This window comes from Apiospora hydei (assembly GCF_038363865.1).
Source record: "Apiospora hydei strain CBS 114990 chromosome Unknown utg000006l_segment0_segment0, whole genome shotgun sequence".
In the NCBI taxonomy this organism is placed as follows: Eukaryota; Fungi; Ascomycota; class Sordariomycetes; order Amphisphaeriales; family Apiosporaceae; genus Apiospora; species Apiospora hydei.
Window position 1 is genome coordinate 3,115,460 of NW_027117365.1, and position 235,060 is coordinate 3,350,519.

A 235,060-nucleotide genomic window follows, 5' to 3' on the forward strand; every position below is an offset into this window, starting at 1 on the left:
AAATCCCCATCAGCAATAATGGGAACGAGATGGGAGACTGAGCAGGCAACATGAATCATTTCAAATTGGGGATATGCGATTCCCTGCATATCACCAATACCATATTGGAGATATGGAGCTGCTCCTGCAACTGCTTCGATTGACCTCGCCGAACAGGTGTTCAGCTAGAGCAGTGCAAGGTGGCATGCGATGCGGCAGATATTATACGACTAGACGACAACCGTCAGCACTATACTGTGGTGAGCAAGCGCGATGTAACGCCTTCGGGCGGCCGGCCCCCAATCAACTCTCAGGGACATTCATATTGGTTATGCCACCGGGCTGTGCCGCACGTATCCATCGCTTGCAGAGAACCTCGTATGGCTTCTATATCGATTGCCCACTAAGTGTCGGCAGGATGCCCCTAAAACGACCAAGTAGGATGTATTACAACGCCGCCGCCGCTCTCTATCAAAACGAAGAAAGGCCATCATTTGTGGTCGCCGACCTCCTCATGATGTCGGAGCCTGGTGGACACCGAATGATTGTCTGCTTTTATACACACCTCGGGATACCAGTGCCTATTGGTGGTTGCTGCAAGCCCCCTGATGGTCCCACTACACCTTGCCTTTTATCCAATCTTAAGATTGTAGGCAATTTACTCAAATCAGCCGCACACGAAGGATGCAGCTGCACCCGTAGCAGGGGCGCCAGGTTTCAGACTCTGGTTCACCTCTGCCCATCGCTCACAGGTCAAAGTCCGTTGCAGCAACGACAGGCTTAGCTCGCATACTAGTTGCATCGGGGCCAAATCCTGATCAAGACACCACGGACTGGCGCTCCTCCTCCTCCAGGACCAGCAGGCTAACATCTGCCGTTGAGGAGTTCTAGGCACTCCACCCAGCCTCCCAGACTCTCCACTCTGTTGTCTTTTCCCTCCCGCCTTATAGACCCTCTGCCGCGCTGTGTCTCCAGAGACAAGCTTCTCGCGTTGCGAAGCCCCGGGACGCTATTCTCTTGGTATTGCCGCTTTGTCTGGCGCACCAAGACTGCCAAATAATGGCACCCAGGGTAAGATAACTGATTCCAAACACCAGTTACACGCATTCGACTTGTGCTGACTACATAACCTTGTGCTCACAACCAGTATGATGAGGCTCCGGAGACAGTTCCGCCTGCCTTCCCCGAATATCACCCTCCACCAACGGCACCAGAAGTGACATTGAACCATGGGTACGTGCCACAGCAGCCATCGCCGCCCGTGTTCAAGACGGAGGACACGGCCATGTACCAAAATTACCCTGGGTATATGATGTCCACTATGGGACCGCCGTCAACACAAAACTACGACACTACGGGCTATGGACCGCTACCATCCGACCTTGGAGGGCGACGGAAGGAGAGTCCCAAGATTATGGGTTGCTCGGTGGTGGTCTTCACTCTGGCGGCCATCGTCGCCATCCTTTCCGCCGCAGTTATCGGACTGGCCGCAGGCACAGGCGTGGAAGCCAATCGGGCGAATACGGCCGAGTCGAATCTAGCTGCCCTCCGAGCCAACATGACCAACAACTCTTCTTCCGGCGCTGAAGGGGGCAGTTACAACGCGATAACTCTGGGCTGTTCATCAAATCCAGTCGGAGTTTCCGGGACGACTTATACTTCGAAATGTAAGCGCAGCCCGACATCTTCATTTCGCCGAGTATTGTCACGCTCCTAGTGCCGTTCACTAGATCCATAAGCTAACCAACCACTTTGATTTTGCGCCCACGCTTTACAGTCTTCGACCAGTCATCGTACCAAATCGCGTGCAATAAAGAGACGCCGATCGCCCCGTTGCAAGGGATCTTCGTCGGCAACTTCGACGACTGCATCGACGCGTGCGCCAGCTATACCAAATACACGTTGGAGAACTTTGCCAACACGACGTCGAACACCAACAAGACCTGTTCTGGCGTGACATTCGTGCCGGGCTGGACGGATCGACAAACGGCGCTGAAGGGGTTCGCGCCCGGCAACTGTTACCTTAAGCCTGGGCCTCAAAGCAAATCCAAACTGACCGTTCCGAATAACGGGCAGGAGACTCACTCTGCCATTCGCATTGACGACTAAGAAACTCGGACTGAAGATTTCGGCCGAGACTAAAGAGAGGGTACATGCATGTGCGCTTTGAAACGTACATTCATGAAATATATACTGTCGAATTGGGATACTGGATTACCTGTCCATTTGACGTTACTATCGAAAAAGATATGTACCGCGAGTACAGTACGACCATCATAATATTGGATTTGGTCTTTTGCGAAGCCCGGCGCTAGGTTTGATTTTGTATTTCTTAGGTTCGCACAATACCCAACAAAAAGGGGCAAATACTAGGACTTGCCAGACTTTTGTCTGTTGATATTTACCAGAATACAACTCGATTCTCATCTCATCGCGTACTTGAGTTGCTATGTCTCAGCGAAATGGCATTGAGCTGGAGTTTGGGGAAAAGTGAGTCAGGCGGCCCCTGCAACCGAATGTCACGGGCCCCAGCCCACTACTTAATCTATTGCTACTCATGTAGATTAGAGGATAAGTGCAGATAGCGGCCACCGGACAGTATGACAGAGGCCCGAGGCGGCGGTCCCGCGCAATGCAACCCAAACATGCACAGGGACCAAGTTTGGTTTGATCGCGTGACGTACGTACATGTGAATATGTACTCTACAGAACCTCCAGTGCGAATACTGAGATGGGCAATGGACTAATGGATATACATAGGCGATGTAGTTAAGCATTGAGGTCGCCGTGATGACCCAGACCTGACTGAAACCACGTTCCAGGCCGTGCTCTCCTTCGACGGGGATCGCAAAACGCCAAACCCAGCGCCCTGGGTCATGACGGGCGGGCCGCAGCAAACAGACGTTCCGTTAGTAAAGAACGACTGGACGAGGGCAAGGCTCATACGACAGTCCGTGGAAGATCCTCGGTCCATGCGGAAGATGCACTAGCATTTGGGCAAAGACACAGGTATACACATGTTACCTATCCATTCGCGTATACATGAAGCGATACAATCCTGTAGATTTTCATGTGTCTGGTTTTTTCGAAGTTGCTGGAAACGAATACAGGCTCAATTGGAGCTCGCCTCCACCGCTTTTCTACAGTGGTCGATTAGCCCATCCTGAGCGACTGGAGATAGTGAATGCGAAGGGCGAGATATGAGCCAAGAAATGCACGTCAGCACTAAAATGCATGGATCCCACAACAGCATCAACAACTCCGGCAGTCGGCGGCGTTGTCGCGTCTTTTCTTCGCTGGTGGTTGCAGTGGTAAGTGCTAGCGATGCAATGGCCATACCGGTCCGTAGCCGGATATAGTGGCAGGTCCAGTTGGAATGCGGCGCTGAAAAGGATGTCCCTGCACTCTCCATCCAGTCAGGTCAATGGCTCATGGACGATTAATAATGCCAGCCGTAGTGCCAGTGGTCCCCCGCACTCCCCACCAAGCGTCCAGCGAATCCACTATCGACTCGAGCCTTCCACCGGTCTCCTGCTCGTCAAGTCAACCCAAGGGCGCAAAGTTGACATGATGTGGGGCTCAGCGCTCCATCGCCGTCCGGCGCGCGCTCTCCCCTCACTCTCTTTGCTGTAGGAATGATGGAAGGCTTACGCCGGGCACCCTCTGGCAATGATACGATAGCTCTCTCTGGCTTACTGGAGATTGCATACCGCATCCATAATGCCTGCTGGCTCGCTAGGGTTAGCTTTGCTCGATAAATCCATCGGGCATGGCGGGCTATCCTGTGACTCAACTCTCTGAATACCATTTCTCTTATCATTCCTTCTTCCATCAAGACGCTTTCAGTAAAGCAAGATACAACAACTGCAACTCACTTTTCCGTGCTATGTCAAGCTCGAGAGGTAACTTGTACTCAACTAGAATTCTGCAGGCGAAGTAGATATTTATCTTCTCGGCTCATTTGCTTCTTCAAGATTCGACCCGGGTGTGTGACCGAAAGGCGTGTTCATGACAACCAGCCTAGATCGGCCCGTACGCCCTTCGCACCAACACTTGGCAGAAGCACGCCCTATAGATGCCGACCATTGACGAACTCCAAGAGATGGACTTCATCAACTGGGATGCCGCTGGCGCTGCCACCGGCCTCAACTTGGATGAACAACCACCACAGGGCGCATTTGATCCAAACCAAGGCACCAACATGGACCTCGTTCTCGGGGATGTCGACGGCGACGACTGGTCTTTCTGGGCTCTCGAGCACTTTGACTCGACACACCTTGCCCAGCAGACCACTGCCTCTCCCCCAAGGAGCCTACGATGCAGCTGCCAGAGCCTTCCCCGACCGAGTTCGTCTGGGAATTCCCCAAATCACCTTGCTCCCACTGCGCTAAGGGTGGCTACCAGTGCAAGCTCATTAGGGAAGGTCTGTATAAGGGTTACTGCACGGTCTGTGTAGCACTTCGTTGCGAGTGCAGCTTTGGACCTGTCGGGAACCATGCCGGCTCAGAGGCAGGCCTGACTTTCCCAGCAAACCCCTGGCCCACGATGGGCGACCGCCCAGGTACCTCGATTCTCTTCGAAGATGACCTAGTGGCCCCCTGACGTCTGTGGCAGACATGCCGGAGAACAACATGAGTGTTGCCTCAGAGGAACAACATCCAGCGGCCCCGCTGCCGTCCCTGCCGTCCAAGCCCGGCGCCCGTTTCTCTCGAGAATCTGTCAAGATCCTGAAGAACTGGATATCGACCCATAGTCGACATCCTTATCCTACGGAGGAGGAAAAGGAGACCTTGCAACGGATTACAGGTCTCAACAAGACTCAGATCACCAACTGGTTGGCCAATGCCCGCCGTAGAGGAAAGATTCAACCAACACGCTCAACTTCGCCTCATGTTGGAAGAGGTTATGCTACTGCTATGGACATCCCTCGACGCTCTGGCACTCCTGGGCTCTTCGAAAACATGAATCCCCTGCAGCGTTGGGCCAACTCGCCCCCGGAGAACGAACCAGCGTCTGTAACGGATATTGCCAGGGCTATCACTACCTCGAGCACCGACATGTCCTCGAGCTCCAGCTTGAACAGTCCATACGTGTCCGGTTACTCCGATGATGGGTCGGGTCGATCCATTGCCAATCTATCTTCGGCTAGCAGTTTGTCCAAGTCGCAGTCCAGTGGAGGCTCCTTCGCCTCATCCTTCTCACACCACTCGCGCGGCTCAGTGGGCTCGTTGCCATCTTTTGCACGAACTCGAGGTCGAAGACGCCGCAGACGTATTCCCCAAAGACGGTCACAGGAGAACCTCGGCGAGAAGCCCAAGACTTTCCAGTGCACTTTCTGTACGGAAACTTTCAGGACGAAGCACGACTGGCAAAGACATGAGAAATCTCTTCACTTGTCGCTCGAACGCTGGGTTTGCTCACCAGAAGGCGCAAGAGCCATCAATTCCGGGTCGGGAGTGATGAGCTGTGTCTTCTGTGGCGAAGCGAACCCAACCGATTCCCACTTGGAATCTCATAACTTCTCCGGCTGCATGGAGCGATCACTGGAGGAAAGGACATTCTATCGAAAGGATCACTTGCGGCAACATCTGAAGCTCGTCCACGGCGTGACCTTTACATCATGGTCCATGGATAATTGGCGCGTCACAACACCCGAGATCCGATCGCGGTGTGGTTTCTGCGGCGTCGTGATGGATAGCTGGACAGCTCGAACGGATCATCTGGCGGAGCACTTCAAGACTGGTTACACCATGGCGGACTGGAAGGGTGACTGGGGTTTCGAAGACCCTGTCATGAACCTGGTCGAGAACTCGATCCCACCCTGTAAGAGGCCCAAAAGAATGAACGTTCCTGCATTTACGTTTATCTAACGATACCAAACAGATATGATCGACCATGAGAGGAACTCACCATTCCCTTATCAAGCAAGCCAGAGCCCGAGCTCTACTCCGACCAATGCGTACGATCTCCTGAAGTTTGAATTGAAAGATTGGATAGCAAGCTTTCCCGACGACCAGTCTCATCCACTTACAGACGAGAAGATACAGATGGAAGCTTGTCGCATTGTCTTTGCTGGGGATTCTGTCTCTAAGGGCACCGGGCCGGCGCACTCATGGCTTCGCGACCTTGTGATGGCTAAGCCAGAAACCAGTAAAGCCGCCATGTTCAGGCCCAGAGGCCCGGCGGAAGGCTGTCTTTCTAAAGTCATGATCACTGGGAAGAGAGATATCTTCGAAAATTGCGACTTGGAAGCAGAGCTGCAAAAGTTTGTGATAGCCCGTCGACTACTTGGATTAACAGCAATGGACAAGGAACTCCAAGAGGAAGCTTGCATGATCATTGGCCGAATGGAGGAGAAATCTATTGACCCATCTGAGGCTGTTGCCAACTGGTTTATCCGCCTTATCCACAACGACGCCCAATGGCTTACGGATTTCCGGAGGCGAGCTCATCTGCCGCGAAGCGAGGACGTCAATGACAACCCGCAGCGATCGCATGATCCCAAGTCCATAGACTCCACAATTCTCAACTATAGCAGACTCGATAATGAGCTGGGAGAGTTTCTGCGTTCTCAAAGGTCGCTGGGTCTGGAACCATCGGACGCGGACCTGCAGAGCGAAGCACGAATTATCATCTACGAGCAGGATGATGATTGGAACCAGACAGCAGCCGACGACAGCAAGTGGCTCGAGGATTTCAGAGCGAGACATGCAGGCGGGATCAACACCAGTACCGCAATGGATACTTCAATACCGAGCAACTCGCAATTGCAAAAGCCTCCCTCCCCGCTTTCGGGATTTCCCGCCACATTGACGTCGACACCGGATCGGCAAAGCCCCCGGCCAGGCAATAGGTCCAGGCCTGGGGTCTATATGTACTATTTGAACGAAGCAAACTGCTTTCGGCGACTGTCCAAGGAGCTCGGTCGCTTCGTAGCGTCCGCGATGTCGGAGAACAACCCCAATCAGCATATACCGACTGACGAAGAGCTGCAATACCAAGCAAGGTGGATCGAATATGATGAGTAAGTACCTAACTATGAACCCACGCAAGATGTCAGTTGATGAAGCTCACATGGAATCAGTGATGACAAATGGAACCAGACACCTGCCGACAATCCAGAGTGGTTGCGGCAATTCAAACAAGATGTTGGGATCCTTCCGCGCGACTCGCAGCCGGAGCAACTCGATACGACTTCGTGGGCACCATCTGTAGGGACGACCGACCCATCGGCTCATCGCCCTTCTATAGAGTTTGACGCCATGCTTCAGACTCCCAACATGAGCACGCCGTTTGCGGTCGACGACTTTGCAGCGGCCAGCCAGGCTGAGCAGCTGGACCCTATGCGACACGAGACGCCTACCAGAACCTTTGGCAACCCCCAGCTCGCAAGCGGTTTGACTGCTTACGTACGCCGTGAACTACAGAAGAATCGTATCTTCCCGAGTGATGCCGACCTCCAGGCACGCGCTCGAGACATCATGTCGATGCAGAAAACGCCGGCCGACAACCCGGTTCTGCTAGGCAAGTTTAAGGCGTCGCTCCAGGGCCACTGTCCGTGGCAGCAGCGGCCAGTACAATCCCAACATCGGCGGCGCCATATTTGACGGCGCCCGGCTCGCAATCGGGGGCTGTTCCCGTCGTTACGGAGTCGCCCGATGAAGAGTTCCAGTTCACCATGGATGACATGGACACCAGCTTTACCGACCAGGTGTTCGACAGCATCGTCCAGGATTTGAATGCCAGCAGCGCCTCCAGTAGAAGCCCGTCGTGCATTACTCCCAATACCGCCATGCATCAGTAAAACCCTCGACTCGGTGTCCAACACACTGAGACAAAAGTTAGGGCACCATCGACCAAGACTTGGTCAAAAAAAAAAAGGGGGGCTTGCAGAAATGAATAAGTGTATATACTTCTTATCGAATATCTGGGGGAGACTGTAGTCATCATTTTTTACGCAAGCATACATACGTAGCAGAGCGCGTGGACTAAAAATAGGAGCGAGATGATTATGGATTTAGATCTGAAGATATCATGGTGTAATGAAATGTATGACCACTACCCTTTTGAATTCAAATGTCGAAAGTGATGATAGATTGTCGCTGCCACCTCCCCCTTCCTTTCGTGGGCTACTCGCCAGCTCTGAGGGATGGTAGCAGTAATCAGGAGGCCGCATTTAGAACTTCGCACACGAGCAGATCAGCTCCAAAGTTTCGAGATAGCTGCGAGATGAGTTGACAGATAATCAAGATAATGAACTCGATTGCACGTTGATGCACATCTCTTTTTGGCCGGGACAATCGATCCGCTCAAGATTGTGACGTCGGGTCGGGTTGCAAGGCAGAACCCACCGGCTGGCTGGAGCCCCCTCCACCTGTTATGGGGGGAGGTCCACTGACGGGGTGGGCTTCACTTCGTAGGAATTTGAAAAGTGCCCGCTGCTGGCTGCCCTGACCTGGCATTACGGGCGGGTAAGGAAAATGAACCCCTTTGTGGAAAGTCGTTAAATCCGTGGGAAAGCAACAGTGCGACTTCGTGATCAGTTATTAATAGTTCAATGGGTTTTCGTATTGGGGATGGATATGTTTTGTCGTATTGATAAAATAGGTGTAGGCGTAGGGGCCAGCAAATCCAGGTTGGGCTGCTGGCTGGTTCTGACCCTCTGGACTTTGATTGACAGGAAGGAAGAGAGAACGGGATCAGCAAAGATCCCGCAGCAATACGATAACACTTTTCCTTCAAAGTTTCAGACACACAAAGATGGTATCATTCCTGCAATAGGGTGGGCAATATACCAACATACTCATGCCTGAAATACGCTTACTGGAAGCGAGTGTCCTCGATGCAACCTCGCCAAATGATGACTGATAGCAAGCACCCATTGGGTTCGTACTTGGCAGATGCCTATTCCGAGCATCGACCGATGACTTCCTAAAATAGGGTAGCAGGTGCTTGACCTTAGCGTACCGCCATTCCCGCTGACCAAACGATAGTGTTCGCGACTATGTGCAGGACTATGTGCAGTAGTAGGGAGCAACGGGCCGATGCTTCATCCAAAGGAATGACGGAATTGCAAATATTTTTTTCTCCTCGTTTCCGCAAAGATCTGGCAGTCTTCGTTATTCGAATTGGGCATGCGCAAGCGCGCCGCCTAGCCTGCAGCCTGCGGTACTGTCTGCATACAGTATCCCAGGTAGCATATCGTCGGCACCTGTGACCCCAATTAGGGCAGCGTCTCCAATGCCAAGATCTGGGGGCGTCTTCTTCACTCTTACCACCTCCTGGGATCTGGGAGCCGCAAGGTCGCAGGGTAACATCATTGACGCAACCTTGTAACGAAAAACCTGTTGCTTTTCCAGGCAGAGGCAAGCGGGAGACGTATGCCTTCTTCTCTGGATGCTGTCATTGCCCAACTGCGCCAAAACGCCTCCCGACCGGTTTCGTGTGTTTCGGTTCGCCCATGACATCCCGTTCGACACTTGGGCGGGTGGGAGGAGCCGGCGCAGGGCCACAGGACTCTCTGTGCACGATAAACTACGCAATGTCTCTCGAGGAATGGAGACGGAGTGGACATTCGCGATGGGCACTGGTTGGTGATCTCGCTTCCCTTACCCCACCGGCCAGCCCCCTTGACCCCTGTTGTTCCTTGTCCTCTCTAATCTGGGTGGGCTCGTATCGGGATTGCCCTGCTTGCGTCCAAGCGGCAAGTCCAGAGTCCCCAAGCCGCAGGATTCTGCCGCCGCCCACGGCACAAGACAACTCGACACGGCAGCAATAGGAGGATGAGCTTATCACAGCCCTGGGGGGTTGCTGGGAAAACCGGTGATTCCACCCACTCGCTTGTCAAACTGGGATCAAGGGCCTTGAAAACGACAGCCGCACCCACTTCGACTGCTGCCAAAACCTGGACGGAAACACTCTGGCCAGCTACTGCCTCATTCATTTCGTACCTCCCAGGCGGTTTCTTATTGTTATAAGATAGATTGGGCGGCGGTTCACACCTTTCGGGTATCTTATATTTTTGCTTTTTCTTCTCGTCATTCTATTCTTTAGACCTTGTTCTTATAGACCGTATATATTATACATAATCGACGACAATGCTGTCATCCGGCCTGACCTTCAGCGGCGCTGCCGCCGCCCTGCTCTCCGCCTCCGCCCTTGCCCAGGCCGCCGCCGTGGTGCCGCCGACGCCCGCCGGCGGCTCGCAGCTGCACGCGCGGCAGTCGACCGGCACGGGCAAGTGCACCGACGTCCACGTCTTCCTGGCCAAGGGCAACAACGAGCCCTACCCGGGCCGCCAGGGCAAGCTGGTCAACGCCATCTGCGAGGGCTTAGAGAGCTGCGATTACGAGGACGTCGTGATGCAGAACATGCTGCCCGACCCCTACTGCGACTCGGTCCACGAGGGCGGCACCAACACGGTCAAGCAGGTTATCGCCTACAACAAGAAGTGCCCCGACACCAAACTCGTCCTCAGCGGCTACTCCCAGGGCTCGCACGTCCTGGGTGACAGCCTCAGCGGTGGTGGCGGTGTTTTCTTCAATGGCTGCGTCGAGAAGCCGGTCGAGCCTCTGGACCCCGAGAGTCCCGCTGGCAAAGCGGGTAAGTCAACAATCTCCCTTTTTTCTCACCTACGACTCAGGGCCGGCACTAGTTTCCAGGCTTTTGGAGTGCTCTTACACATGCTAACGATTTTGGTGTTTTCTAGTCGCTGCTATTCTCACATTTGGCGACACGCGACACAGCGCCAACCAGCCGTGGAACCACGGGAGCGGCGCAAAGGGCAACGGGCTCTTCCCGCGCCCCGGCGACCAGCTGGATAGGCTGAACGCCTTCGCGGACCGCTACCGCGACTACTGCGTCGACACCGACTCGATCTGCTCGGGCGCCGACCCCAAGAACCCGGGGGCCATGGCGCACCTGACCTACTTTGACAACTTCACCGACGAGGCGGCCAAGTGGGTCAAGGAGAAGCTGGGCGGCGACGTCAAGAAGGGCGACCCGTCCAAGACGACGTCGCCGGTCGCCAGCACCGACGTCAGCAGCGCCAGCGCGAGCGCGAGCGCGTCGGCCAGCAGCGGCACCGCCCTCTCGAGCCTGCCCGCCAGCACCGCCACCGACTCGGCGACGACGGGCGGCGCGGCCCAGGGGGCGCCGAGTCGGATAAACCCGACAGCGGTGCCGGGATGACCCTGGCGCCCCTGGGTCTCTGCACATTGGCGGTTGCCGCCGGTGTGGCGATCGTAATGGGTTAATGGGAGTAGAGATGAGGGGGTGGACAAATCTTAATAGCAGCAAGCATTCATGACTACTACGGCGCATACGGTATCCTGGGTTCAGCATCATTCATGAGCATTTCACTCTTTTGGGGGTTATTGGGAAAGCAACATCAGCCAGCATCGGCGTTTTGGGAGTCCGTCTTCTTTTTTCGATGCAAGATCGTCATGTATATATATACGCATCTTCTTGTTTGGGGGGAGGGGCATCGGCATCAGTTGCATCAAACATATACCCTTTCCACATGCTCCGGAGAGCCTGGACGAGTTTAGAAAATAGTAATACCTAATCTTCCGTCTCCGGGTCTACACATTTTTTGCCAAGTTTCGAAAGTTTTCTTCATTTATTTCTGAGCAGCTGAGTCGTTTTCCACTTAGAGTAGGTCGAAAGAAAAAAAACTGACCTGTATTGTGGGCTTCTTCGGCCGATCCCACTTTACCAGAGACCCCCTCCAGGCCCCCTAGACCCCTGGGTCCCGGGAGCGTCGCAACCCGCAGTCAGCAGTCAGTTCCTGGATGGCCGCGAGTCATTCGCATACATAAATAGCAGCCAGTCAGGGCTTCAGCCTCAAAGGGCTTTCTAGAACATATGAAACAACAAGGGGTCACGAATTAAGGTTTTTCTTCACCAGTGCCGGTTCCCTGAGCTTTGTTCTGGTTGCGTGATCACCTTCATTCATGGCTGTGTCGAAACAGCCAGAGTCCTTTTTAGCGGCAAACCTTTCTATATTATCGCAAAGACAGCGAGGGCGGTGAGAGCGGCGAGGCTGGCATTGTTCCCCTGTTGCATCAGTTAGCAATAGACTTCGGACCCCTGGGTCTGGGTATAGAGCTCGATAGGAAGCACATCCCTTACCATTCATGAGGTTAGGTTGTACCCCCTGCAGGAGGCCCCTCCTCGACGTTAAATAGCACACACATACACGCACACACGCCGAGTTTCTGAATTATGTTGGTTGCATGATCTCATTCGTGGCTGTTTCGAAACAGCCACGGTCCCTCTCTCGGGAAACGTTCTATACTATTGCACGCCCGTGAGGGCGGCGAGGGGGAGAGGGAGAGGGAGGGGGGCGCCGAGGGCAACATTGGTCGTCTGATCTTATCTGTTAGTGAGCTTAGTTACATTCAATATGTAGAGTGGGGATATATAAGGGGCTTTACATACCATTCTCTAGCCAGCACAAACAGAACCTTCCCCTAGTTCTGTTGCTGTTGCTGTTGCTGTTGCTGCTGTTGCTGCTGCTGCTGGGCAGGGGCGGGGGCAGCAACGGGGCCGGCGGCAACGGGGGCGGCGACGACGGGGGCGGCGACGACGGTGGCAGCGAAAGCGTCGGCCTGGTGCTTGCCAAAGCACGTGTTGGCGTCCCACGTCCGCGTGAACGTGCGCACGCAGCCGGGCCAGGCGCACTGGAACCGGTCGACGCCGGCGACAAGGACCCGGTGGCTGCGCTGGTGGGCTGCCTTGAGGTGCGCCTTCATGCGCGCGTCCGTGCCGGTGGGGTGGCCGCAGCCAGGGACCTGGCACACCGTGCCCAAGTGGGTGGTGGCCACGTGCTTCCATACGCCCTTTTGGCGTGTGAAGGTCTGATTGTTCGAGTTTTCACGTTAGTGTTTGCTTCTTTAAGAGGGAGGGGGGGTAGGGATGATATGTTGGGAGTACGTACTCGGCCGCACATCGGGCAAGCGAATGTGGCGGGGACAGCGGCGGGGGCGGCGGCAACCGGGGCGACAGGGACAACCGGAGCAACCGGAGCGGCAACGACGGCAGGGACAGCGGGGGCGACCGGGGCAGCGGGAGCAGCGGCAGCGGCAGAGGCAGGACCGGCAGGACCGGCAGGAACGGCAGCGGCGGCAGCGGCGGCAGCCATTGCTCGGAGCTGGTCCGAGATGGGCTCGATGAGATTGCCCCCTCCCTTTCCGGAGAAGGGGAGGGGGTTCTCTCCTGGCCACTCATGGTTCTTGGTTGCTGAATCTCGATTAGTACGCCTTCTTTATCCATCTGTTAAGGAAGCGCCTTGCGAGAAAGCTGGGAATTGAAGATTGTTCCAAAATTGTGGCAGAAGCGGGTCGAAACTGCGAAGTGGTTGAACATGAACAGTACTTACAAGAGGGGCGCGAGCCGGGGAGCAGGAAGAGGAAGAGGAGGATGAGGAGGAAGAGGAGGAGGAGGTCGTGGTCGTGATGGTGGTGGTGGTGGTGGTGGTGGCGATGCAATATGGAGAGAACTGCGAGCTGGTTAGCATATAAAAGCATCTGAGCAAGGAAATGGATGATACTAACTCTTCTGAACAAAATAAAATTGCTTAGAGCCTGTTATTAAATGCCAGATCGTTAGAGAGGTTCAATTATAACTTCATAAATAAATAACGAGTGAAAACATCCTTACCTTGGAGACCTGTCGTGTCTGGGGAGTGAAGGAGGAGAGAGGGCGGAGGAGGCGGTAGGAAAATTATTTTATCTACTGGGGGAACAAACGCGCCTACGTTCCAATCACCAGAAGACGGTTCACACTGAGATGGCACCTACGAGGATATCTCTACACAATCATTTTTAAACCCACGAATCAAAGCTACCCTGCAAATCCCCTTACTCTATCTTGGGTACCGTCCTCGCCGTGGATCTGCTGGGATGGCTTTACACTGAATCGAAGTTTGAAAAAGAGTCATCATGAACAAGCACACACTTAACAGAAACGAAGCAAGAGAACATTTATGTTAGTGGGCATTAGCACTAACATTAGATGATTTACTGGCGATGGTCTAAGTGGATTTACTCGTACCTACCCTTCACTGGCGAGTAAGAAGTATTGGCTCATGGCCTCGCCTCCATGAATATAGACGGCTTCCTCTGCTCAGGTGCCGTAACGTGTTGCACGGACATACGACGAGGCTGGACTATTTCCCTTGCAGTACCGAAGCCGCTTCCGAGTTTAGGGATGTACAAACTGTTAATGTCTGGATAGATGCTTTCGAGGAGGGATGCCTGACCAAGTTCACCCTCAAAGCATGGCGATAGACTTGAATCCATAGAGGTTGAGAGTCATCCTAGGTTTCTCATATTGACAGTTCCCCGTCTTATTTCTACGCACTGGTAACTTTTATGTTCTTCTTCTCCCCGACTCCGCGGATGCTATGAAGCATCGCTTATGCTAATTCCGACTGATCTAAACAGTCGTCAACCTTTCTACCTTACGGAGACAAACGCTTCATATCCATCAAGTCCAAGTGGTGTCTCGTCTCTAGATCTGGCATAAACACAATCACTCGCCCGGCCGCCTTGCTTACCACTAAAGGAAACCGAACCTTTTCATGGTGAGCAGTAAAGCCTATCAAATACTACTCCAAATTTATAGTGTTGGTAGATTCGCTAACTCCACGTAGGGAAACCGTATCCGTATCTGGTCTCTTTCTGTTGGGGTTGGGATCTTAGGCGGAAGGGGGCGGGGAACGTGGATAGGGACGGATTCGTGCGTTCAGTGGCATCTCATTTGTTTGAAGTCGTCGTGGAAGTAATAAATACCTGGGCTTCAGAATCGGAGGTTCGTATTTTAATTAATTCATAAGGGGTAATCGATGAGTGTCACAGGACCTAGAAGCTGTATGTAGATTAGGTCAGTATCGTCTGGGCATGTGTTTCAGAAGTAGGCAAGGACACGGCACTTGCCAGGAGAGACGACGTATGAGGAGACGGACTCGACCGTTGTCAGGCCTTGGATGTAGCATGGCGATTTGATCCAGAGACAGTCATTTTGAGGATAACGTGAACGTTAAGGGCTTGGTGTAGAGTGGTACGCAGCGCTTGTGGTAGATGGTATGTACAGCCAGGCGTAGCGTATGCTCGGGTGGCGAGGCAGAAGATGAATAATTGAAGTTTTCTATGAGGCTCATGCGACCACAACAGAGCACAATGGTTGTCCACATAGTCGGCGATATGTATGGCCCACGTAAGAGAGGGTAGGTACCTAGCAAAGACGGTGTCCGACCCGAATAGATGGGCACGAATAAGTGATTGAAGCAGCAGTCGGCGATGGTGATGTAAATACATACGCACGAACACATCACTTGTAGGCCAGTAAGTAAAGATGAGCACGCGATACAGGCTGTGAATAAGCCAGTTGGGTAAGCACACTGTGATAGAGAAAGATGTTAAGTATATATAGTCAGGCCCGGTCTATCGACGGTGCGAAGGTCAAATAGGCCGGATGTTTTCTCACGTCGGTACATTGCCGTTTAGACAGAATTACTGATATCTTACTTATTTGGACTTGACAGTACACAGTAGTGCAATGAAATACCGAATCATGCTGCTATTCTGATATCCTGGAGTATCCAATGCATACGGAACTGCATTGAGGTAGAGTTCTAACCCCTTGACATAGTCCTACAAAAGAAGAGCCTGTTTTATTGTGATACATAGGGGAATATGATAGGGGTTGGCGACAGTAGACCGGCCTTTTCTTTCCTCAGTTCTGTGAAAGGCAAAGGGCGTGCGTGCCAGCACAATGATGTCTGCTGCACCCCGAGGTTCTAAAAAGAATGGCTTTTCTTTTATGAAGGCATGCTTTAGCAATGGAACTTACCAGCTCCTTGATTTTCACTTCACCTGTGGTAATGTTGGAGTGTTTGACATCCAACCTAATGGTCAGTGGCTTGATGACATCAGGAACCTGGGAGACCCAGACCATGAACTTGTCCAATAATAAACGAAGCTGATGATATAGACCTGCTATCTAGTCTATTTATAAAACATCACATCTGCAGTTACAGGTTGTCTCTGTATGTTGTGAGTTTGGTTGTATTACTCTTTTCGGTTATCTTACTGATTAGGGGCAGCCGTTAGTGGAGAAGGGGCAGAGCAATATGATGACATGATCATCCAAGGACCGCATTACATGACAATTCTAGACACAGAGATACACACCACATGCAACAGCCGAACTGAGCTGAGATGTGTCTGTAGATATACACACTGCTTCTGGCCCAGAGAGTCTTGGCAATATATGTGGACCAACCCTCAGCGTACGTGATACTATGTATGGCGATGCAAACTCAGCCAAGATCACAGCCGGTTATCCTCGAGATGTCCCGTAACGTCCCAGTATGACAGCATTGCCCCCAAACAGATCCCACTCAGCCACCGGGAGAAACGGCAGGTCCAAAACTCATGGAGTCCAGTGATTAGGCACCCGATTAAATGGCCCCTGATTGGCTGGACAACTCTGGGAGCTGCACCCACATCGAACCCCCGCCAGCATGTGTACCATTCGGGTTGCGGCGTATTCTTAGGCAACTGAATTTCGGTATACAAAACATATGCTATATAAAATACGACGACCATCCGGATGGTGGTGTCCCGTCGTAGCATAGCGCATCAGTCATCATCCTTTCAAACCGCCCTTGAACTAGAAAACGATCCACCCCCAGAAACCACCAACTGCTATATCTCTCCACCGAACACACTCACCATGAATTCCGCCAGCGTCGCGCCCCCTGTCGACGGCGACAGCAACGCCAGCAGAAAGTCCATCTTTGACGATTTCGACCTCATCCTGGGCCTGCGCCTGCTCAGCATCGGCCTCCTCATCGCCAGCACCGTCCTCCACTTCAACGGCGACGAGTACACCACCGTCCTCAACATCCTAGCCGCCATCATCCTCGTCAGCCTGGCCTGGCACCTGGTCATAGTCCTGAGGACCGCCAGGTTCCCCAGGTCTGGCAGCTGAAACAGAAACACGACGGTGCCGCCGCCGGCGCCGTCGACGAAGGGCGCCCCACGGCGTACCAGCGCCTAGGGCCCCTCAACGACGCCTGGCTCGGCGCCTTCCTCTTCATGATCACCGTGTGGGCAAAGACCCTGCCCGAGAGCTGGCGGAACATCCAGTTCATGTACAACTTCCGCGTCTTCTTCGTCTTGAACCTCATCGTTGTGTAAGTGAATCAAGCACCCGCACCCCATATATACCTGTGTAACTATGCATATACAGAACACACCCCAAGCTGACCTGGCTATACGCTCCAGTGTTATAATGCATGCCATTGCTATTCTCGAACATACCAAGGCTCAATATCCGAGTCATTACGAGAGACTAGAGAGCTTCGTCCCCGGCAGCCGCCGCCAAATTCGTCTACCTTAATTAGGAGAAGGCGCCCCTCACCTCGGGGCGATGTCGTCCAAGGATACAGTCTAACGGGGTAGAACGTGGGAGGAAAAGTTCAAGGCTCCAACGATTTAGTCAGCGGTTTGGGCTTGGGAGGACTGTTGAGCCTGGCTAAATGCAAGTGAAAAGGCACTGCATCTAATTAGGGGCTGCCGAGATGGACATGGTGCAGCTCGGTTTTGTGTTGTTGAAGGTCGAGGGATGGATATTTTCAAGGCCTAATTACCACCATTGGCATATAGTCAAGTCATTTCAAGCCAGATACCGCTTGCGACTCTGCACCGTAATCCAATGGTGTGTTAATGATCATAACGTGGGTGCCACACCCACGTTGACGACTAACTCCACGTGCTCCCCAAGAAACGGTTCTCGTAGGAGGTCGAGGACTCGATCATGCGCCAGCGTCAGATCCCCTACGAAGGCCCCCCCCGCCGTGCTGAGCCACGGGATCCACGAGCATTTCGTCGTGGACTCTGGTCACCAGTTTTAAAGTCCCGGGGATAATCACAATGGGGTCCGTATTCAAGGTGGGCGCGATGATCGAAGGCCAGATGGGCATACACGCGTAAGTGGAACGTATCTGCACTCGGGGACAGCAGCGGTGATAGAACTTGCGGAGAGGGTTGAGTTCATCATGATCATGTGGAAGTTAGCGTAATCCATCCGGGGCCAGTGTCGGTGTGGTATTAGGTGTTGCGACCAAGATGGACGTTACCTCAGTCGGCCGACTTTTCCAGGAATCAACCCAGACGCAATGCCCAGTAGACAAGCGATCATATACACAAGGCGACAGTCAAGCATCTGAGTACGAGTAGAAAGAGAGCAGGGAGGTAACTCGAAATAATGCAAGATCGTACAAACAAATAACAACCCGTTGCCATCTACTATGTATGCCCAGAACGTCTATATATAGATTCTAGGGTGAACCCCATAGAAGACCCTACCACACTTACTTACCTCTCTACCGAGACTGAGTAGATATCTACGAGCACAGCTGCCACAGTGGCCGGGGCAGACTGGCCACCACCGGCGCCGGCGCATGCCCGGTCTTCATCACCCTAGGTGCAACGTACACGACCTTGCGTGAGGGATTCCCGACCAGGACGGAGCGCGAGTCCAGACCGTAGTAATCCGAGATGGAGTGAGTGATCCATCGCCTAGAGCCATCAAAGTCAGTAAATTGGCGCAGGGGAAAATTGCAGCAAATGGGTATCTCGATGACAAGTCCACGCAAAGCCTCCTCTCCCCCCTCCTTGTAGTATCTCCTAGCCAACGGTCTCGAATGCAGCAGTGAAGGTATTGATGTTTTACGTACTTGAAAGCACTGCTCTCATCATCGTCGCCGAGGGCATCGAACACCATGCCCTCCTCGGTCGCGCCCTGCTTCTTGTCCTCGCGCCTCGCCTTCTTCCAGCCGTCGCGCATGGTGCCGTTGCGGCCCACGAACACGATCTCCTCGTCCTCGGTGCTGTCGCTGCTGTCTTCAACTGCGGCCTCGGTATCTTCGCGGGCGCGGCGCTGGTCGACGAGGAACTTGCGGACAGGCTCCTCGAGGGAGCGCACCCAGGTCTTGACGGCGGGTGTCTTCTTGGCGCGCAGGAACAGCTCGCGGGGCACGCGCCCGGCCACAGCGTCATCGCCGAACGTCTTAGTGTGCTGCTGCTTGCGGAGAGCGGCGGCTGCCTTCTTAGTTTCGACATCGGCGCGGACGCGTAGGTCCCAGGCGGCGGCGACTTGGTAGGGGACGTGGTGGACCGGGTGGGTAGGCCGGGGTTCCCAATCGAAGGGCTGGGGAGGTTGCGCGTTGGGGACGTGCATGAGACGATCTATAGTCACAAAACAAAAAGGGGCATGCGATTAGCCAATGTCGCGAGCGCGTGACGCATATTTGAAAAAGGGGGAACAAAAGAGATATTGGTGGTGCTATAATCGCTGTCTGGAGTGGGATTCCACGAGATGATAATGAGAGGGATATGTACCATTCTCCCAGCGCCGGCGCTGCCGACTGCCCTCCTTGCCCTTCAAAAGGGCCTCGCGGCGCTTCATGCTGTCGCGACGAGAGGGAGGTCGGCGAATGCCCTCGCCCGTGGCGCGAGCATCTTGGATGGTGACCGAGGGCCTCGACGTGGTCCCGTCCAGGGGGATCGAGAGCGGGGCACCGGTGCCGCGGGCGTTGGGCGAGATGGCGAGGGATTGAAGCGCCGACACAGTCCAGGCTTCAATGTCGATGGCCGGGCCAGGGCTCGTGCCGGCGACAGCGGCATGGGGATGCTGCTGTTGCGAGGCATTCGCGGTGGTGGTGGTGCCGCCGAGTTCGGGGGTGGCGGGACAGCGCTGTAGATTGCCATGGTGGGATGGAGAATGAGGGTGCGATAAGGGTTTCGCGGGATTGAGCAACACAAAGCTGACTTCCTGTCGTATTACAAAGAGACCGACAACGACGACGATGACAAAGCTCTGCTACCAGAGGGAGGAGGAACAAGAAGCGGCAAGGCGACCGATGAGTCTTACTAGTCAGTCACCCTGAGAGAGATAGGGAGGAGTTAATGATTAAGAGATCAAGAATGACACCGTTGACTCGGACAGCTGCAGTACCCCGGAGCGCGGCTGGACGCCAAGCCTGTAGCTTCTAGCCAGCTTCGGCCAATCAAGGGGCCTGCGCAAACACGGGCACTCAATCGCTGACCCACAGGTACCCTAGGCATCCTGACCCTGCAGACCGGATCATTCCCGGCGGGCTCCAGGTTACTGAAGTGCTAATACTGCGCCAATCGACAGCTGCTGGCTGGCTGTAAGCAGCCAAGCAGCCTACCTAGGTCGCTAAGTGGCATCAGGTAGCGCATCATCTAGATCAGCGCGGAAGGATGCGGCTACGCGTCCCATTCACGCATCTCTCGATCTCTAGCTACCACCACTGCTACCAATAACCAGACTGCTGAGCAAGATGGTTCTGTTCTCAACTGGGCAGAAGCCACTTGGCAGCTGTTGAACAAGGCGCGAGCTGCGACAGCTTGCGAGTCATGCTTCATGCCCATGCCAGCATGCTGTTCTGACAAATGCACCGCGCCTCGGCTAGAATATGAGCCACAAACGCGTAGTTGCAATATGACACTATGACTATGGCAGTGATGCCGCACTTGCCACCTGCTGCAAGTAGACGAGCTCGCAGCATTTCAAATGTTCAAATGTTCTGATGGATAGACGACGGTGGTTATTGAACAACGAGTTTGGCCAGTCAGTATGTAACTAGATGCCCTCGTCTAGAACCAATGGCCGCGGCATACTGACTTCCATTTGATTTTGATGTCTATTCTTCAGCCAATTTAATATGCTAGTGTTACCATTTCGATGTCATCAAAAACCCGGGATATATATAGCTGTTTCGGTCTTTTGCTCTAGCGTACACAGCATGGATGCAATAACGAAAGCAGCAGGCGTGGTGGATGTGATACATGCACAGTAGCCCGTCAAATTTATCGAACGCCAGAGCTTCCAATGCCTCCAGGTGCCAACAGTGGCTGGTTCTCACCGAGCCCTTGTACTGCCTCGCGGTCAAGAGCGGCCTCAATCTCTTCTTGCGTCTCGGCGTAGGCCTGGAGATGGGCCGAGTACGGGCCAGGCGAGGGAAGAACCCGGGGCGTGGTGCGGCGGTTGAACGCTGGACGGGGGAGTCGACGGCTCTCCATGGCCATGCCCATGTCCACCTTGGCTGGGCCATTCGTAGCTAATAGCCATAGCAAGCACTATACCCTGCATGACAGCGGTAAGGACGTAAACGCCCCAGGAGCTCCAGCCGCCCCAGCCGAGGCGAGCACCCAGACTCGCGGCAAATAGAAAACCGCCGGGGGTTTGCACGCACATCATTGGGATGCTCAGACTTCCTGCGTGCTTGAGTTGATAGGTGGTCCAAATCTGCGGCACATATTGAATGGCTGCAAGCGCGGCAGACATGATGCCCAGGATGTTGGCCCACATGGCAAGGTATTCCGGAGCTCCCAGCGCGACCGATCCCGATACGATGACGATAACCAGACCATGGATCAGACAAGCAGCGGCAACGCCAATAGCGGTCCTCCATGTCGGTTGATCGGGGTCAATCACTTCGTCGTCGTCATCGTCGGGGATGGTATCGTCTCGGCGAAAGAACACCAGAAAAAGGACAAGACTGTGTTAGTCCCGGGTCAGCAGCCAGTCCAGCAGAAAGTGTCGGTAGTGTATCCTTACATGACAGCAAAACATATCCACTGCACCCCAATTTGAGCGATACCCAGCAGTCCGGCGGCACATTCGAAGGGGCTAACTTGCTTGCAGCACTCGACGTCGGCACGCGATTGAGGCAGGGCGAGGATGTTGGCGAACTGGGAGTTGGCACTGGTGACGCCGAGGAGAACAAAGTACGGCGAGATGCCTTCCGATGTACCACGGGAGATAATACGGTAATGCTGGAGGAGGTAAGAGAAGAGAATGCCGATGATAATAAGACTGTATTGACGCAAGTAGTCAGCTTTCCATGTTCCCTTCGGAACGGAGTCGTCAAAGCAACACCGCACCGGACTTGGTTAACACTCACATCGAAACGAAGAAGTTGGTATAGCCGACTCTCTGGAGTTCCGCACAACGATCCTCCATCATGTCCAAGAAGCTGCCCATCTCGACTTCGACCGCCGCGGGGAGTGTCAGTGGTGAGGGAATTTGGCTCTAATGTTGGACGCTATCGAGAGGCAGGAGTCGTTTCGCCTGTAAGTATGGCCCGGTGAGGTCAGAAGCTAGCGGGTTGGAAGGTTAGCAGAAGGGTGCAAGAGTTGCACGTTGGCGATGGTCTCTCTACAAGAGTTTCGAAAACATGGCGTGCCTAGAAACGCAAATCCACCATTGATTAACCCCGAAGGCAGCAAGGTAGAGGCTATGAGAATGATCAGCCGGGAAACCCCCTACGTACGGATAACGGGGCGCGATGTTTGGGCTGGAATGGAGTCTGGACAATCATGCACGAAGTCAGTTGCGCCTTAGTAGCTCGGCCAGAAGGGCATGGGCATGCAGGGCTGGCCAGAGGTTGGGCGTTGCCTTAACGGGGAGGTCGCCAGGGGTGAGGGGGGGCCGCAGAGGTACCCAATAACGCCTAGAATTGGCAGATAGCGCGCTACCCCGTCCTCTTCCGCTCAATCAATTCATGTGCTCAGGAACCACGAACTGGCAAGGGTGTTTAGTGCATGCGTCAGATTGCCGAACACCAGACGAGGCAGACAGGCAGATTGCAGTCGCTAGACGATGCTTTTTGCTTGTTTCGCATTGATTCAATTCAACGAGTCTTCTTGATTGGTGACTTGGTGACTTAGGAACGCTCTACTGTCTGTACTGAAGGCCGCTGCAGTGACAGCGACGCTCGTTATCTGTTCGGCGATGACGTGGGATTCACCACCGCTCCTGATCAGCACCCCTGCAATCTGCCAACAAGGGTGCTGGCTCCACCACGTCGGCTGATCTGTTGAGTGGAATCGAATTTGTTTTCGCCATGGTTGGTCTTGCCGGTTACGGACTTGATGAACTACCTTTGATGTCTGTTGATTGCATTGCGATTTGACGTGCTCTCAATGCTTAAACGCTGAATATCTGACATAGAGTTGTGCTAAGTGCTTATCCACCCACACAATCCCCTGCGCCACACGCGCCTCCCAGGCACGAGGGGCAGTTTGAACCGTCCACTACAGCACGAGAAGCGAGCCACGTGAAAGTAGATTGGTCTAAACGGCTCCTAAATCAAAGTGTAAGGGATTCGAGAAAAGGCGACATGGAGGAACAGGAACCTGAGGCAACCGACTCCTCCAAGAGCAGAGTGAAGCTGGTTGCTTCGACAGGCGATATAACCCTGCAGCAGCAGAATTCCCCGAACAGCCAACCCCAGAAGAAGCAGGATCAACTGCATGGCTACTTCGAAAGCGCCCAATGGTATGTAAGAAGCACTGGTTTGCTCCAGCTATCTAGCCCCACACCCACTTACACCAGGCGGCTCTCCAAGTATACTGAACCGAAACGATCAACAGGACCGCAGACGGCACCACCATCCTCACAAACTCATCTGACCATCGGATAGACTCCTATATCCTGCCTCCCGATCTGCTTGACCCGGAATCCAGCCCTCACACACTGAACCCCCAGGTCACCATCCCCCTCTCAGAGCGGACCAACGTCCTCTGTCCGGCACCCTACTTCCAGCTCTCGGAGGCCTACACCAACCAGGTCCTGATCTCCAGCCATGACCTGCCCATCCAGCTCTACTACCTCTACCCCCAGCCTCTTCCCACCAAGATGGCAGCAGCAACCTGGCGGCGAACCACCAGCCCGCCGCCTCGTACCCCTTCATGAAAGCCCACTCCGAGACCTTCCTGTCCGCAACGGCCATGCTCTGGCCAGGCCCTGGCACGCACTTCGTCGCCGCCACCAAGAACCTGCTCGCCAAGTTCGACGTGTCCCGGCCGGGCGACGAGCCGCTCCTGCGCATCAAGACGATCCCCTCGGAGCGCCACCTGTCCAAGGGCGGCGGCGTCGGCATGCGCGGCACCATCTCGACCCTAGCGGCCCACCCCTCCTCCGCCTCCTCCGACCACGGCGGCGCCGGCGCCAGCCTCGGCCTCGTCGCGGCCGGCACCTGGACACGCTGGGTCGGCATGTACGACTTCGCGCAGGCCGGCGACTGCGTAGCCGCGTGGGGCATCGAGTCCGCCGTCGCCCAGACGACCGAGCGCGGGCGCCGCCCCGGCGTCGGCATCGGCGGCAACGGCGTCACGCAGACGGCCTGGAGCCCCTGCGGGCGGTACCTGCTCGTCTCGGAGCGCAAGTCGCGCGGCCTCCTCGTGTACGACGTCCGCGTCACCGGCGAGCTGCTCGGCTGGCTCGAGGACCGCGACGCGGCCGACAGCAACCAGCGCGTCGGCTGCGACGTCTTCCCCGCCGGCGACGCCGCCGGCGGCGGCTTCGAGGTCTGGTCCGGCACCACCGACGGCACCGTCAAGGTCTGGGAGAACGTCGGCATGCGCGAGGGGCCGCACGCGCCGGCCTGGGACTGGCGGGGCCACGAGTCCACGGTGGGCAGCACTTGCCTGCACCCGGCCGGCTCGGTCATTGCGACGTGCTCGGGTGCCTGGGACTTTGCTGCCCAAGAGAAGGGAGCCGACTCGGATAACGACACGACGAAACCCCCAGTCGATGAGCAACTTGAAACTAAAACATTGCCGACTTGGATGCGTAGGAGTAATAAGGAGAGCAGTCTCAAGGTGTGGTGCTTAGAATCTGCTGACGGCGACAAGGGGGCAGAGTAATGGAAATCGCTCGCTTCTCTTTGGACGACGGGGAGTGATGGCCCGACCAACACCTCGGGCGAGTTTGGGACAAAACGAGTATCAACGATATACCATTTCTCGGCCGAATTCTTCCTCTATATATTATGGAAGGCACCCGAGTTCTGTTCTAGAGCTAGCTTTCCTGAAAGCAAGGTTGTGGTACTTCACAGATACTTAGCAAAATCAAGAATCCATGGCCTCTCAGATGTCCTCTTTCCCAAGCGAATTTATCAAGCCATGTCTCTTTCCCGAAGAAGTACTGCCGAGAATCTCATTCCCACGGACGATCGAGGACTGCGCCAACTCTCAACAGGACAGTGGTCCCACCCATCAATTGAGAAAAATGTTCAACTCTCGCCTGCGGTGTCATGAGTATGAATCTCTGCAGTTCGCCCATATCTTGACCTTGCGAGTCAAGATTGCCGATCCCTTTCAGTTCCGCCAAGATAATCTGCGCAGCATAAGCATTCATCCCAGCCCTACGCAGTATCAATTCCCAAGTCGTTTCTGCATCGATCAGCAGCTTCTGAAGCCCGGCGGCCTCAAAAGAATACCGTTGGACCAACGCTATGAGCCACTTGGCCAGCGTTTCCTCGCCACCGCCAACGAAGTATACTTGGGAGCTGGGGTTGAGTCCCACGACGAAGCCTGTGAACTCGGCGAATGAAGCACATTCCGATGCGGAAAGATCCCTGGTCGACTCGTCCACACGGTTAGATTGCGATACTAATACGACAAGTCTCTCGTATCTGGTGGAAACCTTCTCCACTCGTTCTCGAATTGTGCTCTTTCTCTTTTGCCCCGGAATTGGTTTCTGAATTACCTTGATAAGTGTTGTCAAGATGATTCCGGTGGCCGGTGACACAACAACATCCGCTTCAGCAGCCAACGGAGAAATTATAGGTGAGCGAGACACCATATTCCGATTCCATGCGACGGTATTCCACCGGTCAAAGTCCCGCTCTACAAGCTCGGCTTGTGGAAGCAGTTTTTCAATCCATTCAAGAATGCCGCGGCCAAGGGTCAGCGCCACAATCAGCTTGATCGAATCAGAAGATTCCACCAAACTCGGGATTGGGGATGCTTCAAACTTCTCATTTGAAGCCACACTGGACTTTGGGACCCCATTGACTTGTGCGTGCTTCTCTGATCCATTACTAAGGACATTTGCATCACTTTGCTCCGATTTCTTTGGGCCGAAAAACGAACTGACTTCGTGCTTCTGCCTCTTCGCAGCCCGGAGATTGACATAGTTCGCTAACAAAGCCGACGTAGCGTTGGGTTCGTCGCTTCCAATAAGTAGACTGGTTGGTCTGGCAGCGTTGGCTGGCTGGGCCTTACTGGGATGACGCACCAAATCTACAGCCGATGCACTGCTCGACGGCGAGGACCGACCTCGTTCCGCATCGTCCAGTTCGAGCTTCCTTTTTCTCAGGATATCCGAAAGCCCCATGGAATGATGATCTGATATGGGTAGATATTCTTCCTCGTCGTCTTCGTCGGGTTCTCGTAAAATGGCCAAGCCAGGCCGCTTCCATACGTACGACGCGGCTGTCGGGACGTCTGTGTCGTTGTACATCCAAGGGGCATCATCTAGCCCTACTTCATCGTCTAGTGACTCATCAAGGGGTACCTGACGAAGCCTATAAGGCAATGGAGCCCACCAGAAGTCCCGTTCCCTATAGTTTCCCTTCCATTTTGCCAACGCCATTCTTGGAGCTTGCAAGAGGTATTTGACTTGTTGAGTGCTGTCGTACCCCTGTTTCTTCCACTCCGACTCCGCGATTGCAAAATCCATGATGGGGACTTGCACACGGGCAATCGCGTCTGCTTGCTCCAGGCACTCCTGTTCTACAGCCAAATTAGCCGTATGTGCGCCTGCTTGCATTTCATCCAGCAGCTCGTCACTGAAGAGTTCTGGTATTTCTTTCAAGGCGTAACCGTCTACCTCGCAATCGGCATCAACAGCTAGTTGCACACTCTCTGCCGACTCATGCAAGTCAACAACCGCGCGTGTAGCCGGTGGAGAGCTTGGGTTTGATGGTATTAGAGGTTGTTCAACTTTGAGAGACTCTATTTTGCGGATCACTGGGGTGAATGTTTCAGCTTCGGATAATGACGGCAAATCCGGCGATCCTTGGATGGGAGACGAGCTGGTTGCGATCAAGGCAGATTGTGCCGCCTCTAGATCTTCTTCGAGCAGGCTACTTGGATCTGACGCAATGGGTATCTGACAGCGCTCTGGCCCTGGGGTATACGGCTCTGCAGGCAGCAATACTGGGCTTATTGGCGGAGTGATCTGGCGAGACACGAGAGGCTAGTATGTGTGTGTCAGTGAGGTGTCAAGGACAGACTGTGGAGTACCTACTCTACGATCACTAAGCTCCATCATAAGCAACTGTTTTCGCTCTTCAGTGTCCTTGTCAATGGCCAACGTTGCGGCAAGAAACCGCAATGCGTCTTGGGATACCGCCAGCTGACTCGTATCAGCCTCCAACATCAGCTGCGAATGAAAGGCATAGGCGCTCTCAGGGTACTCTGGCGCCTCATCCAAGGATATCTCTAGTGGTTCGAGTGGAAGCATATCGGAACGCAAGCGAATATTCGTCCTCGATTCCACGTCTCTGAGGAGCTTCCTCCAATCGGACTCGTGGTCAGATCGTAGTAATGGCTGTACCACCTTCAGATGCCGTATTTGGTTGGAGCATGACGTCTGAATGGCCCGGCCCATGACAGCTTCGTCATCCTCTCTCTGGGCGATGGAGCTAAGGAAGTCGACTGAGCTCTTGGAGATGACAGGTGGTTCGTCGAGGGAAAGACGAAAGGGAATTTGAAGGTCCGGAAGTGAGCCACCCTCCACCTGGTCTCGATACTGGGTCTCAAGCTGTGAGTTGGCAGTTGATGTCAGGTATGAAATAGGATTGTACGACCGAAAGTCTATGGACAGCTCATTCATGCGAGCATACTCATCCGCAGGTATCTCCGCAACGGAACTAGGACTGCTAGGCGCATGCACGGTGGCTTCGGTCATGGTGACTATTGGCGGATGACCTTGTGTTCGCGGGCGACATGCGTTCAAAGAGACGTCTTGGTAAGTATGTATCTTAAGGCGTAATGTAATCACATACGATGAAGATAATACATGATGCCATGTAGGTAACAATTACCACAATTGATATTTCTCGTGCCTCTGAGGGGGTAGTTGATTCCTGAGGTCGAGTTCAGGTTGGCGATGAGTACCCAGATGCATGGATAATTGATGCATCTGGGGAAAGGCAGATAGGTACACCTTGGAAGTTGCATGACGTGCTCCTTCCCGACACAGTCTTTCCACTCACAATCCATACATGTGGTCTCCCACATTAGAGGACGAAAGTTCAAGTGCTAGATTTCATGTCGTGTTGATGGAATCTACCTATGTTTCCTTTTATCATATTTCGACAGGAAAGTGTTTGATCTCAGAACCTGAAAAGCAGTCTCGAGGTGATCAACCTGCATCTCGAAGGCAGGCCGAATATGGTGGAGATCACATACCTGCAGGTGCTCCTTCCCCTTCAAAACTACCACTGGCTCCCCGCACCCCCTTGAACACCAAAATCTGGCTAAATCGCTGTGCATGTCAATCCCATGCAGTTTCGAATTCTGCGTGTCTCATGGTCCTTCCAAGGACAGGACTCAGTCTTTTGAAGACACCGCAATTGAAGGCGAGTGACTTAAGACCTTTTCGGGACCAAGCAAGCAAGCCAAAAGCTAGGTGCAGACACCCGCCCTGTAGAGCCACTGCCGAAAACATGATCTCATAGGAACTTGCAAAGAACCTGTGCCTGGTGATTCTCTCACAGTAGATCCGGTAGGGCTGGCTTTGGGTTAGTTCCTTTTCCCCAGAAGGCCCTAGTAGACGCCATTAATGTTATCTCAGCGGTTGAAGTCTTAGCGGTTGAGACTAGCACACAAGCTTGGCACCGCTTGGGTAGGTAGGTAAAGTCCACATGCAGACAGAATGCGTCAATGTTGGATGTGGTGTGAAAACTAAAGCGCCGTCAAACGCCACCGCTTTTTCAGCTTCCTGTATCGCTCAATTGCGCCCTTCCGAGAGCACCGCTTGCCACTGCAACTACATGCGACAGTCTTGATATCAGAGCCGTACGCGGCCGAGGGGAACCCCTGACTTCAGCTCTTGATGAGTGCCACGGCTGAGAAGCGCTAACGACGCTCCTTTCTTCTTCGCGCTTGTGGCTTTCCGTGTTAGTCGAGCAACTGTGACAGGTTGTGAGACAATGGGCTTATCTGGGCTGCCCCGACAGAGGCCTTGTGTGTGATTAAATTCCAGGCGAACATTCTCTTGGTCTTGCTTTATATATACTTGAAATGACACATTCCCAGGGGGCTTCGTTTCTCGCCTATATACAGTGTTCTCCACCTCTTGTTTTGTCATATTCTTGTCCAGAACTTCTCGTCGCTTCGTATCTCTTGATACTAACCACCCATTCGCTCCCACTTCATCAGTCGTTACAATGGCGTTATCAGGACTCACGGCGCCTGGCGTGCCCCCTCAGCCCAAGTGGCTCCTCTTCATCAAGGGTGCCATCGTCTTGCTTGCTGCTGTCATCCTGGCCTTGGCGGCCTATGCCGCCTCCCTGTATGGCGATCTCTCCTACTACTACTCTGCCGGAGCTCCTGGATATCTGCTCTTCGTGGTAAGTCCCATCTCTCTAGCTTCTCCATCAAATGTTGTTCCATGCTAACATAACCCGAAAGGCAATCTTCTCTTGGATCGTCTATGGCGCTGCCATCTTCTTGGAGCTTAAGGCCCACCACTTCTACTACCGCATTGCCATGCTGGTCGCTTACATCCTGACGTGCATCTTCTGGCTGTCCGCTTGGGCTTGGGCGGCATCCTGGGCCTCTTTCGTGTTGGCCTACTACGCGAACGACTTCTACTACCCCGGACTTCATACCTTTGGGTCCGTCATGGCGGCCTGCGCTGCCCTGGGCGCTGTCACCTGGGTTCTGTGTATCATCAACCTGGTCTTCTTCATCATTGGAAGTGTCCTCAACCATGACGCGACAGCTCCAAGTAATGTCGAACTCGGTCATGGCCCGAAGCCTGCCGAGGGCGTTCAGGCACAGACACCAGCCTATGCTCAGCACCAGACTGCACAGCCCACGCCTGTCCAGCCTCAGCAGATCTAGTCGTGGAGACGCCCAAAAGAGATTACCCGTCCTGGAAGACATAATTCGCTGGTCAGATTGGTGAAGGGGGTACCTAAGTCCATCTTATCGCCTAGTAGCTTCGACGGCCTTGGTTACAGTCAGTTCTAATGTATAGTACTTGGTTTACCTTGAAGAAGATAATAGGAAGGAAGCCAAATCATGTTGACGACATTTCGATAACCTCAACTGGCGAGGATTGTGATTACTTATCTCATATAACATACCAGAGAAGGGCCTTCGCTGCTCATGTGCGGCATGGACTTAGAAACACATGAGACATGCCCAGTTAGAGCACCTGCTCCATTAATCATCGTACCTCCCATAAACCCCACTACGGACGTTGGATGACCGACCAGAGGTATATGCGTTTCTTCGTCGGGGATGCGCATATATGCCGGTGAGTGCGGCCGGTGATGCAGCTAGGATCAGGTTCAGAGTTTCCCCCAATCTCTGGCTTGTGTTCAACAGGGCAGTCGCTCTGACTGTTCCCAGCTTGACTGCGCTTTCCCTGTGTCTCGTGGATTCTAGCGTGGTGCAGTACACCTTGACCCTCTTTCATCTCTTATTCGCTCCTGGCTGGGCTATTCAAATATGCCTGCCTGGGTAAAGCTACTTCAGTGCAAGTGACAGTTTGGGAAGGAGTCAGCCAGGTGGAGGTGGGAAACACTTCCCACAAACCTCTTTCTCCCACAGACTACCCACCGACAAGGACACGAAACGACTGACTATCTCTTCCTTTTCTCTACTTATCGTCAATAGTTACCAACCCAGACACACCTTTTGGTGCAACATTCTCTGATCCCTCAATCGACCCCAAATTCGCAATCTCGACAGTGAACGCCAGGATATAATAGCCACGTTCAACATGCCTACAGACAACCCAAGCACCATGCCTTCCCCTACCGATCAGTGCAAGCGATCTGACGATGGTGATCTGAAGGGCCGCGAGCCAACGGTCTCCCGTAACACCTTACCTTCCGGGGAGCCGCAACCTTCCCCCCAAGCTGGCATCGAAGATATGCGACGTATCTTGCTGGACAAGGCAAAAGACCACGATTCACTCTTCTTCATTGAGAATTCTTATGTCGAAACGATGCGTTGCCGATATAAGTATTGCCAAAAAGAGCATACTATCGGTAAATATACGTACAGAGTCGCAGTGTTCCAGGGGACGAGTAAAAGTACCACCGGTAATTATCCCCTTGCAGTTTACCATTGTCACTTGGCTCTAGACTCATCTCTTAGTAGTCTTTTACCACGTCGACTGCTTCGAAAAGTTAGCCGACCTCTCCAAGGCTGACTTTGTCAATCGACTGCATCCACTGACACGGACCACTACGCCAATTCCATCGTGGCCAGGTCGTTCGAGGCACTTTCTGGATGACGGAGCGAAAAAGCTAGTACGGCACTGGCTGGAGTCGATTCGGGCCCTCATCGCCCGCAGCGATGGAGATCCGCAGAAGCAGGTTGATTCCAAACTCATACATCTCACCCACGGTTCAGCCCCGATCGAGAACGACGATCCGGAGGACAAGGAGGATGGGTACTTGTTTTACCACTTCGCGCCGCGCAACCTCCATGACCCCGAAGCTCTGAACGATCTCGACAGTCTGAGTCCCATGTTAGATAAGTGGTATACTGCTACTCAGGTGGTCAGTAAGGCCACCAATACGGGTTTGCACAAGCAGGCCCTCAGAACATATAGCGAGGAGGAATTTGAAGCTATCAAGCGCCTGTCGCGCATCTCCAAATGAGTTACTTTCATTGATTGCTGTTAGAAGGGCATCCCCGTGGAACGATACGCATAAGCCAACACAACTGCATGATATCGTCCCGCTGTTCTTACCCAAGGCACTGTCTATCTATGTACTATTAAATGGATAGCTAGTATTCCAACAGTCAGAATAGGCGAGAGGGATTGCAGGATGTTATTGCATCATTGCTATACGCCCAAATAGAAGAATCGAACTGTCATCGATAAGAAGGAATGGCTGTGTACGACTACACATGAATGCAAAATACTTTCAGACTAAATCGAGCATGGCACCCGCCAGCACCAACGAACACATACTGTCCCCTTCCCCCTTCCTCCCCAATAACCGACGAACTATTTTTCAATAGATTTCGACAGCAATAGAACCGCCGGCAAACAAACAATACCCTTAAGTGCTCTGCCTCAAGCAAATTGTCCATCTGGGCAATTAGTACCTACTCACTTCCTCTGCGCCAGGATCTCCATGGCCAAAGCCCTGAGACTCTCTGCTCCCGTAATAGCGCTGAGCACGAGCTCCACGCCGGCCTCGCGGCGGATCCAGTTTCGCAGCTCGACCGAAACGAGCGAGTCGAGGCTCAGAGAAGCCAAGGGAGCGTCGGCGCCCACGTCGTCGCGGTCCAGCATGGTCATGGCCGCGACCTTGATGATGAGGGCTTCAATCAGGCCGGGCAAAGGGTCGTCGACCACCTGCTGCCAAGGCTTACTGTCACCGTTCGTGGAGGAGTGTAGACCATCCATGTGGGCGGCGCCCTCCCCATTCTTCAACATCATCCTCTTCTTCTTGGCGGCCTCTTCCTTGACGCGCTCGCGCGCGTACACCGGGTGGATGTAGTCCCAGGGCCCGTCCCGGATGGGCTGGCCGTCGAGGTAGAAGGTGCAAGCGATGGCCTTGGCGTCGCGGTGGAGCGGCGATGACGCGAGCACGGCGCCCCCGACGAGCGTGCAGATGTCTGCCATGGTCAGCGTGGCGCCGAGCGTCTGCTGCAGCAGGTCGCTGAGGTTGTTGCTGGCGACGTAGCCGACGTCGAGCACGACGGGCAGGGCGAGGGCGACGGTGTGCAGGCCCAGGGCGCGGCGGTACTTGGCGAACTCGTGGTAGAAGACGGCGGAGCCGGCGTAGATGGCTTGGCCTGGGTTGCCCGTGTCGCCCAGGAGGGAGCCGAGGCCGATGAAGAAGTCCATATCTTTGGGCAGCAGCTCGTGGAGGTGCCACGCCGCGTCCACTCGCGGTCGCATGATGATCTGCCAGTCCTCGTACGTGGCGTTCTCGAACAACTTGTCGCTGAGGAGAAGGGCGCTGTGAATGACGCCTCGGACGGGAGGGAGATCCTTGATGGATTCCATGACACCTTCCAGCTCCGTCCTCGACCCGACATCGCATGCTAAAGCCCTTACGCACACGTTGGTCCCCTTGTACTTGTTTAGAAGCTTCTGGACCTCAGCCCCAGAGGCACCACTGCGACCAAGTAAAACCAAGTTCATGGCGCCGTGCTCGATCATCCAGTATCCCAAGCTAAGGCCAATACCCTTGGTACCTCCGGTGATCACGTAGGTCGCCTCAGGATTCAAGGCAATATTTGTCGGTCTCAGGTCACTCTCAGCCATGACACGCTCGTTTTTCCCGAACGTTACCACGACTTTACCCATATTCTCACCAGATCGGAGTTTGCGCAACCCCGATTCGAGCTCCGATATGGGGAATACCGACACGGGCTTGACCGGAACGGCGATGCGGCGCTGGACCATATCAGCAAATGTGGAAATGATGCGGCTCAACTCCCCAGGACGGTGCTTGGCCAAACTGCGCAATTCAATGCTGTGGAAAGTGGCATTCTTTTCGAAGGGCCTCATCGGGAGGTGGGTATTCTGCAGGGCATCTTTATTGTTGATCTCGACGAATCGGCCCAAGGGTGCAGCCAATGACCAAGTCTCTTTCATGAGGTCACCGGTGACCGAGTTGATGATAACATCAATGCCCTTTCCCCTTGTCGCGCAGAGAATCTTATCGCGAAACTCAGGGTTTCGGCTTGAAAGATACGTTCTCTTGGTATTCCGTGAGAACCATGGAGGAACTCCCGCTTGTCGCTGGTACCGGCAGTGGCGTAGATCTGGCCGCCTAAGTGTTGTGCGACTTTGATACATGCCTGGCCAATGGCACCAGAGGCACCGTGGATCAGGACTGTCTCGCCCTCTTCAAGGTGTGCGGTGTACACCAGGGCAAATATCGCCATCGAATATGCCAGGGGCATAGTCGCAGCATCCGTAGCGCAGATGGACGGTGGAACCGGAGCAACATGGGAGGATGACAGCCTTTTATATGTGGCGAAGCCGCTGCTACCCTCGACCGAAGAGGAAGAAGACGTCATCGCCCACATGCACGCCCGTTACGGCGCGCCCGGTCTTGACGATGGTGCCGACCCCATCATACCCTGGCGGGGTCCAGGGCATGGTGCCGAGGATGAGGCTCAGATCCCGTTGGCTGACGCCAGCTGCCGTGACCCTCAGGAGGACTTCTTTGTCTTTCAGAGTGTCCTGAAGTACATCGGTCCGGCGGTAGTAGATTGAGTCCGGGCTGCCGGCGCTGTCAATTGTCATCTCCAAAGCGCGTTCGCCATCCCAAATGTGCTGCAGCTTACGGCATGATATGCCTTGCTCAACAGCAAACGGTTCTTTCAGTTCTCTTAACAACCGCATTCGGGGCACGTGGATCGACCCTTCGTGCCACACAAAGTCCAGGTCCTGTGTGCGCGTCACCTCCGGGTCCCGAAGCTTCTCGGTAAGATCAAGTATTGCCGATGTGGCTTGCGTGACCAGCGGGAGCTGGTCAAGAAGTAGCAAGTTCCTCGGCTCGTCCTCGAGACGCACAGTACGCATTATCCCCTTGATATTCCCACTCTCGACCGGTCCGTTTTGGGGAATGACCCATAAGAGCCCTGCATTGTGTACCAAGAGCTGCTTCAATCGGTCAAATTTGGGCGCATCGATGTCTTTCATCAGACAATGCCGCGGCGAATCCAGTACAATGTAGAGCGGATCCTCAGCTGGGTCGAGTTCAGCGAAAGCTTTTAGCTTGGTAGGACATCCGAAACGCTTCGTCATGGCATCAGCGACGAGGCGTGCAAAGGCAAGCTCCTCTTGGTCCATGAACGGCCCACACACCGTCAGGGCTTGACATTCTTCCACCTTGCCAACCCTGGTGGTACACATGATGCCCATGACCTGCTCTTGGCCACCCAGCTGGTCTCTGACGTTGACATCCACGCCCGAAAAGCCTGTATCTCTGAGCAGACGATCCCAGACAGGGACCGGCATCATTGGTCCTTCCTCGCGGTCTCGGTACTGATCTTCTGCATACCACCAGCCTGGGAGCAGGAAAAAGGCAGGAGAGTCGGTGGGTGCGCGCTCGCCTCTAGCAATAAGAGCTTGCCCCGGGGCTTCAGAAGCTTCCGTACATTTGCCATGGTGACGCGCATGTCCGGCGTGGCGTGCAAGACGTTGGCAGCAATGACGACGTCATAATCTTCGAGTTCAAAGCCTTGCTCGATGGGGTCTTGTGTGATATCCAGCTTTTGGAAGGTAATGTGGCGGGACCACCGGGCAAGCTTTTCGCGAGCGTTCTCAAAGAACCCGGTAGAGATATCGGTGAAGGTGTAGTTGACATAAACACCTCCTTCCTGCTTCCGGTTGTGTGTAAGCGCGTCGAGTACGGGTAACGTGGTCCCACCCGTGCCCGCACCGACCTCAAGGATCCGCATGTTATGCACCAGGTCGGAGAGGTGGGATACCAGCCTTCCCATGGTTTTGCTGAAATGGGCGTTCATCGCGTCGGCCTCATAGTGGCGTGTAAGGAGGCCGTCGCTGAGCATGATCTCGAGCGGCTCGACCTCTTGGCGCAGAATGGGCACGATCTGCTCGCCTAGGACACAGAGCATCTCACCCTGTGCGTCTCGGTTGCGGACCATGTTGCGCAGTTCTCTCGCCGCCGCGTCTGAGGCCAGAGTCACCTTGCTCGCAGCATCGTGCCGGATCCCCCACTTGACGAACTGAGCCAGATGGTATGGCAGTTTCGAGCTGTCATCTCGTGCTGTCTCCACCAGTCCCTTGTTGATGTAGTACCATGCCATCCGCTTCAGGTCCTCAGCGCGCGTTTCCTCAGCTTGGTCATCGTCATGCTCCGGGAGTACTTTCTTGATCCGATCATCCGATAGGTACTCGAGACTGGGCAAAAGCTCCCATCCCCAGTTGTCAGGAAGGCTCGCAGCTGGGTCAATATTCTCTTCAGCAGACCCAACAGTGCGGAACGCAACTGACTCCCACTCAGCGATAGGAGTCAACGCATTGTCGGGGTTTCGTGAGAATGCCGCCACACCAATCTGCATGCGACCTCCTTTGAAATCGTAATGCAACAATCGGGTAACAATGTCGAATCGCTGTCCAGGGGTTGAGGGTATCGTATTAGAGACGCGGAAGCGGCTGATATAATTTGGCATCTGGGCCGGCAACCTTCCGTCTTCGGTAACCTGGAGTGGAGCGCCTCCTTGAAGGAACCCATCCAACGTTGGGGGGTCAACCGTGACAGGGGAATTGCCATTGTCAGGCAGGCCATCCAAAGCGCTGCCAAGGTCACGCAATTTGTGTTCGAGTACCGTGTAGCCTTTCCCCGAGAAGAACCTGACCGAGTTCTGGAAACTAGGCCCAAACCGGGTCGCTCTCACACTAGCTTCTTTGTAGTAGTTAGTGAGATCGTGCTCCACGAGCTCCCCTGTCGTACTGACAAGAGGAGCCGAGACCTGCAGTCCCATAGTATCTGCCGCCATGGAGTTCATCTCGGGTTGGACAGAGCCATGAGCATGTACTGTCCAAGCGGTAGCGTCATCCCAGGTTGAAATTTCGAAGTCCCAAATCTTCTGGGAGAAGCTCCCTGTGCCTGTAGCAGCCGGTTTTAGTTTTATGACCATGTCGATGGCCTGCTCCTCTTGAATCTCCATGCGCTCCTTGATGTAAAAGTCACGTACGATAAAGGCGGCCGCGGGTACCGTACAAGTCTTCCTCGCAGCTTCAATAGCACACGCAATATAGGCTGTCATAGGGAATACCACAGCACCGGCCACAGCATGATCCCGAATCCAGGGCATCTCGTCGAGTGTGAAAACCTGCCGATATGCGCGCTCCTTGCCGCCATTGGAGGACATTGGTCTTCCAATCAAAGCGTTGTAAGGCTCGCCAGGGAACAGTCTTTCGTGATTGGACCTTGATTTAATCTTGTAGCTCGTCGATTTGTCCCACGCGTAGGCCGGGAGGTCATCAAGGACGTCAGCAGTGCCCATGCTAGTCCCATTGACCTCCCCAAGGTTGACCGAACCGCCCAGTGTGAAAAGTGAACTTGCCAAATTAGCGAGAGCCTCGTCTCCGTCTGTGCCGCGTATCAAAGAGGGAAGATACGTTAGTGGAGCAGTCTGCTGATTTCCGGGCTTCTGGGTCTGAGTGAGGTCAATCGTCTGTTTGATGGGATTCTTCAATGCGGAATGAGGGCCGATCTCAATGATGACGTTAGGATGTATGCTTCTCTTGCTGGTCAAATCTTTGCCACGGGGTATGAGGAGAGTTTTTATGGCGTCGGAAAACCTCACTGGGCGAACCAAGTTCTTCACCCAATATGTGGCATCAATCGTTGCTGTATTCTCGACTTGTCCGGTGACAGAGGATACGAAGATCGGATAGGATGTCTCCTCTGCTGGTAGATCAGTGGGATCGTTATTGAAGAAAGGATTGATGGATTCGATGTAGTAATCGGCCACCATTTCCATATGACGCGAATGGTAGGCAAGCTCAACTTTGAGTCGGCGAGAGAACAAGCCTGCTTCACCGGCGGCGGTCTGAATATTCTGGATAGCTGGGGCATCCCCGGAAATAGTAACGCTCCTCGGGCTGTTGATAGCGGCAACAACCGCGTAATCGCTTCCCGCATGCTGCTTGATGAGATCAATTGCCTCCTCGGGATCGATTCCCAAAGCAACCATAGCGCCTTTTCCGGCATATCTGGATAGCAATCGGGCAGCTGCTTGGCCTCGGAAGTAGGAGACAGCACAGGCCGTCTTGAAGGACAGCAGCCCCGCGGTAAATGCGGCGGCGATCTCGCCACTGGAATGTCCGGTAACAACTGCGGGTTCCACACCCCAGCTCTTGAGAAGCGACACAAGGGCCAGCTGGACCGCGGTACATGCAGGCTGGCTAATCATGGCGTCGTTCACAGACGAGCTGCCATCGGGCTTCAAAAGTTCTTCGGTTAACTTCCAAGAGGCGCCAAATTCTCGAAAGTGTGCTTCGGCTACGGCAATAGCCTCAGAAAAAGCCTTATAGTGTTGCAATCTGGCGGACATCTGAGGATACCTGTTGAGTTACTGATGTTTAGCTGATGGTCATTTGTGAACGATATGATTAACAAAAACGGGCCAAACACGTACTGAGCACCTTGTCCAGTGAAGGCAAAAGCCACGACCCTATCCTTTGCTCTGCAAGTTTTGACAGTAGAGAGTTTCTCTATCAGACTCATGAGTGAATCTGCCACAACAGAGACTCTGTGAGGAAAGTGGGTGCGACGCTGGCCTAGCGTATAGCTCAGACGCGCCATGAACGCATCGGTTTTAGGTGCTTCGCTGAGATACTCGTCGAAGGACGACAAGTACGAGACGAGGCTCTTTTCTGACTTTGCCGAAACCGCAAAAACTCGTTTTGGTGTGGTCGCAAAGCCATTATTGCCCGACTCGTTGTCATCGATGCCATTGCTGTGGATGCCATTGCCGTTTGATAGGTAGCCGTTTGTCTCTGTATGTGTCTTTGACGGAGGCCCGTCGATGATTACAGCTGCATTGCTGCCACCAAAACCTGTATTCCAAAATTCAGTGTTGTGCCCAAGGCCATGTGTATTCCGAAACTAGGCTTGGTCTCACCGAAGTTGGTGACCAGAATCCTCCTGGCCTCCCCTTGGGGCCATGGGATCTGGACTTGGGGAACAACAATCTTCTCCTTGTCTTGAATTTTGGGATTGATAGACTCAAACCCTGCCGTCGGTAACACGATTCCGTTCTTCACTTGAAGAATGGCTTTGATCATTCCAATCATTCCACTCGCGCCCTCCAAATGACTGGATGAAGCTTGTTAGCTAGGAGTAACCAGTCAAAGCAAAACAGCGACAGACGAACCCCAGGTTAGACTTGACCGAGCCAATGTAAATTGGATTCGAGGCCGTCCGACTCTTTGCGAGTACCGATGTGAAGGCGCCCGCCTCAATAGGGTCACTATATGCGTTTCTTCGTTAGCTTGGAGGAGACCTTGCTTGCTTATAATTGGACGTCGCCTACCCAACAGCTGTTCCAGTTCCATGGCCCTATTCCAGAGTCAGCAATGCATAGCTTGATCTTTGTTTGTGTATTGTGGAAAAAATGTTTCAAAATTGGACCGCAGATGTCAAAGGAGGAGGTCCCACTATTCAACTCAGGGGGTACATGCAACAAGTACCGAAATACTCCACTTATTCAGGGGTCAAAAAGTCAATTGAGAAACAACAACACTCATCCTCCATGATAGGAACAACACTTTTGAAATACATCAGGGACATACCTCGACGACAGCTGTCTTGGAAGGATCCAAGCCTGCGACCTCATGAACCCGTCGGAGCAGCTTCCGATGAGCGACGCCATTAGGCATAGTAATACCGTCGGACCGGCCGCCATGATTGCAAGCAGAGCCTCGTATGACAGCTTGGATGGGGTCTCCATCTCTGACAGCATCGTCCAAGCATTTCAGCAGAAGGCAGGCGCCACCCTCGCCGCGGCCGAACCCGGAAGCTTTGGAGTCGTATGAATAGCTCCTACCATCGGCCGAAAGCGCGCTGCCCAATCGCGGGGTCAGCACAGAACAATGTCAATCCGGAAAAGGGGGTAACATAGAGTGACGTCTACTTGCCCTGTCTTTTCGAGCGCAAGAAATCCACCGGGGCTGATGTTCAAAGACGCCGATGCTGCGAAAGCGGCGTTGCAGTCTCCGTTCCGGATGGCCAAGACAGCCTGGTGCACAGCATACGCACTAGAAGCACACGCCGAGTCGAGAACGGTACTGGGCCCATCGATATCGAAGAAGTAGGAGAGCCGGTTCGCAAGCATGCAGGGCGCAATCCCCGTAGCAGTGAAGGTCTTGACGCCAAATGTGTCGTCGGTCAAGCACCCCGAGTAATCGTGCTGGCCGCTGCCGATGAAGACGCCGATCTTCTGGCCGGCGAGGCTGTTCAGGCTGTGGCCGGCCATCTCGGCGGCTTCCAGGGCGACTTCAAGCAGCATGCGCTGTTGGGGGTCGGCGTTCTTGGCCTCCTCCGCTCTCATGTTGAAGAAAGCGGCATCGAAGGCGTAGATGTCCTCGGGGACGAAGTGACCACCCTCAACCCGGAAGACGCCGGACTTCTCGGCGCCGGGCTTGCAATACGCGTCTTGGTCAAAGCGATCTGCGGGTACCTTGGACCAAGCCGATCTCGCCTGTGCCAGGTAGTCCCAGAGGCCCTTTCCGCCAACCCCAGGGGCGCGGTAGGCAAAGCCTACAACCGCGATGGGGGAGTCGTTGGCCATCGCTCTCTGTTACAGACTCGAGATGTTTCTCAGAACAAAGAAGGGAATAGCTCGGCGGGTCAACAACAGGACTGAGCCTGTGTCTCGTATCACCAGCTAGCTGCAAGCCACCAGCCCTCTTCAGTCGATAGAAAGAGTGTTTTAATAAATATGACTGGTTATCTGGTTCATCGGATTCCAGCTCCTCATCGACGTCACCACTCCTATTAGTTTCACTATCAATCCTACCATCAATAGTAAGACAATGTTATCAAGAATCACGAGCCTACATGGTGGGCCACATCGGCATTGGAAGAGCGAGTATGGTAACCAACCCACTCGCGTCTCTGTTGGTTGTTTTCTCAACTCAGTTCAATACCAAAGTCAATTCAACTTGCAAAAACAAAGCTCCCGACAGCGTGTACTTTTACACGCACGCCAATGCAAGGTATCGTGGAGCGGGCTCGAGCCTCTGTATGAGCCTGCGCCATGCACCTGTCAAAAGCTTGAGTCTTGGAGCACCAATTCAGCTTGGTGCAGTAGCTTTCCTGGACACAACATTATCATACTTGATACAGCAATTCTACCGAATCGTGCAATTTCCACTGCTGAGCTATGCTATCAAGCATGTGCTTTCAAGCTCCAACAAGTCGTAAGTTTTTGGTTTCAAAGCATATGTCACGTAAGCTTCAGTTCCCTGGCTTTATCACAGTTTGCCAAGAGGACTACAGAAATGAAGCTACCCCTTCCCTATCGTGGGGGGTTTAAACACGTTGATTGATGCATGCTGTCGTGCAGCAAAATAGGGTGCACTCCCAGTCTGAACTTTTGTCTGGGCAAAGAAAGAGTTTCACACTCCGTGCAGCTAGTCTGGTTGTATCTCTGGCATGTGACTAGGAGCTCGAGTTCAGTTCCATTGGCCAATCGCGTTACGGTCATCAGCTAGATCCTGCCACTATGGCGAGCCTGTCGAACTACCGAGCCTGGGCCTGAGGGGTAGGTTAAGTGTTACATGCATGAAGCAAAAGTTTATCTTCGCTCGGGCAGATGTTTGGGGGAGCGCTATATTCCGTTGACGGGAGCCTGTACCCGCGGGTCTGATCTAACGGTAGGTAGCGTCGGACGCTCGGCCTCCCGGATGTCGTTGACTCTATTTCGACGGCAGGTCGTGATAACGCTCGAGACATGGCGGTGACGTCGACGAGGATATCTACCTAAGTAATGAGTAGAAACGCAAATACGGGTGAAGCAAAACATGAAACTCCAAACCAATGCACTGGGACTGGGCAGTTTTAGCTAGGCCTGAGAATAACAGAATAAGCACAATATTATTATGCCACTTTAGCGCGCTTAGCATGTATAATGGCATAATGCTGTTATCCCACGATTTTCACAACTAAGCTACACCAGCTTACACCAGCTTACATCAGCTTACATCAGCTTACACCAGCTTACACCAGCTTACACCAGCTTACACCAGATAGTTATACACCAGCTACATACACTAGCCACACCATTTATGCTAGCTAAAACATCAAGTTTCATAATACCATATTATTATGTTAATTGCTCCGAGCCCCCTTGTCTTAGCAAGCAAACCGACAATCCATCTGCCGATGGGAATTCTTGTTAACCTCACCCCCGTCATTCTCGGCCCAGCCACCGACTTGGCAATTCGGCAAGACATTGGGATCCTGCTTGAAAAGGTTCGAAATAACCGTACTAGGCCACTCCGTCTCGCCGTACTTGAGATGAATTACTCAGGTCTTCCACTGTGTTCGGGCGCATCTCTTTCTGCCGCCTCCTTCACGCTCGGACGATGGACATTCCTCATCCCATACACCTAGCGGCAGCTGGTTGGTCACAGTCACGGAAATCGGGTGTGCGAGTCCCGTCTCGGCCGTCGGCAAAGGTACTCTTCGTTCCAGCCTCTGGTAAAGTGGCCTGAGTGTTTCGGCTTGTCGCTCCCGTCGTAAAAGTCGTAGTCCACCTTAATAGATATAGCTTCGGGTCCCTCAACGTACTCGTGAAGATGCAAGTTGCATGTCTTTGGAGAAGGCGGGGGCGGCGGGGCGGCGGCAGGTCGGTTTGGGTTTCCGTGGGCGTAGGGGCTGGCCCTTGGGTGGTGGGAGTGGCGGTACCAGTGGGTGCCTTAATAGGACAGCTACGTTCGTCCCGCTTCAGGTGTTGATGATCTGCTGGCACCCACTCGGCATGTCTATCTCCAATGTCTGCGAGGGTCAGTTACTTGGTTCAACCAAGGGCCGTCTATAGTACTAGTAGAGTTTTGAGGGGGTAAAGGAGATCACATGGATCAATCTAGGGGGCCGTGTGGGCTAGATGAGCTGTGTTTGGTCGGGATAATTCAGGTAGTTGGGAGATGTGCTAGCATAGTAGATGGAAGGGGGTGTCGACGAGAGGAGAAGGATTAGGTGTCGACGAGGACTCGCTGCCAATGGAGGGAAGGGGCTAAGGGGTGCTGGCGATGACGAGGGTGTTGGTGACGGGTGTTGGTGACGGGTGTTGGCCTACACGGCCGTACTCTTCGCTACGACTTACTGGCAACAAGGAGACGCGAAGCGCCGGAGTGTTGCTGGTTCCTTTTTTTAAGCAAAACAAAAGAGGAAGAAATAATAAAGAAACGAAAAGGCAATAGAACTGCTGTAACCTACCGTGTCCTTCAAACCAGACTCGCCACATGGCTTTGGATTGCTCTGCCTCGTCGATGTTGGCGTTGTCATCACATTTCTTCGGAGCCGGTTGGTATTGAACGAGCAATTTACCCCGGTGCGAGTTGAACATGGTATCGCCAATATCCTCTTTTAATTTGGCATTCCCATTCTCGTCAGTGGTATCGACATGCACCCACTTTTGTTGGGGGAGTACTGGACAGTGGAAATGGTAAGCTCGTTGTTCTTAGGGAATATAGTCCTCAGTTCAGCAAGTATTCGATTGACGTGACGGTTGTGCTTGAATCTGCTTCCGCCGGCCGTTTCTGAGTTGCTGAAATCTCCATTTGACGTAAGTTGCAAGATGCGTGGCGCCATGACGAAAACACGGGGCTGGTTGACATCATCAAAAATGTGCCCTTGTGGTTCATTGTCGTTGTTCCGTAGTTCATCGAGGCCGAACTCATTCAAGTATAAACTCATTGAGGACAAACAGCAGCTGATGCGGGAAGAGGAAATACGCAGGATCGAAGCTCTCTATGCCGATCTTCCTCCACTGCCTCCCAAAGTGCCACAGCCAGACTATCTGATCCAAGGCCAGCCAGCGTACAACCAGGATAAGGGATCACTTGCCTTTTACTTGGCCTGTGCCGCTGGAAACTTGCCTGAAGTCCGCGACTATATTGAGAACGCCCATCCGTCTCATGCCGACCGTCAGTTCGGCCTGGAGAAGGCAGCGCACGCTTTCCAGATCGAAACTGTGCGGTACCCGATGCAGGAGCGGAGCACAAGGATCCACACCCGAGTCTTCCAGCGATACGACGCTGCTGGCCAGGCGTCGCAAATGATCCTGAATAGCAAGTGCCCCAACGTCACGAAATACATCTTTGGAGACCAACAACTACGCACGCGAAGGCCCATCACGAGGCTCGCAACAACAAACCTCTTCGCAAGCGGCTGCTCCAATGCCGAACTGACACGCTACCTTGATTCCATCTTCCAAACAGACTTGAACAAGGTTGATGGCGTGACACAAAACATATTCGCAAGCGGTAGTCCCAGACTACTTGAGCTTCTTCAACTCTTCCTCGACAATGGGTGGCATCCCAACCAGGTCCTGGGGCCACATCAGGAGGTAGCTCTACACCATGTGCAATGCGTACAGGACATCAACATATTGAAGCTCCTCCTTGACCATGGGGCGGATCCAACCATCGCCCGCAAGGGTCCCCTCACCCTGTTACTCCATTATTTTCCTCACTTGGCGCCCGTCCAGCGCAAGAGCGGAGACATTCTCGACATGGCTGCCAAGCTCCGGGTCTATCGAGGCGGTAGATCTCCTGCTGGCCCACGGCGCGAAGCTCGAGTACGGACGGGCGCTGCATTGCCTCATCGAATTCGACCCCCCAACAGGTGCTGCTGTTGATCCTGCCCGGTTTGAGATGGCAGAGCACTTGCTAAGGAACGGGGAAGATATCGACGGGTACAGGTTCATGGCTGGTGCCATCCGACGTCGAAGCAGCATGACTATCGGCGTTAGTTTCAAAGCAACTCCATTGTCTCATGCCAAAGGCTGTCAGGATTGGGACTTTGTCGAATGGCTATTGGAGAAAGGTGCCGACCCACAAGCATGCAATGGTCGAGCATTCGATGAGAGAGACGCGTGTCATTATGGAAAACCCTATCGAATGGCGTTCGAGGAGTGCCAAGCACGTCTTTCTGACTTCATTCAAAAGGTCAAGGGTAAGACAGGAGAATCGTGAATAGAACAAACGAGATTGCTGCATATCTGCACTGACAACTTCTGTAACAACTTCCGCATGTCCCATCATTCGTCGCACACCAATGTCGTCCCTTGCGTTGGCCATATCATCACTCGAGCAGTTTCAACTCTTCACCAAAGACGTCGCCTTGAAACTCATTCCTTGTCAGCCGCCATGCCCCTATCCCATGGCCCTCGGGCGATGTGAGTTCTTCGCCCAACGACATCTCTGAAGTCGTAAGTATATAACCATAGTGACCATGTCCCATGCCACTCGTGCAATATTAACTCGTCACCGAACGACAAATCCTCAAGTATCGTTCTTTTCTACTCACTTTGTTCCCTTCATGAGCCACAAGTGCGACGTGAAGTTTCCCGAACGAGATATCCTCAAAGATCGTTCCTTTTTGACAAGCTCGCCCCCGTCTTGTGTCACTCGTGCGACACAGAATACCCCAAACGAGAAACCCTCTTAAGTCGTTCTGTTACGATCGCCGTGCCCTTATGACGTGGCACTCTCGTGCGACGTTCACGCCCCACCGAACGCGTGCTCCTCTCAGATCGGTCGCGGTCGTCCGCCACGCCCGCATTCGACGATACTTAGCCGCTGCCACGGTACATATTACGAATTCTGACCGACGCACCGACGGCGTGTCTCAAGAAGACGCGAAAGGGTCGAAAAATTGCAGCGCCGAAGACGGCCCTAGCGCTGTTTTGGGGCAGATCCCGTGATGGTGCCGATGATGGCGTTTGAACGACGCAGGGGCGGGCGATGATGCATCCGCGCTCAACGCCGGACGGCAGGTATCATAATCGCAACATTCAAATCGACGAAGCATCATGGCCATGAAAATTATGTCAAAGAGTGTTCTTCGAGGCCACACGCACATGTCTCGAATGGCTTTCCCCCCAGGTATAAAACCTCGCACCCTCCCCCTCCAGACAAATATTTTTTCCCTCCTTCTCATCACATTCTCACCTTCCTATCTCTTTGGAGGGGCGTACAACAGTCGGACGTCCACCTTGGAACCTTTATTTTCCTACGTTCACTTTCCTATGTTCACTTTCCTATGGTAAGTACAATCCCATTTGCTAGCCTCGGCGACGCTTTATTTCTTTTTTTATTTGCCCTCCGACACTTCGGCGTCCGACATACACTTCGGCGCCCGATACTTCGGCGACGTTCTGGGGTCAAAGGGACACGCACTCTTTACAACCAGAACAAGCCTGGTGTCCCAGACACGAGGGGAGATACACTTATCATGTTGGGTGTATTGACAATAAGAACTAAGTACAATTCGCAACTAACTCTGAGGCCTGATTATGTAGTCGTATTGGCAAATGACAACGCAGAACGATACGCTAGTTGACTAGCATTGCCTAAGAGGCAGCAGGACTTATTGCTCTGGAGGCTGGGAAGAGTCTCCAGACAACCACTCGGACACCGCTGGCCTGCAAAACACATGAACCTTCTTTTTCTTCTTTTTCTCTTCGTTATTTCCTGCTTCGTTTCCTTCTTACAGCGACTTGGAACAAACCCACCATCACGATCAGTCGGTCGAGAAGTCAAAGTTCGCCAAGGGATCATCCGACTGCTCGTTCCGCACATGTTCGTCGTACTCCGCAATCTGCAGGAAGAGCTCGTCGATATCCGATGCCGTGGTCGTACCGGCGGAACTCGCTGCCGTCTGGCGGGACGGGCCAGCGAAGCCGCTTCCGGCACGACCCGAAGCAGCCGAGGTGCGTGTCGTGGTACCAGCCCGAGCAGGGGCTGGGCCGCGTGCCTGAGCGGGGAACTGGCTCATCATCTGCGACTGGGCGGCGGGAACCCGGGACGTGTGCGCCTGCTGCCGAGGGGCTGGAGTCGCCGACAGCTGGAGGAGAGCAGCGGAGGCCATGGCGGTTTGAGGTGTCAGCGCGGCCGGGTACGCAAGGCCCTGCGATGGCGTCGAGTGCTGCTGGGGAACAGGCCGGTCGACCTGCTGGGTCTGCTGGGCATGACCGCCGCCGACCGTGAGGCCTTGCATGCGGTCGACAATACCCTTCCAGTAGTCACGCTCGCGGACCAGGGCGCCGTTCTCCTCCTTCAGGCGCTGGTTCTCCTCGGTCAGGGTATCGATGAGGTTGAGGCGGCGCAGACGGCTGCGTCTGGCAGCATCGTTGTTGCGTTGGCGCTTCAGCCGCTTGTTCTCCTCGGCCTGTGTGTTGTTGTGGATGCGGCGGCGCTCGTACTCCTGGACCGAGAGGCCGTCGTCCAGGGGAAGCAATCCGTGACCGAGGGTGGGGAGCTTGCGGCGGCTAGGGTTTGGTCGGTCTTGGGCATGTTGCTGCTGCTGACCCTGGGCTTGGTGAGGGGCTTGGGACTGGGCAGCGTATTGCTGCTGGGACGAGTTGTTCACGGACGTGAAGTTATTCTGGGCACCGTTGGAGGAAGACATCGTGCTGGCTGTTCGACGTATCAAAGCTTGTTGTTGACCTTGATCTAGATCCGCTCAGTCAGAACGTAATAAAACTTGGATTTCTTGGTATGCTGAGATCGACTTGTGCGAAGACAATGTGCATGTGTTGTAGTATTAAACATACGATTTTCAGAGTAGTTTACTGACATATAGTCTAGAAGGAAGCTCGTAATGGTTATTGATGGCGATATTTATACCTCTAGAAGACTTGATTGTAGGTTAGCACTGGATACCATGACTGTGTCGCAGGTATATGTCGATTCAGGGGTAATCGCTTACACTGGTTGCGCAGATGCGGTGCAGATGCAATAGTCGTGATGTCTATCTTTGCTTCGTAGGTTCTTGTGAGCAGATGTGTGTATTGATGGAGAGGATTCGTTCACAGATGCTGGTCGACGAGAATTTATATAGTGCAGGAATTGCAGCCAGGCTGCGGCAATATTCAATAGCCGTAGCAAGATCATTCGATCTTCCTCTTCGACTTGCAGCCATTGAATGTCACTTGGCCACTCTTTTTGGCCTTCAAATGACTCCCTAACGGTCCGCAAAGATGGGATGGCATCGATGAATACCTGAGAATCCCACCTAACGCGTCTCCCACGTGGACCGTCTGATATATAGCAGTGGACTCAGAGTCACCCTGGGCTGGGCGGTTATTTAATAGAACGTAGTACAGCTCACCATGATGCACACAGAGTACGCAAAAGGCCCTTTGTAAGTTCCATGAGCCGTATCGATATCCCATGACCGTCCAATACTATGACCATTCTGGCGTAAACATGACATCTGCATTCACGATATGAATAACGAGATTTTCTTCGAACAGCGGTTTCCATGTAGCGGTCGGTTGTAGTACAATTCCACACCGCGGAACACCTTGATCTCGTGTATTTGATTTTGTCTGCCGACACCGAGTACAATCCTTTGGCACGTAGCAGGCAGGGGCGCCTGAAGCTGTCGAGATTGCAAAAGTCCTATCACTGGTATGATTCTCGACCTTGGGTACGTACCGAGTAGCTGTGCCGTACTACCGATAAACAAGTTCGTAGCAAATTCGAGACGGTTGGGTTCACTAATCTTTTGAATGTCGAGGGTAGGGCTGAATAGGGGTAAAGCCCCTCCATGGGTCAGCAAGAACGAATTTGTGGTACCTTGACCAACCTTCAATCATTCGCCAATGTACTTCGAGTCTATTGGAAATATTCAAGCGTTTGCTACTTGGGTACCTAGGCTTCCGACCTGAAAGGTCTAGAAGGAATTGGGAATGCACGTGGCCAAGGAAAAGTCGGGCAAAGGCATCTCCCCGTCCTCAGCAAAGGGAGTCTTGGTGGTGGGTTGCCTTTAGAAAAGTGGTTGATTGTCCGAGTAGCGTTTTCCGGGGCTCAAGATACAGAAGCGTGTAAATTTATTTGTAATACCGACGAGAGGATGCAACCCGAATCGATGTGCACTTTTCGTGTCCGCAGTCTCGAAAATGTTGCAAAAGCTGGCTTCATACCTGCTTCTGACTTCCTTGCCAAGGCGACCTTCGGTGTGGCAAAGGTTTGCAAAAATTGCAGCAACTTGGTTTCTCATTATTTGAAAGTAACTAACCAAAGGAAATAGAGGATCGAATCTCGACTGCGAGAAACCTCCCCCCAACCAAATGCAAGACTTACGGCCGATATTTGCGAGCATCCTCTGATGCAAGAGACCCAGCTGTGCCGACGAAACGACTGCATTAAATTTCACACGAGCCCGGAACTAGGCATCCAGATACGCCTCACCGACGATACCATCCGTGGGCACTACATACTCGTTTCACTTGCCATTGTTCGGCGTATAGCAAAGGGCGGGCCAGGATACACCCAAGAATATCAAGAACCTGCAAACCCAATGTTCAAGATTACTTGGCCTATAGTTTTATATTGTCGATGTGGGACAAACGATCGGCTTGGCCAAGGGGCAGAGTTGGTTTGCAGCCCCTATTGCCCCTGGCCATTGTTGAGAGACAGTATCCAAGGAAACAAAGGGAGAAGGCTCATTACTGCGCTAGATTGGACTGAATCATAGCTTCGTTTTTTGTTTTTCTTTCGGGCACGACAATCTACCCAGAAGCATTTGTGAAATACAACCATTCCGTCCCGTCTGTAAAGGTTCCCTTTCGTCTCGTCTGTAAATATCGTTTTCCATCCCATTGGACTTGCGTACGCCCTCGTGAAGATACGCGACGAAAGGGACGACGCTAAATGTCTTCAATGAAGCAAGGAGATACCAAACACCACGGGACGAGAACTTGGATCACATTTGATGCTGGACCACATGGCGATGGGGCGTGACAGTCCATCCAGGACATTCAAAGCAGAGAACGCTTGACATATTTACTGTTTGAACCACTCAGGAAAATGGTCTACCCATCAATCTCGGCATACGAGTTTTGTCATACAGAATGGAGTTGGCGTCACAAGGTCTGTGGTTCCATGTTCTGGGTAGAGTAGACTGATTGGGCCAACGCGACATTCTGACAGCCTTCGAGTCATCATCGTATCTTGGCTGAGGATGACAGCCGGAGGGGGAACAGGTGACAGGGTCCCGAAGGCAACGCGTCGGTGAAAAGCAGACACTCACAGTTACGACTGTTGACTGAAAGTGGAAGAAAATGACAGAAACGTCCGAGCATAAAGGAAACCGCACCCTCAATATCTGATTGATCGTGGTTTTGACGGTAGTGCGTACAGGGGATGCTGAGCCCTGATCGCCATTGTGCTCGAAAAATGTTCATCGTAGCAGGGGGTATCTTGACTTTCAGCAAGCGACAACATGTACGTTTACCACAATACGAAGACCCAGAGACCGATTGGCAATGAGCAACTTGTACAGTAGCCAATATCACCAGCCAATACCTGTGCTAAGCATCAACATTCGGTGTTTGACAGCCAGAAACCTCCCAGACAAGGAAGAGGACAATGTGCTTAAGGGTGCTTTGACGCACCGCGACCAAACCAGGGGGCGCATCGACCCATGATCACATGCTCATAGTGCAACATCCACAGATCCATGCTCGCCCTCTCCCCACGCAGGATCCACGGATCTGGATTAGCACATGGGGCACCCCGACATTAGCATCAGGGGCACACAGGTACCAATACAACTGAGCAAGGGCTCGGTGGCATCGGGATGAGCCGTGGATCAAGCTTTTCATCGTGCATTCATTAGCGTTGTCTCTCTGTCAGATCGGACATGGAACCTTCGCCGGATCAGATACAGAACGGGCCGCCATCACTGACCAGCAAGTGGATGAAAGCGGACCTATGCCTGTACGAGGTTGCCGAGCCGTGGTGGAGATGGCATCGCCTTTTAGCCCATTACGCACGAAGCCGAGGCACAAGGCGAATAAGCGTCGGTGCAGGTCAAAATCTTCTATAACTGCTCTTGGCGTGTGCCATTGGACTGCACAACAGTCGCGTTAAAGACATGCTGAAGCGCAGACGCCTCCAGCAAACTTCTAATAACATCCTCTACCCCTGATCTGTCCCTCCCCACTTCCTATCATTGCTCGTCTATCGTCGGTAATGGATGTAATTACACATGAGACTGTGAAATAAAAATCATGTCCACAATCAACAAACACCCGCGCCGTCAAGCCTAATATATACATTCACATGAAGCGTTACACCATGATGCTTAGAAAGAAGCTACCGACACAGCAATTGCTTGCAGGTCTGTGTGGGAAATGGAAACAACCACCTCCTTGACACCGGCCTTCTCGGCGGCAGATTTGGCATCCCCGTGCAGCTGTGAACAACTGGTTAGCATGATTGATCAGAAAATGGGACAGCAAAGGCTCAACTTACAGTGACGGTCGGAACACCGTTCTCATTGGGAAGCACCTCGATATCCTTCAGGGCTGCACCTCCACCCTGGCTGCGAACACCCAGACTCTTGAACACAGCCTCCTTTGCACTCCAGCGACCGGCAAAGGAGCTTTGCGGGCTGGGTGATTTGCGGCAGTATGCAATTTCCTGCTCGGTGAAGTTGCGCTCGACAAAGGTCTCGTTGTCAATGTTGATGGCTGAAATATCCTCAACATCAACACCGTGTTTCTGACCCTTGTTCATCGGGAGAGTACGGGCCATGGTCTCTGTAAGTGCCTGCGTTGTGCTCTTCGACACCGAGGTCTGGGCAGCAACTGCCGCCTTCTTGGCAAAGTCTGCCGCAAACACTAGTCCCGCAGACTTCTTGTCCTCGGAAACGCGAGCTTCGGGGTTGAGAAGCACGGAGCTGAGCTGGTCTTCGGTGTAAGGAGCGTGGGCCTTGGCCTGGAACAGCGAGTTGTTGATCATGCCGTTGTGGAAGTGGCGGTAGGTCTTCTTCTGGCGCGCGGCAAGCTTCTTGCAGTAGGCATCATACGTTGCTTCGTCCAGGGTGGCGTACAGGTATCGGGGGTGGATACCAATGGCTTGGGCGCCCTTCTGTCCGAAACCGAACGAAGTAACGGAGAAAGCCTTGACGCCGTCTGTCTGAATGCTGCGGCTTGGGTAAACAATCAGATCAAATTGCTCCATGATTGGGTCAACGTTATCGGCATTTCGGTTGCCAGGAACCAATCCAGTGTTGAGAACTTGCAAACATCCGTTCATCATCCAAGCACCAGCGGCACCCTTGGGATGACCCGTGAGGTACTTCTGGAAGATACCAAGAACGGCGTTGCCCTTCTTGCGGCCAAGATGGCGAAGTTGCTGGCAAATGACGGAAGACTCGTTCTTGTCGTTGGCCTTGGTGGAAGTGCCATGGAACGAGGCAACATCCAGGTCATCAATGGTAAGACCCCAGGTAGCCAAGGCTCCACGAAGAGGAGCGATGCTGGTGTCTTGTTTCCAGAAGTTGTTGCCGAAGCTTCGGAGTGCCTCCTTCTCTTCACGGATGGCTTCCTTCTCGATGTGCTGGACTCGACTTTCCAGGTACTCCTTCTCATCGAATGGCTCGCCTGCAGACTTCATGGCCTCAACCTCCTGCTGAATGTACTGCATCTCCCACTCCTTTCTGTCTTGGATCTGGTTCTTGCGCTGCTGAATCTGTCTACGGCGGTATTCGATATCAAGCAGGGGCGAAGGGAATTTGCGAGCGGTCTCGCGGGCAGTAGTGAGGACACCTTGGCCAGGAGCGGGAACGGAACGTCCAATCTTGTCGCTGGCAGTGGTCGTGAGAGCCAGGATACCATAGATGGGCACACCCATGTCAAGGGCGAGCTGGGCAGTCATGATGATCTGGACACCAGAACCTTGAGACTCCATGAATCCGTTACGGGTAGTGGTGGTAGGACGCGACATCTCTTGGGGTGTACGGCCGTGGGCAAACTCATCGACAGCATTGCTGGTTGCCTTCATGTTGGCGAATTCGTAGGATCCCTCCTCGCCGAAATCATCGAAGCCACCAACAAGGCACACACGTGCCTTGCCTTCCATGATTGTCTCGTAACCAATGTCAACCGACTCTACCGCAGTAGCGCAAGCACCGACGGGAGTCTTGATGGGACCGGAGGACGACAGAAGCAACATGTTGACCCACGCAGACATGGTGTTGATGAAGGACTCCTGGAGAATATCATTCTGAACGGGCTTGTCCAGGAAGCGGTCACGGTGCATGCCACGCAGAGCACCCGCACCACCCATACCCGAACCAATGCAGTTACCCACTTCAGAAGTGTGGACATACTTGTAGAATTCGTAGGGGTCGGTGATACCGGATGAGAGAAGAGCCTCAGCGACTGAGACAAGGACGAAGAGGGTGACGGGATCGACCTGAGAGATAATGTCCTCGGGGACACCATACTTCTTGGCATCCCAGCCGGTGGGGATTTGACCAGCGACGAGACGATCGAAGCGAAGAGCCTTGGGGATCCAGAGTGTGGCACCCTTTCGCATGCGAACAATGTACTCACCACTGTCCGGAATCTCGAAGATTTCAGCCTTGTCACCATGCTGGCGCTTGAACTCCTCAGCGGTCTCCTTCGAAGACTCGAATGGCTCAAGGTCCTCCTCAATGACGACCTCATGGAGGAGTTCCTTGTTGTTGGGGTCATATCCATCGAAGAGTTCAGGCTCAATGAGACGAATACCAGAGTGCTCCAGAATGTGCTTCTCGTACTTCTGCTTGATGTCCTTGTCATCGACAGGCTCACCGGACTTGGCATCAACCCAGCCTGAGTATTGCTTGCCCTTAACGGGACCATTGTGGTTCTTGATGAGACCCATAATCCAAGCCATCTCAACACAGCCCTCGAGGGAGAACTCTCCGTAAGCCTCCATCTCCCATCTGGTTCGCGAGTTACCCCATGGGCCAACCTCAGCGAAACCGGTAACGACAACGACCTTGTCAAGATCGACCATCCCCTTCAGCTTATCATGGAGGGGAGCCACATCTTGCTTCCAGTCTGGCAGGTTCGGGAAGTCAAACTTCAGGTTGGCGCGTGGCTCGATGACCTTCTTCTTGTAGAGGGCTTCGCTCTCATCACCATTGACAATCTTGTTCTCGATGGCCGTCTCCTTTGTCACGGCGCGTCGTACTTCACTAGTACTGGTGATGCTGGCGCGCTCCCGGCCCATCAGCTTGTTGAGCTTCTTCAGGAATTGAAGGCCGCCGTTGAGGTCAGCAAAGACAGGCTGGTGCTGGCAGAGATCGACAATCTGGGGGGACATGAGGCCAAGCAGGTTGAAAGCCATTTCCTGCTGGGAGAAAGTGCGCGCCCCTTCCAGCTCGACGCTCTCAGCAACAACGTTGTTGCCAGACATAAGACCCGTACCGCGAGTCCAGCCGATGACAGCACCGCAAATGGTGAGGTAGCTGGCCCAATCCTCGGATCGCCATCGGTTGAACAGGGTCTCAAGACCAAGCTTGGACTCGGAGTATAGACCATCGCTTCCAAACGTGCCATGGTTTGGCGACAAGGGCAGGACAACCTGAGCAGGTCGAGTTTCGAAGCCCCTCTCGATCTTCTGGGCCTTCACACAGCCAAGCAAGCGCAAGAGGTTGGTCAACATGATACGATGTGCGAGTTCCGATTTGGAGTCAATGTTGTCAATCTGGCGGCCCTGCTCAGAAATGGCGGCGAAGGGGACAATGTAGTCGAGATCCCAGCCAAGACCCTTCTTGGTGTCATAGATGTAGTCGACGAGAGCTTCCACATCCTGCTTGCTACCTTGGTTGAAAGGCACAACGACCAACTGAGAACCTCGAGCACCGAACTTTGCATACATGGCCTGGTAATACTCCGTAACTTCACGAGAGAAGCGACTGGTGGTAACGATAACCTTGGCGCCACCGCTGATGAGGCCTTGCAAGACTTCGGCACCGATCGAACCGGCACCGGCACCAGTCATGAGTACGTATTTGCCCTCATAACTGACACCGTCCTTGGCGGCAACTTCCAAGCAGTCCAGGAAAACCTTGGTGAGTTTTCTGTCATATTCCCAGCCAGTGAGCTCATCAAAGCTCTTGAGGTGCAGGAAAGGAATGGTCTCGGTTTTGCCCTTGTTGGTGGAAGCCGCGGTGGTTGCCTTCATACCGCTCCTCTTGGCAAGGCCAGCAGACTTGCCATTCTCTCTAGGCAGGATCTGACTCTCATTCATTGCTAAGGACTGGCGGAGGTTGTTGGTCAGTGATTTGATCTCAGTCTGAGCTGTCTTGGCCATGGTCTGCTGGGCCTTAATCAGTTTGACGAGACGGGTGAAGTCATGTTGCACCCGTGAGCGGTTGCCATATTCTGTAAGCTTTCCGCCATCGGCCATTTGCTTGACATAGTGTTCAAGCTTGCGGCAACTAGGTCGGGGAACTTCCTCGTACTTGATGTTGCCGTGGTTGTCAACGGTGGTGCGCGGGCCAGTGGGGACAGCAACATCTTTATAAACAGGAGAGACATTCAAGACGTCTCTGCAGTTCTCAATGAGCTGTTGGCCGAGCTCCTTGGCAAGCTTGTAGGTCTCGCCACGCTCAGTGGGGCAGTTGTCAATGTGATACTGCATGAACTCAAGCAGCAGGGGATTCGACTTGCTCATGATGCGGATGCATTGACTGACGATCTCGCGGTCGACAACCTGAAGTCTTCCGAAGATAATGTCATAGAACATGTGAAGAGCATCTTGGCGTGCCCAGTTCCAGGCAGAGTCGTATGTGCGAGCCTTCAGAGGGCTGAAGACAGGCTCGATACCAGCGGCGTAGAAGTCACCGTGCTCGGCCGACCAGAGATCGAGCTGGGCTTGCAAAACCTTCGAAGACTCTTGTGATACCTGTGCGGCCTTTTCGCCGGCGCGGAGATCCATTTTCAGGTATCTCGCCAGGAGCTCAAGCTGTTGCTTGAACAGCGCACGCTGGTCCTTGGTAAGAGCGTCGATGGCTGCGAGGTCCATCATCATGCCACCACCGCCTCCGGCAGCAGGGGCCGGCCGCTGCGGCAGTGGACAGGCTGATGCCAGCATTGGTAGCATACTTTTGCGCGACATCATCAAGGAATGCCTTGGCGTCGTTCTCAGCGCCCAGACGTGCTGAAGGCTCCATGGTAATGGCCAGCAGTAGAGCACCATCCTGTCGTCCAGGGCCAAGACCCCATCGTGTCTCGAGATACTTGCGAGCAGATGTGATGTTGAAACCTCCTGGCATCTTGGAAGAAACGAGTCGGGCAATTAAGGCTAATGATTGTTTACCAAGCTGGCCATTAAACGTCGCCTGCATAACAGCACCGAGTTCGTCAAGTGGTGTATCCTCGGGTTTCTCAGGTGTTGAGCCAAACTCCTTGCCCAGATCACCGAGGATTTCGTTCTGTAGAGTAGACTTGCCTGTTTGAGAAAGTCAGCAACGTGTAGGTAAGACTTTGGGAGGGTGTACCGCAGAGATCACTTACCACTAACAAGGTCCTTGATTGCTTTGCTCAAGGGGATCTCAAGGAACGGCTTCTTGAGCTTCTGCGCTATTAAGGCTCTGACGATATCAAGAGCTTGGACGGGAGCATCTGGAACAGACGCAGCTGGGCCGGCGCTCGCCGGAGCTGGGGCAGCCGCTGCGGGTGCGGCAGATGAAGAGGCGGCAGCGGGAGCAGCTCCGCCGCTGGAGCTGGAGCTTTCAGCTGCAGGCTCCGGCTCTTCCTCAATCGGGTCTACGTCGTAGTAGATCTCTTTTGCGTCCTTGTTGTAGCACAGGATTTGTCTTTGAACCGACTTTGCGGCGTCAAACGCCTCGTACTTGGATGCAAGGGTTCGCTTGGCCATCACTCCAAGGGTATCTGCGGGGCCGACCTCGACGATCCGCTCGGCCGTCTTCTCAGCCAGGAAGACATCTTGTGTTTCGATCCATCTCACTGGCGAGGCGAACTGGTAGGCGAGAAGCTCGACTAGGAGGGTGTGAGCAAGCTCTTGCTCGACTTCGGGACGCATCTTGGGCGGCGTGGCTGGGTTCGGTGGGAGAGAGGGTGAAAACCTCTATAGAAGGGTCTCTGTAGCTTGAGAGACGAGTGCTCTCTTATTTCGAGACGCCACGGGTATCTCGTCTATTGGTATAGTGTCTCGTGGCAAGTGTCGTGCAGGCGTGAGGATGTAGAAGTGGTTGAGAGTAGGTCGGGAGGTTGACAGTTTTTGGCTGTCCCTGTGGCTAACCTCGACTTGAAACTATTACAATTGAATTAACAAAGAGTCAAGATGGGAAAGCACCGCTGAGCTTGTATGGCAGGCAAGCAATAGAGGGTAATTGGGGAGAATGAGATTGGGAGGACTCCAGGGCGAGCTGCTGCGGAGGGAAGGGAAGGTGGGTGAATATGAGCAAGGCTTGGGTTTTGCGTACAGTCTGTATCGTGCAATAGAGAGGCGGTTCCAACGCCCCTGCCAGATCAATAATGCCACTCGAATTGACAAACCCACTCAAGAATTGCGGTCTCAAAAAAAAGTCACGGCGAAGGAGCGCACCTCTACGTACCGCACTCCATGGTTTTCTACGACAGGCCGTCCAAGACAAAGTGGGATGGATACATGTAGACAGGGACTGGGGATATGCCGGGATGGGCACCGTCTAGAGGGGTGTAGCTTGAAGTTCCGCGTGTTTTCCCAAATGTTGAACACGCAAAAATTGGCTGGTGTGGCCGCTAGTTTTGGGTACCTGTCCTGCCGCCAGGGCGCTGCCGGAGTGCAAGTACCTCGCAGATCTGAGCAGCCAATGCGACCTACCAATTGATGTGTAGAATATGCAGGCCTTCTTGCTACATGCATGGCGACCCCTACAATGCAGTTTCTCGCTTTCTCACCGTTACCAGATTATCCCGAGGCTATCTCCCTATCTTTATTTTCTGCTCTGGATCGTATGTTTTGTTGCTTCCCATGTCGCGGCCTCTCAGACTTCCAAATTGCTCACAGGCAAGCATGCATGCAGCAGACGCACTTGTAAAGATTCCCACCACCCGCGACTAAGCCAGCACCAAGAACATCTAACCCTCTGTTTCTAGATTGACTCTCCACTTGTGTGACACCACTTTCCTCTCAACCAACTTGATGCGTCTAAACCACAGTAGGGATAGCGGCTTCCAAGAAGTCCCCTTCCTCCCCCACAGAGTCTCATCCCATCTATTTTCAATGGTCTTGGCTTCTGCCCTTGCTGGCCTTGCTGAAAGCTGAGGACCCCTTCTGCCCAGAGAGTTTCGGCCGAAGTCTTGACAGTCCGAAAAACACAAGTCTCAGCAGCGTGCCTGGCAGAGGGAAGGAGTCCTTGAAGTCGCAACAAATTGCTCTGCATGCTCTGAGTCGCGTCTTGCTATGCAGTCACCCCTGTCAGGCTCGAGCATCGTGGCCAGAATGGAGCGGCGTTCCTGACAACTCATCGAGAAGCAAACGAAGCCGTCACCGTCTCTCTCCGAGTCCGACCCCTATCATCGGGCCCACCTTCAGACTCAAATTCCTCGACTTAATGCGGGTCCCATCCGTTCTCCCGGTGGATGCAACTGCCAATGGCTTCGTACCAGCTACTTTGGAATTGCCCTCGCGATCATTGGTTCCTGAATCAGCCCGAGAGATCACGCAGCAATTGGTTGAACTATTCGAGAGCTATTGAGCATGGTCGAGTTATACTATAAACATAGTATAGAGTCTATGTGAAGTGAATATACTAAATCACCCGCAACGAGTGTTGATCTTGGCATAAGAGCTTAGCCTCGCGTTTCTATCAGGACGCAGACATTGCGAAAAAAAGAGCCACACACATATTGATTCATGCAACTGTCTGCCTGTTCGATACAGCGTCGGATGTTGAAGTCTTTGCCGCTGTTTTGTTGGCATATACAACATGGATATGTTTCCGAGAACGACCACCTGACGCGGGCTTCGACATCATTGAGCATTATCATGCGGGGGATTCTCTATAATAAGTAATCCAATCGACAGGATACCCCTCCAACGGCCCCCATCCGTGCCTCCTGCATGACCAGCTTGGCTCGCGCTCAAGGTAGGTGCACACACCCGAGATCGTTCAATGTTTGTATTACAGCTATGTCAATCACAACACTCGAGCCGCAAGGGGATCTTTAAATATCTAGAACAATATAACAATTCGAACGTAAGTACATTTCCTGTCATGTATTTTATGACTGACGATACCACTGTTCTCTAGTCTAGAGTAAAATCTAATAGAATAAGCACATGACATCAATATATCTGGATCTCTTCCGTTGTACTGCATCCAACATCGGGTTCGTGAGCTCCTCGTAGAATGTGGTTTAATTAACCTTACTTCCGAGCCGCCGTCTGATCCGAAGATGGTGGCTAAGATTTACGCACTGTTTTATCTGGATCAAGGTCATTTGGAGAGTGGTCTGACGCCATGGAAGTTCGCCTTTCAGGATTGTCGCCAACAGACAGTTGTATGTAGGTACTGTAGACATGGGCGGGTCTATTTTCGCTACCTATGTTTCGAGTGTGACATATGGCTGTATACGGCGATGTATTATAGGCAGGCTGGGATATCCACTCACATCGTTGAAACCCCCAAACATGGAAGAATGATGAGAGTTGGGATTGATGATGTGCAACATGTTCGCATGGTGCCCCAACGTTGAACGAACAGGTGCCATGGGTGCAATGCACCGACAGCCCCCCTGCGGCGTACCTAGCAGACGACGTACATGGCTGCTTTGCAAGAGCTCGAGGCAGAATGACATGCGTCTGATGGGATATGCCACGCGTTGAGGCCGGCCAGCCAGGTACGTGCATTGCCAATTCAAGGCCCAATGAATGCCCCATTGACGCCCCCCAAGGTAGGATGTTGTCGGCGGACGGGCGACGGGCGGGCGCAATACTCGCCGAAACGCTCGGGTGGCTTCTGTAGAACAACAACAAAAACAACAACATTGCCGTCCAGTATGCCCGCCGTCCGCCAGAGTTTCGTTCAATCGCTCAAACTCAACCTTATGCTGCAGTCAGGGTCTTCGTCCAAGTGGGGTGCCATGCGGGCGGATAAGAGGGCTGGGCGGCGACTAACTGGCTGGAGATTGACATCCATCCATTGGGGGTAGCTTGGGGGAGGTACCGGATACTTCAACCCTCCGTGCAACCCTCCCACCCTCCCACCCTCCTGCTCCAACCTGCCCCTCCCCTGTCGTGGATCTGGGCTAGAGCTGCACATAGCTTCCCTGTCCGGTACAAGTCCCCAACAAGAAGTCGAATTTTTTGGCGAGGCAGCTTCCCGCCGCCGGCCCCAAGACGAAAAAAAAGTTGATACGTTGAGCAGGGACAGGCGGGCATGGGCGACGCACCAAGGCCATTGGGTCATGCTCGTCGACTAGAGCAGGAAGTAGCTAGGCGTGTAGCCAAGTAAAAGTAGACACTTGCTCCATTCAAAAGAAATGGTAATGGGGTTCCTGCGCTGCTACGGCCGCTGACGAATGGATCTTTCAATAATCAACTCGCTCAATTGAAGTGTGTGGATGGGAATGGGCAAACCGTCTCTTGCTGCTCCTTCCAGATCATTGACTCCGGGCAAGCTTTGAAACCCGCCCATCACCGTCCTTTTGACAGAAGTGATCCCATCCTTCACCTCTCCGTCCTGCAACCACTTTTCCTTCCCTTCAAGCAAACTTCATCTTCGGAAGATCTCCATTCTTCCCATTCACGACGCAAATCGCCGTCCGGTCCAAAATACCCCTCCTCTACGCCCGCTGCGTAGACTCCTCACGACCATTCTCATCATCCATTGCTGATTGTTTGGACGCTATTGCCTGTCTATATTGCAAAGCAACTTAATACTGCCCATTGCTGGGAGAAGCTATCTGCCTCCTGCTCTTGGCTGAGTTCACGGAGACATCCACAAGTAAGTCCGCTGCCACGCGCTCGCTTTCTGTGCTCCCCTCCCCCACGACGCCAAATCTGACTTGGTTCATATGTAGGCGTGTTCGAAGAACGTCCGAGTCTCCCACCCAAAAATCCAGTACAGCCATTCGCCATGTACGGTACCGCAACCGGCCCCCAGACGGGCGTTTCTACTCCTAGATCCAGTTCAAACCTCCGCCCCCTCACACTTACCCATGGATCCCTCGAGACCTCCTTCTTGGTACCCACCGGCATTCACTACTATGCTCACCAATTGAAGGAGCGCTTTACTGCTACATTACCCCCTGCAACGGATGAGCTGGCTCAGGATGACGAGCCCTCCTCAATACCCGAGCTGGTTGCAAGATACATGGGCTTTGTAGCCCATGAAGTCGAAGAGGGCGAGGATGACGGCCAAGGGTCGTACGAAGAGGTGCTCAAGCTCGCGCTGAACGAGTTCGAGCGAGTTTTCCTCCGTAGCAACGATGTTCACGCTTTGGCCAGAACCCTCCCTGGTATCCCAGAGAAGCAAATTGCTGTTGTGCGGTGCTATTTTGCTGCCCGTTCCACAGCGAACAGAGCCATCCGGCCACATGACTCGGCCCTTCTGAGAGCAGCCGATGAGGAGGAGGCGAAGCTGTACAACATCTTTGGTGGTCAGGGCAACATTGTCGAGTACTTCGACGAATTGCGTGAGGTTTACGAGACGTATCCCTCCTTTGTTGGTGACCTCGTCTCAACATCAGCAGAGCTCTTGCAGACTCTTTCCCGAGACCCAAAGGCTGAAAAGCTGTATGCTAAGGGACTCGATGTCATGACATGGCTTCACAACCCCGATACGACGCCGGATGGTGACTACCTGATTTCTGCGCCTGTCAGTCTGCCATTGATTGGTTTGGTCCAGCTTTGTCACTACATGGTTTTGGGCAAGGGTCTTGGACTCCACCCGGGCATTCTGCGAGATCGATTCAGCGGTGCCACTGGTCATTCTCAGGGCATTGTCGTGGCTGCTGCCACTGCCGCTGCTAGCGACTGGGAGTCATTTGACAAGGTCTCCAAGGATGCTCTGACAATCCTCTTCTGGATTGGAGCTCGCAGCCAACAGGTCTTCCCTCGAACCTCCCTTACCCCGAAGGTGCTGCAAGACTCGGATGAGAATGGCGAGGGTGAACCTACCCCCATGCTTAGCATCCGTGATCTTCCCCAAAGCGAAGTGCAGAAGCACATTGACGCTACCAACCAGTACCTGCCCGAAGACAGACATATCTCTATCTCCCTCATCAACAGCCCGCGGAACATGGTCGTGACTGGTCCTCCGATCTCTCTCTACGGTCTTAACCTGCAACTTCGCAAGGTTAAGGCTCCCACCGGCCTTGACCAGAATCGAATTCCTCACACAGAACGAAAAATTCGCTTTGTGAACCGCTTCCTCCCAATCACGGCCCCTTTCCACAGCCAATACCTCGCCAATGCCACCAAGCTGATTGATGAGGACCTCAAGAACATTGAGATCGACTCCAAGTCTCTTGGCATTCCCGTGTTCAACACATGTACCGGCAAGGATCTGCGGGAGGAAGTACAAGGTGATATTGTTCCTTCTTTGATCCGAATGATCACTCGTGATCCTGTCAACTGGGAAACGGCCACTGTTTTCCCAGGTGCCACTCACATCTTGGACTTCGGCCCCGGAGGCATTTCCGGCCTCGGAATTCTTACCAGCCGTAACAAAGAAGGCACCGGCGTGAGGGTCATTCTCGCTGGTAGCTTGAGCGGAACGGTCCCAGAGGTTGGGTACAAGCCTGAGCTGTTCGATCGTGATGAGGAGAATGCCATTGTGTACGCTGCCGACTGGGTGAAGGAATATGGCCCCAGGCTGATCAAGACCTCCGCGGGTCAAACCTTTGTCGACACCAAGATGAGTCGTCTCCTCGGTCTTCCTCCCCTGATGGTCTCTGGTATGACACCAACGACTGTCCCGTGGGACTTTGTTGCTGCTACGATGAATGCTGGTTATCAGATCGAGTTGGCCGGTGGTGGTTACTTCGCTCCTAAGATGATGACCGAAGCATTTGCCAAGATTGAGAAGGCCATTCCTGCTGGAAGAGGAATCACAGTCAACCTGATTTACGTCAACCCTCGCGCGATGGGCTGGCAGATCCCGCTCATTGGCCGCCTCAGAGCTGAGGGTATTCCCATTGAGGGTCTTACAATCGGTGCCGGTGTTCCCTCGCTTGAGGTCGCCCAAGAGTACATCGATACGCTTGGGCTGAAGCACATTGCCTTCAAACCGGGCTCCATGGAAGCTATTCAAAATGTCATCAACATTGCCAAAGCCAACCCCACCTTCCCTGTCGTCCTACAATGGACTGGCGGACGTGGTGGTGGCCACCACTCATTCGAGGATTTCCACACACCAATCCTTCAGATGTACGGACGTATCCGCCGCTACGACAACATCATTCTCGTCGCTGGTAGTGGGTTTGGTGGCGCTGAGGACACTTATCCCTACATCACTGGACAATGGTCCAAGAAGTACGGATACCCGCCTATGCCATTCGACGGTTGCTTGTTCGGTAGCCGCATGATGGTTGCAAAGGAGGCCCACACCAGCAAGGCCGCCAAGCAAGCCATCATTGATGCGCCAGGTCTTGACGATGACCAGTGGGAGAAGACCTACAAGGGCCCAGCCGGTGGCGTGATCACGGTTCGATCAGAAATGGGTGAGCCCATCCACAAACTCGCTACCCGTGGCGTCAAATTCTGGGCGGAAATGGACCAGAAGATCTTCAGCCTCCCCAAGGAGAAGCGAGTTGCAGAACTTAAGAAGAACCGCAACTACATCATCAAGAGACTCAATGACGATTGCCAGAAGGTATGGTTTGGCCAGAACTCGGCAGGCCAGACTGTGGACTTGGAGGACATGACCTACGCTGAAGTAGTACGACGTTTGGTGGAGTTGTGCTACGTGAAGCACCAGTCTCGCTGGATTGACCCTTCATACATGAAGTTGGTTGGCGACTTCATCCACAGAGTCGAAGAACGCTTCACTTCCTCGACCGGACAGATGTCGATGCTGCAGAACTACTCCGACCTCAAGCAGCCCTTTGAGACCATTGACAGAATCCTTGCCAGATACCCAGAGGCTGAGACTCAGATCATTAACGCCCAGGATGTGCAGCATTTCCTCATGCTGTGCCAGCGACCAACCCAAAAGCCAACGACATTTGTCCCTGCATTGGATGAAAACTTCGAATTCTTCTTCAAGAAGGACTCGCTGTGGCAATCCGAGGATCTTGACGCCGTTATTGGCCAGGATGTCGGCAGAACGTGCATTCTCCAGGGACCGACTGCTGTCAAATACTCGACCATTATCGATGAACCAGTCAAGGACATTCTGGATGGTATCCACAACGCCCACATTGCCAGTCTCACCAGGGACCTCTACAACGGGAAGCCGGAGACCATCCCGACCGTTGAGTACTTCGGTGGCAAGCTGATTGATGCCGACATTCCGTTGGACATTGAGGGCTTGACTGTCTCCTACGACGACAACAAGAACACCTACCGTCTCTCCAACTCTCCCACCGCTGCTTTGCCATCCTTGGATGCATGGTTGACTCTCCTAGCTGGACCCAAACGCTCATGGCGCCATGCTCTCTTCATGTCAGAGGTTTTGGTCCAAGGCCAGAAGTATCAGACCAACCCGTTGAGACGCATCTTCGCTCCTCACCGTGGCCTCTTTGTTGAGATCTCGTACCCGAACAACCCTGGCAAGACTTCCATTGTTGTTAAGGAGCAGCCCAGACACAACCAATACGTCGATATCATTGAGGTCAAGTTCGATGGCAAGAACAAGATCGTGGTCAACATGATCAAGGACACGACAGCTCTTGGAAAGCCAGTCGCTTTGCCTCTGCGCTTCACCTACCACCCTGACGCCGGCTATGCGCCTATCCGTGAATACATGGATGACCGCAACGACCGCATCAAGGAGTTCTACTGGCGTGCATGGTTCGGCGACGACAAGCTCGACCTCGATGCTCCCGTCACTGGTAAGTTCGATGGTGGAAGCGCGACTATCACGAGTCAGGACATCAATGACTTTGTGCACGCTGTTGGCAACACCGGCGAGGCTTTCGTTGATCGCCCTGGCAAGGTCGTCTATGCCCCCATGGACTTTGCCATCGTCGTTGGGTGGAAGGCCATCACCAAGCCCATTTTCCCACGCAAGATTGACGGAGACCTCCTCAAGCTTGTCCATCTTTCCAACGGTTTCCGCATGATGCCTGGTGCCGAGCCTCTCAAGAAGGGCGATACCGTCAGCACCACCGCGCAGGTTAATGCCATCATCAACCAGGATTCTGGTAAGATGGTCGAAGTTTGCGGCACCATCACCCGTGATGGCGAGCCCGTCATGGAAGTGACTTCGCAATTCCTTTACCGCGGCGCCTACACCGATTTCGAGAACACTTTCCAGCGCAAGATCGAGACCCCGATGCAGGTTCATCTTGCTACGGCTAAGGATGTTGCTGTCCTGAAGTCGAAGGAGTGGTTCGTCTTCGAGCAGAATGAGAGTCTCGTTGGCAAGACTCTTGTCTTCCGTCTTCAGAGTCTTATCAAGTTCAAGAACAAGACAGTCTTCAGCAGTGTCGAGACTCGGGGCCAAGTCCTTCTTGAGCGTCCCAGCAAGCAGATTGACCAGGTGGCTTCCGTTGAATACGTGGCTGGCGAGTCTCACGGCAACCCTGTGATTGACTATCTCGAACGACATGGATCGTCGATCGAGCAGCCTGTGCATTTCGAGAACCCCATCCCGCTGAGTGGTAAGACACCTTTGCAACTCAGGGCCCCTGCTTCCAACGAGACCTACGCCAAGGTTTCCGGGGACTACAACCCTATCCACGTGTCCCGCGTGTTCTCCAGCTATGCCAACCTCCCGGGAACCATCACCCACGGGATGTACTCGAGTGCATCTGTGCGCAGTTTGGTCGAAACCTGGGCTGCCGAGAACAACGTTGGCCGAGTACGCAGCTTCCATGCTTCTCTTGTTGGCATGGTACTTCCCAACGATGATATCGAGGTGAAGCTGCAGCACGTGGCCATGATTGGTGGCCGTAAGATTATCAAGGTCGAGGTCAGCAACAAGGAGACTGAGGAGAAGGTTCTGCTCGGTGAAGCCGAGGTCGAACAACCCGTGACGGCTTATGTCTTCACTGGTCAGGGTTCTCAGGAACAGGGTATGGGTATGGAGTTGTACGACAGCAGTCCTGTTGCCAAGGAGGTATGGGACAGAGCCGACAAGTACCTTTTGGACAACTATGGTAAGTCAAGTCCAGCGCTATTTACTTGTGGCCGTCTTCTAACATTAATCCAGGCTTCTCTATTACCCACATTGTCCGAAACAACCCTAAGGAGTTCACCGTACATTTCGGAGGACCCAAGGGTAAGGCCATCCGTCAGAAGTACATGGACATGAAGTTCGAGACTGTTGCCCAAGATGGCAGCACCAAGTCGGAGAAGATTTTCAAGGAGATCTCGGAAAAGACCACATCTTACACCTACCGGTCGCCCCAGGGCCTGCTTTCGGCCACGCAATTCACACAGCCCGCCCTCACATTGATGGAGAAGGCCAGCTTTGAAGACATGAAGGCCAAGGGTCTTGTTCCCCGCGACAGCACTTTCGCCGGACATTCGTTGGGCGAGTACTCTGCCCTCGCAGCACTTGCTGACGTGATGCCGATTGAGTCTTTGGTGTCGGTCGTTTTCTACCGAGGCCTGACCATGCAGGTCGCTGTGGAGCGTGACGCCGACGGGCGCTCCAACTACTCGATGTGCGCCGTCAACCCTAGCCGAATCTCCAAGTCGTTTGACGAGGAGGCGCTGCGGTTCGTGGTGGGCAACATTGCGGAGAAGACGGGCTGGCTTCTCGAGATTGTCAACTACAACATTGCCAACATGCAGTACGTTTGTGCTGGTGATCTGCGAGCGCTCGACACGCTTGGTGCGGTGATGAACTACCTCAAGATCCAGAAGATCGACATTGTCGACCTCAAGAAGAGCTTGAGCCCCGAGGAGGTCAAGCAGCACTTGGTGGAGATTATTGACGGGTGCGCGAAGCAGACCGAGGCCAAGCCCAAGCCGCTGGAGCTGGAGAGAGGATTCGCGACGATTCCGCTCCGGGGAATTGACGTGCCCTTCCACTCGACGTTCTTGCGGTCGGGCGTGAAGCCGTTCCGAAGCTTCCTGAACACGCAGATTAAGAAGACGAGCATTGATCCGGCGAAGCTGATTGGCAAGTACATTCCCAACGTGACTGCTCGTCCCTTCGAGCTCAGCAAGGAGTACTTTGAGAACGTGTACGCCTTGACCAACTCTCCCAACATCAAGGCGATCCTGCAGAAGTGGGACTCGTACCAGGATGACAATGCCGTCAACGTGACGGGTGGCGAGGAGAACAAGGAGGAGAAAGAGGCCTAGGAGATGGTAGCCTAGGGCGGCAATAGCTATATACTATGGATGAATGACGATTGGAATGTGCCGCTTAGAAGACGACGATGGCAAAGGACATCGATAACAGGATGGGAAAGGGAAGAAATAACGACTGCCCATGTATATGTATAGAAGTTTCGGCGCTAGCTGTGATTTTGGGACGGGAGAAGATGGCGATTGCTACTTGGGCGACTGCGAGATTTCGGTAGATTAGCCAGAAAAGAGTGGCGCAATGGTGTCGCATAATAGAACTTTGATAGATAATTCCCTTATGATACAAAGACTGAGTACCTTGATCTTGGCTTGTGCATGCATACCTACCTACTTTACCTATCAGTCGGGACTTTTTGTTGTTGTCATGTGTGTTACGTACATGTATTGACAGCTCCAATTGCGGTGTGGCTGTATTAGTAGGTAGCGATGCAAACGGTGGGCGGCAGCGGCCGAAGGTTAGTGGTTACAGCAGGCGAGGGAGCAAACGTGGAGTGTGCCAAGTGCCGGGTACTTGAGACGCAGACGTGCAGGCCAGCCAAGACTGCGAACGGTTACTGTAAGGAGTCAAGTCAATGCAGGAACCAAGCCAAAGCGCTGGGGAGATAAGCCAGAGAGTCAGTCAAACAGACAGCCAGACAGACAGCTGGCTACCTAATCTTTCGGGCGCTGTCTCCATAAACTAAACTGCCACCAACCCACCCGAACAAACCCCCGCTCAGCCGCTGGTATAAAGAAAAGGACAGCGACGTCGTCAAACCACACTCGTTTACCACCCGGCACTGCTTTAGAATTCGGGTTTGGACGAGTTTGGGGATCAAACACAGCTTCTTCACAGAATTGGCTTTGTTGCGTGTCCAGAAGTTGGACCTCTCATCAACTCGGGTTTCGCTCGGCTATACCAGCGACGGCTGATTACCAGCTGCTCCAAACTTACATCTCCTTTAGACGCATTTCCCAAAAAGGGGGAGGGGGCCTTTTTCGTCACATACTTAGTTGATGGTCAATATGGCGCCGCCCGCGCTGCAAAAGAACCAGCTCTTCGTGGGCACATTCGTCCACAGTAAATCGCTCAATCAACTAGACTATCTGCACGATGCCGCCGTTGCTGTCGATGCGTCGGGCAAGATCGTGGCCATTGAGCCGCGATGCGGTCAACAGGGGAAAGCCGTCGAGACGATGTGTTCGAAACTGGGGTGGGAGGCGGCCAAAGTGCAGGTGCAGGCATGCAACGAGGGACAGTTCTTCTTCCCGGGCTTTATAGGTAAGAGAGATGCCTTGCGGGTAGCACCTCGGTATTCACGTGCTCTTTATTGTACCTTGCAAGACGATGCGAAACGACGATGGCTGACCGGCAACACCACCAGATACGCACATACATGCACCGCAGTATCCCAACGCCGGCATATTCGGCAGCTCGACCCTGCTGGACTGGCTCAACAAGTACACCTTCCCCATGGAGGCGTCCCTGGCCGCGCTGCCCCGGGCCCGCCGCGTCTACGGCCAGGTCGTGCGCCGCACCCTGTCGCACGGCACCACCGCGGCCGCCTACTACGCCACCATCGACGTCGCCGCCACCAACCTGCTGGCCGACCTCTGCCTCGCCGCGGGCCAGCGCGCCTTCGTCGGCCGCGTCTGCATGGACCGCCTCGCGCCCGACTACTACGTCGACGAGGGCGGGCCCGCCGCCGTCCTGGCCCGCACCCGCGAGACCGTCGACCACATGCGCCGCATCGACCCCGCCGGCGACCTCGTCGCCCCCATCCTGACCCCGCGCTTCGCCCCCGCCTGCACGCCCGAGACCATGGCGGCGCTGGGCGAGCTGGCGCGGGCCGAGGACCTGCGCGTCCAGACGCACATCTCGGAAAACGTCGGCGAGATCGCCCTCGTGCGCGAGCTCTTCCCCGACGCCGCCGACTACGCCTCCGTCTACGACGGCTTCGGCCTGCTGACGCCCCGCACCGTGCTCGCCCACGCCGTGCACCTGAGCGAGGCCGAGGCGGCCCTCGTCCGCGCGCGCGGCGCCAAGGTCGCCCACTGCCCCTGCTCCAACTCGGCCCTGACGAGCGGCGAGTGCCGCGTGCGCTGGCTGCTGGACCGCGGCGTCGACGTCGGGCTCGGCACCGACGTCAGCGGCGGCTACTCGGCCAGCGTCCTCGAGGCCGCGCGCCTCGCCTGCGTCGTGTCGCGACACCTGTCCATGCCCTACAACGCCCAGGGCGACTGCGCGCGCGCGCCCTCACAGGTCGACGACGCGGAGCGGGAGCGCGCTAAGCTGAGCGTCGAGGAGGTCCTGCATCTCGCCACGCGCGGCGGCGCCACTGTGCTCGGGCTCGAGCACAAGGTCGGCGGGTTCGAAGTTGGCATGGAGTGGGACGCGCAGCTGATCGGCCTCAACATGGTCGATGGTGACGACAGCAGTGACGCCGCCGGAACCGAGACCGAAAAGAACGGCGTTGCTGGTCTCGATGGACTGGCCAACGCCGTCACTGATGGCGGGAACGTAGACATCTTCGGCTGGGAGACCTGGGACGAGCGCATCGCCAAGTGGGTGTACAACGGCGACGATCGGAATACCAAGATGGTCTGGGTCAAGGGACGGCTGGTACACCAACGCCCCTCTCTGTCTTCGTCGTAATCGGGGAGTCAATATGGGTCGGTCAGAATGCATGCGCGAGGATATGCATTGGTTTGCACTACAAAGAAATAGACGAGACAGCGGAGTCTAAAGAAGAGACGGGGATTATGTCATCATATTACGCGTACTTAGAGGGCACGTCTTCTCCATCTTCCTTCTGGTTTCGGTATCATGAATAATAGAGGTAGAGATAGATAGATAGCTGCCGAGCTGCTGGGTATCAACATCATACAAGACACCTACACGGGCAACAGTGTTTACTTAGATTCGTTGCACAAGCTACATAGCACTATTGAACGCCATCATGCAATGGGAGAGACTACTAGCAATTGTCAATGAATTTGGCTCTCAATGTCATCAATAACATAGCTAGCTACCATGCATCATTTCCTTCACCTGGTCCTACCATCTGATCGAACTAGGCATCTCCAGCTAGGGTATACTACTACAAATCATCGCATAATTGTACTTGACGAATCAAGAACATATGTCCTTTCTTTAGTGCCGACGCCCTTCTGTACATGCCATGCGCCTGTGTAGTCATGTAAAACAAAACGCCCCTATGTGTCTTCGGTCTCAAACTCCTTCCTTGCAAAGGTCTGCATCGACATGCTTGCCCATTCGGGTACAAGCCTGTCGGGCTATTTCGTCGATGGATGCTATTCGACCTAAGCCTAGTTGCCAGAATGGCCGCGGCTCAACAAGTCAAATATCGACGGCTCCTCTCCATAGCTAGGTCCATAACCAGGTACGTTTGGTCGATGGCTTGAATACGCTCCGGCATTAGCAGAAGCACTGGTACTGCCGTAAGTGGTGTTTGCTGTGTTACTATTGTAACCAGCGTGGTTGGAACTGCTGGCGCTTGCCGCCGGGAAGCCGTACCAGGTCTGATTGCTTTGGCCTTGTTGTGATTGAGCTGCGTTCTGTGATTGATAAGAACTGTACCCCGGCTGCTGGGACTGGCTGTAAGCAGCTTGAGAGGCCTGCCGGGCAGCCGAACGCGTTCCGTACGGACTCGTCGAAGTTGGTTGCGCATTTGGCATGTTGTAGGAATGTGTGGCATCTGATCGGGAGCCTCGCGCTTGGGTAGACGCCCACTGGTTAGAGTTGCTGCTGTTCGCGGCGCCATAGTTGCTTGCATCGTTGGCAGTGGTATTGGCATCAGCAGTGCCACTGCTTCTCGAATAGTCATACGATGGTGTCGCGTACGAACTTGATGCTGTTGATGTAGCTTGTGGCTGATACGAATTAGCGTCGTATGAGCTCTGTGCAGTAGCATCGCCGGCTGTGGTGGTATTGGGATACTGAGCATTGCTCGTGTTATAACGACCATACGTATCGTACCCAGACGATGTGGTTGAGTTATTGGCGTGGCCATAAGCGCTGCTTGGGGTATTAAAGGATGTAGGAATCTGCGGTGGCGGGACAGGAGTCTGCGTGACTGGAGTATTGGTCTGTGATCTATGTCCCTGTCGTGACTGCGTTCTTGCAGTAGGCTTTCTGGTCGTTTGAAACGGTGACCTGGTCACCGCTGACACGTGAGGGGTTTGCTGCTGCGTTGCTGTCTGTGAAAGCGTCACGGCGGCTTGCATGGTATCCGGACTTGGATGGGCATGAGACTGAGACTGGGCTTGGGCTTCATATCCGGATTTGCGGGACTTGGGCCGTTGCTTCGCAGCCTGCGCTTGTGAGAAATGTGGTGATCTGGTTGTGTCTTGCGCAACAGCAGCTGGGGAATTCGAGGCATTGTTCCATCCTGGTGAACGACCCATGTTTGCAGCTGCATTTCCAGAGTCTGTGCGCTGATGCTGGGTAACAGGGCCCGTAGGGAGGCTACGTCTGTTCATATTTCGAGAGTTCTGTCGAGCAGGTGGAGGCTGGGCAACAGGTGGAGGCTGAGAGTACGCCGGTGGCGGTTGGCTGGGCTGAGTGGCAGATGGAAAAGACAGAGATGGAGAGGCCTGTGACGTGTCTCTTTGAAACTGTGAGGATGGGAATGTCAGATTGGCCATAGCCTGATGGGCATGCCGTGCGGCTTCTGAACTATCTGCATCGGAGTAGGTCACGCCGCTATTCGACGAATAATAATTAGTATTTATAGACGGAGGTGCAGCGGACTGTGGCTGTTCAATTGGGCCTGACAAGATGTTCGGATCCGGTATGAACTCATCATTGTCCGGATCCATGACTGGAGCTGGAGCAACTGGAGCAGCTTGCTGGACTGCTTGCATTGGCCTGGGCACTGGTACTGGTGTGATCTGTACTGGATGAACAATATGCGGTGGCTCAACTTGCTCCGCTTGTTCAATCTGTCCTGGTTCTCCAGCGTCTTCCTCCTCTTCAGCTTGGACATCCGTATCGGGATCAACATTGTCTGCTGACTTTGCTGGTTTCTCCGATTTTCTCCGTGGGCGCGGAGGCAAGTAAACACAGGTCTCTCCAGCCTCCTGGCATACAGAACAAACCGGATGCTCTTTTGTGCATTTCACTTTCCGATTCTTGCAAGTGTCGCAGGCCCCGCGAGTTCTTCTCTGGCTGGGTGGCTTCAATGTCATGGTTGTAGTTTCCATTCCGCCATTCTCTGCAGTGCCAGACTCAACAGCCCGGGAGGCCGCCGCACCATCTGCACTTTCAACTGCGGCATCTGACTTCCTCTTGCGCCCCTTGCTCTTCTTCGTAGGTGTTTCTGTGTCGCCAGACGTAGCTGGAGCGGGTCCCGGTGCGGAAGCAGCAGCTACATCCGGAGTACCTTGAGCTGGGGTAGTGTTTGTTGAAGTAGCTGGCTGGTCCTTCTCATCAGGGTGCACGATTCTCAGACGCTCCGCGCCGTACTTCGCGAGCATCTCAAGAGAGAGTTTTTGTAGATGAGGTGCCTGGTTCGAGAAGATATTCATCTGTTCCTCGGAAAGTGTTGAGGGGTCTATCCCCTTTCCTGACAGCATTTCAACCGCCAGTTCCCTCCGCCTCGCAGCTTCTGCCGCAGGGATTTTTAGGAATGGCATTGCAGATACAGCGCCGTCATTCGCAGAGCCCTGTCCCGGGTTTGAAGTATTCTGAGCAGGCGTATTTGTCTCCTCAGTTGTGGCTTCACCGGCGCCTGTGTTGTCTGCTGCTTTGCTCTTCCTTTTGGCCTTTTTCTTCGGTGCACCTTCCTCGCCTTCAGCAGGCGGCGGCCGCTTCGCTTTGGTTGACTTGTTCCCAACGTGGTTACCGTTGGGAACAGGCGGAGGAGGCACCACCGGAGCAAGAAGATCTGCCAGCTCGGCGACGGTCTTGTGTAGCGGAGTGTGGTCGTACTTGATAATTATGGCTCTGCTGGTTCTCGAGAACAGGATAGATACACTGCCGCGGCAGTCAAAGGCAGGCCGGCCCATATTGACGGGGTCTTGCCCGCCTGGGCCGCTCCACGCAGCAATGGGCAGCCTTCCTGTGCTCTTAGCATTCTGGCGATTCCACGCCTGCAGGGAGTTCTTGCACTGGTAGGTGAAGTCCCAGCCCTGTGCACCTCTCACTACCTTGCGCACATTCCAAGAACTTCCGTCAACCTCGCCAATAGCGCCTATTATGTGTTTTGCGACCATTCGCTGCAGGACTGGGTCGTCGCTCGGTTGGTTCATAATGGTTTCGGATGCGTTCACGCTTCGCGTAACTGGCGCTTGCAGATGATGCACCGGATCATCGCCCTCGGCGACTTCGGGCTCCACGACGATATCGAAAACTGCATTGTGTCGGATTTCGAAGGATGTTGATATGTGTTCGGCGCGTGTGTCGGTACGTCGCGCGACGTATTTGCCCAGCGAGTGGCACACGTCCTCGATTCTGTTGCAGACGTTACTGTTGCTGTTGTTTTCGGCCCGAACAGACTGCCCAATGCTGCTCAAAAGGGCGTCCATGGTGGCGGTCGCAGCCGATGAAGCAGCATGGGGGTCAAGAGTCGCGTGTCGCGACCAGTTCTACGCGCCCCGGATTGAAGTGACTTGGATAGCCGTGACGATGGAGTACCCGAATAAGTTTGGTGGAGTACTTTCTTGCAGATGGAGAGTCGGGTCCGTGCGCCGTTGTGCTTGTGTCTGTCTGTGTGCTTTGCTGACAGGCACCTGGAATCAACTACATGTACCTATTACCCACTCCAATGTGAATGAAGAGTTGGTCGGAGGAGGTATTGGTAAATGGTGACAATGGGTAGATTTGTGACTCCTGAATGAAGTATGGATACATGCACATACCAAGGAACCTTGTCAGGCAGGTATGGCTGCGAGCTGGAGGTTTGGGTGTTTTCAATTGCAGCAGTTGCACCTGAGGTGATAAAGTTGCACATGCTCTTTCCCAAGTTGTTGGTAGTACCCATCGCATCGCATCGCGGGGCACCCAATTGCTAATTCAGTCAACCCTTCACCAGGACAATAACAGGTAGGATATATCAAGTGTAATCTCTCTTTCAGATTGCCCAATATATCAATAAGTTGAAATTTTGTGCAAGTATGAACATGAGAGAAGGAAGTGCCAAAGTTCTACCATGGGCGCAAATGGGATAATCACTGCTCGCTCCTTCCATTTCTGAGACGCAGGCTAGAACACAAGACACAATGAGTCGTAAGACTGCCGATGCCGATGGCATATTTCATTTGCACTAGGTGTAGGCAGCAGCCATGCGTGCAATATGCAATACTCAGCTGCACACCACTAATAGCTACAAGTATCTTTCGTTCTCAAGGAGTAATGCAGCAGACAGCAATCAAATGTGACAGTCCCGGAACGCCTTGCAAATCCCGCCGCCCTCTCGTACATATTCGTTCTGATCTTACATGTTCTCCTCAACCCATTGTTCTAGCCGTTCTATCAGGTCGGCCTTTCGTCCCTTTGTGTCCAAGCTGCGAGCTGCAAGCACCCCCTTCAGCTCAGTCACCTTCATCTTGGCGATATCACCCGAGTTGACCAGCTTCTTCAAGGCTGCATCAGTCGTGGCTGGACCGCCATCCTCGTCGTTCTTCTTGCTGGCTGCTGTTGTCCTTGCTCTCTTCTTCGGTTGAGGTTCCTCATCATCCTCGCCATCAAGCTCACGCTTGATCGCCTTTTCCTGTTGGTGTTTAGCCAATGCTTCGTTGGCTACATCTGCCCACTCCTGAAGATAGCCTCCTGTAGATGAAAAGATATGTCAGCATATGTTCTGTTGTAAAATCCAGATCGGGAAATGGTTTCCCGCAAGAAGAATACTATGAAACTCACCCGCTCGCCTACTAATCGCCTTGTTTTTTGGGCATAGTAGCATCGTCTGGCTTCTCTGGGACTTCTTCTTCCAGAGCCAAGGCTTGCAGAATCTTGTAGTGCCATTGCAGAGCTGGGTTGGGATACCTGTGAGGCTCGAACAATCCCCGAGGCATCTGCAATTGCCCCGTAATCTTGTTCATCTTGTCGGTCAGTTCATTGGTAGTTCTCACTGCCTTCAGCTCGGGCCCGACCCGAAGGTCATCGGCAAATGGAATGGGATAAAGCCATAGGCCCGCAGGGAGATACGGGGTTCCCGACTTTTCGTCCAACTGGCTCCTTGAGGGGATGATGGCAACAAGCTGGGGATTGGCATTCTTGCGTGCAATGTGCCATGCAATGCCAACCTTCTTTGACTTGAGCAGTTTCTGCCATAGCGCCGAAAACACACGTGTGGAGCCTACGTAGCCTTCCTCGCTGGGATAGATGAAGATGGACTTTTTGATGGCCATCCAGAATTTCAGGAGAGACCGATCTTTGAACCCGATGATCTTGATAGTTTTCTCGCCAAATTTCTTGACTTCGGCCTGCTCCTCTGGGCTGAAGTAGACGTACTCGCCACCAAACTTGTACGCCTTCTTGAGCTCTCCTTTCTCAACGTCGCGGGTGCTGTCCTTTTCTGTCCGCGCTGTCTCGCCGACCGCAATCTGAGCCTTTTCGCCATCTAGCCAGACATAGCAGCTTCTTGCAGGTGCCTGTCTTTGGAACAGGTTGTAGCCCTTGACGGATATGGTAAGACCTGGTCCAATCTCGAAGGGCATGCTCGAAAAGTAAGCACGCTTCGGTGTCTTCTTAGAGTCGATGTTCTTGATCAGCGATTTGAGAAGAGTCAGGCCATCATTGCCAGACTTGGACTCTAAGACCGTTTCCGGGTCTGTGAGTTCGGCCATTGGGTCCTTGAATATGATATCCTAAAGACGTAATTAATACCAGGAATCAGTATTCGCTATGAATGGGTAGTGCTTACATTCCAAAACTTGCTGAGATCGAAAGTACTGTCCTTTTGACCGATGGGGAAGAGAGTGATGAACACACCCAGATCGTATAAATCTTTGGCGCGTACCGCGGCAGCCTCGTTCATCTTCTTGTCATCCATGTGAGGGTTGTCGCTGTCAGTGATGATGAAGACACGTCGGGAGCCAAAGTTAGGTGCCTTGGTTGCGAGGATCTGGTTGGCACAAAACAGGACGTCCTTGATATTGGCTGGCTCCTTAGATGGGACCAAGACCTCTTCAGAGTCTTCGCCATCCTCTACGAGGCTCTTCAACCTCTTCACGTCTTCGGCAGCCGGGACATCGAGTGGCACATATACGTAGCAATGCGGATAGTTCCAGTTGCCGCGGTCTTCTTCCTCGTCATTGGACTTGGACTTCTCCGTATTGAAAAGGAGGATCCCCATCATATCTTTGGGGTTAGAGATGATTCGCTGCTGCATCACTTGATAGGCACATTTGAGTGCGGCAGTCAGGCCACTGTCCGTGTCGGCCTTCTTGTCATCTGAGGCGGGCGGTGCCTTCATCATGGTCTTGCTGACATCAATGGCAAACAGCAGCGCATCTTTCTGAGATTTGTAAATCTGCAGTCACATCAGTACATCAGTAGAAAAGAATAATCTGGGGACATTAAAGACTCACATCCTCATCAATCTCATCTTCCTCCGGCTCTTGGCCATCTTGGCTATGATGATAACTCATGATGACGTTCTTAGCGAGAGATATGGTCTCAGACGGTATGGGTCAAGAAGAAAAGGACGCTCAAGGGAATTGCGGCGGCATTGGGTGGTTATGGTAGATGAACAGTTTTCATATGATATTTGTTTGGGTCCTTATTTATTATCGAACCTCTCGGTGATGGCCAGTGAAGACATGAGGCACTTACACGCTTGCTAGGGATGCTAGGCAGCCACCGCGTCCAGGCCAGTGGAGCCGCCCTCTAACACACGAAAGCACCTGACTTTGAGCGCACAGGCCAATACATCTTAAACCCATTGGGCCACTGCTCTGTATTACCAACTGCAGCTATGCAATTGGAGAATGCAGGCATTGATGGTTGTTGAGTCTGGTCTGACTGGCTGGCATTTTTGGAGGTATGAGCAAATGCATTCTTCAAAGACAATTTGCGATTGGTATATGACACGCAAATGCAGCTCGTTGATCTAGTTTGTTCGTCCAGTAAACAGTACAAGTCGATAGATATACCCCGGAAATGCAGTTCAAATTGATCCTGCTGGCAATTGACCCATCTCGTTTTCCATCTTCAGATCTCGCAGAGCAACTAGATCCGTCAAGATCGGCGTTCGCAGGTAGCAGCACCATTAGCGTACGATTTGCCTGTGGATGCTCGGCGTCTCGGTGCCTGTCTAAACAGCCCACGGCACACCTGCAGCTACATAGCCCACGTACCGTGTATTGCCGGCCATGACCCTCACGTTTTATTCCTGAGAAGTGGGATGATCTATCAACGTGGCATTCTTCGTTCCCGTCAGGTTTCCTTCCACTAAATTGACGGTATCTCTCCTTTGAGTTGTGACCTTGAGACGAATTGTGTCTGCTTGTTTTACCAGTCGCTTCTTCTTTTAGGTTCCAGGTCCTGCCTGCAACACGACAGCATGTCGCTCCGACATTCTGCTGGACAGCTCTCGAAGAGGGTGTCGCATACGACCAGAAGCTCCAATTCTCCTGTGTTTAGGTCGCTGGTGTCTTCAGGATGCAGCGCACTTCAAGTCCGAGGCTTTGCGACTCCCGTGCCGCCAGTCACCCAGAATTCCGTAGGGTCCAAAGGCCCAACCGCCATGGTGTTCCTCAACATGGGCGGTCCCTCCACCACTGATGAAGTCCACAACTTCTTAAGTCGCCTGTTTGTAAGAGCCACCCTGCGCCTTGCCCGTGTACGGCCTACGATACCTAACCTCGCTTTTTCTTCTAGGCAGATGCCGATTTGATTCCCCTCGGACCTCTTCAAAATTACCTCGGACCCTTCATTGCGAAGCGCCGCACGCCCAAGATCCAGAAGCAGTACGCTGATATCGGAGGAGGATCGCCTATCCGAAAATGGTCGGAATACCAGAGCGCGGAGATGTGCAAGCTCCTCGACAAGATGTCCCCCGAAACCGCGCCCCACAAACCCTACGTCGCCTTCCGGTACGCAGATCCCCTCACGGAGGAGATGTATAACAGGCTCCTAGCAGACGGGTTCGGCAACGGCAAGGGAGGCAGAGCTGTTGCCTTTACGCAATACCCACAGTACTCTTGCTCTACAACCGGCAGCAGTATCAATGAGCTCTGGAAATGGCGCCAGCGCTTGGAGGGAAAGGCAACATCGGGCACTATCCAGTGGAGTGTCATTGACAGATGGCCAGCGCACCCGGGACTGGTTGAGACTTTTGCCAAGAACATTGAGGAGAAGCTGGCAGAGTACCCCGAAGAACGACGCAAGCAGGCGATGCTGATGTTCTCAGCCCACAGCTTGCCCATGACAGTTGTCAACAGAGGTAAGATCACTTATACGGGAGTAAGATGTATACTAACTAACATGGCGCAGGTGACCCTTACCCTGCCGAGGTTGCAGCTACTGTTTATGCTGTTATGCAACGCTTAAACTTCTCCAACCCCTACCGGCTATGCTGGCAGTCCCAGGTTGGCCCACAGCCATGGCTGGGACCACAGACGTCCACCTCTGTGGAGGAGTATGTCAAGAAGGGCCAGACCGACATGGTTTTAATCCCCATCGCCTTCACTTCGGACCACATCGAGACTCTGTACGAGCTCGACAAGGAGATTATCGGGGAGTCGGGGCACCCAGAGACAATCAAGCGCGTGGAGAGCTTGAACGGCAACCCTACCTTCATCAAGGCCCTGGCAGATCTTGCCAAGTCGCACCTGGATAGTGGCGTGTCTTGCTCATTACAGATGGGCTTGAGGTGCCCCGGATGCAAGAGCGAGCGTTGTGCCGAGTCCAAGAAGTTCTTCGCGGGCCCGGAGAATGCATTCGCTGTATAGTTGGTGTACAAAAGAGTGTATAATAGAGCTCGCTGCAAGCAAGCACAACGGATACAACCATTCGCGCCTTGCCTTTTGACATCGCAACGTGCCTTGCTCATACGTACACTTGTGCCGAGAGATATCCTTTCGATTGCCAACTGGATGTCGCACAACGAAACAGGGAACATTCAGATTACGAGTGTTTGCTCTGGTCAACGCTACGGCTGTATGGCCTGTATCCCGCGATCAAGGGAATATTACGTTCAAATCGAATCTCATCCCACTTCTACACAGGACGAAGTTCAGTCATTCGACAACCTTGAAATGATATCTAGCTTGGCCATGATGCTTATGCGATTGCACTTGTCGCTGATAAACCCATTGCATCCCGTTGGCTAAATTAATTCGTCCGCTAGCGAATAGCCGGGCTACCAATTAGAGGGCATTGCTGGTGAATGCCAAATTCCAGCGGACAGGATAGGTACATGTATGTAGCCAGTGCCAGCCTGTGCTAGTTGTAGTGCGACAGTACTACTACCCCACGCTCCGCGCTCCCGCGCGGGTTTGCATATTGGTTGCGTCATTGATTAGAAATGCGATTTGCATCTTTGCGACGACTACGTGGCAGTGATCTCACGATAGAACAGGTCTATGCAGGTGACAAGATTGATATCAAGTTTTGGCCTATGTGAACAACTGTCGCTTGAGTTGGAGTGTGTTTGTGAAAACGATATGATTGTGGTCTGAATGTTTTATAAAGTGCGATCCCGCTTATTGTTGAGAGCAGAGACAGCAGCTGAAGCAGGATGTACCTTGAAACCATTCCGTGGCTGATCCCAGCAAATCCGATAGGACCAGAAAGCCGTGCCCCTGAACCGCCTGTAGATTTGGGCCAAACTGCCACGTTCGCAGTAGCCTACAGGGGTGAACGTGGCTTGCTGTCAGCATCGCACAGAAGGTTTTGCTCGATATCGGTCTCTTCCTTTCGCAGACAGGCAAAGGAGAGACGGAATAAGCTTCTTGGTGGGCGCCCTGAAGATCTTACGTCCGTCAGACGTTGCTCAACCCATACTCAGTAAATGGCCCTTTTTCAAAAAGCGCTGTTCAGAGCTCGCACAGAGCTGGGCAGGTAGCCTGGAACAATGCCGGTCTAGCGTTTCGTTTCGCTGCTGTTTCCTGTTTCCCCGGTTCGCTCTCAGCTTAATAATAGAGAATGGGCATTTATCGTTTTGTTTTGTCCGTAAAGTCCGTTGGTTTGGTAGTAGTACAGTAGGTTACGTGCAGCATTACTGGATGACTGGCTGACACAACTGCATAATTGGCAATCCACCCACACCAGATCCCACTGATGACCCCCAGTCGCGACGCTAGAGTGGCGGCCCCCTTGTATTGCGTAGACTATCCTGTCCTGATGAAATAAGAAAGCCTGTGTCGTAAGGCGTCGGACATGCCAGAGGAACGGGGCCCGCGTTCACTTCACCAAAACTTTCCTTATCTCGACCTCGGATCCCTCCAATCCCCGAAGGAAGATCCGTTAGTCGTCTCTCCCTCCCACTCTCGTGGTATTATCAGAAGTTGCTTTCCCACCATCTTCTTCTCCTTTTCCCCCATGGCATCGAGGCACGATAGGAGCTCCCAGTCAACATTACCTATGCTGCGCACCGCAGCGCTCCGACGTCATCCTAGATAGATAGGAATCCGCTTTGCGCCAGTTGTGACCTACGGTTACCCCGAATCGTGCTTCCCCGACCAATCAGACCGGAACAGCAGTTACCCATCATTGCTATATGCGCAAACCGAACAAGAAGCATTCCGATAAGAAAAAATGACTAGCGAAAGGCAGCCCCCGAGGCCGACGGTCGGGAGCCATAAGATCATCATGATTGATGCGGAAACATCGGGGGAGACATCGCCTTTGCTCGGCGCCGGCGCCGACGGCGACGCACCCGGAGACGGCAGCGAGAATAACACGAATCCCGAAAACAGGGAAGCCTGGGCGCAAGAGTTCGACGGTCTGCCTTGGTACAAACGGCCTTCTGTACGTTGTGACTACCGCCAACCAACATACCCGAACGAGCGGATGCGCCATGCAGAATCCCGCGGGCCACCCATTTCGCTCTCTCTATTAGACTTTTGTTACATGCAAGGGAAATAAAACTGACTCTCGAGTCAGGTATATTGGCTCATTGGTCCTTACTTTTTGTTTACGCTTGCCTTTGGAGGCGTCCTTGTCCCGAGGATCAATCTGTGAGTTTTTGTTCGCATTTGCGCTCCCGGCCAGGGTAACCCGCCCGGCCGTTTGAAATGCGCCCGCGCCGCTGACGTATTTTGCCCCAAATTCGCAGGATCGTCGATTTGGTATGTCGCGACTACATGGCCGATAAGAGCCTGCTGGATCCCACCTTCATCGTCACCCCGATTGTGTTGGGCGGCGACAATCCGCAATGTCAGATCCCGCCGGTCCAGCGCAGCGTGGCCACCTTCACGCTCATGACGAGTGTGCTGACGGGCGCGCTGAGCGCGCTCACGGCGCCCAAGCTGGGCTCGCTCAGCGACCGGTACGGCCGAACCCGCTTGCTGTGCATCGCATCCATCGGCGGCGTCCTCAACGAAATCGTGACCATCCTCTGCGCAAAGTACCCGGAGTCCCTCGACTACCATTGGATCCTGGTAGGCGCTTTCTTGGACGGCATTACGGGCTCTTTTACCGCAGGCGGTATCATTGGCACAGCGTATACAAGTGACTGCTCGTCGCCGTCGAAGCGCGGCGTCTACATTGGATACTTGCAAGCCTGCCTCTTCACTGGGGTGGCTCTCGGGCCCTTAATCGCAGGCTATCTCGTGAAATGGACCGACACACTGCTCTCGATTTTCTATGTGGCACTCGCGAGTCATATCATCTTCATGGGCTTCATATTCCTCGTCATGCCCGAATCGCTGACCAAGAAGCGGCAGCTGCTAGCACGGCAGAAGCATAAGGAGGAAGAGGATGCGCTCGCCGAGCGCCTGCATTCGCGTGTCAGAAGCAGACTCCTTCTGGATTGGCTGCCCGCCATTTTCATGGCTAACCCCCCTGGCGCCCCCTCAAGATGCTCGTCCCCGGCGGTGCAGGAGACGGCCGGTTGAGGCGCAACATGATACTCCTTGCCTTCATGGACACGATCATCCTGTCAGTCGCGATCGGCTCAGGGGCCGTCACCATCCTCTACGTCGAGTACATGTTCCACTGGGGCGTTTTCGAGGCGTCGCGCTACGTGTCGCTGATGAGCTTCGTACGCGTCGTCGCCCTGCTCGGCGTCTTCCCCCTGGTGAACTACATCTTCCGCGTGCGGCCGCTGCAGCGCCAACGTCGCGAGAGCGGTCTGCACATCATGGAGACGAACTCGGGCATGGACGAGCTGGACGTCTGGCTGCTGCGCATCGCGCTCGTGTCGGACGTCACGGGCATCATCGGCTACTGCCTGGTGCGGACGCCGCAGCTGTTCATCATGTCCGGCGCGCTAACCTCCTTCGGCGGGCTCGGCGGCGCCGTCATCCAGAGCTCCATCACCAAGCATGTACCCGCCGAGCGCGTTGGCTCGCTTCTCGGCGCGCTGGGCCTACTTCATGCGCTGGGGCGCGTGTTCGCTCCCATGATGTTCAACGGCATTTACGCCGCTACCGTCGAGAGCTTCCCGCAAGCGTTCTTTGTGCTTCTTGCAAGTCTCTTCGGATTGGCGCTCATCGGCAGCGTCTTTATCAGGCCTCACCGTAAGTGCTTCCTCCCTCAGTACGTGAAAACGGAGTTCGTTGATTACTGACATGTTTGGTTCTAGTCTACTTGAAAGAGGACGGGTATGCGCCTGGGCCTACCTCCACAGCCGAGGCCCATATGTACAGCGAATGCAACGATGAGGATGTAGTGGCTGAAGAGGACATCGCAGCTGGTTCGCTTCCTAGAGTGTAGGTACTTAATCACGGGCTTGTCAAGCTGCCGTGTTATACTTCGAATAGATCGGGTTTATAGAAGAAGCTCCTAGTATATTAGTAGAGAGCACTGGCGCATGGAGTTCTCTGTTTACATATACACACGCGCGCGCGCGCCACCAAGGGGCTCATGTACACAACTGTATGCAAAATCGATGAATAAATATCATATGTTCGCTCATTAAGAAGTCTTATCAAACCACTAGAATGCCACCTAATCGAAAAATTGCGTCGATGTAGCTGAGTGTAATATTGTATTTCACCACAAATGGCCTCGAGTAACGGAAGTAAGAATATCAAGTATATTTGGAATAGCATAGCTTTTGGGATGTAAAACCCATTGTTATAAACAAAGAAACAAGACATGTTTCAAGTCGTCGAAAGACGTGCAACAATGGCGATAATGGGATGCTGGAATAGCGCCAGTGGACAAAGCTCACCGACGATGGAAAACGGCAATGACTTACCCGTTTGTCTACAGATGGTGGGTAGAGAGAGAGGCGAGAGAAGTGGATGAAGAAAAGGGGGCGTACCTGAGACCTCACCTTACGTCTTGATCCGACCCCCGAGCACCTTCCTGAAAGCAGGTGCGCTGATGAAGGCGGGCCCGTACCGGTCGTGGCGCCCCTTGCGCAACTTGGTGACCTTGGTCCGCTTCCTGCGCCACTGCTTGGCCGTCAGTTTCTTGGCGGGCTCCTCGCCGGTCTCGGACTCCCCTCTGCGCTTCAGCTGGTTGTCGAGCGTGACGTTGGCGAGCGCGTCGAGGAAGATCTGGTCCCGGTTCCTGCCGGGCCCGCTGCCGGGGTTCTGCACCGGGTTGAAGGCCGCCTGGCCCTCGAACCGCTGGATGTCGGGCTCGCCCCCGCGTGCGGCCGCAGGTCCTGGGGCGCGTAGAACTGCAGGGTCGGCGCGGGCCCCGCGTTGGGGCCCCCCGGCTTCCGGCGCGACAGCTGGTCGGCCATCAGGTCGCGGTCGCAGACGGCGCGGACGGGGACGACGGCGACGCGGGCCTGCCAGTCGACGAGCTCGACGGCGCGGAGGGCGGCGCTCGTCGTCATCTCCTGCCGCACCCGGTCCCCGTTGAAGTTGCCGCTGAAGGGCTGCCCCCACAGCATGCGCTCGAAGTCGGCCTCGGCCTCGCCCGCCGTCGGCGTCGGGCCCTCGGTCGTGTCCATCGGGTCGGGCGAGGGCGCGGACAGGGCCGGCGACTGCGTCAGGAGGGTCTGCAGCGAGCGCCGGCCCTGGCTGCTCAGCGCGACGGGCTTGTCGGTCAGGTGGAAGGTGACGGGGTAGACCTCGAGGATCCAGCTGAGGCGCTCCATGAACTCCTTGGCCATGCGGTACGCGCGGAGGCCGCACGAGTACCCGTCGTGCTGCTTCGGGTACCAGAGCCCGCAGAAGGCGTCCTCGGCGATCCGGATCTTGTCGTGGCAGAGGATGCGGCGCAGGCGGCGGTGGATGCGCTTGACCATCAGCAGGTTCCCGACGGGCTCCAGGATGCTGAACTGCGCCACCTCGTCGTACGGGGTCGAGGGCCCCGCGTTGGGATCGCTCCGCCGCATGCGCAGGATGATGGTGACGAAATGCTCGGTGGTGTGAATCGGCCAGATGGTGAACTCGCGTGCCCGGATCCGCTTCCACAGCTTCGACTTGGTCCTGTAGACCTCGTCGAGCTTCTTCTGGAACTTGAGATCCGTGCGGAGCTCGTCGCGCGTCTGGGAGAGTTTGCCGCCTCCGTCGCCACTCCCATTCCCGCTCCCGACCTCAGGGTCCAGAAAGAGGCCGGCGCTTTCCATGGTTGACAATATGTTAATCCTACGGCGAACGGCCTTGGGCTGGCATTGGTACGCGTGAGAAATCGGTACGTCGACACACTCAGGAGTCAGCCACGCTGTGCGTCGCACTTGGAGGCTCTCCAAGCTGTTGATAGACTTTCGGAGCCCTTGGTTCGTGCCAAGATTAAGCGACCTTGCAAACTCGGGACTGGTGTGGTCCAGTCGCATGCCAGTAGATAGAACTTGACCAGGCAGCCCTCCAACTTCATAATCAGGCGGATTTCTGGTGAGGTTCCGGTCCAGAAGGGTTTTCGGCCTGTTATTGGTGTTGTTTCCCCAGATGCCCTTGGGCGGAGTGAATGGTGGTGTCCTCTGCATCGTGAGGCGGTGGAATGCTTTTTGCTGGAATACTGCCGTAGAATTGACACCGCGCCAAGAGTATAAGAATCGTTGTGTACGGTGGCAATGGACAATTCGGGTGTTTCCTATCAAACTCCGTTTCACTGGTCACCCTTTACAATATATGTAGTGACAGCCCCTTTAGTCAGGACCGTTGCACAATGTGTTTAGTTTCAAAGTCAAGGGCCTGCGTTCCCTTGTTCTGCAGTTAAAACAATACCTTGTTCTAAGCTGTACTGCATATCGGGAACAAAGGTGTTGTGCGCAGGTGACGAAGACAAATTGGGGCGGAAGAATGGTAGATTATTCGTATTGTCAATAATAGATAACGCTAGTTGAGCCTCTTTTAAACGAGGCTTCATATTGTTAACACAGATTTAGGAAATATTATTTGATGGAGTGATTCCATATGACTATGGCCGGCGCCGCGCTCTAGATAATGGGTATATGCAAACAATGTCCGGCTCCCCTGACGCTCTCATGTCCGCGAAAATTGGACCTATGAACTGGTCCCGGACGAAATCAGAGTAGAGTTGGTGATGTAAAGAGAAAGGAGCGTGGGACCTCCACAGTACGTCCTCTGGTTACCGCCGCAATACATCGAGCAGGTGGCGTTCGTCTTGTTGGTGGCGTCCGGATTCAGGGTATTGCCACCCCAGCATTCGGCCGAGTACTCGAGCCCAGCGTACTTGTACCCCTTGGAAGCCGCCCACGTCAGACACTGCGGCACGGTCATGGACGGATAGGAGCCGTTGCGGTCCACCAGAGCACGCCCGGTCTTCGGCTCTGCCACACACCCGTAGTAGGTGTAGTTGGCGTTGCCGTCCACAATCTTGGGAGGGCCGTCGATCTTTGCAGGGTCGGGGGAGTAGAACAGCGAAAACATGCTACGATCACCACAAATCTGGTTGCTGTTGCCACCACAAGGCTTGTTGCATGCACCATTGAAGGTGGTGCCAGATGTTTTGCTCGCACCGCTATCGAGTGAAGCACCACAGTAGCACTCTCGGCCGTACTCGACACCGAACCAAGCGTAATTAGTGCAATTAGCTGCGCAAGACTCCAATGTCATGCTATCGTAGGCAAAGGCCTTGTCAGGCAAACCACGCCTGCCGGAAGGTTCCTTGTAACACCCTTGGTAAGCGTAGCCTGAAACTGTAGGAACAGAGGGTCCAGAGCTCGTCGATGTGGTCGAAGCAATGGCACTGCTGCTAGACGATATAACAGTGCTAGTGGGTGATGTAGGGACAGTGCTGCTTGTTGAAATAGGAATAGCGCTGCTAGTTACTGTAGATGTGGTAGTGGAGCTTGTCGAGATCGTTGAGCTCGCGAGAGATGTCGAGGTGCTCAACGCCGAACTGGATGCCGAACTGGATGCCGAGCTGGTGGCCGAGCTGGTGCTGTCGCTGGCGCTGGCGGAAGAAATTGAACTGGCAGAGACACTGGATGACACTGACGACGAAGTTGAAGACGCCAGGAAAGAATTGGATGAGCTAGAAGACAACAGCGAAGCAGAAGATGAACCGGAAGAGGAAATATCCAAGCTCCTCGACATGGATGCAGACGAAGAGGAAACACTTGAAGTATCTGAGCTCGCCATGGATGCAGTCGAAGGGGACGCGGTTGAAGTAACTGCGACTGTCGACAAGGAAGCAGAAGAGGAAGCAGTCGAAGAAGCATCCGAGCTGGTCAAAAAGGAGACGGACGATGATACTGTCAAGGACGCAGACGAGCTCGTTGATAGAGAAGCAGAAGAGGCGATTGTCAAGCTCGCGGTGGACGAGGCGAAGCTTGCGCTGGACGAGTCGGAGCTCGCAGATAAGGACGATGACACCGAAGTATCGCTGGCGCTAGAAGTAGTCGAGCTGGTCGTCACGAGCGACGCCGAAGACGTGGTAGCTGTGGAACTAGCACTGCTCGAGGTAGATACGATGCTTGAAGAGGTGCTAGTCACAGCGGTGGATGTGCTGGAGGGCGCCAGGGTGTAAAGGTTGAGCCGGTTGCCGTTACCACAGTACTGGAACTTGTTGCCGCCGCAAAGCATGCTGCAGTCGCTCTCGGTCGTGTTGACACTGCCAGCGTTGGTCGAGGCGCCACAGTAGCACTCCCGCCCGTACTCGACTCCCATCATGGAGAAGCCGGCGCAGACGGAAGCACACATTTCCACTGTCAGTTTATCATCGAAATACGCCTTGTCCGAGAGCGCCCGCATGCCACTGGCTTCCGTTACGCAACGAGAGTATGCGAAAGTGCCGGCCCGCTGAACAACGCTGGGGCCCGTCGGGGTCGGTCCGGCAGAAGTAGGCGAGACAGTGGTGCCAGGTTGAGTTGTCGTTGTGGACGGAGTTGTGTAGTTGCCATCCGGATTGTAGATATACATCGACAACCTGTTACCGGCTCCACACAGCTGAGTGCTGTTAGCAGCACAACCCATTTTACAGTCTGACTGATTGATACCGTCCATGGTGCTGCCGGCGCTGAGTGCATCGCCGCAATAACACTAGTTTTAGGTTAGCATGTAAATTTTCGGATGGGGGACATAGATTAAGTAGGAAATCCAATCACGCACCTCACGTCCGTACTCCGTACCGAAATACTTGAAGCCGCTACAGAATGCGGCACAGGTATCGAGGGTATTGGTGTCCTGGGCTCGGGTCTTCCCGTTCAAGGCCCTTCCATTTGTGCCTTCTGAGTAGCATCCGGCGAAAGTGTAGTTACCAATCCTCTGAGGCTGTACACCACCATTGACCGGGCCGGGGTTAACAGGAGCCGGGTCGTCAGCAGGAGGTGGGCTGCCGGTGTTGGGAAGTGCTTGTGCTGTCGAGAACAGGGACATGTACTGGCCACCCTGACGAAACTCTCCGTTGCCACCGCAAGTCTGGTTAACTGCCCCGGTGCATCGATAGCTGCATTGGGCCTCATCGACGAAGACCAGCGGCATAGTGTTGCCACACCAACACTCTGACGTGTACTGAGTGGCGGCGATTTTATAACCCGCTCCAGAACAGGCCGAGATACACTTGCCATTGGTATTATCCTTCATGTCGCCGTAGATTTGCTTAGGTAGCTGCCGTCCAGGGGTGTTGTCCTTGGCACAACCATTGTACCTGTAGAGTGCCGAGCCGTTTGAAGCAAGAGGCCCAAGCTGCTCGGAAACGGCATTGCAGAAGAACTGGATGAACTGCTTTCCCAAGTCAGGATCACCGGTATTGAGGGTCCATTGAGCAGTTCCATTATAAGAGTCGACGTTCACTTGTGATCTAGGCACTGCACAATAGAGGTCTGCAGTAGCGCTTTGACCAGACTGCAGCACGGTACCCTCCGCAAGGTCGACGTTGTTCGCTGCGCCAACGATACCCTGGGCGCCATAAGGCGGCTTGGAGACAGTAACAGAAAGAGCAGCAGCGTTGGGCCCACCAATGTTGGTGAAGCGCATCTTCCGCGTGACCGTGGTACCCTGAAAGATGTCACCAAAGGTGAAGGGGACGCCACTCGTATAATTAACCCAGCTCTGTCCGTCAAGACTCTGGAACTCGATCAAGAGTTTCGGTGTCGTGCTAGAAGTTCCGATGATATCGAGAACCCCATTGCCGCCATCCGAGTTGACTTGCATGAAGACCTTGGAGTTTCCATTGGTCTTTGGGTTGAAGTTGACAGGGATGTAAGCCGAAGTTTGAGGGGCAATGATTTTGGGCAGATTGTAGAGAGTGTAAGGTCCAATAGCCTTGTCACCAGAAATCGTGTCGTTGGGTTGGATCCAGGGGCCAGTTTCCCCCTCAACCGAGAACAGCAAACTCGAGATGGTCAAAGTCGAATTGCCCAGGTTTTGTAGCACGGCGGTCTGGTTAACGCCATTAGGCATCTGGCCAGTAATGATGCCGGAGAACGACACAGTGTTGGGCGATACCAGCAAAAGCGGCAACTTCGAGTTGCCAGTGCCAATTAACTTCACTGGGGTGCTGATGGAGAACCCAAGCTGGGAATTGGTGGTGTTGACGACAGCACTGCTAGACAAGGGCCCGACTTGCTTTGGGGCAAAGGTCGCTTGGAAAGTAAAGGTAGAGCCTTTGCTGACAGACAGTGGAAACGTTGGCAACCCAGAGAAGACAAAGTTGGTGTTGCCGAGCAAGTCAACATTCGTAACTTGGGTATTGATGTTCGCCATACAGGAGACAGTCTGGGGAGCGGACTTCTCGCCTAGGTTGACGGTACCGAAGGTGGAGGGGGCGGTACAGTTAAGAGGTAGGTTGACTGGAGAGCCGAACCCGTAAATGTACCCGAGGTTGCTAGCTACGTAGCAGGTACCGTCACCGAAGACTGGGCGACCGAATTTCATCGATCCGGGCACGTTGAAGGAGTTGATCATGGTCAGAGACCCGCTCTCGGGAACTGCCTTGTAAATCCTCAAGTTGAGACCCTCGACATCGGAGGTCCAGAGCAGTCCAGATCCCTCTCGGCCGTTGAGCGAAGTGGTGGTTCCGTGGCCAACGCCGAGGACGTAAGCGTTCGTCTCGGCAGTGTCTCCAGCTCTGGTGAAAGCAACATTTCCGTTCGTATCACAGCCGAACTTCCACACATGGGTCTTGTACTTGATGACGTTGATGTACACGTACCCTGCGTCCAGTGGCATGACACCAGCGCCTGCATAAACGGAATTCTCATTGAGAAATTGCTGAGGCACGGCGTCGAACTGATTGGGGCCCATCTGATACCCTCCTAGGTTATCGAGGTTGAGCCAGTATGTCTTTCCAGACTTGCCCGTGACGATGCCAATGCGCTTGGTGTTGGGGCAGCTGAACTTGGACGAGGGCAGGATCTGAAGCGGGGTGGTTCCTAGATCCTTGTCCGCTCCGTCCAAGTCGACCTTTTCCCAGGGCATGAAGAAGTCGATGGGAGTGATGGTGCCGTCATCATTGATCCTGGCATTGACGGCGGCTTCCTCGAGGGCAGTGGGCGGAGTCCGACCTTGGACAGGAGTGTTTTTCAGTTGACTTGCGTAGCCGTTACCAGTCGCGAAGTACATGGAGCCGGCCTCGTAAGCAAGTCCACCTCCGCTCATCCACACGCCACCACCTGGGACGGTGTTTTTCTCCTTGCCCCCTGTGTAGCAAAAGCCTCGACAAGGTTGCCACTGTCTTTATCCCAGCCCAGAATGGCGCCAGTAAAGTTGTACTGGACGCAGTGCGAGGCGAAACCAGCGTAAATGTACTTGCCGGCTTGAAGTAGACCGGGACGTTGATGTTGATTGCCGCTGATGAACATCCTGTTCGGATTGTTGCGGAAGATGATGCCTTCCATCGACTTTGGAAACCCGGCGCGGTCTTGGAGTGTGTTCAGATCGACAGCATGAAACCAATATTCGCCGTTGAGTCTGCCCCTTCGTGTATCCTTGCTTGTAGGTTTTGGCAGTGAAGTACATGGTCTCAGTAGTAGGATCAATAACACCCGTTCCAGTCACGCCAACTGTAGGGTTGACATCTACACAGCCATCGAGGTCTGTTCAAATCGTTAGCGATACAGCGTCAGGAGTTTGTATTACCTACGCCAATGACCAAAACCATCCATTTGGCCGTTCAGTGGCTTTAGCTATCACGTAGGGGGTGGGTACTAACCGGACGTCAAGAACGGAATATGCAGGTTTCTCTGGTTGACAATGACACCAGTCTTAGCCTCAAGCTGGTATAGATTGTTCTGGTTTGTGAGGATATAGACATATTGCTTGTTGTCCTTGTTCAGGGTGTAGACCAGAGGCTGGGCGAAAGTCGACTCGGGACCAAGGTTGTTGTAGTTACCTGGCAGCTTCGTTCGGAAGAGCTGTCCAAACTGAGGGCTGCCAACGATATCCGGGTCCATATTGTGATTATCCTGGTAGCCAGTTCTGGAGTTGTCACCACCCCAGGTGATGGTGTCGGTGGAAGCGAAGCCATCAACGCCGTGTAGCAGACAGCTCGATAACACGAGGGCAATAGCCCACGTGAGGAGGGTGGGGAGCGTCATGCTTGTCAACGTCCGGCTCTGTGTTGGATATTGTAACCTACTAGGCTGCTGTGACATCGAGAGGGTAGGATAACAGAGCAGGAGAGTAATCCAAGTTCTATATACTTCGGCACTGGAGGCCCGGGACGTGTACCGCCCGGCTGGCCAGCTAGCTCAGAGGGAAGCGGACAGGGGGCCGGGACATTTTCGATAGTGTGCCAGTTCAAATTGCCACACATCGGCGGCCATGCCATTGTGTATTGAGGGCTGGCTAGCTGGAGGGGAGGAAAGGGTAGCGCCATCACTTGGAATGGGCGCGGAAACCCAGCACAATGGGAAAGCAATGAACTTGGCCATGGCTGGGCGTTCTAGGCTTGAATGCCGATGCTGCAGTCTATTAGCGTGCTTTGCTTTCCTTGAGTATCGTCGTTGACTAGGTATGTTCTCAACTGTGTCAACGAGATCAGCTCTCGTGTTGACCCGCCCAACGCCCTTGGCAAGAGATAACCACCCCTGCGTTCGTGCATGCAGACTGCATGGCGAGTATGCCGGATCCTTGCCAGAGTTTGCTCCAGGGGCATTCTCCTGGCGTTGACCATCCTCGTCGTTCTGAACAATTTCATGGGCCAATCGTTCTAGATCCCGAGACGTCCATATATTTTTGTAAAGAACTCTTCTGGATGATCGCCTATTCGTCCCACCTTGATGTATATAGGGTTGGCACTGGGCACGAATGAACTGCTGCGATGCCCCGGAAGATGCCCCGCGCGGGTCACGGTCGGAGGATCTTCTGGATCTTCGGTTGGGGAGCCGGCGCCACTGTACACAATAGGAGTGCCATATAAGCAATCAATTGCGGAAGATTCAATTTCCTCGTGTGCATTGCTCTTTTTTCTTTTCTTTCCTCGTTCATGATGTCGCGGCCTCCCCGGAGTTCGAGCCTGGCCGATGTGACAGCACACATTCTTTCTGCTATTGAGCGGGCAAGTGTTGCTCAGCGCCAACATGCGCCTGCATGGTGTTAGGATGCAAGAGCATTAGTGGCAGCGGTTGGGGGAGGGGCCCGCTATCGGGCGCTGTGAGATGATGGAAAATTGCGTTGCGCCACACCCAAGAACTGACAGAAGGTTGGCACTTGCACATAGAAAACATGCACTGATGCACCGCACTGCATCCGAACCCAGGGATTGATAGCTTAGGTGCATGTATTGATTGCCAGATGCAGACCACCTGCTGGATTGGACAATAGCGAGATGCAGCTTTCCAAATTCAGACGCGCCAACGGCCAACCTATTTTTGCATGGCAAGCAGTCACCCGACTTGGTACTACTACCTACAGTAACCACCGGAGGTAATATTTTACGAATACCTGAAGATAGACAACCGAGCCAAGGAGAGAGAGCAAGTCGAATACGAAGGGGAAGCTGCATAAAATCATGAATCATCAAAGCATCCCTCTCTTTGCTTTCTTTCTCGGTCGGCCTTGAAAGCCTGGGTCGGGCTGAATCGACAATACCTACATCTTACAGAATACGTTGCGTGGGCAGGGGGCCATACCAGCGCAAATGGTGAGCTCCAATTGACAGCCATGGTGGCGCATCAATCTCTTTAAAACCCGAAGCACTTGCAGCCGGTATAGTCAAGTGGCAGCGCTGGAACCTGTTTCTGGCAATTCCGAGGCGACGAGGCTTGCATTGTTTACTCAATGAGGTGCGAAAAAGCAAACGTGCACAATGTGCATCCCGCATGTCTCCCGTACCTGCATAGGCGAAGGTCTTCCAGCCGTCGACTAGAAACGCCACCATTACAGCTTAACGGCAACGGCAACGTCGATAGGCGAGAGCTGCAGCGGCCTCAGCTTGGAGGGGGGCTCTCCCCATCGTTCTCCGTCTAGGCCACGGGAGCCACTCCGTAGCCCGCTATACTACCATGACCCTTATAGAGCCACCGGCTTCCGCTGCTCCCACTTATCATGGCGCCGAATTGACTGCGGAATGCAGTCACCTTTTCCTCAGCTCGTGGCCACACGGGCTCCAACTGCTGATTTCTAGAAGGGAAAAGAAATTCGGCATCGGTATTCATCGAATGAGAAGACGCGCTTTCGTCTGGTGGCTAAGCTGCGCTCGCGCTCCAGCTCGCTTCACGATGCCCATCGTCCTTTATCATCCCGTCTCCACTGCGCCAGTCACAGAGTTCTATACGAGGCCAGAGAGTTCCTTTTCCTTCGCTGGGCTGCCGCCGATGCGTCCTTTGCCCAGACTGCTGGGTCGATGAACTGTCCCTCTGTCGGTCCACAAGCTCGAATTCTGATGTGGCGCGGAAGGGATACCCTGGGCTATCTGCCAAGTTAGGCACAAGGAAACAGTAGTCCAAGTAAAAGGTTCGTTTATTCCAAGGAATCGAGACGATGGATGAGGAACATCGCCCTCGTAGCCTACCCTACCGCTTGGCTAGACTCGGCGTTGCTTACGCGAATCACTACCACATTGACCGGTAGTGGTAAAGCGAAGTAACCAGCTTCGAGAAGCCATGCACCGTTACGCCATATGCCCCGAGGAAGCTATGGGTGAGATAACTTTCAAGATCAGGCTTCACTGGCCTTTCGAGGACGACGTCACCATTTGAGCTCCGACTGCTTTTGTGCCAGTTGGGAGAGAGTCCCAGGCCGTTGAGACCCGGGTAACGTGCAGGCTGCTAAATGGAAACATTTACGCTGTTTCGGGGTGAAATATTGTACTACTGCGTAGGAGTGTCCCGGGGAGCGCGAATTCGAATTGTTTAATGTCTGTATTGAGTACTCTTAAGTCGGATCAAGATCTATTATGAATGATCTCCGCCTCACGTAGTCTAATAAATGTATACACACATGCATAGCCCTCTCAGGACTCTTCCCGGTCTAATCTCCCCAACACGTCCCTGAACAGCTTCGCCTCCTCCTCCATCTCCCGCATACTCCTAGCCTGCCGGTCCGCATCCTCTATGCGCGGGAACCCGCCGCCGGGCTGCGGCCTACCACTGCTCGCGCCTCCCTCACGCTGCTGCTGCTGCTGCTCACGGTCCCAGAGCGCGCCCCCGACGTTCCCGTTCTCGTCTGCCATCATCTCATAAATCTTGTCGCCCGGCCCGTCGCCGCTCTTGGCCGTCGCGCCGTGGATGCGCGGGATCACGTGCACGTGCAGGTGCGGCACCGTCTGGCCCGCCTCGGCACCGTCCTGGATCGCGATGTTGAAGGAGCCGTCTTCGGGGACGCCCCCACCTCGCCGGTTTGCTCCTCCTCCTCCTCCGCCTTCTCCCCAGCGGAGGAAGAAGAAGAAGAAGAAGAAGAAGTAAAGTAGTGCCGCGCCAACATGCGCTGCACGCGCTGCACCGCCTGCATCAGGTCCGTCAGCTCGGGGGCCGACAGATCCGTGAGCCGCTTGTGCGGCTTCTGCGGGCAGACCAGGACGTGGCCGGGCAGCAGCGGCTTCAGGTTCACCAGGGCGAAGGAGTGCGGCGTGATGTAGAAAACCTGGATGGTGGGTTAGTTGCTTTACGAAAAATCTCGAGGACGGCGCAGAAGGGTAAAAGGCAGGCACCTGTGCAGGCAACGTGACTGAATGAACGGTGTTCTTTTCGCTGGTCCGATATACAGGTCGTATATAGAGCTTACAGACAGACAGCTAGCCACCAACCCGCCAACCTACGTACTGGGTTGAAATGTCGCTTACCTGTGATGTGACCTCAAATGGGCCGAACCGGAGCGGACCTGTTTCCGAATTGACGGTCATCTTGCGTGTCCAGGTCTTAATGAATGTTCTGCTATATGCGCCCCGTATCCTTGGGTTTATTATCATGGCTGTGCGATGATCTGACGGGTGGTCTTCGGCGGGTAGAAAAAGAAGACGTGTTTTCGGTCCCTGTTGTCAATTGCGAAGATGACGTCGGCTAGGTCCGGCTCCGGCTAATGTGGATTTCCTTGCGCCATGCTGTCTCTTACGTGCTCAAAACACCGAAAACAGGGCATGCAATACTACGATTCGAAAGGGGGAATATGACTAGGCTACGTTTCATGACAAATACAGCCATACAGCCATCAATTGTTCATTAAGCATCGGTATATTTGGTGTGTGTCGTGAAACCAAGGTGCTGCTCTCAACTCTACCAACTGCATATGTACTACATGACGCTTCGCTCATTGACACATAACCAACCAAACCCCTTCATTATAAACCACGGAACAAGTCATCCAACGTAATATGTTTCCTCACAGCGTTATTCAATCCTTCGTGGAAAGTGACCCAGACCTTGTTCTCTCCGGCAGGCTCGTCATTCGATTTGGCCTTCTTTCCGTTGGCATTGCCATCCCCTTCCTGGAGTGGTTGGACGTCGGTCTTCGCCACAACCCGGCCAAAGAAGTCCTTCTTGACGGGGATGATCGGTAGCTCGATCCCTTTAGGCTTGCCGGACTTCTCTTTCGTATCAAACACAGCTTCCCTTTCATCCAATGGGTTTCCAGTACGGAAACGAGTCTGTCGTGCCGCGCTTTCTCGTAGTCTCCGCAGCTTGTCCATTTCCTGATCCAATACCTGTCGAACAGCGTACCGCGTGGGGGCTTGAGTACCATGCACCATGGCGGCCGAGGTCTCGTATGTTGCCAAGACATCCAGGTCACTTTTGGAATAATGTTAGCCTCACATTCACGTTGTTGGGATACGATTGAACTTACGGCTCCATGCGATATACCCAGGTAGGCCCACGACCAAAAGTATCACCTTCTATCTTGCCTCTCTGAAGCTCAACGCCTACGTCCAATAATGTCTCCGCTCCCCTGGTCACCATTGCTTTCTCTGTCTCCTTCCTGACGCTTGCTGTCCCCTTTTGGTCGCCACTACCACCGACGACGACCGGCTTGACGTCGGGCGACACAAGTCGAATCAGATACGGCATGAAATCCGTGGAGATGTCTTCGGCACTCCGGAACGCCCTCATCAGTGTTGGTGATAGTTGAGCTTGAATGGTTTGAAGCATAGCACGGTTGGTCTTCTCGGTTTCGTATGCCACAAAGTCGGCACGGGGTCCAGTGAATGGGAGGGGTGCCGCTTCCTCCTCAGTCGCGTCGCGCTTTTGGTACATCAGCTGGGAATGGCGGATGGGCGACGCGAACAGGTGGTGGCAAGCGAGAACTGGCCGACTGAGGTAGGGTGCCAGTTCCCACTCCTGGCCACCATACAGCCTTGACGTGCATGTGTCGTGGAAATACATCCATTCGTATGCTTGGTCTGGTTTAGTGAGGAACGAGTCGTCGTTGAAATCATGATTTGGATAGTCGGCGAAGATGTCCGTAACGATACGATCGATGTCGCCACTGGTCTCGACCATGTGTTGCAAGCGTTCCATCGCGTACTTCTTCTGCTGTTCAGAGAAGCCAAGCTGAGCTTGAGGCTGCTCAGAAGCATTGAGATTCATCTTGGGTACAATCATGTTTGAGCTCGGAAACCCGGCACCTTCCTGGAAGATTCGACTGACAATATCTCGCACACTGCCACGCCCACTTCCTCGTGCGCCGCCACCGCCGTGGGCAAGTTCATGAGCAATGTGTTTCTCAACCCATTGCCGGGTAAGACATAGTGGACCTTTCAAAGAAGCAGCTCGAAGGCGCCCAGCAACCCACTCACCGACCACCATGATGCCACGAAGGTCACCTTCTGCAGTGCTCTCCCGGCCTTTCTTAGCATCTAGGCCGCTGCTCATGCCCCACGCCGATTCGCAAAGCTTTCGCGCTGCATCTTTCTCACAGGGGATACCCTCCTTTTCAAAGACAGCTTTGAGACGGTTTACGACCGCATCGATTGTGGGTTTGCCCACGTGAATAACCTCTGCCAAGTTCGATTGGCGCAAGGGCCGCAACGATGGGTGGTACACATCGTTGCAAATGAGAATCAGGGGTCGCATCTGCCGGAAATCGTCACCCTTCTTCTTTTTGCGATGAGTCTGTGTGTGGTTTTCCGACTGTCCAGAACTGTTCTTCTCGCCGATAGCAATGAGGTCCAGTAGCGCTTTGACGAAACCTCCTTCGCCCGAGCCGGAAGACCCCGACACCACACCATCGACCTCGTCTACCACGACGCAAACGGGCCGGGCGATTTTCTGGCATTGGCCAGATTGACCGGCCTTGTGTTGCACGATTTTGACATTCTCGGTTCCCAAACTTGTGCGGATCTGGTTCTTCACGACATCTCGGCTACGGTCGTCACTCGCGTTGATCTCCAGCACCTCGTAGCCGGCTTGTCTTGCGCAAACGTGAGCCAAAGTGGTCTTGCCCAAGCCAGGGGGTCCGGTAAGCATGAGGATCTTCCGGTGAGGCTTCTCCTCTTCCGCCTGCTGCTTTGCCCCCGGCCTCCGTATCCCTCTTGACCTGGAAGAACCAGGGAAGACCAGCGGATCCCACCTCTTCAGCCAACGTAATACGTTTCGATTCGTTCCGTCGTCGCCACAGAGGTCCATGAAATTCCTTGCGCGATACTTCTCGGTCCAGAGAAGCGACTTCTTGGGCTTTTTGCCCTGTGCTGCCTCGACCGAGGGCATTGGCTGGTCTGGGGTGACCTGCGCCGTCGCGGCCGACTTGCTCGTAGCAATCTCTTTCTTGGCCGTGTCGACCATTTCGTGAATGTCTAGGCCATAATAGCTACGCTCGGCCCGTCCCTTCTTCGTCTTCGACCTTGCGGCTACGAGGCGCTCGTATGACGGACCTGCTACAGCCTGTCGCTGCTTGATTTCGGCTAGCGCCAGAACATCTTTTTATGTTGAATTTGGCCTTGGCATTGCGCGATGCGAGGTTCTGGAAGGCGGAGGCAAAATCTGATGTAGATTCGAGCAGTGTGTCGTAGAGCTGTTTCGTGGTCTGCGGCGGTTCGGCACTGGTGTTCGCATTGACCGTTGCCTCTGTGTTGTCGCCTTCGAGCCTCAAAGGACGGTTAAGAAAGGCTTCAAGTTCGGTTGGAGGGGACGAGGGTTCTGTGGATTCGACTGGCAGTTCCCTTGGACTACTCAGCATGCGCCGTTTGGAGGCAGGCTCCAGGGCCGTATCGTCGTCGGAGTCATCGTCGACCAGGAAGCCACCTTTCCCACGTGAGGGTTTGGGCCCCTTGTGAGGTTGCGCCCGTTTCGAAGCGGGAGGTGGTGACGAAGTTGTGGGATACACTACGGGCGAAGAGGCTGTCAACATTGTCGGCACTCAATTGACTTGGCGAGATTCGTATTTGAGTGAACACTGAGTTTGCCAGTTACTTCAAGCCTCTGGTGTAGTTGTTGGTGTGGTGTTGATCAGGGCGGTGCTAAAGTGGCGCGTAGCTCTCAAAGTTCGATACAGCACTTTCGAGACGCGACGCGTCGCACTGAGCAAGCGTTTAAAGTGGTTGTTAGTGCTCTTAGTGCTCCATAGTGGGGTCAGCACTTGCCCTCCCCTGAGCCCACCAACAGCCAAACAACCACTATCAAGCCCGTTGCCATTCTCAGCGACATAACCAACAACTATTTCTCGTACGTTCTAGTGCAAGTCGGATATAATCTTATTACCGGCAGATTTAATAATGAGTGTTGTCGTAGTGGAATTGGAAAGAGAGATTGTGTCAACTGGGGCAGCTATAATTATGCACGACGATCACTTACACTGGGCAAAGATAGGTAAGTATATATACTTAAGTATATGTATGTTTGTGTGTGTGTGTGTAAGAATATACAAGAAATAAGATTCCCATAGGCTGATAATCGACTGGCTCGTATTGTCATTGCGGCCAGTGTTATAGCACAGCTTCATCCGGCAAGTTGCCGCGCCACTTGTACGCCGAATTGCTATTCGCCCACTCCAGCAGCGCATCGTAGTCGACGCACTCGTGCTCCGACCCCTCACCGGGCCCCGCCTCCGTCTTGCCCTCCAGGGTCGTGTCCGCGGAGCACATGATGCCCTGGCGCAGGTAGTTGAAGCAGTGCGCCGTGTGGTGGGCCACCTCCTCGGTCAGGTTGACGCCGGCGTACCCCTGCTGCAGGTGCTCGGCCAGGTACGACAGGCAGTGCAGCTGGTGGAAGGCCGACATCATGTAGCCCGGCCCCTCGTTCTCGCGGTCGATGGCGACCGTGTAGGGGTCCGGCAGGTCGAAGCGGTCCGCGTCCTTGATCACCACGTAGCCTCGGCTGCCTGTAGATGCACGCACGCATGGGTCAGCGATTGGCCTACACTTGAATTGTATGAATGGATTACATACCGGAGCTCAGCTCGATCCAGTGGTTCAATGTGTGCAGCGTGTCGGATTCATTGAAGAACATGTCCCCGCGCATATACTTCGGATCGTCATGAAATGTGTAGATTTTTCGTGGAACTGGGAAGCGGCGTTAGCAGCAATAACTTCCCTCATTTCGAATAGAAGCAACGAAGAGATTGGAGAAACATACGTCGAGGCACCGGTGATCTCCTGATAGTATCTCTCGCTGGGAAGGGAGGAAAGAATAGCAACACGACGATTGTGCCCGCCATCGCCAGATCGAGAAGCAGGCGCCACCACCAGGTTGCCGTCCTTCGTGAACTGTGGGGTTTCGGAGAGGCGCCGCCATGGTTACCGAATTCCGATTGAGGTAGAAATGCCTGCTCCTCTTCGCCACGCTCTTGCTTGCCCGATTCCATCGTATAGAATTGCTGACTCGCGGTGCGATCACAATCCCGTAGGGAACACTTGAATTGAATACATTTGAGGGAAGGAACTCCTTGCCGTCTTGCGGACAGAGGGAGAGAGCCTAGAGGCCTTAAAGATAACCATCTCGGTGTTGAACTGCCGAGCCTGAAGAGGCTAGCGTGATCGAGATATATTGGCCTGTCACAACCGGAGCTGGGGGTTGAAGATTCAGGTCCCACAAATGCTCGGGGCTTCCCGTTTTGGCTGTTTCATTCTTGGCGACGACGAGGTAGCTTTTCAAACCAGAAACCCTCCATAAAGCGTTCTATTTTACTTGAACTCAGACAAACAATCAACACATCTTAATAATCTTGAACTTTGAGAGAGGAGGGACAGTATATGAATATGGTTTGCAGCGAAATATGGCTGGCGTGAGGAGAGAATGGGAAAAGGGGGCACATGAGTGTTGAATTCATGCCAGCCGGCATTATAAAAAATAGAACAGAACACTAACCAGAGCAAACTTTCAGGGCAAACATATACATCCGCACTCGTGGACATTTTTCTTGACCATGGTATTGAACGAGTAAAAGACAAGTTTGAAATATCGTACTACACCACGACAAAAGTGCTATACTGGGTGGCGTGACTTCACACATACACGCTCAGTGCGAAACAGGAGTCAAGTGAACATGTAGGGCCGGTTTCTCCCAGAGAAAATAAACACCCTGTCTGTCAAGCCAGTCTTTTGAGTCATCCGCCAAATGCAGATCAAAGTTGAAAATGATCTTGGCCAATATGAGGCGCATTTCCGCATACGCAAGACTATAAACACATCAGTAATCTGTTTTCTCCGAATTCTCCATTCAGACCTCGGATACAGCACTCACTTCTTCCCAATACAGTTTCGTGGCCCAGTGCTGAAGGGCTGCATAGCTTCGAGCAGGTCGTCCTGGTAGCGTGGGTCGTCATTGTCGAGGAACCGTTCTGGGTGAAACTCCCAAGTGTCTGCCCAGAATCGCTCGTCGTGGTTGATGGCCCATTGCCAAACGCCGACGATGGTGCCTTCTGGCACGAAGTTGCCCGCCACCGCTGCGCCTCCTTTTGGCACCACCCGGGGAAGGCCAATCGCGACGGGCGGGTACATGCGAAGACATTCATTCAGGCATGCCAACATGTATGAGAGGCAGCTGACGGAGCTCAGAGTAATTTTATTGTCCCTCTCGAAAGAGGAACGTACCTCTCTAGCCAGGATGGCTAGTTTGTCTCTGTTTCTGGCGAGAAGGAAGACCGCCCCTGACAACAGTGTCGCCGTGGTTTCTGAGCCCGCAACGATTAGTGTTGCGGCAGCGGCTGATATCTGTTCAAAAGACTTTTGCCAAAGGCGTTAGTGCATGGCCGCTGCTATGAGTTGGTTCTAGTCAGGGGAAGTAAGGTTGTACAGGGATATCCACACAGGGTTGCTTACCAAGCTACCTTGTTTCCTCAGTAACCCTTGGATTAGATCTGATCGCCCGGCATCCAACTGGATCCTCTGCATGAGCTTCGCGTTTACCTGTTTCTTGTGCTCACTGCGAGATCCCCATATGCCGCTTTTGACTATCCAAGTAGCAAGCTGGATTCCCCCAAGATCCTATAAGGCCTGGATGTAGCTGCCGACCTTGACAGTGCGAGTGATGGTTCTGACCCAGGGGTGATAACTGCTACTTTCGAGACATCCAAACGAGCTTCCAAACCCGAGGTCGCCAATAATGTCGAAGGTCGTCCAATTGAGCCACTCGCGCATATTGAGAGCCTTACCACCGTCGCCACCATGCTGTCGTAGGCGCTGGATGAGCAAGTCGACGTACGATCCGATGATAGGTTCCTGGCCTCGCATGCTCCGGTCAGAGAATCCATGGGAGAGCTGTCGGCGGAGGAACGCGTGGTCATGGCGCGGCGCTGACATAATGGACCCTGAACTCTTTCTTCTTATCGGTCGATAGAATCCGAGGTACTTTGAGAACTCTTTCTGGCCTTGTTGGCGGTGACCATAGATATCGGTCCAGGCCTGCAGCTCGCAGAAAGCCAGTTCGTTGGGAGAGATGCGGACCACTGAGCCATATTTAACATGCATATTGGCGACATGGAAAGGAAGCCTGCCAGTCACGAGGTATACTGTTCGAGGGATGATCGAGATCCGGTGTGACAAAGGTCCAGGGAATGATGCCAGAGGATGGAAAAGTCCGTTGTAAACGGATATACAAATAGCGTAAAGGACAAGCTAGTTGGTCGAAACGTATTAGTTAATGAAGCTTTTATTAATGGCTTATATCTTACTAGGACTATGGCTAATAAAGCCAACTGCGTGTAGTTGAGGTAGTGTTGTTTATCAGTACCTGGGGACATAGAGACCGCCGTATCTGCCATATTTTCTTAGTCAAGTAAATGGAGAATCGTCAACGCGAAAGTATAATGGTATTTCATAAGCAAGAGCAGCTGGTAAAGGGGGCACTGCCCTTATATACGTGCTCCTCGGTTTCATAGGTGACGTCTGTAATTTGATCGGTAGAAGAAATCTGGCAGGGTAGGACTTTTGGTCAAAATCTCCGTCGGGGTTTGGTGTCCTTGATGGCCCGGCAGTAAAAGCCCCGGAACACATCAACACTGGACCGTGTTAATTTGATTAGCATACCAGTCCATTACCACAAGTGAAATGAACAACCCTTTACTTCGAGGTAAGCACAGACATACTGGTGAACTAATATAAGTATCCGAAATATAGCAAGCCACCTAGCTGGCATATTGTACACCCTAGATAGTCGATAGTTCATCGAGAGGCCCCCTGAAACCCATCGAGTAAAGCAAAGCGATTTGAATATGTGTGGTTAAAAGTAGACAGACAGAGGATGGTTTGCCCTGCGTGGCTGTGTAACCTTAGCAGCCAGCCAAACCTCCGAGTATAGTACGTGAGATTATGTGACCTGTTGGGCGGTACAGTCATCCTGCAGCATATCCCTTCCTTATCTTTGAACTGGGAAGGGTGCATGGACTCTTGGGTTCGTTACCAATACTTACGCTGACCTGGCATTGAATCCAAGCCAAAAGACAAGGGATAAGTGTTGCATGGAGGAAGTTCTTGGGGTCAAGCTGTATTTGCTTCTACTTTTCTTCAGCTCGTAAAGCTATTAGGTCAGGTAAAGCGTCACCAAGATCGTGTGTAGCGTGATCTGAAGGGTTTGGTCCCCAAAGCCAGCACATATCCCTTTGCCATCGATCTCATAATTCTGTCCGCAACAGCCTTGCCTTTCGCCTCTCATTCCATCTCAATATTGGCTAGTTACCAGCCATATGAAAGACGTATAGACAGCCCGCTGCAATATCATGATGTAGCCCACGCCAGGAATGGACGACCGTTTCGCTTCTGGGTATGGAGTAAGTTTGCTACGTTTTGTCTTCTTCCTCTCCTATTTACTCCTAGCATGGTGGCTGTGCTATGGGGTCGCATCATCGGTGGTGACAAGCATCTTTGGTTGTTTTAATAAATCATGGCTCCCCTCGTGTTGGGACTTTGTGGTTGGGCCGCGTTCCACGCCCAGCAACACTTCAGCAAGCACCAAAGCGTCCCTCTGCGCCTTTTCACCAACTGCACTTCTGTGACAGCATTCTTCCTTAAGTGTAAATCACCGACACTAGCCCAGCTTTTGACGTCATCCTTCACATCTAATTCCAAGGCGTCATGGACACGTCCGACCTGGAGCCGGACACCCTTTCCCTTCCGTGTGCCGTTGGCTCGCTCTTCGTCGGCTGTACATGTACAGTATCGCCAGGAATTTCGATCTTCTGTGGGGCGCCACGGTTTCCGGTATCCGTTTCGATTTTGTATAGAATGGACCGGAATCCATCTATTTTACATCTGATATCAAGATTCAAACTGGACCCAGCGGAGGTGGAGCATATGTATTTGCGAGCCAAATGCATCGTCTCAGAGATACTATCGATCTCACTTCTTGGCATGAGATTGTGGGTTTTTTTTTTGGTTTTTTTGGCAGGGGTTGAGAGCTACATGGTGGTTGTGTCTGGGCATTAGTTCAGTCACTCTCGTGTCCGGTTTTGGTGAGAAGTCCTTAAGGCTTCGAGGAAATGCGCAACGTTCACTAGCCTAGAAGAAGTCGGATCCGACGCAGAGGCAGCAAAAAAAAGAAAGAAAGAAAAAGAAGAACGGAGCTTGATGCAGTTGGACGGAACAAACATCAGGGATCAGGGATAGCAACCCGATGGGACGGTGTCTCCTATAACGACACTTCATGGCATAATCGTCGAATTATTAAGCGCCTTATAAAGCACCTTATGATGACCTTATTAAGCACCCAAAAGAGGGCCGATGTAACTGCAATGTGACTCGCTGTCCAAGCAGCATACAGGAGCGGCCAAACGTTTTGCCTCGTCTTGTGCTTGTACTATCATCGTAGGCCTATGCAAAAACAAGGGTCATGCCTGGTTGCTTTCTGGCTTGGGTAAATGTTTGCAAGTACCGCGTGAAACACGGGTGTGATGTACGGCAAGACAGCAACTGCGTGGTAAATGTTTTTCCCAAACCTGCTTATGCTTTCTGCAGTGAGCATAGTCGCACGGCCCCTGACTCGCGTTGCTTCCTTATACAGATATGGCGCATTTGTGGACATGCCCCGATCCACTTGCGGGTAGGGGTTGCAGAAGACGTGGAGCCGGACTGCCCCCATGATTCACTACCGGCATATGAAACTAAGAAACATGCAACCGATACCGAGGTCCTGAGATTCGTGATGCAGCGTTGTATCGTGCGAGGAAACCTCCGATGTTCATCCCAACATAGCCTCGGAGGCTGGAGCCCTTTTGAGTTTGATCCAGGACGACGATCTACATAAAAGCCCGGTAAGTCGACAGGAGTTGGGACAATAAGTTAAGCTTTTCTAATCCTATCACCTCACCCGTCCGTCCCCGTTGGTCCATCCGTTCTGCCAAAGTTCGTCCAAAATGAGACTTTCCGGGACCCGAGTAGCTGGCGCCATCGCGGCCGCCGCCATATCTGCCAATGGACAAGCTCTGGCAACACCGGCAGGTTTGGACGACACGGAGCAATTCACGCAAGCATGCCAAGCTTTTGCCCAAAAGGTGCAGATCCCCAACAGCACCTTTGTCGCCGCAGATTTCATCCCGGCTGGCACCACGCTGCAATTCCCAAATGTCGACCCTTCCTGCAGCAGGCCCTCGCAGCTCGTGTCGGTGCCCTTGTGCCGAGTCCAGGCCAACATCACCACTTCGAGCACCTCCGGCCTCCATTTCGAAGCGTGGTTGCCCCAGAACTGGACCGGCCGGTTCCTGAGCACCGGCAACGGCGGCCTCGGCGGCTGCGTCCAGTATGACGACGTGGAGTGGACGGCCTCGCTGGGCTTCGCCGCCGTCGCCACCAACAACGGCCACGACGGCATGTCCGGCTTGCCCCTCTACCAGAAGCCTGAGGTCGTCGAGGACTTCGCCTTCCGCGCCGTGCAGACCGGCGTCGTCGTCGGCAAGGACGTGTCCAAGGCCTTCTACGGCAAACCGCACACCAAGAGCTACTACCTCGGCTGCTCCACCGGCGGCCGCCAGGGCATGAAGATGGTGCAGGACTTCCCCGACCTGTTCGACGGCGTCTCCGCCGGCGCGCCCGCCATGAACTTCAACAACCTCAACACCTGGAGCGCCCACTTCCTGACGCTGACGGGCTCCAACACGAGCGACACCTTCGTGAGCGAGGACCTGTGGGGCGTCGTGCACAAGGACATGCTGAGCCAGTGCGACGCGCTTGACGGCAATGTCGACGGGATCCTCGAGGCGCCCGACCTGTGCCGCTACAAGGCCGACAAGCTCCTCTGCGACAACGGAGCCCCGGCCGGCGCCTGCCTGACGGCGAAGCAAGTCAACACGGTCAACGAGATCTTCAGCGACATGAAGGCGCCCAACGGCACAGTGCTGTACCCGCGGATGCAGCCGGGCAGCGAGGCGGCGGGCGCCTTCGCTTCGTACTACAACGGGCAGGTGAGCGACAAGTCGGACTGGATCAAGTACGTGGTGATGTCGGACCCGAACTTCGACCTGACCAAGTTCACGCCGGACCTGTGGGCCATCTCGGACGCGCTGAACCCGTTCGACATCGCGACCAACAAGGCCGACATCTCGGCGTTCCGCGACCGCGGCGGCAAGCTGCTCCACTACCACGGCACCATGGACGGCATCATCAGCAGCGACAACTCGCCGCGCTACTACGAAAGCGTGCGCGCCGCGCTCAAGCAGGAGCCCGCCGAGCTCGACGCCTGGTACCGCTTCTTCCGCATCTCGGGCATGGGCCACTGCAGCGGCGGGCCGGGCGCCCACTTCATCGGCAACCAGAAGAAGCAGCTCGCGAACCCGGACCAGCCCGACCAGAGCGTCCTCATGGACATGGTGCGCTGGGTCGAGGAGGACAAGGCGCCCGAATTCCTCCTCGGCACCGCCCTTGCCAACAACACTCAGGGCGGTGAGGTCGTCTTTACGCGGCGGCACTGCAGGTGGCCTACCATGAACAAGTTCATGGGCGGCGACGCGAATAGTGCCGACTCGTGGTCTTGTGTGGCTTATAACGCTACCACATAAACAGACCAACCAATAGGTTACGGGTTGGGGCTCACGTTTTACGACTGTGGCCTATTATCTTCGAAATCTAAAATCTGAAAGGAGCAGATGTTAGTAAGGCTATGTTTTTGTAAAAAAAAAAAAAAAATTATATATAATCATTATTTTCTTTAGATGCAGCATTAAGCCAGAAAATTCAACACACATGAAAGAAATCTAGCCACAGCGTTCCACGAAACCTGATAAGAAATTGTGTCTGGTGTGTCCCTTTTAACGGCTTACGTATCTTCCCAACGAAATAGCTTGACGGTTCAACAGTTCTATGCTCCGACTTTGAGCGGTATCCGGCAGCTCATCAGTGACCAAAAGATGGAGATCAAAGAGAAATATAACAAGGAGCCAAAGGTAAGAGAACAATATTACCCCCCCTAGAACCACCAAACCGCTTGGCTGACTTTCTTGTCAGAAAATCCTCCTCGTCGGTGGGTTAGGCTCCTCCAGGTACATCTACAACAGGCTACAGGAACAGCATCGATCTTTAAATTTTCATCTCTTACACATTGATGACCTAGATGGTCCATCGTGGCTCGGGGAGCGGTCATATCCGTACTTCGCAATAGGTTTTCCAGCAAAGAGTTTGCCGGCTCCCAGGACCCCTATAAACGAAAACAGACTCTGCTCCAAATGCCTGGGATCTCTGCGCGGGTCTCGCGATTAAACTACGAGGTAGAGAGCGGAATAGCGGTCTTCAGGGCCTTTCCGCCCGTAGATGCTTCCGGGGACAGAATAACGATGGACGTCGATGGCACCAAGCTGGCCTGGCGTATGCGAACCTCAAACAGGCGAGGACGCAAATTTTATGCGTTGCGCAATGAATTCGCCATCAACTGACATAGCGAAAAGCAGGGAGACACAGTTCATGACAGGAACCCGGTTACTCATAGCTTCACGGAGTTCGTCAGGGACGCAACCGCGACCAAGACAAACTTCAGAGTCTTGATGAGCGACACAGCCGAGGCATCCATCAGGCGAGACCGGACGGTTAAGCAGCTATGCGTAATCGGATGCGAATACGAAGTGCCGTGGGAAGAGATGTATGCCATTGCTCCAGGCGCCCGCGTGGTAGACGACATCAGCCTCACGATGAGGTTTCAGGGGGAACCAGAGTGGAGCGTAAGGGTCGGACTCAACACGGTAGAGCACGACGTCAATGTCCAGTACACGAACTGAGGCATTATTCATCACATCTCAAATTTATGTATTATTAAGCTGTCAGCCAAGCTCACGGCACCTTGGCAATTCCCTCCAATCATATATCTGAAGGGAAGGGGGGTTTATGGGATCAAAAAACCAGGCGGCGTTAGCTTATAAATACGCAGTCATGAGATTATGACTGTGAGTGATACAAACTTCCATATTCGCTCGAGCTCCTTTCCAGCATTTCTCATGGGAAATTCTTACAATGAATCAATGGCGTAAGATTTTGATGCTGCTTTGCTTCGTAATCGTTCCGGGGCACAGTAAGCCCGCCAAACTCTGTTAGCGCCTGAGGATTCTCGAATCGCCCCGAAAAGGCCGAACAGTCAATCGGCACGGAGGAATAGGGTAATCGGCGCGGACGAACTCATGAATAATGCATTGAACATCCGGACATCAGTACGTTACCGGATAACAATATATCTATATGAGGGTACTTGTATATGAGTCTTATTATAAGTTAAGATATGTAGACAACCAGCAATAATCAATGACGCTCGAACCCCCAATCCATAATCAAATACTCACTTGCACTCATACCATGCCTCACTCGACTGTATCAGTTGACCAGCCACGGTCGTATCGGGCTGACAACACTGCCAAATACCCCAAAAGAGCCCCTAAGCAACATGGGGAAATACGACGACTATACGATGAAACAAAGCTCCGATACGACCAATCCAGCTGGTCCTCTTCGATACAAACACTCCTGAGCGGCAAGAATCGACCAGTTGTGTCCAATATTGTGTCATTAGGACTAGGCAGTCTCTACGAGAAGTCTAGAGACCAGCCACGGCGTTTGAAACAGCTGGCTATGTTGCTAGGCATAGCCGACTATCTGCGGTCCACAGGCACACCCGAGATCATTGTTTACGCACAGGACCCCAATTTCACAAAGGCAGACGAGACCCTTCTCCGCAGCCTGGGCGTCCAGGTGCTGAAGACGTCATCGCCGTCGGACCTGGGCGAGGCGGGGCGCGTCATCGACGAAAGGACATTGGTGTATATCCCCTTTCTCACGGTAGCGGCGTACGAGCTCCTGCTAAGGACGTGTGCTATGGACCTGCTGGTTGGCGACGACTTCAATGTGTTGCGCTCGAAATGGGAGAAACGTACGGCCGAGCACAAACAAGTGGAGCTGCTGATGAAATCGGGTGTCTCTCGGTACCAGAGACGCAGTATCAACGGTGATGGCTTTTGGGGAGAGGGTGACAGGCATTTCCCGATGGCTTTGTATTATAGACCAGCCCACAGTGTGAGGGGACAGGCAGGGACTCAGAAGAAAGCCAGCAGAAGTCAGTTTGATCAAGATACTCGACTAAGGGACGGAACACTTCATACCAGATTATAAATGTGAAACAAGAGAGCGTTACGATTCAGATATCAGGATGACTCAGTTGCAAGGGTTTGTATCAGAAATATATTCAGTCTACTAAGAAACAGAGGGGAGACGTAAAGAGACTTCACTGTAGCTAAAAGTATTTCTATTCTCACATATGTTTCCGAGGAAAATTTGTTAATAAAGCCAACATCTTTCTTATATCTTTTGCTTTTTACATTGATATTGAAGCTACCATGCGCACTCCGCGCCATCGAGAAACAAAAGGTACGCAATGTATAGTTATTGCCTTACCTGAAAACAAAACACGAAAAACAACGCGTTGCGAGCTACGAATCAGCCTGAAGAAGAACCTCGAGGTTGACGGATCAGGGACCCAGGTAGTACTCTGGTGGTATAGCGGCTACTGTCTAGCCACTACCAAGAATTCCGAGCGCCAGACTCTGCGGGTTATTGCCCGCTTGGTCACGTCTTTGTGATTGGTCTCGGCTGGATCGTCCTCGGATGCGGTTATTTTGTGGTGTGCAGCCAGCCTGGTAGATTCTCCAGATCATCCACCCAATCACGGCGAGGATGAAAGCGCCAAAAAGCGCGATGAGAACGATGGAGGCGATTCTCCACCCCCTAAGGGAATCGCAGGAGCAGTGGTTGTTGCGAGCGGTCCCGCCTCCGCTGCTGCTTCCGCCGCCGCCGCCTCTAGCACCACCACCGCCTCTACCACCACCGTTGCCGCCGCCGCCACCTCCGCCACCTCCTCTGCCCCCTCCACCGCCTCCGCCTTTGTGAATCTCAGCAATGACAGCAGATAAGTAGTCCGAGCCATCCCCGATGGTATTCTCATCGAACACCGCCGGGTAGACGACATAAGCCTGTTGAGTTTGCGACATGTTGGTTGGTAGGTCTGGTTATGAGCGAGTCGATTGAGCGATTCGATCAAGTGTGTTGATCGAGGTGTCGATGAAGATAACACTTGTGGATGGGTGGAAAGCATTCTGCCAAGCCGGACAATGTGTGCAGTTATATACCAGCTCCGAAGATCCCAAGACCCCTTAACATTGCTATTGTCTCGAAAACTCCCATTGATTGTTGTATCGATACATATCAATAATTGTGTTGATTACAGTTTGTCTGTTAATCTTGCCTTTGTTCATCTGCTTACTCTCGGGGGTCACACAAAGACTTTGTTTACAGCACGCAAGAGGGCGTCTCGACAAAGTCCATTGTCTAGACACAAGAGGATGACACAACACATACAGCCCGACTGGAGACAAGTGCCTCAATCTATTCCATATGCTGAAAGTTTGGTCACATTCCCGCCTGGACATCAGCTAGACATCCCGAAAGAAACGATGCCTTACCTCGAGGGGCTTGCTGTGTCAAGGATGACATACATTGTCAGAAAAGCGATAAACATAATAGCCAAGCGAGTAACAATGGGCGACTGCTTGTTTTCTTCGCAAGAAGGGTGTCGGAAGAGTCGGTACTGGCCACGGTAGACACACATGATCCAATAACCCATTGCCAGTGGTCCAGGAGCTGCGATGTTCTAATTTCGCAAATCTCTGCTAATGTTACGTATGCTTATCGTCGCGAAAGAACAACTGCTACAAGGAACAAAAAAAAGGACGAATGTTATCTTCATATTAGATGCTCTACACGTACGCATGTCTTTTGGGTTGCTTGTTGCCAGCAAGCCGAGGGCATGGGGATGGGAACCCATATGCTACAAAGAAGAACCTGAAGCGAAGACTTACAGAGGCGGTAATAAACGCTGTCTCCGGTGAAACACATGTGAAAAGTGTAGTCAAGTAAGACGAGTACGAACATCGAGGTGTGCTATTCATGATAGTCGGGTCTCGGACGAGGGGCGGCAGAGATTGAAGCGTTAAAGATTCGAGTTCCAGGCTGCTGGACTTTTGGACTCTGGAGTCGCTTCCGGTCGAACTAACCTTAACCGTTTGACCACCCACTGTGAAATTGGCTCCAGCTCGCTGGCTCCATCTCCAGTCGCATCGATTTTCCTCCATACCTGACCTGCCCGGTTCTCAACTTTGGTCTTTAAAAGCCCTGGATGTAGATTGATCCAAAGGCAATTGCCGTCTGCTCTCGACATTGCATTGCACTGCATTGGTCTCACATCAATCCCCCATTGATTAATCGATTGACCGATTGATGGATGAATCGCACGTGATCACATCGCCTCATCACTTCGCATTGCTTTGTCCTCAGTCCGATCGATTAATTGGATTGATTGCAAGGCCCCCAACGTGGTTTAGGCCCCTGCTACTTACTACTTTAGGTACCGTGCCGAAGCGCGTCTAGGGTCGTCGCATCCGCATTTGATTTGGTGGTGCAGTTGCTGGTGCTGGTGCTGGTGCTTAGCAGCAGGTGCTTGCTTAGCAGATTCTTGGTGTGCAGGGTGCTGCCCGTTGCTGGTGCGCTGGTGCTGGGGAAAAATCCAATTACAACTTCCCCTCCTCCATTATCTCTGCGGTTTTCTTACTTGTACGACGCGTGGGACAAGACATACATACACTTGAACACCTCACCAACCCATCATTCCAGCTCGACAACAAAGCCCAAATGGCTGACCAGGATCCTGCCGTCGGCAAACAGAGCCCAACTCCTTCCGAAACCGACCGCATAAAGCAAACTCCCTCTTCTGCACCTGAAGACCCCGATACCGCCGCGGCGCGCAAAGAGCTTCGCAACACGGCCATATCTGACAAGCCTGATCTTGCCCCATCTTCGGCTATGGCTTCCTCTGCTGCGCCCGACACTGCTGCTACAGACTCCGATGCTGCCACGGCACGAACAGACACGCCCGATCACGAGGGCAAAATGAAGGATCTGATTTCTTCTCCCAAGAAGAAGCGGGCGCACGACGAGGTCGACCAGAACAAAGACTCGGCCCAGGATGCAAATGGCGACGTCTCACCGCTAGGCGCCGACGCCCTCCCCAACAGAACCAACCGATCAGAGCCCGAGAAAAAGCGCCCACGCGACGTCTCCAGCGAGACGAAAGCTGCCCAACAGAGCAATGATGTACGTCAAGTTCTAATTTTTCTCTCCTCACAATCTTTCAATCAGATCAACCTTGTGCCCAGTGCCCTTAGTCGCAATCGAGACAGCTGCTGATAATAACCTTGAACAGTCCCAGGATGCCAAAGCCAGTGGAGATAAGACCACCAAGACCACCTCGAGCTCAGCCTTCAGCAGTTCCGGGCTTTCTGGCTTTGCCACCACAGCGTCCCCATTCCTCCCGTCATCAGGCGCCAAACCACTCACGTCCTTTGCCAGTCCTTCTGGCTCACTATCCCCCTTTGGCGCCGCAGCCACTACGAAGACGGATACCACCAAGTCGGTCTTCGGCAGCGGTAGCCTCTCTAATGGCGCTTCTCCATTCTCGGCGCTGGGTGGCGCTTCGAAAACGAGTGTGTTTGGCTCTGGCTCAAGTCTGAGTGGTGGTCTTACTGGGCTGGGCGGCTCCAAACTGACATCCTTTGGCCAGCCAGGCGGAGCTTTTAAGAGCAGCAAGCCTGCGAAGCCATTTGGAGCTCCGGAGAGCGACGCCGAGTCAGGCGATGAGGAAGCTGATGACGGCGATGACAACGCAGGGGACGAGCTTAAGGAGGAGAAGGAAGCTGACGATGATAAGAAGAAAGTCAAGCTGCAGAAAAGTAAGCTCACCACAATGCATCCTTTGCTAATTTGAGCTAACGTGACCGCAGCCAATATCGACGACGGCGAGGCTGGCGAGGTTACTGTCCTCCAGCTCCGTGCGAGGATCTACTTCCTGGACAAGTCTGCCACACCTGCTGCTTGGAAGGAGCGTGGCGCAGGCAATTTGAAGATCAATGTACCAGAGGCCTGTGTCGATTTGGATGATAACAACCTCCCCATCCCCGGTTCTTTTGATGCTTCCACTCTTGAAGATGCCGACAACAAGAACGTTCGCCTCATTATGCGCCAAGACTCTACTCACCGTTTGCTCCTCAACTCCGTCATCATACCTGCCATGAGCTTCCAAGAGAAGCCCACGAACAAGACGGTGTGTGCTGTTCACGGCAATCGAGGATAAGGGAGAGCCAGTCAGTATCCAGCTGAAGGTTAGTTCATCACCCATTAATCCCGGTACCTCATAAGTATAACTTCTTCTGACACGTCCTTTAGTTCAATCCTGCCAACGCCAAGAGCTTCCTGAACGAAGTGGGAAAGATTCAACGTGAACTCCAGTCGAACTAGGTGTCCGATGAGGGTCTACCTGTTGCTTTCCCTTTGCGAGATTCCATAATCACCACTAATAAGCCGACAAGTCCATCTCCTGAACAACTCGGCAGTGGACCCACCAGCCATACAGGCGGACGCGTGGATCGCCATCGCCAGGTTTCTTACGATTCGGGATACCAAACTCGGGAGTCTCAAGGGACACAGGATGAGCCCGAGGGAGAATATGAATTTCCTATTTCTGACCAGAGTAGTCCGTGTCATGGCTTGTCTCGACGCGATATGGCAACAGGAGAGGTCCGTGAGCCCGATTGTAGCGCTGCGGCGGCGGCGGCGGCGGCTCGGTCTCCGTTGCCAGACTATGACACCGGTGATGAGGGGGATATCAGCACCTTTGTCCCTGACACACGTACCACGACGGATCACGATATACCCAAGGTCGAGAAGGATGATGACCAGATCCGAACAGAAGAGACTGGATGTGTTTCGATGGACAGCTAAGTAGATGGCCAATTGCCGCACATCCAGTTGGGTGGTACCCTAATCATCATGGCGGGAGGGGGGCGGAATAGACGGAGTTCAAGGGCGGGTCAGCGAGCATTTGCATAAGATAGGGCTGTTTGATTTGGCATGCGTGGACGGACGGACTACTGCGACCAGAACGGGAGGGATTTGCTGGCATGCAGAAGAAACTTGGACATAGTTTTTAGTACGCCGCAACGGACTGGCAAATACCCCCTCCTCAGCGACTTCTTGTGTCTGCCTACCTGTTAGATCGTATCGATACCATGCAGCACCTATGTCATGCCGTACTCCTGGCGTGCGATTCTGCGCTGCTTCCCAAAACAAAGGCAAGTAGTGGTAATACGTGAAGGTTTCGGCTCATCAGGCCCAAGCAAAAGTTTATATAATTTATTCCTTTAATTTCCTCATGGGGAAAAAATACGATTGGTATATCCTAGAGCAGCTATCATTCTTCGCCTTCTCCACGGCCCCCTCTTCAATCCTTTTATGCAGAGCAAGCAGCCTGCCACCGGGCATCGCCATGCTTGACAGCGAGGGCGGCCTTGACCGTCTCGGAGGCGAGGAAGTCCGACATCTTGCAGGTGCCGTAGTCGTCGCTGTCGCACCCAGAGGGCGAGAGGTCGAAGTTGGCCTCGTTGAGCAGCAGCTGGATCCGCTTCTCGCCGCCCGCGCAGTCCAGGCCGCGGAACAGCATCTGCGCAGCAAACGGCGTTTGGCGAGCCGTCCGCCACGCCCGATCGGGGTCCACGGGGCCGGTCGGCGAGAAGTCGGCGTCGTAGGCTCCGTGGAGGGCGGCGAGACCTAGCGCGATGGAGGTATCGTGGCCGAAGTGGAGAGCCAGGTTGTCTGCGCCTTCCTCGTCCTGCAGGAGGAACTTGGTCATGTTGCTTACCAGTAGGCTGCCGAGTACCGCGCCCATGTCACCTGGCAGGCCATACCCAAACGCTCCTCGCATCAATAGATCGTATTCATACTCGTGGCTCAGGATCTCGTCCCTCGTAAAGACAGGACACCACGGAGACGAGTCCTTGCCGTATACAGCCGTTCCGTACACGCACGCGTAAAGCATGCCGTGGACGTGGGACGCGGTAAAGTTGACGCCGGGGAAGCTGTCCGCCAGCAGGCGGTTCAGCCGGTCCGCGATCGGCGGCAGGTAGGTCCTTCCCCACTCGGACACCAGGGCGCCCCCGAAGCCGTACGTCCACTTCTCGCACGTGTCCATGGGCGTGATCCACGAGACCGTCTTGTTGTCCTCGGCGATGAGGTCCAAAGGGGCGGTAGAGTTGGCGGAGCGGCCGAAGTACCCGTCCATGAACCAGCGGGCGGACTCGACGACGCGGTCCTGGTCGCCGGCCAGCACGCGCGAGGCCGATAGGTGCGGGTACTTCAGGCGCAGCGCGACGCCGTGGTCAAACAGTTGCTGGCGTCCGATCGGGGAGAGATCGCTCGTCGTGAAGGTGCTATTCCAGCCCTCTTGCAGGAAAGCCAAGGCGTCCGGGACGGGCGCGCGCGGGGCTGAGAACATGGAGCTCTCGTTGCCGATGTAGTAGGCCAGGCCTTGGATCGTGCCGATCTCGTCCGACAGCGGATTCCTGCTGCCGTGGCGGTGCACCAGGAACGCCTTGCTCACGGCACAACCCGGGGAGCGCCGCTGGACAGCGACGACGGCGTGTTGCTAGGCTGGAAGTACGGGGATAGGTTGCCCATGTGTTCATAGATGTTGAAGTCACACGAGGAGTTGCCTGCCGCGCCGGTTGGCGACACGACGGCGACGGCCGCCAAGCCGACTTTGACGGCGTGGCTGAGGAGCTGGTAAACATGGCGACCATTGAGTGACTGCCGGACGGTGTGGTGGAGAGGACTTTGATCAAGCAATGCCAGAGACACGCGCCGATGGAGACGAAGAAGAAGAGGCGGGCAACATGTGAGACAACACGGCGTTTCTGGGGACCTTTGACCTCACCATTGCTTCTTCTGCCCAGCCCGTTCTCCGCATCCTGCTTGTTCATCTCCGTTATCGTTCCCATATCGACGACAACTACCCGATACCCGAATCGGCAGAGACACTAGCCCAAGTCCTTCCCCGGTTCCTTGCAGCTCAGCCCGTAGTGCTGGGAAGGGAAGTATATAAGTGGTTGGGTTGGGGTTGGTGGGCTGGATTAGCTGTAGCTGCAGGTCATGCGGCGGTCATCGGCGGATCAGGCCGAATGAGGCAGGTGCTCGAGTGACGTATTGGATAGAGCCGAACGATTGGACGAATCAATGCCAGGTCAAGATAGATGGGAGATGACTATGACGATGTTCCTGTGATGGAATATTGAGTTTCACGATCCAGCTGCGGTCGACAAATGTATGCTTTGGGTTTTGTTTGCCGCCGTTTGGCTAAGGCGCCAGGAGCAGGTGATCAGCTAATGCTAAAGTACCCCTTAGAGTGCCGTGCCCAGTGCCCTGGGTACCTATCGCTCAGTGCTGTAATTGGGGGCATTAACGAAAGCTTTTGGTGCTAGATCTTCAGCTGGTTAGCCGCGGGGCCTAGCCGGCATATCAATTCAGTCCCAATTGATCTGCAAAGATCCCATGTCCGACAACAACCCCAGAAGTTCACTGCCAATTGAATGGATATCTACAACATCCTCATCAGATTGGCTATGGAAACAAACCGTGGCCAAGGTGGTGCAATTGCTTTTAAAGAACGTACAAGCAGTTCAACTGCTTAAGCCGGATTAAAAAGTGATTACAAGTAATAAAGAACGCCCACCTTCAGCCAATCCAATTGCGTCAGATATTCATTCCTTCTTCAAAGCAACCCAATCGCAGCAACCAAAGCCAAGCCTCCTGCAACCAACGCCGCCGGGCGGTCGCCCAAACTGGTAGCACCGCTTTCCGCCATCACCGACGTTTCCTCCGGCTTACCGGTCATCATAGTCGTCGCCATCATGGACGTGGTAGGGGAAGACATCATATCGGGGACCGCGGGGACCGACATTGTCATCATTTCCGACGATGTCGGCATCATCATACCCGACGTGGGCATCATCATCCCCGAGGACATCATACCCGGAAGTTGTGCTGAATTCGTTGACGGCCTATCACCTGCGTCAGCAGGCTGAGCAGGGTTGAGTGCCGGGGAATTGTTACCAGTGCCATTGCCGGAAGTCGAGTTCCGACCCGAAGCAGTGCCACTGCTGCTGCCGCTGCCTCTGCTGCTCGAAGAGTTGCGGCTACTGCCACTGCCACCACCCATCCCAGCGCCTCCAGCGTTACCCGCACCCGTACCGGCCCCGGCCCCGGCGCCAGCACCTCCGGCAGAGAGAGCCTTGATACCTCCGTCGAGGGCCGCGTTGATCTGGTCGATGGATCCCTGTGCGATCCCCTGGCCGACTCCGGGCACCTTGGAGACGATCGCGTCGCCGAGCGCCTTGGAGGCCATCTTCTGGTCCTGGATCGACTGGACGGCGACCGACGTGACGCCGAGCATGTCGAGCTGTGGCTTCTTGGCGGCCAGGTCCTTCATCGTCGTGTTGACCGAGGTCACCAGGCTGTTGGCCGTGTCCTGGAGCGAGAGGGCGTCGAAGACGCCGAGGGCTTCCGCACCGCTCACCTTGGCGGTCGAGGCCTGCATGGTCATCTGGATCTTCTGCGACGCCTGGAGGACGGGCGCCGCCGAGTTAACGTCGGTACCCGAGATGGCCTAGACGAAGGTGCCTCGTTAGTCCTTCGTCCTGATGAGGGCTATGGGGCCTTCTGAGTAAGCCGGGGAAAAGTCTCCCTCACTTACCTTAACCTTTGTATCGAGGTCGCCCAGGGCATCGGAGACGGCACCGATGGCCTGCTGTATCGTCGCGAGCTGGGCGTAGGCGACGCCCGCCAGGGTTGCCTTGAAATAAAACGAAGCCAGCTTCATCTTGTATACAAATGCCGTATGGGATATACTAAAGGGAGTGTTGTTGGAAGGCGAATTGTGCAGAGCCTGTAATGACTGTTGACGTTATGGAAATAGTAAGTTGACGATTGAGATGCTTTGTCAGATGATAGATTCCCTCGGCCGGCTTTATAGATGAAGGGATATGACCTCCTCGTCGCAAGTCTTATGGCCAAGTCCACGGAGGCCGCGAATGCCCCTTTCCTATGAAACGTTCACAGGCAACCTTGACAATCGAAGGATCTTTCCAGCCCCGACGTCTGCGAGTCTCCTGGCCCAATCGCCTGTGGCTATCACTCGCGCCGAAGTCGAGGCGTCACGATTGGATGAACCTAAAGTGTACGAGCGATCGGTGAAGGCAGTTTCAGGTCTCGAGTAGCCGTTTCCATCAGGAAACATCACCAATGTGTTTCCCGACAAAGGGGGAAAGTCTGTATGCCCCCTTTGCGTTGACTTGACGAGCGCCTTGTCTCGAGTCTAAACAGCGTCCCGACGGCGCACCGGCCGCATCTCCAATTCAAACAGCGCTTCATGTGCGTGCGTTCAATTGGTATTTGCGTCCCTCATTTGTCATTCGATCGAATGAAAAAGTTCCAGATGTCTGGGGTGCTTCTGATTGCAAGAGGGGCGTGTTGGGATGGGGTGGGCATCGTGACGCACCGAGCCGGTCCCCTCCCGAGAGCAAGTGCCGGCACACCCACGCAGGCTCATTTAGTTTCAGGAGTGAAGCAACGACTTTAACTGATTTGATTGGGGAAGGTCCAATCTGTCATCAAACAAGCAAGCGCAGTCTCTCTTGAGTTACGATTGGCTTTTGGGTAATTACCTAATTCTGCAATAACCTAGCAAGTGAAGTTGAACAGGCGTCCGTCCCACTTGCAATACAGAAGCCTTTTAGGCGAAGAAGGCACGAGCTTGAGTCTCAATTCCATGGACTATACAATTTCTTTTCAACATTGGAAACAGTACATAACTGCTGTGGTATATTTGCATTATCATTACATATCGCCGGTATCCCCAAAAAATCAAAGCCTATACCCCAGTCGCCAGGCGGCAGACCATGCTCGAGGGCTCGGCAGAACGTCTCGTCGACCATCTGAACCTCCTCACGATCGCGATGGCTCCTCGTCGCTGTGGTGAGCCTTGTCTTGCTCAACCATGATCTCATCACCTTCGTCGTGGCCGTCCTCGCCTTGTTCACTCTCCTCATCTCCATCCTCTTCTTGGCCACTCCCCCCTTCGCCCTCTTCCTCCTCATTTTGTTCCTCGCCTTCGTCTTCGTCTTCTTCCACCCTATTGGATTGACCCTGCGTGCCATTCTGTTGCTGCTTCCCATTATCATTTCCGGCTTCCTCCCCCCTTCCTCTTCCTCCCCCTCTTCTTCTTCTTCATCGCTTTCGTCCTCGTCCTCGTCGTCCTGGAACCAGTCTTCGATCAATTCGTTGTTTGCCTCTCCATCTTCAATGTCTTCATCCTCATTTCCCTCGAGCCTACGGTGCGCTGCCTCGCGGCCCACGACCGGCAGCTTTTTGAGGCCCCGGCGCTTGGCCTTGTCGGGCACGAGGTTGGGGTCGAGGAGGCCGACCTGGACCAGCACCGAGGCCTGGTCCCAGTAGACCCGTTCGTGAGCAAGCTTGCCGCCGCGGACCGTGACGACGCTGACGATGATCACCTCGACCTTCTTCTTGGTTGGCGCTACTCCCGGAAGGATCCAGGGCATCTCCTCGGTATGCTTGAACGCCACATGCAGCTCGTCCACTATGCGGTTAGTTCCAATGGTCCGGGATAGCAGCGTCAGCTGTAACGAAGCTGGGTTGCGGTGCAGGAAATAGTGGCCGTAGAAGTCGTGCAGCTCATCGGCGTCGATGCCACCTGTCAGCGTCGGCACAAAGGTCACGTGCGGTGTGGTGTTGGCCGTGTACGTGGACATGGTCTTCTGCAGGTTTTGGTGAAGAATTTGGCTGCGAATAGGGTATTAGTATTGCTGGCCTCAGGTATGGAAAACGCTCCTTCAGGGGCAGCCACATACCTTGCACATTCTCCTCGTGGACGCGCTCGAGGTTGATATTACGTCGCCACACTCTCCGCGCCGCCGTCAAGCTCCGGGTCCAAGCCAGGTCGGCGCTGATCTTGTCATAGGCATCCATGTCTTGCTCGGCGAAGCCGCTGTCGGCATCGTACGAATAGGTAGGGTAGTTATACTTGACGTAACGTCCAGAGCCCATGCCTTGCGGAATCTGGCGCCTGACGGTCCGTTTCTTCCCCTGGATGCCGACCATCTGGTCTTGTTTGATGATATTGATGGTCTCGTCGCCCTCAGCTAGGTGAACAACGACGTCGACATTGGGAATTTTCGTCCTCGGATCCGGAATTGAAGTTGGATAGTAGCACACAAGAAGCGCCAGTTTCATTGAGCGGTTATTGTCCGGAATATGGAAGTACTCCAGGCACTGAGACGCAGCATTTCCGTAGGCTTTTCGCGCAGTCAGTACAGGATGTACGTTGTACTCAAAAGTGTCTGTCGACAATTCATGAGAAGCAGATCACTTACCCACAATTCCAAACGTCTCGCATGGCCCCAAATCCTGGTTTGCTAATGCTCTCAGGTGCGATTGATACTCCTTGCCGCCGTTTCCCAAAGAGAAGTATTCAACATCGAAGCCCTCGTTCTTCCATTCGGCGATAGTGAGCTCGTCGAACTCATCTTCCTCAGCCGTGATATAAAGCTTAGGTTTTGACTTGGGGAAGTCATCCGAAAGGAAATTCTGGTCGTTGTGGTTGGGACCGGCGCCGGCCATGCTTCCTCCTACGATGCCGATTGTGCGGCCGTTGCGCTTCTCCTCGGGCAAGGCGGCTTCAACTATCTTCGGTACATCGAACATTGTTGAGTGAGGGACTTGTTGAATATGGTTCTTAGAAGTTTATGAGAACACTGAAGAATGTCATAAATCAAATTCATGTCTGACAACATGTCTACGCTACTTTCACCTTTATCATGTTACTTATTAGGTATATTCTAGCGTGGAAACAGGATTGCATTGCATTGCCAGACCGTCATGGACAAGGTATGACGTCAGCCTCGGTCCATCGCCCACGTATCATCACCCTTGGCGGTTGGTTACCACCCTTTTTGAAACATACCCTTGATCAAAGGACCTTTCCAGACCATACCTATCAAATTCAATTGAGCCGGTCAACCTCGTTGGTATCTAGAAGCCATAGGGCTGTCCGGCTGTCTTGTAGAAAACAGTGAGCTTGATGTCGTACATCGAGTCCTGCTGTCGCACTTCAAAAGTCTCCACCATTGTTACTACATACAGGTTACGTCCAGTGTGATCAAAAATAGACTGCCACCAAAAAGAAGGCTCGAAGGGTAACTGACAGGTGCTTTGGGGAGTAATCAATGAAAAGGTTGACTGCTGAGCAAGGACTACGACCGTTGTGACTAACGAAACTCCACCACGGCCACTAACTCCATCATAATCAAGTTTGACTTGCACCGTCACCCCATCACCCCGCTGGCCGTCATCCTCCGATCAGCGTGCTACCCGTGCTGTAGTGACATTAACAAGACACTCCTGCCCCTGTTCGCCTGTGCACCGCTCTAGCTGCACATCTCGTGCGATACCACAAACTTGTCCAAGATGCTGTCACACCCGTAGCATCGGCACATCTGGGAGAGTGGGTAACGTGAGTGAGAGTCACTCCCCCAAGGCTGTCACTGCAGATGTCAAACGTACCTCTTCTTCCCCGCCCGGGACGCAGTCGAATATCTTGGTCGCGTTCTTCTCCTGGCCCATCAAGACAGCACTCCAACATGCGGCGGAGTCAATCACCTCGTAGCATGGCTCGGGGTCGCAAGGTCCAGGTTGTTGGTCCTGCCGGGCAGCCAGTGCCGCGACTAGCGGCAACAGAAGGGAAAGAACCGCCGTGGGTTGCATTGTCGTCGACTAAGTTGGCGCGGAAGGCGTCTCAGGCGAAGTGCAATAAGGAACGATGGAAGCAGACTGGCAGGTAAAAAGGCCTTCAGAGCAACACGACCTACTTATCATTGTATGGCCATGCTGCAAGGGGTGTTCGTCCTGCAAGGGGTCTATCTGTCTGCCTACCTAACTCGTAGAGATTCAATCATCCGTTAAGTAGATAGCACAGCTTGAGGTCACTTGTATATGTGATCATTCAATTCGCAGTATTAGGTATCAGATTTGCAGTGGTCTTTTGATCCATTTAGCCTAGGACTCATAGGTACTTAGGTAACCAAGCCGAATTGTCGGCAGTTGACTTGCATAATTGGCCGCCCTTTGGTGACACGACTTTGTTAAATGTCCTCAAACTCAAACTTCACCAACAGGGAACATTTCGTCTCCTTCGCTTTCAAATCCAACAGCCGGATGAAGTTCCATCCCGACCTCACATACAGAAGCCTTACCGTGGCGACAGCAAAAGTGGGATTTCTGGTGAAGGAATCGTCACTCTTCACAATCATACGGAGAAAGGTAAGCTCGTTGTCGTCGTAGTCCCACTCCAGAACTTCGTCCCAGATGGGATCTGTCGGTGGCGGGTTCTCGCCGCGATGGAGGAATCCAAGCTTGTGCTGGTGGTAGGGGCCGGTCTTTCGCTTTGTCGCGCCCTTTTCGTCGTCGGGGTGTAACAGCGAACAGGTCAAGTACGGCTTTATATCGCTGGCGTCGCGGTCCGCAGGTAGTGGGATGTCGGTAGCACCGCCCACGTGTACCCGCAGTCTCTTTCTTCTACCCGTGTTCAGCTGACCGTTTCCGCCAGGACGTAGGGCCGCCGGCTTCAGCACGTAACCATCTGTCCCCGTGAACAAGGCCTCGTTGCATTGCATGCCGGCTCCGTACGTTTGCCAATTCAAGGCGCAAATCTGGGCACCTACTCCCCAGAAGGTCACTGGCCTCAGATTCCGCGAGCTGATGCGGGTCCCTTTCGGGTAGACACGCACCAGGGCGCCCGCATTGTGGCGAGAGATCTTATCGGAGTTTGCTGGCATGTGTTGAAGAAGCTGGGTCTCCGAGACGTTGATCAGGTGGTGATGAGGTTCTCGGCTTCCCCATTCCGCATCTTCGAACCACGAGTTGTCAGGGGGCTTTACGGATTGCGCATAGACTCCAAGCTCAGCCAGCGCTGGAATAATGATCGTTGAAGCCGCCGCCGCTTTCTGTTCGCGGTACTTTTGGTGGTTTCGCCTTTCCTCTTCATCCTCCGAGCTCTCCGATAAATCATCCTCTTCCGCGACTTCCCCCTTCTGGTGATATTCGACGATGACTGAGATCTTCGACCCCAGCTCGTCCAAGCGGACATGGTCATTGGCACCCTCTTGCTCGTCATGTCCTTTGTCGCGGACAGACTTGCTCAGGAGTCGTTCACCGAAAACCTCTTTCATGATAGCAACGAGTCGTCCTTGTCCATATTCGTCGCAGTGGTTCTCCAGACTCAAGAAGATGGGTGCGGCTCGGTACCCTGCTCGTCGACCGCCTCTGCAGCTTCTTGGTCAACCACGTCGCGAATGGTCTCGCAGACAGCCCTGAACGGGATGTGGCTAACAAGGGTGTACCCATGGGTCACCTTCGGTTCTTCTCTGTCGTCGCTGTTCCACGCATCAATCTCGACACATCGTGCGCCTGTACGAAGCGCGCGCTCATAGGCCGCGGCTGAGCTCTTTCCAAACAGCTGGTGCGCCATTAGGTAGGTATTGTGGCTTGAGCTAATAAAGTACTCGGGAAGTGTGTGCGAGCGGTCTGTCAGATGAGCGGGTACTTCGATATGCGGGCGCTGCACCAAGGCTTCTAAGGCCGCCGTGGGTTGGTCCGAATCGACGCCGGCTTCTGCCTCACTCAACACATTGTGGCTCACGAGGAACGAGCGAAGGGCGTGGCTGACGCGAAGCTGGCCGGTAGTGATGGCAGTCCGTCGACCGGCGTGGCCTCCACCCGCAACACTTTCAAAGTCGATCTTCTCGCCATATTCCTCTTCATCGTCGTCGCCCGTGAGCTTCGAGAAGACGTTCAGCTTCGAAGTCAGGTCCGACATGATGCCGACAAGGGGAAAAATGCGATTGACGGCAATTCTCAAAAAGATGGCGTTCCCGGGTTGAGAGTGTCTTTTCAAAAAGGGAAGTGGCTGTTATTAAACGTTTCAGCCGGAATTTCGGCACCCCCTAGGCACGCACTCCCAGTTGGTCATGCCTTGCTTACGACGATGAGCATGACTTGGCTTACGCCAGTCAGTTTTGATTTTGGTGGGGTGGAATGACCCCCGAATTGTGGCGCTTATTTGTAGCCAGGCTCACTCAGCTCATCGGCTCGGGGCAGCGAAAGCATTTGGTCCTCATCCATCGCCTCGTGCCGATGTGACAATGTCTTTTCTCGCACGAAGAGTCACATCGAGCCCTGGGTCAGGTGCAGCCATTTCCAGCGACCGCAGCTACCTAGTCCCAAACTGTGGTTAGAGGGAGTGGCGGCCATAACACTAGCGATCGACTTGGTGCCAGATCCAATCCCACCGGCCCGCCGCATCTCTTAGGCCCGGTATCCGTGACCTAGCCTGTACCTACGTGCAACTGGAGGCAGACACGAGTTCTTCCCTGTAGAGAACTCGACAACTTGAAGTATATTCGTACTGGGTTTCTGGTCTGAATACAATTTTCAACTTCATTGTCGCTGCACCACGCTTTGGCGGGCATCATGGGCCGATTGAGTCGAGGCTGCTTCAAGTGTCGCCAGCGACGCGTTCGCTGTGACCAAGGTCGCCCCTCTTGCCAACATTGCATCAAGCGAGACGAAGTTTGCGAGGGCTACCGCGACGAAGCAACTCTAATATTTCGGTATGAAACCGAAAAGGTTCTCCAGCATGCACGAGTTGCAGCGGCAGGAAATTATTCTGCTACTCCCGCGTCAATAGGTTCATGTCGTAGGAGCCGGTCGGCTGATGGGAGGAGCCGCCCCGTCTCGTCCGAAGGCTCTCCGGATTCCTCCTCTCTTACCCCAGTTGAAGCAACATCCCTCCTCAATCTCCCTTCGCCCTACCCGTGGCTTAAGCAGATACCCCGAAATGCCCAGGTCCGAAAAGAAGACCGAGCCGTGGAGCAGTTCATGGACAAATATGTCCTGTACCCTTGCAACGAGACCTCGTCACCGGGGTTTTTGGAGCATCTGCCGTCTCTGTTCAAGGAAGTGAATATTGAAGGCCGGTATGCTCTACGTTGGGCTGTCAGGGCGGCTGCCTATGCCGAGGTAGCCAGAGACTCCGAGGGAAGCCATGTCGCTCAGAAAGCTCTGCACTGTTACGGCGAGGCACTGTCGGCGCTTGGCGAGTCGCTGGCAGAACCAGGCAAAACACCTGACGACTATGACTTGATGACCATCGTCGTCTTAGACCTGTTTGAGGTACGGTGAGCCCCCACCCGACTTGGGCAGTTGGATTCTAACGCTGTCAGGCGCTGTTCCTTCCCGATATCTCCCAAGTCGGTGCCCATACCCAAGGCATGGCCCAGATTCTGAGACTGCGAGGTTCAGATCAGTTCTATAACCCGCGGGGCTGGTCCCTCTTTCGGTTGGCGCACCATCGTATCGTAAGTCCGAAGTTGATGTGGCTTAAGCGTTATGCTTTCTCACCTTCGCTAGCAAAAGCACCAGTTAGCCTTCAATCAACCCGCTCTCAGCGAGTCGACGATCTGGCTCGACCAGCTGAATGACAGAGTGCCGTTCGTCCGAATGGAGAAGGATGCACACGAGATAAAACAGACGTGCGAAAGAGCACGCAGTCTGTTGGAGAATGCGATAGAGGACGGCTCAGTTCATTCTGTCGAGTCACTCCAGGAACTCTATGAGCTCGATCAGACAGCATCCAGCTGGCGGCAAGGTCCCCAATGGCAGTTCAAATCGGTCTCAGCCAGCGAGTTATCTTCGGGCCTTCCATTTCCACCATTGACTCGCATTGTTGAGCTCCACGGCGATGTGTGGAAGGCGTACGAGCTCAACTATCATCGCACGGCCCGGATCTTGTTCCACCAACAGCTTTTGAAGGTGATAGAAGCAGTCTTGGCGAAACCCGACCTCCCGGAGCTTGTGGTCCTAAGCCTGCATGAAATGATGGACCGATCAACCACTGCTGTGTGTGCCCTTGTGGAATCGATTCTGGCGACCGTTCCTCAGTCACTCGGCGATGTTGACCACTTGGGCCACGTTGCTGAAGCTCCAAGTGCAGCCCCTAAATGTAGGTCGATTGGCTGTTACCTTCTTCTCTGGCCAATCAAGATAATCAAAGCCCCTGGTTCGGCAGCATCTTGGGAGCAAAAAGGAAAGGCCCAGTCTGTGTATGAACGGATCCGAGACTACACTGGAATGAGGTCAAGATTGGGGGATTTGAGCGTGTTGCCGTGACTTGCATGAAGTGCTCGCCGATAGGCTTTTGTACTTTACTACCTAGCAGGCCACCATGAGGCCCCCACCTACTGCTCCGGCACAACCGAATTTGATTGACGGATTGCAGCCATCCACGTCATGGGAAGACCATAGATCGGTTGGGCCAGAACGGTCTTTCTGTGTGCGCAACAATTCCAGGCAAGACGAATAAATCGCCTGTCAGCAAGTTCGATGGTCAGATGGAGCAAACGGCTCAAGGCGAGTTGATCACCAGACAGAACATGATTGAATGCCCCTCAACAACCAACATCTCTTTCTTTCATGCCACCAGCCAATCAGGTCAACTCGGCCCGTCTCCAGATTTCAATCGGCAATTGCGCCGACCTTCCTCAACCAGGGCAAATCCCCGCTGTGTTGCATCTCGTTTCGCTATTTAAAGCAGCACCTGCTCTTCAATTGGCACAGTATTGTTTCTCAACCTCGACACATATCTCACCTCTGGAACAACATATACTTCAGTCATGCTTGCCATATCCCAGCTTCTCGTTGCCGTGTTGGCCGTGATGCCGGCGTTAGCCTTACCTACGGCCTCCCCAAATGGTGTCAGCCTCCCCGAGGTACGTTTAGAAGTGACAGCCCGCCGTTGTTGCCAGATGGAAACGCGATTGTGATTTACTAATAGCGGCCGTCTAGATCAACGTTGTTGTCAGGGCCACATGCAGTACCAATGGCGACTGCCCCGGTGGTGCGTGTATCTGCCGAGGAGGTTGCCACTGCATCTCTGGGCCCCCCAGAGCTTGATACTGCCACGGAGGTCACCCACAGTCCTCTCCGATTGCTTTTTGCCCACGGAATGGTAAAGGGGCAATATATACACAAAAGGACATGCTGTTCGTCACCGGCAGGGTGGAAAGACTGTATAACTTGGACATCGGCTATTATCCGGCTCATAAACTCATAATAACCTAATACACGCATACGTCTAACTATTTTAAGTCTATTATTCATAGTAGCGCTCTTTGTGTGTATGTATTATTTATATTTAAAGACCCGGAAGTACTGGAGAATATGTTTTCCACGAAAGCCCTGAGTACCCGGATTATATGATATTTGAAAGGCAGCGGTGGTACAAAAATCTCCGAGGGGGAAATCACGTAAATTCCCATACAAAATATTGAAATCGAGCAGACTATCTACTTCGAGGCCGCCGAGGCCAGCTTGATATCGAGCCTCCTCTCGAACAAGAAGGAATAAGAGATGGGGAAAGGGGGGAGGGGGATGAAAACCCGCAAACAAAGAAACCACGGTCTTGGGTTTACTGAATGTCCCCAATCTCCGTCAAACCCGATGGCCCTACTTGGGTCACACATCTCCCCCGCAAACCAGAGCCGATGATCAACTCGAAGAAGCCTCTGGCTTCGGCCCCTTGTTGATCACCGTCTCCCCCAACTCCGTCCCGTCCTGCAGTTTGACCTTGTCCGCGCCCACCATGACGAAGGCGATCCGGCACGGCTCGTCGGTGCGGTTGATCCACTGGTGGTTCGCGCCGCCCTGGATGATGAACTCGCCCGCCTTGACGGTCTTCTCCTCGCCCCCGTCGAGCGCGAGCACGATCTCACCCGTCATGACGACGCAGTAGTCCAGGCTCTGGGTGCGGTGCATGGGGACGGCGTAGTTGGGGGCAGGTTAGTGACGCAGAATAGCGTGCCGTTCGGCGGGCAGCGCGGCAGCTTCGGGGCGGCCGCCGCTGCGTTGGGGGAGTCATTGTTGTTGGATACGGGAACGGCATCCTGCGTGTCAAAGGTGGCAAAGGAGCTCACGCTTGGTCCGAAGGGGTAGAAGGTCTCAACCGCCTCGTCGGCGCGGAAGATGGACGTGCCGTCTGCGGTGTGGCCTGTGGTTACGAGGCGAGGGTTGGTGGATTGAGCCATGGTTGGTGGTATAGGTGAAGTAGACTGGGATCCGGAACTGATGAGCCTTCTTGGCGATATTGACAGAATACTTGTGTGTAGTAGTGGTGTGCCTTTCCTTTGCGTTATGGCAGTTCTCCGAGGAATGGGTTGGCAAAAAGATGCAACCTCACGGGGAGACTAGGCACGATTTTAGATAGTGAGATGATGAGAATGAAAGAGAAAGATGAAATTCTTACGACTTACAACCCATCACTTTATACACGGTGATGCCACTGGCAGACCTGCAGTCCCTTTCACATACGCCTCCATTTGTAAGTCCTCGCGCAGCTAACTGTGTTAGGAAAGTAGGACGATGCTGAGGCTGAATCCTTCTCGCGCAAAATTACATATGATTGGCTGTACTATTATTAGACGCCCCCACAGAGGTAACTAAACGGCGTAGTAATACTCGTTGGTGAACCTTTAATAGCACCCTAGTATACACACATACAGGAATATCAATGGTTGTTAGTCATGGGATAACTGATATTGGCATATACTTAGTAATGAGATAACATGTTCATAAGAAATAGGGGCTGTGGGTTACTAAATAAATTCAAACCCCTATATCAGAGAACTGTAGATCTAGAGCCAGGTGGTCTACTACAATGTGCGTCCTTACTGTTTCCAATATCACCTTCGTCCGTTGTGTCATTAGATTCCTTTTACAACTATCTGTTCTCGTAGCCTTTGCTCGTCGTCTCCTTTCCAACTTCACCTTCGCGCCTCTCTTCGCGGTTTCTTGTTCTGAAATTTAATTCCTTACAACGTCATTCAAATCAAGTCCATCACTACAATACTCGTTTTCCTCCCCTTCTCACCCAATTTCTTCCTGTTGCTGAGCGGTATCATTCGCGCCCATTTACTTTCTTGCTTCTACTCATTGATTGTCACTAAAGCTACTCGCGCAACGCCAGTCCCCTCCTGCTCTCCCTCACTGCCGTTACTACATGGCTCGCAAGAGGAAAACCCCGTATGTCTCGCAAACTAGGTGGGGATTGTACTAACTTGTGTGCAGTGCCCAAGATGGTCCATCGACCCCGCCTCTTCTCGACGAGCAGACAGTCAAGGTGAGCCATCTCCCGTTGTTTCTCTCCCGTTGTTTCTTTTTCTTACATCAAGCCTCGATAGTTACGGATTCAACTTAGAAACACGGCTCCATTCAGACGTTGCTCAGTTTCCCCGTCGCCCCAAGGCCCCATCTGAGAGTTGATCAACCACCGTCTTCAGGAATCAAGACCTCAGCCAAGGTATGTTATCCCCGTCAGCCCCTCTGACTCGTCACTGACCAATCGCGCCATGCAGACCATTTTCATGGAGACCAGTCTCCCCGTATCCGACGCTCCCAACTCTCAGGGATCCGATTGGGAGTCGGATTGGGAGTCCGTCGACGGTTCGGATACCAAGCAACCTACCATCAGTAGCCAAAATGGCCAAACGTCTACAAACTCCCTCAGCCCCACCACCTCTCACGCCCCCATCATCGGTTCCCCGATCTGCTGTCGAGCTACTAAGAGATGTCGATGCTGCCAATCCTGTCGACCCGGGCCTTTCCAATATTCCACGTTTCCGAAGCCTTTGGCTAGAACTCGTCCGTCGTCTCATTGACCCTCTTCTCGAGTTGGACCCTTCTGGTCTCGACAAGCTCCTACGTCGCTCGCTCCTCGAGCGCAAGCTCAGACCCCCACACTGCGTAAACTCCGATGTCGAGATCCTACCACCTGGTGCGACTGGGTATTCAGCACCATGCCTCTCCTTATCCAGCACCTCCTAGGGACGCCTGGGCTCCAGCAAGGTCAACTCCTTGGCCTACCTCCCATCCCCATGCACGCTCATCACTGGATCAACTACATGGATCTCGTCGCTCACATGCCGGATGGTACTTGGTCCGCCAGTGTAATTCCTGGAGAGCTCACAGACGCCGGCTCTATTAGGCGCACCGCCATCCCGGTACAAAATTATCGACAGGGTCACGATGCAGGCGACGCAACTACCGTTTCTCCTTACACCGGCTCTGGTGTCAACCGGCGTGGTGGTCCCGCCCGGATCTATCAGCACCTCACCGCCGCATCCCAGTTGATAAAGGCCTCCCGACTTGCACCCTCGTTTCAACCAGCCCCCAAAGCTCCCGCTCATTACCAAGATGCTTCCAAGGCAGAGTCTGTCATGAACTTTAGGCTCATCAATGTCGTTCCGAACCCCCTATCTCTCGAAGGCCTTAAGAGCCCAGGCCTCGACAGCTCAGGCAGGCCCCGAGCCCTTCGCACAAGAAAAGGTGGACGCCATCCTCGTCGAAGGAATCCTCATGCTGTACCTTGGCCTGGCGCTAAGGGTTGACACTACCGGCGAGAAAAACCCCCAGCACATTGTCGACTACCAACATCAACTTCGCCACGGGCTCGACCTGCCAGACTTTAGCTCCGACACACTCAACCGGGCTTGGCCCTTGTTCCAGGGGTTCTCTGTCGAGGTGCCTGTGCATTCTCGTCGCTGCGAATTTTGTGCATCGCGTATCGACATTGATAGAAATGATTGGATTCCTCACCCAACTATCAAGGGCAAGTTCCTCTGCTACTATTGTTTCAATTATCACGAGCGCAACCACGTGTTCCCTTCTCCCCAACAGATAGGTGTCATCCAGTTCAGGCGCGCTCAGCGAACCAAGGGTGCCAATAAGACGCTAGTCCCGCTGGATCAGCGAAAATGTCTCTTATGTTTCTCCGTCGAGACTATTACGTGGAATTTCACCGACGTTTCTGGTAACGAGGATGTAATGATTTGCCATCAGTGTTGGAGTGCAATTAGGTCGTCACCCGTTATCCCGCCGTACACCCACATGATATTTCCCAACCTCCCGCATCTCGACTCTTGCTCGTCTTGCTCTTCCGTCGGGTACAAGGCCTGGTTCCAAGCCGCGTCTTCCCATGTGAACGGTAGCAACGACCTTCTCTGTCTCGAATTCTATTGCTTCCAACAGTCCAAGATTTGGTCTTTCCACGGTGAAAGGATCAAACACGACGGTCGCGAACCCTCAGAGGCCGAATGGGTTCAATACTACCAGCTTAAAGCTGCAAAGGACTCGGCCCCGGAGGACACTGTTTTTACGATGTTGCCATTCCACATCATGACTCGCCATGTTACTTATGTGGTATTCGAGGCCACCTTTACTGGGGACGCGCTCACCACGGAAACAATGAGTACCTGCTTTGCGACCCCTGCTCTCACATATTCCGCAAACACAAGAAATCGCTCACGAATATTACAGAGTACATGCTCTATGGCCACCTTGCTAGCATTCTAATAGGGCGATATCTGAGGTGGGCAGCTGAGTTTCAACGCGTTGACCCGTAACCGTGACCCCAGGAGTCCTCCCCCGACTCCTTCTTCACCTGGACAAAGGGCAAGGCTGATATCGGTAACCCGCATCGTCAACCCTTCTGGGAAAAGAAATGTTTCCGGTGCGCTGGTGGACCCAGCACCTGGCCGGCGGTCCCCGTCCCGCCACGTCGTGCACAACATGCTGCCGGCGGCGCTGTTCAAGCGCATGAAGCGCGTGGCGGCGGGGGCGGCGGTCTCGGCGACGCCGTTCCAATTCCTGCTGGCGGCGTTCCGGGCGTTTCTCTACCGGCACACCAGGGAGGAAGATGTCGTGCTCCTCCTGGTTGACAACACGCGGCCGCACGCCGCTTTCGATGACGTAATCGGCTACTTCGTCAGCCTCGTTCCCCTGCGGTGCCGCGGGTATTGCGACGGCGCCTTCGACGCGCTGCTGGGCCGCGTGGCAGCGGGCGTGCTCGATGCCATGGCGCACAGCCGGGTGCCGTTTGAGATCATCATCGACGCCGTCGGCGCCGACGCCAGCAATACCCGGCATTTCCCTGTTGGTCAGGTCGTCAACTACCTGCCCAAGAGCACCGCTCCTAAGTTCTCGGCCAAGGAGTTCCAGATTGAGGAGATCAAGGTTACTGATATGGTGGGCACTTGCGAGCTGGCTGTTGATGCTATGGAGAACGCTGACGGGAGTCTGGGCTTGAAGTTGGAGTTCGACTGCTCCCTGTACTCGGCTAAGCATATGGTGCGGTTCTGGGATAACCTTCTTGTATTTTTGGTCCAGGTCATCAAGGACTATCAGACGCCGATTGCCGACGTCAAGATTTAGGCATGGGTGGAAATGTTTTGGAAAGGGGACGAGCTAGCTAGGAGAAGTCGTTTCGGGAAATTGCTGACTTTAGGTTATCTTCGTTTCGCGTTTACTATAGTAAATATTATTAAAATCATAGAAGAGTTTCTCATAATTAATCCCTTTCGAAAAATGGTGTCATTACTGCTTCGGCCCGACAACGCCATCGTGCGAATTAATGAAGCCAGGTCGTATAACCCATCCGTGTAACCCAGGAAGTGGCTCTAGGTACAAGCAATTCTTGAAAGTGCATCCGATGTTTTCGAGCTTTCCAACTACAAGACCCCAGGGATAACACCATAACGCTTTTTAACGTACTGGCCTGGGAACTCACGGCGGTATCTTGCCTCCTTCTTGTTCGCCCACAATTTCATCTGCGCGACAGCGACAGCGATGAATAGTCCTGTGGCCCAGCTACGACTAACAAGCCAGATGCCCAGCCAAGCCAGCGTCTCAAACATATAGTTGGGACATGTCACCCAAGCGAAGCCGAGACCAGAAGGAACTTTGCGCTGCACGGTGCCGGCAGGTCGCAGCGAGTGTTGGAGGAGATGAATGTACGCGTTGAGTGTTGGAGGAGATGAATGTACGCGTTGAGTGAAGCGCCCAGGATAAATAGGCTTAGCCCGACCCATGATGTCGGGGCAATGTCTTCTGGCGAAAGCAAGAATCTCTCATGTGTCGTTCATGTGTCGTCACCAATGACGGCTCGTTCTGAGGCGTGTAGACGAACCAACCCAGGTGGGCGCCAGATAAGATCCAATAGTGGCCACAGTTCTTGAATAGGTTGCGAAGGGGCATGGTGGCATTGGAGAAACGGTGCACGAAAATTGTCTCGAGCTCACGTTTAGTGAATTGGAGCATGATCACGTAGAACGTCAGGGTCTGGGCCGGCATGGGATGCTGTAGGCGGATTTAATAGAGCAGCGGGTGCAGCACGAGCGGTCCCAGATACTCGATCACGTAGACGGTGCGCCAGTCGATCTGGGGACCTGCAATCGGCGCATTAGCTTTTTGCCACCATTTTGGACATATCTCGATAGTGGTTCATGGTTAAGATGATGGGGGGCCGCACCTAAGTCTTTCACGAAGATGTCGCTACCGTATATGATGCCTGCGCCGGAAAGGGTGTTGTTGGTTTGATAGGGCACAATATTGCTGCCATCACGACCAAGTGAAAGTCGCAGACGATGGACAGAATATCCAGTCGTCGTCGAAATAAATTCGTATAGAGATGAAGTTGAGCCAGCGGCGGCATAAGAGATGTCGCGAGGAAGACTGGGAATGGGTTTCCCTACGACGATATTAGCAAATTGTCGACAACATGATATGGCAAACGCGTGCATACCTCGAGCCTGGATGCTCAATTTGACGGAAGACGACATGGCCAGGTGGGAGGTTGGGAGTTGATGAGGGAAAACGAAGACGTTGATGTTGGCGTAGCGAAACTGAAGGATAAGCAGATAAGTTTCTCGAAGCAAACATGGCTGCTGTGATTTGCGGTAAGATCTAATCATGACACGTGACCGTGTATTATGCTAGCCATTCGGTCGACGCGCGTGTCAAATCTCATTTTCTCCAAAGCTGGTGAGATAGCTAAAGTGGCGAGGTTGTACGGCGTGGGGTTAAGAAAGTGAAATTTATTTGTAGTTATTAATTTATTTATTCTATATATGCACTCCTCTTATTAATCACTCACTTAACCTCGTTAAGTCTCACGAAGCACCTGGCCGGTTTCGTGGTCAATGTGTCTACTGCGTCAAACGAGTTCAGCTCTTCAGGCAGCGGACCGAACTCGAAGTTCCACACGATCAACGTCATCAGGATCCGGAGCTGCAGGTAGGCAAGCCTCCTACCGAAACATCCACGAATGCCGAGACTGAAGGCGAGCATGGGACCGGCCTGCGAGTCGAAGACCTGCGTGCTGTCGTCCTCGGTCTTGAGCCACCGTTCGGGGACGAATTTCGCGGCGTCGGACTCGTCCCAGGTACCGCGCATGTTCTTGTGGGACTGGGAAGAGGGGCTGCGCAGGGACTCCTCGATCGCAAAGGCCGGCGTGGTGAAGCTGGGACCGGTGATGGGCAAGAAGATCTGGGTGCCTTTGGGGACGTGGTGGCCAAGGATGGTGGTGTCGACGGCGGCGGTACGGAAGAGGGTTCGGACGGGGCCAGTGACGCGGAGGATCTCCTCAACGACCGCATCCAGGTATGGTACTTGCGTCTTGATGATCTCGGCAAAGGTGGGTTGGCGGCCTTCGCTGACAGCATCGGCGTAAGCAGCCCGGAGAGACTCCCGGAGAGTGGTCTGGACACGCTGATCCGCGGCGAGATGCTTGAGGCCCCACTGCAGAGAGGTAGAACTGGTCTCGTGACCGGCGCCAATGTAGCCATACAGTTCGTCGTACATGGAGGGCGAGTTAAAGACGGGCGCGCGACCGGCCTTCTTGGCAGAGGCAATCTCACGCTGCATCATGTAGTCCAACGCCGACTTCACTTCGGCCCCGGCTTCCATGCGCTTCACGCCCAAGGAGACCTGTCGATCCAGCATGGAGAACTTGGCGGCGAAGGCTTCCCTCATCACGGGCTTTCGGTTGTTCATCTTATGGAACAGGCCAGGGAAGGGCTGGGTGGCGGCTGCTCCGACGGCTTCTTGCTGGGTTCCGTGTGCTCTCAGGTCCACGTTGGGCTCGTTCTCGGGGAAGACGAAAGGTTCATCCTGTCCAGCGGAGGAGGCGTCTTGCGCATTGGCAGCGGTAGATCGCACCAGATCGGTATACAGGGCAGTCATGCTTTGGTTATCACCCTCACCCAGGGCGACTACCTTGATGATATCAAACGTCATGGTGTGGAGGTCATCCTCGGCTCTGAAAGGGCGACCGCCGGCCTTCTGGGCCTTCAGCTTCCAAAGCTCGATAAAGTTCTGAGCGTTGTTGTAAATCTCCGGTCCAGAAACCTGAAATCCAGTTAGTAAGGGCAGTTCGGTTAAAGGGCTTTGGGGCCATCATACGGTATTCAAGAAATGAGGCGTCATCAAGTCCTTGACAAGCTCTCTGTTTGCCTTGAACTGGGGATTCGATGTGGCCATGGCGATATGATGCCATGGAACGACGCCAGAGAAGTTGGCGACATGACGGGGGCCGCGGTCAAACTCCTTGCCTCGTCGAAGCAGAATATCTTGGGCCTCCCGAAAGTCGGACAGGATCAGGACGGGTTTGGAGAGAGGCGCCAGGAAGGCCTGAACGATGGGGCTGTTGTGCTTGGCCGTCTGCAGATTGAACCAGGCGCGCGGTCGGCCGCCCTCCTTCTTGATCTGCTGGATCTCGGCAGCGTCGCCGAGGATCGTCTTGACCGCGTCCTGGTTGTAGGGGATGCCGGGCAGAGGCTTCGGCAGCGCCCAGTGGTAGGCGAGGTATAGGACCGAGAGCACGCCGACGATGACGGCACTCGCCGCGAAGGGCAGGCGAGCGAACGGGTAGGCCAGATCCAGCGAGGCGGAGGACATGGTGACGACTGACTCAGGGACACTCGCGAACTGATTCAAACCCCAGAAAAGCAGAAGACCGTGACGCAGAAAAGAGCACGAAGAGGAAGCGCTAAAAAGCGGGAGAGCGGTCCCATTTGAACTCAACGGCCACTGGGGGTCCTTCGGTATCTCGATCAACAAATATGGGGAGAGGCGGAGGCCCGGAGAGGGAGGACCCTGCCATCGTGTTACCTAGCATTGGCAATGGAGCCCCCTAAAACACCACTTTTCGCATCTGGGCGACTGGCCCACCAGCCAGCATCCATTTCATCGTATTGTCACGGCGTCCTATCGTGGCGGTTCGTCGTCGAGCGCAATTCCACCTTTCGTATTTTCTTTTGGGAAAATGAAAAGTTTCTGGGATGGAAGGGCCAAGACGACGAGGCGATTGGCCTGTTGGCCTCCGGCGAGCATGGGATCTACTCCGAGTAATTGGGAGCAATCTGCCCACGTGGAGTGGCAAGCATGCAACGATGAAATTTTGCTGTTGGCAGTCGCAGTGGAGTCATCATGATCAGTCAATCTGGCCCAGGCCTTATCGGCTCACTGCTAGGGGGGCCCCAGCTTAGTGTTAGGCTGAGAGCGAATAAGACGTTGTCGCCGGTGATCTTAATGAATCTCTCTTATGACTATGCCGCGAAGAATACCGGTCTCGGTTTAGCGGTGATTCAATAGGTGCTAGCGTAGTATCAGTCGGGTGTTGGTGTTGGTACCCGCGCGGACTCTGCCAAATCCCCGGGACGCTAATCGCTCCACTACAACGTCTCTCAGACAGGTCTCTCTCTGTAAAGACCAAAGAGACCCAACGCACATCATCCAAATTTAAGTCGTTCCCGGTCAGGAGATGCACCCCCGAAGGTTCGTTGCTAATTTGGACACTGTTCATTCAAACAGGAATTTGTATTGCATCGTGCGGTAAAGTAATCACGAGGAGCTACTGTGTTTGCCGTACGATACCAAGAAAATTAATTACGACCACCCTGCCAAGCCGAGTCCGTGGAGCAACCACCCAGCCAAGCACCAAGCGTCACCTCAGCCCTGCATATGCCGATCTGCCGAGCCTCAAGGGGTTGTATTAGTAAGGGGTAACCGTGATATATTCCACCCCGTTCAGATTCCAAACATGCCACTCATCTGACTGCTTGGGGTCACCGAACGGGTAAAGTGCCGCAATGCGCCAACTACACCCGCATTAGTTACCACGACACGTTAAAAAAGGGGGTGCCAGAAACAGCACAGTACTTACTAGTAGTCACCGGGTGCGATGTAGGATCCATTGGCCAGTTTCCCGAACCACCAGAAGGTAGACTCCTTCCCGGTCCATGCGTCACCTCGGCTCAGGGGCACCGGAAACGGAACGGTCACGTCTGTGTCGTTATAGAGACTCGGGTCGTAGCCCCATCCGTTGCTCCCTAGCCCAGCATAGTAGGCCACCGAGCCGACGTAGCCAGGAGTTTGTCCCAGCACAGGTGGGTATTCCCAATTCTTCTCTTCCCAGCCTTTCTCGAAGACCTGATCACAAACAATGTCAGCTGCTACCGCATTTTCTGGGACATTAATATTGCTGTGGCTTTCACTTACATCCCAACGAAGTTCCTTGGTGCCGTAATGGAGATCGAGGTATATCTTTGGGAAATTCTGGGCTTGCCACGTCAAGTTGAAGTCGTATCTGTTCTCATGTCAGACTAGTCAAATATAGGACTAAAGACAAGTTGAAATTTCCTACGTGTGAAAATATTCGATGTTGTCTCGGTTAACACCTCCGTACTGGTACGGGACGCTGTCGGTGAACATGCTGTTTTGCAGTTGCTTGTGTATGTCTGCACTGACTCCTGTTCCGAAATATATAGTGTCAGTGATGCATCTTGAAATGGGATGAACTAAAAGAAACGGAAAAAAGCATACCTAGATAAGGGACAGATAACTCTTCCCCGTTGCTCCCCGAGATGAGAATCTTCCCACTATACATTCCCAATTTGGCTGGATCATACTCGGGGTATTTGAAAGTGAAACTGAAAGAGGCTGTGAGCAGTTACAGACATTCCATATAAGACAAAGGCTGACATACCGAGCAGTTTTTGTTTCCCCAGGTTGTACTGTGAACGTTCCCTCTGGTAGGACCACATCCGGTACCATATCCCTTGGTGTCTCTTCGAGGAAATAGGCCAAGTACCAGGGATATATCGAGGACTGTGAATCGACACCCGCCCACGGCTGCAATCTGAATTTGTAAGTGACGGGCATGCTTCCTCCATTCTTGATCTCCACGGACTGCTCCGGCTCGAAGCGTGGTATATCGCCCAGGTTCATGCTAGATGACCCCAAAGTGGTAGTGTAGTTCAACACCTTCCACGCGTTGATCATGCCGGCCCCAACCTGTGCCACCGGTGCCCAGTTCCCAAAATCCGGAGGGTTCCCCTGAGGCTGTTCGACAGACCACGGTAGTGCCGCGCCGCTTGCCACGATCCGGTCGACCAGCTGCTTTGCAAACCCGTTGCCATGGACGGCGCGGCCCCCAAACTGGCCAATGTAGAGAGCGGCAACGCCTGCAGTGTAGGGGCAAGCCATAGAGGTACCGCTCATTACCGCGTAGCTACGAGTGAATGTTAGTCATCGTGTGTTAACAGCCAATACTTCTTGGTGGTTGGACAGATTCAAGTCAGTAAAAGGGGTCACTCACGCAGTAGCTCCGCCAATATATGTGCTCAGGATATTGCGTCCAGGGGCAGCAATATTTGGTTTCATCTCCATGTCGTAGGTTGGGCCCCATGTCGTATAATCAGAGGGTATACCTCCTGCTGAATTGAAGACACCGACTTGTCGCGACCCGTGAGCTGTGAAGTCTGCGGTCACGTTTCCCCCTGCTTTGACAGTCTCGATGATAGCTGCACCGGCGGCTGCCTCGATCATTGCTATATCGTCGTCAAAGTCAGGAGTACTGGGAGCAAGGATGGGCTGGTCGTCGTCATAGAAGAGAAAATGCTTAGCGCCAAGCTCTGCCACATTGGCTCTCTTCACCGCGAAGTCGCATCCGCCCCGGCGAATAAGGGCAATGGAGTTTGTCAGGTTGAGATTGCTGTCAGCCAGAGACCTGCAGGCGTCCTCCGCGCCTGAGGAATTCAGGGATACCGGGACGATCGGCATAGACACAATGTCCCATGGATTGAACGATGGCAAGTACCCCAGCGTGGTCTCGTTCACAGTTCCACTCAACGAAAAGGTGGCTTGGAATGGCAAAGCGGCTATCTCGCTGGCATCAACGGAGGCCACGGCCAGGACGTTCTTGCCCGATGACCCATTACTGGCATAGAAGGGCCCTTGCTGGCCTTCATTGCCCGCCGCAATGGTCACTACCACGCCCTTGTCGACGAGACGTGAGGCCACCGTTGCCCATGGGCCATCGGTGAACCCACCGGGGCCGCCAATACTCGAAGTAATGACATCAGCCTGTCTACTGCGTTAGCACGAAACAAACCCGAACTAAAATTATTACTCACGCCATCATCATATGCGCGTAGAAAAGCTTCGATGAGTGTGTCTTCGTCCGTATAACCCTATATTCAATGTTAGATGAAGCCGTGGCATAGCAAGTAAGGAACAATGCTTACACCACCCTGCTTAGAAAAGACCTTGTAGGACAGAACCGTTGCTTCAGGAGCAACCCCTGAGAACCTATGCTGGGTTAGAACGTTGTACGCAGCAGCTCTGGCTATTCATAGACTGACCATTCACTTTTCCCAGCGACTATACCAGCCACATGCGTACCGTGTCCAAGGTCGTCATCTATTGGGTCCGAATCGGGCTCTTTGGCCGTATTTGGCCAGTCTGTAAGAACGTCAGCACGATTGCTAGTTATAAAAAGAATTCAAGCGATGGACGCACCTCGATCACCAACGAAGTCGTACCCAGCAGCGACTTTGAAGCCAGGGCCAAAACCTCCTCCAAGCTGTCACATGTTAGTGATAAAACGGTTGCTTATTGGAGGTTTAGAGCGTACCGCTTCGTGATAGTAGTTGGTCCCAGTGTCAACAATCGCCACCTTTACCCCTTTCCCGTAGATTCCGGCAGCATGACACTTTGAGACGCCTGGATTCCAATGTGAGCTCGCCACCGCAATTTTACTGTGTTATGAACTTACCTGTGTATTCGTGGACGGAGTAATTTGCTGCACCACGACTGAGTGACAGAGTCGGCGTGATAGGGGGAAGCTGAATACGGCCAATGGACCAGGTGCTACGGACCTCGCCGTCGGCCTGCAACGAGTTCGCGCTGGCCTCCGTTTCGATACTGAGACCCTTGAACACCTCAGAGTCGAACGTTTTCAAGACCTTTGCGCCTGTGGCCTCGACTTTGAGCTTCAATGACTCGATGGAGATACCCTAGACATTGGTAAGCTTTTGACGGCCCTTGCCTTGGTAGATATAGAGACTGACCTCTCCGGCTTCTATCATGAGCTTCTTAGCGACAATCGCCTGGGTAGTATTCTTCGTTACATCAGGGCCGGATGCTGCCAGGGCAGCACCCACGAGTACGAGTACGGGAAACAGCATGATGGCAGGTTGCAGGTTGAAGCGTTGATGAGCATATGAGCACGATGGAAGTAGACTTCGCATCGTTCCCTACGACATGTTATATACCCGAACCCGGTCCAAAGGATCATTCCTCAAGCAAACCAAGACAGCCCATCATGCCGGTCGGGGATGAAAAGGACCTTCCTCGTGCAGTAAAGTTCGACAATAACACACATCCGCGAAATCCCGGACGGTGATAGACATCGCAGTGCTGTTGGTGTGTTAGCGATGCAGTCATCTTGCCAGAGGAGATGACAAACGGATGTTGGTGTCACGCCAGTGCTGACATCTGGGATCACCGGGGTTGTTAACAGACCACTCTTACATGATACCATTGACACACAGTAGCCATCATCGAGGACAGTTGCGAGGTTCAACTCTTTGCTGATTGGGTTGTTGTCGTGTATCGGCAAGCCTGGTAGACAAGAGGCAGGCCCGTTGGTCTCTCCTCCCAAGTTTAGCGATCTCTCTCAGCAGCGATGCAACCCTACTCGCCGTGATGGGATAGATCAAGTAACGATAAGCTTTCGGGCAAGGGCGATGGCAGGAAATCCAGCGTCTTCCCGGGTCCCGGCGGAAATTGACATGCTTGGCGCCTCGAACCGAACGAATCGGCAGCCCTTCCTGCCCTACAGACGAGAACCGGAATCCTTCCCATCTTCGCCTATGTCCTGCGACGCGGCTGGTCCCATCGTAAAAATAGGAGACCCTGCCCTGCCATCTTTATATGCCTCACGCCGCGAGCATTGGAGCGAGCCATCCGATCCTTGAATCTCGTGCATCGACAGGGGCACTCGGTCGGGCCCGATTCGCTGCAACGTCAACCCCGGCCGGACGTGGGGGGCTGCATGCGGAAAGCCGGGTAACCCAACCGAATGGCGAACTCTTCACCGGGCCCTACCCATGAGTGGCTGTAACACTTCCATCTCGCTTGTCACTCGGTGTGCGGATCGCGTTCCCGCGACGATTGAGATTGCTTATGGATAGCCCACATTGTATATCTGGAACTCGTGGGGGATGAAGGTACCTGCGTTCTGCTCGAATTAAACCACCAATGAGAAAGAGCGGTTCATCCGAAGACTTAAGTCGCCCGCAACGGCATTATGGGCGGCATCGTGGGGGTTCGTTCTCGACCGTTCGAGCGAGGCAGCACATGCGCGCCATTGGATCAAGTCAGCCTCAGGTCTGCGAACCCTCTATAGTATGGAAGACACGATCTTTACAGTAAAGCTAGGAGCGGATCGAAGATGTGGTGGTGCCGAGATTATTCGCCCATTCTTCGATCCATCCGATGTGTACTTTGGTAGAGTATTGACTTTGAACTGGGGTGCAATAGGTGTGAAGTCGGGCTGTTGAGGAGTGTGCCTGCCGTCTGCCTCGATGATCTAGCACGCGGTATTGGGCCCATTGACCCGTCCGAGGGTGCTTGCTATTTCCCCACCTCCAACTGCAAGGATACATCTCGACGGTCCAACCCGTGATGCCAGGGGTGCTGTAGAACAGGTCTGAGTCGATCTTTCATCCTTTTCACATAGGGGATCTTGATAGGAGATGACAGACATAGTCAAGCTTCAAGCTTCAAGCTTCAAGACGCGGCGGGCAGTTGCGTTCCGTCATTATTCTATGATCATACAATCTAATAAGCTACAGCATTACGAACGAGTCCCCCTCCCTCCCAAGGAGAAGAGATAGACATCTCAAGTGGTTCTCTTTACTACGAATGCGCCGCGCTCCATCGTGTTGATAAGGATGTACCCAGACTTGAAGAATGGGTAGTGGCTCCAAGACCCCACAAACTCGATCTGGCCGCCACCTTCCGCCTCGTCATCTTCGGGGTAGATGTCGAAGAATCCAGCCTCGGTGACGCTCCCGCCGGTTGGATCGGTGGGGATCGAGGATATGTCCAGGATGCTCAGCCCTTGGCCGTAGTTGCTCTGGTAGGCGAAGTTACCGACGACGAATTCTTTAGGCAATCACGGTCAGCAAGCGATTATTCATATGGGAGTACTTTCCTTCCTGATCTTCCCGAACTTGGGTGAATGGACTAGGATAGGGAATGCATCAGACTTACGGTTGTGGTCGATGCCCTTGCGGCTATGGCGGTAGAAGCCCGTCAGCTTGGGAGCCTCCAGCGACTTGATGTCCCAGAAGTAGGTGATGGGCTTTCCGACTCCACCATCGGTCTTATCGTATTCATCGTATTCGTCATCCATCACGAGCCAGTTGTCTTGGAACACCCAGCCCTGGTGCGTGAACGCGGATCCCTCATATCCAGTGCGGCTGATGATGTTGGTCGTGTTCTTGTCCGTCACGTCATAGCTGCAAGGCAAATGACTGTTAGTAAACCAAAAGCGCTCGTCAATCGCGTTGAGAGACTTACATTGTCAAGGTGTCCTCATTGTATCCAAAGCAGATATCCTTTCCGTTGTATTTCTCGTCAAGGCCGCGGTACACAATGCACTGCAATGACACGGAGATAGTTAGCAAGGACGAGAAATATTTCTACTTCAGAAGCCTCTCAGAGACCACAAGCAAAATATCGTACCTGCGCGTCATGAACGTAGCCATCTCCAGGGGCGCAGCCGGGGCTGACCGGGTTCGAGGGATCAGTGAGGTCAATGAAGATGAGACCTGAGGCGCAGGCAGAGGTACGGGGCTGAGCGCCGACAGCAACAGCGTACTCCTTCTCCTCATTGATGACGATGTTCTGCAAACAAGAGAAAAGGTTATGTTAGATTAACCACAGGCCTTGAAGTAGCAATGTTCTTCCTCCTTCTTACTGAAGGAAGAGGATGCTGTGTACGTACGTGAGTTCGGCCGATGGGAAGTCCATTCCAGTAGCCAGTCAGATCTTTCCCGTTGGTGAAGGTGACGGGGCTGGCGGGGTCGACGTCAACAAGCTTGGACATGTCGAAGATCTGGACGCCGTGGTCGACCGCTTCACTTCCAATGACGATGTAGTTCTTGTATCCGCGAAGCTCGCGCCACAGCGAAGGCTGCGCCGTCGTGTATTGCGGCAGGCGGCCGAGGTAGACGAGCTTGCCGGCCTTGGTGATCTCGGCAAAGGCGGCGCCGTCGGCCTGGGCTACGGCGACGTACTCGCGGCCCTCGGGGCTGGTCCAGCCCCAGGAGGAGGATCCCTGGCCCTTAGCCGAGCCAAGGTCGGCGTGGCTCTTGAAGTCGTAGAAGTCGACCTAGAGAGAGGAGAGAGGAGAGAAAAGTCAGTGGATATGCTGCTTGAGGGCATACCATAGAAGGATATGTCAGTGAGGCTCACGTTACTGCACGCAAAGGTGTTGTTCTTGTCGCCGGGGACGACCTCGGCAAACCCGTCCACGCAAGGTACAGGCGCCTCGCCGGCGTAACTCTTGTACTGAGTCACTTCGAAGATTCCCATCTGCTCTCGAGCAGCCCATTGCGCCTTGAGAACGAGTAGTCAAGTCAGCGGCCCGTGTCTTACAGGAAGTCGCATCAAGGGGAGAAAGGACATTGCTTACATGCTTCAGAGCCATGATGCCCTCGTGGACTTCACCACTGTCGTAGCGTTCACTCCGGGCCGGGTTAGGGATTTCCTTACCCATGGCAGTGGACTGCCATGCTGCCACGACGGCAGCCAGGAAAGTCTGCGACTTCATGGCGATATTGGAAGAAGAGTTGGTCGAGGAAGTAGACAGGAATGACTGTACTGGGAGAACCCACGAAGATATTCAGCACGCACACTCTCACATAGACGAAAGAGACGGCATTGTCGGCGCTGGGAGAGATGTTCTATATATACACACACTTCTGCCCTCGCGTGCCCCGGCCGACTTTCGCGCCGTGACCCTGGCCCATCCTTGCGTCTCCTCAATGGGCTTTAGTGAAGAACCGAGCACGGGGTTACATGGTCGATACATCGAAGCGGTATAAGCGAGCTCCGACGATGTCGAGTGTTATCAGGTTGCAGCGGCGAGATGCAGTGCAATCTATATAGCGGCTTGGCCATGCGGCGTACAACGGCGGGCCATTGCTAGATGTGGTAGGTGCCAAGCTCTGTGGGTGCGACTGCGTTCGGCAAGCGGGAAGATTGCGGCAGTTCGCGTGCTTGGCAGGCAACGCCTACCACACCCATCCCGGCGCACTTTCTGCCGATTGCGACGATGCCCGGCTGGAACATTCTCCTCTGCCAGGTGATCCAGCCCTTGCTCCAAGTGGTATTGTGCAAGATGGCACCATGCTTGCCAAGTCAGCCGTCCCCGCATCGTCCCGCCATCGATAGCTGCGACCTTCTTCATTCGAAGCAGTCGTCATTCTTCAGCGCAACGCTGGACTTTGTACGTCGTCCTCGATTTCGGGAAGGTAGCTTTTCCACATCTACCCGATCGCGAGTTGGGTATACCGAGATCTTCATCGGCCTCCTCTAGCCGCCCGCCACCGACGTGGCGCAAATACGTTGATGTAAGTTTTCACGTGCATGTCCATTTGGGACGGTGTGGTGTGCACTATAGACATGCAGATGATTGGTATCGTAAATGACTTTGAAATGAACGCTTATCTCGCCCCTCAAAAAGCTTCGCTATATGCATGGTAAATCCCTAATCCCCCACAACGTGGTTGCTTATCAATCCAATTCTCCCGAGACGTATCCAATCTGCTGCCGGCGCGTTGCCTGGCCCTGGCCCTGGTTCCCCAAGTTGGTCGCGAGGTTGTTTTGGCTATCGACCAGCTTCTTCTGCTCACGTACACGTTCGCGGAAACGCCCATCGGCGCTCTTGTCGAACTGATCCATCTCCTCGCGCTCCCGCAGCCGGATGCTGCTGAGCTGGTTGGCGTTGCCGACGCGCTCGTTCCCCAGGTCGCGCTCCCACTCAAGCATTCGGCTTTGCCGCTGGTTCTCGAGCGCCAGCTCCGTGTTCCCGACGTCGCGCGCCCGTCGGACGTTGGCGTCGGTAAGAGCCTTTTGGTGCATCACCTCCTCCGTCTGCCTAGCACGCTGCTGGGCCATGGCCTTAGCAAACAACTGTTCCTCCACGTAAGCCCGCTCCTGTATAGCCGACAGGTCTTCGTGGTGGGCGCGCTTCTTGCGCGTGTCTTCTAGTTCGGCTTGGGCGGCCCAAATCTGGGCTTGTACAGTAGCCAACTCTTTTTGCCGTGCGATTAGAGCTGCGTGATCCTCGCTCTCCCTTGCAGCGCGCTCCAGTCGTGCTTTGCGCTCTTGTTCCGCGGACAAGACGCTTTCGGGCATGCCTATTGCACCTTCTGGCTGGGGGCCAGCATTGGCGTAGTAAACGTCGGTACCACGATTGGCCTTCAGAAGAGCGAGCAGCTGAGGGGTGGCCTCAGTCTGTGGCAGGACACGAGAAACATATTGTGTAGGTGAATATGTGAATGCGCCATCAGTGTACTGATTGAAAGGCTTGTTAATGTGTTTCCACATATCTGCTCGAAGCAAAACCTTGGCAGTGGTAAGGGGTCTACTGATTCGAGAGCCAGAAGAAGTACCGACTTTCCATCCGACTGGACCGTGATGTCAGAGTCTCGGAGCAGAAAGTTTATCGCCCTCTCCATAGCCTTCTCCTTGATGGCCGTGATCTCACCCGCGTCGGCAGCATGGAGGCACAGCTCACCCAAGGCGCTACGGCCACCGTGTTGAGGACTGGGAAAGTCAGGTTCGTGTCTGTATTCCACCAATATCTGCATCGCTTGTAGGTTGAGCTCGCGCGCGGCGTTATGCAACGAGCCGTCGTTTCTCGAAGCACCCGCAGCGAGCAAGTTGGACATCATCGTGATCGCCAGATCTCCACCAATCGCTGAGGCCGTGGATAGCGGTGACCGTCCTGTTGAGTCTGTGATGTCCACCTCAGCGCCTGCAAGGAGCAGCGCCTTCACAATATCCTGCCGCCGGGCGTCAATTGCCAGCATGAGCGGGGTGGTACGAGTGATGCGTGTCTCAAAGTTGACTTTCGCACCCCGATCAATCAGCATAGTGATAACTGCACTGCTGATCTTCTTCTGTGGCTGTAAAAGAGCCCAGACAAGTAGCGTGACCTGCTCATGCTCCTTAACTTCGTCCATGACCCGATGACTAATCATCTGATCATGGTAGTAGCCAGCATCGAGCAATGCTTGGAGAATCGCGGTCGATCGAGGGAATCGTGTAAGTGCCCGGACCATGACCGGCTCCGAATCGGGGTACGTGAACATCACATCAACCCGATTTTCGCCATCGCCGTGCTCAGTCAAGAGTTGAATTAGCTCACAAATCTCCTCCTCCGATGCTTCGGCATCAAATATCCGACGGAATGCGAGGGTGAGCGATTCCGAGTTCGGATTTTGCTGAAGGAGTGTTCGCACCAGGTCAGGTTTCCCCTGCGATGTCGCAATCTGTAATGCTTCGCCTTGGTTGAAGTTAATATCTGCGTCGTGTGCCAGTAGCAGCTCCAAAAAGCTTTGCGTCAGGTTTCCCGGGTCTTGCGCATATTTGCTAAGGATTGCCGCAAATGCAGATGAAACACCGTCCCCGAATGCTCCTTTCCCTAGGAGCAGACGGGCTATTTCTAGACCTGTGTCCGAAAGCCAAGATTCGACGTTTTCGATGGCAAAGGCTTGTCGAAATACCTCGGACGCGTCCTCGCGACTGACTTTGGATTCCAAAAGGTGAGCAAACATCGCCGGCGGCAGGGCACGGGTTGCATCAATCAAGGACTGGCATCCGTTGGCGGCAGGGTTTGCCCGATTGGCGATCAACAACTGTATCAATCTTTCTTCGGGGTCTTCCTCGTTGATAACTCTGCACAAAGCATTATGCAGAGTGTTTGGAGCGGGTTTACCGGCCTGGAATATCCATTCCATAACCGTGTAGCGTGTGTCTCTGCTAAGGCTCCAACAGGAATCTATTGCGCGTACCAGCGTGGCCGAAGACGGCTTCTTTTGCCTTCCCCCAACCTCAACGATGCCCAATAGCATCTCGAGGTTGGAGAGAAATGCGGTCTTGGTGGCCATCGCCACGGCCTCGCCATTTTTGTAGTCGGGGCTTGCCCCGTACGCCAGGAGAAGCTTCAGCAAGTCTGTTCCCGCGTCGCCAAACCGCTCGGCCGATATGAGCTCAGCATCTACAACTTCGCCGGTGACACCCTGTTGAAGTAGCAGTTTGAAGACCTCGGCCCGCCTTTCCAGACCAGAAATCTCTGTGGCCGCCTGGAATCCCTTTCGTAAGACTGGTTGTGCAATCTTACCATCGCCAGAGAGTAGCATTCCCAGTACATCTGTTGCCCCTGACCTGCAAGCCTCCACCACAGCTTGGCCATCCTTGTGGTCAATGCTTCCTCCATTCTGGACAATTATCGTACCGAGCTCCAAATCCCCATCCGTGGCGGCAGCGAGAAGCGCGTCAGAGACGACCTCCCCAGACGCTCCAGCCTTTAAAAGGCTACCGCATGATATGCTGCGTTGTCTCCTGTTCTTGCCTCTTGTTGCTTGCGCAAAACCGTGGTTCAGCACTTCCGGCGTAAACTTCTTTTTCCTAACATCAACTCAACCACGTCCTGACTCTCTCCCTTGATGGCCTCGATGAGGGCCGCCCCGTCTTTAGTATCTGCATGTGATAGCAGTGCGTTGATGAGTGGTATGTCATCCGGGTAGGTGTTCACTGCAAAGACTAATGCACGATTGACCTCGGCTGGGGGTATGCCGCCTTCCAGTATCCTCTGGGCGAAGGTGAGACGATCCATTGGGTCTTTGATACGTAGTGCATGTGGCATAGCGAACGACAGCGTGTGGGGGTTGGGGCACGCCCTGAACAGGAGGTCCACCATTGGTGTATTCGCAGAAGCGACTGCACGACACATTGCCTCGCCATTGCATGCATTGACATCGGCGCCGTTGGCCAACAAAGTCCGCGCGACAGACATCGTGCGTTGTTCGAGAGGCGTCTTCAGCGTGTTCTGTACCTCCTCTATGAGAAGGTTGCTGATGACCTCCGGCGATTGGGCTTTTCGGATAAGTGAAGCCAGCTTCTCAGCCTTGACCGCGTCCGAAGCGAAGCTGGAAAGATGGTGCATGGCCTGCTCTACCGTCTTCGCATTTGGCTGACCCAGATTGAGTACGATCTCCAAGGTTTCGGGGTCTGGGTCTTGCATGGCGTAGATTACACCCATGCCATTATTGGTGTTCATATCTACATTGCCCTGTTGTAGTAAAACCTTCAGCAGGTCCTTGTCAACAGGCCTGGTCTGTAGCAGTTTATCAACTGCAGCGAAAACGCCTGAGCTATCTTGGCCAGCTCCAGCAGCAATGAGCATCGAAGCCATATGTAGCCTCTTCTCCAGGTTGTTCACCGTCATGGCCAGGGGTAGTGCTTTTGCTGCTGTCTTAGGGGTCGGATGACTCTTCATTAGACGAGTAAATAGGCTCATGTCCTTTTGTGAGATGGCCGCAGTGATGGCAGCTCCTTCGTTGAAGTTGACATCGGCATTCGAGCGTAGGAGCAGAGCGACTAGACGGTCGTCGCGGTGTGGTGGCAGTTCATCCACTACGTTCTGTAAGGCGGAATGCACGGAGGGGCCAGAAACACCGGCAGCGAGGAAAGCCTCCGTCATTTGGTATCTTTCCAGGCGAGGAAGGTTCCGCACACTGGGAAATACCTGAGCCATTGCGTCGTTTGCAGGAGGGCGGTTGGCTAGAATGAGTTTCATTATTGGCACATTGCGCTGTTTCACAGCAAGTTGCAATGCCAACGCCCCCTTGTGGTCTGCGGATGCCACCTCGTGCCTCTCGAAGACCATGCTGCGAGGGCCTTTCTTCAGACTACGGTCGCCGACAACCTTGCCCGGAAATTGAGACGTGACAAGTAGTTTCGCAGACTCGACATCTCCGGCCTCAGCTGCGTCAATCAGGGCTTCATCCAGCGACGTTCCGCAAGCGCCTTTTCGAAGAAGAAGGTTCAAGAGCATTTGTCGGTCTTCGAATCTCATCTTCTTGGGCATTGCTTCGACGCATTCGGAAGCTTGAATAGAATTTAGAGGTGCAGAGCCACTCAGAAGGATCTCGGCCAGGTCCATCTTGCCTTTAGATATGGCTTTCCTTACAGCGACTGCATTTTCATACTCGATTGATGCACCGTAAGAAACAAGCAGATGAACCATGTCGAGGTAATCGGTCGCACTGGCGTGAATCAAAGCGCGAGCGACCGAATCTCCTCCAGCACCAGCGCACAGTAGTGCCTCGGCCAACATAGTTTTCTCGTTTGCATTGATGTTCTGGTGATGCATCACTTGTTCGAAAGCTTCGCTCAACCCCAGCTGGTCAGGAGGCTTGTAACCTAGCAATATCGCGATTGCGATATCCCTGCGCCCGAGGCCAACAGCCGCCTTCAGTGCAGCAGCACCATCATGGTTTCCATCGGCGGTCGACTGACTCAGAGCGACAACGGTGCTTAAACAGCCAGCTCTAGCGGCATCGACCATGCACTGCGAGACGCACTCTGGAGATGGCCGTCCGTCTGATACCAACACCATGGAAACAAGATATGCGTTCTCTCCCTGTGCGCATATCCTCCTGAAGGCTTCCTGGCAATCTTCTGACGAGGCCACACTGGCGCCGTAACTGACCAAGAGCATAGCGAGTGATGTATCCTGGTTCTGGAAGGTAATGGGCAATGCGGTATCGAGGCTGAGTGCATCTGCAAAAGGTAGCAACACCTCAACCATTTCCCTTTGCCCATTTTCTACTGCTCGTTGCAGGACTTGGCTTCGCTCCGCTAGGTCCAGACTCTTCCTCCGCGTCAACAGGCTAGTTCGGCTCTTTTGCGCCAGATTGACATTACCACCAACCAAGTTCAACTTGGCGATTAGGGCCTGAGCAACGCCCGGGGAGCCCTTATTCGTAACGTGGGTGGTTAGAGCATTATAGATTTCTTTGTACTCCCAATTCTTCTTCTTCGTGGTGAACGCTCTCGTCAGGCCAACTTTCCCATGGTGGCTATGAGAGTCAGACAGGCGCTGTCGTCGCAAGAGCTCCTCGGCCAGGGACTCGTCGCTCTCCGTCTGGTACGAAGGCGGCGTCTCCGGCCGCAATACGGGGTCTGGGGGTAAGTATGATTCTATGCCCCATTCCTGGCCGAGCTCTTGAAGGCGGGTTTGGCCGATTTCCGCGGCCGTTGCGTGCTCCATATTACCGACGAGCTCCGGTACAGCCCAAAGAGTGTTGCAGCCTGGTTCTGCAAAGAAAGCCTCTTAACCCGATTGTATATGCGACCGGTATGAGAAGTACGTAGAAAGTTGGAAAGAGGCGAAGTTAATGCCAGATGGTACGGCGTGTGAAACGGCGTTGTCAAAATTAGGCTCAAGGCCGGCAGACGTCTAAGGCATACATAACAGGCGATGAAAAGTCCGGGATACCTCGCAAGTCACAGACAGCCTCGTGGGTTATGTTATGGAGCCCCGGCCCCGGAAGCAAGTCTTATGCAGGTGCTGCTTTAGGGGATCACTGCTATTGGGCGGCTAGCAGGTAGGCTGATCCCAGGTAACAGCAGCGGGCAAGTAAGAAAGGGGGAGAGGGAGAGGGAGAGATGGAGATTCGAGAGGCTGGCTATACCGGGATATAAAAAAACAAAATAAAAAACGAAGGGGCGCTGATAGTCGGTAGCTTAATTGAAAGAATATCAAGATTTCAATTCGTCAGTCAGCAGAAAGGTAATTGATCATCACACACGCGTGTGGCTGGAGGAAGGATAGCAGCAGCACATGGGATGAAGAGAAGTCGGCAGAATACGCGGGTTGATCGACTTCGAGAAAATTAATGTTGCATTGACGAACTCTTCCTTGAGACAGGAGCTTCAGCCACACCCAAAACGATTGCGCTACCGCTGCGTTAGGGGCAGTTCTGGCTCTGGCACGCCATGTACGTCGTACCTACAGATTAGAGATGTAGCGCCCAGTGGAGCAAATAGTGCCATAGTGGGCAGTATCGGCCACCTGCTGATTTCAGGCCGCCTGCGAGCATCGACCAACCACGTTATTTGACCCTGTCTTGGCCGTCCTGCCGTGCCTGCTAGCATCCATCCTCATCAAATGGGCGCTTGACCCCGTCCCGCACGTTTGACGTCTCCATCGCCCGCGTATTGAGTCGCGCCCGCTGCCACTGCGCCTCCAAAATGCCATCATGGTTTGCGCAAGCGTGCGACCTTCTCCCAGCCTGCCTACATGTATGTACGCACAGCGCGCGTACTCCAATCGACATGTCTCCCGAGAAGATGTAGGTTGTGTGAAAGAGCCCGTGGGAAGAAAGAAAAATACAGAAAACCAATAACGACATGCGCGTGGGCTTACGTGGCAGGATCGGCAACCCAATTCTGCCAGGATTGCCTCTCTTGCTTTCGCGCCATCATGCGCGCAGCCCTTGCTTCCTGCCGTACAACCTGACCCTTCACATCCCGGCGACCTAGGAACTGGCTCTTGACAGCTGAGGTGAGCTTACATATTGTCAATGGGATCTTTTGCACGTTGGAACGCTGGAACGACGACATGGTAGCTCTGAGGACGGGGACAGCCGGCATGCGGATACGATGCGCCGGGCGCTTGGAGCTGACCCATCACCCAGGGGTTCGTGGTCGGGATGAATCATCCAATTTCCTGGTTCCTGGTCCTCACCCAGAATGCTTGTGATATCTTCAGGCGCCAAAAGTTTAACCCGCATGCGTCATCTATTGTGCTCTTGTCAACAACACCAGCCAGTTTTGTACAATTTGGTGGATTGGTCTTTATTTTGTCTATTCATGTTGATGTTTGTATAGCTTTTATGTATGTATATCAGAGATAGCCCAGTCTTGCCGCGCTTTCCCAAGCCTTTATGACCATGTTCTAATCAGCTGTCGCAAAGCTTTGCCACAATTAAGAAGACGGTGTCTTCACGGCGTTCAGCAGCTCAGCCGGGGGCTCTTGTCGATATCCCTTGGGGTTGTTGGACACCCATCGCCACAAGTCCTCGCAAGCCTTTTCCATGGTAAGCTCCGTCTTCCAGCCAAGTTCCTCGTTCGCCCTCGTAGGGTTGGCAGTCAGGTCCAGAACGTCACCTTGCCTGCGCGGCACAACATCGTAGGGCAGATCCTTGCCGACCACCTTCTTAAACGCGTTGATGATCTCGAACACGGTGCTGCCTCGCCCAGATCCCAGGTTCCAAGCCTTGACACCAGGCTTCTTCTCGCGAAGCTCGTTCAGGGCGACCAGATGGCCTCGGGCAAGATCAACAACATGGATGTAATCGCGAATGGCAGTGCCGTCGCGAGAGGGGTAGTCTGTCACCAACCGGTTTAGTCGCAGAGTCAATACGCTAGGTGGATTGTTTTGTATTACTCACCATCGCCAAAGACCAGCAGCTTCGGGCGATCTCCCGTCGCAACCTTGCCCAGGAGAGGCAGGAGGTTGTAGGGCACGCCCTGCGGGTCTTCACCCATGAGACCGCTGGGGTGGGCACCACAAGGGTTGAAGTAGCGCAAGTTGGCGCCGTTCCAGTGCTCGTAAGGCTTGCCAGCCTTCTTCAAGTTGTTGCGTTGCGCATTGACGTGGTCCTCGATGATGTTCTCGACGAAGGCCTTGGTGCGTCCGTATGTGTTGGTCGGGCCAATGGGGCATTGCTCGGGAATGGGAATCATGTTGGGGAATCGCGTCGCATCACCGTAGACAGTCGCAGACGACGAGAAGACGATGTTGGAAACATTGTGCTTCGTCATGGAGGAGAGGAGCGTCATCGTACCTCCTACATTGACGCGGTAGTACTCGAGAGGGATCTCGCCCGACTCGCCAACAGCCTAAGGCCATGGTCAGTTCGCTGAGACAACGCAGGTGGACGGGGATGTTATGGTCCTGGGGGGCCAAGCAAAGGGCATACCTTGAGCGCAGCAAAGTGGATGACGCTGTCGATTTCAGGGTGCGCCGCGAAGACCTTGTCGAGCTCCTCTTCGTTGGTAACGTCGGCCTTGTGGAAGATAGGTCGCTTGCCGCAGAGCAGTTCGATGCGGTCTACAGCGACCTCGGACGAGTTGTAGAGACTGTCGACAATGACAACATTGTAACCGTGCTGCAAAAGAGCGAGCGTCGTGAAGGAGCCAATGTAGCCGGTGCCACTACAAGCCACGTGGGTGGTTAGCAGGGTGTTCTTATTGCCTCTCTGCCGGTGGTGGTGTTTTGAGGCGCGCCTTGTGCAGAACGATGGCGGGGCGACAATTCCGGGCTGCCAGTCCAGTTCTGTGTCCCGATTCCATGCAAACAACAACCGCACAGAGGCAATGAAAGGATGCGGGGTTCAAGACAGCTGTCGCTCCCGATCCAGACCCTAGGGCGCTTAACGGGCTGAAGTCTCCAACTTACCCAGTAACGAGAACAGTTCCAACGGCGGCCATGTTGACGCAATAAGTGTGTTCTGGATTCGGTTGTATGCGGGGCAGAGATGGAGGATCGAGGGGGAATGCGATGGATGAGAAGGAAAGATTCGTAAAGCAGCAACAGGAGGAATAATAAATCAATGCGATGCGGGGGGGGAGGTGACAACAGCCCAGGTGTACTAGGTAGATGTAGCCTTTAGATTACTTGCCTGCTCTCAGTGTCCTTTCATCTGGCGCAGTAGCAACGTCTATTCCAAATCTCGTTACGATCACCTTCTGCTTGCTTCAGACACAGGGTTGGTGGGGGTTTCCGGATTGTCGATCCACTCCCACCAGGCACGATGGATCCCCATCAATTCGCTAGAAGCCCAGGAAGCTTGCTGTTTGTTCATGTCTCGTTAGCGGCCGATTGTACCTGACGTATGCGCTGCGCAGGCAAACGGTACATGTTCAGCTTCGTCGCAGCTACCCGTGGCCCCTCCGCGAGAATCAAGGCAGCTGGTTGGATGCGCGACGAGGGATAATCCAAGGATCTCCAGGGCTCCGATAATGATGCCACCTCCCGGCTTGACCATCTTATTAAACGGATCAGTGTTCGTCATCTTCACCGCCGATGCTAATTGAACCCAGCGAGCTTCGCTTGGCGCTATCGACAGCGTTATCTTGGGAAGAATTCGGCTGATCCTGGTAGCGGCGGGCAGAGAAGAGTTTGGGATTTACTAAGTGGGTGCATGAAACCAAGACCCTCTGCTCCCACTCCTCCCACTCCTCCCTCCATGGATTGATATATCGCCCTCATGGCTCAAGCTGTCGAATCCCTCTTGGGCAGGTCAATGGCAATGGCAATGGCAAGGTCTTGGCATCATCTGCTTATCCGATGGATGAGGCCATCAAATCTGAGAGAATGCCAAATTGATTCGGCTGTAAGTCATCAATCAACAGGCATGTTTTGTATCTCATGCGCATTGGAAGAAGGTTGAGATTGGATTCGACATTCTTGGACCATACCTATACAGGCGACCTACAGGTTCTAGTTGCGCTTACAGACACTCGAAGGAAGAGCCTTAATCCTCCCCAGCGAACTAACAATCCACAAGCACTGGATTCAACATTTATAGCATCCTGCATTTGATGTGCCTCTCGGTCGTACGAATAAACTAGTCAGCTCTAATAGGAATAATCACTTTATTTGTTCGGCTGTATTTGAGGGTTGGCACTTAGGTACGTCGTTTGTTCGTACAACTGCAAGTGAACCTACCTACATACCTACATTGTAGATATCGAGCTTGGGCTCCGAAAGAGGGTCACTTCCCCATCTTCACCACTCAAGTCGAGTCACGTGGATGGCCCAGAAAAAAACCGTCCCTCTAGCGAATTCAATCTACTCTCCATCAGCCACCAAGTCCACTCCCGACGCGTGCTTGCATGCGCCTCAAGCCGCCGGACGCGATCAAGGCAAGTCCACCCCCGGCGCAATTCGCATTCCTGAATTGGCAGATACCATCGAAGCACGACAAAGAGCAACTGGAGCAAATGATGCGACACTCCATATTTCAGTCCACATTCCAGTCTTTTCTTTGACCTCTCCAGCCAATCCCCTAAAACGGCAACCCAAAACCATCGACTCGGTGCTGTGCGTTGGGCCGGTTGCTTTTACATGTCTTGAGCTCGCTCGAGTTGCCTGGGTGGAGGAAGTCCTTGAGCTGTCTCCCAAGCCGTCAGCCAGCCTTTGTGTGCTCTTCAAGCTGCATTGTCTCTGCCGTGTCCGGTAATACTGACACCAATGGGGTTCATGCTTTTCTGAACGCGCCATCGTATTGTCTGTTTCCGGGGGTGCTGGAACAATCATCAAGGCCACCTAGAGCTACCCTAGTCAGCATTGTCAAAGCATTCATCTAGTCCGCCAGAACCATCAACAATAGTTCTCAATCACCAACTCAAAGGGGGCTACTATCAAGTCCTTTCCTATTCTCTTGCACACATACGAAGCTGTATATGATTATAGGATTTGAACCACGCCTGACAAATTGGTAAGATCCATGCCCGGCTTCCCCTTGGATCTGAGCGGCTACGCTGTGCACACAAACTGTACCTAGTCACTCATTCACTTGTACACCAGCTCAGAGTAACTTTTTCTTCTACAACTGCTGACCTAGACGATAGGACCTCGCCGTTCTCATAGCAGCCACCGCGTGCACAAGATGCCTCCCAAAGCCAATAACAATAGGCCTACTCGGCGTGGCACACGCAGCAGCACCCATGCTGGAGATTTGACAAGGCGTGCCACTGAGGAGGCTGAATCAAGGAACCGAGGTGAGAAGGCCATTGATGCAATTATGAACGTCCGCCAGACAAACCCCGCTGGCTTGTCTGCTGCTCATGCGAGCGCAGTCTACGGGAAGAACACATACTCGGTGGATCCTGGCCGCTCCTCGGACTCAAAGGTGTTAAAGGCCGTCGATGAGGCAGCCGAGGATGAGGCATTTGAGGCACAAATCTTCGGGGCGAAGAAGAAAAAGAAGACGGCTATGGACCGCTCAAGCTCCAATGGCCTTCGAAAGGCTATGTCCGATGCTGTCGCAGATATGACTACACACAAAACAAAAGAGGATATAGACCATACTGACTTTAACCCTGTAGATACGGCTGGCTCTGCCTTCGACCCGAGCTCGTCCGTTTCGGCACAGCATGATGATTTTGACGGCGAATGGGAGAGTCATGAGCACCGAAATGGACCAGAACCCGTGAGAGGACCCCTTGGTCTTGTTAGGCCCCCATTAGACCCTAGCAGGCCACCACATCTTTCTGGCAATAGGAACAACTATCCTGGCCAAACGGCGGACCGGAACTCTTCCAGCACTACGTTTCTTGACCAAGGCAGCACCACTTACAACGGATTGCGGCCTCCTTCGGAACCTCCCTCGTCTCTTAGGAGCAAATACGGAATCCCGACCGGGCGTGCTTCCTCTGAACCATACTCCCCTGGACGTCCTGACACATCAAGGAGTTTTATTCAGGAAAGTGATTTGTACGGTGATGCATCAGTCCACACGCCTGCTCCCGTCACGGGTAACAAAGGAACATTTCGACCTTCGCCGCTCGGGCAGTCGAGCGAGGTGGTTGAGACTATACAAACTGGCCAGCCCAAGTCGCCGCCTCAGCTCAAACCAACTACATCGTGGAACAAGAAACGGCCGGAAAGTCTAACAGCTCTTGAACAAGAGAAGACCCGTAAGCCAATTGTTGGCCCCCATACACCACATATTCCGCATCTTGGCGAGAATTTGTCGCCTCCACCTTCCTTGGGCTTTTCGGTTGAGACCACAAATGGTGCCTCGAAGGAGAATGAACGTCCATACAAGGAACCAGAGGACGTGACCGACCTTTGTAACCGAATGCGATACAGCAAGCACCCACAAGTGCTTGGCCCCGATGGTGTACCTATGCTTACGACGCAGAATATTACACAAGAGGAGCAGAAGGAGGTTTCTGAGCTACGACGCCGCTTGCAGAACCCGAACCTGGTGTCTGCGACCCTAGGCAGAGCTTCGCGTCCACACACTCATGATCCATTGCCGACGTCTCATAAGCCCAAGCCACCGATAACAGGGCATCAACCTACTGGCACCCGCCCGACGGAGACAACAGGGCATCAACCTACTGGCACTCGCCCGACGGAGACAACAGTGTATCAACCTACTGGTACTCGCCCGACAGAGACCACACCAGAGACTATTGAAGGTTCAAAAACATCGCCTGTCTCGCACAATGTTGAAAAGCCGGTCTCACCTCGCAGGCCGGTCTCACCTCGCAGGCCGGTATCACCTCATAAGCCGGTCGAATCTCATAAGCCGATCGGATCTCAAAACCCAGTCGGATCTGTGCAAGAGACTCATACACATGGCAAAAAGCCTGAACGTCTCCCTAGTACTTCCACAGGTACTGGTCGTGGACGTCGTGTGACGAAGCCAGGTACTCCAGGTACTCCGGGTACTCCGGGTACTCCGGGTTCCCCGACCCCAAACCCTTCGAGCCGTTCCTGGTGGCAATTGCCCCAAATGCTGTGGCCTATCCCACTCGACGTTCTCAAGGACTTCCTAAAGATGTTCTTGATGTTTGGTGGGACGGTTCTTGCGATCATGTTCTGCATTCAACTCGTATCGATAGCTTCAGATATTCAGAGCCAAGACAATTTCTGGCCCAGTGTCAAGGATAGCTTTACAGGGCTCATCCCAACTATCCGGAGTCCGCTGCAGTCAATGGAAAATGTTGATGCTCAAGGCCTCGTCGACCGCCTGAACAGATTCGAGTCTAGACTGGGTCAGCTGGGAAAGACAGTTGCAGAGTTTCCATCAAAGTGCTATTTGAAGGTCGACAATAAAGGCAAAACACATGTGCCCGAAGACTTTTGGCATGCCGTTAAGGACCGCATTCAGGCTGAATCGGGCGCAGTGGTCAATATCCGCAATGATGACGGAGAGCTGCCTAAGCACTTCTGGGATTCGTTCAAGCGTATCTTGGATACTGAGAAGACGGCAGAGTTGGGCAAATCTCCTTGCAGTATGGATGATGTCGAAGCCATGATGGAAAAGAAGCTTCTCCATGGATGGGAGTCGTGGCTCCGTCAAAACAGCGAGACCGTGTCGAAGATCCTGGGTCCTAACATGGCCAAAGAATTACCCGCCAAGACAGAAAAGGAACTCAAAGCCCAGGTGGATAAATTGTTCAGATCTGGCGGCGGCAACGTTGTCGTGTCGCAAGAACGGTTTGCGAAGCAGGTCCAAGAGGAACTCGAGACACACAAGAAAGAGTTCCAGAAGGAGCTGGCCGACATCACTGAAAGGAATGAAAAGATTTCACAGGCACTCATCGATGCTCAAAACAATCCCCTTCATGGCATGTCGCGCCTAGAACTCAAAAACCTTGTTAACCAATGGGCCGTAAAGGCTTTCTCGGACGCTAAATTCGAGGCGATGGCCCAGACTGGTATCAAGTCGCGCCTCGACGATCATTTGGCCAACCAGGTGAACTTCTTCGGCCACGGCTCTGGTGCTGTGATTGATCCGACCTACACCTCGCACATGTGGAAGATCCCGCCAAAGCCGCTCAAGAGTAAGGCGTGGTTGCAAAGAGATGGGTACAAGCCACAGCCGGCGATTGTTGCTCTTCAGCATTGGACCGACGAGGGCCAGTGCTTCTGCACCGGAAAAGACCGAAACACGCTCAGCGTCCTTCTCAGCCGCGACATCACCCCTCAGCACCTTGTTGTCGAGCACATCCTTCCCGGGGCCACGCTGGACCCCGAGGCCATGCCCAAGGAGATTGAGGTCTGGGCCTACTTTGAGGAGCTGAACCTGCGAACGACAATCAACTCCTGGAGCACTGCGCAATTCCCCGACACACCCGAAGAGAGGTCGTTGAACCAAGGTTTCGTAAAGATTGGTCATTTCGTCTACCGACAACAGAACACGGGCGACAAGCGCGGCATGCAGCTGTTTAAGCTCAGCTCCGAGCTCGCGGGCATGGACGCCGTCACGCACCACGTGGTCATCCGGGCCGTCAGCAACTACGGCGCAGACCACACTTGCTTCTACCGTGTAAGGCTGTTTGGCGACGTGATACAGGAGGATATGGACAAGGAGAAGATTCGTGCTTGAGTCATTACGCCAGGTCCAGGCATTCAGTACTAATATCCGGTGACGGAGTAGGTTTGTATTCAACAGCAGCATTTCAGGGGGATTCGGTCGTCGCTTCAGAGTTGGGTACATGATCAGCAGGTGGAGTTATATGTGGTCAATTGAGTCGGCTTATAAGGCGTTGAGCCCTATAGCAGGAGTTTCCTGAGCAGGCGAAAGGGACATTGCAGACAACTACAAGGACTGGATGGACGGAACGGAAGGGAAGATACCATCATAGTTTCTGGTTGTAGTTTATTTCATCGTCAATCCGTTCTTTCTTTTTGATTTGGCTGTTTTTTTCCACTTGGCCGTGTTTTTTCCATGGTGACATTTCCCGAGGCCTTTGGGGTACTACTCCCCTTCATCATTTTGGTAACTGGAGACTCCCTGAGCTTCCCTAAGATTTCTCTATGAAACGCCTGGCTGCTTAAGTAAATGAGGTGCGAATGTTGGTTCTATACTCTATTTCAATGTTTAGCCCAAAATGCGGCAAGCTTCTTGCTGTCGTCGTGAATTCTGCAAAATCCCGACTTAGTTTGTTTGGCCTTTTTCAAGTTTGTCTCCTCGGGCAGGCTGCTCATGCCTTTCAGGGGTACGCCGAGGGAGAAATGCCATGTCTCAGCCACACGGGCGCCCGATACCAATTGCATACTACTGGTCGCGTCCAAGCCTCTCCTCGCCGTCCTCCATGAGCTCGTAGGCCGGCCGGAACCCGTTCTTATTCCTCTCTTCTTCTGTGCTGCCTTCGTTGCTTCGCCGCAAAGCCGGGTTCGGGTGCGTGTCGTCGGTTCCACCGAGCGACGTGTAGCCCTTATCGTAAAGCGGACAGTAGGGGATGTCTAGAGCCCTGATGAACTATTGTTGTTGCGGGCAAACGAGTTAGCTAGGTGCCTTCTTGGCCTAAGAGGGATTCTGCGCGGGAAAGGGGAGGGAGGAGACAACTTACGCCCCAGACTTCCCGGTAGTGCCAGTCGATGACGGGGTGCACGCGCATGAAGCGCGGCCAGTCTTGGTCCGTCTCGTCGAAGAAGCCGAGGGCGGCGCCGTGGGGGTCGGTGCGGCGCGTGCCGACGAAGACGGCCTTGACGCGGGGGCGCTCGACGAGGTACTCGGCCAGGGCGGCCTTCATGGGCTGGTCCGAAGTCGCGAGGTCGAGGTGGTACGTCGCCGTAGTCTCGGCCACGAAGGCGTCAACCTCGGGGAAGGGCCGCGGGGGCCGGATGTAGAGCGCCTGCAGGGCGTGGGGGAACCTCGAGGCCAGCGAGTTGGAGGACCGCGCCGTCCTTGTGTTGTGGTTTTGATGTTGTTGTTGTGAGGGGTTGTCGGAAGTAGAAGAGGAAGGAGGATGTTGGAAGGGGAAATGCGACGGCAGTTGGGCGAGGATCAGGACCAGCAGGACGAGGCAGTCTTTGCCGCCGTTATAGGCTATAAGGAGCTCGTCGGGTCTGCAACATGCCACGGTGTTAGCATATTTCCGGACCTCTCTCTCGTCTCTCAGGTGGTTGTCGTTGCCAATTGCTCTGCCGGGCAATTGCGCATCATATGCTTACGTACCGATACCGCTTGAGCGCATCCTCGATGACGGATTGCGCAATGCGCACTTGGGCCTGCACGCCCTTGAGCACCTTATCGTCGGTTTGGGTGTCGAGGAACTTGTCGAGCTTGCTCCTTAGCTGCAGGCAGAGCTGCTGCATGTCCGCCACGTCTCCCATGGGCGATTTGCCGTCGTCGTGATCGGCGTCGGCACTCTTTGCGTCTTGTGGTCTTTTGCCCCACGTCAGCTTCGGCTGGCAGGCTTCTGCTTCTGGGCTCGCGTTTCCTTGGTGGTTGGCGCGGGATCGGGTCTATATAATCAGGCTTCGCATAGTCCCGAGGGCATTAGGTATATGTAGAGAGTGAAGAGTGGTATTACGAGCGAGACTATGCAGTCAGGTAGGGTATAAACGGGGACGGGGGACGAAAACGGGACAGATCATACCGAAGACTCCAGGCTGACCGGGGGTTGCATTGTCCTCGCACGAGTAACACGAGGGGTCCCCAAGCCTCAGGATAGGTGGTCCTCGGCACGCTGACATTCTGCGGGGCCCGAGGAGGTAACGGCCGAACCCGCCACTTGACACACCACTTTATTAGGCTCCAGCCAGGTAGAATTGTGTCAGTGTCAGTGTCAGTGTCAGTGTCAGTGTCAGTGGCCCTTCACTTTTGTCGTTCGGCCGAGTTCGATTCTGGCTATTGCGGTACCGCACGTAACATCCATGTTGCATCAAGAACCTACATAGGCAAGGGATGCAAACACCAATTGATCATGGATAGAATCTCATTGATTTATTCCAATGTCGTGTGCGAATATTCGAGAGAAACACTGAAGCTGGCAGGCAGCAACCAGTAACCGTCGCCGGAATCTCCGCGACAAAAAGGAAGTCCGAATTGTTTGTTACTCCGCGAAGGGCATTCAAAGCTGATTGCTGAACTGCCTCACTTATCGCACTTTCCAAAGTACACCCACGACCGCATCCAACTAAACGTCACTGGGTCATTTATCCATAATGATGCAATGTCAGCCCTCTTCTAATCTAATAATACCACTGCCTGACCGCCGCACGCCTTGCCCAGCTTTTCTCCAGATTTCCCTTCCCCATCCTTCTGGCTAGTACCTATACCCACCCACCCGACTCCTGAACATGCCTTCCGGGTCCACGCCGCGCTGCAGCTCCCGGAACTTCTCGAACCCGCGGTAGCTGCCCAGGACATCCTGGTCCGACATGGCGTCGTTCATGAACAACGGCATGTAGGCGGCGGCGGCAGCAGCAGCAGCAGCAGTACTGCCAGCTTCTTGATGATGATCCTCCGCCGTTTCCGCCTCCTCCTCCCCAAACCCGCCGCCTGTGCTTTCCACGCCGGCAGCCGCTCCTCGAGCCACGCCGTCATGCCAGCGGCCAGCGCCCGCACCGTCGCGTCCTCGCACGCCTGGCGCCACATGCACTGCAGGTTGAGCACGACGCGGTCCGGGTCCGACGCGCGCAGGCCCATGGCGTTGCCGCCCGCCCGCTCGCTGTGGAGGCCCACCGCCGCCGGCAGCGGCTGGAACTCGATGGAGCACTGGCTAGGGAAGTGCCGCAGCTGGTCGAGGTAGCCGCTCCGCATGCGGCGCCGCCACTCCGACGCGATCTCCTCGTACACGTGAGGGTTGCTCGGGATTGCGGGGAGCGTAAAGGTCTGGACAGAGGGGTGTCACTGTCAGCAAGGACCTGGTGGAAGAACAGGAGGCGGTGCTTACCCGGAACAAAACCCTTGCTCTCACATAATCTGCAAGGAACCCATTGGACCAAAGCTGTGGCCGTTTCGATGTTACTGTCAGTGTGTACGTGATAGAGATGGAACCCCTGATGAAATGCCGGGACTCACCATTGAAGAGTATTTCTTGGTGGACGTAAAGCTAACTGTGGCAGGGACCTTGAGCATCTCTGCAAACGGCCCAGTCGAGGGGGCTTCTCGCCGTCGTAGAAGAAGAAGACCGTGTAGAGGCCCAAGTTCCTGTACATGAAGAAATCGGCAAAGATGATGGCGCCTTTGGGGTCCTCGGCGCCGGCGATGGTGAATTCATGCAGCGCCGCGTGCAGCTGCTCCCAGCGGCTTCGGCGGTAAATCCTCACTCCGCCCCAGACTTTACCCATGGGACGGGTCTTCATCGTGAACTGGGTGACGATTCCTAGAAGGCAGGCGCTTGCGGTCAACAAATCCGGCCAACATATGACAACTACTCCTCTATCGGATGACGAACGACGGACGGACTATACTCACCGAATTGGTTGCCCCCGCCTCTCATGGCCACTGCCAAGTCCGGGTGAGTCTCCTGCGTGATGTTGAGGATGGTCCCGTTCGCCATAACCGTCTCCCATGCAACAATATTCTTAATTAAACAGTCAGCTTCAGGTCGTTTCTTCCAAAAAGGGAGGTGTGAGATGCCAACCCACATCTGCGGCTAGACCGTGCTGTGCGCTCAAGAACGATAGCCCTCCCTGGAGTAGGAACCCCCAACTCCTACTATCCCAAGCCGTCCCCCGACGACGGTGACACCGTGGGGTTCCAAGGCCCCTATCACGTCGTTCCACTCGCCCCCTATCATAGAGTTTCAAGGTTAGTATTTTGATGTGCCTGTTAAGAGATATACATTCATGTCTGTCCCAGAGAGAAATATGTGTACCCGATAAAGGTTTCACTATTTGCAGAGGGTGTAACGGGAAAAGGGGGTAGACTCAGGTCCATTCATGTGCTACAAGAGAGCAGAGACACGAAAAAGGATGTATGTATAACTCACCAGGCTTCACGTACGCGACGCCCTTCTCCACATCGTACCGCACACCCTCCAAGTGGCGCAGCGCGACCAGCACGCCGCCGTCGACGCTGGCGTGGCCCGGGTTGGGGTCGTGGCCCCCGCTCTTGACGGCGAAGCGGACCGACGTGTGGTTCCGGTGGTTCAGCACCCGCACCACGACGGCGACCTGCGCCGCCGTGACGGGCTGCACCACACAGGCCGGCCGCAGGTCCGCCAGCGACTTGCTCCAGTAGTGGCTCAGCTCGGCCCAGTAGGCCACGTCCCCGGGAAATGCGTCCGTTGGGACGAGAGGGCGGCGTGGACGTCGCGGCACGCTCGCTCTGCCTCGGGTGAGTGAACAGAAGGGGAAGGCGGGACATACTGTGAGCCCAGAAGAGGGAGCAGTAGCCTCGCTGAAAGCAGAGCCGCGCAGAGGCCCAGGAAGACCCACGTTCTCTGAAAACGCAGCCGGGGAGTCGAGTGCCGCGTTATTGCTGTTGTAGCATGCTGTTCACTGCTGTGCTTTAGCCGCTGTTGGCTACCAAGGCTACCGTCATCGCCCTTGTTGCCGTAGTTGCCGATCTCGATGCGTTCCATGAAGTAGATGCCTACTTCGCCTCACCGGCGAAGCTCTAGAAGATTCTGAAGTCTGTAGGATAGCCACTTAGATGTATTCATAACATTGATATAAGCTTAATAGTTAGTGATTTCCACGGCGCGGCTAGTGAAACGACCGGGGAAATGTCTGAGGACTGCTCCTGTAGTTCATCGACAAGCGATCAGTAAAGAGAAAATGACATCGGCTCGGCTGCTTCGAGTTCTGCCATGGGGCCTGGTTCTGTCGCATACAGATGCACGGCGGGACGTAACGTACGATACTAGGCGCGTATTAGAGTTACCAACCCTGGCAGATAGTGTGGAATTCTTATATTGGAAGTGTACTCTGCGTAGATATGCTTCGGTGGCTGTGCTGTGCCGGCGTTAGTAGAATCAGATGTAATCGGACGGGCATCAACTACACTATGAGGGACGCTGTTCTTCGCGACTGCGGGTTTGGAGACCGGAATATCGAACCTATGATACTTCTGCAATGGCAAAAGCACTCGATAGAGAGAATCGAGTTTCCTATATAATATATATATTATTCCGCATACAAGTCCTCGTTCTACCACATTGCTCCATGGAGGCAACGAGCTGCGACGACAAGGGAACCTCGCACCGCATTCATTCTTCGGTTGGCAGAGGTAGAAGACTAGAACCGGTTATAGTTTCATACCCCCCTGTACATTTCCCTCGTTCGTATCCGCGTAGATCAACTAGAGTTGACGTTTTCAACTACTAAGTCAAGCAGACGCAGGGGATGCCGTCCGAACAAGGTAAACCTTCCGATCGGGCCGTAGCAAAGCTTTCCTCTGGCACCTGGGAAGATGAAAGTTGGAGGGAGTGGCCTGAACCATGGCCTGCAGCTTCCCCGTACTCGTGATCACAGATGAGTAGATGACTAAAGAGGGTGCCTACAGGCATGACTCGCGACTCATGTAATATGTTTCATCTCCCCAACAGCCGCATTAGACGTCTCTTATTCGGACTGGCTCGCAGGACTGACCCGCAGCACTTGTTAACGAATACATTGCAAGACTGTTGACTGTGTCTTGCAGAAACCTGTACGTGAGTTGAACTCGGACGGACTGTGTTCCAAATAAAGAGGGGAAGCTGTTGGCGAAGTTTCGGGTTTACAATTGCAATGGGGTGGCAACATACGTACGGGAAAAGCGAGTAGTTTAATGTTTTGTTTTTGCCATTACTTTCTAGTTAATGGTTTTGCTCATCAAAAGGTCATCAATCCGAGTCTGTCTATCCTTTATACCGTCCGACGCGCCAAGCAACGAATTACATAAGCACCATTTACTCCTTGGCCTCCGTCTCCGGTTGAGGCGCCTCAGCATCAGTCATCACCTCGTCCTTAGCGGGCTCAGCCTGCTTCTTGGCCTCATCATCGTTAGACTTCTTGGCAGCAGCCTCGGCATCAAGCTTGGCCTGCACTGCTTGTCGCTCAGCCTCAACCTTGTCGAAATGTCGCTGAGCGACGGGGCCAGCCATGGCCCGGATTTCGTCCATCTTGGCGACGTAGATGGCCTTGGTGGCGTCCTCGCCGTCCTCGTACAGCCAATCCTGAAACATCGTTAGCACATGACTCCTATGGCTGCAGCACAATAGATCAACTTACCTCGGTCTCGGTCAGCTTGGCTCGGATCTTGTCCTTCTCATCATCGTTGGCGAGATCGGCGTATTGCTCGTCGAGCTTGTTTCGCATCTCGTAGATATAAGCCTCCAACTCGTTCTTCTTCTCCTCGGTATCCGCAACGAGCTTGTCCTCCATGGCCATGGAGTTCTCCTTCTCGGCAGCGGCGGCCAGCGCAGGCTGGTCAAGAGACGTCACACCAGCCACGATAGGCAGGTCGCCCTTCCGCACCTGCTTCTTGACCTTCCGCGTCTTGGTCTTGGAGTCCTTCTTCTCGCCGTCGGTCTCCATGGCCTCGGGGTCCTTCTTCTCGCCTTCTTCATCCTTGACTTCTTCCTCAACTTCCTGGTCTTCCACGTAGTATCCGCTCTCCACATTCAGAATGCCATGAATGTTGACGCGGGCCTTCAGCTTGCAGATCATGAACTCGGTCTTGGGGTCGGCCTTGACACCCTTGACAGAGAAGCGGCCGATGAAAGGCTGAACCTTGCCAGGGAGAAGTTCGGGCTTGGCGTACCTCGCCTCCAAGTCGAATGCTTGCTTGCGGTAGAAGGTGAGGATCTTAGTGGAGGGAAGAACATTGCCCTTCTGGAACACGGTAAGACTCGTGTCCTCATCAGGGATGTCCTGGTCCTTCTCCCAAGAGAACTCGATGGGGTAGGAGCAGATATCCTGAACAGCAAAGTCGCGGACCTTGAAGACGGGAGAAAGAATGGCACAGCTGAAAGCGCAACCTCTGGCAATAGCTTCGTCCTGGTTCATGGTGAATGACAGCTGCTTTCCGAAGTATTCCTGGATGCGGTCCTTCAGCGCAGGAACACGCGTGCAGCCGCCAACCAGCTCAATGACGTCAATGTCTTCCTTGGCCAACTTGGCATCGGCCAGGGCCTGCTCAATAGGAGCGGTCACGCGGAGGAGCATGGGCTCAATGAGAGCCTCGAATTCCTGGCGTGTGATCATGCCGTTCACATCGACATCGTTCATCAGGGACTCGATGTTGAGAGGAGCCTGCTGGTTGGCAGAAAGGATCTTCTTGAGCTTCTCGCAAGAAGTCTCAACTCGGACCATAGCCTTAGGGTTGGTGGTGATGTCGATCTTGAATCTGGCCTTGAACTCCTTTTCGAAATGCTTGACAAGGGCCAGGTTGAAGTCACGGCCACCAAAGTGGCGGTCGCAAGCGGTTGCCTTGACGGCGAGCTCACCCTTCTTGAAATCTATAATGGAGCATGTGTAGTCACTGTGGCCAATGTCGATGATAGCGACGCGGCGGGGCTTCTCCTCAGGGCCAGGCAGGTCGAGCTTGGTGATACCCCAGCCGAGAGCGGCAGCGGTGGTGTCGTTCATGAGACGAAGCATCTTCAAGCCAGCAATCTCTGCGGCGTCCATCAAGCTTCTTCTTTGGACGTCGGTGAACCAAGCGGGTACGCTCATGACAATGTCAGACACGGGCAGCCTAAGCTCGGCCTGGGCAGTCTGCTTGACCTTGCTCAGGAACATGGCAACGAGCTCGGTAGCGCTGAACTTCTCCTTCTTGCCCAAGTAGGAGATCTCAGCGCCGACCTGGGCACCGCATTCGACCAGTGCGGCCGAGACATATTGCTGCTCGATCTGAACATCGGGGTCCTTAAGACTTCGGCCGGCTAACCGCTTCAGACAGCTGACGGTGTTCTTGAGGTTGGAAATCTCCTGGGTCTTGGCAGTCTCGCCCAGGTAACGAGCCTTGGGGCCGAATCCTACGAGAGAGCTAGAATGGAAGACGGTACATGTTAGAAAAACTGCTGGCCATGATGTCGAGCCGTATGAGACGGCAGAAGAGGGGTAAAGGGACTTACGGAGTGGCTCGGTTGGACACTTCATTGGTAATCTACATGGCTTGTTAGCACGTTGTCGCAAGTGCCGTCGTGCTGAGGTGTTAGGAGGGGGATGCGGTGGCGGGCGCAAGTGGTGGGAGAGGTGCAAGGTCCGAAGGCAGGCAGGCAGCTACTTACGACATCAACACCCCGATTCCTCGCAACAGCGATGACGGTGTTGAGGGTACCGAAGTCGACGCCAACGACACTCATCTTTGCCTAAATATGACGGTCAAATGCACAAGCAAAAGAGTAGAGGAAGGTCGTTTCAGAGAACGGATCGTGTGTTCTTTTGTTTTGCTGGGAGTCGGCGCAGTAGCAGAAAAAATAAAGGAACTACAACTTGGATGTTGGTGATTGATAGACCGGGTCGTAAAAAAAGTTGGCGCTCGTCTGGATGCTGCCCGAGTTTGTTCGCAAATGTGCTGTGTTTATTACTGTGATTGATCGGATTGCGTTTTTGGTGGGGGCGGGGGGTAGTCAGAGTCTTTTGGTGTCTTTTACTTGTAGCACTACTGGAGGATGGAGGGACTCTGTTGTCTGCTACGTCTTGCTCTCGCTTTCCAGGTGCCAGGCTTGCGACAGGCGGCGGGTCGAGTAAGTACAAGTAATAGGACACAGTCTTCCCCCTCCTCTAGACGCACCCCTCGGCCCCAGAGGGCGTGCGCTGGCTATTTTGAGCCTTCCTGCACAATCCAGAACTTTCCAACCTGGCGACGCCGCAACGCACGCATCGCAACCAGGCTCGCTAACCAACCACAGCCTAGCACCCAATGGCCCTGCCCGCTCTTCAGCCCATCGTGTCCGTCGGGCCAGGCCAGAAAACACTGCCAGAACGAACCGTCAGGCGTTGGACCACCAATTTGCAAAGGAGCAAGGAGACGAGACCCAAGACCCAAGACCCCCAACCCGTCGAGTTTTTCATGGTTCCATATTTAGCCCACTGCCATTATATCATAGCCGGATTTGCATGACCAGCACGCAGTATGTGACCCTGCCAGCTTTGCACGCTTTGCCCGCTTGGCGGCCCAGGGCACTTGGCATATCGTAAATCTGCCCCGCCAAGCCCAGTTCCGGCGGTTGTGTTGTCATCAGAACTACCAAAACCAGAACCCGAGCCAGCCTTACCGCCCGCGCCGGATGGGAAATGCCCAAACGCATAGTCAGCGATGTGTAAAGGGAATTGACTTTTACGTGATACTGGTTCGATTCGACATGAGTTGTTACCCTCGCCTGCGACTGTTGCGCTTGGCACCTCTTCCCTTTTGTCTGTTTCCGGCTTCGACTTAGGTAACCGACTCGGGGCATGTATTGATATTCTTTCTGCATAGGCTGCAGCTACCCTAGGGGTCGAGTCAGTGTTATCGCAAACCCCACTATGAAAACCCGCCCTGACCGCCCTGTCTGTCTGCCCCGCGATGTCATATTCCCACTCCTTCACTGGTATCATGCATGCCTATTGTCAATTTATTGATAACTAGGTCCTGATTCCCCATGAACGGCTATGCATGAGCTGTCTCGGACGGATGCCAGGAAGGAATGCACGCCATGGACGAAAACACACTACACAGAAGACTCGTGAACGCAGTGGCCTGCGAGTAACATCCAGGCTGTGGAAACTCTCCACCCTAGTCTACGATGTGTTTCTTATCTGCCCAAGAGGGTTCGACCCCGCGACATACGCTTTCATAGTCTCTGAACTTCTGTTCATCCAAAGCCAGTTCAGGTGTCGTCCAGAACATCGCCCAGTTCATATCTCGAATCTTGAGCGATCCAGCAGATCGCTCATGATACCACTTGTTCACGGGGTTATCTTTTCTGCTCCTCCAGCAGACCCCGTACGGGAAACAGTCTCGCACCATCGCATTAAAGACGATATCTGCTACGCCTCCCGCGCCTTGGCTCTTCCTCAAGACGGCAAACTTGTCCAGGTATGGGACTAATCGCGATGGATCAACGTCCCCAGTTGCATCTACATCGAACGGTTTTTCCCATGTCAAAATGGCGCCTCCCTCGTACTCGCCGGCGATGATAATACCTGCAAGGTTCTCTTCAACCCGCTTCAGGTAGTGCTCAACATCCAGTTCCCGCCCAAAGGAGTCATTGATCAGGTGCACAAGCCGGGGCAGGTCTACGGAGGCATCGGTGAGTCTCAGTCGTCGCTCTCCTGGCCGAGGCGGTTGCCACATTGAAACTCGAGGGTCCGGAAGGATTGTGACATGCATCCCACGCTTGGCCAGCGTCGTGCTTGAGCCTAGTTGAGCTGCCCCATTGGAAGACACCACAGGAGTAAACCTTCCAGACGGTAGAGACGATGACTGTGCAGGCTTATCCGTGAGGAGATTGTGTATGAGCGGGTTGAGTTTCCTACGGGTGCCCACATACGGCCAACCAGAGTCGACCTCATCCTGAGGACGCTCATTAGCAGCATCTTGCGGAGTTGTTATAATCGCGGACGATGTGGGAGGTAGAAGTGACAGTGCCTTTCGGGCCAGCTGTGCATTCCGCAGATGGTGCTGGTTGTCCTGCACTGCTTCCAGATTGTTCAAATCCGAACGTGAGATGGATTCCTCGAGAGACTGAGTAACTTCTTCGTACTCCTGCTCTAGGTTCAGGAACATGTAACGGCCTGTGGCGCGGTTGTTTGCGGGCACGCCTCCGACCGGATCTAGGATTATCAGCCTATACACCTCTGTAGCCTTTAGTCGCTGCATGATATGCTTATCCTCCGTCGGCTGTCCCAAGAATTGGAGCCCTGACAGCTGTCTCGTAAGAGCCAGGACTGCGTCGTTGGCATCGACACATTTATAAGCGATGTTTTGCTCCGTCTCCCCGACAGATGGGATGATTGGTATGACATCGTCCTGCAATGATTGCAAGAGACTGCTGGAGTCGGTGACGAAAAGGTCTTCGGACACATACGGCGATGTTCCTTTACCAACAGAATCCCCTATAGTCAATGGGGTGCCGAGCACTATGGCTCCCTCCTCATCAAAAAAGTCGATCGCTTCCGCGATGCGGTTGGCTTGCGTATCAATGGCATGGCGACGTTCAGAATCGGTTCCAGTCATACCATCGCAGTCCACGACCACTATGCTGAGCAAGCCAAGCGTTTTCAAAGCACTGAGGGACTTGGCCACTCCGAGAATGGTGTTGTCGTCTGCTTCTTGGGGAGCCCGGAACTTCACTATAGCCACGTAATGTGGCGGCTGTGTTGCGTCTTCCACGGATGGCTGCGTGCTTTGCGGTGACCCCTCGTGGCCATCTTTCTGAGCAGCCTTGGATGGGTCCTTGGCTGCTGATTTTGCGATCTGTTGCTTAAAGCCAATCCTCTTTCTCTCCAGTAAGGGGGCGAATTTGTTGATATAGGCACGTGCATCGCGCTTCGTGACTGAGGTTTCCAAAACAGAAACCAGGAAATCCTAAAGTCATCATTAGCCAGACTCAGTGACAGTCGAGTGTCAACGAGGTTACCCTGTCTATGTTCTTGCGTTGCCTTTGCGCTTCTGGTATGGAGGCAAATCTCGACTTTCTAGAAGCTACCGAGTTGGCGAGCCCGCCGCCATTGCGAGATGCGCCAGAGTGGTGCGGCGACTGCAGTGAGGAGCCATCGGTTATTTTGGTTGAAATCCCTCTGTGACATCCGGGGAGTTTCAGGGTCTATTGTTTTGGATCAGCCATTTTATGTTGCCGTGAAACATGAATGAGTAATGAAGAGGCACACTCACATGGAAGCTAGAACTAGCCTTCTTCAAGGCGGTCGTCCGCAAACTCATGTTGACAGTGGCATTTTCCGAAACACTTAGACAATGGATAGAACTGGACGATTTCTTTATGAATTGGACGTATCCCAACGACTCAATGCATAAAGAGGTAGGGTCTCTACACTCTGAGGCTGGAATTCGTGAGCAAAGGTATCGGGCTCTGTCATTCGATGGAATGCACAGTGACTCAGGATTCGCTGGATCTGATAAGAGAGATAGGGAAGGGGAATTGAACTTTTGACCATCGAGTGCTAAATTCGGTCCGTCAGGCCGGCATCGGCCAATTGCAGATGTTTTTCTATGATTGCGGGGACGATGACATCAGCCTGCAACGGTTTGCTATCGGGGTAGTTTATAATGCCACTTACATGACAATTACCTATAGATTCGGTATCCAGGCTTGGGAGTTGGTGTTTATCCTGACTACCAGACTGCCCCTGACTTTAGACCTCGAAGAAGTATGCCCCTGTGTCGCTGCAGATCCATGGCGTAGGAACGGAAAGTAGGCCGCAGGGGAGAGCCAGTCACAGGCAAGCCCCAGAAAATGCCCACCCCTGCTGAAGTTTGGGAGGTGTTGATTGGGTGGTTTTAAGCTCCCCTCTTCCCCAAGGATAACAACATGACAGAGTAATATGGGATATGCAAGAAAAACAGCCGTCACATGTAAATGCATATGGCTGCTGGAATCAGGCAAACCTCGAACATCCATCTAGTATGCTGGGAGTGGTGCAGAGTATTTATTGAGAAAAGCCATGTGCAAAAGCGCCGTGAGCCATGCTGTATTGCAGGCTGCGGGGACCGCCTGACTTCCAGTTAGAAGCGGCCAAGGAATACCATCGTGTTCCAATCAGTGATTCATGAATTGAGGGTCCCTCGAATGCAATGGCTATCTCATTGGTTTGGTAGCGCTGGATGTGATAATAACAAGGTCGATATGCATTATTCCTAGGAATGGCAAGATGCTTGTGTGATGGTTTTCGTGCTCACTTGGCGACGGCATTTGCGCTGCAGTGAGTAATAGGGATGTTGGTTGGTCAATCCATCCAGTAAATAGCTCCGGGTTGTTAATGACGGTGTAGACAAGAGGCAGGCTTTTCCAATTGTAATACGCAGGCGTGGCGAAGTATCGTTATCAGGCCCGTGGAAACATGGGAATAAAGCGGTGGTACTCTGTATGGTTGGAAACCTGATGGAGACCGAGCCGGTCAGTTTTCCTATGGTTGATGTACTGGGTGTGGACGGCAAATTTTGTTCCTATTCAGCGTAGGAGCTGGGTGAAGTCATATCCATCTTCAGCTGTTTACTCCAGCTGGGCACTGTCATAAATGGGCAGACCATCTTGGAACACGATTGCTCAAAATTAGGAGGTTGAGTCTGAACTTCGGCTTTCTTCTGGGCTCCTCTTACCATGCTGTTAAAATTCCGATGCTATACTGGATTGAGTATCTGGTCTTGCTCTTTGTCAACGGAGGTCGAGTCTTCTTGGTAGCTTCAGTTATTTCGAGGTTGTTTAGTCAAGATGGATTTCAGTCATGTTGCATGGTTCTGAGAGGCCATGTTTACCCCTGAACAGCTGCAACCCTGTTGGGAAAGATGATGGAACACCAGTCTGAGCTGATGAGCATCGCGAATTCATCGATGGTGCCGTCATCTGGGGGTGGGGGGCATTGTCAATCGCCTGACGCAGGACCCGAGAGGTATGTTGCCCACAGTACTAAACTGAGATATTTGGAATCGGTTTCAAAAAAGAAGCGCTATAAGCTCTGCTGTTGGAATCTGGGGATATACAAGCGACCACGAACAGGCTCCATATCTCCAACCCCAACTCATTCATCTTGGGCAGGAATGATCGAAACAAGAATGTCACGGCATGTAATGAAATCGGACTGAGGTAACCTTCGATGGTCTATCTTGTCCGAGAATTCACCATGTAGCGTCAACAAATTGATGAAGTAACGATCACATGTCGATTCTGGCCTGATGTCCCAAGGCCAGAACGGTATGGTCCAAGTTGAATACCCTCTATTATTCTACAACCAGTGCCGTAAGCCGTTCAAGCGTCCCTCCGAACCTTCCCACCGATGTGAGAACTAGAGAGCTTTCGTGAAGGCGTCCTACGAAGCTGAGAATTCCTTCCAGTGATGACGATCAGAATATAGGCGTGCAACCGGAGGCGTGGTACCTGGGTCAGCGGTAGTCGGAACTCTTCCGCAATGTGCGCGGCTGTGCCCCATACAGATCGCCGAAACTTGCACGAGTCCAAGGCGCACCGTCTCGTGAAACAAGGTAATCCTGCCGGCCGGCGCTATACTTTCGCTTGTGACATTGCAAGTCACGGGCGTTTGGACCATCGTAACTCCTCCATGAGTTTGTCGTCAAGGTTGAAGTTGACCTTCCACGGGCGAGACAGAACTTCCAGGGCCATCCGATGATCCAACCCAACCATAACATAACTGAGCCTCGTTTTTCGTGGGTGTGTCGTCGAAACAAGTCCATATTGATAGTAGATGACTCGTCTGGGATTACTACATCGCGGAAGACCAACTGGATTGATACACTGCGCTCAGCTGCGCTATATGAATCCATGCAAAGCCGAACAGGTGTTTTCGAGGACCAACCGCCCTCAACAACTGGCTTGCCGCGCACTTCCGGGGCTGCTCCCGTGGTGAACATATTGGCAATCTCCGCGATCCAAGAGGCAATGAACCTCAACCCCTCTTCCTTCACGCAATAGCTACAGCAGCAGCAGGCCTGGCGCGGTGATCCGAAAAGCCTTCCTATTCCTGCCACCCAGCTACGACGAGGCTCAACAAAAGGCGACCCTGAATCTCTTGCGACCGCCCGCCCGCCTTCAAGGTCACGGTGACTTTGTTGGGCCAGCTTTGCGCCATGGCCATGCAGCCTTGTTCGCGCGGCACGGTGCAGGCGTCCTTCCTGAGCATATTCAATACCGCGACTGCGTCGCCCGTCATCGACCCGCGTTTGCTGTCGCACCCCGGTCGTCGTCGATGTTCGCGTGTTGGCCCTGCAGGCCACCGTCTAGCAAGGTCGGCGGGGTCGACCCTCGCTGAAGGTATATGGTACGCAAAACCTTGGAGTGGTGAACGCAGGTGTGATGGTGATGATCACCAGAACTCACATCTAGGCTGCCATCTACGCGGCCGCTGAGAAGGTGAACCTGGTGCGGATTCCGATACTGGGAACGGGGGATGGGGGATAACCCCGATACTTCTGCGAATAACTGCTATTGCCTGATAACCACAGGCTGCGAGTATGATGCGAATCGGGGGCATAGCAAATCGTAACAACTCATCGTCGCCTACTGGACCATGACTAGGCGAAGGATAGGGAATGATGGCCGAGCACCTTGGTCAACAGGCACGACATGAGATAAACACCATAAACTTGTTTCAGATAGAGGTATGCCAGACAACTTCAAAGCAATGAATATACAGACCTGTGTAACCAATAAAGGAAGCTTCCTACAGTTGCGCTTCGACGTCCCTTTCCTGGGAAACATACCGTGGGTGAATGATGTAGTATGCGTTTATGTTTCTCAGCTACCGCAGCGCCGGTCAAGCGGCAACCCCAAACCATCATCAATGGACAAATACGTGCCAAACGTACCCGGTCTTCTAGACATGTTAAGCAGGAAGCTGACGACTTGAAACGAAACCCGATTATTGAAGAAAAGTAATCGGCCGGATAGAGGGGAGTTCGCAAAGCGACGGCGGATGACTGAGTCCAATGATGCCCCGTACTTGGACAGAATCAATGTCCACAAGGCTGCCTTAGTCGACCGCATTCCGCAACTGAGCCGGCGGATGCCACAAGTCAAATGTGGTGTCCATGAACCGCCTACATGCGTGAAACCGCTGATGATGTCCAGGTAGATCTTCTCCATAACGATGCGCGAAGCACCAGATCATGATGAAAAAAGAAAGGTTTAGGCATCAAAAATTCCACTGAATACGACCCCGAAGGATAGTATAGGAAGAACGAGTGCCCCGCTGTGCAATGGAGACTGCTCAACCTGGCCCAGGGAATACTTGATCTCCCCGAGCCCCAGCAAGGTAAGTATGAAGAAGAAAAGGGAAAGAAGGTTGAAAACGCTGGGGGAAAGGGCAAAATTTATAGCTATCCAGAAGCCCAGCTCGCAGCTGGCTGATTGTGGGCTTCGGCCTTGGCAATATTGATTCACATTGAATTCACTCTGAGACCCGCTAAAACCCTGCAGCTCTGAGACCTTTGCTTTTCTATTGGCCAGATCTTCTCAGCCCCTGCCTTTAGAGACCCATATATGAGTCCAAGTCTGATTACGACTGGTCAGATCTTTGAAGTGCCTAAGCCTAAGGCGGGAGGCATCTCCGGTAGTGGGCTAATGAATCTGGATGAAGACCACAGCAGCCAAGGACCTGTAGCTAAATTTGGCATTTGGTGTCAGTGAGTAGAAAATCAAACACACCTTCAAATGTACATGGTTCCTCGCTACTGCGCCACGAGAATGTGTACAGTACCTACCTAACGTATAAAGTAATGAAAACAATTGCATTAAAGCATTCCCGGATTTTGGTGCGCCTGTGTTGATACGCCGCTACGATACACCTGAAACAACTGAGGAAATAGATTCACGGGTTTGCATGGGGAAACGCTGCTGTCGCCTTCTGGACGACGCATAGCTGCAGAGCGAAGTGGGAGTTGGCAGAGCCGTAGGCAGACATACGCCCGTATGAACCTCAGCGAATAAGCAACCAGAGACAACTCGCGGCATTTTTTTGTGACCAGACCTTGAAACAACTATGTTAGGCCGGCGCACGTTAATGGCAGTTGACGCATGCTGGGTCTGTATGGGCCATACTATGTCGCGTCTCGGTGTCTTCGGGAATGGGGAGTATTGAACTTCCTAACGAGAAGCGAATCCTCGCTCACCCAGATCGCATCAGATACACCTCTCACTCTTATACTGCCCTCACTCACTCACGGGATCATCACATACCTATGAAATCGAAAAGCGCATTCCAAGCGATATCGTCTCGCTTATCTCTTACAGGGAGTAATGATGCATGACTACAATATGTTTTGAGTTCCCATGCTAAACATTATTTTGAGTCAAGGGCTCACTTGACATACCAACTTGAAATGTTCAACTGGGAAAGGACTTGTCTCGTGCCATGTGTTTTATGCCCGCCTGCTTGTTGGCACTTACTCCTCCCAAGGACTCGCAGCTGTGTGTACCTTGGGGACGTAGGACCGTAGGAGCGCTGTTTGGCAGCCTTAACAATTCTTGATGCTGGTTAGACTTTGATCAAACTCACGTTACCCTTGTGGCCTTTTGGCATTTGCGGTGTTTTTCTCATGAATTGTACCTGCAGCCTGTTCATTGTGTAGAGTCGACAAAACCATGGTATTCATCGTCACATCTGTTGATGATGAGCAAGTTCCCCAAACCCAAGAGCCAATGAGCATGATCATTTGCAGCTGTGATAATTTCGAGACAGTCCTGCGACAACGTGGGGCAACAGAACGACGGCAACCTCTCAAATCTCAACACGAGACTGAAGGTTTTCGTCTAACGAGAAACCCTAACTAACAGCTTAAGAACAACGGTTGACCTGACTTCCCCTCGGAGTGGCTCGTCAGAAGACTCCTGACTCCTGAGTCCTAACAGAACCGAGTCTCTGACACTGTGCTTTGCCTGCTTGTGACAGGATAAGCGGATCCCCGAAGGCACACCGATAGGTGAGAATTGCAGCTGGCAGGCTGGCAGTGCGCGGCGTTGCTGGGTGGAAGGAGGGGGTTTCCTTACCGTTGTCGACGGTTTCGTCATGACATAAAATGATCCGGGCAACTCCCAATATTAATATTACTGCCCGCTCATAACTACATGTATGAAGCCGGCGCACTCGAGAAAAAGATCCTCCAGCTGTTCCGCAATCGCCATTGCATCAACAGGGCGATCCTTATCAATCTCGCGGAGCGATTGTTACCGCCTCTATTATTAGAGGAACGCTTCTCCCTTTTTCATCATTCGAGCATGACAACCTCTCAGGCTCCAGCTCTTCAGCAGAAAAAAACAAACAAAACAAAAACAAGCCCATTTGTGCGTGGGCAACACCATCATCATCTTCTATCACTATTCCTGCAAAGGCAAACCCACAGCTTGCATGGCCGAAGTTTGATTCTGCTGTCCTCAGGCTACTGCTGCTCAGGCATTCGAACACCAGTCAATCAGGATTCCGCTCGCTCTGCAGGGGTGGGACCAGATGATCGACTCGAGAGCTCTTGCGCCCGTGGTGTGAAGCGGCCGACGTACACCAGACTCATTGCAGCCTAGCCGTCACCTGAAGGCTGGCTTGTGAGTGGCCACTACCTCCCATAATCCTGCATCCGCGCGATGCCGCGAGCGCCGCTGCTCGTGGATGAATCGCCCGAGTTTTTTCTTATCCCAAACCAAACCCCTCGTTTCCTTCGTTGCTTGATCCTGGGCGGCTGCTTATGCCTAGTGGCTGGCTCGGAGGGTGGTACAGTACGACTACGAGCAGGCATACATCCTTTGCTTTGTACTCGGGGGCGCAAAAGTGTCACCTCCCAGCTGTCCCCCTCCAGCCCAGAGCAAACCTGCCAACCTGCTGCTGCCTGCTTGTCTTGTCACCCTTCCACCCTCTCCCTACCGCCATGTTGCATCGCAACTTGAGGTAAATGGAGCAAGTTTGCCTGGCATCAACAACTTCTCACTAGAACAGAGCAAGAACAAAAAAAAGACCACACATCTACGTAGGTGAGTAAGAAGGTGACTCTTTATTTTTATTTTTGTTTTCCGTTTTCTCCTTTCCCATTTGTTCTACATTCCCAAGTCGCCATCATAGACTTGTCTTTCTTTTCAGCACACAGCAAGCCCCCTCATTGGTATTTTTGCTCTCTTGCTTGGTCCAAACCAAGAGAGAGAAGCAGGAGGCGAGTTATGCCTGGGGGACGGGAAATGGGACTGTGCATCCAAACAGGCGGCGCGAGCCACGCTAGCAGCCACTGGCAGTTGCCATCTGAGTGTTGAGCTGCCCTGCTCGCTTTCCCGCCTTCCGACTGGTAGGTATTTTCACTTTTCTTACAGCACGCTGCTCTCTCTCTCGATGGCACCAGGCCTAATCGGGATGCGTTCACAACCAAGTACGGTTGCACCTCTTGTTTCCTTTCCTGTCCCTGAGGTCTCTCCCTCTCCTCAGTGTTCCAGTCCCGGTCCCAGGCCCAGGCCCAGTCCCAGTCTCAAGGTCCCAGTCCTTCCCGGCCTGGGACAGCCAGCCAGCAGTCGGTCACAACCAAGTTAGGTGTGTTGGATCTACTTGGCGAGATGCCCAGGCTTACTTACCTTGCGTTACCTGCCTGTACATTATTACCTACAAGGACACCTGAGGACCTAGGTAGGTTAACGGCATGCCCACGCTGTTAGACGCTGCTGAACGCTGGGTGGTGCTGTTGCAGTGGGTGGTGCTGGTGCTGGTGCTGGCACACCTGCACACCTAGTGGTGCTTTCCCTCTCCCTCTCCTTCTCTTCTCGCACTCTGGTGTTTCTGTCTTCTCCCTCCCTCTCTCTCTCTCTCTCTTCTCGGCTGGCTCCTGCTAGGCCCAGTCAGTCCAATCCCAGTCTCCGCTTCCCAATCCCAATCTCTCGCTTCCCCTCTCAGCAACGCAAGTCTTTTCCTTGCCCACCTTCAATCCTCTCATGCCCCCCCAGTCCCCATCTGTACTCACCTACGCCTTCTCGTCAATCCCTACTACTCCCCCAAACACACATTTCTCTTTATTATCTTTCCAAGACAGACTCGACGCGCCGCTGTCCCTAACGGCTTTCCCCCTTCGAATTGAAACTCTTACATGCATTCATCTCTTCCCGGATCCACACTCGAAGTCTATTCCTCGAAAGGCGCGCAACCTTTTCCTCTCGCCCGTTCCACGTCTCAACCGAATCAGCCTTCACTCGCAACCATCCGCGATCGAATTCCAATTCTCGGGTCGACCATCGCCACGACATTCGCGCTCGACTTCTTCTGGCGAAACCGTGTTCAGGCGACCCTGCTCTATTGTCGGGTCTGCTTTATTTCGCCAGAACTCTCCGGCGCCACGACGTGTCCTTTGTCTGTAGGATAGCGGCCTTTTCGATCTCGAATCCACCGTGAGGGTATTGTCAACCTCGACCTCGAGCGGATGAGAGGGAACCACAGCTTGCTACGAGAGACTGGCAAGTTTAGCGCACGACTGTAGCCGACTTCATCATTCAAGTTTGGTTTGCACTGCATTCTGTGCCTTGGTCGCGCCACTACACGACGGGCTTCGTCATGACAATCCGACTCCTCCAATAGGCTCCCCTCCTCCAACAACCTCGATACACTCGCGACTCCTCCACCTCGCGAGGTGTCCTGTTAGATTATGACAGAAAAGCTCCATCTACTACAAACCCACCTCGTGGCTCCGAGTCAGACCACCCTCCTCAGTCCCAAGTCAACGCCAGCCTTGTTACACCATGTCCCCAGCAAGGCCGAGACGGTCGAGGAAGAACCGTATACGATCAAGTGTATCTGCGGTTTTGCTGACGATGACGGGAACACGATATACTGCGAAACATGCGATACCTGGCAGCACATCGAATGTTTCTACCCACATAATATCGAGGACGCGTACGCAGAGGACTTTGCCCATTCCTGTGCCGATTGCAAACCTCGGCCGCTTAACCCCCATCATGCCCATGAGCGTCAGAGGCAACGGCGTACCAAGGTCAACACTGAGGAAGTTCCCGAAAGAAAACCCAAGCGACCCCCGTCCAAGACCCACAAGAAGAGATCGAAGCCGACCGATCTTCAACTGAATGGCCATAGCGGTTCGGATTCCACTATCAAGCAACCCCACGACTCACATCACAAGAAGTCCAAGAGCACGCATCGGCCAAATCATTCGATCAGTTCACAACCTGCGAAGCGCAGTCCTTCCGAAAGCCAGAAGAATGTTAATCCTCATAGACATCCCCCAAGTCCTGCCACCACACCACCGGACCTTCCAGCCGATTTCGAAATCCATGAATACTCCAGTGGGTTCCTCTCCTTGTACAACGACGACCGCGACATGCAAATTGTGCAAACAAACTCATTCGCCAGTTTACCCATTTCGAATGCTCTGTCGCTCTGGACACGCGATCACGACAAATTACGGCACGAAACCGGCTGCGAATATGACGAAGTCTTTCAAAATCTTCCCGGCAACATAGATACCGTCAAAATGACACCTGTCGTAGAGCAAAAGAAGCACATAGTGGCACCCGACACGGTGTTGCATTGGCGTTATCTCTCAACACCCCATGCTATTGACAAGGACATTCCCTTGATCGAGCTCAATGGTCAGATCGGTATACAGAAGGAATACTGTGAGGATCCGGGGAACCGGTGGGCGGAACTGAGCTCGCCGCTTCCATTCGTCTTCTTCCACCCGGATCTCCCCCTCTACATTGACACTCGCAAAGAAGGTTCACTTGCCCGTTATGTGCGGAGGAGTTGCAAACCCAACGCCGTGTTAGATACGTATTTGTCGGGGGGCTCCGAATATCATTTCTGGTTGGTCAGCGACCGCAACATCGCCCCGAATGAACAGATAACCATACCTTGGGACTTCCGCCTGCCCAAACCCGATAGCGTTCGCATGTTGAGACTTCTTGGACTTCGCAATGAAGAAGCACATCACCAACCAGAGTTTGATCCCAATCAAATGGAATACTACCAGCACATTGCGTCGTGGCTTTACCAAATTCTTTCGGAATATGGGGGCTGTGCGTGCGACCTTGGTCCCGAATGCGCGTTTGCTCGATTTCACCGCACTTTCATAACCAGGTCACACTCGCGGTCAGTTTCCGGGAGCAAAAAAAGCCACGCAAGCCTAAGACGCATGCTGTCTCCCCCACCAGCGCCGGAAACCCTGCAAACAGTCGCGCCCCTAGTGAGGGACATTTGGACGACGGAGGCGATAATGACTCAGGATCTTCCCGCAGCAAACCTCCAAGTCGGGACATGACTCCCGCACGACAAGGCTCTTTCGACACTTTAGGTATACTCACGGAGCCTACTGATAGGGACAAACGGAAAGTCGCTATGGTTGAAGATTCTTTTCGGCGGATGGAGCAACAGCAGCCCGCTCGGAAGAAGAAGCGCACATCAGATGGCAACACCTCTTCCGGAACGACCAAAGCCAGATCTAGCAAATCACACAGCCAGGGCCCCAATGGCACCAGCGAGCGTCGGTACGTTGATGCTGGCACCAACCGCAGTATGTCAGGTTCTCCGTCGAGTTCTGTTTCGCCGCACACGACAAGCCGTGGGAGGCCACAGTCATCGACGCATCATTGGCCTTCTCAATCGGGTCGTTCATCTGAAGGCCCCCAGCCCGAGTATCGGGATGCTTCGGTACAAACAGACCACGTGGATGGAGAATGGTTCAGCCCGCAACGCGAAGTTCCCAAACCGAAGAAGCGAATCGTGTCTTTATCCAAGCGCTTGCTTGAAAGTCGCCACCGTCTCCGTGCGGACGGCGAGGAGCGCCGAGGAAGTCTAGCGGCGTCACCTACTTCTGTCACATCGGCAATGGTGAAAATGGACCTCGAATCTCCCTCGTTGAAGCAAACCGCAAGATTCCCTTCTCCCGAAGCCGTGAAAGAGGCCAGCTTGCCAGTCGCGCCACATCACGCTGAAGTCGCCGTCACCGACATAGCCATGGTCGATGCACCACCAGTTTCCCCTACAGACAGAAGGCCATCCCTGGTCACCACAGCGTCAAGTACAAGTCCTGCATCCAATACCAAATCACCCGATTTGCGAGTCCAAATGCCACCACCTTCGATGTTCCACGCATCCAGCGTGTCAGCCTCTCCCAACACTCCCGCGTCCACGGCTGGGGTCATTGTACAATCACCTTTCCCGAGTAGTTTGCCAAATCCTTTCGGTCAAGCATCACTCAACGGCACCACCGCGCAACCAAGCCCGGTGAAGAAGAAGCTCAGTTTGAGCGATTATACAAAGAGTCGAATGAACAAGGCGGCGGCGGCGGCAGCAGCAGCGAAACCGACCGAGATATCGCTTAAGCCACTCACAGTGCCTGAGGGATCAAAATCTCCTTCAAGCGCCGATGTGGCCATGCTGGATTGCCCTGCTGCGGACAAATCAGCAGAGGCGTAACAAAAACGTGGCGCAATATTACGTTGGAGCCAATAATTCGGAGGTTCTATGTAATATATAGAGATGGTTGTCAGATGTGCCAGCCAGAGTTTCAAGTTGAACCGAGGCGTGTTCAATATCATATGGGTCCAAGCCGCGGATTTACTCGTGATCCTATGACGGATTTGGACTGGTTGATGGCGTTTTATGATGTTCGTCTGTACGTTGCGCGGCGTTTGGGGGTTTTTATCGGTCACTATAACGGTCATGGCCACAGGGTTGGTCGGTTCATGGGATCCTGTCAGAGGGTCATCAGGGGGGGTTTTAAAACAGTTCCTACGTGGAAATTCCTATCATTGGCGGACTTTTCCTTTTTCACGTTTTATAGCCACGACTGTGCTCGGCTCGGCATGACATCTCGGAGTTGACGTTGCAGGTAGCTGAAGTGCGAGCGACGAAAAGCTTGATTTCTTATCTTGTTCTACATCCCCTTTTCCTAATCGGAAGGACGAATGATGAGAGTACATGGAAAGAAAGGCCAAACGAAAGAAGTGTTTTTTTTCTTCTTCAAACATGTCCAGGTAAAGACAAACCTTGTACGATTATGTTGAAGGTGAAGAGGGAAAGGGCGTGGAGGGGTGAAAACAGCCACCCTTTGTTTTCATTTTCTCTCATGCAATCAGACGAGGGTGGAAAGAAGTGGGAGAGAGTGGGAGAGAGATCATCGCTCAAGATTAGCCAGCCAGCTATTAGCTTTTACAGTACCAACCCAGTTTGCATCACCCCAATGCCGGCCTTTTGAAGGCAGGCCATGAGGAGATGCAATAAAGAAAGAGTATCAAGTTCATAATGATGTTTTCAATTCTTGTTGATTGTTTACTCACGAGTTCTGAGTGAGCTAAGTTGCAGCCCGCATCTCGAAGTTTGTAGACAATCCCTGGATAGGGGAAATCATCAAGTCAGCCAAGTTATCCAGGTGGAGTATTATTTTGGTCCATAATCTTTCTCTATGCATTTGTATTTTAAGGGAGGCTCGGTTCTTGTAGCTATCTCCCACGTCCGAATATACCATTAGCAACTACCAACATGTTTGCGGCTTAATAGCAACATATCCGTTGAAGTCAATTGCAAAAGGATTTGTAGTCTCTCAAGGCACCACCTGGCCTCGAGGGAAGGGGTATCTTTATGGCTTCTTCTGGGCTTCTGGGTGGTTCTATGTACAACAAAAGCCCAATGCAATCACTAGCAGCAGTATGTGGCTGCCCAACTGTTTCATCCAGGCGCATCCAGGCGCTTCGTAACGGGGGCAAGCGAGACTTCAGGATATGGCGCGTCCCTACACAGCGCTTCCGAGGTCCCAGTTATCCGCCCTGAAAACCAGCAGGGCAAGCTTGTGCCGGACGAACAGGCCGAACAGGCCTACCGCGACCTGCATCGCGGTGATCTCCCAGGCAAGGCGGTCTTCTCGCAACGGGCCTCGCCACACCAGCCACAGGTTCAGAATGGTGAAATTGCTCGTCTCGAGGATCCGGCCGGTGTCCTTGTCCTTGGTGACGCGCAGCAGCTTCAGCGAGGCGAGCAGCTCCAAGGCATCTTTGATGAGGGGTTTCGGCTGCTTATCTTCCCATTTCGTGACGCTCGGCTCTAGGAGCCCGGACCGCGCATTGAAGTGCGGCAAGCGGTGACGCGGGCAAGGAATCAAGCCGAAGAGCTGGGGTACGCTGTAGAGGAAGTTGAAGATTTGCGGGATCAGTAGCAGAATCAAGGTCTTGGAGAAGTGGCCTAGAATGGAGACCATGACGAAGACCATGCCGGCAAAGTAGCAGTACGTGTCGCCCACAAACACGCGTGCAGGGTATTTGTTGTGCATCCAGAGCGCAAAGGACACGCCCAAGAAGGGCAGCAGGAAATAGAGCGAGAATAGGTGCGAATCGGTCGCGGGATGCGGGTATGGGGTGATTAGGTAGAGTACGTCGTTAAAGGCCAAGAGGAGGGCGATGACGATAGACTGCGAAACCTCGATGCCATTGATACCGGCCAGGATATTGATACTATTCGGGCTGAAGATACAGAAGGCGGCCATGTAGGCATAGTAGAGGAATCCCAGGTCGAGCAATTCGCGGCCAACATAGGGCTGGAGGAATGTAGGTAGTACGATCGAGGTGACGCCGAAGTCGATGAAGTAAACGACGAGGAGGGGGATCGAGGCGAAGGCGGGAATGAAGAACTTGTGCCGCCAGCGGATGTCGAAGAGATCGTCGCCAATACCGAGGATGGTGATGAATTGCAGAGAGATGATGGCTGCAAGATACGAAGCAAGCTGCGATGATGATAACAGATATGATTAGCGAGACGCAGGGGGGCTGTCGCGAGTGACGGTGACAGTGACGGTGACGTACCTTGGTATGGGGGAATTTGTGTAGCAGGCGACCCTTCTGGACATAGTCGAGGTTCATGACCACATCGCGGTTTCCACCACCACTAGTAGCGAGCACGATGTCCTTGTAGAAAGGAAAGGGGATGAAGACGATGATGATGAGCAGGTAGACGACAGCACAGATGGCGCCCATGCACTCGGGGAGCATGTCCTTGTTGTTCAGCTTGGCCATGTCCCTGCCGCGCAGACCGGCTTTGATGAAGGTCGGGCCCAGCCAACGGATCATGGCATAGCTGGCAGCAAAGCCCAGGCCGCTGAGGGCCAGAGATGCGATCAGGGCGCCTGCTCCCTCGCCCGAGAATGTATTGGCCAAGATGGTTGCGCAGGCCAGCGACAGGGCGGCGAGGCTCAGGGACTCGGATCGCGAAAGTTGGCTCGACATGTTGGAGGCGGGCGAGAGGAGGCGCGACGAGGAGGAGGATCGAATCGATGGGCGTCGGTTGGTTATGGACTGGACGACACGGCACAGTATGGCCGAGGTCAGATGTGCTTCATGCCTTGGTGTGTTCAGTCGGCGCGTGTGAACATGCCTCTCCTCTTGCTGGGAATGGGGGTGTTGTGCTGGTGAAGGGGGTAGGTAGACAGAGCCGACCAACTTGGTATCCGTTCACATGTGTTCGATAAGTGATTGTATTGAACGCTTTTCTTTTTTGCGATGCGTGTCCTCAAAAGGCAGAACGCGCCTGCCGATTGTTGCAAGGATGCTGTCATGCTAAGCCTGGGATAGTGGATACTCCGAGGTTTAGCGTCTGTTAGCGCCATCAGTGGAGATATTCAAGATAGAGCTAAGCACTAAGCTCCTTGCCGTGGATACTACGGTTAGTGGTTAGTGCTACATTAAGTACCTTGGGTAGGTAGGCAAGGAGGGATCGGTGACGATGATGATGAGGGGCTGGTTGGCTATCCGCGGGGTTGTTAGTCTTTCCGTCCGGGTATGTACGTAGTTGTGCCTATCTACTACTAGATACATACAATCCTACAGTACTACCTAGGCTATGGAAGAGATCACTGAGTTTTATTATTGTTATAAATATTATGTATTTTCCTTTGACCACGGACTAAGCGTGTGTCTAGACAGTTCGCGCACATTGGTTCACCGTTCACCACTCCAGGTCCCAACCAGCCGGATCTTGGGGTCCCGCCGGGCTGGGTATAAAAGCGAGATGGATGCACGGCCTGATTGCATAATTCCTTAGTGATCGCCAGTCTTGCACCACCGTGGTTCACATTTTCCGCATCCGACCCCTTCGTGCCGCATCATCCCGCCTCACGCCAGCCAATGGCAGCATGCCTCTACCAAGACCCCATACCCCCCCTTTACGCGATACTTCACCACCGTGCTGATTATTTCCGGCTTCGTTTGTCCCGCCCCTTCGTCACCCCCTACCGCCCAAAATCATAATGCAGTCCGTTGACCATCATCCTGGCCTGCTTGCCTGCCCTTCGCGCCTTCGCGCCTTCGGCGTATAAATCCACTCCCTTCCTCGCTCCTCTCCACCCCGGGTCACTTTTCGCTTGGAAAGCAGAGCTGGACAATATGTTTGCTGTGTTGACTTGCTTTGCTTAGCGCCGAGCAGCAGCAGCACCCCCGCCCGATCTGAAGGAATCCAGAACCCCTGAGACATTGTACCTGTTCTTTGGGGCTGAGTGATTCAAGCCCGTCTATCACTTAACACCTCCATTGGATAATCCTATACTTGGTCAATCGCATCGCATGCAGTCGCAACGAGAATATGGCTCGGAACCCCGATATCGAGAAAGCTGGGGAACAGTCCAGGGCATCAGGGACTGCTGATGGCTCTGACATGTTCTCAGCGAATGAGTCGGCCTCGGTGGAAGGCTCAAGTACCGACGATAAGGCAGGAGAGAAGCGCGTAGAGGGAGTTGGTCAGGAGGGCAACGCTTCCATAGCATCTGGATATCCGGACAGCGACCAGGTAAGGTCCCATTTCCATTCCCCATTCAAACACTGCCCGTCTTACGAAAAGTACGCAGTATGATGAGATAGCGCCGGTTGCTTCGCACGCAAGCCAGGCGAGCAGGCGAAGCAGGTTCTCCCGGATCCTCAGCAAGAAGAGCAGCAAGAAGGATGAGCTGCCTCCGACCCTGTTGCCCCTGACCGACCTCGACCGAGGCGTCATCGGGTGGGACGGCCAAGACGACCCCAAGCACCCGCAAAACTTCTCCCGGAGCCGGCAATACTGGATCATCATCCTGCTCGCCCTCGTGACCTTCATGACGCCCCTGGCCTCCTCCATCCTCGCGCCGGGCATCGAGTACTACAGCGCCGAGTTCGGCAACCCGAGCACCACGCTGGGCGCCATGCCCGTGAGCATCTACCTGCTTGGGTACGCTATTGGACCCCTGTTCCTCTCGCCGCTGTCGGAGATCTATGGGCGCTTCATCGTCTTGTCGTGCTCCAATGTCTTCTTCTGCATCTGGTTCATTGGCACCGGTCTGGCGCCTAACCTGGCATCACTCATCATCTTCCGGCTTCTGAACGGCATTGGCGGAAGCGCCACGCTGACTCTTGGTGGCAGCGTCATCGCTGATGTCTTCCCGGTTGAAAGGCGAGGCTTTGCTATTTCGATTTGGACGATTGGTCCTACAATGGTAAGTCTTGAATCTTCTTCAACTTTGTTTACCTGTCATTGTATCCATTCTCGAGTGCTCCACATAAGGAGGTGCCAAGCAGGGTGATGGTGTCTGGCCATCCAGGAACACCGCCAAGCTAATCTCACTGTTTCTAAATAAAGGGACCATCATTGGGGCCTGTAATCGGCGCTTTCATCGCCAGTACGATTGGATGGAGATGGACGTCTTGGATCGTCATGATACCATCTACGGTAGCAACCGTATTACTCATCATCTTGCTGCCCGAGACGAACAGCCGGGTCCTGATGCGGCGCAAGGTCACCGCCCTCCGCAAAGAACTTAACCGGCCCGATCTTGTGTCCTGCTACGAGACCGAACAGAGCCGCACGCTCTCCAAGTGGGCCGTCATCCGGCAGGGCCTCACGCGGCCCCTCAAGTTCCTCTTCCTGTGCCCCATGATCGCCATCCTCTCGCTGTACATCTCCTTCGTCTACGGCACCATCTACCTCATGTACAACACGGTGGCGCCCGTCTTCGAGGGCCAGTACGGCTGGGGCACCGGCGTGTCCGGCCTACCCTTCCTGGCCATGGGCTTCGGGTACGGGGTCGGGCTCGTCACCTTCTCGTTTTGGTCGGACCGCGTCGTCGTGAGCCGCACGAAGCGCAACGGCGGCGTCTACGAGCCCGAGATGCGCCTGCCCATCATGCTGTGGTACGCCCTCGCCACCCCGCTCACCTTCTTCTGGTACGGCTGGTCGGCCCAGTACAAGACGCACTGGATCGTGCCCATCCTCGGACTCGCGCCCCTCGGCGTCGGCATGTTCGGCATCTACATGGCCGCCCAGGCCTACATTATCGACGCCTACCCCGTCTACGCGGCGAGCGGCCTCGCGGCCTTCGCCGTGCTCCGCAGCCTCACGGCGGCCTTCCTGCCGCTCGCGGGCACCGACCTGTTCGATCACCTGGGTCTGGGCTGGGGCAACAGTGTGCTCGGGTTCATCTGTCTGGCTATGATACCCATTCCTGTCTTGATTGGGAGGTTTGGGACCAAGATTCGGAAGAAGTATCCTTTGAAGATGTAGACACAAATATCATAGACGTTGCGTAGTTTCGTCCTTAAGAGGTTTTAGCTATTATATACAATCCAGCTCAACTCAAGACAAATGCCGCCTTAGCAGTTGCTCAATCTCCAGCACCACCTCTTGCCCCGTCGTCTGGCTGCCCATGAGATACAAGACGTTCCCCAAGACCCGGCTGTGCACGTTCCAGGGGTTTTGCGACGGGCCGTGGTTCGTAGCTCGAAGCGCATCGCGGAGCGCGACAGCGGCCGTGCTGGTGTATCCCGCGCCGCCCGGCGACTCGAGATGGATGGACAGGACGCTACCAAGCGCCCAGACGCCGGCCACGGACGGGCGACGCGACAGCCAGTCCACCGTCTGCGGCGACCAAATGGACCAACAAGAACGTGAGGCACGGTTGTTATTGCCCGCTGCGCCATCTTGTTGCCTGGCACCGTCGTCATCAGTCCCACCAACCCAGCCGCGTTGGAACGGAGCCCAGCGGCCGCTCGATTCCATGTTTTGCATCTGACGCAGGGACTCCAGTGCTACCTGGCAGCCGACTGGGTGAGCCGTGTAGCTGTGCCCGTGTAGCAGGGCGTCCGTCTTGTCGTCGCTGGAAAAGGTCCGGAAGATGCTTTCCGAAGCCAGCGTGGTGCAGAGCGGCACGAGCCCGCCGGTGAGCAGCTTGGCGTGGACGGAAACGTCGGCGTCGAGTCCCAGGAAGGAGGAGGCCGTGAACCGCCCCAGTCGGTACAGGCCGGTGAAGACCTCGTCGAAGATGACGGGGAGCCCCGTCCAATCGGTTCCGTTGCCGCTTGGCTGCCCGACGAACTCTGGGCTGAACAGGTGCTGCGACCGGCGAACCACATTCACCAGGGCTCGCTGGAAGAGGGGATCTCTGCAAGCATGGTCAGTCATCAGGGATCAGATGCCAACAAGAATGTGGTGATGAGAAGAAGAAGGGCTGCAGCCACTTACACGAGCACCATGCCGCCGGCGCCAAGGACTACAGGTTCCATCATGAGCGCCCCAAACTTCCTCCCCTTATCGAGGTGATGCCGCAGTACCGTTTCCACGTGCGCTTCATAGAGCAGGTGCTCGCCTCTGCCCTCTCGTGCGCGAAAGTCGAACACGTCTGTCAGAGACTCGGCATATATCTCGCCCGCCTCGCCAAATTCGGCGGGGATATTGACTCTCCATTTCCCCTCGCGGCAGATCACGCTGGGCGGCCTGAACCAGAGCCCCTTGCCCTCGTACCACTCGACCTTCTCGTTGTACGCGCTCGGGTCCGCGCAGTCCATGGCCCCGATCGTGTCGCCGTGGTACGCGCCCTCGAGCCCGACGATGCCGAGCTTCGAGTCCACGGCCCAGCCGTACCGCGTCCGCGCCGCCCGTAGCGCCATCTTGAGCGCTGTCTCGACGCCCGTGCTCCCGTCGTCCGAGTAGAAGACGCGGCTGAGTCTGTGGGTACCGCCGCCGCCGCCACGTCGCATGCCTTGGATAAGAGTCTCCGCCAGGGCCAGGGCCGGCTCGTGGATCGCTTCTGCGAACATGACGTGCCCGTAGCGGCCCGACGCGTACGCGGCCGCGAGCGTGAGCGAGGAGTTGGCGTGGCCGAGGCCTTGGGTCCACCAGGACGCGGAGCCGTCAAGGACGCCTGCAGGAGCGACTCCTTTTGAGTTGATGATGATGGCTTTTGCCGTTGGTGGGCTCCCTTGTGCTCTACTGGAGAATCATCCTCCTGGGGAATAGGCGGGCGCAGCGTCTGGAAGAAATCGCCATGGGCACTGTCGATCGCGATAATCTTGTCTGGCGACAGGAGCTTCTGCTGCGTGAAGGGCCACCATATCCTCTGGTGACCCTCGGACGCTAAGGACTCGAGGCGGGCCACGCGGGCCGAGTGGCTCCCGTCCAGATGTCCCAGCAAGCCCCGAACCGCATCGGAACGGCTCGTCTCCTCGTAGTACCGCCGCATGCTTTCCGCGTCCTCCTCGCTCCCGTGGGCCTCGCTCGGCGAGGGCGCAGGGACCGACACCACCGGCAGCCCGCGGTGCCTGTCGGCAAGATAGGTCCGGAGGTAGTCAGCGTTGCGGTACCGATCGTCCTCGAACAGCAGGACGGCCTCGACGTCGTACCCCCGCAGCGTCAGGGCCTCGAACGCCGAGATGGTCGTGGAGATGCCGCCCAGCTTGGCGTCGCCGACCAGCAGGACCGAGCAGCGCAGCGGCCGGTAGAGCTCGGCTTGGGACGTCCCGGAGGGCCCGGGCGAGTGTACGCCGCCGGCCGTCTCGATGAAGAACCAACCGTCGGGTGAGGTGCCGGATCCCGCCGCCTTGGCCAGATGAGAGTATATCGAGGACAAGAGATCCGCATCCCGGGGGACGGTCTTTGTTGCATGGGTGTTCTCTGTCAGCAATGCCATACGGGGAGAGGAGGCTCTCGAGGGATCTTCTTACATTGCCCACAGCCGCGGCATGTGGACTTATGGCCAAGTCATATTGATGCAATGTCGCACACGACACACCTCGCGTGTATTTTGTGATGTGGCTGCAGCATTTGTTACATTTTGGTTACCAATGATACCCCCGACTCGCAATGGATACAATCCTGATTACTCCTGAAACACGTCAGTCTTGATCCATTTAGTGGTGGCCTTCGTGCAACACCCACACTGTTCATCAGCTTCGTGTCCTGGCCCTGTCGATACCGGCTTCAAATAGCCTGTCAGCTCGTCCCGGTAAAGCCTCCTTGCGGCCTTGCACAGCGCCGTGGTGAAGATGGTCTTTCCGACATCGGTGTTGGCGCCATATATCTGATACACCCGCAGATTCCGCCAGAGCAGAGATGCAGAACGTGCCATGGTCTATCGTCGCGACGGCATGCCGTGCTGCGGTGCTGCTGCCGTTGTTGCAAAGACGATTGCAGCGTTCAAGGGTTATGCAGGGCGCGCGGCTTTTTATTTCTGCAACGGGGTTAACGGATGGCGTTACACCTGAGTAATCCAAGTTTGGCCTATAGTCCGCGGGGCTGCTGATCTACATCTGGCTGTCGTTACATAAGAGGCCGCTCTTGGGGCCCACTGCAATGAACATGCAGGAAACCATGGATGCGCGTTCAAGGCCCGAGGAGCCTAGATGGTCTCGGCTACTCCCAAACCGCCTCTGAATGGCCGGATGGGATGCAGCTGAAAGTGTTCGTTGCCCAATGGACCCCACTGATCTGCCGACCGGTGTGGACATCTCCGTCGCGAAGCCCCATAAGGAAGGTTGACGATAACCGATGTCCGGAGACAACAGCGCGACGGTCTGTAGAGGCATAAACCTTCTCGAGCAGTGGACGCATGTTACCACGTCACACATACTGGCGGCCCTCGAATGAAAAGAAGAAAGACGAGGAAGATTTTGGAAACCCATTGATACCCTGCAACGGCATGCAAAATGGGCCTGGAGGCGACGTTTGAGACGTTGCTAGCAAGACGCAATGATGCCGGGAGACTGAGGCAGCTGACCCTCAACCCTGCTGGCGCGGTGGACTTTTCTTCCAACGACTATCTATCATTCGCCGAGGACGCCGGGATCCAGCGGACCGTGCTAGCCAGACTCGAGCACCGCCTCGCCGCCACCACCACGACCACCACCACTGCGGCCAGGCCGGTAGCAGCAGCAGCCGCAGCAGCAGATGTATCGACACCAAACCAGAACCAGCCCCAGGACCAGGACCGACGACGCATACTCGGATCTGCGGGCTCGCGGCTCCTGGACGGGAACTCGGCGCTCGCCGAGGGCTTGGAGGACAAGATCGCCGCTTTCCACCGCGCGCCGGCGGCGCTCCTCTTCAACTCGGCCTACGACGCCAACGTGGGTCTGCTGAGCTGCGCGCCGCAGGCCGGTGACGTGGTCCTCCTGGACGAGGCCATCCACGCCAGCGTTCACGACGGCCTGCGGTTGAGTCGCGCGACTCAGTGCATCCCGTTCTCGCACGCATCGGTAGTAGGAGGGAGGAGGGACGGCTTGGATGGGAGCAGTAGTAGCAGCAGCACGGCTCAAGATCTTGGTGCCGTCTTGGGGCTGATCACGGCGGCGGGGTATCCCAATGCGGAGGAGATACGGGATGGTCGCTCCCACGTCTTCGTCTGCGTCGAGGGCGTGTACAGTATGGACGGAAGCGTGTTAAATATCGTGGATCTCGTCAATACGGTAAAGAAACACCTCCCGCGCGGAAACGGCTACATCATAATCGACGAGGCACACTCAACCGGGGTGCTGGGGCCCAGGGGCCGTGGGTTGGTTTGCCAACATGGCCTGGAGAAGGATATATGGGCTCGAGTCCACGGGTTTGGCAAAGCCATGGGATGCGCTGGAGGTAAGTAGACCTAAGAAACAGCCGACGCAGAGAAAGAGCTCAAGTGGCTGACATAGAAGTGACCTAGGCGTGGTTCTCTGCTCCCCTACCACCAGAGCCTACCTGATCAACTATGCCCGGACCTTCATATACACGACCTCGATGACGCTCACTTCTCTGATCTGCATCGACGCCGCTTACGACCACCTCGCCGGCGGTGGTTCTGACGAAGCCCACCGGCATCTGCGCCAGCTCACCGACTATGCGTACCAACTTCTTCGAGACATCTGCAGCCACTATGCACCGTCCTCCTCCTCTAACCTGGTCCGAGTCAGCAGCGATGACCCTGATTCTTCTTCTTCGGGATCACCCATCATGCCCATTTTCACGACCAAACCCCGCAGCCTGGCGTCGTTCTGCCAGCGCAGGGGATACATGGTGCGGCCCATCGTGGCGCCCACCGTCCCAGTCGGAACCGAGCGAGTCCGCCTTTGTCTCCATGCCAAAAACACCTTCGAGCAGGTCCATGGGCTCGGAGATGTTATTCAGCAATGGATCCGGGGCCAACAATCTGCTGCCGCCGCCAAAGAGGGCCGAAGAGAAGGAGTTGGACTTGCAAGATCCACTAACGGCGTCGCGCGACTGGGCAAACCACGGCTATAGTAATTGTAATACTAGCATTAAACCCTCCTCCCTTTCATGGTTCCCAGTGTGCTATCATTACTCTTGAACCGTATCAAGATTTGTGACTGTGATGTGGTGAAAGGCGACGCGGATTCGTCCATACAACATACCCTGGCGAGGCTACGATTGAGCGCGCTTGCCGAAGGCATCCAAGACTCACATAAAAATTGATCTACCAGGCCGTATCGATGTACGACCGATAGCCCAGTGTACGTAGGGGCAGCTGCGTGTCCGTGACGCCGGCGTCTTTGCTTACCAGCGTCTCGTAATCGTCGAACCCTTTCGCGATGAAAGCGATTATGGCCAGGGTTAACTCTTCTTGGTTACCCGCGTTAACTCGGGTTTTGATTTAAATTCGAACTACCTCCTGCTAGATCGATTAAATGAAGCCATGTGCACTCTTTTCTGGCGTTGTCCTGGGGTTAAAGCGGATGCAACTTTGAATGCAGCGTAGATCTGAGCTTTGATGGCAGGTTTCGAGATTCAATTCAGCAGTCAAGATATCTGGTATATTCTGCTGATATGACTTAACGCCCGAGTCCGCGAGTACGTTTGTGACAATTATCCAACAAAGTCTCCAACAAACTTGGTTGATTCGTTTCCCCCTCTCCCTTGTTCTCAACCATCACTAAATGGATCAATATCCATGGTGTCAAGGCCTGGCAAAGCGGTCAATAAGTGCTTATCGAGAAGCTTCGAGTATATTTTGTTGCCCCCAGGTAGTCGATGGATGCGATGCCTCAAATACCGTATGTGCTCGACTGCGTCATGCCGATCAGAATCTACCGGGATACGGGCTACGACGTTAATCGCAGCCGAGGTGACATCGAAGAGTTTCTCGGTAAATCCGCCGCCATGGACGGCGAGGCATTCCAGGTCAAGCCCCTGATACTCGCAACCACGTCCCGGGCTATATCCAGTGGGTACTGGTAGGTGTAATTGGCCGGCACTAGCTCAGTGCCTGGGAGATCTTCCGAAAGATGTCCTAGGCGGAGGCGAACTTGCCACAAGATGGCGCGTAGCCACAGTTGCGTGACCCCAAGGTTCGCGATTTGTGTATCTTGTAGTGACGAAAGGGGTGTTAGACTCAAAGCACCGCATATCTTGGCCTCGATATCGTCCAGAGCGCCGGGGGAGTGCGGACTTGACAGATTCTCGCCGTTATATGTCGCTATGAACGACGTATCCAAGGGGCGAAACAGTGCAATCAAACATTCAAATCCAGCAAGAGCCTGCGGGTCGTGGGTCCCGAGAATAGCCGAGTCCACAGGAGGGGACGATAGGGTAATCTGCAGTGTGATAGGACGCCGGTATCTGATGGCATGAGAGCGCTCAGAGACGGCTAATACCCAATATAGTCTCCCGGCGAGTGTCCGACAAGGCTCTTGGAACATGTCCAGGTCCAGTAGAAGAAATAGGGTGGTTGTCTCGCGAAGGAAGAAGAAAGCCTGGCTGTGATGAAGAAGAGCGGCATGGCATGCATAGATGAAGAAGGTGAATAGCACGTGCTCGAGAGTGGGATTTGAGCGTCTCGCCAAGTTGCGATGAGCAGCAAGAGCCTCCTCTAAAAGTGTCCATCCGTAGGCGGCATTGTTGTCCACGCCCACCACATGGGAGAATCGCCGGCTGCCGGGCTCTTCGACTTGAATGAAGACCATGGCGCACATACCAACCAGGACACAATAGGCCTCGACGCCGGACTCGGATGAGTCAGTGATCCTTCTTCGGAGAGACTCGACGTAACCCAGGGAGAGGATGGGTATGGTCGGGCAGAGTCGTGCGAAAAAGCGGTCGATGCAATGGTCGACGACATAGCTAGGCATCAAACTCCGATGTCTCTGGAAGGACTCGCGTGGGAAACTGGTGAATGCTTGTGGCGATATGGGCAGGTCCAAAGACGAAATGATGGGCAGGCCGACGACAGGGGAGAGCAGGGGTGGGCTGGTAGCGGAACTGTCGTCTGGGTCGGGAATATGGAGCTTGGCGGATTGGGCCTTGCCAGCCGCGGCAACACATTGGTCTCCCAAGCCGACCTTGATGCAGCGCTGGCAAGGCCGCGACTCGCTGCATCCCTTTTGCAAGCGTCGGCAGCGCAGGCAGGCACGCGAGACCTGGGCTCGCTTCGCTCTCTTGGAAACTCGCTGCTTCATCTGTTGGGGCGGCGTCTGGCTGTCATCGTCGACAGCAGCGGTTGAGGATTCCGAGGCATATGACTGTGGATCCGGTGGTGAATCCCCGTGCCCGCTCCCGCTCCCTCTTGTGCAATCCGACATGTTGGAACCAGAGTGGGAAAACGGGTTTGGCTATGGCGTTTGTTTGGGCCAGGTGAGAGAGAGGAACGGAGGCATGATGGTAGCCCCGAAAAGCAATGCTTCTGCTATTTACTTACGTAGTTGCCGCAATAGTTTGAGACCTCCTTTGTGGTGTAGCCCAAGTAAGTAAGCAGTACGTGGTGGAATCGACGATGTTGCGTCCTGGTCAATCGAAATATGATGCACGCACGACGCTCGGGTTTGGGTGCTTTATTCGGCGAGCTTGGGTACTTATTTGCGGGGGTACTGATGCAATTTCGCGCTATAATGCATAAGAGGCTATTATAGTGACATGCCAGGTACTCAATTGACAGGAGGTTTGATCTGGGGTAACATGGAGGGAGGGAGGGCGAGGCAGGGACCGACCAGGTAGTTAAGCCAGGTAGTGAAAGTAGACCTGCGGCTCTCGCTCGCACGCACACCACACCCAGCAAACAGAACCTGCTCCTTCGGCCCGAAAGGAAACTGGGGAGTGGGAAAAGGGTTGGGAAATGGAAGGGAAAATCAAGGAATCCATCCAGAGAACATTTGATTCAATACTTGCCTCGGTGGCCAGTTACTTACTTGCATGTACTTTTCTCCGGGCCTCTGCTGTTTTGTTTCTTCTTCTTTATATATTTTATATTTCATGAATATTGTATACATAATGCATTAACTGTATGAGATGCAAGCGACTTCTGATGTGTGTACCCATGGTTAAGCCCTACCTCGAAATATGTAAAGTGCGTGTACGTATATATATGTAAGTAACCAAGGAAAATATGTACAGGACGATGCCTCGGGAAAGAAGGGGACTCGGAATTTCCCGTTCGACACGACCCAACCCACCCATCCAGATGCATACTTACTTAAGTAGGTACCTATGTATGAAAGACTAGAACCTCGCCCTCAAAAATTGACGTACACCCTTCCTTCCCATGCCTGCAGATCCTCCCCCAGACGCCCTGGCCTCTCAGCAGCTGCGGTAGTGACGAGGAGCCTGGCCTGCTCCTCCCCGCAGTCCAGCAGATGGAGTACGTCGACTTGTTTCTGTACTTGCTCGGACCAGTTCATCACCACCAACGCTCTCTTTTTACCAGTCGAGGTGGCCCCGTGCTCAGCCACCGGGACGTTGCATTCCTTCATGTACACGTACCGCTTTTCGTCCTGCTCTTCCAGGTGTCGAAATGCACCGAAGACGAACACGTCTGCGTGCTGCTTTCTCAGCCTCAGCGCCTTCTTCCAGAACTCCAACACACTCTCTGGGTCGCCGCTCTGCTTCCGCACATTGATCTTGGGAAATTCATCATGGACTCTCATCCACGGATGGTCTGACGTTGTGAACCCGGCATTCTTCGCTTGCCCGTCCCATTGGAACGGCAGTCTGGCGTGATCTCTCCCCAGGATCTGGAGGCCATGCATCGTGTCTGCCAATCGCTGCTTATCTCCACTGCGCACTGCATCTCCATGGAAATTTTGGCTCTCCACGTCTTTGTATTCGTCGATGCCCCAATCACGTGGCATATTGACCATGCCGATCTCCTGTCCCTGATACAAGAACAGAGTCCCCGTGAGCGTGGCTTGCCACAATGCGAGTGTCTTGGCGCTAGTGGCCCAGAGCTCGGGGGTGCTGACATTCCCGAATCGATTCACGGCACGCCCGTTATCATGATTCTCGCAAAAGACCGTAGTCCAGCCATCGGTGCCCTCAATAAAGGTCTGGAATTGTGCCACATGACTCTTGAGTCTTGATAGCGCGTATGGCTGGTAGATATACTTGGGCCCAAAGCCACCACCCGTGCCCAGGCGGATCATGCTGAACTCGAACACCATGTCGAGCTCCTGTGCCGCGGCGCTTACGTAGGGCAGGACATCTGACGGCCCTGCCATGTTAGAGAGCTCGCCGACACTAACGGCTCCATATGGAGCAAGAGCTTTTCGGTTCATCTCATGAATAAACTCGTGAATACGCGGTCCATTACACCTACAAGGGTCAAAGTCAGTTCCTTGCTAACGACTGACTCTCGGTCCACGCCAGATTGGAGACTTACCACATCTCCGGGGCAGGCTGGCTTTCCCACCTCGGATCTGTTACGGGTGCATCGGCGTACTCTGTGCGTTTCGAGTACTTGTTCACAGTGTCGATCCGGAACCCATCCACGCCTTTGTCCAGCCAAAACCGCATAGTATCCTGATAGATGGCTTCCCGACACTCGTCATTCTCCCAGTTGAGGTCGGGCTGGTCTGACGCATAGAGATGCAAGTAGTACTCCTGCGTCGTCTCGTCCCAAGTCCATGTTGGACAAGCAAAGTAGCCCCGCCAGTTAGTAGGGGCTAATCGCTGGCCTTGGGAATCATAGCGTGCAGGTTTCCATATGTACCAGTCACGCTTTGGGTTGTCCTTGCTGGACCGTGACTCTTTAAACCATGCATGCTCTACACTGGTGTGGTTCACGACCAGGTCCAGGATTAACTTCATGCCGCGCTCGTGGCACTGCCGAGTCAATGTTTCGACATCCTCGACGGTACCATAGGGCGGGTAGATGGCCTGATAGTCTGACACATCGTAGCCCATGTCTTTTTGTGGGCTGTCGAAGACTGGCGACAGCCACACGCAGTCGACCCCTAGGTTGACAAGGTAGTCGAGCTCCGAGATGAGGCCCGGGATATCTCCCCATCCGTCCCCATTCGAGTCCTTGAAAGAGGCCGGATAAACCTGGTAGAAAACGGCGGATTTCCACCACGGCTCTTTCCCGATGAGGCGGACACCATTCTGCTGTGTGGTATGGGGGTAGCCATTGCAGGTACCGCTACTGCCAGTCACAGTATCTGCGATCCTTTGGGACATAATTCCACCGCGGGCTTTTCGGTCCTTTTTGATGTCACCTACATCCAAGCGAGGGGTTGCTAGCAGGCGGCCGGGAGCTGAATGGCTGCTGCCTTTTGCTTGGCCGTCGACCCTCCAAGAACTGGTCCTCGTCTTGGAAGCGCGACGCGAAGGTGTTGTTAGACGCAAGATAACTCGAGTGATGACCTATTCGAGTCACGAACATTGTGTCGTTGCGAACCAGTTCCAATTTAACGATGGTCAATTGAGCCTCACCCTCGCCAAGATGTTTTAGCTGGATAAAACAGGACACAACTCCGCATAACCCCGACTCCGACAGCCTGAACGGCCGCCGGCCAATGACATGGGCAAAACTCCGCGTCCCCTGTCCAGGGCAACATCGCGTCCGAGCTCACTACCACCCCAAGAAATTCAGATAAACAAGCCGACAAGCCGACCCCAGATTTATCCCCCGCAACGCAAGGCGATGCGGAGGGTGCTACTGAAGCCTGGGCCGGCCCTTTAGGGGGCCTTTGCGGTCATTCGATGGGAAACACACCTTGCCACATCTGGCCATTGTTCGGGTTGCACAATTATGCACCCGGGACTTCTACCAAAAGTGAAATATCCTTTCATCATAACTACAAATAGGCCCGATGCCGTTGCTCTAGCTCTCGGGGATCTAGTCTGACAGCAGCAATCTTCCACCCGGCGAACGCCTAACTGCTTTGTCTCTTTGCTACGACCCTACCTAAGAGCGCCAGGATACCAATCTCCTCGGCGCGTCATGTCAGGTGCTAGCGACCAGCCACAGGTCGGCAATGGAGACCATGGTGTGGCAGACTCCAAAGGTATGGTCAGCTCGGACACCACCATGCTGGCCTCGGACGCCAAGCACGCGGCCGATGCCGAGCAGCAGATGAGCTTGTGGGCGGCGATGAAGCTCTACCCGAAAGCCATTGGATGGTCTGTCCTTCTCTCTTCGACTCTGATCATGGAGGGCTATGACTTGGCTCTGCTGGGCTCGCTCTACGCCTCGACCCCCTTCAACGAAAAGTACGGGACATACGACGCGAAGAGTGAAAAATACGCCTTGTCGGCAGCATGGCAGTCCGGACTGTCCAACGGCGCGCGAGCCGGCGAGATCATTGGCTTGATACTCGCAGGCTGGACGGCTGATCGATATGGATACAAAGCCACGACCATGCTCAACCTGGTTCTCATGATCTTATTCATATTTGTGCTGTTCTTTGCTCCCAATGTGCAAGTGTTGGTGGTAGGGGAGGTACTGTGTGGTAAGTTTCCTTACCCCTCCTTCTGTTGGTGTCGACCCAACAACAATGTGGACGCGTGGAGCCAACATCCGATGATCAGGGATACCGTGGGGTGCTTTCCAGTCTGTCACACCGGCCTACGCCTCGGAAGTCGCTCCGGTAGTGCTACGCCCTTACCTGACGACCTTCATTAACATGTGCTGGGTCATCGGGCAATTCTTTGCCGCCGCCGTCAACAAGGGTTCGGTGGGCCGCACAGATGAGTGGGCCTACAGGATCCCTTTCGGAGTCCAGTGGGTGTGGCCCATTCCCATCCTAGCTGGGCTTGTCTTTGCCCCGGAGAGCCCCTGGTGGCATGTTCGGCACGGCAACCGTGATGCCGCGAGGGCCAGCCTTTTGCGACTCACGAGCCCCGCCGACGAAAAGTTCAATGTGGATGAGACCATCGCCATGATCGAGCATACCAACGCCTTGGAGCAGGACCTACGCGCCGGTACCACCTTCCGCGACTGTTTCAAGGGCGTCGATCTGCGTCGGACCGAGATCGTGGTCTGCATCTGGCTCGTGCAGACGCTCAGTGGGCAGAATCTGATGGGCTACTTCGCCTACTTCCTGACCCAAGCCGGCATGGACGCATCAAACTCCTTTTCGTTGTCCATGGGCCAATACGCCCTCGGGATGGTCGGCACCGCCGGCTCCTGGTTCCTTATGGCGCGTGTGGGCCGCCGTCGCATCCACTTCGGCGGCGTGTGCGCCCAGTTCCTCCTCCTCGTCATCGTGGGCTCCCTCGCCTTCTCGGGCACCGAGGCCTCCGTCTGGGCCATCGGCGCCCTGCTCATCGTCTTCACCTTTGTGTACGACTTCACCGTCGGCCCGGTCACGTACTCGCTCATCTCGGAGCTGTCGAGCACCCGGCTCAAGGCCAAGACCATCGTGCTGGCCCGCGCCGGCTACAACGCCAGCAACATCTTCGTCAACGTCATGACCAACTACCAGCTCAGCTCCACGGCCTGGAACTGGGGCGCCAAGGCGGCCTACTTCTGGGCCGGCACCTGCCTCATCAGCACCATCTGGGTCTTCTTCCGGCTGCCCGAGCCCAAGGGGCGCGCGTACGCGGAGCTGGACCTGCTGTTCGAGCATGGGGTGCCGGCGCGTAAGTTTGCGCGGACGGGGATCGACCCGTATGCGGATAGATTGGGGAATGCCAAGACCAGCTCGACTATTGAGAAGTCGAAGGAGTAATGACAGGATACTACGTGGTGTGATCTTTCGGTTCGGTAATGATAATGTGAAACCAATGCAAGTCCGGCTTGTGTTGTGTGTTCTTTAGTGTGCAGCTACAATTCATTAATACTGTTGTAATATATAACGCCCACCTTTAAGAATAATCCTCGAGGTCACCACAGTGGTCCCCTTCGGTCGTACTTGAGGTATCGTCGAAGTCACAGCAACGGATGATTTCAGGATTTTTAAAAAACACATCGAGTTAAGTCAAAGGAGGCTATCTTCTCGGTACTACTGCCAGTGATCCGACGGTGTCCTTCTAGCCACATTACATCGAGAGAAAGGCTGCGGCTTAAACAAATGAGTAAAGCTGATGAGGCGGATCCATAATTTGCCACATTCCCTTCACCTTATTGACAACTTGAAAAAGAGTGTTTCCATCCTCCGTCCAAGTCTCTGACTCACTGCCACATGTTTCGCTTTCCCTCGCTCCTGCCGTTGAACTGGATTGTTCCGGCTCTTTACCCTTCCCGCTGGCTGAAACCGAGACTCCCTCCACGCGGGCCGCCTGGGCCTCACCGTCGTTCGAATCGAGCTTCTCGAGCGGCTCCATCACCCAACAGACGCTCATGCCCCTCAGGCTGGGTCGAGGTAGCACCTCCCAGTCGGGGTTGAACGGTGTAGCAACAGTACAAGGCCCGTCGAAATCGAAGACGGCCACGAGCTCTTTCTCCCTAGTGCGGTCTGCCTCGCGTGACATGAAATCCCAGCTGTAGAATTCAGCGAACCAGGCCGTGCTCCCAGTATTGATTTGGGTTTGCGTACTCTCGGAAGGATGCTCATGGCTCGTTACGACCATCATAGTGGCCCCCAGGCGCCTCCGAAGCTGTCGTTCGATGATGGTTTTGGCCTTTTTCTCGAGTGATGGCTCATGTTCAGCTTTCAATTCGATCCTGCTCTTACTCCGGGAAGACTCCGGCCACGCATTGGTATCGGGTCTATACCTCGCAGTCCAAAGGAAACCTTGGTCCATAATCCGATCGATCAGCCACGCTTGGTGGTACGAGCCCTCGAGGGTCTTGTCCAGCTGCAGCACGTTGAAGGGGCACTGGATCACGTCTGGGTGACTGAATAACTCATCGCTCACGGTGTCTGGAAGGTCTCTACGACCACTACCGCGAGGCGCGTCTACCACATCAACTCGTAGGGACTGCCAGATACTGTTTGCTGCCCCGACCGATTGAGGAGTTGACAGACCGTGTAGATGGCGCAAGATGGCAAAGACGATCTCCGCCACTATCTTCTGCATACCCGCATCTTTCTCGACGCGGTAGGCGTTCGCATAGGCTGTGATTTCAACGCCAGCAGGATCAAGCGCACCCCAAATTGAGGAATCAGGTGCTATGGTTGCATGATCAAAAAGCTCCCATTTCGCTGCGTTCATCTTGTCGCCTCTGGCGCAGTGCTGCGTAATATCTTGCGTGCGCTTCCGGAAATCGTCGTCAGACTCTTCTTTCCGTCGGATGCAAACGGCACGTAGGCACTTGATGCTATGCCACTGCCTGGCATACTGGTATTTGAGGATGCTGAGATCGAGCATACTGTCCACTGTCCACCCGTAGGCTGTGAGTCGTAGTCCCGCCCCGTGGTTTGCTTCATACATATGCCTGAATATTCGAGGCGTGATGAGACATCCGTCTTGCAGTAGAATGTGGCTCAGCAGGTGGGAGTCTGTGTCGAATGGCGACAATAGGATTCCAGCTTTGTGACCTTGTATTGGGTCTGCAGTCTCGCTATCATCCCACGGTAGCTCATAAAGCTCGGGTACGAGGATCGACAAGTCGCCATTCAATAAGGCAATAGCTAAATAGCCGAGCCGAATATAACTGCAATGTCTTGCTACTTCGTTTGTATTGAGGCGGATTTCGTAGTTGCACATGTTAGCCAGAATTGTGATGCGGTCTTGTACATCGCGGCAGCCCCGTCGTTGCAACAAGCTTAGTGCAGTTGCGGCATCAACCTTTGCCGCCTACCGTAGACCTGAGGTCCAACCATATGGACATTGCTCGCATCTTGTCGTAAGGTAACTTTCGGATGGAGATGCTCTGCCGCCGACAGGATGGGGAATGCAGGGTCCATGTGAAATAAGAGAACTTGTCCAATTGCCTGGAATCGACGCTCCAGCAGCGCTTTGGCTGCTCCCACGAGGCTTTGGAAGTCCTCGACCGGAATGAGGATGAGATCTGACTCGATCAATCGCTTCCCAGTGTCCAGGGGATGTCGGGGTGTGCCTGTGCGTTCCTTTGCCTTGGCGCGGAACTTGCTGGGTAGGCTAGATACGATCTCAGGGGCTTTTGGGAAAGCTAGAAACAAGCTGCCGCCGGCGCTGATGGCCTATTGGACAACCCATGCTCGCGTATACCAGCAATCGGATTGGACTGCCTTCAAGAATTCGAGTAGGCTGCCCATAATTTCGCCGCTGGGACCGTATGGCTGGCTCTGGTTGTTTCTGTAGGCACTCATCACCCAGACTGCATCAGCCTGCAATTGGCTCGTTATCTTGTAGGAATGGAGGCCGAGTGTGACAGCGGCTTTGTTGTACACAGTATCTATGGCCTGGACGCCCAATTGCTTATATCTGATCTCCTCTTCAGACGGGCTGTCGCCGGGCTGGGGTTGGGGTAGACATTCTTGGTCGATCCAGATCATTCGGAGCCCGCAAGAGTTTGCAAAGTCTACAGCGGCATCAAGGACTTGGTCGAGAGCTCGAGCGCGTCTTTGCGTGCCGTCCAGATCTCTGACTTGCGAGTTGATAACCGGTGGAATGATCTTGCCGTGTTGGTCTCTCACTGGTTCTGGCCAGCAGTATGAAACAACCACGTAGTGAACGCAGTTGCCAATGCGACTCAAGTCTTTGAGCCCTGCTAAGGCGTCCGCTGGCTTGAATAGACGGAATTTGCGCGTTTTTCTGTCGTGGGGGAAAATGGGAATGCCAGAACAAGTTTCACATTCGGAGTAATCATCACCATGAGCACTAGAAGACTCAGAACCTAGCTGAGGACTATTGTTGCTGTGATCTTCATTGCTCATTAAAGAAAGGCGGATGGCTTCTTGAAGTTCTTCCTCATCCGTTTCTATCTCCTCTTCGTCCGTTTTGATGTCGGTGGCAATACTCTCAAGTTGTTTGGGGTTGGTGGAGCCTTCAGAGGGTAGCGACTGCGAGTTTGCATCGGAATGCTTCAGAAACTCCAGGATGGCTCTCTGCATTTCAGTTTCCTCGAGTTCGAGTGAACCTGCAAAGCTCTGGGTGGGATGAGGCCGCCTGGGTTGCAGTTGGCTGGACGATCCAGGGTCCTCGGGACTCGAGCTGTCCACATCCATGGTCTGGTCTCTTGGGGAGTTCAACCTGGCATTCTGGCATATGGTGTCGTCGGTGTCGTCGGTGTCATCATACACCAAAAACTGAATATCACGGTGAGCCCATGTCTGGGCTTCCGAGCGATTGATTTTGAACTGCCAGAGGTCTTTGGCCCTTTCGATGTCGCTGGCATCGAATGGCGGACAGCCTTGACCTGTGTCGTCTTCCATGGCCGATTGGTATGACGTCTTCCAAAAACAAAAGTGTGACTCGGGTAGGGATTTCAACAAAGGGATGCTGACCAGACCGGGAAATAGAAAAACGGGATTAGACATGTCTTTTATCAACTACTTCGTCTCCTGACGGGAATCAGGCTGGGATACTCGAGATGTCTGCCTAATTGGCAAACTATTTAGGGATTACGCCCTGTAGCTGTGCTACGTAGGCGTTTTGCAGTGACTGAGTTACACAGCAGCAGTGCTCAATGCTACCACGCCCGTTTCATATAGACTGTGCGGACATTTTCCCAACTCCGATTAGCGAGATGCCCTGGGCTGTTGGTTAGCCGGCGTGTGGGTCTGAGAATGTCGATCTTCGTATCCTATAAGGCTCCGGCGTGGTGAGTTACATTCAAAGATTGTTTCTCATATAGATTAAGTCCTAGGACGCGAGGCTCGTATAATCTAAAAATAGGACTCCTTATGAAAGGCTTCTTGGGAGGTACACATGAAGTGATATACTTCGCTCGGCGAGCATCTCCGGAGGGAGTTCCCACTACCACCTCTGCTGCTCGTTGAGGGTAGTGGTTGGAAGGCGAGCCAGACTTTCACGTCGGCCCGGATGAATTTGGCCCGGACTTTGGTCATGTACAAGTTGTGCATTTCCGCGGCCTTGGGCAGCGTGGCGACGTCGTCCTCGATGGCCAGCTGGGCCGCGCTTTTGCTCTTGATAATGTCCATGGCGGGACGGAAAGCGGCGGGCCTCTCGACTCCTTTGGTGTTGACGGGGTAGTAGAAGACGGCATCGCCGATGTCTTGGGCATATAGTTATGATAGCAGTCGCGCAGCTGGTGTCCTTGGGCTCATTTGGGGTAACTTGCGTTAGACAGTCGATGTGCTGAGTGATGGTATCTAACCCACCTATACGTATGCCGGCCCAGGTGCTAGTTCCCTGAAGAGTCCGAAAGACCAAGCGTGTGACGACATCTATGCTGCCCGAGCCACTCTTCAGAGCCCAGGAAAGAGGCCAGCAACCAGCCTCAAATAGACATGGCTATACTGGTACGAACCTCAGGAAACTCGCTTTGCTTCTCCTTAGTATGAACCATGCTCTTCGGCACGAGATCCCTTGATGTGGATCTTCCGCAGTGATATGCAGTTCGGGGGGCCCTGGGCCGTTGCACCTCAGCCGTCGGCGTCCTGTCCGCCATAGGTGAGGGTTTAAGGGTGGAAGCGCGTGTCCACAGATATGAACACGAGTCGGCCTCTTCCGTAAAGGAAGTATGGCAGCGCCGAAATCAACGACATAGAAACACCGTGCCATAAGGGGCGCCCGAAATGGCCCGGCTTGGCGTCCGGCACCCCCGCAGTTGCCGGGACCACACAAAATGTGGGTGTATAGCAGATGAGATTGCTGCACAGTCACACCAGTATCATCGTGTAGTTACTCCGGATGCCGCACCCCAGTAGTAAGTAGGATGGTGATACTGAGTCTTAGCTTCGACCTGGCAGATACCACGAGGGTTACAAGGATGCGAAGTGATCCACGAGATAAGTCGCGCATAATGTTCACACCTGTGTGATCGATAAAGGGCATACCGCGTTCCAAAGCTTTCTTGTAGGATCGTATAATACGGGTATCATGACGTCGAAGGCAAGCTCAGCCCGTCTACCGGGGCTCGAGCTGGTCTACCAATAACCCCTATCTCGCCCGAGGCGCGGGCCAATTGTTCAAGGTTTTATCCCTTGCCCTTCGCCGGCAGTCCTGGGTGGTATTGACATCATAGCAACAGCATACAGGTTAAGCGTACGAATTGTTAGATCCACTGGTCGTTGTCACCGCTGTTGATGGCTACTTTAGGAGCCCAAGGCCCGGGGTTTGAGCTTGAATGGATAATAGGGGCCGTCAATTTGGTGTTGACTTCGGGACGACAATAAAACTATGGCTAAAGAATGTCCTGCAAGCTGTGGTTGGTGCCTTGCATGAAGCCGAGCTTGTTGCGTCATAGCTCACTGTTGCCTCAAGGATAAGCTGTTTGGGATTTGGCGGGGTTCAATCTGATAACGGGCACCTTAGTGTAGGTAGAGTTAACCGAGTGCTCGCATATATTTGCTGTCTTGGTATCAACAGACTGCACCATCCTCGCCTTCCCGTCCGCTCCTTTCTTTTCCATACCCGAAGACGAGACGCAACCGCCCACCATGGCCTCCGCTACGCAGACACATCCCGACCCCGCGCCGGGCAGCTCACCCGCCTTCATCCCCCTGGAGGCAAACCCAGAGTTGATGACAAAACTGCTGCACAAGCTCGGCCTCAGCAACGCCCTCCAGATGCACGATGTCTATTCTATTGAGGAACGGAGCCTACTGGAGTTCATTCCCCAACCCCGCTTGGCTCTCCTCCTGGTCTTTCCCGTCTCCGCCGCCTACGAGTCGCAGCGCATGGCCGAAGACGCGCCCGTACCCGACTACGCCGGCAAAGGCGACCAAGAGCCAGTGTTATGGTTCAAGCAGACGATCCGCAATGCATGCGGCATGATGGGCTTGCTCCACGCCGTCAGCAACGGGCCCGCTCGAGACTTTGTCGGTAAGCAGCCAATCTATACTTCGACGCTCTCGACCTAGATGTAGGGTATCGTATTATACAATCGTGCGTTTTTACTGATCATATGGCTTTATTACAGAGTCCGACAGCGACTTGGACAAATTGATCAAGACCGCGATGCCTCTTGCACCACCCGAGAGATCGAAACTTATCGAGCAGACACAGGCCCTCGCCTCGGCACACCACGAGGCAGCTAGCCAAGGCGCCACCGCAGCACCGGATGCCCAAGACGACGTGGATCTTCACTATGTCTGCTTTGTCAAGACGAATGACGGCACGCTATGGGAGCTGGACGGACGTCGTAAAGGACCAATCGCCAGAGGAAAGCTAGCAGAAGAGGAGGATGTGCTCTCCGTAAGCGCGCTTCAATGGGGGCCGCTCAAGTTCTTGGAAAGGGAGGGAGCCGATATGCGCTTTTGTTGTGTGGCTTTAGCTGGTGCCCTCGACGACTGATTCGATGTGGCGGCTTGCATTTCGCATCTTTCGGCGTTGGAGTTGGGGATATTATGGGGTGAGCCGACGCAGAAACTGGTCAGAAATCACTTCCACAACATCATGAGCGGCCTCATTGGCGATTTTTACAGAAGGTCTCGTAATGTTGAATAGCAGATTTGCTTCAATGCAATACTTCATCCCTGATAAGTACCCAACCGTAGGCCTTAGGCTGGTAACAAGGTCAAAATGGTAACATGGGTCATTGGCTGAGCGCATGGGCCAGCCACAGCTCAGCCACAACCTCATGTTTCCTGCATTGTAATGTGAAGTTTTATATGAACAGCAACACGGATCTCATTGCAAGTCTGGTGAAATCGCATGTGACTCAAAATTGGCGCCTGAAATACAATCTCATCAGGAGCCCATGATGATTTTATGTGATAGCCATGACTTTACCCCGGGTGATCAAGCCGCTTGAGACCAAGCAAGACAGAGTCGCCAAGCTCGCCAGCCATCTGGCCCAAACCGAACGGCTCCGGCACATCTGGCTCGCGGACGCGCCGCCGCACTACCCGTCTATATATACAGCCAGCAGAGTAGAGAAGCTGCTCAAGGAGCAGATCATAAAGAGCCGCGAGAAGCGCCGCGAGGCGCGAGTCTCCGCCAACCCAATAGCCGACGGCAGGGTGCCCAAAACCATCCAGAAGCTGCTGGACCGGTGGCCGCTGCCGCTGGCCGTCATCGCCTTCACGCCGCGGCCCACCTATTTCCTGCCCCGGAACTCGCCTTTGCGCGGGGCCGTGGCCAAGGGCGGCGTCCTGAGCCGGCTGCGGCTGCTCTTCCCCCGACTGCCGCAGGGTTTGGGGTCGGCGGCGCAGAGCCGGTGGGACGTGTTCGCCAACTCTAAAAGCGAAACGGCAACAACAGCGGCAACAACGTCACCAGAAGAGGATGCGTACGACCACGTGTACGAGACCGAGGCGCGCGCGCCCGTCGATGGACGCATGCCACCCTTCAGCGGGCCCGGGCGCCTCATGCTCTGGACCGTCGCCGACCTGCACCAGCCGCCCAGCCAGGAGTACCGCGACGGGCAGCGGGATAACGACATGTTCTCCTGGGCCGAGGCGCTGGCCCAGACCACCATCCGACTGCTCGAACAGGAGTTCGGCATCAAGGCCCGGTCGGACCCGTCCTACTCCGGCCTGTGGGTGAGGAGGGGCAGAGGCGACGATGCCCCAGAGCGCCAGATCGCCTCGATATGGCCCCACGTCGACGAAGAAACGAACATCGTGACCGCCGGCATCACCCTGAACGTAGGCCTGCCCAGGGAGGTCCAGATCCTCACCGAAAAAGAAGAAATGAAGGAAAGCGCAACAGCATCGTGGAGCGGCGCTCAACCCTTCGACCCCGACGACGGCACCACCAGCATCGCCGCCGAACTAGCCGCCAAGCCCGCCAGCTTCAATCCCAAAGACCGCCTCAAGTCCGACATCATCCGGCTGGGCAAGACGCTGCCGGTCCGACAGCTCGGCGCGCCCCCGCGTCCGAGGCCTCCGCCGGCCGCCCCGTCTGGTACACGCGCACCCTCGAGGATCGCGCCGCCGCCGAGACGTGCGCCCCGCTCGGCATGGACAACTACGGCATCTCGGTCGCGTGGTCGCACGAGCTGGCGCGGGTGCTGGGGCTCCGCAACGCGCGCGTCGACCACCACAGCGACGCCGGCTGGACCACGCGCGAGGTGGCACCGGCACACGAGCCGTCCGTCCCGCCGTCCTCCTCGCCGTCGAGCGACGAGTTTCTTTGTGCTTTCCATCAACAAAAGAGAAGAAACATGCGCTTCGGCGGATGCCCATACGGCCGCGCGTTTACAGGACGCGAGCACACGACAAGGGCCCAGACAAGCAGCAGCCTGGGGAGGAGGCGGAGGTAAAACATCTCGAGGATGCTGCAGCGACGCCGGGACGCATCGTAAATTTCGAGCGAACGATGATTAAAGTGCTGTCTCACTTGAAGGTTTCGATCGGTGGCAAAAGGCTAGATACGCGAAACTCCGACAGCTATAAGAAGGAGCAAAGCACTGCCCGCAACTCGCCCGCGACAGATATTGCAAAGAAATAAGAAGTCTCGCCATTGGAACAATCATGGGAGTCAAAAGCAATCTTCAGTGTATTGATACGTGTACTATATTCGGTTGTTTGTAGGTACTCTGTCTAGGTGTGGTTTACTGTACAGGGTCAATGGCTACACGCGAATCAACACTACGGGCAGCCTTTTCCAGGAGATAGATACCTTTGCTCATAGGGCGGACGAGATAGCGTTTGCCGTAGCATTGGCATGCGATTGACTTTGCATGTTTGCAAAATAACCGTTACCCGTCATGCTTGATGAATTACCCCGTGCCCCCGTGCCCCCTGTGCCGCCCGCCTCTGCTTTTCCCTTTCGGCCCTCCTCTCCTGCTTCTCTTGAGCCCTCTTCTCCTTGCGTTCCTGCCTTTCACGGGCCTTCTTTTCCTTTGCCTCTCGCTTCGCTCTTTCCTTTTGCTCCTTCTCTTCCTTTGCCTCGGACTTCGCCCGTGCCCTCTTCTCCTTCTCTTCTTCTGACCTGCCCACCTTGGCCTCGATTTTCTGATAGACAGCTATCATTTTACCGAGCCGCGGGTTGTCAGCGACGAGGTGCTCCTCCGTGGCTTCTGGATGCTCCTCGCAATCGGCCTGGTGGATCACACCAACGACCTCATCATGTCCAGCGTGCCCATGGTCCTTTTTCTGCTTCTCCCGAGTGGACTCGGGCTCATCTGCGAGCGGTTCAGGATCCAATACGCAAATATGTTTCCCACTCCCGGCATCTTGGGAAGCCTCCGGCGAATGCTCGTGGAAATACTCACAGACATGGTGGTTCCTGGTGTTCTTGGGCTGGGGGTCTGGCCCTTTTCCTTGTGTCGACTCATCCGAGTTTGCATCTTCAGCAATTGGTTGTTTATGATGCCCTGATGCTTTCGAGTGTGCCTGAACATATAACTCCCCGGGAAGTTGTTCACCGCTCTTGGTCGGCTCCTTGTCGGCATTCTTACCCTTGGAGCTGCTGGGCTTCTCGAAGCGCTCTAATGAAAACTTCCTGATAGACTTCTTGGCAGAGTCATTGGCAGAATCCTTGGGAGGCTTCTTGTTGGTCTCCTTGTCGGATGCTGGGGTAGGCCTTGGGGCAAATACTCCAGCCGGCATAGGCGTAGAGCTCTGCGCCGGCTTTGACGTGGGTTCTTGTACAAGGTCTTCCAAGAGCTCTTGGTGTTGTTTGGGCTGATTGGTGTTGTAAGCCGGGCCTTTGGTGTTCCCTCCAGTACGCTCCTGGGTGGAATGTCCCTCTTGTTTCTGGGATTTCGCGGCTGGTTCGTGGGACAGATCATCGTACTGGATCTCTGGCGGATCCGGCCTCTAGTCACAGAGCTCCGCATGATCAGGAGTATTGTGCTGGGCTGCGAGGTCGTCATACTGCGGCTCGACAGGATCGCCCTTCCAGTCACAAGCAACGGCCTTGCCTTTGCCCTTGCTTGCGACTTTGGTGGCAGGCTCGGGCGATTCGGGTTTGGTGAACTGATTAATGTGGCGTACAAGGTGCTCACGCTGAGTCTCCTTCTCGCCACTACCTGGCGTGTCGCCGGCAGACATAATCTGGGCTTGCTGCTTGGCGAACTCCAGCTTCTCAGATAGGGTGCTCTGTTCTAGCTGGGGCTTCCCCTGGGAAACTTCACCGAGTTTCTCCAGCTGTTCTTCACCACGCCCACCAGGAGTACCAGGATTACTTGGGGTAGGAGTCAGCCGGGAGATCCAGGATGCCATTTCTGTCAAAGGCTCCTCTCATAGAGTTGGCTGCGGCAGTAGGAAATCGAAAGTGGCAGTAAACGGGGCAATGGAGAGGTTATGTGGGTAAACGATATCTCATGAGTAGAGGTACGGGTTGGTGAATGCTTGTAGAATGTTGACAGGTATTGAGGGAATAAAGGAAACAGGCGTCTCGACGTACGAGTCGCAGGACTCAGTTAGGTGATGGATGGCAACGGGAATAAGATGTTCATGTGGTAGAGGTTCGAGTTCATTGCATGTAGTGCTTCGGATTGACAAAACGTCCTCCTCTGCCTCGGCCTCTGTCTCTGTGCTCTTTCCAAACTGCCACACCTGCACTGCTTCATTTGCGAATGCGGCTGCTGCCGTTTGATCAAACAGTGTGGCACAATACATGGAGGAGGGTGGCATCGGCGAGGAAAGAATGGCATCTACGAATGATCGTGCTTGCCTTACATATTATCCGTCAACCTCATTTCAGCGACTCCAAAGATTCTGGGTACCTGGCAGATATCCATCCTTGGATCGAGACGATTAGCAAGAGCTACCTACACTTTGGCTAACGTAACCGAAAACATCTTTCAACCTGAGTCCCAGCCTGCATGCGAGTATATGTAAGTAAGGTATGTAAGTATAACAAAGCCTGGACACCACGCGCCGAGGATACGATAAGATGCATGCGACACCATGCACAGGTTAGCCTTCAATCCGCTCTATATAGTGTCTTTTGTGTCGTGGGCGGGGGGAGGGAAGCGTGAACTGACGCTGCTGCTGCATCGGATGACACACGCAGTGATAGCTCATGGGCAATGGCTCTTGTTTCATACATATGTTACCTAGGTACTCTTGCAAGGTACATGCATAAGTAGGTATGGGAATGCCAGGCCGTCGTCTCGGAAAGGGCGGGGAGATTGCGGATGGGGAGTGATGAGAGTGCAGGGCCACCCTCTTTCAAAGACTTGTGCACCACTCACTGCCTTGAGCGCTTCAAAGTTCAGGTAATGTAGCAACATCTATCGTCAAAGCGGGAGAACAAACACGGCCTGAGATTGCGAAGTAAGTGTGTCTGTTGGTGCACTTTGGGCGATGTCATCGGCAGCATCCCGATGGCTAAATTTCCCAAAGGAACGAAATGTATTGATGTTTCCGAACAGCACTAACGACCCGTCAGATTGTTGGTCGTTCCTGTACAACTCAAATCCAGCCAGGCAATATCGAGGAAATGAGTGCTTTGGCCCGCCACCCCCGTGGTCCTTCCTGCCGTCTGACCACTGCAACCTTCTTCGTCGACAGATAGGTTTACGTCGTATGTGATGGATAGTAATAAACAAATCAAACATTTGAACAAGTGGGCGCCCGAGAGCATCGACGGGAGTCGCACAGCTTCCACCGCTGCTACCTGAGGTACATACTCACGACAGTACTCCCTGCCGGGTTACCTCAAAACGTGATCATGAAAGCCGGTGACGGTCCATTGATCAATACTCCCGAGCTCCCGTCCCTCTTCCATGGATCAATTTGGTTCTACGTACTGACAGTGTTTTGATATTCAATTGGCGGGGGAAAACGAGATTGCGCCTGTTGTACAAGAATTGGCAAACTCTCCAGCCACATGGCAGATCTGATGCAAACACTAAATTGACATGAATGATCCGCAGTCCCATTCCACGTGGGGATCTATGGTGCGCGTGCCAGGGCTTCTGGTTAGGGGCCCCAGAAAGGGTCCTCTCTCAGAACCACATGTAGATCGACATCCACTCACTATGTATACTACTGATGGCTAGGTACGGTAATGATGTGATGCCGGATGCCGCATGCCCACGTCGCTGTCGCTCTACAGTATCTGACATCCTATTCGACTATGTATACTTACCACCATCCCTTCCGCGAAAGGATACCCACGAAGTAAGGAGAATGGAGAGGGGATTGGTAGGCTAGATGTATGTATAGGTAGCCAGTAGGTTTTGGTGTACCTGCATTCTCTACCGGGCCCGAGCCTGTCACATTGCACGAACAGAAGGTCAGTGTAATGGAGGGGTTCAGCTCGTTGACTGCGATGGGACGTGATGCGATGCCGTAACTTGCCGTGGAAGGCAAGGGTAGGTGGAGTAATAAGGGGACGGACGACCACTCTGTTGCCGCAAGGTTACAGATAACATGAACGAACGAGGAAAGGAGCTCGCCCCCCCCCAAGAGCATCAAGCGGTGCAATAAAATATGAACAGGTGACAAAATGTGATATGTTCGTCTCACAATCAAACTCTACCAAGTCTGCAAGTCTACCCGAGGCAGATGAGCAAAGGTTCTATCTGATGTGCCTCATCTAGATTTAGGTTGATTCTGCCGGTCGGCAATATATATTAGGTAGAGTTGAGCCGGTGCCTTGCTTACTCGGAAATCCAGAATAGTTGGTTGCTAAGACGACTAGTTCAGGGGAGAATGAGCCGGTAGAAATTGTTTGGTGGCCGTTCGTTATGTTCCATGCGTTTGCGAGGTACTTGATAGCCACCGACCCTTGAATAGTCGAACTGACGGCGGGATTGGCCGCATACGAGCGTCCTCGATTAGAAACCAACCATTCACGAGTCGTGATGGATCATGAAGGGAGGAACGAGCGAAGAGATGCTGCCGTTCCCTTCTAAAAGACGCGATAAGCCGTGCAAAAAAAAAGTGCAGGATGTACTTTGGCTATCCTCCATATCTTACATATATCTATATCACGTAATCCCTAACTTCGGGGCTGGCTTCGTCTCGCCGGGGGCCAATCATAAGAGGGGCACTTAAGAATCCCAAATCTGGGTCGAATCGGAGATCCAGTATCCTTGTCTCTGATCGATCGCTGATTTCTTGATTTCTCCAGCCAATTCAGTTAATGTACAGATAGAGTGCGCAATTCCTTTTTCTTGGGGATCTTCAACGGGCATTTTGGAACGTCTGACTGCCATTGGCAGACAGCCACATAAAACAAAACATGTCTTTGCTTCTGGCATATTTCAGCCGAGTCCAAGTGCCTGTTGCGAATGCATTGTGCCGTCGTCAGGCAAGGTCCAGTGGCGCCAAATGCACGCGTACTGGGTCGAATGCGCCACCCATTGATTGTACATGCATGTAGGTGTGCATGTTGCTTCACTTCGCGTCGCATGCCTGGCACCTGGGACGCTCGGATTTCACCCACCACCTCCTTTTTCTCCCAGATTGAACAAAAGTAAATACGAAAAAACTCTGTGATGGTTGCTCCTTCGACCCTGACCGCCGTGAGATGGCGAAACATGTGGTGTTCAGGGCCCCGAGGGTGCGAGGGGGCCGTGTCGACTGAATGGCTTCATTTTGCAGATAATTAGCAGTACTGGAAGCGGCTAGCTGTAAGCAGCCAGGTGTGCCAGCCGTCTGGTCAAGGTTTTCCAGGAGCTGTAGGTCGAATGAGATTGGGCTGAGATAGAAACGTTTGCTGAACTCTGTTCAGCATTGCGTCCCAGCGATACGGCTAACTCTTGGGCCACGCAGGCGCCTTTGCACGCACAACTACCTACATCCAACTTACTTAACCCATCCCATCCTCGCTTGGCTGCTAGACCCCTCGTGTCCCGACGGCGGCACGGCCAGGGGGACGCCAGGGGACCACCCAACAACGAAAGAAGAAAAAGGATCCCCCATCCCATGCCCAGAGATAAAATGCCATGTACAAGTATCCGTCCGTCAGTACGGGAGAAGAAGCTAGGTAGAAAATGAAAAGCAGAGCACCTACCTACCTAAGGTATATTGGTATAAATATTGATATTATTATTGATTATTTGGATCCGACGGTATTAGTATATTTTCCATTAATCCCCAACGCGCCTAGTCCAAGTCCCACCCGTGCTGCCTGGCCCCAAGCCTACGGATGTACTTGCAGGCTTAGTAGGACCTAGACACCTAGACTGATGTAGACAGCCCACCCCAATGCTCGCGTTCGAATCATTGCCCGTGATTCGTTTGTCTCGCAACCACTCCGTCACCTCCCCGTCGTCCTGTGTCATCCCCTCCCCCAAAGGGTACCTACAGTACATGCACCCTGATTTCTCATGTCACGGTAGATGCAAAGCACCAGGGGGTCCCTGGATACCAGATGGATACCAGGTACACTATCTATCTGGGTAACAGCGCTACTGCATTTTACCTTCAGCTTAGCTGCCGGATCGCCATCTCGACGCCGGTTGATAGGCCCTCTTCAGGCCCTCTCCAGGCCCTCTCCAGGCCCTCTCCAGGCCCCCTCTCTAGGCCCTCTCCATTGTGCGCATTTGAACGAATCCCTACCCAGCTCACCCTCTCACTCTTCATTTCTCTGTCCAGCTGTGTCTCCCCCTCCGCCATATCTTCCTCCTCTCATATCCTCTCTACGTACGTGAACGAACGCAAATTTGGCATCTGGTGCTACGATACTCGTCCCTCTTTTCCCACATGAGGGTCTTGGTGGAATTCATGTCTGAACTCCCCAGACGTCGAGATAGACTGGGCTGGTAGACCGTCTACTACTACTTCGCTGTCAGACCCCGCCAACCACTTGGGTTGAACCTTGGGGATCTCTGGTTCGACATACCGATATTGATTCTAAACCACCACGTATGGATCATCCGATTGGACTGTGATCATGGGCCTGTTCAACTTCTTGTCGAGGAAGGCCTCGCAAGACCAAAGAGACCTCGCCTTGCTCAAAGCTCAGCCCTACAATGCGACGGTGGCCGCCCTCCCGCCCATAAGAGGTATGCCTGCTTTCGGTTCTCGCAACTGTACATCATTGCTCTGGTCTGTCCCCCGTCACTAACCGCGTGCAGGCGCTTACCCAGTAGCCGGGAATGGTCCCAATATCCTGGAAAGTTTGCAGAAAACACAGCGTCCACTTGCCAAAGCGGGAGAGCCGTTTGTGGATAGTTTCTCGCCCGCCCCTATTGTGCCCCGGTTCCGAGGCGAAGATAGCGAACGGCCACGGACTGCACCCAGCCAAGAGTCCCGCGGGAGACTGGAGTCTTACAGAGGATTCTCCGGCTCCTTTCGAAACGAGTCATCCGCTAAAACTCTCGACTCTTCTGCCAAGGGACCTCCATATAGGCTTCCTTCGAAGAGCCCCGAGGAAGGCTTTCCAAAACCTCCGTACGGACTACCTTCTACAGAGCACGTCTTTACAAAGCCACCACCGGTGTTCCACGAACGATCGGCCTCCATTCGCAGTGGTGATTCTGGTATGACTAGGGGGTTCGTTGATTTACTGGATGCGCAGTCGACCATCTCTTCCATCGACTTCCACCAAAGACTCCAAGCTGCGGGGGCAAGATATACGGCGAAGACGTCGCCGATCGAAACATCAGGGAGAATGGTTTCAATCTTGACCTCCCCGAAATTCGTGCCTTCTATGAGCAACCATCAAGAGCAGCTCCCAAACCTCCATCAGGCAACACCAACAGGTCTGATGCAAGCGCAGACCTGAAATCTCGTGCGAAAAAACGGCATTCTATTGGCACCACCCTGCGCACAAAGTCCTCCACGTTGAGTGACAAGGGTCCTTTCCGGAGCGGACATCGTCCGTGGTTCCTTCGATTCCTCCGGAGTATCGTAGCTCAAAGGCAAAAAGAATGAAGAGCCTACAGCAACGAAAGCATCACGAAGAAAGTCTATGCCGGGCTATATTGTCTCGTCTTCCCCGGCCAACAGATCTCGGTCTAGTTCGACAATATCAAAGCAGCATACGAGGGATCAAGATCCCAACAGCTTCCCCACGGAACCTCAGGAGAGAGGTAAAAATTTGGCTTCTGTTCCAGTCGCTGATGATAAGTCAATCAAGTCATACGGTAGCAACCGACGGTCGGTGTTAGTGAAGAATCACAGGGATTCGTTTGTACTTTCCGAGATTAGTAACGACGAAGCGGATTTCGGCGTCGCACGGCGAATCAGTGTTCTTTACCCTCTAGTGGTTGACAGCGGCCGACCGAAATCGATGCATCGGGATACAGCCTCGCATACCATCATATCAGTCTCTGGGCAATCGTCATCCAAGAGAATCAGTATACACAGTATGCAATCGCCGCTGCAACGAAACCCACCTGATATGTCATATTCTGGATCTCGAAGTCCTATATTGGAGCCCGGCCGTTCAAAACACGACTTGGGAAGTATCTCTGACCTCCATGACACCACCTCGCATGCCTCTGCGCAGTTGCAGCCGCCGCGTTCACCTTGTCAGTGCTTTTTCTTGTTTTCAAGCCGCCGCTTTCACTGTGTTGTAGGATTCGCACTAATCCCTTGAATATAGGCCTAGGTTCTTCTCATATACATCAGAACAGCGATGGTAGTCCCAGCTTACATGCCAAAGGTCGGGCATGTAGCATAGCATCAACCTCGGGCCGAGGAGCAAGAACACTAGATATCGAAGGGTCTATCCCAGAACGTACCAGCAGTATACGTCAGTGGTCGATGGACTCGACCACAGCCACTTTGTCGAGCTTGAGCTCGAATCCATTCCGGCCGCACTCGCGGCACACAGCCAACACATCTGTCGATCTGATGCCCTACATCAAAGGCGTCAATTCAAGTCGAGAAACATTCGGCTCTGCCGCATATCGCACTACTTCCGAAAACTACAGCCAGCCGTCTGTGCCTGCGCTTTCTCCCCTATCCCCCAAATCTGGTTTTAATGAAAGAACGGACCCGCGCTCCGATTTCAATATCGACGACGAGCTCTCGTCGTCCGATGACGACGACTTCTCTACACGCCATCCGAGAGGCTCTGGCGAGGAGGATCTTATTTTTAACCCTTCCGGCTACGGATTCGATGCTGGCGAACTACCAGGACTGCCGAACCCATTAGATTTTGCCGTTTCTCTTGAGAAACCACAACCTACCATTTCGCTAAGAAGCTCAAAATACTCTTTAAGAGGGCATCAGGCATTTGGTGCCACCATACCCGACTACGACTGCGATTTCTTCTCTCTGCCAACGAGCCCCATTGCGGGCCCGTCGGCCGACTCTAGGGTCCAGAACTCGCGTTTCCAACCGCCCAAATATGAGCACACCTATTCAAGTGACGACAATGGTCACGCTTATGGGACAGATGATGAAGACACGGAAGATGAGATTTCTTTTGACATTCCAAGAAGCAGAGGCAACACACCGAATCGACAGCCGCCACAAGCTACATGGTGGGCTGGCAGCCAAAGTGACGTGATTGAAGAGGAGGAGGATACCCACATGAGGGTCCTCGAGACTGCTGCGAAGCTTCGGAGAGAAGCTAAGAGGCTCAATCGCATGAGCGGCGCTACAGTTCGAAGGAGGAAAGAATCCTTCAGCAGCAGAGGGACGGAAGCTACTCGTTCTGTGCATCCGGGCGCGTCCAATGGCTCAGATGCTGACATTGAGTAAAACGTTGGTTTTCCTTACTTTTTTATTGCGGCATTGACATATTCCAACCAAATTTCGGCGTTTGGCATAGATGGAATTTACCAGGGCGACTATCACAATCCGGTTGAAAGAATGGGTGGGCATATTGCATATTGCCCATCACAATACCCTTGAGCTTATTTGGGTTCACATTTGTCTGTGACCACGGCCATTTGGGCGGGGGGTTATCGAGGATGTCAGAGCGAGCATTTACGTGTCACGATCATTCTCCCATTGTCTGGGGTGGACGGCCGCGTCTGTCCTTTTCTTTTACGTTCTGACCTTTTGTTGTTACAAGTATTACGATGTGTGTTATGGGAGATTTTCTAGCACGGAGTTCAAAGAAGGACTATTCTCTCAGTATTAATACCCACCACCTCACCTACAGAGGCATCGAGCTATGATGGGAGGTTTAGCGAGGCCCTGAGATTCGAGGCAGTCTTTTTATTTCCATTTGTCCTGTTGTTGTTGTTGTTGTATGGCTTGAGGAGGGCGCGGAAATTGGGATGGAATGAGAAGAGGTGGAGTGTACAGGACAAATATTCAGTGGGGAGATACCAGAGGACTTGGCTTCCTTGTATGCGGCAGCATGATAAATTTACAATTAAAACATATAATTACTACTCTTGGTGGTTCCTGACGGTGCCTATCCACGATGTGATGCCAACTGTTCTTGTCAAAGTCACACACGTGCGCAGCCTCATATAAGACATGGATAGCAATCCGTTCGAAAACACCTGGCAAGTTGTGTAACTGAGAGGTGACGAGCTATCAACCAGTTGACTACCGTAGCTACTGCGAAGTAGATGTATAAGGGAAACACACTTAACATGCACGTCTCACTCTCAAGGTTGACTTGTTAAAGTATTTATTATTCATTGGTTCGTGCGTAGCTGGGTCGTGCTCATTATATCGCTATATGAATAACGGATCTTAAGCATAGGCAACGTATCTTATCTTTACATAACTCTTAGAAACAACAATCCTTTTCCCCCTGGTCCTCATGAATGACCGATAAATCATGAGACGGCAGAAGCAGAAGCAGACACAGAAGACGCCGTATCGGAAATGGACTTGCTGCGTTTGCAGTTGCAACAGTACTTCTTCCTGAACTGCGCCAGGTCAAGCTCCTGAAGACAAGCCATGGCTTTCTTCGCCGCGGCCACCTTGGCGTAGCGCAGACTAGCCGCCGAGGCCGTGGTGACGACGCGGCTATGGATGGTGACGCCCCACTCGAACCCGGCCTCGCCGAGGCCGCCGTCCTCGTCGTTGTCGGCCCGCAGCGGCAGCACGAGCAGCTGGTCGCAGCCGAAGTCGTGCTTGACCTTGTTCTCGAGCGCTGTCGAGGGCTGTTTATTGGCATACGTGTCGTAGATGTGCATGTCCTCGAAGTAGGGGCGCACCTCCGTCTCAAAAAACTGCCGGACTTGGGCGTAGTCGAAACCACTGTCCACGAACAGGGCGCCGATGTAGGCCTCGAGGATATCGGGCAGGCACTTGGGGGGCGGGTTGACGTCCACCCAGTAATTGCGAGCGAATGCGTCGCGCGGAAGCCCAGAGTTCATGGCCTCCTCCTCGGCAGCCTCTCGTGCCTCGGTAATGGCTCCGACATACTCGACTATTTGCTGGGGAATCGCGGCAGTCATTGAGATCAAGTGCTTGTTCAGGCCTAGGGACACGCAAAGACATCCCAAGAACTGGTTCGATACCATGGCCATTTTGTGCTCCGTGAGCCACTGCGGGTCGGCGCTGGTGAATCGATGGAATAGATAGTCGACGCAAACCATGTCGTACAGCGCGTCTCCTAGAAACTCGAGGCGCTGATAGTGGGGGATGTTCTCATACATGAAACTGTATGACGGGTGCGTGAAAGCGGAACGGAGCAGTCGAGGTGATTGGAAGCGGTAGCCAAGGCGCTGTTCGATTTGATCTGCAAGATGAACATGAACAGCTGTAGGGCTAGCCTTCTGCCAATCCGGTGCAACGTAACCTTCTAAGAAATCGTCGAATTTCGTCATGTTGTGCTGCTCGTTACCCGTGAACTTGGTCACGGCTTTTACAGCCATGTCAAAGTCGCCTTGTTCGTAAGTTGTAAGATAGGCAGCACCGATGAGGGCCTCGCAGACATCGGCGATGGTCTTGTCAGCAAGGACATGGATTCCTCTTCCGACTCCCTTCCTACCCATTATGCTCTCGTTTTGCTTTCCCTTGAGCAACTCAAGGCCGTCAGGATACCAGACTCGCCTATTGAAGGACTTTGATCGTATAGATTCCTCGAGCTTCAACTCGAGGGCATGATTAAACAGATTCGTGTTGCAAATCATCACCATGCGGTCGACATGATACTGAAACTCGTTTGCGTCCGCTTTTCGAGCAAAAAGGGCTATGGTAGTGCTCATCTTCAGGAATGAGTCGCCCAAGAGCTCCAGTCGCTCATAGTTGCTGCCCATGCCTTTCTGGAAATTGATCTTTTCCTCTGCGTGCTCTTCAGTATTATCGCTGTCTTTGGTCATTGCCTCAAGAGCCAGGTCGGGCCGGATTCTGAGGCCCAGCGCTTCGCATGCTTCCAGTGCTATCAAGTTGGCATCCATCCGGTGAATGATAGCGGGTAGGTTGTAGGCCATGGAGACAACATCGGTAGGTAGCTGTTTTCGTACAGTCAGCTGCTAGTCCAAATTGCGCATACATACACTACTTTTTAACTTACTGGTGATATTTTCAGGGTCTGGAAGCAGATGTAACAGCGATTTTGCGTGTCCGATGGCTTCTCGAACTCATCAAGAAGATTACGTCTTAGAGGTATGTACTCGGCCTCGACCACGGCGAGGTCCTCACGACGCTCCATATTGGCTCTCGACCTAGACCACAAACTAACACTGTAGTTCCAGATGTCGTTTGGTGCCTGCCTCCGGCCCTTGCTTTTTCTCAGGCCTTTGGGGGCGTTTGGAAGCTGTGTGTCACTTGGCTTCAAACCGTCAACACGGCCAGTTGTGTAGAATTTCCGAGATCCATCGTGAGGATCGGTAACAAAACAATCTTTATAGTCGTTGGTTGCCGAGGTACTATTGTCTCCGTCTTGGTGGCCTTGAAGCGCTGTAATGCAGTCCCAGTCAATCAGCTTGCGGATATGTTCGGAAGTGTGCTCCACGTCGTAATCATGGCTATTGGTCAAAGGAGCCAGGTAGTACGGCAGTTTTTCGGCCTCATGCTTGTACTGCTTACTGAAGACGTCCTCGAATACACGCAAGGTGAAGGCGGTTAGAGCATTAGTGTCATCCAGCGATACTATCATGGTTCCGCCAAGCAGGATACACTGCACCCCTGAGCTTCTACCGTTCCCGAAGAAGATTTGGAAGTCGGCGACAGGAGGTAATGATGATCGTGTGAGAAGGGTCATTGGTCTGGAAGATCGGCCCAGTGCTCGCGGATCAGTCAGCCGGAGCACTGTAACGTACAACTGTGTAGGGATCCCTCTTTGTGACCATAGACCCGGTTTCGTCTTCATCGGATATTCATGTCGCTTCTTGGAACTAAAAGCAAGTTTTGCATTCCTCATCTTTGGTAACTGTTTGCTGAAAGTACTTTGCAGCCAGTTATTGAGGAACCCCTGCTTTCTCAGACGATAGCAAGCATTGAATGCGGCAGAGCATTTTGCGACCTGCTTGGAAGCAGCGCGGTCGCCCATGGCAGTCTTGATGGGAGCATGGTCGGGCAGAATCACCTCGCACTGGAACTCCTTGCCAACACTCTTCACCACGTAATCCGCATACAGGGAATTATCGGGCGTGTTCTCCAAGGAAGAGACAAAATCCGCCAGGACTCCCAGGCTGCTCTTGAAAGTCAGTTTCGCTCCTGTCTCCTTGTCTGTGTAAGACTTCTTGACCTCTTTCCTCAAGTAATAGTCCATATTGTAACTGCTGCCCACGATTCGCCGGCCTTCCGGTAGGACGGTGGACAACTCGCCAAGTGCTTTCTCATTCGTCTTGATATTGTGATACCTCTGGAGATGGTCCTCGTTTCCACGCTCCAGCATGTGGTAAAACCGCGAGTTCTCCATACGAGCCCTGCCCTTGGATTGGATGTACTGTATCATGGTGTTATACAGATCAAACCGGATAACCATATTGCAGTTTGGGATATCCAAGCCCTCTTCAGCAATGTTGGTTGCCACAAGGCAATTGAGCTCTGCAGACCTGAAGTGTCTTATTGCAGCCTCCTGCTCCTTACGTGTCATACCGAGCTGTTCGCCGGCTTCCACTAAGCCAGTCCCTAACTGATCCAAGTATTAGTACTGATATTCGAAGGACGGAATAGATATAGCTTACCAGTATCTGTGGTCGAACGTGTTGTAACCCCATTCCTGACTGCGTGAGCAAGTCGTTCAATACAACCGCGGTAAGACGCCTGTCGACAAAAATGATGCACTTATCCGATTTAGGCGTGAACTGCTTGGTCAATATAGAATACAGCTTTAGTATTTTATCAGATACCAGGTTATGAGACGGTTGCACTTCCTTTTGGGAATGTGCTAGCAGCATCTCATGGGCCAGCTGCACAGCATTCACCTCACTATCAATCATGGGGACCAGTCTATCGTCGTTGTGTAAAACTGCGGCTCTTTTCATGACATATGCCTCGGTCCTGGCTTTGGCCTTGAGCAGTTCTTCCGGAGTGAAACATAGATGCCAGGCTCGGTCAGCACACCATGGACCAAGTTCTCGGGTAGCCCACTTAGTGAAATCAAACAATCTCTTGAAGTGGCTGTTGTGTCCGATCAAACTGTTGAGTCTCGACCAAAGTGGTGTCTCGAACGGGGCTGGGGCAAGACTGTACTCGGCGATTTTCTCAATGCTCGTCTTTTGTAGATGTTCTCGGAAAGCGCCTGGATCTGCAACAGTTGCAATTTCACTGTGCAATAAGCCTTCCAACTCAAGAGCGCCAGTCAAAATGTCGCCTCTTTTCACGTCGATTGGAGAAGCTGTCATTCCAAAGATGCGCGGTCGCTGGCTATTGTGCTTCTCGGCATCTGCGTAGAAGTCCTTGATGATGACTGAATAGGGATGGTTCTTCTTAGCATGGTGGGCCTCGTCGAAGATCAAGAGATTGATCTGGTCAATCTTGAGAAAGGAGTGATGAAGACAGTCTAGGAGAATGGCCGCTGTGCAAACGACCACGTCTTTAGACAGAAGCACATTTTGACAGTAGTCTCGTTTCGTTCCTGAACTTCCCAGCTGCTCGCCCGACACGTCGCCAACCGAATAGTCCAGGTTCGTCCGCAAGAATGTAGATTGCTGAGCCACGAGTGAGACTTTGTCAACAAGGAAGAAGGCTATTTTCGGAGGTTGGCCATTGTCACGATCAATGATTTCTTGTTCAATGGTGTGCCGCAGTAAAAGTGCGGCAATGTTCGTCTTTCCCGATCCTGTACTGAGGACAGCGATGATATTCCTCTCCTTTGCCCTCTCGAAAAGTTCGACTTGGTATTCTCGCGGGCTATCAATAACCTTCTGGGTACCAGGCGCAAGTGTCGCAGATTTGGCATGACTGTCGTTCTCTCCAGCCGTCTTCAGCTGTTCTCTTCTGTACTCGTCGAGGCTCTGTTGAGCAGCAAGTCGCATGGCTCTTCTTTTGAGCGCTTCGGGCTGCTCATTACTGGGCTCGCCATCGCTCAAGTCATCTGGGTCGCTCTCATCCCCTGCATGGGGCTTGCTGCTACGTGAAGCAGCATCATCATCATCGACCGCCGACGACGGGCCGGGGTCAGACGTATGGCTTCGCTCTTCTGAAGCCATCTTGGTACCGTGGCCAGGTCTAGGGGGGCATCAGTGCAGCACTGTTGGTGTATACATGTATACAAGGATACGATGTGCTTTGATCTGAGTCTGAGAAGGAGGTACGGGTCTCAAAAACCTGCACGAGGGGTAGAATGGGTATGTTTGGTGAGAAGCGAAAGGTCAGTTCAATGTCCGCCGAGAAAGGCGAAGACTGAATGGAAAGTAAGCACGCGCTGCGTCTCTTGCCATTTACCTCGAGACACACACATGGGATGCCTCAAGTATGTGGTGATTCAAGTGGGAGAGGCCCAGTACTGATCTCGAATTTAAACATGTGGGAGAAACGCAACAGCATTGAATTGAGCAGATGATTGTCACTTCATGCAAACAGGCGGAGAGCCCCCAGAGCATTGATATGTAGGAGAGGTAGGTACGTAGGCAAACGAACAAACAAGCAACCACTCATTGTTCACCAGTTGCGGCTTCCCGTTCTGCAGAATAGCCTCACCTGCTACTCACATAACCGACATCATGTTTTGGGACAGACAGGGTATACAACATTGAATATTCAGCAGGTCATGAGCACCTGTAGGTGGTTATCTGCACCGAGCTAGAGAGCTTGAGAATATTCACCGCAACTGTTCCATACCTTGGACATGAGAACGACCTCGGTGAAGACATGGAAAACCAGATACTTCAGACATCGGGGAGTTTATTTATCGGATATGTACGTATGCCGCATATCAATATAAGGTTAGCAAGTCAGGTTGCAGTTGAAACATGGATACCCGTTTTTGTCATGCAGGGTCCTCTAGGTTATGTAGTACCTAGGTACCTACATGTAGGTAAGCTGGTAGGGCAGTAGGTACGTACCCCGACTGGGTGAGGCAGAAAAAACGAGGGGCGTTTGGGTGCTGGGCTGGGTGCGGCGTATGGTGGAAGATCTCCTGCTAACCTCAATGATACAATATTGCCCCTCCATTGATTGCTTGATTTGTTGTCTGAAAGACATCGGCTCAAGTTATTACGTATGGGCATGCACATGCGACATATCCCAATCTTGCCACCCAAATAGACCAATCTGGCCACCGCGGGCTATAGTTGTTCGGCCTGCATATCTTCATAACAATTTTCCCCTTCTCCCCTTCTCTTTTCGCAACTTGGTTTAACTTCCAACTGAAAGACAGAAAGAACCTCCTCGTTCCTTGCCCGCCATCCGTACTTCTTTGACTTACACAACCGTGCGGCTGGACTCATTACTCGCGCCAACATGGCTGAGCCAAAGACATTGAAATCGGTCTTCCAGAGCGCCGAGTCCAAAAAGGCGACATTAGATGGCACCTTTGAAGCAAGCTCTCCGACATATCGCGAGGATCTGGAGTTTGCTCTGAACGCTTACCAGGAATGCCTCCGAATTATCAGCCAAGTCTCGCTTTTCAGCAACAACGAAAGTCTGGAGGATATCAACACATCAGATCTGCCCTATCTGTTGGTCAGCTACCGCATAGCCGAACTGTTGCAGAAGATCTCTGTCGCTACCCCTCTTGAGCGCAGGGCAGCTCTGAGGACAACAAGAGAGGCATATGAACAGTTTTTACACCTTCTCGACAACTATACGTTGCTCTCTCCATCAGATCTGAAGCTGTTCGCCTTGTACCAAGAGGATCCGGAGCGCTTCTCCACAATCTCCACCACCGATCCAGCAGCTCGGCGCAATGCTAAAATTGCGAACTTCAAGCACGAGAAGGAGTTGAAGCAGAAGCTCGAGTATATGCGGCACTCTCCACGCTACCTTGAAAATGGCGGCGATGAGGAAGCAGTTAGAGAGCTATACCTTGCCAACATAGGCTACTGTGCCCACATGACATTTCAGGCCTTGGAAGGTATTAGTCGCGAGATGGATGTCCTCGCCCAGGCCCCTGTGCCGCTCATCCCTACCACAACAACCGTGGAGGAGGACGAGAGGCGACGCCGGTCGCCAACGGAAGTTGATGGCTACTCGGACCGCTTGGATTCACCCTTCCAGAATATGCAGTCATCTGGACCGCTCCTGAGCCAGGACGGGAAGCCGTTACGGCCCTTCACACTCACAAACGGACGACAAGACTTACAGCAAGGGGTTTTCCGATCTGGCCACAATCTACCTACGATGAGTATTGATCAGTACTTGGAAGAAGAGAGGCGGCGGGGCGGAATCATCGAGGGTGGAGGGGAGGCTAGTGGTCGACAGGCGACCCCAGATGAAGACAATTATGAGAAAGCGGATGCCGAGACGATGAAGGCCCGTGAGTGGGATGAATATGTCGAGGCTAATCCGAAGGGCAGTGGCAACACTCTAAACAGAGGCTAATGGGGAAGCAAGACTGCCATGTATTTCGAGCGGATTTCAGCGAGGCAATACACGTAGAAAGCAGGCGAAACCCATGAAATAATTTGATCACCGCTTTCGCATCTAGATTTTGGCGGAGCTTTATACTTGACCGCGAAGGAGAGTGAGTCCCTGAGTCGATGCTTCCGTCATGGCAGTGAGCTGGAGACATTAAGTCACGCAATCAGTCTTCCTCTATCATAATATCGTATTTACCATGGCCGCTTGAATTTAGTTGGTTTATCTGAATTCTTATGTGTTATGGGCAATTCAGGGTGTGGTGGTTGATCCCCCCAAAACTAACAGCCTCGTTACCGAAGTTATAAAAATGTGTGGCTGTGCAACAAGGCTGCATTTCTGGAGCTTCACTTGTTCAACAACCAAACCCGCGCGTCATCACAACCTCGAACTCAACCATTACCACATTCAATTCCGATCAAAATCAAAGTAGAAGCTCATCTGCGCGTCAAGCTACTTGGACTGGGACTTGGACGCCATGGCGACCACAGAAATGGACCCGTTGCTGCTCCTGCGCCAGTCTTTCGCGTCTGGCAGCGCGATAACCGCAACCTTGGACGACGGTTCCGAAGCCGACCTCTCCAAGGCCACAAAGCTCACTTTCACAACGCCGTCACGGATATCGCTACCTATAGACACGGCGACACGCTTCGTATCCAACGACACGCCCGTCGACCTGCGCAGCATCTACCTGGCCTGGCTCAAGCGCGAGGTCGCCATCCCCGAGTACACGGCGTCCGTGTCGCAGCTGAACGACGAGCTCGCGGGCGGGAAGAAGGTGCAGAATTTGGCTTTCGTCGAGCGGTTAGACCTGATTACCTGGCTGGAAGGTGCGAGCGAGGAAAGCGAATACATCAAGCCGCTTGCTGGCGACAAGGATGGCGTCGCCTCCAATGCGGCGGCCGCGTTGGCGTCCAAGGGCGCGCAGGCTCCCGCCATCGGAGGCACTGTGGGAAGAGCAGGGAAGGGCACATTAGATCCACGGCTGGCCGTGATATACAATAGCGAGCGAAAAATGGGCGATCGGAACGCGGCGCTGCGAGGAATCAAACCTACTGTAAGTCTCAGAGCGGCGCTTTTTCCTCCTTCAGGCGTTTACGGTATATTTCACATACTGACCACAAGTGATGACAGGACTTCTCCCATGTTCGCAAGCTAGCAGCACCTTTCATGTCCAAGAGCCGATCCTCCACAACAAATATCTCCTCCAACCCGTCGCTCGCGCTCAACCAGAAGACCAAGCGCCCCGACCCTATCATCCTCCTGTCGCCCTCCGCCTCTTCCCTCCTGCGGATGTCCAACATCAAGTCGTTCCTCGAGGGCGGCCAGTTCATGCCCGCCGACAGCGCCAACGCGGGCTCCACATCGAGCGCGTCCATGCTGCACATCAATCGCTACTGCAAGGACATTGACCCGAACCGCCCGATGCGTTTTATCCTGGTCGAGGGCCCCGAGAAGTTCAAAGAGGAGTACTGGAACCGTGTGGTGGCTGTTTTCACGACGGGCCAGCCGTGGCAGTTCAAGCAGTACCGCTGGACCAACCCGCACGACCTGTTCCGCCACATCCCCGGCATCTACGTGGGCTGGCGCGGCGACCAGCTCCCCGAGAACATCCAGGCCTGGGGCCACCGCGTTCTCAACGTCGGCATCGACCCTTGGAAGGCGATTAACCCCACAGGCACTGACGCGAGCCGCTGGCGCGATCGCGAGGTGGTCGAGTCGATCTGGAGGGCCATCGAGACCAGTATGCGAAGCAAGGGTTGGAAGAAGGACCAGGCTCCCATTGCGATATGATGATGAGGGTGGCATATGGATGGTCTGGACGGTTAAGACGGCAATAGCGGTGGCTTCTGGCAGGAGCTAGAATGCAAGAACCAATATGTGTATCAACAGGAGAAAAAGGCGTAGAGGGCAAGCACCAAGCAAAAGTTGAAATTCAAGGGCGGCATTTATACGTCTTCCCGCCATGTACAGTTATCTGCTCTGGGCGTGAGGGTCCGTGGCTTATTCATCAGCCGGCTCAGACACGGTACACGAAATGATAGAAAGAGAGGAACACCTCTTAATGAATACCGAATTGAACCTCTGAAATCTATGTGATGGACTATACCTGAAAAACAGGCCGCTCAAGGATAGGGCACTGAATCATCAAGCTCGGCCCTTGCAACCCTCAAGACTTTGACCATGGATCATTGCCAGAGGGGACGCCCTACTCACACTCACATTTCTATCAGGTTTTTCTTCTCTCCTTCGTTACTGCACTCCTTGGATTGTGCCGAACATTGACTGCCAAGGATTCATCTCATCATCCGCCGCTTCCCGCAGCCATCGTAGCCTGTAAATAGACCCTTCACATATCACGATCAAGTTTCCAAGTCGTATCAATGCACTGCGGCGTGTCCCTTTCCCTTCCTTCCTAAGGTCTTTTCTTCCCTCTTTCGTATCATTAAAAAGTGGAAGGCTTCAATGATGTCTAGGAGCTGATATGTGTGTGTGTGTGTGTGTGTGTGTATTAAACCATCTGGGAAGATGACCCGTAGGAGAAACTGTGAACCCCCTTGAGATATGGGTAGTGCTGTTTGACCGTCGTGGTACAAAATGTCAGTATACGATACGAGTCGCGGGACCAGTCGGCGCGTAACTCATAGCATATTGGCTGAACACGGTGAACTTCCAACTACGTCGTTTCGAAACTCCGCCCTGTCCTAAGACGATGACAGGGGCTGCGAGGGGTATGGCATCGCAGGGCAGCAGGCTAGCACACGGGGCTGGACCTTCAACGACTTCGTCTCATGAACAATGTAGCTCTACCTAGCTGCTTCAACCAAACGACCAGCCGAGTCAGGCCTCCTTCGCGGTTCACGGCCCACCGACTGGTATCGGATGCCATCGCTGCGATAGGGCGGGAGCTGTGAAGCTGCAGTCATCGAGGCTGTAGAAAGTCAAAGCCGAGAGATACGGAAGGGGGCAAATACCTATAGTCAAAGGTGATCAGGCCTCGTCACTCTCATCACTCTTCTGGAGGTCTGTCAATATGTCGCTCGGTCTACTCTATAAGTGCGACGTGTTATACTCCCGCTCTCGCAACCCGTTGTTCATTTTACAAGGAATGTATGGATGGATGCGCCACCGGTTTTACTTTGATACGGATCTCCAGCGAAGGGCCACCTTAGTCAAGAGCCGTTAGCACTTCCGAAGAGTCCTGAGCTCTAGGCCTCCAGCAAAATGACGGCGCAGCCCATATACGACAGCTAGGCAACATAACGTTACCGTGCAGGGGGCTGTCTGTCTATTCCTAGTTTATATGGCGATTTGTCTTGATATGTGTTTAAGGGGTAAGTCCCAAGTCATTTCGGCTGATAAGATCGGGTGCGAGCAAGACAAATTCACTCGTCTAAACAACAATCCTGTCAAAGGACATTCTCATTATACGGCGTATCAGCTATGACCAAGAAACAAAGACTCAAGCTCCTAGGTGTCCTCCTAAGGACTCTGGGCGGCGGATGGTTGCATTGGGCATGATTTGCATAATACTTAGGGCAGACAGACATCGCGGCATGGGCGGTTTCCGGTCGGTTCCCAATCCATCACCGGTAATAATTATCTTGGACCTTCTCTGTTCCATGCGCTCTGCCAACGCGTAGTTGGAGGCAGCCGCCCAGTCCACCAAGGCTTAGCCACAAACAAGCATATGAACGCGAGGCCGTCTACATAGCCTTACCATAGCCGCATTCCGCTAGCTAGTCAGCACTTGGGCTTGGATTCTGCTTCTCCGGGGAAGCGTGTGCCGGACGCGGGATTTCTCGCGTCCGGACTTGGCTGTTCGGCCGATACGCAAGGAAACAGCGAGAGTATTGGCCGCATGCATTGGCTGAATCTGGGCGTGTGGTGTTCGTCCTGACAAAGATCGGAAGAAGGAAAAGACTCGCTTGGACAGTCTGAGCTTCCGAACTGCACTGCCCCCTCCCCCTCTCCGTACTCCCTGCCAGGCTGCCAATGCTAAATAGGCTTCTGCTGCCAGATGGGAAACACCACTAGAGATAACTTGCATGAACCAGGAATGCCAATACGAAGCTGATGGGATCCCACCGCTAGGGTGTCTGACGGATATCGACTCCTTTTATATCACATACACTTACAGCCTGCCAGCCCCAGAAAGCATCGAGGTGGTTCGTGAGTGTCATAAGTTGTGCTATCTCATCCTACTCATCACAGAGAATACCATGCTATGAGAAGTTGGATGGCACTCGACTCAAGGGAATGTCTGCTCAGGTAGATATTTCGCCACCTGGATGGCTACTCGGCAAGTAGGCAGCTGCCATGCTCTGTGTCTTTCCCTATATTGAGTAGGGCTATGACAGCCATGTATGATATGCGAGTAATGGGGCCAATGTCATAAAGAGACGATGAGGAATATCGGGGCGAGGACCTCGAGCTTCACAGGCTTGTTGACAAAATACAGTTACTAGCCTCTCCTGGCTCCCTGCCGCTGGCGCATTGTTATAAGCACAACAGCTGTTGGGAAGCCAAGCTGAAGCCCCAAATAGATGCGGCTGCACCGGCAACAGTATTACTGTCTTTGCCTAGAGCTCTCGTTCACTGCCGGACCGACTAACTTGTGGGCATTGATCGTTTCGCTTCGACAAGGAGGGCAGTAGCGGACACAAGTCGTCCAAACCCTCATCGTTACCTCTGAGCTGGTATATAAGCGTCAAACATGCGCGAGTACTCGCCTGGCTCGGATGGCTGTAATGTAAACCTTATACACGAAACAGAGCGACAGGAATGTTTCACCCGGATGGTCGATGACATCAACAGGTTGTTTCCTGGCGGCGCTTAGAGCGCACTGTACCTGCGGGCACAAGGCAATATAACCTATTTTATACTCTGCATCAAGTAGTAGAGTTTGTTTGGGCTCAGGCAGAAGTCCGACTGTGATGCGAGTGAGAGAAGAAATCGCCCTACACAGCTAGGCATCTGATCTAGTAAGGGGGGTGAGAAACGGCGTAGAAACCTCAGTTGACAACGTTACGTGCTCAACAGCAGTCAGTGGTGCTACTCCAGACGTCAAACAGACTCTCGACTTCATCCACTCCAACAGTCCCCGGTGGCTGGTTTGACTCGACTAGATCGCCAGATCGGATGGTAAAGCCAATGTGGGCTGTGGCCTCGCCCGTCCGGTTTCTGTCTTACGTAGTACTCTGCCGCCGTTTGCTTTATTTGCTTTTTGCTTTCTTTGACAACCGGCTGCCGACAAACACGTGGTTGTGTAGTGCAGATTTGAGGCACACACACACACACACACACACCGCGCACTATCATGAAGCTGCCCAACTGATACATTGCATGGGCCTTGGAAGCACGTGGTGAGGTGACAGCCATGGCAGGCCAAGGGGGTGGGCAAGTGCTTGTCCTGTCACGGATGATCTCCTATATCCGCAACTATGGGCAAACAGATCCCTCGGTGACTTGAGCCAGATCCCATCAACCACGAAGCGCCTGTGGCATCAAACATGTCGGGTCTCGCGCAACGAGCCCATGCCGTGCAACGACCGACTACGATTGGCAATCGCTCCTTGGCGATCTCCCGGGCTTCTACACCTCCTCGACAAAGATCAATCTAAACTTAGCCAGGCGAGCGGCAGCCAGGTACCGAAGTCACACGAGTCAGACCAGGAGTCTGCGGAACATCGCGTTATCTCATTTCTCTGAACAGTGCCCAGACAAGTCCCCATAGGAGACAGCGTCCGGGCAAGAGCACGTCGTACGCAGGTCGCAGGTCGCAGATCGTAGGTCGTTAGAGCGCACAGAGAGAAAGGCCGTTGTGGCAGGTAGTGCTACAGAGCGAAGCCTCCGGCGTACAACGTTGTCTCGCTCGCATATCAGGTGCTGCAGGCCAGCAGGTTGGCCAGCAGTTGTGCAATGTGGGTACCAAGATGCTGCAAGCGCGTCCCGGGGATGGTCGGTCTCGAGCGATTCGATATATTAATACATCACCTACTCCGTACTAGGGGTAATCAATAGGGGCAACCGGTCTGGTAGTGCTGCCGTTTCGTCCCCCCTAAACGGATCGCATGCCGGCCGAAAAGCAGATCCGGCGCCCTCGGATGAATGGATCGTGCGTTTGCTATACCATTGCAGCCGAGGAAGATCACTAACCTAACCCCTATCTGTGCTACCAACGTTAGAGGCCAACACCGCTTGGATCTGCAATAACGACGGTGCATGAGACGTGTGCTGTAATGTAAGCATTGTAGGTGGGATTTGGCCCGCTGGTCGTCTTCGGCAACAGGCTTCCCTTTACTATCGCAGGTTGAAACCGAAGGCGCCGACTGTGCCTTTGACTGACGTTGCTGCCTCGGCAGATCATCATGCCTGCTCGCTTAAAACCGCTACAAGACGCCGATCATATTCGCCGACGGGATTGTCATGGCCCGGGAGTCGAGTTATCAATTGGCATACGACCAAAAGAAAAGATTACGTACCTACGTACGTACAGGGAGCGAGATAAGCCCCGAACCGAAGGAGCTGAGCGAGCATGCGATAGCCTGCCTCTCTCGCTCTCTCACACTGTATGTATCATGTTGTTTTGTTATTAATCTGCTAACGTTGAGATGCCCACGCGCCCAGCTAGCGACCTGCACCACTACTTACTGGAAGCAGTAAGAGACGGGCGCAGAAAACGGCCGGACTGTTCAGCTTGGCGGGGTTTGCTGCCACGTGGGAGCACAACCAACCATGTTCATGATGGCGTTATGATCTGCATTTTGACCCGTCCCGTCGTGGGTGTGGCCAGCCAGCCAGCCAGCCAGGTGCCAGCCGACCATTCATTCCTTCATTTTCTGTTCCATCCAAACCAACCGACCGCTCGACCAACCCCTCTGTTCCTCTGGCCACTGCCAAGCAAGTTGCCAATGGCCATGGCCACTCACTAAGCACTCACTCACGCACTTTACCTACTTGTCCTCTGCCACCGCTCATCGTCCGGTATCCTCCCCCCTCTGAAGACTACCTACTCACTCTCACCTACAGGACTGACTGTACATGTAATGCCGTGTCCATATGTAATAGCCATGCACACGCAGATAAAAAGCAGACCGGCTGACCAATGCAAGCAAAGCAACCCGGGTGAGTCAGCCAGTCAGGGTAGCGCCCAGTCTAATGACTCTGCTCAATACCACGGTACAACAAGTATTACCACCGTACTATCACCAAGTAGTCGAAGCCTCGCGCTTTGCTCTCGGCGAGTGAAATCGGGATCCCCTTTGCGACTTCGCGTGGTGCGTGGGTCTTTGGGTTAGGCGGTGAACGGGAAAAAGCAACAGTCTGGATTTGCTTGCTACTTATCACCGCGAGCTAGCGTGGTCTGCCCTGCAGCCATTTTTCTTAGTAGTAGCAAATCTCACGTTTTTCGGGGGAGGGGGGGAGACGAGACAAGACAAGACTGTCAGCTGCTGGCTCGGTACGGCGTACATTCAAAAGAGTTCGCCTCATACGGAGCGCGACCGTTATCTTGTACGAGAGTGTCGCTAGTACCAGGACCGACTATACCGAGTATCGCTGCATATACGGCCACCTATTATACATACCTCTAGGTGGATTTGTGTGTATGTATGCTTCTTTTAAGGGGAGTGGGAGGAAGCGAGTGTCCGATCTTTGTTTACTGGTAAGGCTAGCCCTCCAGTAAGCGGACGGCTACATCGCATTCTATTGTTTGCATGGCCACTGCGACAGTGGTGTTTTAAGGCGATTGATGACAC

At 53.7% G+C, this 235,060-nt stretch overlaps 80 protein-coding genes across 80 annotated transcripts; 31 read left to right on the forward strand and 49 right to left on the reverse strand.

Moving 5' to 3' along the window:
- Window positions 1–1,038: 1,038 nt before the first annotated feature.
- Window positions 1,039–2,088, forward strand: PG997_008191 (uncharacterized protein; the record flags this gene model as incomplete). Its single annotated transcript, XM_066812506.1, has 3 exons — window positions 1,039–1,050; window positions 1,127–1,646; window positions 1,757–2,088. The coding sequence occupies 3 exons, from the start codon at window positions 1,039–1,041 to the stop codon at window positions 2,086–2,088; spliced, it is 864 nt and encodes a 287-aa protein (XP_066667848.1).
- A 1,966-nt stretch (window positions 2,089–4,054) lies between these two features.
- Window positions 4,055–7,783, forward strand: PG997_008192 (zinc finger domain-containing protein; the record flags this gene model as incomplete). The annotated part of the gene is made up of 5 exons (XM_066812507.1): window positions 4,055–4,325; window positions 4,594–5,802; window positions 5,863–7,003; window positions 7,064–7,553; window positions 7,631–7,783. 5 exons carry the CDS (start codon window positions 4,055–4,057, stop codon window positions 7,781–7,783), a joined length of 3,264 nt encoding a protein of 1,087 aa, XP_066667849.1.
- A 2,293-nt stretch (window positions 7,784–10,076) lies between these two features.
- Window positions 10,077–11,169, forward strand: PG997_008193 (uncharacterized protein; the record flags this gene model as incomplete). Its single annotated transcript, XM_066812508.1, has 2 exons — window positions 10,077–10,581; window positions 10,688–11,169. 2 exons carry the CDS (start codon window positions 10,077–10,079, stop codon window positions 11,167–11,169), a joined length of 987 nt encoding a protein of 328 aa, XP_066667850.1.
- A 1,283-nt stretch (window positions 11,170–12,452) lies between these two features.
- PG997_008194 (uncharacterized protein) lies at window positions 12,453–13,123 on the reverse strand (the record flags this gene model as incomplete). The annotated part of the gene is made up of 2 exons (XM_066812509.1): window positions 12,453–12,839; window positions 12,920–13,123. The coding sequence occupies 2 exons, from the start codon at window positions 13,121–13,123 to the stop codon at window positions 12,453–12,455; spliced, it is 591 nt and encodes a 196-aa protein (XP_066667851.1).
- A 3,596-nt stretch (window positions 13,124–16,719) lies between these two features.
- Window positions 16,720–17,281, forward strand: PG997_008195 (uncharacterized protein; the record flags this gene model as incomplete). The annotated part of the gene is made up of 3 exons (XM_066812510.1): window positions 16,720–16,911; window positions 16,956–17,182; window positions 17,239–17,281. 3 exons carry the CDS (start codon window positions 16,720–16,722, stop codon window positions 17,279–17,281), a joined length of 462 nt encoding a protein of 153 aa, XP_066667852.1.
- A 1,113-nt stretch (window positions 17,282–18,394) lies between these two features.
- Window positions 18,395–20,706, reverse strand: PG997_008196 (uncharacterized protein; the record flags this gene model as incomplete). Its single annotated transcript, XM_066812511.1, has 4 exons — window positions 18,395–18,569; window positions 18,728–19,238; window positions 19,392–19,746; window positions 20,701–20,706. The coding sequence occupies 4 exons, from the start codon at window positions 20,704–20,706 to the stop codon at window positions 18,395–18,397; spliced, it is 1,047 nt and encodes a 348-aa protein (XP_066667853.1).
- Window positions 20,707–20,885: 179 nt separating this feature from the next.
- On the reverse strand, window positions 20,886–22,062 carry PG997_008197 (pq loop repeat protein; the record flags this gene model as incomplete). The annotated part of the gene is made up of 4 exons (XM_066812512.1): window positions 20,886–21,121; window positions 21,162–21,577; window positions 21,637–21,894; window positions 21,983–22,062. The coding sequence occupies 4 exons, from the start codon at window positions 22,060–22,062 to the stop codon at window positions 20,886–20,888; spliced, it is 990 nt and encodes a 329-aa protein (XP_066667854.1).
- A 1,138-nt stretch (window positions 22,063–23,200) lies between these two features.
- On the forward strand, window positions 23,201–24,728 carry PG997_008198 (WD repeat-containing protein; the record flags this gene model as incomplete). The annotated part of the gene is given in 3 exon segments (XM_066812513.1): window positions 23,201–23,358; window positions 23,454–23,761; window positions 23,779–24,728. The coding sequence occupies 3 exon segments, from the start codon at window positions 23,201–23,203 to the stop codon at window positions 24,726–24,728; spliced, it is 1,416 nt and encodes a 471-aa protein (XP_066667855.1).
- A 292-nt stretch (window positions 24,729–25,020) lies between these two features.
- Window positions 25,021–27,780, reverse strand: PG997_008199 (uncharacterized protein; the record flags this gene model as incomplete). Its single annotated transcript, XM_066812514.1, has 2 exons — window positions 25,021–27,066; window positions 27,118–27,780. 2 exons carry the CDS (start codon window positions 27,778–27,780, stop codon window positions 25,021–25,023), a joined length of 2,709 nt encoding a protein of 902 aa, XP_066667856.1.
- A 1,483-nt stretch (window positions 27,781–29,263) lies between these two features.
- On the forward strand, window positions 29,264–29,942 carry PG997_008200 (uncharacterized protein; the record flags this gene model as incomplete). Its single annotated transcript, XM_066812515.1, has 2 exons — window positions 29,264–29,446; window positions 29,508–29,942. 2 exons carry the CDS (start codon window positions 29,264–29,266, stop codon window positions 29,940–29,942), a joined length of 618 nt encoding a protein of 205 aa, XP_066667857.1.
- An 886-nt stretch (window positions 29,943–30,828) lies between these two features.
- PG997_008201 (uncharacterized protein) lies at window positions 30,829–31,717 on the forward strand (the record flags this gene model as incomplete). Its single annotated transcript, XM_066812516.1, has 2 exons — window positions 30,829–31,099; window positions 31,209–31,717. The coding sequence occupies 2 exons, from the start codon at window positions 30,829–30,831 to the stop codon at window positions 31,715–31,717; spliced, it is 780 nt and encodes a 259-aa protein (XP_066667858.1).
- A 458-nt stretch (window positions 31,718–32,175) lies between these two features.
- Window positions 32,176–33,986, reverse strand: PG997_008202 (uncharacterized protein; the record flags this gene model as incomplete). Its single annotated transcript, XM_066812517.1, has 2 exons — window positions 32,176–33,763; window positions 33,811–33,986. The coding sequence occupies 2 exons, from the start codon at window positions 33,984–33,986 to the stop codon at window positions 32,176–32,178; spliced, it is 1,764 nt and encodes a 587-aa protein (XP_066667859.1).
- An 85-nt stretch (window positions 33,987–34,071) lies between these two features.
- PG997_008203 (polyketide synthase) lies at window positions 34,072–40,355 on the reverse strand (the record flags this gene model as incomplete). The annotated part of the gene is made up of 8 exons (XM_066812518.1): window positions 34,072–35,139; window positions 35,190–38,127; window positions 38,202–38,622; window positions 38,688–38,881; window positions 38,940–39,035; window positions 39,099–39,124; window positions 39,358–39,584; window positions 39,683–40,355. The coding sequence occupies 8 exons, from the start codon at window positions 40,353–40,355 to the stop codon at window positions 34,072–34,074; spliced, it is 5,643 nt and encodes a 1,880-aa protein (XP_066667860.1).
- A 1,809-nt stretch (window positions 40,356–42,164) lies between these two features.
- Window positions 42,165–43,381, reverse strand: PG997_008204 (uncharacterized protein; the record flags this gene model as incomplete). The annotated part of the gene is made up of 3 exons (XM_066812519.1): window positions 42,165–42,565; window positions 43,007–43,153; window positions 43,204–43,381. The coding sequence occupies 3 exons, from the start codon at window positions 43,379–43,381 to the stop codon at window positions 42,165–42,167; spliced, it is 726 nt and encodes a 241-aa protein (XP_066667861.1).
- Window positions 43,382–43,415: 34 nt separating this feature from the next.
- On the forward strand, window positions 43,416–44,766 carry PG997_008205 (uncharacterized protein; the record flags this gene model as incomplete). Its single annotated transcript, XM_066812520.1, has 2 exons — window positions 43,416–44,321; window positions 44,365–44,766. 2 exons carry the CDS (start codon window positions 43,416–43,418, stop codon window positions 44,764–44,766), a joined length of 1,308 nt encoding a protein of 435 aa, XP_066667862.1.
- Window positions 44,767–46,315: 1,549 nt separating this feature from the next.
- Window positions 46,316–47,203, reverse strand: PG997_008206 (uncharacterized protein; the record flags this gene model as incomplete). The annotated part of the gene is made up of 1 exon (XM_066812521.1): window positions 46,316–47,203. One exon carries the CDS (start codon window positions 47,201–47,203, stop codon window positions 46,316–46,318), a length of 888 nt encoding a protein of 295 aa, XP_066667863.1.
- Window positions 47,204–50,887: 3,684 nt separating this feature from the next.
- PG997_008207 (fatty acid synthase subunit alpha) lies at window positions 50,888–56,628 on the reverse strand (the record flags this gene model as incomplete). Its single annotated transcript, XM_066812522.1, has 4 exons — window positions 50,888–50,998; window positions 51,058–55,647; window positions 55,700–56,034; window positions 56,100–56,628. The coding sequence occupies 4 exons, from the start codon at window positions 56,626–56,628 to the stop codon at window positions 50,888–50,890; spliced, it is 5,565 nt and encodes a 1,854-aa protein (XP_066667864.1).
- Window positions 56,629–60,670: 4,042 nt separating this feature from the next.
- PG997_008208 (uncharacterized protein) lies at window positions 60,671–67,014 on the forward strand (the record flags this gene model as incomplete). The annotated part of the gene is made up of 2 exons (XM_066812523.1): window positions 60,671–65,858; window positions 65,912–67,014. The coding sequence occupies 2 exons, from the start codon at window positions 60,671–60,673 to the stop codon at window positions 67,012–67,014; spliced, it is 6,291 nt and encodes a 2,096-aa protein (XP_066667865.1).
- A 1,011-nt stretch (window positions 67,015–68,025) lies between these two features.
- On the forward strand, window positions 68,026–69,655 carry PG997_008209 (guanine deaminase; the record flags this gene model as incomplete). The annotated part of the gene is made up of 2 exons (XM_066812524.1): window positions 68,026–68,281; window positions 68,385–69,655. 2 exons carry the CDS (start codon window positions 68,026–68,028, stop codon window positions 69,653–69,655), a joined length of 1,527 nt encoding a protein of 508 aa, XP_066667866.1.
- A 674-nt stretch (window positions 69,656–70,329) lies between these two features.
- PG997_008210 (DNA methylation modulator-2) lies at window positions 70,330–73,548 on the reverse strand (the record flags this gene model as incomplete). The annotated part of the gene is made up of 1 exon (XM_066812525.1): window positions 70,330–73,548. One exon carries the CDS (start codon window positions 73,546–73,548, stop codon window positions 70,330–70,332), a length of 3,219 nt encoding a protein of 1,072 aa, XP_066667867.1.
- A 908-nt stretch (window positions 73,549–74,456) lies between these two features.
- On the reverse strand, window positions 74,457–76,614 carry PG997_008211 (ku70 protein; the record flags this gene model as incomplete). Its single annotated transcript, XM_066812526.1, has 4 exons — window positions 74,457–74,791; window positions 74,901–75,831; window positions 75,888–76,496; window positions 76,555–76,614. The coding sequence occupies 4 exons, from the start codon at window positions 76,612–76,614 to the stop codon at window positions 74,457–74,459; spliced, it is 1,935 nt and encodes a 644-aa protein (XP_066667868.1).
- A 914-nt stretch (window positions 76,615–77,528) lies between these two features.
- On the forward strand, window positions 77,529–78,918 carry PG997_008212 (ferrochelatase; the record flags this gene model as incomplete). The annotated part of the gene is made up of 3 exons (XM_066812527.1): window positions 77,529–77,780; window positions 77,846–78,410; window positions 78,461–78,918. 3 exons carry the CDS (start codon window positions 77,529–77,531, stop codon window positions 78,916–78,918), a joined length of 1,275 nt encoding a protein of 424 aa, XP_066667869.1.
- A 1,807-nt stretch (window positions 78,919–80,725) lies between these two features.
- On the forward strand, window positions 80,726–82,846 carry PG997_008213 (uncharacterized protein; the record flags this gene model as incomplete). The annotated part of the gene is made up of 5 exons (XM_066812528.1): window positions 80,726–80,938; window positions 81,074–81,147; window positions 81,246–81,918; window positions 81,990–82,650; window positions 82,716–82,846. 5 exons carry the CDS (start codon window positions 80,726–80,728, stop codon window positions 82,844–82,846), a joined length of 1,752 nt encoding a protein of 583 aa, XP_066667870.1.
- Window positions 82,847–83,412: 566 nt separating this feature from the next.
- On the reverse strand, window positions 83,413–85,019 carry PG997_008214 (uncharacterized protein; the record flags this gene model as incomplete). The annotated part of the gene is made up of 2 exons (XM_066812529.1): window positions 83,413–84,111; window positions 84,162–85,019. The coding sequence occupies 2 exons, from the start codon at window positions 85,017–85,019 to the stop codon at window positions 83,413–83,415; spliced, it is 1,557 nt and encodes a 518-aa protein (XP_066667871.1).
- Window positions 85,020–85,539: 520 nt separating this feature from the next.
- PG997_008215 (fungistatic metabolite) lies at window positions 85,540–91,037 on the reverse strand (the record flags this gene model as incomplete). The annotated part of the gene is made up of 8 exons (XM_066812530.1): window positions 85,540–86,195; window positions 86,329–86,533; window positions 86,606–86,890; window positions 86,971–87,540; window positions 87,610–90,113; window positions 90,173–90,411; window positions 90,458–90,536; window positions 90,653–91,037. The coding sequence occupies 8 exons, from the start codon at window positions 91,035–91,037 to the stop codon at window positions 85,540–85,542; spliced, it is 4,923 nt and encodes a 1,640-aa protein (XP_066667872.1).
- Window positions 91,038–93,895: 2,858 nt separating this feature from the next.
- Window positions 93,896–94,783, reverse strand: PG997_008216 (Bis(5'-nucleosyl)-tetraphosphatase; the record flags this gene model as incomplete). Its single annotated transcript, XM_066812531.1, has 3 exons — window positions 93,896–94,228; window positions 94,273–94,524; window positions 94,724–94,783. The coding sequence occupies 3 exons, from the start codon at window positions 94,781–94,783 to the stop codon at window positions 93,896–93,898; spliced, it is 645 nt and encodes a 214-aa protein (XP_066667873.1).
- A 435-nt stretch (window positions 94,784–95,218) lies between these two features.
- On the reverse strand, window positions 95,219–98,220 carry PG997_008217 (chromosome transmission fidelity protein 18 protein; the record flags this gene model as incomplete). Its single annotated transcript, XM_066812532.1, has 3 exons — window positions 95,219–95,666; window positions 95,722–97,720; window positions 97,788–98,220. The coding sequence occupies 3 exons, from the start codon at window positions 98,218–98,220 to the stop codon at window positions 95,219–95,221; spliced, it is 2,880 nt and encodes a 959-aa protein (XP_066667874.1).
- Window positions 98,221–98,794: 574 nt separating this feature from the next.
- PG997_008218 (uncharacterized protein) lies at window positions 98,795–99,672 on the reverse strand (the record flags this gene model as incomplete). Its single annotated transcript, XM_066812533.1, has 3 exons — window positions 98,795–99,189; window positions 99,257–99,370; window positions 99,444–99,672. 3 exons carry the CDS (start codon window positions 99,670–99,672, stop codon window positions 98,795–98,797), a joined length of 738 nt encoding a protein of 245 aa, XP_066667875.1.
- A 654-nt stretch (window positions 99,673–100,326) lies between these two features.
- PG997_008219 (uncharacterized protein) lies at window positions 100,327–102,049 on the reverse strand (the record flags this gene model as incomplete). Its single annotated transcript, XM_066812534.1, has 5 exons — window positions 100,327–100,486; window positions 100,552–101,021; window positions 101,130–101,294; window positions 101,322–101,924; window positions 101,981–102,049. 5 exons carry the CDS (start codon window positions 102,047–102,049, stop codon window positions 100,327–100,329), a joined length of 1,467 nt encoding a protein of 488 aa, XP_066667876.1.
- A 2,607-nt stretch (window positions 102,050–104,656) lies between these two features.
- On the forward strand, window positions 104,657–106,294 carry PG997_008220 (uncharacterized protein; the record flags this gene model as incomplete). Its single annotated transcript, XM_066812535.1, has 1 exon — window positions 104,657–106,294. One exon carries the CDS (start codon window positions 104,657–104,659, stop codon window positions 106,292–106,294), a length of 1,638 nt encoding a protein of 545 aa, XP_066667877.1.
- A 771-nt stretch (window positions 106,295–107,065) lies between these two features.
- PG997_008221 (uncharacterized protein) lies at window positions 107,066–107,503 on the forward strand (the record flags this gene model as incomplete). The annotated part of the gene is made up of 2 exons (XM_066812536.1): window positions 107,066–107,096; window positions 107,190–107,503. The coding sequence occupies 2 exons, from the start codon at window positions 107,066–107,068 to the stop codon at window positions 107,501–107,503; spliced, it is 345 nt and encodes a 114-aa protein (XP_066667878.1).
- A 568-nt stretch (window positions 107,504–108,071) lies between these two features.
- On the forward strand, window positions 108,072–108,881 carry PG997_008222 (uncharacterized protein; the record flags this gene model as incomplete). Its single annotated transcript, XM_066812537.1, has 1 exon — window positions 108,072–108,881. One exon carries the CDS (start codon window positions 108,072–108,074, stop codon window positions 108,879–108,881), a length of 810 nt encoding a protein of 269 aa, XP_066667879.1.
- A 398-nt stretch (window positions 108,882–109,279) lies between these two features.
- On the reverse strand, window positions 109,280–109,756 carry PG997_008223 (uncharacterized protein; the record flags this gene model as incomplete). The annotated part of the gene is made up of 1 exon (XM_066812538.1): window positions 109,280–109,756. The coding sequence occupies one exon, from the start codon at window positions 109,754–109,756 to the stop codon at window positions 109,280–109,282; it is 477 nt and encodes a 158-aa protein (XP_066667880.1).
- A 1,696-nt stretch (window positions 109,757–111,452) lies between these two features.
- On the forward strand, window positions 111,453–113,114 carry PG997_008224 (uncharacterized protein; the record flags this gene model as incomplete). Its single annotated transcript, XM_066812539.1, has 4 exons — window positions 111,453–111,918; window positions 111,977–112,549; window positions 112,601–112,920; window positions 113,043–113,114. 4 exons carry the CDS (start codon window positions 111,453–111,455, stop codon window positions 113,112–113,114), a joined length of 1,431 nt encoding a protein of 476 aa, XP_066667881.1.
- A 264-nt stretch (window positions 113,115–113,378) lies between these two features.
- PG997_008225 (uncharacterized protein) lies at window positions 113,379–113,597 on the forward strand (the record flags this gene model as incomplete). The annotated part of the gene is made up of 1 exon (XM_066812540.1): window positions 113,379–113,597. One exon carries the CDS (start codon window positions 113,379–113,381, stop codon window positions 113,595–113,597), a length of 219 nt encoding a protein of 72 aa, XP_066667882.1.
- Window positions 113,598–114,105: 508 nt separating this feature from the next.
- PG997_008226 (phosphoglycerate mutase-like protein) lies at window positions 114,106–115,617 on the reverse strand (the record flags this gene model as incomplete). The annotated part of the gene is made up of 3 exons (XM_066812541.1): window positions 114,106–115,213; window positions 115,252–115,457; window positions 115,585–115,617. 3 exons carry the CDS (start codon window positions 115,615–115,617, stop codon window positions 114,106–114,108), a joined length of 1,347 nt encoding a protein of 448 aa, XP_066667883.1.
- An 801-nt stretch (window positions 115,618–116,418) lies between these two features.
- On the reverse strand, window positions 116,419–117,525 carry PG997_008227 (uncharacterized protein; the record flags this gene model as incomplete). Its single annotated transcript, XM_066812542.1, has 2 exons — window positions 116,419–117,312; window positions 117,400–117,525. The coding sequence occupies 2 exons, from the start codon at window positions 117,523–117,525 to the stop codon at window positions 116,419–116,421; spliced, it is 1,020 nt and encodes a 339-aa protein (XP_066667884.1).
- A 1,124-nt stretch (window positions 117,526–118,649) lies between these two features.
- Window positions 118,650–120,425, reverse strand: PG997_008228 (uncharacterized protein; the record flags this gene model as incomplete). The annotated part of the gene is made up of 4 exons (XM_066812543.1): window positions 118,650–118,836; window positions 118,968–119,504; window positions 119,569–120,016; window positions 120,095–120,425. 4 exons carry the CDS (start codon window positions 120,423–120,425, stop codon window positions 118,650–118,652), a joined length of 1,503 nt encoding a protein of 500 aa, XP_066667885.1.
- Window positions 120,426–121,147: 722 nt separating this feature from the next.
- Window positions 121,148–121,484, reverse strand: PG997_008229 (uncharacterized protein; the record flags this gene model as incomplete). The annotated part of the gene is made up of 2 exons (XM_066812544.1): window positions 121,148–121,216; window positions 121,284–121,484. 2 exons carry the CDS (start codon window positions 121,482–121,484, stop codon window positions 121,148–121,150), a joined length of 270 nt encoding a protein of 89 aa, XP_066667886.1.
- Window positions 121,485–121,861: 377 nt separating this feature from the next.
- Window positions 121,862–122,947, reverse strand: PG997_008230 (phosphatidylinositol-specific phospholipase C; the record flags this gene model as incomplete). The annotated part of the gene is made up of 1 exon (XM_066812545.1): window positions 121,862–122,947. One exon carries the CDS (start codon window positions 122,945–122,947, stop codon window positions 121,862–121,864), a length of 1,086 nt encoding a protein of 361 aa, XP_066667887.1.
- A 50-nt stretch (window positions 122,948–122,997) lies between these two features.
- Window positions 122,998–123,594, reverse strand: PG997_008231 (uncharacterized protein; the record flags this gene model as incomplete). Its single annotated transcript, XM_066812546.1, has 1 exon — window positions 122,998–123,594. One exon carries the CDS (start codon window positions 123,592–123,594, stop codon window positions 122,998–123,000), a length of 597 nt encoding a protein of 198 aa, XP_066667888.1.
- Window positions 123,595–124,247: 653 nt separating this feature from the next.
- Window positions 124,248–127,181, forward strand: PG997_008232 (uncharacterized protein; the record flags this gene model as incomplete). Its single annotated transcript, XM_066812547.1, has 6 exons — window positions 124,248–124,949; window positions 125,000–125,134; window positions 125,187–125,778; window positions 126,393–126,544; window positions 126,610–126,783; window positions 127,116–127,181. The coding sequence occupies 6 exons, from the start codon at window positions 124,248–124,250 to the stop codon at window positions 127,179–127,181; spliced, it is 1,821 nt and encodes a 606-aa protein (XP_066667889.1).
- A 141-nt stretch (window positions 127,182–127,322) lies between these two features.
- PG997_008233 (uncharacterized protein) lies at window positions 127,323–127,858 on the reverse strand (the record flags this gene model as incomplete). The annotated part of the gene is made up of 2 exons (XM_066812548.1): window positions 127,323–127,574; window positions 127,622–127,858. The coding sequence occupies 2 exons, from the start codon at window positions 127,856–127,858 to the stop codon at window positions 127,323–127,325; spliced, it is 489 nt and encodes a 162-aa protein (XP_066667890.1).
- A 3,538-nt stretch (window positions 127,859–131,396) lies between these two features.
- PG997_008234 (uncharacterized protein) lies at window positions 131,397–132,038 on the forward strand (the record flags this gene model as incomplete). The annotated part of the gene is made up of 1 exon (XM_066812549.1): window positions 131,397–132,038. One exon carries the CDS (start codon window positions 131,397–131,399, stop codon window positions 132,036–132,038), a length of 642 nt encoding a protein of 213 aa, XP_066667891.1.
- A 296-nt stretch (window positions 132,039–132,334) lies between these two features.
- PG997_008235 (uncharacterized protein) lies at window positions 132,335–132,956 on the reverse strand (the record flags this gene model as incomplete). Its single annotated transcript, XM_066812550.1, has 2 exons — window positions 132,335–132,713; window positions 132,766–132,956. The coding sequence occupies 2 exons, from the start codon at window positions 132,954–132,956 to the stop codon at window positions 132,335–132,337; spliced, it is 570 nt and encodes a 189-aa protein (XP_066667892.1).
- Window positions 132,957–133,754: 798 nt separating this feature from the next.
- On the reverse strand, window positions 133,755–135,560 carry PG997_008236 (uncharacterized protein; the record flags this gene model as incomplete). Its single annotated transcript, XM_066812551.1, has 2 exons — window positions 133,755–135,011; window positions 135,066–135,560. The coding sequence occupies 2 exons, from the start codon at window positions 135,558–135,560 to the stop codon at window positions 133,755–133,757; spliced, it is 1,752 nt and encodes a 583-aa protein (XP_066667893.1).
- Window positions 135,561–136,656: 1,096 nt separating this feature from the next.
- On the reverse strand, window positions 136,657–140,131 carry PG997_008237 (serine endopeptidase; the record flags this gene model as incomplete). The annotated part of the gene is made up of 14 exons (XM_066812552.1): window positions 136,657–136,762; window positions 136,828–137,093; window positions 137,163–137,250; window positions 137,308–137,413; window positions 137,487–137,593; window positions 137,650–138,174; window positions 138,262–139,028; window positions 139,079–139,135; window positions 139,190–139,253; window positions 139,307–139,406; window positions 139,464–139,527; window positions 139,579–139,667; window positions 139,720–139,960; window positions 140,015–140,131. 14 exons carry the CDS (start codon window positions 140,129–140,131, stop codon window positions 136,657–136,659), a joined length of 2,697 nt encoding a protein of 898 aa, XP_066667894.1.
- Window positions 140,132–141,849: 1,718 nt separating this feature from the next.
- On the reverse strand, window positions 141,850–143,787 carry PG997_008238 (uncharacterized protein; the record flags this gene model as incomplete). The annotated part of the gene is made up of 7 exons (XM_066812553.1): window positions 141,850–142,115; window positions 142,224–142,471; window positions 142,533–142,612; window positions 142,698–142,859; window positions 142,960–143,346; window positions 143,430–143,573; window positions 143,650–143,787. The coding sequence occupies 7 exons, from the start codon at window positions 143,785–143,787 to the stop codon at window positions 141,850–141,852; spliced, it is 1,425 nt and encodes a 474-aa protein (XP_066667895.1).
- A 965-nt stretch (window positions 143,788–144,752) lies between these two features.
- PG997_008239 (2-5A-dependent ribonuclease) lies at window positions 144,753–150,300 on the reverse strand (the record flags this gene model as incomplete). The annotated part of the gene is made up of 3 exons (XM_066812554.1): window positions 144,753–145,586; window positions 145,634–147,599; window positions 147,659–150,300. 3 exons carry the CDS (start codon window positions 150,298–150,300, stop codon window positions 144,753–144,755), a joined length of 5,442 nt encoding a protein of 1,813 aa, XP_066667896.1.
- Window positions 150,301–151,454: 1,154 nt separating this feature from the next.
- Window positions 151,455–151,655, reverse strand: PG997_008240 (uncharacterized protein; the record flags this gene model as incomplete). The annotated part of the gene is given in 2 exon segments (XM_066812555.1): window positions 151,455–151,591; window positions 151,607–151,655. 2 exon segments carry the CDS (start codon window positions 151,653–151,655, stop codon window positions 151,455–151,457), a joined length of 186 nt encoding a protein of 61 aa, XP_066667897.1.
- Window positions 151,656–152,019: 364 nt separating this feature from the next.
- On the reverse strand, window positions 152,020–153,527 carry PG997_008241 (uncharacterized protein; the record flags this gene model as incomplete). The annotated part of the gene is made up of 4 exons (XM_066812556.1): window positions 152,020–152,423; window positions 152,486–152,936; window positions 153,017–153,251; window positions 153,496–153,527. The coding sequence occupies 4 exons, from the start codon at window positions 153,525–153,527 to the stop codon at window positions 152,020–152,022; spliced, it is 1,122 nt and encodes a 373-aa protein (XP_066667898.1).
- A 2,183-nt stretch (window positions 153,528–155,710) lies between these two features.
- PG997_008242 (uncharacterized protein) lies at window positions 155,711–156,257 on the forward strand (the record flags this gene model as incomplete). Its single annotated transcript, XM_066812557.1, has 2 exons — window positions 155,711–156,085; window positions 156,150–156,257. The coding sequence occupies 2 exons, from the start codon at window positions 155,711–155,713 to the stop codon at window positions 156,255–156,257; spliced, it is 483 nt and encodes a 160-aa protein (XP_066667899.1).
- Window positions 156,258–157,648: 1,391 nt separating this feature from the next.
- On the forward strand, window positions 157,649–159,166 carry PG997_008243 (spindle pole body-associated protein sad1; the record flags this gene model as incomplete). Its single annotated transcript, XM_066812558.1, has 1 exon — window positions 157,649–159,166. The coding sequence occupies one exon, from the start codon at window positions 157,649–157,651 to the stop codon at window positions 159,164–159,166; it is 1,518 nt and encodes a 505-aa protein (XP_066667900.1).
- Window positions 159,167–159,838: 672 nt separating this feature from the next.
- On the reverse strand, window positions 159,839–161,031 carry PG997_008244 (uncharacterized protein; the record flags this gene model as incomplete). Its single annotated transcript, XM_066812559.1, has 3 exons — window positions 159,839–160,042; window positions 160,134–160,632; window positions 160,742–161,031. Coding segments are annotated over 3 exons (993 nt in total), but the record flags the coding sequence as incomplete, so codon positions are not given.
- A 928-nt stretch (window positions 161,032–161,959) lies between these two features.
- PG997_008245 (uncharacterized protein) lies at window positions 161,960–162,876 on the reverse strand (the record flags this gene model as incomplete). Its single annotated transcript, XM_066812560.1, has 2 exons — window positions 161,960–162,377; window positions 162,641–162,876. The coding sequence occupies 2 exons, from the start codon at window positions 162,874–162,876 to the stop codon at window positions 161,960–161,962; spliced, it is 654 nt and encodes a 217-aa protein (XP_066667902.1).
- Window positions 162,877–163,325: 449 nt separating this feature from the next.
- On the reverse strand, window positions 163,326–164,099 carry PG997_008246 (uncharacterized protein; the record flags this gene model as incomplete). The annotated part of the gene is made up of 3 exons (XM_066812561.1): window positions 163,326–163,342; window positions 163,506–163,747; window positions 163,885–164,099. 3 exons carry the CDS (start codon window positions 164,097–164,099, stop codon window positions 163,326–163,328), a joined length of 474 nt encoding a protein of 157 aa, XP_066667903.1.
- Window positions 164,100–165,407: 1,308 nt separating this feature from the next.
- On the reverse strand, window positions 165,408–167,807 carry PG997_008247 (uncharacterized protein; the record flags this gene model as incomplete). The annotated part of the gene is made up of 4 exons (XM_066812562.1): window positions 165,408–165,674; window positions 165,730–167,488; window positions 167,577–167,608; window positions 167,733–167,807. The coding sequence occupies 4 exons, from the start codon at window positions 167,805–167,807 to the stop codon at window positions 165,408–165,410; spliced, it is 2,133 nt and encodes a 710-aa protein (XP_066667904.1).
- Window positions 167,808–169,222: 1,415 nt separating this feature from the next.
- Window positions 169,223–171,370, reverse strand: PG997_008248 (uncharacterized protein; the record flags this gene model as incomplete). The annotated part of the gene is made up of 2 exons (XM_066812563.1): window positions 169,223–171,016; window positions 171,323–171,370. The coding sequence occupies 2 exons, from the start codon at window positions 171,368–171,370 to the stop codon at window positions 169,223–169,225; spliced, it is 1,842 nt and encodes a 613-aa protein (XP_066667905.1).
- Window positions 171,371–173,545: 2,175 nt separating this feature from the next.
- On the reverse strand, window positions 173,546–174,031 carry PG997_008249 (uncharacterized protein; the record flags this gene model as incomplete). The annotated part of the gene is made up of 1 exon (XM_066812564.1): window positions 173,546–174,031. The coding sequence occupies one exon, from the start codon at window positions 174,029–174,031 to the stop codon at window positions 173,546–173,548; it is 486 nt and encodes a 161-aa protein (XP_066667906.1).
- Window positions 174,032–174,135: 104 nt separating this feature from the next.
- PG997_008250 (uncharacterized protein) lies at window positions 174,136–174,330 on the reverse strand (the record flags this gene model as incomplete). The annotated part of the gene is made up of 1 exon (XM_066812565.1): window positions 174,136–174,330. One exon carries the CDS (start codon window positions 174,328–174,330, stop codon window positions 174,136–174,138), a length of 195 nt encoding a protein of 64 aa, XP_066667907.1.
- A 5,449-nt stretch (window positions 174,331–179,779) lies between these two features.
- Window positions 179,780–182,565, forward strand: PG997_008251 (PHD-finger domain-containing protein; the record flags this gene model as incomplete). The annotated part of the gene is made up of 2 exons (XM_066812566.1): window positions 179,780–181,194; window positions 181,245–182,565. 2 exons carry the CDS (start codon window positions 179,780–179,782, stop codon window positions 182,563–182,565), a joined length of 2,736 nt encoding a protein of 911 aa, XP_066667908.1.
- A 1,315-nt stretch (window positions 182,566–183,880) lies between these two features.
- On the reverse strand, window positions 183,881–185,363 carry PG997_008252 (uncharacterized protein; the record flags this gene model as incomplete). Its single annotated transcript, XM_066812567.1, has 2 exons — window positions 183,881–184,864; window positions 184,944–185,363. 2 exons carry the CDS (start codon window positions 185,361–185,363, stop codon window positions 183,881–183,883), a joined length of 1,404 nt encoding a protein of 467 aa, XP_066667909.1.
- Window positions 185,364–186,714: 1,351 nt separating this feature from the next.
- On the forward strand, window positions 186,715–188,658 carry PG997_008253 (major facilitator superfamily transporter; the record flags this gene model as incomplete). The annotated part of the gene is made up of 3 exons (XM_066812568.1): window positions 186,715–186,918; window positions 186,977–187,594; window positions 187,738–188,658. The coding sequence occupies 3 exons, from the start codon at window positions 186,715–186,717 to the stop codon at window positions 188,656–188,658; spliced, it is 1,743 nt and encodes a 580-aa protein (XP_066667910.1).
- Window positions 188,659–188,730: 72 nt separating this feature from the next.
- On the reverse strand, window positions 188,731–191,497 carry PG997_008254 (uncharacterized protein; the record flags this gene model as incomplete). Its single annotated transcript, XM_066812569.1, has 4 exons — window positions 188,731–189,535; window positions 189,616–190,330; window positions 190,426–191,023; window positions 191,345–191,497. 4 exons carry the CDS (start codon window positions 191,495–191,497, stop codon window positions 188,731–188,733), a joined length of 2,271 nt encoding a protein of 756 aa, XP_066667911.1.
- A 577-nt stretch (window positions 191,498–192,074) lies between these two features.
- Window positions 192,075–193,641, forward strand: PG997_008255 (8-amino-7-oxononanoate synthase; the record flags this gene model as incomplete). Its single annotated transcript, XM_066812570.1, has 2 exons — window positions 192,075–192,999; window positions 193,067–193,641. 2 exons carry the CDS (start codon window positions 192,075–192,077, stop codon window positions 193,639–193,641), a joined length of 1,500 nt encoding a protein of 499 aa, XP_066667912.1.
- An 818-nt stretch (window positions 193,642–194,459) lies between these two features.
- Window positions 194,460–195,935, reverse strand: PG997_008256 (uncharacterized protein; the record flags this gene model as incomplete). The annotated part of the gene is made up of 1 exon (XM_066812571.1): window positions 194,460–195,935. The coding sequence occupies one exon, from the start codon at window positions 195,933–195,935 to the stop codon at window positions 194,460–194,462; it is 1,476 nt and encodes a 491-aa protein (XP_066667913.1).
- A 927-nt stretch (window positions 195,936–196,862) lies between these two features.
- Window positions 196,863–198,801, reverse strand: PG997_008257 (glycoside hydrolase family 13 protein; the record flags this gene model as incomplete). The annotated part of the gene is made up of 2 exons (XM_066812572.1): window positions 196,863–197,937; window positions 198,005–198,801. The coding sequence occupies 2 exons, from the start codon at window positions 198,799–198,801 to the stop codon at window positions 196,863–196,865; spliced, it is 1,872 nt and encodes a 623-aa protein (XP_066667914.1).
- Window positions 198,802–199,567: 766 nt separating this feature from the next.
- PG997_008258 (uncharacterized protein) lies at window positions 199,568–201,296 on the forward strand (the record flags this gene model as incomplete). Its single annotated transcript, XM_066812573.1, has 2 exons — window positions 199,568–200,075; window positions 200,155–201,296. The coding sequence occupies 2 exons, from the start codon at window positions 199,568–199,570 to the stop codon at window positions 201,294–201,296; spliced, it is 1,650 nt and encodes a 549-aa protein (XP_066667915.1).
- Window positions 201,297–201,630: 334 nt separating this feature from the next.
- On the reverse strand, window positions 201,631–202,878 carry PG997_008259 (uncharacterized protein; the record flags this gene model as incomplete). Its single annotated transcript, XM_066812574.1, has 1 exon — window positions 201,631–202,878. The coding sequence occupies one exon, from the start codon at window positions 202,876–202,878 to the stop codon at window positions 201,631–201,633; it is 1,248 nt and encodes a 415-aa protein (XP_066667916.1).
- Window positions 202,879–203,672: 794 nt separating this feature from the next.
- On the reverse strand, window positions 203,673–204,866 carry PG997_008260 (uncharacterized protein; the record flags this gene model as incomplete). The annotated part of the gene is made up of 1 exon (XM_066812575.1): window positions 203,673–204,866. One exon carries the CDS (start codon window positions 204,864–204,866, stop codon window positions 203,673–203,675), a length of 1,194 nt encoding a protein of 397 aa, XP_066667917.1.
- A 453-nt stretch (window positions 204,867–205,319) lies between these two features.
- On the reverse strand, window positions 205,320–205,595 carry PG997_008261 (uncharacterized protein; the record flags this gene model as incomplete). Its single annotated transcript, XM_066812576.1, has 1 exon — window positions 205,320–205,595. One exon carries the CDS (start codon window positions 205,593–205,595, stop codon window positions 205,320–205,322), a length of 276 nt encoding a protein of 91 aa, XP_066667918.1.
- Window positions 205,596–207,056: 1,461 nt separating this feature from the next.
- On the forward strand, window positions 207,057–207,912 carry PG997_008262 (ubiquitin carboxyl-terminal hydrolase- family 1; the record flags this gene model as incomplete). Its single annotated transcript, XM_066812577.1, has 2 exons — window positions 207,057–207,441; window positions 207,539–207,912. The coding sequence occupies 2 exons, from the start codon at window positions 207,057–207,059 to the stop codon at window positions 207,910–207,912; spliced, it is 759 nt and encodes a 252-aa protein (XP_066667919.1).
- A 428-nt stretch (window positions 207,913–208,340) lies between these two features.
- PG997_008263 (uncharacterized protein) lies at window positions 208,341–209,888 on the forward strand (the record flags this gene model as incomplete). The annotated part of the gene is made up of 1 exon (XM_066812578.1): window positions 208,341–209,888. The coding sequence occupies one exon, from the start codon at window positions 208,341–208,343 to the stop codon at window positions 209,886–209,888; it is 1,548 nt and encodes a 515-aa protein (XP_066667920.1).
- A 381-nt stretch (window positions 209,889–210,269) lies between these two features.
- Window positions 210,270–211,115, reverse strand: PG997_008264 (uncharacterized protein; the record flags this gene model as incomplete). Its single annotated transcript, XM_066812579.1, has 1 exon — window positions 210,270–211,115. One exon carries the CDS (start codon window positions 211,113–211,115, stop codon window positions 210,270–210,272), a length of 846 nt encoding a protein of 281 aa, XP_066667921.1.
- A 210-nt stretch (window positions 211,116–211,325) lies between these two features.
- Window positions 211,326–211,730, reverse strand: PG997_008265 (uncharacterized protein; the record flags this gene model as incomplete). The annotated part of the gene is made up of 1 exon (XM_066812580.1): window positions 211,326–211,730. The coding sequence occupies one exon, from the start codon at window positions 211,728–211,730 to the stop codon at window positions 211,326–211,328; it is 405 nt and encodes a 134-aa protein (XP_066667922.1).
- Window positions 211,731–216,360: 4,630 nt separating this feature from the next.
- Window positions 216,361–217,343, forward strand: PG997_008266 (uncharacterized protein; the record flags this gene model as incomplete). The annotated part of the gene is made up of 3 exons (XM_066812581.1): window positions 216,361–216,472; window positions 216,545–216,949; window positions 216,988–217,343. The coding sequence occupies 3 exons, from the start codon at window positions 216,361–216,363 to the stop codon at window positions 217,341–217,343; spliced, it is 873 nt and encodes a 290-aa protein (XP_066667923.1).
- An 834-nt stretch (window positions 217,344–218,177) lies between these two features.
- Window positions 218,178–219,122, forward strand: PG997_008267 (uncharacterized protein; the record flags this gene model as incomplete). The annotated part of the gene is made up of 1 exon (XM_066812582.1): window positions 218,178–219,122. One exon carries the CDS (start codon window positions 218,178–218,180, stop codon window positions 219,120–219,122), a length of 945 nt encoding a protein of 314 aa, XP_066667924.1.
- Window positions 219,123–220,159: 1,037 nt separating this feature from the next.
- On the reverse strand, window positions 220,160–224,932 carry PG997_008268 (BcdcL1; the record flags this gene model as incomplete). Its single annotated transcript, XM_066812583.1, has 3 exons — window positions 220,160–221,785; window positions 221,848–223,413; window positions 223,466–224,932. 3 exons carry the CDS (start codon window positions 224,930–224,932, stop codon window positions 220,160–220,162), a joined length of 4,659 nt encoding a protein of 1,552 aa, XP_066667925.1.
- A 1,252-nt stretch (window positions 224,933–226,184) lies between these two features.
- Window positions 226,185–227,264, forward strand: PG997_008269 (TAP42-like family protein; the record flags this gene model as incomplete). The annotated part of the gene is made up of 1 exon (XM_066812584.1): window positions 226,185–227,264. The coding sequence occupies one exon, from the start codon at window positions 226,185–226,187 to the stop codon at window positions 227,262–227,264; it is 1,080 nt and encodes a 359-aa protein (XP_066667926.1).
- Window positions 227,265–227,778: 514 nt separating this feature from the next.
- Window positions 227,779–229,094, forward strand: PG997_008270 (Cdc73 family RNA pol II accessory factor; the record flags this gene model as incomplete). The annotated part of the gene is made up of 2 exons (XM_066812585.1): window positions 227,779–228,357; window positions 228,435–229,094. 2 exons carry the CDS (start codon window positions 227,779–227,781, stop codon window positions 229,092–229,094), a joined length of 1,239 nt encoding a protein of 412 aa, XP_066667927.1.
- Window positions 229,095–235,060: the final 5,966 nt, after the last annotated feature.